Genomic DNA, 288,358 nt, shown 5'->3' on the forward strand with positions numbered 1-288,358 from the left:
AACATGGAATGTAATCGAGATAAGGCATAAACGAAGTGAAACTTATCAAGTACAAGGGTGGGGACTGGGGAGGTGGGAAGGGGCGGCAGGTATACTGGGGGGGTTGGTGATGGAGGATGGGCACTGGTGAAGGGAAGGGTGTTTGAGAATTGTATAATCGACATAATCCTGAGAACTATGTAACCCTCCACATGGTGATTCAATAAAATTAAAAAAAAAAATAATTCTCAAGTTTATCTTAAAGCACCAAAAGAATAGTTAAGGGTGAGAGCAATATAGTACTGGGGATAAGACACTTTTTAAAAAAAAGTTTATTTTATTATATTGGATCACTGTGAGAAAAAAAATACAAAGCTTTCAGGTTTAAGTCTCAGTCATACAATGATTGAACCCTCATCCTTCACCAGTGCACATGTTCCACCACCAAGAACCACAATATACGCCCCTCCCACCCAGCCCCCACCTAAGTAGCTAATGATTTCCATTTTATTCTCTATACTTTGAATACATTCAATATTTCAATAGAGAACTCATTATTATTGTTTGAAATTTTCCTCCTACAATCACGCCTGCTTAAAAGGCATCATTTAATACTTTCTTTTCACTGCTGAGAATGAAGAGTCTATGAGCTTGTTTTGGATTTCTGATGTTTTAGTTCAGTTCATAGTCTAGATGCATGTCTGTAAGAAGCCGCTCTGGGTGCCAAAATGGGTTAGAAGACCTCATGGGTCATAGTCTTTATGAGCAGAGGGTCTGTTTCTCGAGCAGCAGCTCCGGATCTTATCTGGGCTGAGGGCTGCTTGTACTGCCCCCTTCCCGTGATCGCCTATGAGCCACAACATGGCAAAGTTCCTACCTCTGGGTAGAAGTCTTAGGGGGTGGCTCTCGCCACGTGGATGGTGCTGCCGCCATCATTTTCTGCACAGAAAAACAGGGTGGAAAGGGAAAATCCCTCCTCCGGCGGCACATAGTCGTAGTTCAGTTCACAGTCTAGATGCATGTCTAGAAGAAGCCGCTCTGGGTGCCAAAATGGGTTAGAAGACCTCTTGGATCATAGTCTTTATGAGCAGAGGGTCTGTTTCTCGAGCAGCAGCTCCAGATCTTATCTGGGCTGAGGGCGTGCCCAGATCTTATCTTATCTGGATCTTATCTCAAGACACTTTTCTTACGTGAAACTGATCTGTGTTTGATCCTTGGTACCACATATAATCCCAAGTACCATCAGAAATGATACCTGAGGATAGAACCAAGAGTAAATCCTCAATACCACCAAGTGTGGCCTGAAAAAACCATATCCCCCTCCTCCCCAGCAAAACAAGAAAGAAAGGAAAATAAAAAAATCTAAATGTGGTCATTGAGGGAGGGAAGAGGATATTCATTTTTTTCTTATACATTTTAAAAAATTTTATAAAGTAGTTTGCAATAGTTATTGCATTTAATATTTGAACACCAATCTCATCACCATTACACCTTTCCACCACCATATTTTGGATGTTTCCATTCCAAACTCCAACTCCTGCCCCAAAGCAGAACTGAAGTAATATATTTTGTATTGTTTGTTATGTAAATCCGCTGAAAATGTTACAAAAAAGTTTCCTTAGAGGAAAGTGTGTGAAGATTGTTGTATTTCACAGAGGCGCCATTAAGCCCTTTTATAAGAGATCACGAACATGTTGAAGGTTGGGCCTTGTGTGCTTAAAAAAATAGTTCCCTCTAAAATTGGTTACCTCCTACTTTGAACCCCATCAAATGTGGTGCGGTACTCTTTGAGTATGGGTGGGGTGTGTGGTATGAAGTATTCTCTCTCTCATGGATGAGGCTCAGTCTGAGCATGTGGAGAGCAGCCGTGAGCAAGGCGGTGATTGAGTTCTGGAGGTTTTCAGCTGCCAGGGCTGGATCCCTTAGGGCAGGGAGGGTTCTCACCGGCCCTCTTCCAGGGTGCCTTGAGGATATTCTTACAAAATATATAAACATAAAGTCAGGGGCCAGAGCGTGATAGTACAACGGGTAAGGATTATTAAATGTAATAAAATATTGCGACTACTTTATAAAATTTTTAAAAAATGAAAAAAGTATAATATCCTATACCCTCCCTCAATAACCACATTTAGATTTTCCTTACCTTGTATGTGGCTGACTCGGGTTCAATTCCTGACATCCTATATGGTCCCCCATGCACCATCGGGATTAATTCCCTGAGCGCAAAGCCAGGAGTAACCCTTGAGCATTGCTGGGTATGGTCTAAAAATAAAATCAAAGAAACAAAACTGAAAAAAAATACCCAAAAGTTACAAAATATAAAGTAACATAGTTACAAGGATTTCCACAGTATAAAGGAAGAGAATAGAATCTTAAAAATATTTAAATATATAAAAATGTTTAAAATGTAATGTAAACGATATATGATGGCAAAGGAGAGAATTATTGTAAAAGCAGTGCTGGATAAATTGCTTAGATATTTATGAGGAAATCTAGAGCCAGGGTATAATTTTTAAGTAACAAAATTATCCTAATAGATTTTTTTAAGGTTAAATGCAAAAAAAGTAAAAACCATAAAAATACTTTACAATGGTCAAAAGATAGTGATAAAGTCTAGTACAAAGGCATCACTCAAACACAAAGGGTTCCAATTCTGGCTTGTGTGATCCCCTAGCTCCATTGCAACAAGCGCTGAGCAATGCCAGGAGTGGAGCCTGAGCATGATCAGATGTGGTTGCTCAATAATTATGTGGCTCCCCAGTTTACTGTGAAACTGCTTGAGCTCCTATAAGAGCCCCTGAGTATGCATGTAAAACTAGCATATAAAAGTCCAGACGTTGATGAAGTTACAGTTATTTACATAAAAGCTTTAAAAAGATGGTTTCGGATCTCTTGATTTCCTGTTGTCTAGACAAGTTTCTCATTTTTTCTTTGTTGTTGTTTACAATATTTTATCGACAGCTCATTTTCGTAGCTCGAAAAAGAGGATTTAAAACAACAGCAGAACAATTATGCAAAACCTTAGCTCTAAAGAGTTATAGCCAATATGTAGATTTTGTTACATGGGCACATATCATTTTAGAAAAAGTAAGATGGTTTTACATAAAGTTAATCACAGTTTTACAAGAAATTACATCAAATGAGGATGGATAATGAATAAAGAAAAATTAAGCCTTGGATCAGCTGTATCATTCATTGGATCTTGGGTCCGTCCATCCTAATGCAGGATGGTTCTGTCTTTACAAGTCCTCCTGGTCCAGTCTGGTCTCCTGCTGGTTCTACCCCTTGAAGACCAGCAGGTCATGTGCTCTGCTGGATTATCCTCTGCTGTCTGTGCTGCTCTCTCTGCTCTGCCTCCTTCTTCTCCTGGGCCCCCTTTTGTGTGTTTTCTCTTTGTGCCCCTGAGCTGTTTCCATTATCTATATGACTGGGTGAGATTTTAAATAATCGATTGTCTCTGTGAAGTACCTGATGCCCTCCCCTCCTCTCCACTTCCACAGTGACATGTATGTGCAGCACAATATTTTTATAAATGTATTTTTATTAAATATTTTGTTATAATTTTCATAATATGGATCTGATAATGTTAAAACTTATGGTATTGATGTAGAGTCACTACATCTGACCACCACCAAAATGCTCCATGACCTGTCACTACAGTCTTTATGTACTTTTTTTTTTTTTTTGCTTTTTGGGTCACACCCGGCGATGCACAGGGGTTACTCCTGGTTCTACACTCAGGAATTACTCCTGGCGTTGCTCAGGGGACCATATGGGATGCTGGGATTCGAACCGGGTCGGCCGTGTGCAAGGCAAATGCCCTACCCGCTGTGCTATCGCTCCAGCCCCCTCTTTATGTACTTTTGACCCAATCTTCATTCTCCCACTCCCATCCACTCCCAACCCCAGCTCTGTTTGGAAATCAGTTTTATAATCCTAAATCAAGGGTTAGTCATTTGATACTGTCTGTTCCCTTATTTTGTCTCTCCCTATTACACAGATGAGATTATCTAGTACTTACCTTTTACCCGTCTGACTTATTTCATTTAACAGCACACCCTACAGTTCCATCCAAGTTGCAGCAAACTGCATATTTCATCTTTTCTGACAGCCACACAATTTTCCACAGGAAAGCAGAATATTAATTTATTACAAAGTTGATTATAATGCTTTGTTACAAACATTAGTATACCAACATCAACCCCACCACTTTTGCACCTTGCCACCATTATCTCCAGTTTTCTCAACCACCCTTAAGCCTGAATCCATAGCAGGCTCTTAATAATTTATTATATATTTTATATTGCTCTAGAACCCAACAACAGCCATGCTCAAGGCCACTCTCCACACACTTGGACGAGCCTCACGCCTGAAGGAAACAGCAGAGAAACCCAGGTGTGCGGGACTCGAAGCTGAGATCTTCAAGCCTGCTCAGATCAGGACTGGGCCTCTTCTACCCAGATACCCCATTTTCCAGTAGCTAGGCAGTCACACTCAGAAAGTGCCCCCAGTGGTGTAATCCCATCAACAGCCAACATTCAGAGACTATAAAACCGAGCTCCCGGAAGAGAGCAACACAGAGTCTCTTGCCCCCACACCTGGCTGGCTTCACCGGGGCCCTTCAGAGGGGGGGGGTTGAGTTTCCCTCCCCGCCCTGAGCAGAGCCCTAGCAGCCGAAGGGCTCCGGAACACAGCCACAGCCATGCTCAAGGCCCTTCTCCACACACTTGGATGAGCCTCACACATGAAGGAACCAGCAGAGGAACCCAGGTATGGGGGACCCAGGGCTGAGATCTCCAAGCCTGCTTGGGTTGGGGCTGGGCCTTTTCCACCCAGATCTCCCATTTTCTAGTAGCTAGGCGGTCACACCCAGAAACTGCCCCTCTGTAATCCCATCAATGGCCAACATCCAGAGACTATAAAACCAAGCTGCTGGAAGCGCAGCAGCATTCTGGCCTCATGACATCTTATAGCCTAGTTCTCCCTCTTGGAGAACCTGGCAAGCTACTGGGAGTTTACTGCCTTGCACAGGAAGGCCTGGCAAGCTCCCTGTGGTGTATTCATATGCCAAAAACAGTAACAATGATGGGTCTCATTCCCCTGACCCTGAAGAGCCTCTAATGTGGCACTGTTGGGAAAGACCAGTAAAGAGAGGCTGCTAAAATCTCAGGGCTAGGACGAATGGAGACATTACTGGGCCTGCTTGAGCAAATCGACGATCAACGGGATGACAGTGATACAGTGGTACAGTGATTATAATTTGCTAAAAGAATGATCAAAAAATGTTTTCTTAGAAGAAAGTTAGTGAGGATTGTTGTATCTCACCATGAAGACATTAAGCCCTTTTATATGATATTACTAAAATGTTGTTATGAGTAAAGTCTCCAGTGTTTACATTATGTTAATCGAAATTGATTACCTTCTACATTACATTCCCTCTAATCTGGTGTGCTACTCCTGGTTTATCAATATTGTAGACTTTGGGATTTTGTGTCGCTGTGAAGCAGCCTCTTGTTCCAGAAAGTCCAACTTTTTTTTATATAAAGAAAAACAAATATTTTATTATTTCATTTATATATGGCATGTAGAGAAGACAAAATGAATGCCTGAACACAAAAATGAAATTTTAGTCTGTAAGACTAAATTAGTGGTCATCAGAAGGAAAGGTGGATGAGTAGGTAAACAGCCTCAATTACCTGGCGATAGAATTTTTTTTTTTTTGCTTTTTACTTTCTTTTTTTTTGTTTTGTTTATTTATTTATTTATTTATTTATTTATTTATTTATTTATTTATTTATTTAATTGAATCACCATGTGGAAAGTTACAAAGCTTTCAGGTTTAAGTCTCACATATACAATGCTCGAACACCCATCCCTTCACCAGTGCACATATTCCACCACCAAGAAGTCCAACATTTTTAACTGGTGATACTACTGTAGTTAATATTAAACTAGTTTTGGGTAGTTTTGGTACTTGTGCATGACTGCCAGGGCTTCTGTAAACACAGGGAGATGAGGGGGAGATAGTCAATCCCTGACTCAGTGGAAGCCTGGAGATTTCAGTCACAAAACCCATATACCTGAGTATTTCAAAAGATTTATTTCTGGCTAAGTTTTATTCTGAGCCATGGAGTCGGGCTGGGAGCATGCTGGCAAAAACCAGAATAATTCTAAGAGAGAAATTTTTAAGTTTAAAAGCAGTGGAGTAAATGATAAATAAAAAGATTAGATTAAAATACATACAAATTAAAATATCAAACAATTCACTAGAAGAATGTTGGGGTGGCTGTCTGGGCCACATCTGGAGTGCTCATGCTTATTGCTGTCTCTGTGCTCAGAGATTACTCCTGGCTGTGTTCAGGGGATTATACGTGGTGCCAGGGACCAAACCCAGATCAGCTGTGTGCAAGGCAAAAAACTTAATTTCTGTACTATCTGACTTGAGAATCTTTGCAACTTTATTTTTATTTATTTTACAAACCTTTCATGTTTGAGTTTCAGTCATACAATGATTGAACACCCATTCCTTCACCAATGCACATTTTCTACCACCAATGTCCCTAGTATCCCCCTCCCCAACCCCGCTTGCCCCCTTCCTCTATGACAGACAATTTCCCCCATCCTCTCTCTCTCCTTTTGGGCATTATGGTTTCCAATACAGACACTGAAAGGCTGTCTTGTTTTGTCCTTTATCTACTTTCAGCACCCATCTCCCATCCCGAACTATTCCTCTAACCACATGACAGCTTCTGAGAGCATTTGGTAATGAGGTAGCTGCAGATATGGACTATATTTTCTAATAAAAAAATTGTATAATATTCTCTCCCTTTCTTAGCCAGAACACGAGTAATATAGATTCAGGAAACAAGGGGTGGGCGTGAGAATAACTTCTCACAATTATATCTAACAACACTCACAAGTGATTCTCACCTGTCATCTTTGAGCACTACCAGTTTGAAGTTCTCAAGGCAGCATAGTTCCCATCCCACTACCAGTATTCCTAGGGCTTTACTAGCCCTCATCCCATGTAAGCTCATTTCTAGAGACAAAATTTTCAGTTCTGATGATATGACCATTTTTGTTGCATTACTATGTTTCTTTTTTATCATACATATAAATGAATACAGCTAAATTCCTGAAATTACACAACAATATAGTCAATAATCACGATCACGAAATCCCGCTAATCATCAATTTCTCGAGTGGGCTCAGTAACCTCTCATTTCGTCCTTTCCCTGAGATCTTAGAAGTCTATCTGGACTTGGCCCTCCCAACGATGTCACACTGGGGGCTCTTTCAGGGTCAGGGGAATGAGATCCAGCTTGTTACTGGATTTAGCATATGAATACACCATGGAAAGCTTGCAAGGCTGTCCTATATGGGCAGGAAACTCTCAGAAGATTGCCAGTTTCTCCCAAAGGGAGAAGTAGACTACAGGATATTATATACATAGTCAATAATAAATTGCTAAAATTAATTCTCTTCCAACATTTTGTAGATTTATTTTTTGGTCTATAAACAAAAAATTAATATTCTAATTCCGTGATAATACTTTTAAATTTACATCAAATAGATAAAGCCCACATATTAAGAGAGAAGATAATAAAATTCCAAGGGGAAAGTTGAAAAACACTAATAAAAGTATATTTTATTTTAAGAAAGAAAACATTGGCTTTATGTTAAAAGATAGATATTGCTTAAATATCTGCATTAATAAGTAAAAGATTGTAATAATCTCTATGAATGTAAAAATACCAAACACCTGATTAGACAAGGACATTTAATATGAGTGAAACATTAATTCAATATTGAAAACATATAAAATACCTCAGCAAGCTAGGAGTAAACAAATCTTTCTTTAATCTAATATAACGCAACCATAAACACCACGTGAATGCTATTCTCAATGCCAAGTACTGGGAAGTTTGTCCTGTCTTAACGAAGCTCCTTGAAAAACTGGTTTCAAGGCTATGAATTCCTGAAATTGTTGCCTATCTCTGAAGCTCTGTTATGATTCTTCATATCTGAATGATAATCTAACTGGATAGAATTTTCTCAGTGAGGTATTCATTTCATTGAATTTTTGTATAATATCCCACCATTCTCTGCCTCTTCTAAGAGTTACATTTCAATAGGTTTTCTGTGAATCAACTAAGCTTCTTTTTTTTTTTTTTTTTTTTTGCTTTTTGGGTCACACCCAGCGATGCTCAGGGGTTACTCCTGGCTTTGCACTCAGGAATTACTCCTGGCGGTGCTGGGGGACCATATGGGATGCTGGGGATCGAACCCGGGTCGGCCGCGTGCAAGGCAAACGCCCTACCCGCTGTGCTATCGCTCCGGCCACCCCTCAACTAAGCTTATGATTGTGTTATTTAAAAAATATATATTTTTTGCCTTTGCAGCAATTTACTTAGGATGAAACCAGGTACAGATATATTTGAGTTGTTTGAACTATTTAAGACTCTGACATATATCACATTAGTGGAGGGGAGTCATTGGTACTTTGGTGTTGGAGAAGGTGCTGTAGCTGTGTATATCAAATACACAAATGTAAAGAAAATATTCATAATAACAGTACCAAAACTATATTAAAATGATGAATTCATATTCACATTTATAATAATACTTGTCTATATTCCAGTGGATGTGGGAATTACATTACTGAAAATATGAAATTTCAAGTTTTCCTTTAAAGAGTACTAACCTTTGTTTTGGCGGTAGTTTCAGCTTAGCTCTGACTTACTGAGATTTAATGTTTTATGAGGTTGGATTTATTTAAGGGTTTAGAGCCTTACTCTAAAGCCTCACTTCTAAATCTGGATAACTGAAAGGTTGGAGGGTTTTGAAAGAGCTGGCTACAGTAAAGGGTTTCCGAATCCTGTGACCAAATTTAATTGAAAATCAGAAGTACGTTGAATCCACAGTGTTTCTGGTAGCACTTGCCTGTATTGCACCTATGAGTCAAGAAAGTATTTTGGAGTGGAAAAAGTTTCAGAAGTCCAGTTCTGGAGCAGCTTTACTGCTAGGTGTGGCCTACATCTAATTCTTGGGTTGATCAATACATTTTTCAGTCTGACTGATTTGAACAAAATGTCTCCAAGCACTGTCTCCAGGAGCTATTTCTCCCCATATAGATCCTTGTATCTCACTTTGATTCTTTTCATTGAAAGACAACAGTACCCCCAGGTAGACTTCTGGTGCTCCCTTGCACTGTCCAACTCTCCAGGACTCTGTCCCTCAAATGCCGGCTCTCTGAATCATCCTTGACTCAGTTTCATTTCTTCCATCCCCAGAGACTTCTGTGTGTGTTCCACTACTCTTTGCTGTTTAAAAATGCTCTCAGGCAGAAAACCAGGCAAGACATGCAAACCAGGCAAGAGAGGCCACCACATAACGTTCCATTATTCAAGAGCCAAAGTCCTAAAGTGTTATAGTTGCTTATGACAAAAGCATAAGTCTAATTCTAGTAACTTATTTATGACCCAAACTCTTTATTGAAACTTTGAATTCACCAATTAAAATTTGAATTTCTAAAAATTCTGTCTGCTGAATGTTCCATCCCTATAAGAGCTTTCTAGAAAAAAAGTTTTGCAATTTCGTAGTTCATTTCCTACATAGCTCACATGCATCTGTATTCAGTTCTAACAGCTGTGTCCTCTGGAGTCTGTACGTATTGTCTCTGTTGTTGTCACAGTAGCGGTGCCTACCTGGAATTGGTAATCTTAAGAGGGTCTCTTAAAATGTATGCCTCTATGTCTTTAAGATATTGTCCTCTAGGAGAGTTTTGGGAATGTTTTTGCGATCCCCACCTCTGTGTGTGTGTGTGTGTGTGTGTGTGTGTGTGTGTGTGTGAGAGAGAGAGAGAGAGAGAGAGAGAGAGAGAGAGAGAGAGAGAGAGAGAGAGAGAGAGATCGCAGGACTGCTCAAAGAGGCTTTCAAATTCAGGCTCACCACCTTGCACTCTGAAAGTTCTGTAGACTCGAGTACTGTTAGTAGTAAGTTTCGGACTCTAGCCTCCGCACAATTCTACCTGCTTCCAGAAGCTTCAGGCTCCCTGCCACTCTACTTTCTAGCTCTGGCCTGGGAGTTGCATCTGTTTCTGGTTTTTTTTACAGCAAGTGAAATTCAGCCCCTAAACTACCAGTTCTGTGTCTTTATTTTCTTGGGGTTCAGCTATTAGGTTAAAAAATATTTTTTTACTTTTAAGTTTTAATTAGGAGGCAACAAATACCTGGAGAATAAAACTACTTCAACATATGTTGCATTTGGGGTTCTAGTTACTGTGGACACGTGAGTCTCTAAAACTCCAATTATCAGGGAATAAAGGCATATGGTTTTATAGTCAGAAAACAAAAAGGTAACAGGTACTTGCACCTGGAGTAACATAAACATATTTATAGAGTAATCACTTAAGTTATTAGTATTATATATTTATCATTTTCATGCTGCTTAATTATCTCTCAAACTCAAAACTAGAGGATACTTTCCATAGACTGAATCTGTAAATTTTGGGAAAACATATTTAAGTTGACAAATGAAGGTTGACAGTAGGTTGAACACCAAGCAAATCCTATTTCTTTATTTGTTCATTTTGCAATAAGTCTTGACATCACCTTCTCCTCTTTCTGAAATTTGCTTACTTAGCAGAGCACAATGAAGTTTTGATGTTCAATCTGATTTCAAAAGAATCTTTGAGACAGCTAATCTTCTGTACACTCACTGTAATTAAATATTACAGCACAAATGGTACATAAGATACTCACTTTCTTGAGAACCTCTTAGCACCAAAGTATGAGTACATAAAAAAGTATAGATTTTCAGAGTTTTTTTTTTTTTTGGTAGATTTTCCAGCTTGAACTTTTAACTCTTATAGCACCTTAAGCTTCCAAAGAGTAAGGTATTATATATCATAGACTGTAAATAACTTCATTAATTTTTAATTTATCCTAAATTCCCATTTATCTCCACTTTAAAATCTGCTAGTATACTAACCTGTTTATCTTCAAGTTCCTTGCTTCATCCTAAAAAATTTACATTAGCAAAATTCCATAATGAATTTGACTAATAATTAAGTTGCTTATATAAACATCAACAAATGTTTTGTAGGAGAGTATGGCTGATATATTTAAAGATTTAGTAACAAATTTCCACGAGGTTCAATTGTTTTTCCATCTTTACCTTGAATTATAAATTATAAAATCCCTACCATAATTATTGAGTTCATAAATTTACAATCATCATTACAATTATTTTTTCTTAAAATCATCACTATTTGCTTCAAGAAGTATCCTAACCTGGATATTTTAAGTGAATACACACACACACACACACACACACACGGGAAAAAATAAAAGGACTTTCATATTTATTCTCAATTCTTTCCAAACTGAGATGCTCATTTTCAAAAAAAGTGCTTTTCTTGGTCCTGAGAGGTAGTACAAAAGTTAAGGCCTATGTCTTGCACATCACTGACACAGTTCTATCCCTAACCCCAGTTCTACCACTGGCACCACCTGTGCAGATAAGTGAGATCTTTCATGTTTTCCCTGGTGACTTAACATGATGTCTTCCAGTTCCACCCAAGTTATAGCAAACTGCATGTCCTTCCCTGCAGCTGCATAGTATTTCATTGTGTGTTTACAACACACTTTTCACCATACACTTACCTGTCTTTGAACTGCTAGGGTGATTCCATAGCTTAGCTATTGTGCTAAGTGTTACAAAGCATAAAGGTGTGCATATTTACTTTTGAATGATTGTTTTATTTTCTGGAGGTGAATGTTCCAAAGTGAGGTTGCTGTGTCATGTGGCAGTTCAATTCTTACTTTTCTGAGAAATATCCATGCTTTTTTACATAAAGGTAGAACCAGACATTTCCATCAGCTGTGAATAAGCATTCTTTTCTTTCACCACATTCCTATCAACACAGATTATTCCCAGTTTTTTTTAAAAAAGTGTCATTCTCACTTGTATGAGAGTGTCTCATTTTCTTTGTTTGGATTTCCCTTTTAAGTGATGATGAGCACTATTTCAATGTAACTATTGGCCATCCATTATCTTCACAGAAGTGTCTATTTATTTCCTCTCCCTGTTTTTAATAGGGTTTTGGATTTTGGGGGGTTGATCTTTGTATTTTATATATTTTGAGTATTCATATAAATGTTGACATTAAAATTTTTAATATATGTATTAGGATATACAGTCCCAGAAGAAAAATTCTAGCTCAAAACATTTAGGTATTTTTAATTTTTCATTCCATATTCGTAAATAACTCTGACCACAGAATAGTAAAGGGGTGTTTTTGTGAGTTAGATGATATGGTCTGGTGGTTAATAGACTTCTCCACAGCTAGAAATCATTATCTCCTTGCTGATATTGACATCATGGAATTCAAAGAGCTCTACAGCTTCTGAAATATTCATGCCCTCTTTCATCCTGCCATGAGTCTCCTGTTTGCCATCCTGACTCAGTCCTGACAGTTCAGATGAAAACCTAGAAACTGTGTTGGATCCAGCAATTGCCATGGGTCGGGTGAAATTCTCATAATCAAACTTCTCCCCATGCATGGACTTGCTTCCAGCGCTGTTAATGGTGAGTCAAATCCTCATCCTGTATACAAATCCTGAGATAATTCTGCGACAGCAGAAACCTTTATAACCAAATTCTTTCTCCTCAGTGCTCAGAGCATCACATTTTTTTGCTGTCTTTGGAACTTTGTGTCAAACAGCTTGAAGGAGATGTGGCTCAAATGCTTGCCACTGGCATCGATGTGATCCTTAAACTTAGAACATTCATTTTATACTTTTATTAGGGAGGGTTAGGTCACACCTGGCTGCACTCAAGGATCACTCCTCATGGGGCCTTCGAATCATTGCTGTGCCAAGAATTGACCCTGGGCTGGGCGCATGCAAAGCAAGAGCCTCAATCCCTGCACTATCTCTATGGTTACAAAAGTGGGATAATTAGTGTACTCTGAAGAATGGCCAATTTCTAGGAATTGTCTTGGTAAGATGTTGTTTACAAAATACTAACAGTAAAAGAGTTCTGCTCGTTTTGTCTTACTATTATTTAAAGTCATTAAAACAGTTCTATAATGTAAAATAATATGTGCCATTAAGCCACATGTACAATTTCCTTAAACATTTTCAGTGCCAAAAATCCCAGTTCTACATGGAAAGTATCATGCTAAGTGAAATGAGTCAGAAAGAGAGAGACAGAAATAGAAAGATTGCACTCATCTGTGGAATATAGAATAACAGAGTAGGAGACTAACACCCAAGAATAGCAGAAATAAGTACCAGGAGGTTGACTCCGTGGCTTGGAAGCTGGCCTCACATTCTGGGGAGAGGGCAATTCAGGTAGAGAAGGGAACACCAAGTAAAATGTGGTTGGAGGCCACGCGGAGGAAGGGTGATGCGTGCTGAATGTAGACTAGAGACTGAACGCAATGGCCACTCAACACCTTTATTGCAAACCACAACACCTAATTAGAGAGAGAGAACAAAAGGGAATACCCTGCCACAGTGGCAGGGTGGGGTGGGGGGGAGATGGGATGGGGGGTTGGGAGTGATGCTGGGTTTATTTGTGGTGGAGAATGGGCACTGGTGAAGGGATGGGTTTTCGAACTTTGTATGAGGGAAACATGAGCACAAAAATGTATAAATCTGTAACTGTATCCTCACTGTGACTCACTAATTAAAAAATAAATTAAAAAAAATCCCAGTTCTAAAATGTATCAACTTCTATTACACATTTTGAGAGGATTTAAACTAATTCTGTAATCTATTTATTTACAAAAATAGCAATGAATTTAATTGACATGTATTGCCATAACAGAAGGTATAAAATCAACCAGGTAAACACTAAAAATGTCCAGGCCAGAGCAGTAGTACAGTGGGTAGAGCATTTGCCTTGCATGTGTCATTCCGGGTTCTCCATAGCCCATGTGGTCCTCCAAGTACCATCAGGAGTAATTCCTGAGTGCAGAGCCAGGACTAACTGCTGAGCATTGTCAGGTGTGCCCCCCGAAAATTTCCTAAGTCTGGAGGTGACTTTTTCAAAGATATCAGTCTGCATAAATGTATAAAAACAATGTACAAAGTTTCCTGATTCAAGTACATTTATTTTAAGATAACAAGAATGTAAGACAGGCTGCATTACAAGTATAATTTCTAAGAAGAACAATAAATGAACTGGAGCTAAACAAATTAATATGAAATAGTTGGAAAGTACCAAAGACCTTTCATTCATGCAGACTCTGTGAAGAGGATATCACAACTTTGTCTAGTTCATCTTTTCAAAGACTTGTTTGTAGAAGAAAATACTGAGAAAAGCACACATGTATCTAGTATATTGCTATTTTCAAAGGACTTAAATTTTCATTTGATGTAAACAACAATCCAGTGAAACACATTTATCTCTCATTTTATAGATGATAATGTTAAAGAGTGATAACATATATTTATTTATTTATTAGTTTTTTACTTAGTTGATCAGGATACTTTATTCCCATTTTTGTATTATGTATACTGCATTCTTTTTTATAAGCAAAAGATCATCCATTATTTTCTTGAATAAGCAAAAAATAAATGAGATTATATATGGAGCCTTCCTTTAGAGACTGTCAGAATTAAAGTTTTAATTGGCAATATTAATTTTTAACCTACATCCAAATTATATCAGATGACATAATATACTATTATAGCATAAAGAATTTTTCATATGTCTGAGATAATATACAGCCAAGATATTATAAAGTATATAATATATAGTATATATTGTTCTATATACTATATATTATATACTTCACTGTATATAATATACATTCAAGATTTATATATTATAAAGGTAATAGTAAACTGCAATTTTCAATTATTTTGGATAGCAAATGATAAATACTGACAACAATTAGCGTTAAAATATATTTGAGGCAGCTTATATGAACATTAAGCATTTTCATTTAGTCAATTAAATCAATCTTAAAAGCAAGCAAAGTGAAATTATCATCCTATATTGAATTCTCAAACAAACAACTCACTATTTATATATCAGTATAATAAATAATATTAGGTAAAGAATGTAAAAAGTTGGCTAACACAGTAAATGATAACATTTTCTTCATTTTCTTAGAAAGAATGTAACTTTTATAAATAGACTGATGTTGAACTATTTCACATTTAATAACTTACAAAAACAAAATTTGTACTTCCTATTTTCATATGCAAAGCAAAAAAATAGTTGGAGTGTTTGCAATACATGAAATACATCCTAGAAAAAGAAGATAAGGGAATATATTCCTTATATAATATAGAAATATATTAATTTAAATTTTTTATTATATTTTGTATAGTATTGTTTTATAAATTTTACTTTTAAAATTGAACAGGTTTCAATAAGTACTATCGAGTTATTTTCTCCAAGGGAATATCTAATTTTGCTGTTTTTCAATAGAAAAATGTTCCTTCCTCTTTTAAGACATTTTGAAATAATTATATTCAAATTATTCAGTATTACTGGCATGTCATTTTTGTATGATGTGGTCCTTTTAAAAGAAATAAATCATTAACTTTTATCTGAATACCTCTATATATCAGTTTTCTATCTAAAACACTTTACATTAGTCTTATGTAGTACTCCATTTAATGCTAAAAACATGTACTAACAATATGCAATAAGTTATAGGGCTGTAACTAGTGTTACTACATGTACCATCTGTGACCAGGAGAAGCATCTTGTTTACGACCACTATAACACTAACTACTGCTACAGCCACCAGTTGCTACATCGATATTTTACATTTTTGAGAAAAAATCTGTTTTAATTTTTTTATTTTATAAATAAAACAGTATCAGACATTCTGTTGACTTTGGTAAATGAACAGAAAGTGAAAAAAAAGTTATATGATTCAAACAGTGCATATTAAGTACTTTTTCAAGTTAAAAGTACAATGTAAACCATATATTAGGATAGTTATGTCTCTATTTGTTTTTTAAAAAATTATTTCAATGTAGTTAAAAATCTAGCAAATAATGGAGATTTACTAACAATTCTAAGGATCCTAAGTTAGATCTCAAGGAAAATTCATTTTCTGCAAATAAATTCACAGTTCAAAACCAAATAAAGTATCTTGTTCATTTTTACATGATCTACATTCTAGGAGTCATACATTATTTTTGAAAGGAAGCAAATTGCTAATAAATTAAAAAACAAAACATTTTTGTATAGTTCATAGGAAGTATCTATATACTTCTGAAGGGAATGAAGAAGTGCAGAGTCCAATAAATGATGGTAAAAGCTCAGCTTGGTAACATAAAACATTTGTAGTCTGTAAGAAGATATATATATATGTACATATATATATTCTCTGTTCAAGAAAGTTACAGTTTTCATAGTATTTCACCTTTTCCTTCATTTCTACATGTTCTGATGTCAGAACTGCTTCTGCTCTCTTAAAATTTTGCTTCTTGTATTTGTCATGTAGATAATCATTTAAACTTTGCAGTAGGAGTATCTAATTCAAAATATAAAAGCAACATGTATTTATTAATCAAATATTATGTAAATATAAAAAAGCACACAAAAACCAGAAATGAAAAATATCAAAGCCTAATCATAACACACTTTAATTTGAAAATTCAATATTTTGTTTTGTAGCTTGTCTAATCCTTGAGCTCATAAAAGTCTAGAATGAATGTAACCATTTTTATCTATGGTTCTACATAATACTGCATAGAATTAATAATGTCTGTTACAAGTTGGTTGGGATGCTTTATGATTAGCTTAAATTCTCTTATTTTTGTGGGGGGAGGGGAGTTGGGCCACATCCCATAATGCTCAGGTCTTACTCCTGGTTTTGTGCTCAGGGCACATCCTGATGGTGTTTCTTGGGGGACAATTTGTGGTGTGAGAATGAACCTGGAGTTGGCCACATGCAAGGCAACTGCCTCGCCTGCTACTATCTCTTCAACCTTCTACTTTAATTTCTTACAGGACTGTATAAAGCTCCTTAAAAACAGACTAAGAAGGGGCTGGAGCAATAGCACATCGGGCCGACTCGGGTTCGATTCCCAGTATCCCATATCGTCCCCTGAGCACCGCCAGGGATAATTCCTGAGAGCAGAGCCAGGAGTAACCCATGAGCATCTCCAGATGTGACCCAAAAAGCAAAAAAAAAAAAAAAAAAAAAACCCACCAAAAAACAAACAAACAAACAGATTAGGAAGGTTTCACTTTGTTACTTCAATCAAGTTGCTAGCTTAAATAATAGACCTACTTGCTCCTAATAATTTTAGAGCATTTCCCAAAATGGGTTTAACATACGCTTTAAAGCAACTTTGAAGCAATATACATTTCTTCCACCTTTCCTCCCTTTCTCCTTTCTCTCCATTCTCTTTTTTTTTAGAGACCTGTGAATACTGGCATATTAATATATTATATTCAGCAACAGGATGACAGTGATACAGTGATTGACCTATTACGATATAATACTGGCATAGTAAAATATAATATTAGCATATTAAGACATGTTATATATATACATATATCTCCTTAAATTAAGGAGAAAGTAACTATATAACCTTGTTTATCATGGTATTTTTGAAATTTATTTCGCCAAGCAACTTTAAGAGTATGTACTGGTAGCCTATGGAACCTCAACGGAAATGCTGCTAGTAGACCAATATGTTTTAGGATTGATAAAACCAAGACTCATCAAGCTTTTACATATCAGCTAGCTTTTAAACTAATAATAAAGCTACTCTTTATTCTTTTAAGATAAGCAGCAAGTTTAAGATAATTCTTGAATTGATACAAATTGAATGAATCTCTTTTATCTTTATCAGCAATTGCATTCTATGGCAAAACCTTAACCCTTTGCCATTAGACAGAATTTGAATGAAGGAAAAATAGTAGCTTCCTACTTATTAGGAAGTTATCTTGGGAAAACTCAGCCTACATAATTTTTGTTATTAAATTATATATTGATCTGTAAGGATTAAGAGAGACACATGTGGAAAACACCTCCTAGTATAGTGGCAGGCACCTAAAATAGTTCTAAAACAACTAGCTGCTGTTATTACAACATATGCTGCCATCATGATCCTAGTAACAAGTATTGTTAGGATAATGATAGATCAAAAAATCCCATTCTGGACTTACGATATTATATTTTCTGAGAAAGAACTGCAGGTTTGAGGATAAACAATATACTCCAAAAGAATTTACTAGATGGATATTTATTAAGGTTCATTTTTAGATCACAATTTAGTGGTGGAATACAAATGTTTCAGTATAAGGTTTAATTTTGGGGGGGCAGAGGGTTGGGGTCACACCCTGTGGGGCTCATCAGCTGTACCCATTATTGCCCTACTGACTGTACTATCACTCTGGTCTCTAATTATTTTTAATGTCTATTTTTGGAGGACACTTGGGGCTCACCCAGCAGTGCTCAGGACTTACTCTCAGCGTTTTTGCTCAGGGATCACTCCTGGTGGTTGCTCAGGGGACCATATGCCATGCTGGGGATTAACCCTGGGTTGGTCGCATGTAAGGCAAGAACCTTAAACTCTGTACTATGCTCCAGCCCAAAATGTTGAATTTTTATGTTGAATTATTGATGTAAAATGAAATAATTAAATGGCTAAATCTTAAATTGGATTAAGCCATTAAATATAGATTAAATATAAATTCTATTTCTTTCAACTATTTACTATCACAACAGAAATATAAATCATAATAATTCCTAAAGAAATTCAGAAATTTAGACAGAGAATTTAACATACTTATCTGCTATGGAGTTCCTTCTTCAGGCAGGATTTGAAAGTGGGATACTTCTGAACTGTTTTATAACCCTGTAAAACATAGATTGAAAGTGTATGAAATGTGAATAGAATGTTGTGGGCACATAGATATGCAACAGATACATAATTAAAGCAAAAACAAAAACACTTGGTAATGATACCATGTTAGAGGCTTACCTTATGCTTTAACTTTATCTTTTTACTCTAACACTTTTGAGAAAAAAAAATATTGCCAATTATACCGCTAAAGGTTTTTGTGCTATCTCAAAGGTTAGTTAACAACTAACCACTAGGTGGCAGTTAAATACACAGTATCTTCACTCAAATAACCTAGATTTTAAAATCTTAAAAAAAAAACCACGAAAAACACAACCCTTTGGTGAGAGCCAGAGGGATGGACAAAATGGGCTGAGCCCTTGCTTGTATCCTGGAGGCCTGGTTCAGCCCCTGGACCAACAGGGTATTCTCCGGAACATTCAACAAGCCCAGCACAGACTCGGGACTAAGCCCTGAGCGCTGTTGGATGGTGCGCCCTCATCCCCTCCTCTCCCTGCTTCCAATGTTTGGTGACACCAATGCCATAATTCTGATATGTTAGAGAATGTGGAGTAAAACAGACTCCTGAATTCAGCCAAATGAGTGTCATTTTGCTTACATGAACTAAAGAAACATAAACAAATCAAATCTTACACACATTTTCTAAACTGAATCTTGAATCATGTAAAACTTTCTTTTTAATTTAGGCGCTGTGTCTTTGGGTGCTCTAGTCTGATGGGTGGAGTGTACAGTATTCCAGCTCCACACCGACTGCAGGAGTGCAGGTGTGCCTCCACCGATGAGCCTCGCTCCTCTCCCATTTGCTCCACCCACTCTGTCTGTTAGCACTCAGTCCGGCAAGCAATCACAGGGGATGCTTCCATTGGCCGTTTTAATCCCCTAGCTATGCATCTTTATATTCTACAGATGAGGGAGATCTTTCTATATCTGCCCCTTTCCTTCTGAGTGACTTCACTCAGCATGATACCTTTTAGGTTCATGTGTGTATCAGCATTCTGCTTAATTTTATTTTTTCTTATTCCTGGACTGTACTCCAATGTGTGTACAAGCCAGTTTCTTTATCCTCTCAATTGTTCATGGGCACTTGGGTTGTTTCCAGATCTTGGCTGTTGTGAATAATGCTGCAATACACAGGAATGCAAATGCTGTTTTGAAATACTGTATTTTGGGGTTTTTGGGGCAAATGCCACGAAAAGGAATTGTTTAGTCATACAGAAGCTAAATTCTTAATCATTTTTGAGGTTTGGGCACACCTAGAGGTTTTTAGGCTTACTCCTGACTCTGTGCTCAGGGATTATGTCTGGCAGTACTCAGGGGATCATATGTAATGTCGGGGATCAAACTGGGATTGGGTGCATGCATTATTAGTGTTTAATCCCTGTGCTATTTGTCCAGCCCCTGGTTCTGAATTCTGAATTTTGTAGTAAGTCTCCATACTGTTGTCCAGAGAGTGTGATAAATTACTTTCCCAGCAACAGTGAAGAAGGGTTTCTTTTCCCCATGGTTCTGAGAGTATTAGTTTTTTCCACTCTTTTTGGTGTGTGCTAATCTTAATGGTACTCTGTGTTATTTTGACTTGTATTTTTCTGCAATAAGTGATGAAGGGTAATTTTTAAATAAACCTATTGGTCATTTTTGTGTCTCCTTTGTGTAAGTGTCTGTTAAGTTCCTCTCCCCATTAAATAATTTTAGATTAAGTTTTGTGAGTACTTTATAAACTGTGGATATTATCCTTTTTCAGAAGTGTGGTTAGCAAATATTTTCTCCCAATCAGTAGGGTGTGTTTTTATTTTAGCCATTATTTTTTTCAGTGTGCAGAAGTTTGATTTAATTCTTTTCCATGTGCTTATTTTTGCTTGCTCTTTACCAATGACATTGAGTCACTGAAGATACCTCTAGATACCTCTGCTTCTGTTTTCCTTGATGTATTTTATGGATTTGGGTCTAATATCATGTCTTTAATCCATTTTGAATTAACTTTTGTGTACCAAGTGAATAGGGATTCAGATTTATTTTTTTGGCATGTAGCTAACCAGTTTTCCCAATTCCAATTGTCAAAGAGGCTTTCCTTCTCCATTTCATACCTTCAGCTCCTTTGTTGAAGATTAACTGTCCATATATATAAAGATCTGTCACTGAGCTTTCACTTCTATTCCACTGATCTGAGTCTACCTTTATGTATGGTACCACACAGTCTTTATTATTCAGCTTGATGCAAGTATTTTTTATAAAGAAGACTAAAATTACTCTTATTCTTATTTTTTACCTTCTATTTGTCATACATTCACAAATATGTGAGATGAATAAATATTTATAGATTAATGTTACATTTTTAAAAAACATTTCTGGGGAAAGAATCACATGAATTATAGTAATTACCTTGCTGTATAACATGTTAATGGGAAAAACAGTTCAACAGGCAAAAAAAAAGTCTTTTTGGTTTATTCAATTTTCCACAGAAAAAGTAGTTTATATACAGTGGCTAAAAAGCTTCAAATCACCTTGTTAAAATATGTGTTCTAGAAAGTGGGAACTAGTGTGTAGACTGAGTAAATATATTTAGAAACATTTTCAACAAATTGTGATGAACAAATTAAACTAACTGAATACCCAAGTAAATGATTAAAATTCACTGATTTTAACTTATTTAATTTGGGGGGGCCCTCCAAGAACTGTGCAGGAGATTCTGGGAGACCATTCCAGGGGATATTCAGCCTGGTTATTTAAACCACTGTTCAATGCTCAGGCCTGGCCATGTAGCGATTTTGTGGCCAGTGTACTGAGTTCCATGGGCATGACACACCCCTGGTGGTGCCTGGGGGCCACTGGGGCCATATCTGATGGAGGTCTGGTGCAGAGCATGTTGTTTTAGGGACTGGAACTACATATCATGTATATTTTGATATACATTATATTTCGATATGTATATACTGAAATATATATTATACACATTTTTTTTTCCCAAATGGGGCTCAGGCTACATAGGCCTCTCAGATATTCCAGGCCCCAAGGCTTGGTCCTGAGAACAAGATGCTGCTCATGTAATCTTTTCAGATTACCCAGACCACCCCAGTGGTGCTGGATGTTGGGGGGCTCTGGGCTATACCTGCTGATGCTCCTGGAACCACATTGTGCCAGGGATTAAACTGGGGTTGGTCACATCTGAGGCAACACCCTAAACCCTTGTACTATTTTCTTAGTCCCTGAAACTGTATTTTAAAGAAAGCATTATCTTATCACCGCAACTATTTCTTGAAAGCAAGAAGGGCCTTTGCTTTCCACATACAATATTTTACATTTATAGCCTTTTAAAAACTTAATAGTTTCTGAAGCTTAGATATAGTTTTTTCTTTCAGACTTTGAAAAGGATATCAATACACTTGAAATTTATAGATTTACCCGGAATCCTCTATGGAGTCTGTCTTTCATAATTCCAATAAATTCTTTATAACTTAATTGATCATCTTTGTCAACGTCAAAAATCTTGAAGACTGTGTTCACTAAATGTGGTGAAAGTTTGAGGCCAGTAGCTACATAGACGGCACGCTTAAATTCATCTAGATAAATGTTACAGAAAAGGAGTAGGTTGTTAATGTTATTTTTTTATAGTGTGTTAATTACTAGAAAGGTTATAAAAATTTAATCCTATACATAGGTCATGGTCTTATATAATACATGACTTTCAATTACTCATTTTATCTTTTAGTTAACAAAATCCCTCTGTGGTTTTAACTAAAAGGATCATGAAATAGATCTTATGCTAATAATACAGTCACAAAAAATATCACACAGAATGTACCATAAAGTGCTATGAGGATGTGAAAATGAGCGATTACTTCTGCCTATAGTGTAGAGAGGGAAAGGAGAGAGACGGGCAATGGTTAGGAAAGGTTGCAACTTGGGTGTAGAGCTGAGCTCTAAAGGATAGATGACTTCAGCTGGAGAGGAGAGAAATGGCATATGTGGTAATATGAAGAGAAGAACAAAGGAAATGGGGAGGCAGGTGGGAAAGCATAACATATGCTCAGAAAACAACTGGAAATTTCATGGGGTATACAGGAGGAAACTGCATGTCTTCAACAAGAATTAGGAGATGGGAGAGCTTTCCTTACAGGTGTGAGACAGTTTATTTTTGTTTTAGAAGGATTATTTTGAATTATTTAGGAAACGACAGCGATGAAAACAGATAATGGCAGGAATACTACTGAATTTAATACTGATTCTTTTTGAACAGTAATAATATGAACTAAGGAGCCAATAGCAGCAACAGAAAAGATATATTCTGGTTCATGCAAGATTACACAATTCTTTTTTTCCCTCCATTTCCAGTCCTATGGAGCAGAAGAGAATCTTTTATTCTAAACAAGGTATCATCTTAAATAAGATACTTTTTTTTTTCTCTTTTTCAAGTTACTTAGTAGATTAACCTGGGCAGTAAAGGAGGGCTATTGAAAATTTTGGTTTTAAAACACTGAGTTGGTTTTAACTGGGTTGACTTACTTAAGAATCTAAACAGGACAGGGCGGGGGGGGGGGAAGAAGTGCCAGGGCTGCAGTGATAGTACAGAAGGTAAGGTATTTGCCTTGCATAGGCCTGACCCAGTTTGATCCCCAGCGTCCCAATTGGTTCCGGAGACTGCTAGGAGTGATTTCTGAATGTTGACCACTGACAGTTGAGGGCACCCAGCCTCCCTCGGCCTCTTGGCCAACCTCCCGCCATAAAAAAAGAAGTCAAGTTATTTTTATAATGAATAATGAAGCTGTATAAAGCATTCATATGTTTTGGAGAAAGAACTATCATTGAAAGTAAGAGCTAACTTTGAATTCTCCGTAGACTTTGGTATATACAGGAATGAGCTTGTCCACTGAGATTTAAGTTTGTGAATTAACTCTTACTAGATTACAACAGGCACAGGTAAAATCTTAAAGACATAAACAGAAAGTCCTCACAGGACAGCATATTAAAAAGGGATTTGGCATCTTAAAAAGGGAAAGTGCTCAGAGCCACAGAACTCTAGATAAAGGACTTGTTTATTTACTGACAGGGGACAGATGAGCAGGTCCTGAGGACAACTGCATACTGAGTATCATAAAAGTTTTTTTTTTTTCTTGTATTTCCTTTTAACTGGGCAAAATTAATTCAGTTTCATTGATTGTTATTAAAATTCTGTTTAGGCCACAGCTTAGAGGTGGCTCTGCTGACAACATTTAGGATTCTGAGTCAGAGAGGACAGTGAGTGAAGTTAGTGTTGCATCATCCCATCACAATGTCTGGGGCACGGCAGCTGGCTCACTAACGGCAGACATACCCTCTTGTGTAACACAGCAGCCAGATAGTTCTTCCTCTTTGAACCTTTATACACACCATATTTCCCCAAAAGTATGAAATAAAGGGTAATAACAAATTTATCACCCAAAATTAGCATTCGTTCTCTAATTTTGCTTAAAGAAAACAGATTTTCTAATGTTAGTATTTATCAAACTTTCAGACAAGCTGAGATAATATGATAGGTCTAATTATTTTGTTAAACTCCCAAGAAATAATGGAGGATTAGTTTCTACTTTAAATTTTGGAAAGATTACTTACCTTGCCCTATAGAACGACTTGCAAAGTTATACATATTCAAGGCTATTGCAAAGTCTTCTAGGTTGTTCAAAAACTGGAAGAATGACCTGAATTCATCAAATGTGATACCCTATATTAGAAAAATATTTATAAATATATTTAGAAATGACAAATTTATTTTAAAAAAGTATAAGCATTTACTTATTTTGAAATAAAGAATCTGTAATACATCCTATAAATAAATATTCCCAGGGCACGTTAATTTTGAAATAATCTCCAAATACAATGAAAACTTAAATCAGATTTATTTCTACTCTATTGTTACAGCAGCAATCACTATATCACTGTCATCCCATTGCTCATCAATTTGCTTGAGCAGGCACCAGTAATGTCTCCATTGTGAGACTTGTTGCTGTTTTTGGCATATCGAATACGCCACGGGTAGCTTGCCAGGTTCTGCTGTGTGGACTGGATACTCTCGGTAGCTTGCCAGGCTCCCCGAGAAGGATGAAGAATTGAACCCAGGTCAGTCTCATGCAAGGCAAGCATCCTACCTGCTGTGCTATCACTCTACAACAGCAATAATAAATGAAAACATTTTGAAAACAGTCATAGTTGCATAAAGTTTCTTCAGAAGGCTATAATAAAAATGAATTTAAAAGTTCTAATTTGAAATCTCTGTATTTAAGGCCTAGGTTTCTTAATCCCTGATAGAAAATGTAACAATTAGGGAAAAAAAGAGAAAGACTTAAAAAAAAACCCTAAAAATGTTTTCACTGTACATGTACTCCTTTGATGTTATTCAGCATTAGATGATTAATGTCCTTATAATGACAATGTAAAAATCAAGATATTGAGGAAGTTGACAGTGGTGCATTTTTACTGGATCCAGACACAAGGCTGCCAGAACAGTAGGAGGAAGTTCAATTACTCTATACTTAGAGATCGGGGAGTCTCAGCACAGGATCTCCTATGGACACAGGTCACAGAAAGGACTGGAACATGATTTACATAAATTGCAATAACTGCTAAGGTATTCCATTAAATGGAGAATTATTTGACATAAGCACAATAAATCTCAGATAATACGAATTTAGACATAAAGATTTATTTAATGTGTTTTCCAGCAAAATTAATGTAAGTCGGGAAGTACACCACATAAAGGGGCAGCTAAGTTTAGTTCTGACCTTCAGATGGTGGAATATAAGGAAGGAAAGTAGGCAGAACTGAAAAGCTGGGAAAGATCCAGAGTCTATTTTCATCTAAGCCAATATCTGATTAACATTATGAAGACAGCATCAATTTATCAAAACTATAGAAATTATTTTATGCAGCATTTACACTTCAATTACAACCAATTCAACTTGAAACTAAAAACTGTGCTTTCCCCCCACTGTCCAAAACATACACACACACATACACACAATTTTTCCTCTTTCTTTTTTTCTATGTGCATTTATAGACACTATAATCCTGGATTCTACTGTGTGACATGTTCCCACCTGCCATGATTTCCGGAAATGATAGTTTGAATCAATTATGGAGACTGAGCCTAAAGGGTTTTATCTTGATCTGGAGAACTTGTTGCCAAGGAAACTGGTCACTGCTCTGGCTCTGTACCAGTTTATGCTGTGACCAGCTGCCACAGCAACAGTCTCTGTCTTAGGTGACAGGTTTGTACTGGTAAAAATGAAAAATAGGAGGATGGCCTATTTTTAGGCCAACTGTGAATAAAAATGTCAGTATAGGGAGCTTAAAATTAATAACCAAGAAAAAGAACAAAAGAATATAATATTCAACATATGAATTTTTAGATTTTTTAAAAGGGATTATTATGTTTGGGGATATAGGTCAAATTCAAAATCATAATTATTTTCTTCTAGATAAAAGCCTTTGTGTTTGGAAATAAGGAACTATAAATTAAAAAACTAGGCATTCATTTTGATGGTGATAAAATAAATCATTCTTAACAGCAGTGAGGAGAGAAATCGTGGGGGGGGTGACAAAGAGAAGGAAGTGGCTATTTTTTCCCTCCGCATTTTGAGAATTGAATGAAATGTGGCATATCCAGAATTAGAACAGGAAGTAACTTGTATTTTAATAAACATAAAAAGAGGACAATAACTTAAAAAAATAAAGCATAAAATTTAAGGTACTGAGAGCCCCTGAATCACTTCAAATATCTATGACCGGTAAGGGTTCCAAGCCCACTTATTTGAGAATGAACAATTCCTTTATTAAATGATGCAGGAATATTTGCATGAAAAACAGAAGCTAGAGTTTTCTGGCATCCTCTTATAAAAATTAACTCCAGTAAGACTGACCCAAGAAAAACGGGACAAACTGAATGGATGATCACAAGTATGGGAACTCATAAAAAAATCTCCTCGAATACAAGAACTCTCAAACACAAGGGCCAGATATCATAACCATGAGTTTGACTGAATCTTCAAGGATGACCAAATACCCATTCTTCTAAATTCTTCTAGAATAGTGGAAAGGAATCTTTTTAAAATTATTTTATGAGACCAACTTTAATCTAAAACCAAAACCAGACAAGGATATTCACACACATAAAAAAATGACCAATCAATATACCTGGTAAGGGTTAAAAATTCATCAAAACACTAAACCAAATTAAAAGAATCATATGTTATGAGATATATATATATACATATATATATCACACAAGATAAAATATATAAATCACACACAAGACAAAGTGTGATTTTATCCAAATATGCAAGGGTGGTTTGACATATGCAAATTAATTAATGTAGTACTGTAGCACTGTCATTCCGTTATTCATGAATTTGCCTGAGCGGGCACCAGTAATGTCTCCATTATGAGACTTCTTGTTACTGTTTTTGGCATATTGAATATGCCACAATAGCTTACCAGGCTCTGCCGTGTGGGCAGGATACTCTCAGTAGCTTGCCAAGAGGGATGGAGGAATCAAACCCGGGTTGGCCACGTGCAAAGCAAACGCCCTACCCGCTGTGCTATCACTCCATCAATGTAATAATGTAATCAATGTAATAAATTAAATAAGTTAAAGTGTTATGAGAATATCACTAGCTGCTGAGATAGCATTTGATATAATTTAGTACACATTTATGATAAAATCCTCAATAAAAATGGGGTAGATGGAACATATTTCAATGTAATAAAGGTCAGATACTATAGACCCATAGTTGCTATTACTCAGTAGTGAAAAACAAAGCTTTAAAAAGATCAACAACCTCCTCTAATTAACTTAGTGTCAAAGTTCTTAGAAAAAATAGATGATAAGAATAAATAAGAGGAATCCAAATTGGAAAGGAAGTGAAACTACTACTCTTTGTAATATATAAGTGAAACCCTAAAGGTTTCACTAAGTACAGAAAAGTATCTGGCTATTAAACAAATTTGTGAAATTCTATTGTATCTGTACATACAAATGACAGAAAAATGATAAAAAGATAAAATAATTAAAAACAAATACCACTTATAATTGTGACCAAAAGAATGCAACAGAGGATAAATTTAGCTAAGGATATAAAGAGCTATATAACAAAAACTACATGACATTGTTAAAATTAGATATTAGGAGATGGAAAATTTAGGGAACAATGATATACTCAAAGTATCATTTTTACCAAAAGATAAATAAGCAACTCAACTAAAACTATATTGGTTTTTAAAAGAAAATTGAACAAAACTAAGGTTTATAGAGAATCATAAAACAACTCAAAGAATCCTGAAGGGGAATGAAAAAGGAAAAAAGGTGGCATCATGTTATTTGACTTCAAACAACATAAACAAACTGACAGTAATAAAATTAAATGGTATTAGAAAAAAATAAATGCACAGTTAATGAAATAGAATTAAAAGCTGAGAAATAACAAACCCATGTACTGGCATTTAATTTATGGCAAAGAAACTATGGGGTATATTGGAGAAAGGAAATTTCTTCAACAAGAATCAAAAACCTGGATGCAAGATAACAAAACCTTAAAGTACACAGAAAATAACTTAAGTGAAACATTCCATGACACCAGTATTAGAGACGTCTTTGAGGACTTGACTGCAATGACAAGTGAATGAAAGCAAAGATAAACAATGAGAACTACATTAAATTGAAAAATCTTTAAACAGTAAAAGAAAATAACTAGAATGAAAAGGAAAAAAGTCTGTACAGTATGCATCTAATAAGGGTTAATATCCAAAGCACATAAAAAATTTACACAATATAACAGTAAAATAAATAAAATTATTTAAAAAATGCAAAGGATATTTGAATAGATACTTCTTCAGAGAGAACATACAGATTGCCAACAGGTATATGAAAAGGCGCTCATTGTCATTCGTTAATAGAGAAGCATTTATCAAAACCATAATGATATTCTATACTTCACAGATGAGTGCAATCTTTCTATGTCTGTCTCTCTCTTTCTGACTCATTTCACTTAGCATGATACTTTCCATGCCGATCCACTTATATGCAAAGTTCATGACCTCATTTTTTCTAACAGCTTCATAGTATTCCATTGTATAGATGTACCAAAGTTTCTTCAACCAGTCATCTGTTCTAGGGAAAGGGCAGCTCAGATAGAGAAGGGAACACCAAGCAAAATGTGATTGGAGGACACGCGGGGGAAGGGTGAAGTGTGCTGAATGTAGACTAGAGACTGAACACAATGGCCACTCAACACCTTTATTGCAAACCACAACACCAAATTAGAGAGAGAGAGAACAAAAGAAAATACCCTGCCACAGTGGGGGGATGGGGGAAATGGGATTGGGGGTTTGGGAGGGATGTTGGGTTTATTTGTGGTGGAGAATGGACACTGGTGAAGGGATGGGTTTTCAAACTTTGTATGAGGGAAACATGAGCACGAAAATGTATAAATCTGTAACTGTACCCTCACTGTGACTCACTAATAAATAAATTTAAAAAAAAACCATAATGAGGGGTCAGAGCTATAGTATAGCTGGTAGGGCCTCTGCCTTGCAACCCAGCTGACCTGGGTTTGATCCCTGGCATCCCATATGGTCCCCCAAGCACTGCCAGGAGTAATTCCTGAGTGCAGAGCCAGGAGTAATCCCTGAGCATCGCTGGGTGTGACCCAAAAAGAAAAAAAAAACATGACAAAATACTACCTCATACTAGTGAAAATAGCTTGCATCAAAATAAACAAGTGTTAATAAAAATGTGAAGGAAGTGGAAATCTCATGTACTATTGGTGAAAGTATAAATTGGCACAATCATTTTCAAAACAAGAATGGGACTTCCTCAAGAAGCTATGTTTATCCATCTCTATGTTTATACTTTAGAGCTTTCATAAGATTTGGCAATTTCACTTCTAGATATCTATCTTCATGAAGAAGATAAATATTCTCACTAAAAGTCACATACCCTCCAGAGTTTATTACAAAGACACAGAAACAACCAAAGTGCATGTCAGATGATTGGGTAAAGAAGATGTAGTATAAATGCACAAATAAGTGCTATTCAGTAAACACAATGAGATCTTTAGTCACGTGCATCAAAACAGAAAGAAATCAAGGGGATCATTCAAAGCAAAATTAACCAAAAGGAAAAATGTAAGTATCAGATGTTTTATCTATTATGCAATATAAGATTACAATTATTTAATACGTTATATATTATCTATTATAGTAGATTTTATATTAGATAAGAAAGGTAGACATCATTGAGAAATAACAGTGAGTCATGAAAATATCTGAGAACAACATCCTGGCCAATGAAAAGAACATATATGCTAAAACGAAAAGAACATATATTCTAAAAAGAACATATATGCTGAAAAGAACATATATATTAAAACAAAAGACTGCCTTTTATTTAAGAAACAGTGAAGAAGCCAGCATGGCTGGAGGTCATAGATGAGAGAGACAGAACTGTAGGAAGTAAGTTCAGAGTTAGTGACGAGGGAGTGTGTCTAGTCCTCCAAGGTCAATGTAAGGTTCTTTGGCTTTTTCTTTGAGAAAAATGGAGCTACTCTGATAAGATATGGATCATGATAATAAAGCATTTCCTTAAATGAGAAATGAAGATTAGACTACAGGCAGGCATGGTAGGAGGCAACTGAAATTATCCAAGTAAGGGTAGTAGCCATGGATATGGTAAGGAAGGGTCAGATTTTGATGACATTTCAAACAGAATCTGAGAAAAGCAAATCCTACAATTGGATTAAGAGCTAAGAACAATGGAGCTTTTAACTAAAACAGGGGAAAGCTATAGGTAAAACAAGTGTTTTAAGATCAGTTTAGTTTCACAGTTATTAAGCCTGAGATGTATATTGGATACCGTTTGGAGATGCTGTATAGGCAAGTCTAAAATTACAGAGAGAGATTTAATCTGGAGACACAACTGGTATCCCTATACATTAATGACTATTCAAAGAAGTCTGGACTGCTAGATTTACTCCTCTGTCTACAGAATTTCTTCACCTAAATATATAATCAGAGGCTGGCAGGCTACCCATGGCGTACTTGATATGCCAAATCAGTAACAACGATACGCCATCGGGTTACACTAGCAAGCGACAGCATGAATGGAGATGTTACTGGTGCCCGCTTGAGCAAATCGATGAAAACAGGGATGACAGTAATGCAGTGATACAGAAATATATCACACGTGTCTAAAAATAAAACTAGATTCTCTCAGGGCTGTGGTGATTGTAGGTGAGGAGCTTATCTTGCATGTGGGTGACCCCCGAGCCTATCACCAGCCTGGGCACCTCCTTGGTTTGGTCCCCAAACCAAAAAACAATCAATCCCTTCCTCTACCAGGATGCATCCCACAAAACAAACCAACACAAGATTCTCTCCTAACTCCAACTTAGAATCATGCTTAGCTCAGTAAATGGCACCACTGGTTCACCTTAGGTTTAGGCTGAAACCCCAGGTGTTTTATGTTCTTTTTATTCCTTTACATTAAAATTTGGGCTGGAGTGATAGCACAGCAGGTAGGGCATTTGCCTTGCACATGGCCGACCCGGGTTCGATTCCTCCGCCCCTCTTGAAGAGCCCAACAAGCTACCGAGAGTATCCCGCCCACATGGCAGAGCCTGGCAAGCTACCCATGGAGTATCTGATATGCCAAAGACAAGTAACAACAAGGAGATGTTACTGGTGCCCGCTTGAGCAAATCGATGAGCAATGAATGGGATGACAGTGACAGTGAGAGTGACATTAAAATTTAGCCCAGCAACAAGTTCTTGCAGCTATACATTTAAAATGATACATTATTTGACCAGTTCCCCTTACTTTAACCCTGGTTCATGTCATATTCATCTCTTACACTAAGAATTCCCTAGCTTATCTTTCAATATGAAGGCAGTTAAAAGTCTATTCTGTGTATAGCAACCAAAATAATCTTTTGAAATATAAATCGGATCATATCTGAAATACACACTGTCATAGAAGACAACAAGCATTTGCTAAATAAGCACTTAATAAATGAACAAATAAAAACATATTATCTAAAACAACATTGGAAAACTTTTCTCATAAAGGGTCAGAGAGTAAATGTTTTTATTTCTATGATCTGCATTGTTTGTGTTGTAAAGACTTCATTTTACCATTATGATGCAAAAAAAGATGCTAAGAATGGGATGACCTTCAAATTTTATTTACAAAAAATATGATACAAGATAGTTGGCTGATTCCTGCTTTAAGAATTAAATACGCCATAGTGATAGCTTCCCAACACTATGACTTGAAGTCAACCACAGGAATAAAAGTTAAGCTCCTTATGCTTTTTGGTCTACAGGATTTTCTAAGAGCTAATCCATAGCTCACTCTTTTTCATCTCCCACTGCTTTCCTTCCTGTTCATAACTTTTGCTTTTAATACTTTTCCAAATAAACAAAGCCTTTTATTTACTTATTTCTAGCTTCCCAGGCTCATGTCTTCTGTTTCCTTAGCCTTAAATGCTCTCTCTTCAGTCAGATTTTTACTGGTCATTTTTGCTGTAAGGTCATTCCTCAAAGCTTTTCCTCAAAAGCTACTTCTTTAAGAAAAGATTTCTTTCATAGTTCAATGTTCTCTTACAGTCTCCAAGATTCTTCATTATTTTTAACATTTATATTATCTAAAAATATCTCATTTATTTATATCTTGTTGGCATATTTTATGTATGTTTCTAGTAAGGTCTACTTCTAAGAGAGAATTTGGCTTATCTTCTCACTTTATGCACAGTATCAGAATCAGGGTTAGTAAATATTAGATATGCTTAATAATATCTGTTGCATCTGTGGAAAAAAATAAACAATTTTAGAAATGCAGGTACTATTCAAATAGAAGCAGTTGTCATTATTGGGGAGGAGGAGATGAGCAGTAAGTTATGAGGAAATAAAAGCAGTAAAAGATGAGAAGGGGGGATATGGTGCCACCAGCAGGTAAACCTGTACCTGTGGGGCGAGTGCATCAGCAGCTTGATGATGCCTTTAAACTTCCAGATAACCCAAAATTGCTGCTGTGCCTTTGGCCATACCCGAACAACTTGGAACCAAGTTTACCAAGAATTAAACAGCCAAAAGTTAGGTATGTGGGAGAAACACCCACAAACCACATCTGGTTCGGCCATAATAGCTCATTTATTGGCCTTATTTCAGAGACCCATAAATCTTGAAAGAGATCAAAAGATGCAGTTAGGGCCTGTAGTGCAGAGGTAGATGGGAACCCATGACTGAGAGCCCCAGGCTCGCTTGGATCAGGACTCAGCCTCTTCCCCCCAGGTCCCCAGTTTTCCAGTAGCTTGGCAGTCACACCCACAAACTGCCCCCGGCACCATGTAATCTCATCAACAGCCAAGACCCAGAGATTATGAACTAAAGCTCCCAGAAGAGAGTGCAGCAGAATGCCCTGACCCCGCGCCAGGCTGTCTTCACTGGGGCACCTTGGAGGGGGGTGGGTTGAGTTTCCCTCCCTGTCCCATGCAGAACCCCGGCAGCTGAAAACCTCCAGAACCCAACCACCGCCCTTCCCAAGGCCACTTTCCACATGCTTGGACGAGCCTCACCCAAAAGGGCACAAGCCTCACCCCAAACAGGATAAACCTCACCAGAGAGCACGCCGGCAGGAAAACCCAGATATGCAGGAACTCGTGACTGAGATTTCCAAGCCCGCTTGGAATTGGGATTGGACCTCCTTCCCCCAGGTTCCCAGTTTTCCAGAAGCTTGGCAGTCATACCCACAACTGCCCCTGGCACCATGTAATCTCATCAATGGCCAAGACTCAGAGACTATAAACTAAAGCTCCCAGAAGAGAATGACACAGAATTTCCTGGACATTATATTCTATCCATAACAAGCAATACAAAACAAATCGTCTACCACTGCTTTTTCGGCAGGTTTGAGTGGTGGTGAGTCTGGTGTCGAAATATTGAATGTAACCAAAGTAGGGAGAAAGTATGAGGGAAATTGTCCGCCACATAAGCAGAGGAAAAGTTGGAATGGGGTGAGGGGGGAATACTGGAGATTTTGGTGGTGGAAAGTGTGCACTGGTGAAGGGACAAGTGTTTGATGATTACATGACTGAAGCTCAAACATGAAAGCTTTGTAGCTGTATCTCACAGTGAATCAAAAAAAAATGGGGGGAAATAATAATAAAATAATAAAATAAAGTTAACATTCAGAATGGAATAAAAAAAGTAATGTGGAGTTCATGCCTCAATTTAATCAGCTTAATCAATGGCTGAATAAACAGCCGTACTCCTATATTATTAAATAATAAAAAATAATTTAAAAAAAGATGACAAGGACAGAGTAGGGCATGACAGCAGTGACACTGGTTAAGAGTCTTTGAGTTTGAGGCTGGGAAGGGTCTAAATTTCTGAGGATATCAGCTTTTTTTTTTTCTAGGAAAAAAGATGTCAAGGAGAAGGTTTTACTATGGATTGATAAGGGAATGCAAAAAAGGGAAAACAAGGAGAATCATTGGTGATTCACATGCCAAATATCCTTTTTCTTTTTTTTCCAAAAAAAGACCTGTAAGCATTTGTAGTGCTTAAAATACTTGTAGCATTAGTTTCAGAAGCTGAATTTAACTTAAAAGAAAAAAATACTTTGAAATAATTTTAGATGTAAAAACCAATACAACAAGTTTCTATATTTTCTTAACCCTGGAATCAAACTTTGTGTTACAGATATGCTTCCATTTAACAAAAATAACTACCCCTCCCCCCGAAAATCAATATTTATTTTAATGGAAGTGTCTCTAAAGTTTAGAGTAAAGTATATAAAAGTCTCTCATTTAAAGACTATGCCTCTCTATGCAACTTAATGGCCAAATGCATCAAATCCTTTTTGAAAAAACCATTTAGGGGTCCTGTTAGCACAGTCACACCGTATCCATTTTAAACAAAGTTAAACTATTTGCAAGTTTTCCTTGGCTAGATTAACTTGATACTCTACAAACACAAATAGATGGCAATATTTCCAAAACATCCCATGCTTGAAGGGGCACTTCTAACACCAGTTCTATTTGGTTGCAGTGATGCATTCAAATACCACTAGATAATGCAAATGCTCAGAATTGCTGACAACACATTTGCTACTAAACAAACAGACATTGAGTTGTGTCAGATTCTCAACTATTCGTGCCTTCTAAACTCTTTGAAAAATCTCACTTCAACCCACCGATAAGATCACTCACTCGGGGCTGTCTTCAAATGACCTTTTATTTAAGGCTATTACAGAAATGAATCAAGTGACTAAAATGATTACAATGTAAACTGTTGTATATAAGATGAGATTTATGTAGTAAGCAAAGTATACAGCAAAATTCTCTTGAAAACTGGTATCCATAATTTGAATAAAACAAATGCTAATAACCTTAAAGATTTTCAGTATAGCTAAAAAACACATGAGTTTTAAATTAACTAATTCAAAAATTTTTTAGTTCTCAGGACAAAATGCACTTAGGACAAAAGAGAATAGAAGAATAAAATATATCCAAGGTATCTATTAAACCAGAGAGGAGTCAAAGAACTCACAAAAGGATAATGTAACCTATATAATTACTAACAAATAACACATGTAACAAGTAATATAGAGGATTAGATACCTTTTCTTCAGATATACTGTAACGTACATTTTCCAAAAATACTGATGTGTTTTCCACGTTTGTATATCGTAAAAGAATATGAGCAAAATCTTCTTCGCTGATAGTATTCATCCCATTAGAATAGGAAAGAAATTCAATTTCTAGAACTTCTGTTTGGAGGTTATCCATGAATCTATGATAAAAATACATAAAGAATGAATAGGTAAATGGAGAGTGATATTAAAAGGTGGCACTTAGCCTCAGGGCTTCCTCATCTGTAAAAAGTGAGCAACAGTAAGACTTTGCAGACTCAAGGTGAAACTTAAAGGAGTTAATGCTTTGTAAGCACTGTATGCATGCTTATTATTAAGGTGGCTTATAGAGACTAAGAACTTTGGGAGCATACTTTCTCCTGAATATACAGGAAATAACAATAAATCCAGATATGCAGTCATTTTTAATCATTCAGTGACTTCCTGCTGTTGTTAGCAATATAATCACTGGTATCTAGGCACTAATGGAAGTGGAAACATAGGTTGTCTTTAGTTCATAGCAAAGTGGTAAGAGGCTTGTTGTCTTAGGTCAGAAAAATCTTTCTGACTCAAAAAAATTTTTTCAATACAAGCATAAAAAATTTAAGCTTACCTATAAAAATCTTCAAAGTTGAGCTCAGCTTTTCCTTTCTTTCCAAAAAAGTGTATTAGAAGTGTAGTATCTGTTACTAAGCTTGTAATATCATCAGCACGCTTTAAAAAAATTTACAATGTAAAGGTTAGTTGCAACAAGAGAAACAGAGTAGGGATTCTCAATATCCTCCAAAGAATTTCTTCAAAAATAATATCAAGATCACAAATATACTAACACTAGAAATAAATACATAAGACTATAATAAAAATATTATAACTAAAATGAGTTCAATCTGAAAATAAGAATTGAAAGCAACCTATCTTTATTCTACCAAAGTTTAAAAGATATTTAAAAATAGCCCGGCAAGCTACCAAGAGTATCTCGCCCAAATGGCAGAACCTGGCAAGCTATCCATGGTGTATTCGATATGCCAAGAACAGTAACAAGTCTCACTGTGGAGACGTTACTGGTGCCTGCTCGACCAAATCGATGAGCAACAGGATGACAGTGATACAGTGATTTTACGTAGTATTCAACCTCAAATCATTTATGTAAGATATATGTTAAATTACATAAAACATGTTAAATTACATAAAACAAGCACATCTATTTAGTAATCTTAAAAATGTTTTATTATATGTAATGTTTAAGTAATTTAGTTTGAATTTTCCTAAACAACCTGAAGAAACTTTTTAGAATGTTCAAAGGACGTAATTGTTTCAGTTGTATTAAATATATGATATTTACAAGGAGCCTCAGCTCTAGGAAATATCTTCTTTTGCCATGTGATACTTCTTGATTGTATCCCATATTGATAATATTTTTAAAAAGACATTTGAAAGGGAAATATAGTAATATTTCCTTTAAGTTGAAGCCATCTATATATTATCCAAAGTCATATTATTTTTTATGCAAGTAAAAAGTTACAGGGAATTTTCCTCTACTTGATAAACCATGTTCAAAAGGTATATTCTGAAAGGTCAACATGTAGTACTTATCAAGTTTAATGGCTTATGAAAAAAAGTGCCCTTTTGTTTTTTAACATTGCTTCATAGGCTTTCCTTTTCCTCTCATCTTTTTTATCTTTTCTTCCTTCTTTACCTGGTCATTAATTCAGACCTATCCTATAAACTAAGGTATTACTGTCACAGTCACTGTATCACTGTCATCCCATTGCTCATAGATTTGCTCGAGTGGGCACCAGTAACCTCTCCATTGTGAGACTTGTTATTACTGTTTTTGACATATTGGATATGCCATGGGTAGCTTGCCAGGCTCTGCCATGCAGGCAAGATACTCTACTCCTGGTAGCTTACTGGGCTCTCCCAGAGGGGTGGAGGAATTGAACTCGGGTTGGCCGAGTGCAAGGCAAACACCCTACCAGCTGTGCTATCGCTCCAGCCCATAAACTATGGTGCAAAATACAATAAAATTAAAATGTTTCTAATTTTTTCACTTTTTATTGTGAGGAATATAGGAAAAATGCTAGGTTTTAATGATAATTTTCTTTATTAAAAGTAGTTGAATTTTCTCATGTAAAATTACATATTGACATGTTTTACATTTGGCCACAATCATGATAGAAATCTAGAAAATATAAGAAATAGCACAAGCAGAAAACTCAAGAAATATTATTTACAAAGGATCTGTCTTATATGCTGACAAAAAGTTTCATGTCATCTGTTGTCCACACACTTAAATTTAAATAATTACTTGAATCCTTATAATACTACTTAAATCTTCCATGAAAAAAGTTATTTTATCTTTCTTACTTGTGTGATCTTGATATACTTTTCCCACGGGCAAACACTATTCATCTCTTCTAGTAACTAGTAGCTATGAGTTACAGGGACTATATTTTTCTGATGATCTTCGTTTGGCAATATGACCTCTGAATCCCAGTTTTTCTAAAGTGATCTTCTGCTATTTTGATTAGTCATCTTTTTTTTTTAGAAACTCAAACGTATAGGGAATTTATAAACTCACTAAAATTGTTGAAATTATTTAGTACTATTCTAAGGAAGTGTTCTTCAATCACTTTATGCTGGCAAACTGGCAACTGTCCTGTGTACCAGCTCAGGGACAGGTAGTTATAATGAAGTTGGTATACCAGTGGTTTTCAACCTCTACATCTGCAGATTAGACTCGGTCCATGTACCAATGTTTGAAACATAAATGGTAATTTATGCTTATGTAATTTAATTTAGACTTTGTTAAATAATGCCTAACATAGAACCTTTTATAATTGGTTCCAAAGAACTTTATTACTTTTCAGTTTAGTTTGTTGGAAAATCCCGAGTATTCTTTTGGGTCTCTATAATCAATAAATTCCCTATAACTAAATTCTTGGAACATCTGTAGAGATTTTATATTGCTGCTAGAAAAGAACCCCAGAGTCAGGAAGCTAGGGATCACATAGTATTATTTAAATATATATTCTTAAACAAGCTTATTATGTTGCTTTGGGGGAAAAGCATAACTTTTTTTTGGGAACATATCTCATTTTAATTACAACATTCTTTGCAATTGTGTATAATGCCTGAAGAGTTGACTATTCAGGATGTGGTTAAATGAATAGGAAAAGGGAATATTATGTCTAAATGAAGCCATAACAGTGGAGGCTCTAGCTAATCAGAACATGGAATGAAGAACTAATATTTATCTAGAATAAAGGTGTCCTAAAATATTTGATCTACCACCCCATATTCTGAAAAATAAAATCACTCTGTGCCCTCAAGAAATCTACACCTTTTAAGCAAATAAACAGAAAGGACTCCTTCCCTTATCCCTTGAATCAGGGACTACTGTATTCCTAGATTATTCCAGCACACTCCAGTATCACCCACTTTGGGAAACATGGATCAACACACTAGAGGAGTGGAATATAATAGTAGGACAACATGAAAAAGAAAGCCCAGGTCCAAATGGGCTGACTAGTGAGTTTTGCCAAACCTTCAAAGAGGAATTATTACCTATTCTCAAGCTCTTCCCAAAAAACTGAAGAGAAATTCTTTCAAAGAGTTTCTATGAGGCCAGTATTGCCATGATACCCAAAGTTGACAGAGATTATCACTAAAAAGAAAAATTATAGAATATCCCTTGAACCAGTTTGTTATAATGGTAATACAGGAAAACAAATATTAAGTTCAAAAGAATGCATTAAGAGGAATGACATATGGGAATTGTTCTTGGCTATAACTCTTAACCCGAAGCACAGAATGGTTCAATATATGAAAACTAATGTAAAAACTATAAAAAGGAAGATAAAACCATGTTAATCTATCAATAGATGCAATGAAATATTTTAACAAGATCAACATTCACTCTCAGAAAAATAAGCGTAGAAGAGACCAAAACAGAAAAAAAAAATCCCATTAGTAACTTTCCCAAAAGATCAAGTACTTAGAAATAAATATAACAAAAGAAGTGAAAGATCTTACATTGAAAATACTAAGTCATTATTAAAAGAAATAGAACACAAGATAAAATGGGAAAATATTACATGTCCATATATTGGAAGAATTAACACTTTTAAAATGGTTTTCTTACCCAAAGTACTCTATAGATTCAGTGTAATATTTAGCAAGATTACAACAGCATTATTCAAGGACATTGAACAAATACTATCAAAATATATATGAAACCAGTCCAAACCTCTTATCCCTGAATATGCAATCCAATCAATTCAATTTTTAGGGGAGAAAAAATAAGATGCACCATGGTCCCTAACTATAAACTATCTCATAAAGATATGGCAATAGAAACATAGTGATATCGAATTAAAGTAGTTACTCAACTCTAGATATATTAATGACCTATATAAAAGGTGCCAAGGGCATAAATGAAGGAATTAATATCTTTCCAGTAAATGGTAGTAGGAAAACACTGTTAGCCACAAGCAAAAGAAAAAAATTAAACCTGTACTTCAACGTTGAACATGCATTAAAGTTAACTCAAATGAACTGAAGCCCTTCATGTTAGACCTGAAGCCAAAAATAAATCAACGGTATAAGGTAAAACACTGCATTATAAAAATTTCTTCAAGTACCTGATTCCAACAACTAAAAGAAACAAAAGTAAAAATAAACAGGACTGCATAAAATGAAGTTTCTATATTAAAAAAGAAAATACTACTAATATAAAAAGACACCTTACCAAAATATTTATATACTATCTATCTATGTATCTATCTATGTATCTATGTATCTATCTATCTGAAACAAAGAGTTTGTTAGTACTTAAGATGTCAAGTACCCCCAAAATTCAATGACATAAGCATGAACAACACCATCAATAAAAGAGATGATTTAATACTTCTCCAAAGAAAACATGCAGTTGGTTGCCAGGCACATGAAAATATGGTGATCATCACTGACTATCAGGGAATGCAAATCCAAATGCCACTGAGCTATCACTGTACACTAGTGAGAATGGTCTATATCAAAAAGCTTGGAGCCTCCCCTGCGGACTGCCGGCCAAGTGGCCGGCACGCCGACCCCAAGCGCCACCGCCATTCTGTCTTCCTGCAAAGGTCTGTGATGCTCCCTCGACCCGCCCTTCAGGACCCAGCCAGCTCCGCGGCCCTGAGCACCCCGCCGCTGCCGGGTTGTGGGAAAGGGGCGTGGCCTAATCATCAGGGGCGTGGCCTAATAAAAGTGGGCATGGCCTCATTACCAGCTGCCAAAACTCACACAGCGGCAGATAGTTCCCTCAACATCCTATCCAAGACAAACATCCTAGCTATTCGCAAGCAGTAGGACAATAAAACACAAGACTTCACATAAGAATTGAAGGAAACATCTCAGTAGGAGACCAGGTTCTACAACCGGCAAGTAAAAAGCCAACCACTATTAACTGAGCCTATCCACAATCCTTTTTCACAACAAAAGGAAACAGGGACACTCATCTTCAAGGGCCCTCTTTCATACCACAACAACAACATGAAGAAACAGCGAAAAACCCCACTGCAAGCAGAGGACGATCAAAGGAGTCCAGAAACCTCAATGGGCGTTTCCTACAAACTTGACCTCTCTGAGAAAGAATTTAGAGTTGAAATCCTCAACATGTTCAATGAACTCAATGCAAAGATGGACAACTTCAAGGAAGACCTGGCAGAAACAATACAACAGACAGCCGACAAAATACGGGAAGAAATGAGAGCAGAAATAAAAAAACCTTCAAAAAGAAATGAAGGATTCGGTACATGAAATCAAAAACTCTCTGGCTGCCCTCAACAATAGGATGACTGCAGCCAAAGACAGAATCAGTATGCTTGAAGATGAGCTTCAAGAGGCCTACAGGCAACAGCAAACCATGGCAAGAGACCTCAAAATAGCTCTAGCCAGAATCAGAGTCCTAGGGGATGATTTCAAGAGGAACAACATTAGAGTCATTGGACTACCAGAACCACAGGGAACCAACCCCAATGAAAAAGACACAGTCAAACAAATCATTGCGGAAAACTTCCCACAGCTGGACAATGCGGGCATCCAGATTCAAGGGGCCCGAAGAGTGCCAGCTAAAAGAGATCCTAACAGAAAAAACCCAAGACATATCATAGTTACAATGATGGACATCGTTCAGAGAGACACAATACTGCAAGCAGCAAGGTCCAAGAAGGAAATTGCACACAAAGGAGCACCCCTTAGACTCACAGCAGACCTATCAGAGGAAACCCTCCAAGCTCGAAGGCAATGGTGGGATATAGTGAAAAAAATCAATGAAATCAACGCTTCACCAAGAATACTTTATCCGGCTAAACTCTCATTCAAACTAGAAGGAATCATACACTACTTTGGGGATAAACAACAGCTCAGGAACTTCATAGACTCAAAACCAAACCTAAAAGAAGCACTAAAGGGGCTATTGTAAGAAAAGAACAACCCCTACAAGCACAACAAACCCTTGCACAAAGATGGCACAAAATCCCATAACAATAATCTCCCTTAATGTCAATGGTCTGAATTCAGCAATTAAGAGACACAGACTGGCAAAATGGATTCAGAGACTGAACCCAACATTCTGCTGCCTGCAAGAAACACATCTGAATAGCCAGAACAAACACAGACTCAAAGTAAAAGGATGGAAAACAATCCTGCAAGCAAACAACTCCCTCAAGAAAGCTGGGGTGGCGTTACTAGTATCGGACAACATAGACTTCAGGTTGAAAAAGATTAGAAGGGATAGTGAAGGCCACTTTTTATTAATCACGGGATGTGTACATCAGGAAGAAATCACACTCCTAAATGTCTACGCACCCAATGAGGGACCAGCTAAATACCTACAACAGCTGCTAAGAGACCTTAAGAAGGACATCTCGAGCAACACAATAGTAGTTGGAGACTTCAACACTGCACTGTCTCCTCTGGACAGATCAAGCAGATTAAAACTAACCAAGGAAATACTGGCTTTGAAGGAAGAAATAGAAGAGAGAGGGCTAATAGATCTATACAGGGCTTTATATCCCCCAAAAAAGGAATACACATTCTTTTCCAGTGCACATGGAACATTTTCCAGAATAGACCATGCGCTAGGCCACACAGCATACCTCAACAGAATCAAAAAGATAGACATTGTACCAGCTATCTTTTCAGACCATGATGCACTGATGCAGAAAACCAAATCAAACACCTGGAAATTAAATAGCTCGATATTGAACAATGAGTGGGTCAGGAAGGAAATCAAGGAAGAAATCAAGAGGTACCTGGAAACAAATGAGAATGAAGACACGAGCTACCAGAACCTGTGGGACGCAGCTAAAGCCGTTTTAAGGGGAAAATTTATAGCTCTGCAAGCATATCTCAGGAAGGAAGAAAGGGCCCACATAAATAACTTGACTTCACAGCTCAAAACCTTAGATAAGGACCAACAAAAGGTGCCCAAATCAAGCAGAAGGAAAGAGATAATAAAACTTAAAGTAGAAATTAACGACATGGAAACCCAAAAGACAATCCGAAAGATCAATGAAACCAAGAGCTGGTTCTTCGAGAAAATAAACAAGATTGATAAACCACTAGCAAGACTCACAAAGAAAGAGAGAGAGAGAACCCTTATAAGCCGAATCAGAAATGAAAAGGGGGACATCACAACAGAAACCAATGAAATTCAAAAGATCATCAGAGACTACTTTGAAAATCTCTATGCCATGAAACAAGAGAACCTAGAAGAAATGGATAAATTCCTTGACTCCTATAATCTCCCAAGGCTGAACCAAGAAGACCTGGAGTACCTGAATAGTCCAATTAACATCAAGGAAATTGAAATGGTAATCAAAAGTCTTCCCAAAAACAAAAGCCCAGGTCCAGACGGATTCACTAGCGAGTTCTTCCAAACATTTAAAGAGGACATTTTGCCAGTCCTTCTCAAGCTTTTCCAGGAAATTGAAGAAACAGAAACCCTCCCAAACAGTTTCTATGAGGCTCATATCTCCCTAATACCAAAAGCAAACAAAGACACCACAAAAAAAGAAAACTACAGGCCAATATCCCTGATGAACACAGATGCGAAGATCCTCAACAAAATATTAGCAAATAGAATTCAACAACTCATCAAAAAGATCATACACTATGACCAAGTGGGGTTCATCCCGGGGATGCAAGGATGGTTTAACATCCGGAAATCAATCAACATAATCCATCATATCAACAAAAGAAAAGATAAAAATCATATAATCATATCAATAGATGCAGAGAAAGCATATGACAAAATCCAGCATCCGTTTATGATGAAAACACTCGCCAAAATGGGTATAGAAGGGACCTTCCTCAATATAGTCAAAGCCATTTATCACAAGCCAATGGCAAGCATTGTTCTCAATGAGGAAAAACTAAGAGCCTTCCCTCTGAGAACAGGGACGAGACAAGGATGCCCACTCTCTCCACTTCTGTTCAATATAGTACTGGAAGTACTTGCAACAGCGATTAGGCAAGAAAAAGATATTAAGGGCATTCAGATAGGAAAGGAAGAAATCAAGCTCTCACTATTCGCAGATGATATGATACTATACCTAGAGAACCCTAAAACCTCTACAAAGAAACTCCTAGAAACAATAGACTCGTATAGTAAAGTTGCAGGCTATAGAATCAATACTCAAAAGTCCATGGCTTTCCTATATGCAAATAATGAGAGAGAAGAAAGTGACCTGAGAAAAGCAATCCCATTCACAATTGCGCCTCAAAAAATCAAGTACCTCAGAATCAGCTTAACAAAGGAGATAAAGGACTTGTATAATGTAAACTATAAAACACTATTTCAGGAAATAAAAGAGGACACGAGGAAATGGAAAGACATCCCCTGCTCATGGATTGGGAGAATTAATATTGTCAAAATGGCAATTCTCCCCAAAGCATTGTACAAATTCAATACGATCCCTATAGGAATACCCTTGACATTCTTCAAAGAAATGGAGCAAGCGCTCCTGAAATTCATATGGAACAATAAGCCCTCACGAATAGCTAAAGCAATTCTTGGGAAAAAGAAAATGGGAGGAATCAACCTCCTCAACTTCCAACTCTACTACAAAGCGGTTGTCATTAAAACAGCATGGTATTGGAACAAAGGCAGAGCTGCAGACCAATGGAATAGGGTTGAATACTCTGACATACACCCCCCAATATATGATCATCTAATCTTTGATAAGGGAGCAAGAAATGTGAAGTGGAGCAAAGAAAGCATGTTTAACAAATTGTGCTGGCAAAACTGGACGGCTACATGCAAAAAAATGGGCTTAGACTTCCATCTATCACCATGTACAAAAATCAGATCAAAATGGATTAAAGACCTCAACATCAGACCAGAATCCCTAAGGTACATTGAAGATAAGGTCGGCAAAACCCTCCACGACATTGAAGCCAAAGGTATCTTCAAAGCTGACACGCCACTGGCCAAGCAAGTGAAAACAAAGATAAATAAATGGGACTATCTCAAACTAAGAAGCTTCTGCAACTCAAAGGAAACAGTGACCAAAATAGAAAGACAATCTACAGAATGGGAAAGGATATTTATGGAGTACCCATCCGATAAAGGGTTGATAACAAGGATATGCAATGCACTAATTGAACTCCACAAGAAGAAAACTGCCAATCCGATCAAAAAATGGGCTGATGAAATGAACAGAAACTTTTCCAAAGAAGAAATCCGAATGGCTGAGAGGCACATGAGAAAATGTTCAACATCACTAATTATCAGGGAGATGCAGATCAAAACAACAATGGGATATCATCTCACACCACAGAGACTGGCCCACATCCCAAAGAACAAAAGCAACCGGTGTTGGCGTGGATGTGGAGAAAAAGGGACTCTCCTTCACTGCTGGTGGGAATGCCGACTGGTTCAGCCCTTTTGGAAAACAATATGGACTATTCTCAAAACGTTAGAAATTGAGCTCCCATTTGACCCAGCAATACCACTCCTGGGCATATATCCTGGAGAGGCAAAAAGGTATAGTAGAGATGACATCTGCATTTCCATGTTCATTGCCGCTCTGTTTACTATAGCCACAATATGGAAAAAACCAGAGTGCCCGAAAACAGATGATTTGCTAAAGAAACTCTGGTATATTTACACAATGGAATACTACGTAGCTGTCAGAAAACATGAAGTCATGAAATTTGCATATAAGTGGATCAACATGGAAAGTATCATGCTGAGTGAAATGAGTCAGAAAGAAAGAGACAGACATAGAAAGATCGCACTCATATGTCGAAAATAAAGTATCTGAGAAATACAAGCTTACAATGTTGCGATTCCTGGCAGACATTTCTCTGGACTTAGTTACAAAATACTAAAATACAGAAATCCAAAACTAAGCTGCTGCTGGTGCGGCCTCCTGACCTCATATCTCTTCATTCTCAGCAATGGAAAACAAATTACCAAACGCTTTCTTTTCAGCAGATCGACTTTAGGGGGGAGAAACTCCAAATCAATAATAGTGAATCAAAGTAAAGTGAAAGTAAAGTGAAATTTATCAGTTACACATGCGGGGTGGGGGGCTGGGGAGGTGGGGGGAAGGGGGAGGTATATCGTGATTCTTGGTGGTGGAATATGTGCACTGGTGAAGGGATGGGTGTTTGAGCATTGTATAACTGAGACTTTAACCTGAAAGCTTTGTAACTTTCCACATGGTGAATCAATAAAAGAAAAAAAAAAGCTTGGAAACAACCAGTGCTTATGGTGGGTACAGAAATAAAAGGAACCCTCATTAAGTGTTGGTGGGAACTATTTCAGCCACGATAGAAAATAGGATGGAGATTTTAAAAAAAAATAGAAGTTCCATATGATTGAGCAATTCCATCCCTAAGCATCCATCTTAAGAATACAAAAACATGAATTTTAAAAGACACGTGCAGGGGCCGGAGCTACAGTACAAGGGGTAGGGCATTTGCCTTGCACTCGGCCAATCTGGGTTTGATGCCCAGTGGATTCCACATGACCCCCTAAGCTTTATACTGCCAGGAGTAATTCCTCAGTACAAAGCCAGGAGTAACCCCTGAGTATCTCCAGGTGTGACCCAAAAAGCCAACAAAAGAAAAAAAAGAAAGAAAAGACATGTGCATGATGCACTTGTTCAGGTGTCTTTCAATTAGTATTTTTCAAAAAAAATCTACTTAGAATTTCCTAGGTTTGGAAACCACCCAAGTACCAAATAGCAGATGAATGGATAAAGAAAGTTTGGTAAAGTTTAAAACAAAGATGAAATCTTGCTTTTTTTTGGTACAACATGGACATAGATGGAACTAGAGCGTATATCATGTTAAGCAAAATATGTCAGGAAAAAGACAAATACTAGATGATCATACTCATAATATGCTACATAAATAAAGTAAGAAAACAATGTCCAGTAAAACCAACTCTAGATTTTTTTTTTTGGTGGGGGTAAAGTAAGAAAACCTTTACATTATGACTAGCATATTATACATGCTCACTGTATGTTGGCTATTATACATTTTTCCAATTAAATATAATTTTTAAAGTTAGGAAAAAACTAGGTAAGATGGATGCAATAATAATGTTGCAAGTTTTATGCAAATAATTTTATATTGTACACTCAATTCTATTTTGCTATCAAAACAACCCATATATATTAAGATCTGGAAGGAAAATAATAGGTTAGAGGAACATCAAAAGTTACTGAACTCCAAATAACATATTTATGGGATGTCTTCTTTTAGTACTATGATGTCCTTAACCTTAAAACATAATACAATGAAATGAGATGGCTTTGTTTTACACAGGCTTAAATAATGACCTCATTCAGCCAGTTTTTCTCATGCCCATTGAACACAGCAGATCTTCATTTACAGTCTTTCATCATCAAAATCTTATTAGACTTAGGTTGCACTTATCCAGATAATCCAGAATGCACAGAAGCATAAGTAACAGTTTGACATTAAAGGAAAAAAAAAGAGAATAGAAAATGGAAATGGCGAAAAAACCCCTTTTCCCCCAGTGCCCCATTCAGTGAAACAGAGTATTGTTGAGGATCATTGAAAATTATACCAGTGTCCTTGGTATCCTAACAGTGTTATATAACTTAAATCACAGGAGCATTGAGACAAAAATAGACTTTATCCCTTTGATTCTAGTTCTCATTGTTAAAATAAAATGAATTCAGGTGTTTTTATAACAATGAGAAAAAAGACCACAAAAGAATAAAGGCCTAATTACATGAAAGGCCATTATCTAATTACTTGATTAAATAATTAAATGAAATAAAAATATTAGTAAATTTGTACCACAAATGTGAAAATATTAAAATAAGTAATTTTAAGATTGTTTCCAACATATTTTTATTGGTTACAGTATTATAATCTTCCCAAAGACTAGAGAAAATATTCAAATTTGATTTGTAATGAAGATTTGAATAATCTAACAGGGTTCATTAAAAATAATAAAATGTATTTCTCTATAAAAATAAAAAGGTTATATATTTCTGATACTTATACTGATGGATTTTCACTCAAAATTCGTATAATAGACTTCTATTGTACCATGAATTCATCATCTATTATTTGGATAGAAAGTGGTATCAGTTATATGGGGCTGGAGCAATAACACAGCGGGTAGGGCATTTGCCTTGCACGCGGCCGACCCGGGTTCGATTCCCAGCATCCCATATGGTCCCCCGAGCACCGCCAGGAGTAACTCCTGAGTGCAAAACCAGGAGGTAACCCCTGTGCATTGCCGGGTGTGACCCCCCCCCAAAAAAAAAGAAAGTGGTATCAGCTATAGCATAATTAAATTTTAATTAAATTAGTTTTTCTTAAGTAACTGTAGTAACTTAAGGTAATTTTAAGAGACCCATGACTAAAAGTGAAATAAGAATGCAAGGCTAATACTGATTTATAATATACAAAAATAATTATTTTGCCTAAACAACATTTTAAATATGTAAGAAACAAAGAAACATAAAAATATATTTCTAAGCTTCATTCTTTTTTTTTCCTAAGCTTCATCCTTGAATTAACTTGAATCCTGAAATTCTGATGCTATGTGCAAATCAATGTTACTGAAAATATATTGAAAAAATACTGGAACAGCCAATAATAAGATACAATGAGTTGTAACTTAAATACAGTTAATTCTCAATTATCCTTGGTAATCCCCAAATAACTTTACTTTGGAACACAATATAACTTTTCTCTTTTTTATTCTCGCCATCAGATTTACTTTTGCAATGTTTAAGTCAACTCATTAATTAACTTATTATGATACTAGTATAGGTTAATAATACCCAATGGGGTTCTAATAGTTGGCTTTTGGGGAGAACTTAAAGGCTGATTTGAGGGCCAAAGAAGTAGTCCAACAGGTAGATTTCTTGACTCCACGGGGCTGACACAGCTTTGATCCCTGATATTCCATATGATCTCCTGAGCCCCAGTCCTGATCCCTGAGAACAGATCCAGGAGAAAGCCCTGAGCACCACCAGGTGTGGCCCAACACAAAAACCAAAACAAAGTACCAATGAAATGTTAAAGAATGTTGAGGTGAAAAAAGATGTACAGAAATAAATGGTGACTGTGTTTCTGATAGTAAGCTTCCTAAGATTATAAATCTCACCTCAAGTTAGCCGGTTTTGTCTAATGATCAGAATTTCTAGTGGAGTTTTAAATTAGGATAGAGATAGTCTTGAGGCGGAAGAGGAAAGTCTATAGTATGCAGAAAGGCACAGTGGCATGACTGTGAATCTCAATATGGATCAGAGTTGGTTTGTGGGAGGCAAAGTGCTAGTTTTCTCAGCTGCTTTTACTTTAGACACTGACAACTATGTGTTCTGCACAAATGACTGCAGGATGAAGTACTTCTGAAATATCCTTGGATAGAACACCCGTTGTCCCTTTATACTGAAACGATGGTATTACATAAATACTTCTTATTTAGAAGGCAAATTTCAAAAGTTAGTTTCTAGTCATTTTACATCATATTTATATATTATAGATAGAATAGGAACAGGGAAAACTGCTTTATTTATATGTTTTGGGATTTTAAAATCAAGATCAAATGATGAAATTGACATTGCCATTATCTTCCCTAGTCCAGAGGTGTCAGTGAGCACTGTATATGTGGACAATAGAAATGACAGAAGTACAGTTTATTTCTCTAGATATTTTACATAAAATGTTTTAAAATCTGCAAAAGGAATGAGAAGTCAACTTTTTTTCTTTTTTTGGGTCACACCTGGCAATGCACAGGGGTGGTTACTCCTGGCTCTGCACTCAGGAATCACCCCTGGCGGTGCTCAGAGGACCATTTGGAATGCTGGGAATCGAACCCGGGTCGGCCGAGTGCAAGGCAAACGCCCTACCCACTGTGCTATCGCTCTGGCCCCAAGATGTCAACTTTTAAGAGTAGTAAATAGTGAAAAATGTATCTGAACATTTACTGAGAAAAGCCAAGTTGGAAACATAAAACAATAATCTATAAGATATAATGTGTATTTTGGTGGAGGGTGATGGGAGCAAATACAGACATAGCCTGTATTTTGGGGGGGTTGGGGGGAGGTGATGGGAGCAGAGTAGTCCTCAAGGGCTATATCTGGCTATGCTCCGGAGACCCTGCAGTGCTGGTGGAACTCAGCTAGTAAGCATCCAAACTTCTGTATCATTCCCTGACCCTTACAGCCGTATCTTAAAATGACAAAATGCTATTAACAATGGTTTAGTGACATGAGTGGGGTAGTGGGAACAGTGCACTTGAACAGAAATGAAGGAGTACTCAGTCTATTTTTACTTCTCATGCACTAGTAATCTTAAACAATCACAAGATAAAATATTTCTTCCTTTCATGATTTGACGAGTCCTACCACAGTTCCCTCATTGCCCCACTTGGAATGAGGTGAGCCCCTTGGTAAGCTACTTACAATTAACATTGGAAAATTGCTCAAATTTATAACAACTCTAAAAGCATCAGTTGTACTTCTTCATTAAGCAATTTAAAATTTTTAGCATTTCAAAAAACAATGCTAATTGAATGATAAAAGATTCAGTGAAACTAGAAAATAGTATCTTCAAATTTCCCGAAAGTTTCTTTGGTTAAAAAAAAAGTCCATTTAATTAACTTGGAAAGTCATATTTTCTACAACCCAGTTGATTTAACAAAGACCTTGCAGAAAGCTTGCAGCCCCTGCTAACAGAGCTGACATTTCCAAACATACCATTTATACACAGGAATTACTGCTCTTGTGGAGAAACAGAAAACACAAAATTATTTGTGGTTTAATCATTTTGACTCTAAAATGGAATAAGGAATAGATGGACAAAATAGTAAATAAGTACAAGGCTCTGGTCGAGGTTTAATTAATTATACCTCTGCGAGATCTGAAAAGAGTGCTTGACTCGTATTACGTCTCAATGTATCCCAATAGCTCCTGGAGACAAGTTCTTCAGCATCTGTCTTAAGTACCTGTAGAAGTTTTAAGAAGCACAACTGAAATCTAAATAGACACAAAGAATGATAATTTATACATCTTAAATAACTACTAGCCAACTTAAAAAGAAAGAAAAACACATTATCTTACCGTTACTGTTTTCTGTTGCACATAGCATTAAATTACACTGCTGGTAAACCCAGGATATTTCCAAAGGTATAATGGTATATAACCACGATTTCTAAGTACATTGTGGTTTTGTCAAAAATGATTGCAATCTTTAGACTCTCCCCCCCACAAATATATGTCACTTCCAAGAACAAAGCAAGATAAAAGTTTTATTCACACTTTATTTTTAAGTAAATATATTTGGAAAGGTTTTGATAATTTTTTAGTAATCTATAAAATCATGTATAACTTACAAATGATTTACTGTTGGATGGCATAGTGCAGCAAAGAATCTAACTGACCATATTTCAAAATAAAGTTTAAGTTCATTCAAAACTTATTAAAAAGAATATGCCACTTAGATCACTCACAGCTACTCCTGTTATGTTGTAAAGTGGTAGAATACCTTTGGTCTATGAAAAGATTGATACCAGTTTCTATCTCACTGACGAGGGCAATATCAAGGATAAGAAGTGGAGATCATCACAGAAACAGAACTACAAGTTTTACTTAGTTATGCAGAAATAAAAATAATTACACTGTAGTTTCTGTCAAAATTATCAAGAAAGATTTCACATGTCCTTAGGATTGGTGTTCTTTGGGTTATTGTGAGAAGATAATGCTGCATGATGTAGATAGACATGAGTGGTAATTAATAAGAGAATGTTCATTTTTTTCTTGGCCTTAATTTTTAAAAGTCTTGTGCTACTATTAAAATTATTGTGCACCTATTAAAATTACTGTGGATTATTAAAAAAATCTAAGTTTAAATTAAAAATTTATCAAGTAGAAACTAATGTTTAATGCATATATTTAATAAGATGAAAATGTTAATAATAAGATAGAATCACAGACATATTTTATAAATGTACACGCAGCAATATGGAAATTTATTCTTCTTTTTAGTAATTAATATTAAGCAAAAACAGTTATAAGCTAAATAGTAATAATCAGCTGAATATAGAATAGTTTATTTTTCTTAATATAGGTATGGAAGACTCACAAATGGTAATTATATTAAATAGTTTGCAGATACTATCTAAATACTTTGCAAAGATATTTTTAAATAGTATCACTGTCACTGTATCACTGTCATCCCATTGTTCACTGACTTGCTCTATCAGGCACCAGTAACATCTCCATTGTGAGACTTGTTATTGTTTTTGGCATATCAAATATACCACGGGTAGCTTGCCAGGCTCTGCCATGTGGGCGAGATACTCTGGGTAGCTTGCCAGTCTCTCCAAGAGGTTTGGAGGAATCAAACCTGGGTTGGCTGTATGCAAGCAAACGCCTTACCTGCGGTGCTCCATATTTTTAAATAGTAATTTATTATTTTTTTTATGAAAGACTTCTCAATTTAAGTTTTTTTGTATTTTCTTTTTTTCTTAATTGAATCACCATGAAACACACAGTTATAAAGCACTGATGATTAGGTTTCAGTCATACAACATTCTCACATCCATCCCTCCATCAGTGTACATTTCCAACGACCGATGTCCCTCGTATCCCTCCCCCAACCTCCTCCACCAACCCTTTTCTAATTCTACCTCCCACCACTCTGCCTCTATTTAAATTGTAATTTAAAGGCTAGTGCATAATAAAGAAAGGGGCTATTTAACCCATGAGCGGAAAAAATAAGATTTATTACACTATTATGAAGATAACAAGAATCATTAGTTTCATGAAATGACAGTCACCATCATTTCTCTGCCTGCCTGCCTGTCTATTTCTCTCTCTCTCTCACACACATACACACATATGGATGACATAAAGAATAGTTATAATTTAGGAAGAAATAGTTTATTTAATAAACTACACTGGCATGGAATGCTATAAAATATTTTCTGAGCATAGAAAAGAAATAAATACTGCCTCCACTGGAATCAACTTATTATCTCTAAATGGTAGAATGAAAAATCTGAATCGTATTTTTTTTTTCTTTTTGGGTCACACCCAGCGATGCAGAGGGGTTACTCCTGGTTCTGCACTCAGGAATTACCCCTGGCAGGGCTCATATGGGATGAGCATATGGGATGCTGGGATTCAAACCTGGGTTGGCTGAGTGCAAGGCAAATGCCCTACCTGCTGTGCTACCGCTCCAGCCCCCATGAATCGTATTTTTAATTGTTTATATTTTAAAATGTTTTTAGAATGTATATTAGCTGTTAGAATAACAAACAGGTTTTGTTATTCCTAAATATTAAGTATAGCTTATTATTAAATATTAAATACGGTTAAATATTAAATATAGCAAACAGCCTCTAATTAAAAAATCCAAATTAGAACATGATATTAATGATCCTTTTCAATTGAAAGTTTTCCTACTCACCATCATTTACTTTGAAACATTAAATTATGCCAGATTATATGACTTAGTTACTGTAAATAGCACATTTGTTTTTATTTTATGCTTTATAGTTATTTGAATTATACAACTTTATGTGAATATCAGAACTATATTCACATCCTGTTTTAAGTACATGTGTGATATGTAATCAACAGGAAAAACATAGGTAATGTAGTAGTGATTTTCCTAGCACAGTAACTCATTGGTAAATGTGTTGTACAGGGAATCAATATTTAATTTTATATTAATGACTTGGGAGATGAAATTAAGGATAAAATTTCAGAACATGTAAAACTAGTGGATAATTTCAGTATCAGAAAAACAATAATTTAAAATAAATCTAAGTAGTAACACATCTTATAGCAAGAAATGCAGATACAGAAAAGCAGGAAAAGCAGATACAAAACCAGAATAAATGAATATAGGCTAAGGAAAGATCATTAGAAGAAAATGTCCAAATATAACTAAATAGTTAATGGTTATAAAACAGATAAACGCTTTGCCCAATGCTTTACCATGTAAATAGCATAGCAACTTACAAAGACTTCCTAAAGTCTTCTAAACATCTTTAACTACTGTATGAGTTTCAGGCTTCCTCAGTTGATCACGCCTATAGATTCTGTCTGTATTCTGTAAAGCTATTTCCTGCTACAGAATGTACTGCTTTATAACTTAACATTTCACAGGCCTTAATTGGCATTAACTGTGCATTCTCCACCCCTGTTGTAGTGTACATTCAAATTTTGAACAAAGTTTTCATAGCATGAAATTTTGATTATTATGTAAAGGAGGTAGCTCATATACTTTTAGAGTTGTACATTTTAATTGAAACACTTTCAGCCGAAACTACTGAACAAATCAAACTGGTAAAAAACTGTATATTTTGAGCAATTCTTCTAAGGGATTTGGGAACCTTGGGGAAATTAAATCAAGGACATAGCATTATATTCAATGGAGCAATCATCTATTCCTAGTTGTTTAGTTACTGTGCTTACCAGAAAAAAGAAAAGGAAAATAAATTGTTAACACAAGAATACCCAGGGATGTGACTAAATGGTAAACCTTGGGTTCAAATTCCAGTACTGTAAAACAGCAACAACAAAAACAAGAATATGTTTAGAAGACCATTTGCAGGAACTTTGAATTTTTTCAGGGCAAAGAAAATCTAAGAATCACAATCTTCCTTGAGAAAGAAAACATTTTAAACACGATATTTAAAATACATCAAGAAAGGGGTCCAATAATCCTCAATGAAAACCAAGGCTGAGATATAACCAATAGAACTGGGAACCGAAGGGCCACTGGAGATGGAAAGGACTGTGGCGAAACGGAGGAATCTGCAAACACTACTGGAAGGACTGGTATAGTTTTCTGCACTATAAAATAATGACAGTAACACTATTGCAAAATATACAACCACAATTAAAAATTTAATTAAAATATGTATTAAGAGCTATCTTATATCTGACTTTTGTAATGACCATTGGCAAACATAAGAGATTTTAGAATAAAAATTCAAGCAATACTGAAAGCTAAGCAATGTCTCTTCATTAATATACTTTATTTATTTGTGAATGTTCTATATCTCTGAAATGGATAGCTCTAGTTCTTAAAATACCCATGCCATGTAGGAGTATACCTTAGAATCTGTTCCATACTTGTATTTAATCTTCAAATACTGTTGGAAATTACAGAACTTCAATTATTCTATCAGTGATTTTGGTTACAGCTGTTTGTCACTCACCTTTCCTTTAACCTAAAGTTAAAGATATACAATTGCTCTGCATGTTTTGGCTCTCAGAAATCTAAGAAGGAAGTATAACATTTAGCTTAGTAATATCGTGTACATTTGATTAATTTCCAAACATTCCTAATAGCAGGTACAGATTCATAGAAATAAATAACATTTTCAAGTATAACAGGTGAGGGCTATTTACATAAAGAACATTTGAAGTGTTGTACATACACTATTAGTAGGAGAATGGTATCCATAAAGTTGAAGACGCTGACATAGAGCACAAAGGGCCAAATGAAGTGTCACATTTCAGAATGAACCCAAGTATAGCAAAAGAAAAAAAGAAAAAGACGACAAAATAATCAATTAGGAAGGGCAAATCATTATGCTATATTCTATACAGAGCACACAGAGTACAAGTAGGATAAATATTAAAGATGAGTAGCAAAGTTTAAAAAATCTTATGTAATTAACGGTAATGGGTTTGTGCTCCTTTTAACCATTTTCATGAAGTTTTGTCTGAACAACTGCTTTCATAAAACAAGTTCTGTAGAATGTAGTTTTATTTACACATGCTTCAGCCATTCTACATGGGAGGGGGGGAAAGTCTTGATGGAGCAGCATGGCAGTGGAAATGGTATGAAGACCCTACAGAAGAATCCTGTCCTCTAAATAGTGCTACAAACTTTGGCAAGTTAATTAACCTCTCCAAGAGTTTTATCATTTGTAAAGCAGCTATGATACTTACCTGATGGAATAGAATAAATGTTGCTAAATAGGATTAACATTTATAAAGTCACTTCATTCTTTCATTCCTAAGAATAGTTTTTGGGGTATCAAGTTTTAAAATTTAGTTTTGCCTTTTTCTTGGAGGATATTTGAATATTCAATTCAAAATAGCTGTGTGGCTCCATGTTTGAAAGAGAAATTAAAAATCAACTGACTTTGGCGTGGCCACATTCAGAAGTCCTTGGCTACTCCCATATCTTTGGCTGGGGGTCATTTCTAGGTATTCAGGGGACCATGAAGGTGCAAAGCATGCACTTCAGCCATCTGAACTATTTCTCTTGACTCCTGGCTAACAATTTTGAGTGTTATGAGTTTAATGTTGTTAAATAGGTACAAATTTTGGCTTAAATATTTAACTCCCACAACAATCACATGTGGTTATGCCTCTTATTCAACTCCACTGCGCAAATGAAGAAACTAGGGAACAAGGCTGACAAATGTGTTCAAGATCACCAAGGTAATAACTTGTAGTGCTAAAATCCAAACTGGAAACCTAGCTACTGAGCTTGATCTACACAATTTTGCTACTACATACTCTCTCTCTCTCTATATATATATATACACTCTATTCATAGAGTGTATATATATATATACATATATATGTATATGTATATATATATACACTCTATGAAATTCAGAGGTCATACTTAGATGACTTCGGAATTGTTTTAAGGAGGAACTATTAAGCTAAATGGTTTAAAGAATATTTCAGAATTTTTTTCAGGGGAGGGCACACCCAATAGTGCTCAGGGCATACTTCTGGCTCTGCATTCAGCGGTCACCCTTGGAAGTGCCCTGGGGACAATATGCGGTGCCAGGGATTGAACCTGGGTTGGTTGTGTCCAAGTACTGCTGTACTATTGCCCTAGCCCTCAAGGAGATTTCAGGCATGCTTTTTCATATCTAGGTAAGATAAATTACTCTGCGGTACATGTGGAGATCAAAGACTTTAGTAAGCATTCCCTTTACATAAATTATATTCATATCATTTGTTAATTTAAAATCTAGTCTTTAAAGCAGGCTTCCTTCCCATATTTTTGTTAGAGAAGCATAACTGTATTATTCATTGTATTATGATAAATTGTGTTATTTTATATTCATATGTTGATAAAATTGGGATTTCATACTTCAACTAGAGCTTCTCTAATTAAGGATTCTCTAGTTAATCCAAATTGAGATTTTATTTGTATTACTATTATAATCTTATTTGTATTGAATCTATATTAAATTTACTTTACCTTAGCTGCAATGAAATTCAGAACCAAATTTTGTGTTGATGTTGTCACTTTTCCTATTGTGGGTTGTCTACTATTATTTTCCCCTATTCTCTCTCTTTTTGTAACTCAATTTATAATTATAGTAAATATTAATGACTAGAACAGTATTATATTTTTGCTGGAGGATCCATAAGTCCTTTCTGGAAGGAGTATAAAGAAATAAAACAGTTAAATTTCTATCCATTGAAATGCTTTTTTTTTTCACTTAGGTATAATGAAAGATTCATTAATGTAACTCCTGAATGATTTTTATTATCAACTTGTCTATTGAGTTAATTATAATTTAATCTATAAAAATTAAAGCAACTTTTATTCTTTCAACGTATCTATAGAAAATAAAATTTATAAAGGCAGTTTTACTAATACTGTGAAACAATTGTATTGGGCTAATTAATATAGGATTCATTGTTTATAATTCAAAAATTGTGAGACCTCAATTAGTGAACTTCTAATATTCTTTTTAATACTTAATTAACATAATCATCTCTTTGATTTCTTAGGGAAATTTTCATAAGCTTTTATTAGAGCATCAATAATGATTAAACAAATACTGATAAATATATTATGGTCAAATGAAGCTATGAAGCAATATAAATTTCAAAATTCTGATTATCTGCTTTTTATCAATATTCACTTAACAAATTAAATTGAATATAGGTGCCTATCTGTTACTAATAACAGTTTTTTCAAAGCCTAATCCAAATTATTATTATTATTTTGGGTGGCTGTCACAATGACAGTACTCAGGGATCAATCCTGGAGGGACTTTAAGGACAATATGGGTTGCCAGAGATTAAGCCTAGGTTAACCACATGCAAGGCAAGAGCCCTACCACTGTACTACCTTGCCAGTCCCACACATTTTTATAACTATGAGAATAATAAATTAAGAATGTTTTATTTCTCTGAAGTTTGCCATTTAAATTATGCACAGAATAATTAAGTTGCTGTACATTAAATTGCTGGACTATTGCCATTCAAATGCCAACAACACTCACTAAATCTGATAAATATAATATTTATATTTCAGATAAAAATATTTATAATGGGTAAGCATAGAAGTTCTGGAGCTGGCTACATATATGTTCAAAGATTGACTTTGCCATTTGATAACTAAAAAAATATGTTTTTTTTAGACAAACTTTGCAACTACCAGTTTCCTCATCAATCTTAAAAAGAGAACTTCTGGGTATTTTAAACTAGAAAGTGCATGCACAGTATTTAGTATAATACCTGAAAGTAAGGTGTCAGTATTTGTTATTGTTATTATGTGAATACTGGATCGTGTCAGATTGATATTTGGGGAAAAGAAAACACTGGTAAGAAAATAGGGAGAAATGTTGCTTAACTCTACCAACAGAGTAAGACAAAAGCATTTCTCATCCCCCAAAAAAGAACTTAGAATATATATTTCTAAAAATGAATAATAATTTCCTTAGTTTTGCTTCAACATTTATATTATAGTATACTCATTCACATGTGTAATTAAATCTTTGCAATTCACCTTTAAATTTTACATGCATAATGATCTGTATTAATCTACTATATGATTAAACCCTTCAAATTTCACAGATCACAACGATATGGATGAAGGTGATCTAATGAATGCAAGTATGGATACAGATGTTTAATATCAATATTTGGCTTAAATATTGATATCAATAAGTATAACTACCAAAGCAATTTTTCTACATAAGAATTTAGAAAGGTTTTGAGAAAGAGAAGGTTCTATAGTTATAGACTTCAGCTGTTTCTCAAGATCAATAAAATAATTCTTACCTAAAAAACTCATCATATGAGACTATAATTTATTCTTACCAGCATTGCACGCTTTTCTTCATCTCCTTTAGTTTCTCTCTTTTCATTTTTTTTCCTGAATATTTCTTGAAGCTGAAAAGGAAACCAATCAAGAACCAGATATCCAAAATTAACTTCTAGATACTTTACCTACCACTCTGTGCTATAATGTTGTGCATATTAAATATTATGAATAAATAGTACATTTCTGGTCACAAAGTAACTTTTAAGAAAATGTTATCTATTATTGTAAATGGTATTATTTCCTTTAAAATTTCTATTTTATAAATGGATTCCTAATATTTCCTCTGTCAGTTATGACAGCATGAGCAGTTATCTCTACATTTCATTTTATATAACAACAACTGGAACTCAAATAAAGCATATTACTTCTGAGAATATGTATAGTAATAAAATACAGCACAATATGATTTTATTAATACAAACTTATTTCTATAATTTTAATGGAAAGGGTTTTCAGCAAAGATTACTAGTAAGTTGTTTTTATATAGTCAAAAGTCTTCTGGATTTTAGATCTCTATGATAACAGTCCAGCTCTGCCTCCTGGTTTTGTTGTTTATGAAAAAACAATAACCAAAACCATTGCAACTGAAGTAGAAATAGAGTAGAAGACAGCTTTGAGTAAGGATGGCTTTTGTAAGAGTACAGAGTACAAAAAAATGGAAGTTCTTCATAAATGTTTTTACTTTCCATTTCACAGACAGACCACATTCCAAAAGATATCTGTATAGTGAACTTTCAACAGACTGAGATCCTACAGTTAATCTGTCAGTCAATAAAATAGAATTTAGCAACGTGGACATAGGATTTTTCTTGATAATTTGATTGCCAGGCTTATTCTTAAAAGCTTTAGAATATAATTGCATAATATCATGACAACTATATAGAACAGAATCCGTCCATTTTAAGATATTAGGAATATATCTCTATGAAACTTAAAACTTTCACTTCCTCAACATTCTGGAAAACAGTGAAATGAATGGGCTCATTCATGATTCTAGACCCATTGATGTGGCTCAGGAACTGAATCAAGGCAATGGCTATGTGGCTGTTGGTTTAAGCCTCCTGATAGATTCAGAAGGTTCAAGTAATTAGTTTACTTGATTCTCTTTCAAGGGCTGAAACTTTACTCTTATGAGAATACTGAACTCTTTTCTTTGCTATGAGAAGAATACTTTCATAGTCTTGAGTGATTTAAACTTTTGAAGAAAACACTAAACTCTCTAAGAGTTTTTTTTTTTCCTCAGAAGTTTTTAGTAACTGGTTACTAAGGAAAAACGGAAGATGACATTTTAGAAAAGTATAGTAAATGATGAATTTACATAAATGCAAAGAGACCTTGTTACTCAGGGAATAAATGTTAAAATTTGGGAGCAAAACAGAAATAGGCATTTGTTAAACAAGTAAATGCAGGCCACATGAGTGAAAAAGAAAAAAAAATCTGAAAGGGTCCGGGTGGTGATAGTAAGATGAACGAGCAGCCAGACTTGATACCAGAACAGCATGAGAAAGGATTCAAGGGAAAATACCTATGAATAATCTTACTTCTCCCATTTCAGTCCATGGTGAGTGACGGGATGGATTAGGAAAATGGGAATAAGTTTAAAATATAAGGCAGTTTTGGGTAGAATAGAAAAGCAAAAATATCAAATCCTACAATGAGAAGGGAGGGAAGGTGTTTGTGGTAGAGTTTTTATTGGATGGCTGGCATGAGGGGGAGTGAGTACTTACTAGGAATAACAATCTCAGGGTCACCTGTTATCTATCCAATAAAAAATTTTTGACACATTTTAAACTTTACACACTGTGTAAAGTATTGTAATCATCTTTATATACCAAAGAGTTTATTATTATAACATAAAAATTAAAGTACATGGATAAATATTTATTCACTGTATCACTGTTATCACGTTGCTCATTGATTTGCTCAAGTGGGCACCAGTAACGTCTCCATTTGTCCCTGTTGCATTCAGGGTCAGGGGAATGAGGCCCATTATTATTACTGTTTATTACATTAATTAAAAAAAACAAAACTTTCACTTCTCAAACAACAGTATTTCAAATAACACAAATACATAAAATATAATCAATATTTAATTACTAATAAAATGCAGCACGTAATATACATACCACCAAAAACTCCTTTTTATCTACCATCTCATTGCCATCAGTGTCAAACATGTTGAAAGCTATTCTAAAACCTGCGTGTGGCTCTGCCAGAAAAAAATGTAAAAGGTATTTATGAAATATAAAAATTTACTTTAAAATGTTAAATCTTGTTCAAACAGTTATTTATATTTGGTACAGAAACATGTACCAAATATAAATTTATTAACCAATAAGTTAAAAGAAATGTTACTGTAATAAAATTTACACAGAAGTATACATATTTCATGTACTAGTATACTTAGTTGCAAATGATAATACACTTCACAAAGGACTGTGCTATATAGAAAACTCAAGCGTTTGACTACCTTCCTTTTAAAAATAAATAGAATTCTTTATTATCCAAAGTCTGTCATGCTGTTTAAAAAGAAACTATTAGTTTGTAACATTTAAAATATTTTTAATAATGCCTCACTACTTAGAGTGGAAAAAGTAATAAAATGCTCAACTCCTTCCAATATGCTCAAGTTCTTAGGACCGAAAGTAAAATCGATGTATTACACAACAGACCAGTCCATTTCTATTATTCTGAGGAAATTATAATAGAAATGATCTATGAAAATAAACACTAAGGATGAGAGATTACAGATTTGCATTTAAACTTCTAGAGGTTTCAAAAGCATTATGTATGAAATAAAAAGGTTTCAATAATCCCTAATTCTTCCAAAAATACAAAAAGAATAGCCTTTTGAGTGGAAAAACAAATATTCACATACTATGACCTTTAATTTTTGAACCTTATAATGAAGTCCAGTTCCTTTTCTCTTTTAACTTTTAAAGCTTACAGAAGAAATCTTGGACAGAAGGAAATTGCAATGTGTCCTTCAAAGAGGAGTCTGGTGTACATGCCTTTTTTTAAAAACATCTGACCTTTTTGAGATGAACTGGCAAAAAGTTTTAAAAGGGACCTCCCACAGATATACCTGCTACAACCTGCTGTGAAATTATAAACCTATCAAAGAAGGAGAACACTTATTCACTTAATCACTAGTAAAAATATTACAAATGGGAGCCAGTCTTTTTATTTTTTGAACGCAAGTTCATTTCTGGCATGTAATTTCAGAAATCTAAACAATTTTATTATTACTAACTAGAAAAGAAAATAAATCATTTCATCCCTGCTAACAAAGTATTAAGCTTTACAAAATATTTGTATATAAATAGAAAAATTCCTTACAAATATTGCTTGGGAGGAGAATGAAGTTAAAATAATTAAAGATAAAGTGAAGAAAATTATAAACAGGCAACACAGGTGATTTGCTCCTTCTCCTGTAAGCTTTGTTTTCACATATTTTAAGTTCTAATCTAAACATACATAGACTCCAAATTCCGAGGTTTCTACAATGGATCCTACAATCCACAGATGCACTGTATGAAAAGATTCTAAGCTCTTCTAAGATTCTAGCCTACGAAAGTATCTGATGAGCGTTTTCCATACTCATCCCTTTTCAAACAGCTTTTCTAGCTAGTTCTACTCTATTTACAACTCTCACTCTGCAGGTTTAAGTACCTATTATCTCTAATTTGCACCCAATGGGTTTTAGCTAACAATAAAACTTTTTAGCAAGTCTGAGACATTCCTTGGCAACTAAGTCCTCTCATTTTCATGGCAGCATTCATTATGGTTTTCCAGTCTGGGACAACCTCGGGTGCCCCATTTCTAAATGCACAATACCTGCTGTTCTTTAGTTCCAACATTTTAGATCCATTTAGAGTACCAGAGGAAAAAGAAAAATGGTAAGTTTTGAAACATACAGTATAAGCACACTTATACATCTGCAAGTAGAAGTATAATATAACATCATTGATTACTAAACTCAGAATTGTACAATGGCTGTGAAATTTCTATCATAGAAGTCAAGAAATCTATTTCTTCTTTGTGATGAAAAATTTACTCTTCATTTACCTAAGTTTTAATGTCATATCTATTGAATTATAATTTCTGAACATTTCATAACTATTTTACAAGTTATACTAATACCTGTAATTTTTTTTGTTTGTTCTTTTGGGCCACACCCAGTGAAGCTCAGGGGTTACTCCTGGCTTTGCACTTAGTAATAACACCTGACGGTGCTCGGGGGACCATATGGGATGCTGGGAATTGAACCCGGGTCGGCCGCGTGCAAGGCAAATGCCCTACCCTCTGTACTATCGCTCCAGCCCCAATATCTGTAATTTTTACTAGAGTGCCATGCATTTTCCATTGGTGTTTGGACATAAACTTCGCAAAACAACATGCACCAATTGTAAACTGATCCTCAATAATGAGACACTGTAACAATCAAAATGTACCCAGAATTGATTTAATATACTTACTTGTTAAAATACATAAAAGAAAAAGATATTCTGTGTAAGAAATAACACCTGAAAAATAAAGTCACAATATAGAGAAAACATTAATTTCTTTTTTATATTCACTAAATCATTTTTACATGTCAATAGCCATTGTTCATAAAGAATTTATAATTTAAATACTATTTTAATTAAACCAAACTACTATAAAATCATAACAAAATAAACATAAAATGAATCTTAATTTTTTCACATGCTTTTTTCTAAGATTCCTATTAATGCATTAAGATGTATTGAGAATATTAAGTGAAATTATGATAATGACTGTTACATCTTTAACTTTTTGTAGCTCTTGGAAATATACTATTGAGGCCCTTGGAGGCCATGCCAGGTATAATATCCAGGGCCTCACACTAGCAAAGCATGTTCTCTACTACACAGTCACAATGGTATAGTCCCAAAAACTGTACTTCCAGGGGCTGCAGTGATGGTACAAAGGGTAGGTCATTGGCCCGGCACTTGGCTGATCCAGGTTTGATCCTTGGCATCCCATATGTCTTCCAAGCACTGCCAGGAATGATTCCTGAGTGCCAAGCCAGGAGTAATCCTTAAGTATTGCCGGGTGTCACCGCCAAACAAAACAAAACAAAAATAACTCTCCAGAACTGTATACTTTCAAACTTGTTGCTTATTTTCAATACATTAATTAGAATAAACAAAAAGGTTGCAAAAACTTAGTACTGTGAAGTGCTTAATTGCTTCTCGTAACACTTGAATAGGATGTCTAGACCTTCAGGCTTAGAAATTAGATTTTTATATTGTATTTAAAAAGTAAGTTTCCATAGTTAATCACTTTAGCTTTCAAGTTTTTTGTTTCTGACACGCTTAATGCTATTAAATGTATTTTAAGAAACTTTAATTAGATGACTTTTCCTGGATATTATGTCCTGATTTCTCTGAAATCATAAAGGATAAACTTAAAAAAGAAGTTTAGAATAAATAAAAATATACATTGCTACTCAAATTATTATATTTGGATTGTCATGCCCAAAATCATGATAAATGGCTTAACTGCTTTTACAAGTGGATCCTGAAAAAATTAAAATCAGGAGTAAAACAGAAACGCATATCCAGACATCAGATAGACATGATGTTTGGTAAAAGGATATATATTTTTTAAAAATCCTCACAATAATCAGATAGTGACCTTTAAAACTCCATTTTACAACCGCTCATTTGAGGCAACCCTCTTTGTTACTGAACAAAGGAGAGCCACTGTCAGTTTGTCAGGAGACATGAAGGGAGCTGGCCAGGAGGTCCTGAAAGCATTCCCTTCTTCTGTTTATACTAGAATATTGTAACCTATACACAGATAGTTCTGGTTGATTGCATGAAAGTTATGGGAGAAAGATTCTGGAATGGTCAATGCATATAAAAGTAGAATACCAGATTCCATAGGGATCCCACACAAATAAAAAAAGAAAGGAAAAAAAGTGGGATCAGGAAATGGGCTCCCTGTCTCCACAGCCTAATCTTACTGACTGTTCTAATTTACTTGGTCAGCTACACAAGAGATATTGGATGCCAATACAAGGAATATGAATAGCTGCTATTAATATTTTATGTAATAATTCAGCATTTCTCCCAATGAAGAATTATTTGACAGAATACAGATCATGATTATCATGGTCAGTGCTTTCTATAGGACTAAAAGGTTTTTGAATTAGTATAACATAAGAAGGTAAGGAGAATAAAATGTTTCATAACTATAAAATTGTATGTCATACTGAAAATTGGAAGACAAATAATATGAAAAGTAAAATTAAAGTTTTCACTCTTAATCACATAATTTAGAAATAGCTACTATTAACATTTTTATATTTACTTTCTAATTTTTTTGTCACTACACATGCACACGTATTAGTGAGATGATTTTTTATTTTTTTAATGGGGGAGCCACACCTGGCAGTGGTCAGGACTTACTCCTGGCTCTGGACTCAGGGATCACTCTTGGTGGGGCTCAGGGATCCATACAAGGTGCCAGAGATCAAATTTGGGTTGGCTGTGTGCAAGGCAAGTGCCCTACCCACTATACTGTGGCTGAGGCCCAGTAAAATTCTTTTTCAATCAAGAAAACATGTATTATAAAGAATAAAATATTAATATTAAAACACTTAAGTATTAAAGTTAACTTACCTTTTTCTTTAAGATTTCGAAACAGCTTTGATGATCCTTTCCAAACTGGAGGTGTTTCTGAGAGCATGTGGTTTAATTCCTATGACATAAAATGTCATAACACTGATCATAACATTCAATATCATAATATACAATACTAATCAGTAATACTTAAATAATAAATAAAACATATTTAAAGGCCTACACACAAAAAAAATTTCCAGTGAAAAGAAATGGGCATGGCTGTATTTATCCTACTCCATAGCTAAGGTTCAAACATGTTTAGGCATAGAATAAACAAAAAATAATAAAGAAGTTACATTAAGTCAAATAGAACTACCAGGCATCAGATAAATTTAATACCTGAAGTACACATATATGATAATAAATTAAGATGAAACAGAGTTTATCCAGTGGGAAAAGATGAATGCATGCAACTTGCTGCAAAATGGACAGAACTAAACAGTGTAATGCTGAGTGAAGTCAATCAGGAGAGGGACACATAGAACAGATCTGAAGACGTGATCTATAGAACTGAGCTCGGTCTAGAGAACTTTCCTTGAGGGGTGGGGAGGGAAGATGAGGGGGTCTCTAGTTCATAGGGAGGGAAGTGGACACTCTAGTGGTGGGTGTGATGTAAAGATGTATGCATGAAACTATCCTTTTTAAAAAAATTATTGAATCACCATGAGATAGTTACAAGCTTTCATGTTTGGGTTACAATCACAAAATGACCAAACACCCATCCCTCCACCAGTACACATTCCCCCCCACCAGTATCCCCTGTAGACCCTCCACTTTCCCACCCTCCCCCTGTCTCCATGGCAGACAATATTCCTCATATTCTCTTTCTACTTTTGGGCATTATGGCTTGCAACACAGACACTTACAGGTCATCATGTTTGGTCCGTTATCTACTTTTGGCACACATCTCCCATCCTGACTGATTCCTCCAGTCAGCATTTTCTTAGTGATCCCTTTTCTGTTCCATCTGCCTTCTCCCCTCCGCTCATGAAGCAGTCTTCCAGCTATGGGGCAATCCTCCTGGCCCTTGTATCTACTGTCTATGGGTGTCAGCCTCATGTGATGTTATTCTATATTCCACAAATGAGTGCAGTTCTCTTCTGTTTGTCCCTCTCTTTCTGACTCATTTCACTTAGCATGATACTCTCCATGTCTATCCATTGATAAGCAAATTTCATGACTTCATCTCTTCTCATGCACAAGACAAAGTTGTCCGCTTTCGCCACTCCTATTCAATATAGTGCTGGAAGTCCTGGCCATAGCAGTTAGACAAGAAAAAGATATCAAGGGCATACTGATATGAAAGGAAGAGGTCAAGCTATCACTATTTGCAGAAGATATGATACTATACTTAGAAAACCCTAAGGATTACAGAAAAACTCCTAGAAACAATAGGTCAATATGCTAAAGTGGCAGGCTACAAAATCAACACCCAAAAGTTCATAGCTTTCTTATATACAAATTATGAAAGAGAAGAAAGAGACATTAAAAAAAACAATCCCTTTCACAATAGTATCTAAGAAAATCAAGTACTTTGGAATCAGCTTAACCAAAGAGGTGAAGGACCTATACAAGGGAAATTATAAAACACTACTTCAAGAAATAAAAGAGGACACTAGGAAATGGAGACACATCCCCTGCTCATGGATAGTGAGAATTAACAGTATCAAAATGGCAATACTTTAAAAAAAATAATAAAAAAAAATCACTTTTAAGAAAAAAAAATGGCAATACTGCCCAAAGCACTATACAAGTTTAATGCAGTTCCTATCAAGATACCCATGACAGTTTTCAAAGAAATAGACAAAAAACTTCTGACTGCCCAGACGAGACCCTGAGCGGCCTCACATGAACGTCTCCTCTGATTCTGAACAACCATGATCCCGGAAGTCTACTAATTTTGGAACCCAGCAGTTTCTTACAGAAATGCCTCTATACTGTGAACTAAGCTATAGCCCCATGCCGCTCCAGGAGGGAAAAAGTTTTTCTCTTTCGGCCTTCCCTTTCGGCTGCGGCAGCATGGCGACTGCCATCTTTTAGAGCCCACTAAACAGAGGTACAGTTTGCAGTGACTGGACTTCTGGCAGAAATTTCTCTGGACTTAATTACTAAAATACCAGAAATCCAAAACTGCGTGGCTGCTATTGTGGCTGCGCGACTTCATATGCTCTTCATTCTCAGCAATGGAAAACAAATGATCAAATGATGCCTTTTTGGCAGGTCTGATTGTTGGGGGCAAATTCCGAATAATAATAGTGTGTTTTCTGTTGAAATATTGAATGTAATCAAAGTAAAGAGTGAAGTGAAAATCATCAGTCACACAGGCGGGGGTGGGTGGAAGGAAGGGAGGTATACTGGGGTTCTTGGTGGTAGAACATGTGCACTGGTGAAAGGATGGGTGATTGATCATCGTATGACTGAGACTTAAACCTGTAAGCTTTGTAACTTTTCTCATGGTGATTCAATAAAATTAAAAAAAAAAAAAAAAACCTCCTGAAATTCATATGGAACAATAAACCCTCACGAATAGCTAAAGGAATCCTTGGGGAAAAGAAGATGGGTGGCATCACCTTCCCTAACTTCAAACTCTACTACAGAGCAGTAGTTATTGAAACCATCCTTTACGGTATTGTGAACCAGGGTACATCAATAATACTGAGGAAAACAAAAACAACACGAGTGAGTTTAAGTTCTGGAGCCAGAAAGAATGGGATAGTTTGATGAGTAATTAAACAGTCTATTTCCTTGTTAGATGTCAGAGGATGACCTGGCTTCACATGACCTTTTCTTTTTGAATTTAATTTTTCATTTTGGTCTTAGGAGGCTTTGTGATCCTGAAATTAGTGGATAAAGAATTATATTAGAAAGATACAAGAAATATTTTAATAATAAAGAATTGTGATATTGTATTGAGAGGAGACAGGGGTATGACTTCCTGGGATTATTATTATTAAAGTTTTCAGATGATATAATTTTAACTTATTTATCAAAAAAACACAGACATCAGTTCTTGATAATTTTTTTTAAAAAATATAAATGAATAAAAATATAAATGATCACAGTTTGGACGGGGAGGGCACCTTTGGAAAATGTAAAGATTTGATTCATTGCTCAAATGCTTATAACGATTTTTAATTCATTATGCATTCTGTTAAAAATAAGTTCAAAATAAATTTGGAAGTGGAGAAAAATTATTGAAGGGGTTGCTGAGATAACTAGAATTTGAAACAAAGTATTAGTTTATAAGGATACTAAATATCAATTCTATTTCCAGATCTAATTCTTTGTACTTAAACTAAAAGAGTAACAAGTCTCACAATAGAGATTTTATTTCCAGATCTAATTCTTTGTACTTAAACTAAACACAGTAACAACAAGTCTCACAATAGAAATGTTATTGGTGCCTGCTTGTTACTAGTGCCTGCTCCAGCAAATTGATGAATAACGGGAGGACAGTGCTAAACTTTGGTTTTCCAAGAATACATATATCACATTAGAGCTCAGGGTTTTTATGTTTTATTTTTCTGTTTTTTCTTTTTTAATGTTTGTTTTGTTTCAGTTATATCATCGGAGAACTTTAAGATATGCAGAATCCAGTTCACATCTCAGATCTACTAAGTCATAGTCTATATTTTGACAAGACCCACAGGTAATTTTTATGCCTGCTCAGGTATGAGAGGTACATGAGATAAACCCTTCATGAAGCACTTGTATCTCTGTAACATTTATAAACCATCTTATTCATTAATCAGCTGAGTTTGCAGGCAAATAGTGAATCTCTGGGACAATAAAGACAAGGAATGTATTTTAAAAGGATTTTTTGACTCCCTGACTCCCATTCATAAAATCTGGCTTTCACTTTCTTTGTAGATTTCTATACTGTAGATAACATTCTAGCAGGAAGCAATAGCCAAGAGGTACCGACTTGGGTAGGAACTTATTATCACTTAAACAACAGTAACTCAAAAAATACCTTGGTTAGCACTGCAGATTAAAAATTTTGAAATATTTCATATTACTTATACTCTCTATTACATAAATACCAACAATATTTTTTTACTTTAACTGTTCCTATTCAGTTCCATCTTTTCTAGCTTAAACTCATTAGGGATTATAGCTCTAAAAGTTATAGGTATCTTTTTTTTTAAAGAAATATTTTATTGAATCACCGTGAAAAAAAGAAAGAAAAAAAATTACAAAGCTTTCAGGTTTAAGTCACAGTCAAATTCTGATTTAACCCCCATCCCTTCACCAGTGCACATATTCCACCACCAAGAACCCCAATACACCCCCCTCCCACCCCACCCCCCATCAAAAAGTTATAGGTATCTTTAACTGAGTGTCCTGCATGCATTTGGAAAGGGGCATTATACTATCTTATTTAATTAAAAATATAATTATGTCTGTTTTATTAAGACTTAGAAAAGTTAAGTAACTTACTGTGCCACACAGTTGGTAAATTATTGGTCAGAATGACACTGACTCTAAGCTGTCAGTTAAAAAAATAATTCATTGGTGGCAGGAGAGATAGTACGGTGGGTAAGGTGTTTGCCTTGCATACAGCCAACCCAGGTTCAATACCGAGAATCACATATGGTCCCTTGAACTCACCAGGAATGATTCCTGGAGAGTACAGAGTCAGGAGTAACCTTTGAGCAAAAATTTCCTTATTCTTGCCCATATAGTCTGACAGATGTAATCTTCTGATAACTTTTAGGGCTTTACTTTTTTTTTTAACAATAGTTTTGCTATTTCTACTTAGGCTGGGAATCTCTCTTCCTTCTCACAGTGCTCATCATGGTCCCATATTGTGGTGGTGTACAATAAAAGAATTTGACCTTTGTAAGTGGTTTTTAGAAGACTACATCCTTGAAACACATGAACTGAAGCCAAGGAGAAAGGAGATTTTATGTAAAGCATATTTTTTTGCTTTTGGTGTCAGGTTAAAAGTCTCCAAGGAATATATCACTTGTGTTTTCTGCTAGGAGCTCCATGATTTCAAATTCTGCATTCAAGTTTTTAATCCATTATTTTTTGGTAGGTGGGTACACACAGTAGTGTTCAGGGCCTGGCTCTATGCTTTGGATCACTCCTGTCCGGGGATGGGGAGAGAAGGGGGTGTGAAGGTGGGGGTGGCAGAGGACCATATAGGTTGCTGGGGATCAAAACTGGGCCAGCTGCATCAAAGCTAGCACCTTACCCACTGCACTATCTCTCCAGACTGTTATTCAATCTTGAATAAATTTTTGTGCATGGTATTAGATAGTGGTCTAGTATCATTCTTTGGCATGTAGGGATCTAGTTACTCCAATACTGGTTATTAAAAAGATTGTCTTTCCCCATTATATATTCTTGGATAGTTGTTTATAAGTCAACAGGGTTTGTTTCTGGAATCTCTAGTTATTCCACTGGTCTATGTGTCTGTTTTTATGCCAATTACTTTGTTGTTTTGTTTATTTACAGTCTTAGAGTAGGAGCTCTTTTTCTTTTATGGAGATAGTCATTTATCACCAAGAACTTTCCTCTTAGTAACGGTTCTTGGTTCTTGTATATTTCATACATTTTGGCATGTTATGTTTATCAGTTTTTGTCTCAAGGTGTTTTCAATTTCTTCTATCAATTTTCTTGGGTTTACCTATTTGGTTATTCAGTAGTATGTTATTTATTTAGTTATTTTTAAAGTCTTTTTTATTTATTTTGACTTTTTGGGTCACACTTGGTGATGCTCAGATTACTCCTGGCTCTGCAACCAAAGATCACTCCCAGCAGTGCTCAGGGCCCATGTAGGATGCTGGGGATCAAACCTGGGTTGGCCGTGTGCAAGGCAAATGCCCTCCCCACTGTACTTTCGCTCTGGCCCAGTAGCATATTATTTAATTCCCACATTTTTTGTGACTTTTCCAGTCATCTTCCCCTGACTACTAGTTTCAAACTACAGTAGAAAGAAAAAATGCATGATATGATTTTGATGGAATGTTTGGTGTATATCAAATTCATTTGAACTGTTTCATTTAGTCAATGTTTTATTCTTTTTTGTATAGATAATTATTCATTAATGTAGGTGGGGCAATATAGTACCTTACTAATGTTGTATCCCTACTTTTCCCTCTGAACCTCTTAATAGTTGTTTATATACTAAGAGTATCTATGTTCAGTATTATAAATATAGACTTTTTTTTTTTTTGAGGGAGGGATTGGGCTAGGTTGACATCCAGCTGTGCTCAGAGTTTACTTCTGGCTCACTCCTAAAAGGGCTTGGGGGTCCGTACGTGGACCTAATATCAAATCCTGGTGGGCTACATGCAAGGCAAGCTCTTTACCCATGTACCATTTTTCCAGCCCAAATAGTTTTATTTATTTATTTATTTATTGAATCACCATGTGGAAAGTTACAAAGCTTTCAGGCTTAAGTCTCAGTTACACAATGCTCAAACACCCATCCTTGCACCAGTACACATACCAGCCCAAATACTTTTAAATGTTAGAGTCCACTGTTGGACTGACCCTTTTAACATTATATAACAGCATTCTTTGTATTTTGGTAAGGTCTTTTTGTTTTAAAGTCAATTTTGTCTATTTATTCAAGCTTTACTTTGGTTTATACTTGCATGAAATATCTTAGTCCAGCTCTTCATTTTCATTTTATGTACCCTTATGTCTACTGTGTATTCCTGCAAGTAACCCTATATGAATTTTATTTCATCATTCATCTATTCTCAATGACATTTAATTAGAGGATCTGCTTGTTACACTTAAATAATTGTTACAGGCATGCATTTATTGCATTTTATGAGACTTTTTTGGGGGTTTCCTTATCACTCATCACTCCCACCACCAAAATATCATTACACTACCAAAATTTCCCCACTACCCTTATCTTCTACCTTCCCATCCTCTTTTTTCTCTGGCAACTATCACAATATTCTCATTCTAAGATTTGTTTTTGTGGTTTTTTGCTAGCTTGCTTGATTTGATTGTTTATATTCCACACAGAAGTAAAACTATCTGATCATTATTTTTCACTTTCTTACATAGCTAGCACTGTGTAATCACTTCGAGTTCTATCCATGTTTAAAAACAGTTGTGCTGTATTCTGATCTTTGGATCCAGTCATTCTGTGATGGATATTTGGTTGAATCCATGTTTTGACTACTGTGGATATTATATTATGAACCTACGGGTGGCAATTTTCTTTCAAAGTAATGTTTTTGTATTCTTTGTATAAATGCCTAGGAGTGACATTGCTGAAACATATGGAATTTTAATTTTTAATTTTTCAAAGGTTTACATACCATTTCCATTAGAGCTGCACCAGTTTACATCCCACCAACAATATAGAAAATTTCTTTTCCTCCACATCCTCACCAACACTTCTTTCTGGTCTTTATTAAACAAGACATTCTCATAAGTGTGTGATCATACCCACTGCAGTTTGGATTTGCATTTTCCTATTAGTCGTTATATGCCCATGAGTCATCTAGATGTCATCTACAAAGCAGCATCTATTCAAGTATTTTGCAAGTTTTTTGTTGTTTCTAATTTATATTTCGCTCTTTAAGAGCAGATAAAAGATGGTTCATCTGCTTGAGTAGAGGGAAAAAATAAGGAGAAAAAGAAAGAAAAGTGAATTCCAATTAACAAAAAATATTTGACTACACTAATGTGTTTTCAGGTTGTGGTGCTCTTAAGTGATGTGACACAACCTATGGTAAAAAATGCTTTAAAATCACAGGTATTGTCTATATATTTTCTTAAATACTTGGATATAGTTATTGAATATAAATGTGGAGAGGAAAAAGTTAATTATAAGTCTAAGGTGAACTCCAATGTTGGGTTTCCTGACCTGGCAAGTTGCTGTTATGTCTGGGCTTTGCTGATTTATGACTGAATACTTGGGTTTTCTGAGAAATGATAAGGCAAGTGTATTAGGATTCTTCATATAAGGACAACAACAGGATACTGATTTAGATCTATCACTGTCACTGTCATCCTGTTGCTCATCGATTTGCTTGAGCGGGCACCAGTAATGTCTCCATTATGAAACTTGTTACTGTTTTTGGCATATTGAATACGACACGGGTAGCATGCCAGGCTCTGCCATGCGGGCAAGATACTCTCGGTAGCTTGCCAGGCTCTCTGAGAGGGGCGGAGGAATGAACCCGGGTCAGTTGCACGCAAGGCGAATGCTACCCGGTGCACTATTGCTCCAGCCCAAATACACATCTATTATATATGCAAATGATTATAGGATTTATTTCTATAATTCTATTATTTATGTCATTAGAATACCTGACACAATATGCAGCTCATCAGTAGAGCACACTATATATGAGTCCCTGAGTTCTAGCCACAGCATAAAAATGTCAAGGAATTCTGAATTTTGGAAACTTTTCTGTCAGCAGTAATCCCTTTTCATATTTAGATCATCTTTATCTATGAAACACTGTTTGGAGAATTCTAATTCCATTAAGCTTTAATTTGAGTAAAGGTATATGCCAACAGTTCCTTAAATGAAACAATTAGGCCAAAATTACTTTTAAAAAGACACCAAAATATTGTCAAGTTCCTTTTTGGGTTTCTGGCTGTTTACTGGAAGGCAGCATCGCTCGTGAAAGGAAGCCTGACTTTATCTGCAGGATGTGGTGATGGTGTGGGATGGGAAATACGGAAAAGTTCCAAGGGAATAGACATTGCTCACAGCCAATTCAGGGTGTGGTGGGCAGGGAATGCCCTGGATTGAAAATAATCTGGAAAAAGAATCTATGCATGTTTCCTAAAGGAGGTGGAAGAAAAGGGGGCCCTTTATGAACAGGTCCTCTGTATCCAGTGGCAAGAGTAGATCACAGATTAGAGAAAGAAATGGTCAAACAGAGTCAGCACCAGAAGCTTCCTCATACTCTTTTGAGTAGAAAGAGTTGAATCAGAAACCCCTGTAATATGAAGGTTCCCCTACCATCATTTCTACTGGATTGCATTTCTGATGTGGGCCCACTATTTCCAAGGATGGCACATTAAAACTTCTGAATTCTGCTGGTCCGGATAGTCTACCAGAATTGAAATGAAGCTTGTCCAGCTTTGTAGAAAAGCTGAAGCAGGATGTGGTTGGCCGGGAGGAGGAATCATCCTCCTATGATCTGTCTGTGGAGTTGAAAGGGGCCCTGACACCAGGTGACCTCTGAGAGGCTCAGGTTACCAATCCTAGTTGATTCTCCTCTTTCATTGCTTATCTGATTATCCAGAGGACGCCCTGGGGCTCTGAGCCTCTTTTTCCTTTCCCTGCTTGCCATAGGATAAAAAGCTTTCATTTCAGGTGCAGGGAGATCCAAAGCTAAGGAACAGTGAAGGGGGTACTCTCTACCAGAACATCAGGTGCATAAGGATCTTTTTTGTTAATGTTAATATTTTAATGCTATCTTTTGTCTGCTGTGGGAATTTTCTTCCCTTGGACATGTTTTTCAGCAGTCTGAACTGAAAAATAATTTTCACAGGTTTTTGTCTTTTAGAAAATAATTTCCTCCTGATAAAAATTATTAGTTCTCTCCCAATTCTCCTTCCAGATCTTTGACCCACTTTCGAAAGGTCCCAACTCTGTGCTCAGCGTAGATCCTTTTGTTAACATTTCCTCTTTAGAAAGCTGTTTCTCATTCCCTAGCCTTTTATTTTGTTCTACTATAACCTTCCTGCACTGTCTACACTTTCTTGATAGAGTTCAAGCATTCCTTGGAGTTTGCACTGTAGGTTTTGTTATCCATCTTTAAGCTGTATGTTTCATGACTGAAAAGATGCTTGTTCCTTTTGAAGATTCCTCAATAGATTCTGTAAATTCTTTAATATTCCCCTTTCTATTTTTGATAACTGATCATACATTTGGTTCCTTTCTCTAGGATTTTTAAAATAGTATTTAACACAGAGGCATGAATCAGCTTCCCTGAAGTTCCTTTAGGTTTGTTATTGCTTCCTGATTCACTCTCCATTTCCACTTCCAGTGGATCCTCATTTCTTAGGTCATCTTCAAGCACCACAGCTCAATCCTGCATCTGCAGCCAGTGTTCATTTGGAGTTGATCTGATTTTCTGTAGCAGGGAGAACTTGTTCTACAGCTTCTGTTAAGTTTTCATGATCTGATTTTCTGTTTCTTAAGCTCATTCATTTATTTTTTTCTGTTCTTAACCTTCTTGTAAAAGCAGTTTCTGGCTTTCCTGAAGCTGCTAATCATCCTTCATCACATCTTTGAGAGCATCTGATGTTGTTCTTCCTTCACCTGGAAAATTTTCAGGGAAATTCTGGTTTCAGTTACCAGATACTGGAGAGCTTTCATTTTTATCTTCTAGGGATCTTAGGTTTTTAGGTTATTTTCACCCCGTCCACCTCATTTGGAAGATAAACATTTCACTTCCTTTAACTCTTTATCTCCCAAGGAAAGTTCATCCACAAATTTAGACTGGGACCTCTTTAGATTTTCCAAAGGCTGTCTTTAAGAATCCAAAGTTAGAACCTTCTACATCTTAATGCTCTTTTTCAGGATTGCTCAGTCTCTTGTACTTTACATTTTTCTATCATGACGAAAAAGCTCCAAGAAACATTTCTTTCTTTCTGTTCCCTCAGAGGTTGAAGAACAACTGTCTTCAACCTCAGGAGAGGAGAATTACAAGGAAGTCAATGGAGCTACACATATATGCCACTAGATCCCATGAAAAAAATGGAGATTAAGATCTGGTTTCCTATCTAACACCGTGTCAACACTGTAGAGTATCTCCAGAGTGGTCCCTGCCTACATATGGGGCACAATCCTGTTCCCCTCCATGGTGCAAGGTCACCTGGCTATCTCAGCCACATCCAGGACCTGACCAGGAAACTAACAAGGGTGAGACGTGTACCAGTTCTGTCAAAACCCAAATGGCATTCATGGAACAAACTTGGGTGCAGTCCTGCCAGGGGTTTGTTGTGTGTGGTGAAAGGGGGTCAGAGACAGCTGGCTTCAATATCCAGCACTGACCCACCTACCTGACTTGTGTCCTCTAAGCTTGATCTCCTGAGACTCAAAGTGTCCAAGCGCAGCAGCGGGATAGGAGCCGGAGGCACCTCCTCCTGGCTGCCCACCACGTGAGTGTTTAGAAGCACTTTTTGAAAACAACCCTGAGTTTTCCTTGTTGGTGTCTCTACTCACTGTCACGACTGTGCAATTTTTTTTTCTTTCGGGTCACACCCGAAGATGCACAGGAGTTACTCCTGGCTCTGCACTCAGGAATTACTCCTGGCAGTGCTCAGGGGACCATATGGGATGCTGGGAATCGAACTCGGGTCGGCCTCGTGCAAGGCAAACGCCCTACCTGCTGTGTTATTGCTCCAGGCCCAGTGCAAATTTTGATAAATCATATCTCATCCAATGACCCTGACCAAATGCTTTATCACTTTGATCTTCATATTTCAGGCCATACAGGTACCAACTGTAAAATCTCTCCTTTAAGGATCATTTAGACACTCCCCTCTTTGAAAACTATCATTTTATCTTCCTCCTTTTCATTTTATTTTTGTTCATCTGGGAGACACACCTGGCAGGGCTTACTCCTGGCTCTGTACTCAGAAATCACTCCTGGTAACATGTATGGTGCCTGCGATTGTACTTGGGTCAGCGTATGCAAGGCAAGTTTCCTCCCTGCTGTACCGTGATTTGGCCCTCTTACTCTCTTTACTAAAATGTCTATCAGCCATTCTTAAACCCTAGCAAGCTCTTATTCTGTTGATAATGGTGTCATATATTGTTCCTTGGTTCTCCCCTCACACGTGGCAAGACAGGACAGAAAATCCTTGGATAGCACCGCAAATCCTTAGCACCTGTTTCTGACATTATATTTTGGTTAAGCCACAATCTTGGTTCATTTGATTTCCCCAAACTGTTTGCTCTTATGTAGCCAAATTTGGCCAGAACACAGGCTAACTGGTCTCCCTTGCAAACTATTGTCACTACCTTTGGATACTTTAGTAAAGGTGATACAGAATCATACCTTATTTAATTCATTAATTCTTCCATTTTCTCCTCTTTTCAAATGACAATACCTAAAGCCACTGAGTCAAGCAGATATATTTTATGGAACTAGCTTATGTGATTATGGGGGAGCTCCTAAGTTTGCAAAGGGTAGGTGATAATCTATAATCCAACAAGAGCTGATGCTGCAGCCTTGGGTCAGAGGCAGTCTGGAGGCAGGATCCCTTCAAAAGCATCTTATCCTTTTCCCTTAAGGTTTTCTCACTGATTGGATGAAGACCTTTTCCTTGCAGAGGGAAAACTGTTTTGCTTATGATCTAGTGATTAAAATGATGACTTTAAAAAGAATAAAATGTTAACTATATCTTAAAAATCACCTTCAGAAGGCCATGCGGGGGAAGGGAGTTGCGGGCTGAATGAGGGCTAGAGACTGAGCACAGCGGCCACTCAACACCTTTATTGTGGGCCGTAGAAGCTAAATAGAGAGAGAGAACAGAAGGGAATGCCCTGCCACAGTGGCAGGGTGGGGTGGGGGGGGGGGAGATGGGATTGGGGAGGGTGGGAGGGACGCTGGGTTTACTGGTGGTGGAGAATGGGCACTGGTGAAGGGATGGGTTCCCGAACTTTGTATGAGGGAAGTATAAGCACAAAAGTGTATAAATCTGTAACTGTACCCTCACGGTGATTCTCTAATTAAAAATAAATAAATTAAAAAAAAATTGAAAAAAATGAAAAAAAATCACCTTCAGAGTAAAATCTAGACAGGTTTGTCACTGTAACTGGGGACGTTAGTCTAGCTAAGCTGACATATAAAATTGGTCACCAAACCCAACTGGCTAATGTGATCCATATTAAATAAGTTAGAGAGACAAGCGCTGGTGGGGTGTGAAGAATAAGCAAGCCTAGTATACTGCTGGTAGCAATATAAGCCAGGTATGACCTTAATGAGCAACAGTATGGAAATTTCTCAAAATACCTCAGAATCCAGTAATTCCACTCTGACATCTATCCCATGAACCCCAAGCCACTGATTTGAAATGGTATATGCACACCTATGCTTACTGCTCACAATTTACAAAGGTAGCCAAGGTCTAAAAACAATAGAAGTCTAAAGAAATTGTGATCTATATACATGATAATTTATTTGTTGTAAGAAAAGATAAACTCTTGCCTTTTCTACAATTTGATGGAACTAGAGGGTATCATGTTAAGTGAATTAAGTCAGAAGGAGCGATACATACCAGATAATCTCACTCCACAACAAACAAAGTGAGTGGATAATGGTGGCCAATGAAACAAACTCTAAGACTGTCAATGTAATTGAGTTTACCAGGTCTAGGACTGGATGAGTGGAGATGTGAGTAAGGGTCAGGGGAAGGAAGGATTAAAAAAGAAAATTAATGACACTCGCCATGACCATGCCGCTGGGCTCCACTCCAGGCTGTTTCACTAGGGGCGACCCAGAGGGGGCGACTGAGAGCCCTCTCCTCCCCAAGGGACCCAGCCCCGGCAGTTGAAAACCTCCAGAACTCAACTACCGCCATGCTCCGTGGGACATTTCATACCACACACCCTACCCATACTCCAAGAGTATGGAGTTTATTTGATGGAGTTCAAAGTAGGAGGCAGCCAATCTTAGAGGGAAATATTTTTTTTACATCTATATGTATATATATATATACATGTATATATGCATATATATGTGTGTATATATATATGCACACAAGACTCAACTTCTAAAAACATGTTAGTGATCTCTTATAGAAGGGCTTAATGGCCCCTGGGTGGAGTAAAACAATCTTCACCCTCTTTCCTCTAAGGATACTTTTTTGTAGCATTGTCAAAGGTTTTTTTATAACAAACAAATATGATTTCGGTTTTGCTTTGGGGCAGGGATTGGGGTTTGGGATGGAAACACCTGAAATATGGTGGTAGGAAGGTGTAATGGTGGTGGGATTAGTGTTTGAATATTAAATGTGTTGAAATACTGTGAACTACTTTATAAAATAAAAAAATTATAAAAAATTTTAAAAATTAAAAAAATAAAAAAGTTAGATACAAGATTTCAATTCTGGTAAGTCCACAAAATATAACAATTATATGTCAATCAAGAATACCACAGTCATGAATACCAAGAGCCATAATTATTAAATATTTCACAAATTTACTATATTCCTTATAGTTTCTCAATATATTAAAAACACAATGCCTCTTTCAAGACAAACTCTTGCTGGATCATTATTTTAGAGACATTTAGAAAGCTAACTACAAATAATTTGTTGATTTATTGCTTAGTGGTTGATTTTCATTGGAAATAGCATAAAATAAGAAGAGAGCACCGTCTAGTGATAATACATTCTACCAATCTTCATATTTTAGAGTTTGAAGTATAAATCTAACATATTTAAATGAACTTATATAAGTCTCTTTCTAACTTAATAAAAACAGATAAATATAAATTCTGAATCCCATATTACTGATTAAAACTGGGGAAGGAGAATAATCAAGTTACATGTCAGCTTAATTATTTTGTCGGTATGAGAAAATAAAAGCAGGAAATGTTATTTACACACTTTCAGTCTAATTTTAAATGAATTTTTGTGTTTTGGCAAATATTAGTAGTTTTCTACATATCATTCTGCAATTTATTCTTTTTTTTCTTTTTTTTTTCTTTTTTTTTTTTTTTTGCTTTTTGGTTCACACCCGGCGATGCACAGGGCTTATTCCTGGTTCATGCACTCAGGAATTACTCCTGGCAGTGCTCAGGGGATCATATGGGATGCTGGGAATTGAACCTGGGTTGGCTGCATGCAAGGCAAATGCCCTACCTGCTGTGCTATCGCTCCAGCCCTGCAATTTATTCTTTATATAATATCAAATACTTTTGCTGTAAAATATTCCTTAATTTAATAGCTTTTTAAAATTTATCTGAAATATATATATTTTACTCAAAATTATTATTATTTTGGATCTAAGGCTGTAGAGACAGTACAAGGGGTAAGACACTTGTCTTGCATGCAGCTGATCCCAGCTCAATTCTTGACACCACATATAATTTCCTGACCCAGTAGGGTATGGGACCCACAAATTGCTATGGCTCTGAACGGTATTGTTTTTATAGATTATAAATAAAACACATGAAGAAACAGAAATATGCATGTAGAAATTTAAAAACACTAAAATACACTACCATATGTTCTATGAGTTGTTAGAGAGATGGCATCATCACTCATTTTTATGTATCCTCTGGAAAATTCTCACTGCACACTCCAAAGAAAAGAGAGTAATAAAAACAAGTTTCTTCACATTATTATAAAAAGTGCTAATTTCAAGGGCAGAAGGAAGAAGATGAGAAAAGGAAGTAATAGGGGAGCAGGGGACAAGGGCCTTAGGTAAAATGGTGATGTTGGAAAGTAGTGTAGCTACTTTATATTCCAAGCACAGACTTAACAATACTGAAAACATGAGATCTCAATTACAACCAAAGAACTTTGAAATGTGCCTGAAAAGGTAACTAGGGTGGCAGAAGGGAGCATGAGGACACTGGTGGAGGGAAGTTGACACTGGTGGGACTACTGTTAAACTATTGTATGCCTAAATCCCAACTATCAATAACTTTGTAAATGACAGTTCTTTAATTTGAAAAAAAAATATGTGTTAATTTCATGTATTCCCCCAAAGATCTTTCCACTTTAAGAACTGGTACTGCATTCTCTGTAACTTACTGTTTACTCAGCCTTATGTTCTGGGGGTGGGGTGGGGTGGGATGGGGATGGTGTTGGAGCATCCCAAGTGATGCTCATGAGGTCTAAGAGTCCCCACCTGCGATTCTTGACTGGTGTTCAATGTGTTCAATGTGTTCAATGTAAGGGCCCGAGGATGCAATGCTGCTCGGGTCATGCAGTGCTGGGCATACCTGGGAACCCACTGGTGCTTGAGAAGACTCCAGAGCTGCACCTTGAGTTCTGAGGAACCATGTGGTGACAGAAATTACCCCTGGGTCAGGTGCACTCATCCTAACAACTGTATTATCTGTAGATCCTTCTACCTTATGTACGTTTATTCATTTTGATAAACATAATTGTTTATGTTGAATTCTACTATTTATTCATCTTAGTTTTCTATGACTATTTGTCCTTGAAACATCTATTTTACATTTTTAAAATTCACTTCTCTACCGAGTAACATTTCTTTTCTACCTTCATCTCTATAGTTTTTTATGATTACAAGAATATTAACCTTTACTGTTAGTAAGTTGCAGGGCATATCTCTCATCTGCTATATATATTTCCATACCTTAACACTCTGGTCCGATAATTTCCTTTCAGCTTCACTGTCAAAAAAAGGAAAACAATCCTCAAAACCCTCTTATCCTTTATTTTGCTTTTAGTATTTCAGAATTTTTGCTTGTTAAAAGTAAGTACTAATCTATGAAAACTGCTTATTGCATTTTGCAATCCATATGACAAAAATCTATTCCTATATGCTCTGTAAAAATGCCTGTTATTTTCAGCTGGAGAGATAGCACAGCAGGTACTTTTGCTGCATATGTATGCATGATTGAGGTTCTAATTCCCGTATTACATATACTACATTGACCCCAATTGGGAGTGATCCCTGAGTGCAGAGTGAAGAATAAATCCTATGCACTACTAGGTGTAGCCCTAAAATAATGCCTATTATTTCAACACCTGTGATTGAAAGATTAGTCCTATCTTTAGTGATAGGTCTGACTGTGTTTCAAACTCTAAGTTCTATTATTTTCATCTATTTAAAAGATTTTTTGCAATGTCATTCTACTATTTTAATCATTATAGAATTTTTTCATTAATTTTTATATACAGAAGTCCAACTGTATGCATTTGAATGTCCTACCTACTTCTTTTGTATAATCACCTCAAGATTTGGAGCTGTTACTTTTCCAAATAAATCATTCATTAGCATGTTCCTCTGGGGTGTTTTGGTCACTACTTTTTAGAGGGGCACATTTGAGCCATAGTTGGTAGTGCTCAGAGTTTTTTCCTAGCAGGCTTGGGGCCTATACTGAGTGCCAGGGGTTGAATTCATGTGCAAGGCAAACACCTTACTTGCTGTACTATCTCTCTGGTCTTCCTTTTTGGGGTTACTATTGACGAAGGGGCCACATACAGCACTGCTTGAGGGCAACAGGGTCACAATGGAGTGCTGGGGATAAGGGTGGGTCATTCAGTGTCGGGGATTAAATCACTTGTAATGCATATGTTATCATTCAATCCATGCCCCCACACTCTCTACTTAGGTTTTATAAAAAATTATAACAATAACTTATAATATTTGTAGGTACATTAAGTATTATATATTGCTATTTTTAAATTTATATATATATATATATACACAAGTATGGCTTGGAACAGGCTTGGAGTTTCCCTGCCTGCCCTGAGAAGAGTCCTGGCAGCCAAAGACCTCTGGAACCCAGCCACAGCCATACTTAAGGCCACTCTCCACATGTTAAGATGAGCCTCACGCATGAAGGAACCAGCAGAGCAACCTAGGTGTGCGGGACCCGGAGCTGATTACTTGGATCGGGACTGGGCCTCCTCCACTCAGATCCCCCATTTTCCAGTAGCTTGGCAGCCACACCCCAAACTGCCCCCTGTGTCGTGTAATCCCATCAATGGCCAAGATCCAGAGACTATAAAACAAAGCTCCCAGAAGCAGCCTAGTTGTCCCTCTGGGAGAACCTGGCAACAAACCGAGAGCATCCTGCCCACACAGCAGAGCCTGGCAAGCTCTCTGTGGCATATTTAATATGACAAATACAGTAACAATGATTCTCTTACTCCCCTTACCCTGAAAGAGCCTACAATACAGCACCGCAGGAAGAATGAGTAAAGAGAGGCTGCTAAAATCTCCGGGCTAGGACGAATGGAGATGTTACTGGTGCCTGTTTGAGAAAATCGATGATCAATGGGATGACAGTGATACAGTGATATACACAAGTATAGTTCTGGGGCTTGAACTCAGATCTCATGCAAGGAAGGTTTGTGCTTCACTGCTGAACCAAATTCCCTACCCTCTAATGCTCTTTGTTTTTATTTTGAAAGCATTTTGTTTGATAGCAGTTTTGGCTCATCTGTCTTACTATAATAGCAAATATGCTAAATTTTCATTGAATTTTAATAAATAAAATCTACATTTTCACAATTGTCTTATAATCATATAACTGCTGTTCTGATCCTTAGAACCCCTTCATTTTCTTGTCACACTGAATTTTATAGGCTGAGTTGTGTCATTTCCAAATTCCTACTTTGGATACTTAGCTTTTAATACCTCAAAATGTGACTATCTGCAGAGGTAATTATACAGGTAATTATAGTTACTTGGGTCATTACGGGAGGTTCTGATTCAATAATCTTATAAGAGGGATTATTAAACAAATGAGCATAGAAAAAAAACATGGAAGATAGAATGAGAAGACAGACAACTGCCTAGCTAAAGATAACTAAGGTAAAGAACAAGGCTTGGAACTAACGAAGCTCCAGAAACTTGTTCTTGGATTTCCATCTTCTAGAATGGTGAGAAAATTAACTTCTATTGTTTAAGTCATTACAGATATGGTACTTGTTTTGGGTGTCCTAGAAAATTAATAAAATCTACTAACAGATCTGTATTAAAATAGTAAAGAGTGAATGTGATGCAGATGTCTGTTACACAAAAGGATGTTTAAAGCTTCATAAGTAAACATGTCATTTCCCAAGGGTTTTCAGAAGAGTCTCTTTAAGTAGTTAAGAAAATCCCTATCTTTTTAATACTATTTCAATTTTTGTTACTAAAGATTACCATACATATGAAAATATATTAGTATATGCATTGAAGATGCTTATGCACATACAGGGGTGGTTAGGCTATACTGTAATTCAAAAATAAAAACTCTGGGATCTGTCCGGGAGAGGCCCGCGTTCTCCCTTGAGCCCGTTACTCTCTCTTTCCCCTCTGCCATACCTTCAAAGCCCTCCAAATAAAATCTGTTCTACTTCAAAAGATAAAAAAAAAATTTAAAATGCTGCTTCAAATTTTAAAAAAATTCAAAGAAATCTAGAGAACAACAGAAATTATTATTTGAATATTATGAGAAATTTAATGACAAATAAAGTGATCTGTCCAAATTTTTAAAAAACTGCAGAAAGGATATATGTTCAATCTAAGATTACAAATTGGTAAGAACTAGAAGCTTCTGGTTTCTTTGTGCTGCTCACTGCCTGTATTTTCCTCTTTCTTACTCATTGTTACATACTATACTAAATTGATATTTTCCATTCCTTAGTTTTCCCACCTATAAATGTACCCTGTAACAACACGGCTTTAATTCCCCACTTTGGAAGGTAATATATATACAATTGAGGAGGATCGGAGGGTGAGACCAAGTGCAATGCACAGGGGCTATCCTGACTCCTGAGCTCAGAAGTGACCCTGGCAATGTTTAGGGGACCATATGCGGTGAGGACTTGAATCAGTGCCATCACCAACTCAGTCACATGCAACTCAAAGCCCTCACCTCCTGTACCTTGAAATGTTTTTGGAAACCATTGTTTCTGAGATTCAGTTACAGCACTACTATAACTTCAGCATTGCTAAATTCGTTCCATTGTTATATATTACTCAGTGTTTGCTTATACCAAAACTAATTTATTAACCCTACTATTGATATCTTGTCATGGTTTTTAGCCCTTATGGGCAATCTGAAGATTTTTGTGAACCTTTATTACACATAAATGAGTTTATTATGGAAGTCTATGTGAATATACTCACTCATGAATATTCAATCATGGAATATTCAAGTTTAACTTTATAAGATGTATGTGTACTACATAACTTAAAACTTAGAGTGGAAATCCTAGGTATAGGGTATGTGTATCTTTAATTTTAGTAGATAATGCCAAGCTGCTTCATCAAATAAATATGCCAATTTACATTTGCATATGAGAGTTATCATTGATTTCATCTACACCAATTCTGGGCACTGTTCACCTTTTTACTTTCTGAAAGTTAGAAAGGTAAAAAAAATGGCATGTGGGTGTAACTGAACTTGCAGAATTAGTTACATATGTATATGTCACATATTAGACATATACATATACACTGTATTCATGCATATGTATACTAGAGCTTTCACTTACCTGTTTGGAAAGTGACTTCCACGTTTTAGCAACTACAGTAAACAAACAAAATAATTAGAAAATATGTAATATATATTCAAATTCAATAACTATCTATAAACCATAACTCATAAAACCAAGCTTTTATGCTTAAAAGTAAAAATTTTATTTAATCTTAATATTTGGTTCTAAGATATGATTTTTATGGTTTGCATTTATTGTATGCACTATAAAATACTTTTGATAAATATCAAGAGAATAGGAAACACGTGTTTCATAATCATCTAAATCTGGGTTTTTGAAGTTAACTTCACCAAATATCCTTTAAATTAAAATATATAACAATATTTATTGAATATTCCTACTAATATAAAGTAATATTAACAGAACATTTGTGTTGTATGATATCTGCTATACTAATATCTGAATCTAACTCAGAGGTCAGGTCTTCCTAGAATCTGGGGCAAAGATAAAAGATATGGAAAGTGCAGATAATGTGATAAGGAAATTTGTTTCTGAGTTTCTATTCTTTCTACAACTATTCAAAAATATTTTTGGAAACTGTATTAAAGTGAAATAAAACACCTGAGATCACAGTATCCTGATTTCTCTTCAGTTCTCTTCAGATCTCAAACATAATAAATCTAGTAATATTGGAATAAATGTACAGTCAGTATTTCATTTTCTTTGCTCATGCCAACTTACAATTAAGTGATTAAAATGTACAGGTTTATACAATAAAATTCAGAATATAATCATAATTAGTTGTATCTTTATATATATTTAAAATATCCTCTTTCATGACCAAAATAATATAAACAATGCTCATTATTCTCACATTTGAAATACAGTAATAGAAAAAGAAGAAAAATAAATGGTATAAAAGAGTACATACATAGTCTTATGCAATGTTCAGAAGCAATTTATCAAAAGAGGAAGTTAGACATACTCTTGAGTTTTGTGAAGTTCATGAGATTTCCAAAGTAAATTATTCACAAAAGACATATTCATCCTGCCGGATATGTCACCATGTTCAATATTATTAGCTTTAAAAAAAAATGTAAAGACTAAAGAGTCATTCAGACTGTTTTTCAAAGGATTTTCTGGTATCAGATGAAATTACTGCATATATAAGCAGGTGAAGGAAACTTCAATTCTATTGGAAATAACTTATTCCTTAAGACATAGGAGGATGTTCATATTGTTAATATTTCTATGTATGTTTGAAATATTCAATAATACTAAAACTAAATACTTGAAGCTACATAAAAATCTATTGTTTAATAAGGTGATAATTCATTTATTACATATATAATAATCATAATAATCAATTTATGAAGGGAAAATAAATTTTCTAGATTTTAAACACATTACAATCAACCATGAGCTATATATCTCAATGAACATTTATCTGATCTATAATTATTAAACATTTATTATGTAACATATTTTTAACTGTTGTAAGTCATAAAATTACAACAGCTTTTTTTTTTTTTTTTTTTTTTTTTTTTTTTTTTGCTTTTTGGGTCACACCCAGCAATGCTCAGGGGTTACTCCTGGCTTTGCACTCAAGAATTACTCCTGGCGGTGCTTGGGGGACCATATGGGATGCCGGGGATCGAACCCGGGTCGGCCGCGTGCAAGGCAAACGCCCTACCCGCTGTGCTATCGCTCCGGCCCCTCAACAGCTTTTTTTAATCATGTTTATAAATTCAAGTGATAAGGATGATGAGGATTATGATGATAATACTAATTTTTTTGAAGTTCTTCTATTTCAGGTACTATACTAAAAACACAACTTTTTTTTAATCTATAAAAATTCTCATGAGACTGTTACTTTTAATTTTTATGAAATAACAAAAGATAAATGAATGTCAAAGTTTTAGTCTAATTTCAATATGCTATTTTGTATCTGATTAAATATTCGGTGTATAATGCGTTTTTCTTTTAAGGTGAATATTTTTAAAACTGTTTTACAATTATCTTTATTATCTTTAATTATTTGTATTTTTTTTACAACAAACAACATTTTTCCTCACATGTGGTTTTAAAATTTATTTATTTATTTTTCACATGTAGTGTTGTTACCAAAAGAATACATACCAAAAGAACACTGGCTAATGTTATTTCCCCAAAGCACGGATCCAATATTAAGCTCTAGAAGTATGTTATAATGAAAAGCTCAATAATATAATTAATTAAAAAATTTCAAACTGCATATTTCTAAATCATTAAACAATCCAAAATTAAGTAAATATAAATCTGACAAATTTATATATTAAATTTCCATTGATATTATGAAAAATGTATTAAGAGTTTAATCAAATATATTCTAACCTGATTAAAATTCCACAGTATTTGGAATAAGCTATACAAAAATTTATTTTATATATATACATATATATGTATACTTATAACATATGAAAGACTTTTCTTTGTTTTTTTCTAAATTTTATTTTATTAAAACACTGTGATTTACAAAGTATTCATAGTTGGGTTTTAAACATAAAATGTTCCATGAATAACTTCCCTCCACCGGTGTTCCCAGATGGAGAAAAGTCTATTCTTTGTACAAAGTCCTTTAACTCATCCTAATAGAAGAAAAATAAAATAGAAACAACCAATTTCAAAGCAGCATGACATATTTTAGTACATGGTAAGTACTCAAATATTTCTTGAAAGAAGGGAGGAAGGAAACAAGGCTTAAATGATCACACACAAAAATATCCCTACCACAGCTTTCAAATTTCTCAAAAAAAAAACTTATTTAATTTCTAGTCCCCATCTGTCACTATACTGCAATACTCCCAAATGAATATACAATTTTGCTTTGGAGCCTAGTATTTGTTCCTGTGTAGTTTTCTCTCCTTTAGATGTTATACTCACAGTCCATTGTCAAGAATCTTGCTTAATGAACTGTTTCTAATTCTATTCCACTATCTTTCATTTCTTTCTATTTTATAGCCAAACATTGTTGGGTTTTCTTGCGGGGAGGTATACCCAGCAATGCTTAGGACTTACTCCTGGCTCTATGCTCAGGGATAATTTCTGGCGAGGTTTGTGGGACCTTATGGGGTTCTGGGGATCAAACCCTGGTCACCTGCATGCAAAACAAACACCCTACCCACTGAACTATCTCTCTGGCCTCAACAGCCAAATATCTTTCATATTCATTTTGTATTTATTTCTTCATGTTCCATTAAATCTTACAATGTGGTTTTGTCCTAATAAATATGCAGAAACATTAAAAAAATGCATACCATTGTTAAATCTACTGCACATTTTTCTATCCACATCTAACTTGATTTCTCAGAAGCCCTGGGGTGAAAATAATACCCAATACACTTTTCTTGGCCCTTTTACTCTGTAATTTTCTGATTTTCTTCTGATGTCTCCAGATATGCCTATGTATCTTTTAGAGACTTATTATTCCAAGCCTTGCATTTTTATGCTTTAAGGTAGTAGAGTTCCTAAAAAAATAGCCCTCGGTCACCTATATTCTCATACAGTACTGCCTCCATAGATAATTTTCTCCATACAGGGGTTGGAGTGACAGCACAGCGGGTAGGGCATTTGCCTTGCTTGGCAGATCCGGGTTCGATTCCCAGCATCCCATATGGTCCCCCAAGCATGCCAGGAGTAATTCCTGAATGCATGAGCCAGGAGTAGCCCCTGTGCATCGCCGGGTATGACCCAAAAAGCAAAAACACCCAAAAATTTCTCCGTACACACTTCATTGATTACCAATCATACACAAATGAATCCCAAATATATACTCTAGTCTTCCCTCTTCCCAGATATACAAATGAATTCATTGAAAGTATAAAAATAAACATTCAACAGCTAATTTCATAACTTACTCCAGATTTTTGAACTTTTATAAATTTTGCACTTTATATATTTACTATTTGTTATCACTGTCAAGAATGCTTAACAGTCCACTCTGAACAAATTTTAAATACATAATACGGTTTTATCAAATATAATCACAATAGTATATATTAAATCTTGAGGATTCCAGTTTTTTGTGTTTTATCATTGTTGTTATTATTTTGGTGCCACACCTGACAGTGCTCAAGATCTATTCCTGGCTCTGTGCTCAGGAGTAGCCCCTGGCAGTGAGCAGGGGGAACATGTGGTGCCAGGAACTGAACTTGAGATAATACCCAAGATAACACTTAAGATTGAGATAACACTCAATGCCTTACACTTTATAGTATTATTTTAAGGCTCACTTTTGCCATATCCCAGTCTCTGAAGAAAAAATACTTGTAATTGTTCTAAACTTACTTAATATTTATTTACATTTAAAGCAGATTAGCAAACAGATGGCTATTAAGCACACCGATTTTTCAATGAAATAAAATGAACAGTCAAAATCAAGACCATGGGGCTGGAGCTATAGTATAGAGGGTAGGGCATTTGCCTTGCATGTGGCCGACCCGGGTTCGATTCCCAGCATCCCATATGGTCCCCTGGGCACGCCAAGAGTAATTCCTGAGTGCAAAGCCAGGAGTACCTCTGTGCATAGCTGGGTGTGACTCCCCCCCACCCCCCTGAAAAAAAAAAGCCAAAACCAAGACCATTTCTGCCACCATTAGAAGCTTTTGAAGCCCAAACAGGAATCTCCTATCTGATCTGTTATGCCCGTACTGGTTCTCCCCAATCTCTCCCCACCCTGAAAGAGGTTTCCAAAATGCAATCTAATTATGGTTTGTACCTATTAAAAATGGAGTTGCTTTTGCTAAACACCCCATCACCCCTTAAGCTGAAACTTAACCTAATTACAGTTTTAACTTTTTTCCCAGATGGAATCTTCAGATAATCACATGATCAGTACCAGTTAGATAACCTACTTGACTAACCTCTGCTAACCCATATTTGGGAAAGTAAACTTCCAATAACTAGCCTGGTTTCTCTCTTTTTTCCTTGTTTATTTCCTTCTGTCTTATAATAGTATTTCATTTTGTACAGCTCCTGGGAAGTTCTATCTGCCGGATTGAGATGTCAAATTCATAAACTGTTGAATAAACTCAAAGAAATATTTAAAATTTTCTCAGTTGAATTGTTATTTTTTTAACACACTCTGTCATTCTATAGCTAAAACCACTACGGTGATTTTTCTACTATTTTAAATAAAAATGTTTAATATGTTTACAGACTGAATAATTTAGCCTCACTCCACATATCCAGTCTCACCTCATCCCAGATTCCTGTTTGTGTTTTCTATTCTAGCCACCAGACCTTCTCTTCACTCCTCAAATGTGCCACATTCTTTCACGTCATGGCACATCAGGATCAGCATACACTATTTCTCCTATGGAAATTGTTCACTCTAAGCTTCTCATTTGTCTAGTTAATTTTTAGTCATGAATTTTATTTCATGATGGTACTTATTTTCCCCAAGGAAGATTTCCTGAGCTTCCTGGCTGCTCAAACACAGCATTAAGTATTTTTTTATTCAGGGAAACTATCACAGTTACAATCTGTTGTTTATATGTATATTTTATTGACCAGTGTGATTTCTCTTGCCAGACTAGCCTATAGGCTTCATGAGGATAGGAGGGTACTTCCTTGCTGTCCTCCTCAACACGGTACTTCTAGTGTCCAGTGTATTATGTGAACTTGACAGATGCCCTAGAGTGCTTGTTACTTAATATCCTGTGATAATAAAAATGCAATATATGCACAAAGCACTCCTGTTGCATTCTAAAGTACTACTTGTTGTCCTGAGAAAATGCATTTGATTTTTAATTAGTTTAAATAACTTGAATTAGTTTCTTTTTTCCCGGGAACACAATTATTACTTGAAAGAAAAATTAAAAGATGACATACAAACTATGGCTTATTTTGAGTTATTTGGTAAACATGTTCTTAGATATAGGTAAAGTTAGTATATTGCTTAAGGGATACAACTTCTATATTTATTGTCAAGAATAAAATGTGAACTCTCAAGCAAAAATTTAAAATTTGGGGAGCCAGAGAGACAGAACAGGAGCTAAGGTTCTTGCCTTGCACACAGCTATTCCAGTTCAATCCCCAGCACTGCATATGGTTGCCAGAGCAATACTAGGAGTGATCCCAGAGCACAGAGCCAGGCATAATCCCATAACACAGGTGGGTGTGGTGCCCCCTCATTCCCCAAATCTGAAAAACTATTTAGAGCCATGACTTCAATAGTGTTTCAATAAGTACATTTTCTAATATTATTGCATTATTAATGAATGTAATTTTTAAAAAAATACAGTACAATAAAATGTGACTGTATTTTGAAGATCTGTACCAAGTTTTTGGAACCTGTTTTTTTTTAGTTAAATTTTTACAGTTTTATAAGAGAGAGAAGATCAATGTGTAGAGTAATTTAGACCTATGGATTTTTAAGTAATAAAAGGCCAAATGTTTCTAATTCCATGTAATAACAAAAATTAAAAATACTACCATTAGCCAGCCAAGTGTTGCACAGTAGCAAAGAATATCTATAATTATTTGAAAGGGTACAGAAATGTTCTTCCCTCTTCGTACTTTTCTGAGGCAGATTTTTTTTTTGCAATTTTCTTCATAAGAAACAACTAATATTACAACAAACTGAATGCAAAAGCAGATATGAGAATTCAGTTGCCTTCTATTAAAACAGACATTAAAGGTATTTGTAAGGATGTGACTGGTGCCAGAAAGTTTAGCTTTGAACAGCTTGAACACACGCAAAGGTGAGAAATAGTTTATATTTACACTACATAAGCCACAACAAATACTCTATCACTGTATCACTATCATCCCATTGCTCATTGATTTGCTCGAGCAGGCACCAGTAATGTTTCCATTGTGAGACTTGTTGTTACTGTTTTTGGCATACTGAATATGCCATGGGTAGCTTTCCAGGCTCTGCCGAGTGGGCAAGATACTCTTGGTAGCTTGCTGGGCTCTCCGAGAGGGGTGGAGGAACCGAACACGGGTCAGCCTCATGCAAGGCAAACGACCTACCACTGGGCTATCTCTCCAGCCCATGACAAATACAGGCAGAATTATTCTCCAGGTCTAATGTCAAAGTCAGCTCTCTTCCATTGGGGCACAATCATGCTTACGATTCATGTACTGAAACAGAAGGAACAACGAAAGGTTCTTGCAAGAGTGGACGAGGGATGATGACACTCTGGTGGTGGGTCTGTCACAGTGACCTTGTTTTCCAAAAACATTACTATTGACACAATTGTAAATCATGGGACTTAAATAAAAAGGAGAGAGAGGGGAGACACCAGTAGGAACGGATAGAAAATAGCAGTTTGGAACTAGCTGGAATGGAAATTAGTCAGCTATAAATCTATGCTATAAATCTATGCTATACATTTTATGGCATAATTGTCTTTTCAAATGTCTCATTACTTGATTAGTTTCTCTGAGGAATTAGTCTTCCCCACACTTTTGAATACCAAAATAAGAAAAACATCTTATGAATTAAGATAAACTTTAAAAAAAACTTACATTTGGGCTCATCTGTGGTTACAGCCAAAATAAAATCATAAGGAGTCATAAATAACTGTCCTTCACATTCTATGGAAGCAAACAAACGAAACCGTCTTTCCCGAGATGTTGCGTAGAGGTCTAAATCTTCAATGTCTGTTCTGCCAGTAGCAACCTAAAGATGAGAGCAAATACATTTGAAATGAAAAATACACTTACTTTTAAAGACAAAAAGATTTTAATTATGTTGAAAGTAAATTAACAGGAAATGAAAATGTGTTGTCTTCTCCAGAAAACTTATTTTATAATAAAACGTACCTAAATTAATAAAATAATGTTTGAAATTATTGCAGGATTGCAAGAGACGATCATTAGTGTGTGAAGATTTTGAGCTGGTACTTGAAAGACTTGTGACTTAGATTTATTTCAACTTTCAGCCATAGGGAATACTACATTTCTGAGCCAGTAGTTCTTTACGAGAAATCCCAACACTTCCTAATACCTCCAATGTACTTTTAGAGATATGTATTTCGATAATCAGAAGTTTATTCACTGTAGACTATTAATTTTATATAGAAGAAATTGAAACTTCATATCTCTAGAAGAACTATTTGGTGGTAATTAGAGCTGATGTTACCTATAAAGTCTAGATCAGATATTTTTAAATACATTTGGCCTATTACTCCCTTTGAAAAAAAGAAAAAGAAAACAAAACAACAAAAAATTTAGTGCCTTCCTGGAAATCTAGCTTTTTAAAATCAAACACCAAAAGTGTCCTCCCGATTGCCTGGAATTTTCCCCCCCAAATTTCCATGTAAATTGTCTGCTCTCCATCCCAATCCCCCAACAAGTGCCATGAAAAAAGGTCTGATTTAGGGCTAAGAAGCCTTCAGGATGAAAAACAGAATTTTATTGCTAGAAAGAGATATAAGCATTCTAGGTTTATTTGGTGTATTTTAGATAGTACTCTTCCTGGAGCAGATCATGTGTATTTGAGGGAAAGGATGGATGAATTTACAATAATTTCCAAATGTCAGACTAAAGGACTAGAATATATAATTTGGCAGAAAATAAGTGGCCTTTGGGGAGATTCTTCAACGGAACAGTAACACAAAGAAAATGACACTTAGAAAGATAAAGTCACCTGGTATCAGAGACAGGCTAGCTCACAAGCATACTAATAACAATTATTCAGGTAATGCATAGATGTTAGGGAAATTACTTTTGCTCTCCTATGTGGGAGAAACGAGACACTCAGCAATTCAATATCAATAATGGGCAATGGTGACGTCAAATCTTTTTCACACATATCCCAAGGGTTTCTTTTTTCACATTCAGGGAAACCAATGTAGTTGATGATCACAGAATATATTTCAGCCTTTATCTTGCTACAACATTTTTTTTGGCCTAAATAGTCCCAACGACTCATGATTCATCTCCAATAAATTTTCTGAAGCTCCTCTGTGGAGCACTCACTTCTTTGCAACATCTGAAGCCACATTTTAGTCTAATACTAAGAACCACTCTTTTGGCCTATGTCTAAATTTATTCTTTACCTACAGGCTTAATCTGACATTTACCTCCACCTGTTTTCTCATCAAACTTCCTTAAGTAGTCTATATTTGTCCCAGAATGTCAAACCTGCTTGACCACCAAAGCTTGGAATTTGATACAACTTCTATGAGCTAATGCTGACAATTCCTCCTTCTCTTTAGCTTCTATAACTATCAATTAAACAAAGCCTGTTGTTCTTCCTTTAATTTCTCACATCCACCCACTGACATTATTTTTGTTCAAGGACTCACTACTTCCCTAATATTTTACAACAACAGCCTAACTGGGACTGGAGCAATAGCACAGCAGGTAGGGTGTTTGCCTTGCACGCGGCCAACCCGGGTTCGATTCCTCCATCCCTCTCGGAGAGCCTGGCAAGCTACCGAGAGTATCCTGCCTGCACAGCAGAGCCTGGCAAGCTCCCCGTGGCATATTTGATATGCCAAAAGCAGTAACAACAAGTCTCACTATGGAGACGCTACTGTTGCCTGCTCAAACAAATTGATAAACAACAGGATGACAGTGCTATAGTGCAATCTATTCTATACTGAGAATAATATACAAAATTGTAAATCAACTTGTATTATATAATCTTCTACCCATAATATCAGAAGAAATATGACCAAGTAGAATGAAATATTTTTGTTAAAACTTCAATATATGAATTCTATTCTCTATTGCCTTAGCCATAGTACCCATTGCCTTTTATAATGGCTTAGGTGATATTTATGTCTATTCGGCATCATCTTAAATGGTTCAGGAAGGAGTCTGAAAATGATCTATGTTTCAGACAATATACATCTTTGTGTCTATACCCATATATATCCAGAAAGTGATGAACATGGATAAAAGAGATAAGAGCCAAGAAAGCATACTGCAGCTTACTACTTCATTGTAGCTTGTATAAAAATCACAAGGTGCAATATTAACTGAAATCTCTCAAATGATATATGATTGGTAAAATGTGAAAATCAAATTGATCCTGATATCACAGCATATGGATCTAATTCTGGTTTTCATAAACCAGAGGCTGAGAAAAAGGATTTGAGAATGTAATGGGATAAAAAGATGGGAAATTAAGCACTTCAGATAATTTTATATTTTCTATTCTTTTGTATTGACATCTGCTTCTACTGAAATATCATACTGTTTAATTTTTACTGTTCTATCTATATTTTTACACACTAGGCAAAAATAAAATCCCCCAAAACTCTACCTTACTGTCAACCATTTAAAGATATTTGCTTTGATCAACAATTTTACTAATTTTAAATTTTACTCAATTTTGCTCAATTTTCTGAATACCAAACTTTGAAATTGAGCATCAAATTCTATTTAAATAAACCCTACAATTCTCTCATTGAATTTTTGTACAATTTAGGAAAACTTCTTTAAATTTAGGAACACAGATGTAGTCTAATCAGGTACTCAGTTATGTGATTCAGTGTAAATGTTTGCAGTTTCTTTTACATAGGTTTTAAACAGTTTTGGTAGATTAACTTCTACATATTTTACAGTTTCTGTGAAATTATGACTTGGGAATGAAATATTTAACCCTAACATATTTTTCAATTGGTTGCTTCTGGTGAATTGAAAAACTATGAACTTCAGTATATTTGATTTGTATCCAACTAGCTTATTAAAATCCTTATTCATTTTAGTAACTTCTTTTCTTATATTTTTTTAAAATGGAAAATCATAAGTTTTTTCAAAATAGAGCCATTTGTGAGAGACACTGTAGTGTGTCATTTAAAACACACATTAGACTTCATTTTCATTGATTGCCTTGCTTGTACAGATCTAATAATGATATTGAATAGTATCAAAAATATTAAGCATTAGTTTCATGTTCAGATGAGACAACTTCTAATGAATTTCCATGATATGTAATGTCTATTTAAATATTCTAAAACTGAAAGAAAAATATGAATAATCTTTTTACTATGTTCTATCTACATACTGCAAACTACTTAAAAATGAATAGCCTGCATGCTTCTTTCTCTGTAGATTATATGCAGGTTATTAACAAATGATCAATGGAATAGATAAAAAACTTAATATATGTATTTTTTACTGTAGCAAACTGCAAACCAATTTAACTTTACCCCTCTAGGGGGTTGATGGCAGTGATCGATAAAATTCAGTTAAGTGCCTGTCCTAATGTACTAGAATCTCTAAGAAAGCTGTAGTTTTAAGCCAGTAGATACCAAAAATATGAGAAGGAATCAGACCATTAAAAGTTTTTATTTTTGAATTTCCCCAAAATTTTTAACTTTCCCCCGAAAATCTAAACCCTTTGAAGTACTAACATCACTATTATAACATTGAGAAACAAAACCAATATATAAAGGTGGAAAGTGATATTCAAACCAGTTTACTAATCCTCTTGGCAGTCTTGCATGCCCTCAAATGACAATGATCTTGTATCATGTAATGTTCTGAGCCTTTTAATAAACAAATACAGCTATTTCCCTCGAGCACACTGGCATGAATCTATGGGTATAATCCTTATATTACAAGAAGGTTAAGTAAACCTGCATTCAATGGCCAGCTACTTCATTTAATACCTATTTTGATGATCAAATCCAATTTATCTTTTAAGGAAACTGCTAAAGTCTAAAATTAACCTGAATATTATATGTACTGCTATCAGTGATACGTTTTGCATGACAAGTTGCAAATACTGCAATGAATCATCAAGAAGTATACATATATACATATGGCAAATAAAAAATCTTATCTGAAAGCTAAAGACCACCCATTTAGTAGTTTAAAATATTATTTACTACATTAAACTCTTTATTAACAATTCTATATCATGTACTTAATGTGCAAATATTTTAAAGTGGTGATGTCTAATTAGACCATTTGTAATCCAAGGGAACAAAGTGGCAGGAATTATAAAAATCATGATCATCATAGAAAATTTCTTAAATGTTTTTGTTTTGTTTTGGGGCCACAGGTGGTGATATGCTCAGGAGTTACTCCTGGCTTTGTACTCAGGAATTACTCCTGGAAGTGCTCGGGGAACTATATGGGGTGCCAAGGATTGAACTCAGGTCAGCTACATGCAAGGCCTTACGCACTGTACTATTTCTCCAGCCCCCCCCCCCACAATTCTTAATTTCTGTGGTTTGACAGTGAAACTAAAAACACGACATGATTGCTTTTTAAATTTGTAAGAAATATTTAAGCTTATAATGGCTACAAACAGAAATAGCCTCAGATGCTAGAGTAGAGGAAACACACAAGAGACTGAAGACAACAGTTTCTTAGAACAGTATCTTCACTGTAACCACAGTACTAGTCTTAACATAAAGTTTCCCAGTTCCATCTTATCTGGAGATACCTCTTGAAAATGGCTTATTTTAAGTAAAATACTATCTCTGCATATACTTCTGCCTTTATTTGGATTTTGTTGCCATTACCTACAGATGCAGTGAGGGGGCTTCTAAATGTAGGAATATGAAAATATCAGCTTTACTTTTTCCATTTGAGAGTGGTGGGGTTGTTGGGGCACATCGAGCATTTCTCAGGGTCTTCTCTTTGCTGTGTGCTTGGGGATAGTGGTGCATGAGAGGCAAGCATCTTACCCACCGTGCTATCTCTCTGGCTCAGAAACAACAGCTCTGTTATTAGACAGTCAACAGCACATGAGGGCACAGAGGATTTCATCATGATTTTGACAACCTGCTCTAATTTTTGTTAAATAAAATGTTACTGAGAACGTATAAAATCCCTTAGTAAGTTATGAGTAAACATACCTTCCTTAATCTAGTAGAAGGGAAATGTAAGCATCATAAGTGAGTTGCCATAACCAAAGCCACCTGCTGGGAAGCTTGTCCTGTCTTTAAAAAAAGTTTTTATGTTTTGAATTAAACCTCCTTTAATGTTTCTTGCAAAACTGGTTTCAATGCCATGAATCTGTTGCCTGTCCATGAAGCTCATTATCATTCCTTCCTTCAAATCTGAATGATATTATATACTGAATATAATTGCTCTTATCTGAACTTTGAATTCATATTTTCCTTGGTTTGTAAAAGAACCAGTCTTTATTGTGAGAAATTCTGATACTAAAATAGGATCCTTGATGTCCCTCTTTCTATAAGCATTGGATGTTCAAAGTACCATAATACTATGTGTTCCCTTCACAGACAACTCTGGAACCAATTGTCTCTAACTGGAGATAATCAGTCAGTCAGGCCAGAAGTTGTGTTATCCATCCTGCTTTGGGACCAGGAACTCTTTTATTTCCTTCCTAACATCAAATCTCATAATCATGTTTGCATTTCACCACCCAGGTTCCTAACTGTATGCTCATTTCCATATCCCAGTGCTTGAAGTCAAGCCACTTTTTGCTTGCTCTATTTGATGTTTGTTTTTTCAACTCTGTCTCCTAGTATCAACTGACTTGATGATTGATTACTGTTAGAACTTTATGAAACTAGGCAAACCTTAATGAAAGTTTAGTCCAAACTTGAAAAAAAAAATGAGTCTAATTTCACTGTGTGCCTGGCTTGAACTTTGGAAGTTGTAATGGTCTCTGAGTAATCACCAGATATAATAACATTTTAGATCAACTTTGGTTTCTTGATTAGTGCTCCAATTTATCTGGAGGTGAGACCTGACACTTTTGTAGCTATTGCTAAAGAAATTAATGTTTCATATAAGTCTACATGCTTCTATTATGACAGGTTTACCTACTAGAAAACTGCTATCATGCCCTTTCTGTGTAAAATAATCTTCCAAATAAATCCTAATTAATCATACTTCAAAACAATAAGAAAATGACATTGTAATTCTTAAAAAATCACCTATTAAAATAATATAATTATGATTTATTGGCATCACATGGGCATAAAGTTGATATAAATGTTTTAAAGATATTTTTAAATGGAAAATACAAATATCAAAAGTTATCACAAAGATACTTTGGATGTAGAAAATGTTGTTGACGTGACATTTTTCACATCAAAAATACCTTACAATATTGCTATTGAAAACTACCCAAGCACTGCCCTGAATTGGAACAAAAATTATCTTACTTGTAATTGTGTTAAGTAAGGTCACACAGCAAAAAACTGCAATCAGAAACTTAAGAATAAAATGAAATTAAAACAGCATTTCACTTTTCTCCTTCTAGGAAATTATATTTTATGCCTTCTAGGAAATTATTTTTATGGGAATTGATTAACATTTCTTTCTTTTTAAGTAGCTAAAAATGTGGAGGGCTCTTTTCTAGCTAGGCTTTGCTAAGAAATTGTGAGTTACTTTCTAGTTCTTTAATCTCAGTTTGCCTACTTACAAAAATGGCAAGTTTACATGGAAGTAAAAATTCAATAACATCTATAAAATAACACATCACTTGTTCCTAAAAAGAAGTAAAGTTTTTCAGGTAACTGTGGATTCTCTCAGTCATACTAAAAGTAAGATGAGTGAATTGAGAAGTGGCAGAAATGATCAAAGTTCGATTTTTAAATATTAGCTTATTTTTCTAGAAGACATAAAAAATATTGTGTCAAAGCAATTATCTTCCCCGGAATTTCCAAATTCAGACCTTTGCATCTAGTACTTAGATGTTACTTCTTAAGGCAGTAAAACTAGGGCCTTCGGGCAACATAGTACATCATTATCCTTCCTATGAATAACAGAGAGCAAAGGTTCACTGCCAAGGCACAGTCTCAAGTTACTTCAGGTCAGCAATTCGAAAATTTACTCTGTGGTAAAGTCTGGTTTTCCCAGGGAGGCAAGATTAAATGCCAGATAAAGGAGCCACTACTTGACAATTAGAGAAACTGATGCCTACAAGCTGATAATACCCTAAAGAGGTAACTTGAAACAATTATATCAATTATCTAAACACTATATGATGCATTACCTTTTGGCAGCTGTGAAAGACAGAAGAATGAAGATTGGAAGAAAAAAATAAAAGCCACGTGTATTAATCAAAATTATTGCAATTACTTATCCTTACTGAATGGTTTTAAAACTTTTTATTAAAATACAGCGATTTACAAAATTGTTCATAATACCGTTGTTTCAGGCAAGAATCCCACCACCAGTATGGCCTTCCCTCCACTACTTATTGGGTGTTTATAAAAAGAATTTTTTATGTTTTGAAATAAACTCATACTAATTTTTGAAAACTTTAATACTGATTTTTTTATAATTAATTTTTTAAAATTTTATTTGATTGCACGTAGGAATTTAAGCACCAGGCTTTACCTAATGTTGGCAATTATACCAACATTTTTAAAAAAACAAGAGGATAAAATTTTAATTTAGTTTTATATTTTATATTTTCTAGGCAAAAATCTCATAGGATGTGCATGATATTTTTAGGATGTGCATGATATTTTTATTCAGTAAGTAAAAAGTAGTTCATAGAAGTAGTTCATACTTGGCTTTCCCTTATGGCTTCAGGCTTATTTAGAAGCTTCTAAGAAGATAAAAGAGGTAACATTTTCTTTGCTTGCTGGGTGGTCGAAAGGTTAAGTATCACATTCCCAGAGTGGGAAAATCCCAAAGAACTCTAGGTAAAATGTTTTGATCCTTAGTAAATATGTCTGTGGAAATATATGTAGAGTTGAAGATCAGTCAACAACATTTCCTTGGTGAAAAATCAAATTTTTAACAAGTTATACAGTAAAGGGATTAAAAAAACAAACCCAACTGATCACTTGTGATTTAAAGTAGAGCTTCTAAACCTCAGGCTACTCCACAGGTGGAACTCAGGTAAATAAGCAGCCATGGCCCTAGACTGGGGCCAACCAGCAGGGTCAGGGGGCACAGGAAGGAAACAAATTTGCAAAGAAGGCACGGTTGAAAAAGTTAAGAAACAATGATTTAAAGACTCTATGTATATTGTTATAGTAGTTTACACCAGAGTTCTTGACAAGTTTAAAAAATACTTTCACATATACCATGTCATCAGGTGATAATAAAATGGTAAATTAATTTACGGAGACAGTGTGCAGTGGTTTGTCTGGAACAGTTCATCTCCTCTTCCCTACTTTCAAGGGTTTTGTTACAGTAATATCTTCCTTGCCCAGAATACCTGACTTTTCAACTTTCCCACTGAATACTCATCAACATACCCATTGACTTTTCTCTCATCTTAGAAAGTTTCATTACCCACTTAATGGAACTCTCCTTTCCAGCCAGTTCTTTACAGTGACTACTGGAGTTCTCTGGATTTCCCATCCCTGACTTCTTCCCCGTCAGCAGGGTCTCTCCTCCACTGCTCCACCACTTCTCAAGACCCATGTCACCTTATTGTGAAATCCAACAGCCACTCAATTCTCAGTTTTCTTCTAACAGCATCTGACACAGTAGATATCTCTCTATTCCTTGATATAATTTGTCTTAGTTTCCAAGACCATACTTCACTTATTTTTTTCTCCTACTCCTCTGGCAGTTCTTACCTGGTTCTTTGGCTAGCACTTTTTATTTTACATTGTGCTTGAGGGCCAGATCTTAAACCTCCTTTTAACAATCCATAATTATACCCTTGATGATATTATCTAACCTTTACATAATATAATATTGTGACAAATCCAAAATTTGTATCTCATAACTTCCACACTAATGAAAATTTCCACGATTACAGGAATTTTGGGTTGTGACACATTTAAGTTTCCTGAGTATTAGGAGAGTTTCTGGCTTGCAGCAGGCTATCAGCCAATTGCTGAATAAATGGATGATTGAACTAATGTGATTGTGAAATTTTCTGTAATTTTAAAATAACTTTTTAAAAAATTAAGGCATGATATTTATGTCACTAATAATCTGAAAACAATGTAGCTGACTTCAGAAAATATGGTGAGGAAAGGCAAAATGATAAAGCATATTTAATTATTTGTCTTTTTGAAATCAGAAATTTTCTAGCAACTCACGTGTCAGATGTACTAAGAACTTGTATTAAATTTATGTGTGATCACTTAAATACTGGAAGTAGAAAATATATCTTTCAGACCACTAGAGGGAGAGAAATGATAAGGAGAAAGTGGACTTGTTGAAACAGTAAGGAGAAAAACACATTCACAAGGCACCAAACATGAAAGCAAACATGTTCATAATTGACACAGTTATTATGACTGAGGGTGAAAGCAACAGTACAGTCGCTAGGCCACTTGTCTTGCACGTAGCCAACATGGGTTGGATTCCAAGCACCACATCTGGTCCCCCAGCCTGCCAGGAGTGATCCCAAAACACTGAGCACTGCTGGGTGTGGACCCCAAACCCAAACCAAAACAAACCTAAACAAACAAAAGAAACAGTTAAGTATTGTAGGATAACATAGCTCCAGGTAGTTTAGATTTATTGGGTTACTCCCGTCACAGTGCTCCCATTCCTCTTTATTTGTAGCTTCTTTCTTAGTGTTCTGTTGACTTGTAAATAATGTTTTTCTTTTTTCCTTGAGTCCTTTGCATAGTTTATTCAGAGCAAGTCCTTTTTGTATGGACATAGGAATACTTAACAAATGTTATGCTTTTGTAACCTGGGAGTCATTTGACTCTACATGATATTTTCCTCCAGGGCATCTGTTCTCTTGACCTAAGCCTCAGCTGCCCTTACTTCCTAGCATCCCCAAAGAAGGGTCCCAACGACGTGGGACAAGAAGGACCCAGGGCAAGCAGTGAGTTGTGTGCTACCCTGGCATCGAGATGGGCCTGGCCAAAGTGCCTAATGCTTAACTATAAGTTAAGAGCTTGATCATGGACAAATGCTGTCATGATCCAAACAGTGATACTAGATTCGGGCCCTGCTAGGGTGAGGAATGATTAATCTGGCCTGAGTGCTATGGTCTGAGCCTGTGGCAAGATGTTGCCAGGAGAGCTGCCTTACAAACCTCAATGTATCTCTTGCTATGTCCATGCAAAAATAACTAGTATTAAGATGTTAATAAGTTCCTGGACTAAGGAAAAGAAAAAAACCTTAAGAGAAAAACATTATTTACAAGTCAACAGAATACTAAGAAAGAAGCTACAAATAAACAAAGAGGAATGGGAGCACTGTGACGGGAGTAACCCAATAAATCTAAACTACCTGAAGCTATGTTATCCTACAAAGTATGACTGAGTCAAACTTTCTCATTGCAAAACAGCAACTTTCGTATTGTATTTGTTTGGTTTTGGCAAGGATGCTCCTAAGCAGTGCTCAGGGGGATTTGGGGACACTGGCAGCTACAATAAGCCAACTAGGCTTGCAGTTCCGAGAAAGGGCCTGAGAATGTGTGCAGCGAGGTCTGTGGTTTTGGTGCAGCTGCTGGGGATGTTTTCCAAGGACATGTGGTGCCAGGGATTGAAGCTGGGTCTGCGGAACGCTTGTACTAGCCCCTTTTCTATACCCCAATCTTTGTATCATGTTTTGCTTTGAAAATTTTTTTAATAAGTCATATAAATGTTCCTTTTGGGAATCACAGTTAAAGACTATTACTCAAATATTTAAAATACATAGAATGTTGTGGGGTTAAGTGGGATAGAGAAAAGTCCACCAAGAAAGTATTAGACATATGAACAAAAGAATTTAAAATTACAATAAGGAAAAGTCTTAAAAGGTTGCTATTTGATGAATTCAAAATCATGCTAAAATACGAATAGATCTCTACTAGAAAGGAATATTTAAGTATATAAACCAGTGATAAATATGAGTAAAAAAATCAACTAAAGTGGTTATTAACTTTATTTTTGAAGAACAGAGAATCTGAAATATACAAAACATTAGCTTTTAAAAATATAAATAAAATTAAAATGTGGAACTTGGGGTTGGACTGATAGCACAGTGGGTAGGGCTTTTGCCTTAGATGTAATCAATCTGGGTTCAATCTCAGGTGTATTGTCTTCTGAGCACTTCCAAAAGTGATTCCTGAGTGCAGAAACAGGAATATCCACTTAGCATCACAGGGTGTGGTCCCACCTCCCCAAAAAGTAACCCCAAAATGTGGAACTTATATGAATTTAACAAAATATTCACAGTTTTAAATAACAGTGAACATAAATTAACATGGGTAAATACATATATCGGTATATAATTTCCTAGATATTCAATTAAAAATACAAATTATAAAAGTACATATATGTTCCATATGTGTAAAGTTTTAAAAATTTCAAAATAAGTGCATATTGAATAGGCATATAATCATTTGTAATAAAATTTTAAAATGCATGGAAATGATAAATCAATTTAGAATAATGTTTATCTCCTTGTAAAAGGGAGAATTATGTTGAAAGAAGATATACATTATTTATTTTTTACATTGGAAGTACTTGCATAATTATGTGTTATATTATTATATTATTATCATCTTTTGATAGTTGAATATTCTATATTATTCACTGCCTCATAGGAAAAATTTGACTCTGGAACCAAAGAAAGGATAATATCTGAAGAAAATGCTAAGAAACAATAGTCAAGTCAAAAATGTCACATAAAACTGTAAAAGAAAAGGTTAATTTAGCAATATTTTAAGTCTGACTAAAAGAAATAACAGCAAAAGATTCACAAAAATTCTACTTTTGAAAATGTAAGGTGCACTATTAAACAGCTGGACAATTCTTGAATCAAAGAGGTAAAAATCAAGATTACAAGCTTATTGAAGACAAATGAGGGGTTGAAAAGAAAGTACACTAGGAAGTTAGGTGACTTGCACCCAGCTGATCCAAGTTCGATTCCCAGCACCCCATAAGGCCCCCACGTTCTACCAGGAGTGATCCTTGCATGCAAAAGCAGGAAAAAGCCCTGAATACCACCAGGTATGACCCCAGAACTTTAAATAAATGATCTTAGGGAGCTAGAAATAAACTAAACAAATTGGTCAAAGTAATTCACAGCACACAATAATTCATAACTTTAAATGTACTTAATTTAAAAAAAAGTAAAATATAAAATAAATGAACTGGAGAGAGAGTACTGAGTGGGCAGGGAGTTTGTCTTGCACTCCCACATCACATATGGTCTACCAGGGATCACTGAATGCAGAGCTAGGAATAAGACCTGAGCAGCACTGGGCATGGCCCCCAAACAAAAATAAATTAATAAATAAAATAATTAAAATAAATTAAGCATGCATTTGAATCTGGAACCAAAAAAAGGATAACATCAGAAGAAAATAGAAGTAAACAATAGTCGAGTCAAAAAAGCCAAGCAAAACTATGGACATGAAGGTTAATTTAGTACAATGCCAGGTTCAGCTAAGAAAAATAGTTTAAAATAAAGCAAACAACATAAACATAAATTATGATATGAAAAGTTTGGAAGGATCTCCAAATATGAGACAAGAATGAGAGACCCATATGTTCACATAATAATATACCAATATGATACAGATTAAAAGTCAAAGTAGTTAAGTACAGTATGGTCACATTTGTGTTAAAAATGAAGTAATACATGTGGTTATGTTTATAAATATATTTTGGGGAGGGAAAAGGAAAAACCCAGGGGTGCTCAGGGCTTATTCCTGCCTCTTTGATCAAGAATCACTCATGAGTGCTTGAGGGACCATATACGGTACCAAGGATGAAACCCGTGTTGCTTGTTGGGAAGGCAAGCATCTTAACCCTTGTATTATCTCTCCAGTCCTGTAAACATACTTCTAAAAGACTGTAGAGGGAAAAGATATTTATGACCTACAAGATATGGACAGAATTAAATAATCTTACAAATTTTTTCTTTCTTTTTTAAAATAAATCTTTTTTGGGTCACATTCTGTGATGCTCAGGAGCTATTCCTGGTTTTGCACTCAGGAATTACTTCCAGAGGTGCTCAGTAAATAATATGGGATACAGAGGATTGAACCCCAGTCGGCTGCACACAAGGCATACGCCCTACCCGCTGTAATGTTGCCCCAACCCTACTCTTACGAATAATAGAAGTCAAGCACTGCAGCACTGTTGTCCCGCTGTTGCTCGAGCGGGCACCAGTAGCGTCTCCATTGTGAGACTTGTTGTTACTGTTTTTGGCATATTGAATACGCCACAGAGAGCTTGCCAGGCTCTGTCGTGCAGGTGGGATACTCTCGGTAACTTGGCAGCCTCTCTGAGATAGAAGTCAAGAAATAAGAATAAAAATATTGGCAAAATATGTAAATAAATAACATTACACAATAAACAAAAAATCTCACTAGTAACCAAGAAGTGAAAAATTATAATAATCAGAACTTTTAGGAGGCCTGAGTGAGAGTACAGTGGGCAGGGCATTTGCCTCGCACGTTTGGGTTTGATCCTGGACATCCATCTTGTCCCTCAGTACCACCAGAAGTAATTCCTGAGTGCAGTCTCAAGAGCATCCGTGGGTGTAACCCACAAAAAAACAAAAACAAGAACCCCATAAATTTTTTAAAACTCAAACTGATAAACAATGAAATGTAATAATATGAAGTGAAGGGCCAACATTCAATAGTTGCTGGCAGATAGCACATAACATAACCATTTTTAAGAACAATTTGATAATTTCTATTAAAATATGACAGCTATTTCTAGAAAATAGTTACACATACATAGAACCCGGAGTATTTATGCAAGCATTTTTTCTAATTAGGAGATAAGAAAAATGATGAAATTTTCTACCAAAATACAATCACTAATTGTGGCACATCAACGAATAAGTATGTGACCACTAAAAAGAATTTGGTAGATCTTGGGGTGACACTCTGTAGTCAAGTTCAAAAGGTTTAATACTAAGTAAAATGAAGCATATTATAAAAATTTTAAAAAGAACTCAAAATGTTTAAAAATGGCTCTAAGTCAGGTAGGTGGTCAGGGCAGTGCAGCGTAAGCATACAAGAAAACCAGACAAGGAAGCAGATTCTTTTTCAGGTTTCAGCAAGATGGTGAGATTTATTTTTGCAGACAGCTGAGAATTACCCTAATAAACAAAAAATCTATATAAAGCTATATGTGATATACATATATACATGTAATACACATATATTTGATTCAAATTTAAAACTAGGAATTGTCAGTTCTTAGCACTAGAGCTGAAATAGTCAAGGACATGATGTTTGAAAGAGTCATAAACTTTACTAATTACATAAATCACACGTCACAGTCACACACTGTCATCATCACACTGTCATCCCGTTGATCATCGATTTATTCGAGCGGGCCCAGTAACGTCTCCATTTGTCTTATAATTATCTTTCCTAGGCATTCAAGTAAATTCTCCAGCATTTTTTACACTTGGGTGTATCCATGGGATCCAGTTTAGAAAATAAAAAGGGATGGAAGGATTGTTGCCATCTCTGTATCTGGCCCACAAACCTTCCCACATGTATTCATTCACATTCTCATTGCATCAACTCCACCGCAATAGTATAGTGGGGAGGGCATCTGCCTTGCACATAGCTGACCCAGGGTTCAAACCCTGCCATTCATATGGTCCTCTGAGCCCGCCAAGAGTGATCCCAGAGCCAGTCAGTAATAAGCCCTGAACACTGATGGATGTGCCCCTTCCCCCCTTTTAAAAAAATTTAAGGTTAATCCACTAAACTGGGTATGTCTGTTTGGTAGTAAAAACTAGCCTACCTTAAGTAATAATATTGTATTTAAAAATAGATTTTAAATATTAATTTGATGTCTTAGAGATGTCTCGATAATAAGCAAAAAGTGAGGGCATTATAATTATGTAATTTAACCTGGTATTTATTTTGGAGAAAAGTACATTGCAGGGAGAGAGATTCCAGGAATTTGATATTCAAAGTTACAGAGAAGCTTTCAGTTTGTGTACAAAAATGGAATGTTTTCTTTTATAATATCCTCCCCTTGAAAAGCAGAACTTTGACTTAAACATACTCCCAAGAATTAAATGAACTTGAGAAAATGAATGAATTTATTTTATTTTTGTTTTGGGGTCACACCTGACTAGTTCTTATTCCTGCTGTTGTGCTCAGGGATCACTCCTGATGGTACTTTGGGGATTCTGTGGTGCTGGGGCTTGAACCTGGGTCAACTGCATGTCAGCCAACTACCCTACTGGCCATACAATTTCGCCAGTCCCTCAGATGTATTTTAAACTCTGTACTCAAAGCTGTTAGAGTGGGCAGTACATATTAGAAATGGACAAAAGGATCATGGGCAGACAGATTCCTTCATTCTGCCCATGATCTTTTTCATGGAGAAGAAAGGGATCAAGATGCGGATTTCCCCAAAACATAAACTAAACTGTGTGAAGATGAAAATCGCCTTGGGACTAGGATGTGCTGTTCCAGGAGTAGAACAGTAAGTACAACACAGTAGCTTCACCAATTGTCTAAGTAAGGTTCCTTGGGCCCCTCCATTCCCCAACACCTTGTTTTTCTAAGGAAATTAAGCTCCCTAGGAATCCACTCTTCTCTCTCAAAATTAAGAATGCACAAGCTACAGTTATCTGGACTGGGCAATATTATTTCTGATTGCCACTTCCTCTGCAGATCCTATAAAAACATTCTGTAGGATAACATTGCTTTGTCCTTTCCCCCTTGCCACAAGGAGCTTAGGTTTATCCCAGTCACACCCATCAAGGTGCTCCCGAGTCACTCCCATTCCTTTGTTTATCTGTAATTCTCTATACTCTCTTCCCCAGCTAATCAGCTTTCCCCCCTAATCAGAATCTGTTAATTTGTATGGTCAGATCTTTCTAGGACACTGAACTTATATTGTAGTTAATATTGCCTTTCTCCTCTCCTTATGTCTTTTTTGAATAGTTTAAAGCAATGTCCTTTTTGTATAGACACAAGAAGACAATATTATACTTTTGTAACTTGGCATTTAATTGGCTTCGAATATTATTCATTCCCGGGCATCTGCTTTCGACTTAAACCGCAGTTGCCCTCAGTTCCTAGCACCCCAAAATCAGGGTCCCGATGAGGGACGGGACGGACCTAGGGCAAGTGCTGAGTTATGTGCTACCCTGGCATAGAGATGGGCCTGGCCAAAGTGCCTAATTCTTAACTATAAGTTAAGAGCTTGATCATGGACAAATGCTGTCATGATCCAAAAGTAACAGTGAGACTAGGACCATGCTAGGGATAGGAAAGACTAATCTGGCCTGAGCACTGTAGTCTGAGATTGAGATGACCCCAGGAGAGCAATTCTATAAGCTTAATGCATCTCTTACTATGTCCACACAAAATGACTAATATTATAAATGCTTATATGTTTGCTGGACCAGGAGAGGAGAAACACACTCATGGGATTAGCCCTTGGGTGGGTCATCCTGCTGAAAGAGAATCTGTCCTAGAACCAGCATCCCCTGAGGGGAAGAACTTTAATCCTATTGATTGTGACCACACCTATGTGTAAGCCCCAACCCCTCATACTGGGGGGATTTAACTAGGCTGTAAGAGTGGGCTGGAGGGATGATGCAGAGCCAGGAGTGAAGCAGAGAGAGACTGGAGTGAATGAAATAAACAGCAACTGATCAATCAACTGGCTTGGCCCTCGTTTCCTCCTCCACCTGCCCCGTGGCCAGGGCTGCTCTGACCCCCTGAACCTGGGCATGGCCGACGGGGAGAACCGCCGTGGCTCTCCCCTGGCTGTGACCCCTGCCAGATATTTTTTACAACATTTCTTAAAGAAAACATGTTACCACACTACGGGAGAGAAGTATTCCTAGCTTCTAGGAGTACTAAAAAATTATCTCTAGTATTTGAATAACTTCAGCTTATAAATCTGACATTCAGATCACTTCTCTTGACTCCTTCACATCCTTCAAAATGTTATCAGTCTATTCAAGATCAATACATGGACAGTTTATATCTTTAGTGATGTTCCAAACAGCTTGATGAGGGGTGCAGGCAGAAGACTAAAGACACGCAGTGCTACTCCCCTATAACCTGCCAGCATGCGACAAGAATCCTGATATACAGTTTTGTAAAAAAAAAAAGCTTTGATGACTAAAAAACTTAAGGTGAATTCTAATATCATTTGGTTACATATAAATTTTTAATATTTCTGATAGTTCATAACACTCTGTATTGGTCCTCTCAACTCACAAATGGAAACTGCTGGATCAACACATGTATTTTGGATTTTCGTTCTTATCACTGTATCTCCAGACTGACTGGCTCTTGGGTGGCTGTGGAACCATAACCTTCCCAGTTACAGTTTGGTGTCCTGGCTAGGAGTATACAGCTGCAGCTGCAGTGAACTGATCTTCATTTTGGAAACTTCCACGAAAGCCTCTAGGCTTATAGGGCAACTCTTGTCCTGGGAATTGTCCCTTTCTCCTGGCCTAAAGTCAGACACCTGCCTTTCATACCACACCCGACAGGCCTAAAACAATGTGGGAAAGTCAATCAACTATGCTTATGTGGCCACTATTCTAGAGTTACAGACCCCCAAACTACCTTCTCTTGTCTGGTCTCCCCTTCCCAGTGGGACATAGGAACAATCTGTGAAGGTTTTTATAGAGTGGAAATAGTTGTAGACTTTTATCCAGAATCTGTCTGTGAACTGATTCTGTGTGTGGCTACTTTGGCACCTATTCTTCCCTACAGAAACAGGCATGTTGAAAAGGAGCACTCAGATACAAAAAATACCTCATCACCCTGTGAGAAGTTTGGAAGGTTGAAGCCATTAGTCTGAAGTAGAAACATTGTGTTCAGATGACCTGGTTTGACCAGTTTTGGAACAACACAGGCTGAATACCCTACTAGCGACACAAGCAATGGGATGGACACAATACTAGTAACCTGAGGGACCTAAGTCACTTAGCTAGGAAAGCTGCATGAGTCTACCCACCCTAAGACCCTGCACACCTTTAGCAAAAAACTCCATGCTTGTGCTTTTCCTTCAGTTCTTTTAGAGACCTTAATTTTTAATCTTTCCTTGTGCTATGTTCTATTTGTTATGTTATAGGTTCTGATTATTTGGTTGGTCTGAATCTTAGGGTTTGGAGGTTTGTTTATTCCCATAGTTGTCTTATAAAATTATGTGTATAGCATTTAAGCCTTGTTTCTTCAGTTATAATAAGAGGTCCTGGAAGACAAAAAGCTGTGAAGTTCAGGAGAGAGGGGCCACTAGGAACTCTTCTGTGTAAAAGTAATCATACTAAGTATAAAGTCGCAGATTAAAAAAAATACTGGAATAGGCTGATGAGTGTCTAAGAATTACAGTCAGATAACGTATCTCCATCCATTTACCCCTTCTATACCTGCCACTGTCTGGTATCTGTGTTTTATAACCTGCATGAGGAAAAAAATGTGAAATTGGGCTTTTTGTTGTTGTTCTTCCTGTCAACACCTCAAGAACTAGGCTTGCCTAATTTATCACAGGTAGGCTTATAAAACAGAACACAACCCAAATTCCTTTAGAGGGTCTTATAAATGGACATATAAGTTAGTAAAGGTAGGGAACTGCTGCAAAATTTAATCTAAAAAAGTTCACGTGTTTTTACAAATATTTGCAGCTGACCTATTTTATTCCAAACTAGTACAGCTCTATGAATTTGTTTTTGACACTAAAGGATTTCTTTTTGCGTCTCAATGTATTTTTGTCTCTCCTTGACTTGTGTTTTATCTCCAGATGAAATTGGTAGAATATCTTATCAAGGACCAGAGAGAGAGTTATTACAGTGGGTAAGGCACTTTCTTTGACTTAGTACAGCAATTGGTTCCCTGATCACCACCAGGAGTGATCCCTGAACAGAGCCGGGAGGAGGCCTTGAACACCAACTGGTACCAAAAAACTAAAAAATATATTTAAAAAAATAATCCAAATGGTCTAAAGTAATTTTGATAAATCGAAAGTGCTAAAAATCTATGGTTTGGTTTGAAACATTTATGTCTCTAGGGCTAGAACAGTAGTGCAGCGGGTAGGGCAATTGCTTTGTATGTAGCCAACTTGGGTTTGATCCCCAACCACCATTTATGGTTCCCAAACACAGCCAGGAGTAATCCCTGAAGACATAGCTAGGAGTCAGCCCTGAGGATCATTGGGTATTGCCCAAAAATAAAACAAAGCAAAACAAAATTCCTGTTTCCAAAGTTTTAAAACTTGGTACATTTTTTCATGTATATTTTATTAATCAGAACTAGCACTTTTTTAAATTGAATCATCATGAGATAGTTACAAAGTTGTTTATGATAGCTAGAGTGATAGCACAGCGGGTAGGGCATTTGCCTTGCATGCGGCCAACCTGGGTTAGATTCCTCCGCCCCTCTGAGAGAGCCCGACAAGCTACCGAGAGTATCTAGCATGCATGGCAGAGCCTGGCAAGCTCCCGTGGTGTATTCGCTATGCCAAAAACAGTAACAGCAAGTCTCACACTGGAGATGTTACTGGTGCCCGCTCGAGCAAATTGATGAGCAATGGGAAGACAATGACAATTCATTAAACAATGTTCCAATATCTGGCCCTTCACCAGTGTACATTTCCCATCACCAATGTCCCCAGTTTCCTTCCCCCAACCCCAGCCTACTTCTACGGCAGGCACTTTTCTCTCTCTCTATCTCTCTCTCTCTCTCTCTCTCTCTCTCTCTCTCTCTCTCTCTCTCTCTCTCTCTCTCCCTCTTTCTCTTTCCCTTTGGCATTATGGTTTGCAATATAGGTACTAAAGGTTATCATGTATATATCTTTACCTACTTTCGGCACTCAGTTCTTGTCCATTGATCATTTCTAACTATCAATATCACATTGGTCCCTTCTCTATCCTAACTGCCCTCTCCCCCTCCACGTGTGGCAAACTTCCAACTTGGTCTTCGTTTCTACTATCCCTGGGTAACAGTCACATACTATGTGTTTTTTTTAAATATGCACAAATGAGTGCATGTTAGCACATTCTATCCTAAGAGGAAAAGTAACTGACTTAGTCTTAAAAATTTTTGGTTGGTAAGATTCAATTGCTTATACTAATGACACATAGGAATGTTAGTATAAAGATTACAGGTCAGGCAAACTTTCTTGAGATGCAAAAGATTAAAACAAATATTAGAAATCTTTAAGCAATAACCGGTCTCTGGGATTTTAGCAACTTGAAATTTTAGCACTATGTAATAAGATAAAGTAAGGAAAGTCATAAGAAATGAAAAATGTTATTGTTAAGGAGAAAGAAGAAATTTTGTGTTAAAGCAGAACTGGTTGTGAAATAGAATGAAGAAAGATTATAGGCAGAATGTGAAAGTGCAAGGGAAATGAGAAAGTTTGTGAGGGAGAAATCTTTATTTACCAGGAATGGGTGCATTCAAGGCAACTTAGTAAACAAAAAAAGGCAGAAAATATGAATTTCATATTCCCAACTTGGAAAACATCTCTAATGAGCAAGCACTTATGAGGCTAGACAATTCAATAAGCACTGAATTCTATACTACATTTTAATTAGTTTATATAATCTTTCAATATATCAGAGAATAAGGATGATTACTTAAAGATAAAGGTAAAAAAAGTACATAAAATTCAGTTTAGTACACAAATGACTAGTTTTTTTTTTATCTTTAATGCCAGACAAATGAAGAGCTTTTTCTTCCCCCCTTTTTTTAAGGTATTAGGGGCCATGCACAGCTGTGCTCAGGGTTTATTCCTGGCTCTCTCAGGAATAACTCCTTACGGTGCTGGGGGAAGGGGGACACAATATATGGTGCCAGGGAAGGAACCCTTGTTGGCTGTATGCATGTCAAGTGCCTTAGCTGCTGTACTATCCCTCTGGTGCCTAGTCTATTTTAAAGACATTTTTCTTCATCTCAAGTGATTCAATTTAAAAAAAGTTAAGATTTTAAAATTAACCAATAAAAGTGTAACAATTTTTTAAAAGCTATAAATTCCTCAAAAAGCTACAAATTGAGCTTCCCCACGGCCCAGCAATACTACTTCTGGAAAAATTCCCTGGGGGTCCAAAAACCAGCAGAAATGCCATCTGCAACACTATTCACAATAGCCAGAAAGTGGAAACAACCTGAGTGTCAAAGAACAGAACTATGGTACATCTATGCAATGGAATACTATGATGGTACATCTATGCAATGGAATACTATGAAGCTGTTAGGAAAATTAAGTCATGAAATTTGCTTATACATGGGTGGTTATGGAGAGTATCATGCTGAGTTAAATGAGTCAGAGGGAGAGGGGAAGACAAAGAATGATTGCATTCATCTGTGGAATATAAAAATACCCACTGAGACTATTACCCATGGACAATAGAAATCAGGGCCAAGAGGACTGGCCCGTAATAGAAGCTTGTCACAAGTTGGGAAAAGAGGGTGAGGGCAGTTATGATAGAGAAGCGTCCACTATGACAATGACAGTTGGAAATGATCATTCTGTATCATTTCCAGAATTCGGTGCTGAAAGTAGGTAAAGGGATATACATGTTAACCTTACAGTATCTGTACCACAAACCATAATGACCAAAAGGAGAGACAGAGAAAGGGAAGGGACAGAGAAGAAAAGTGTACGTCATACAGGCAGACTGGGAATGGGGAGTTGGAAGGAGGAAAATTGGGGACATTGATGGTGGGAAGAGATGGGTGTTGGAACATTATATGACTGAAACCAAATCAGGGACAACTTTATAATTGTTTATCTCAGTGATTTAATTTTAGAAAATTTAAAATATAGGAATATGATCCAGCAAAACAACTTCTTGCACCTATCTCCAAAACATAAATGCAATTCAAAGTGATATATGCACATCTATGTTCATAGTTGCACTTAGTACAATATGCTCAACTATAGATGAATAAATCAAGAAATGGTGGTATTTATATACAAAGAAATACTATGCACCTCTAGAAAAACAAAATCATACAATTTGCAGCAATGAATGGAATGAGAGAATATCACACTGAGTGAAGTCAGTCAAAATGAAACGGAAGAGATACAAAATGACTTCTCCCTATGTCCCTTTTTTTCTAGTAATTTATACTCATCTTTCAAACTTCAGTTCAGATAGTACCTCTTTTAGGATACATTCCAGGTCTCCAAACTTCTTGAGTGATTCTGTGGCACATTCTATTCTTCCTACTATATCCCATAATGTATTTAACCACAGTCTAACACAATCCAGCTACACTAGATCGTAAACTGCAAGAGGACATGAATTTCCTTTTCATCTATTAAATTCCTAGTGCCCACTATACTTATAATTTCCAGTAATAAAGGATTTGAATGAAAATAAAAATCAGGTAGATAAATGTTCATATTTATCTCTTCTAGATAGGAAGCAAGATAGAAATCTTGATTATACCTATGAAATTGAAAAAATTGTTTTTTGTTTTATTTTATTTGGAGACTATATCCATTGTGCTCAGGGCTTACTCTTGCTCCTGTGCTTAAGAATCTCACTCAAAAAGAGGACCTGTTGCCAGTTCTCCTCAAGCTTTTCCAGGAAATTGAAAAAACAGGAACTCTCCCAGTTTCTATGAGGCACATATCTCCCTAATACCAAAAGCAAACAAAGACACCACTAACAAAGAAAATTATAGACCAATATCCCTGATGAACACCGATGCAAAAATCCTCAACAAAATATTAGCAAATAGAATCCAACAACTCATCAAAAAGATCATACACCATAACCAAGTGGGATTCATCCTGGGGATGCAGGGATGGTTTAACATACGCAAATCAACATAATCCATCATATCAACAAAAGAAAAGATAAAAAACATATGATCATATCAATAGATGCAGAGAAAGCATTTGACAAGATCCAACATTCGTTCATGATGAAAACTCTCACCAAAATGGGTTTTGAAGGAACTTTCCTCAAGATAGTCAAAGCCATCTACCATAAGCCTATGGCAAGCATTATCCTCAATGGGGAAAAACTAAGGCCTTTCCTCTAAGATCAGGGACAAGACAAGGATGCCCACTCTCTCCACTTCTGTTCAACATAGTACTGGAAGTACTTGCAATAGCAGTTAGGCAAGAAAAAGATATCAAGGGCATCCAGATAGGAAAGGAAAAAATCAAACTCTCACTATTTGCAGACGATATGATACTATATCTAGAGAAGGCTGAAGCTTCTACCAAGAAACTCTTAGAACAATAGACTTCTACAGTAAAGTCACAGGCTATTAAATCAATACCCCAAAGTCCATGACCTTCCTATATGAAAGCAATGAGACAGAGGAAAGGGACATGAAAAAAGCAATCCCATTTACAATCGTGCCCCAGAAAATCAAGTACCTCAGAATTAGTTTAACTAAGGATGTAAAGGACCTCTACAAAGAGTACTATAAAATGCTATTCCATGAAATAAAAGAGGACATGAAAAGAGGAAATGGAAACATATCCCCTGCTCATGGAGAGGGAGAATCAACATTGTCAAAATGGCAATACTCCCCAAAGCATTATACAGATTAAACGCAATCCCTATAAGGATACCCATGACATTCTTCAAAGAAATGGATCAAGCAATCCTGAAATTCATGTGGAACAACAAACCCCATGGATAGCTAGAGCAATTCTTGGGAAAAAGACGATGGGAGGCATCACCCTCCCCAACCTTAAACTTTAATACAAAGCGGTAACAATTAAAACAGCATGGTACTGGAACAAAGGCAAAGCCGCAGACCTATGGAACAGGGTGAAATATCCCTACGCACAACCCCAAATGTATGATCATACAATCTTTGATAAGGGAACAAGAAATGTGAAGTGAAACAAGGAAAGCCTCTTTAACAAATGGTGTTGGCATAACTGGACAACCACATGCAAAAGAATGGGCTTAGACCTTGACCTGACACTATGCATAAGTCAGATCAAAATGGATTAAAGACCTCAATATCAGACCACAAGCCATAAAGTACATTGAAAACAAAGTCGGCAAAACCCTCTAAATACTGAAGATAAAGGTATCTTCAAAGATGACACACAACTGATAAACCAAATGGAAACAGATAAACAAATGGGACTATATTAAACTAAGAAGCTTCTGCACCGCAAAAGACAAATGACCAGAATACAAAGAAAATCTACAGAATGGGAAAGGATATTCACCCAATACGCATCCGATAAGGGGTTGATATCAATGGTATATAAGGCACTGGTTCACCTCTACAAGAAGAAAATATCCAACCCCATCAGAAAATGGGCCGAAGAAATGAACAGAAACTTTCCCAAGGAAGAGATATGAATGGCCAAAAGGCACATGAAAAAGTGCTCTACATCACTAATCATCAGAGAGATGCAGATCAAAACAACTATGAGATACCACCTCACACCACAGAGACTAGCACATATCCAAAAGAACAAAAGCAACCGCTGTTGGAGAGGATGTGGGGAAAAAGGGACCCTGCTACACTGCTGGTGGCAATGCCAAAAGGACTGGTTCAGCCCTTTTGGAAAACAGTATGAACACTTCTCAAAAAATTAGAAATTGAGCTTCCATTTGACCCAGCAATACCACTGCTGGGAATATATCCCAAAGTAGCAAAAAAGTATAGTCGAAATGACATCTGCACTTATATGTTCACTGCAGCACTGTTTACAATAGCCAGAATCTGGAAAAAACCTGAGTGTCCGAGATCAGATCACTGGTTAAAGAAACTTTGGTACATTTACACAATAGAATACTATGCAGCTGTTAAAAGAGATGAAGTCATGAACTTTGTATATAAGTGGATCAATATGGAAAGTATCATGCTAAGTGAAATGAGTCAGAAAGAGAGAGACAGACATAGAAAGATTGCGCTCATCTGTGCAATATAAAACACAAAGTAGGAGACTAATACCCAAGAATAGTAGAAATAAGTACCAGGAGGTTGGCTCCATAGCCTCACATGCTGGGGGAAAGGCAGCTCAGACAGAGAAGGGAACACCAAGTAAAATGTGGTTGGAGAACCCGATCAGGAAGGGAGATGCGTGCTCAAAGCAGACTATGGATTGAACACGATGGCCACTCAATACCCATTTAGCAAACCACAGCACCCAAAAGGAGAGAGGGAACAAAAGGGAGTACCCTGCTACAGAGGAAGGGTGGGGTGGCGGGGTGGGATTGGGGGGTGGGAGGGATACTGGGTTCATTGGTGGTAGAGAATGGGCACCAGTGGAGGGATGGGTTCTTGAACATTGTATGAGGCAAACACAAGCATGAAAATGTGTAAATCTGCAACTGTACCCTCATGGTGATTCACTAATTCACACACAATCACAATATCACAATATCCCATTAATCACCTATTTCTCAGGCGGGCTCAGTAACATCTCATTTCGTCCTTTCCCCAAGATCTTAGAAGTCTATTTCGACTTGGCCCTCCTAAGGATGTTGCACTGGGGGCTCTTCAGGGTCAGGGGAATGAGATCCAGCTTGTTACTGGATTTTGCATATGAATACACCATGGGGAGCTTGCAAGGCTGTCCCATGGGGGCAGGAAACTCTCATAAGATTGCCAGTTTCTCCTAGAGGGAGAAGTAGGCTAAAGATATTGTGCGGCTGCTTTCGCTTCTGAGAACTTGCTTTTAAGTCTTTCTCTGGATGTTGGCCGTTGATGGGATTACACACACCTGGGTTCCTCTGCCGGTACCTTCATGCATGAGGCCTGTCTGAACATGTAGAGAGGAGCCTCCAGCATGGCTGCAGCTAGGTTCCGGTGGTCTTCAGCTGCCAGGAGCTCTGCTTGGGGTGGGGAGGGAAGCTGGAGCCCATCCCCTCCGAGGGGCCCCGGGGAAGACAGCCAGGCGTGCGGGCAAGAGACTCTCTTGTGATTCACTAATTAAAGTGAATTCACTAATAAGTGATTCACTAATTAAAAAAAATGATTAATAAAAAATTTAAAATAAAAATAAGGGGCTGGAGCAATAGCACAGTGGGTAGGGCGTTTGCCTTGCATGTGCTGACCTGGGTTCGATTCCCAGCATCCCATATGGTCCCCTGAGCACTGCCAGAAGTGATTCCTGAGTGCAGAGCCAGGAGTAACACCTGTGCATCACCACGTGTGACCCAAAAAGCAAAAATAAATAAATAAATAAATAAATATAAATAAATCACAGAGAGGGACAAACTTAATGGATCATCTCATGATTGAAATAATTTCATTGTAATTAAATATTTCATTGTAAAAATTGCATGGGAACCAAGCAGTCAACAATTAGATATATAGCTTTCCACGTAAAACTCTCTCAAACATAAAAAATATCAAAGCACTTAATATTGAAAGTAACTCCAAAAAGGATGAATCTGCTTTTTCCATATGTCTAAAGAGAAAAACAAATGTATATGAACTCTACTGTTGTCATAAAATTACAATCAGCAATTAAATTTGCATATATTGTTTATGTCGCTAATACTATGGCTCAGTGTCCAATCAAGTAGGTAAGTGGTTAGGTATTTCTTAGTCAATAAAGCCAAATGCCAAGTTTTTCTGAAAAAGATGGTTTTATAAATACAAGACTTCAAGAGGTGTAATTAAAAAAATATTATAGCCTATTTATGGATTTAAAATTTATTAGGTCATTAAATAAGGTCTTATTAAAAGTTTAAAAGCTACGTTTATGTGCTATAAAATGGGGGATAAATAAAACTCAAAGAAGTTTCAAAATTTAGGGGTTAATAATTCTTTTAATGATACCAAATGTCCTCTTTGGTTTCTAGATATAAAATGGAATCAATATCTCAGTAATTATTAAAGATAAATTATACGTTGCATAAATATGTGGGCAGCTACATTTTACTTAGTACTCAATTCCAGTCCAAAATTATATAGGCAGAACTATTTGACAATGTGAGTCCATGGAAGCCATGTTATTTTTTATTTTATTTAATGGAAGCCATGTTATTTTTTATTTTAAACAAATAAGTATACTTTTTTTTTTTTGCTTTTTTGGGTCACACTCGTCAATGCACAGGGTTTACTCCTGGCTCATGCACTATGGGATGCTGGGAATTGAACCCAGGCTGGCCACAAACGCCCTACCCACTATGCTATCACTCCAGCCCCCTCTTTAAAGTGGGCTATAGGACAAGATTCTAGATTCTATAGGAGAAGAGGGGAAAAAAAGACTTATTCAACTTGACTGTTGTACATTATTCAACAATTTCCAAGCTTGAAAGAGTTTCAGATTAGACTATTTTATTAATTTAAATTCAAAGTCAGGCTGGAGCCATAGCATAGAGATAGGGTGTTCACCTTGCACACAGCCAATAGCATATCGGTAGGGCATTTGCCTTGCACACAGCCAACCCGTGTTTGATTCCTCCGCCCCTCTTGGAGAGCCTGTTAAGCTACCCAGAGTATCGTGCCCACAGGGCAGAGCCTAGCAAGCTATCCGTGGTGTATTGGATATGCCAAAAACACTAACAATAAGTTTCACAATGAGAGACGTTACTGGTGCCCACTTGAGTAAATCAATGAGCAAAGGGATGACAGTGATTCTTCAGAAATTCAAAGTCATAACAGTTTTATACCCTGATTCCAACTGCAAGTTTGAATTTTTAGAACTCCAGAAAATGTAGCAATCCAGACAAGAGATGCACAGTCCCACTACTCCAAGTTTGGTAGAACTCACCGTAAGAAAACTCCCCCCATTCATCCAACGTTATTCTGTGATTTACTGAGGAAAAGAGCCTATTCTCAACACTGTGTGTGAATCTGTTACACTGGACAATAGGCCACTAAATAAATGCAGATTGAATTTGGTGGATATATTTGTTATAGGGTAACTCAGGAAACTAAAAGAAGAGCTAAACTACCTCCCTATACAATAGTTTTTCACGTAGAATTAACCTATCTTCAGCTTCCCATTTGAAAGACTCCACTTGCTATATAAATTATTAGGAATTTTACTACATTTACACAGTTCATAAATTCTTCACTATTTCTAGAAAATATATGCATAACTACATGTCTCAAAATAGGCTAGTTTATAAAGAGGTTGGAAAAGGTTTATAGTGAAAGAAACTTATAGTAAAAGAAATAAAAATATTATAGCCTACTTATAGATTAAGAACACATGATTACTGACAATTAGTATTGAAATATTTTTTAAATACAAACATTGTTCTCTCATTCAGTTAAGAGTATACAACTTAATTTAGTTGCCTGAAGCTGCTTAACATGAATAAATCATAAAGTAGATCATACGATCTGTATAAAAGTAAAATGTTTTGTTAAAAGTGTATTGAGCAATCCGGATTATAAAATTCTGGACCTGAAACAAAAAGACAACTCTGGGAACAAAATTTTTTCACACTAATAAAAATGCTTTAAGGCTGAAACTGTAAACTTTTAGACAGTCTTGTCAACATTTCATATTAATATTAATAAGGTTTAATGTCATGTTCACAGAAACTTTTTTTGGCAAGCCAAACTTACACAATTAAAGTAAATATAGAGTCATGTGCTTTGCTCTCCCAAAGCGTGGAATTTTGACCTTGACTGAAGTTTTCCCAATTCGAATGCTATAAATAACTACTTTAGCTAAACCAACTATTAAACTATTAGTTCCCACAGAATACAGTTGTGCCTTTTCCATGTGTATACCCCATGCAAATATTTGCCATGGGCATATTTGTTCAACTACTAGGGCTAAGGACAGTGATCAAGGTGATCAAGACCAAGGTAATTCATCTCCTTAAAGGGCTACGATAAACAAACAAGATAGACAATAAATAATTGCAAAAGTCATCACAGGGAAGACACAGACAGGATAAGAAGGGATGTTTTAAGAAACCTGTAGTTAGGGAAGGTCTGGAGCAAGTTCAGAAGCAGTGTCTTTATTTCTTTTTTAATAATTTATTGATTTTTTAATTAGTGAGTCACAGTGAGGGTACAGTTACAGATTCACACATTTTCGTGCTTGTTTTACCCCCATGCAATGTTCGAGAGCCCATCCCTCCACCAGTGTCCATTCTCCACCACCTAAGAACCCAGTATCCCTCCCACCCCCCTAATTCATCCCCCCCACCCCACTCCGCCTCTGTGGCAGAGCATTCCAATTTGTTCTCTCTCTCTCTCCTTTTGGGTGTCATGGTTTGCAATAGGGGTATTGAGTGGCCATCATGTACAGTCTCTAGTCTACTTTCAGCGTGCATCTCCCTCCCAGCTCGGGGTTTCCAATCACATTACTTGGTGTTCCCTTCTCTATCTGGGATGATTTTCCCCCAGCGTGTGAGGCTAGAGAAGCAGTGTCTTTAAAACTAAAATTCTGAAGGCTACGTCACAGAATGATAGATGTTTTCTCCCATAAGTTAAATTATTGTCAGAACATGGACAGTATAATTTATAGGCTAGTGTTATGATCAGTATAATATGTTGTTAAATAATTCTTAAAATCTGGGTTCCTGTTGTAGTTACAAACATCTAAATATTTTTTCTATCTCAGAAAAAGCAAATAAGCACAATAAATGAAGCAGCAAGAGATGTTAAATATTTCTATTGCTATTCTTTCCTACAGCACCACTGCATCATAACTGTATATGTTCCAGGTGTGCATCCTGTGTATCTACATTAATTTAATTTCACTTAAAATCCAATTCTATCCTTCAACATAAACAGATAGGAAGAAAATCAGAAGTAATGGATAAGATATACTAACAGTTAAGAAAATGCAATGTGTTGGGGTGTATCCCAGAGGACCAGAATATTTACTACATATATGAGAACTTGGGTTCAATTCCCAGAAATTCCCATGAAAGGAGAAAAATGTAAGATACGGACATAATCAAATGCATAGGTCTTTTCGTCTCCCCACCAATAAATAACCAATAAAAAAACCACCCAACTAGCAGAATAAACCACAGTATTTCAATGTAAAAAAGCAAAGACAGAATCAAAATTCATTAAGCCAACAACAAGAACAGTATTTATGAAGAATGATAACCAGACACCACAAGTTCTTCCTTTTTTCTTTTTTAGTTTTGGTCCGCACCTCAGGGACCATGTGATGCTGCTGATTCCTGAGCCCCTGCGGAAGCATGTGCTCAGCTCACGGACCTGTCAGGATCATGGCCGAGAGTTTCCCTTCAATTCCTCACACACACACACACACATTAAAATCACAATAAAAATTTTAAGGTATAAATTTCAAGATATAATAAAGAGAAAAAAAGTAACCAAACCAACACATTCTAGAGAATTCCTCAAAGTTTTATAAAATTGAAAAGACTGAGGAATGATAATTGACACAAGGAAAAGACACTACCTGGTTAGAGTGGAGGAAAAGATGGAATAGAAATCAGTTAATTTGCTAATTAGTTGATTACTATACAGCCCTAAGAAGCCTAAAGCATGAGGAACACAGAAGCTGCTGAAACAGAGTAAGTGGTGGAGCTGAAATTATAGGCTTAAATAAAGCAAGAAAGTCCATCACTAGCTACTCCCCCAACTCACATTTACACATGTGTGCCTGCATCATTTTGACTGCTCCTTCAACACTCCCATACTTTGGTGGAGCTCAATGACACCGAGATAAAGAACAATGAAATAGTACAATTTGGATGCCTTTCTATGGAACTCCTCTATGGAATTCCTCTAAGACCACATTTAAAAAAGCTTTTTGAGTGGCTCATTAAGATAGATAAGAAATAGGACCAGAGAGATATAGTACAACAAGTAGGGTGTTTGCCTTGCATGTAGCAGACGGGGGGGGGGGGGGGTCAATCCCTAGCAATCCGTATAGCAATCCGTATGGTCCCCAAGCCTATCAGGAGTGAGCCATGAGTGTAGAACAAAGAGTCAGCCCTGAGCATTGGTTCATGTGGCCCAAAAAGCAAATAAAAAAAGAGAAAGAAAATAATAATATAACAGATTATAGAAGAATCTGAAAAGGAAAGGGATAGGGGTGAGATGAAACACTGAGACATTAGTGGAGGGACACTTAGATTCTTCTGGTGTGAGTGTAGTATTGGAACACTGTATGCCTGAAAACTCTTTTTTTCTTTTTTTGTTTTGTTTTTGGGTCACATCCGGCAATGCTCAGGGGTTATTCCTGGCTTTGCACTCAAGAATCACTCCTGGCAGTGCTCAAGGGACCATATGGGATGCTGGGAGTCGAACCTGGGTCGGCCATATACAAGGCAAACGTCCTACCCGCTGTGCTATCGCCCCAGCCCCCATGCCTGAAAACTCTTATTATTGGCAGCATTGTAAATTACAGGGCCTAAATGAAAACTGAATAAAAAAAAAAACCAAATGAACCACAGACATGTGAAGAAATCCTCCAAAGCAATCAAGAAAGAGATATAGAATTTCTGGACATGAATTCCCATCCTGAAAGGGTCCTCAAAATATCTGGAACAAAAGATAATAAAATTCCTGTACCAAAGTATGTGATTATTTCCAAACACTGTGAATAAAGACGGTTAACATTTTCAGTAGGGAAAATGCCTAGAGCAAAAGCTTTGACAACCAAAATGAATGACTGGAACCAGGAAAAGGTAAGATACAGCTTTAATGGATAATACCATTATCTGACACCTAAAACAAGAAAAAGAAATGGTCATAAGCAATAATAAACTAAGCCAATAAGTAAATGACTAAAATTAAGAAGTTCTTTAAAATAAATTTACTGAATGTTTCCTACATGGATATCAATCTGCTGAAACGATCATCTCATTTAACTCTCGTAATTAGCCATGAAGGGCAACTTGAAGTTAACTTCCCAGAGCTAACTGGCACCTCCACCAAAGTAACTAAGGCACTTACATGAAGACAAAGAATAAACAGTATATAATTTCATTAAAGTTCATTTATTAATTTCATTAATGCCAGAGAGAAATTACAGAGGGTAAGGCATTCGCTTTGCATGTGCTAGACCACGTTGGATCCCCAACACCACACAAGGTCTCTGAGCACTGCCAGGCGTGATCCTTGGTGCAGGATCAACCTTATCCCCTTGACGGGGGATGTGGGTGAGGTGGTTAAAAACAGAAAGGAAGTGTGGTTTTTAAACTGTTCTCTAAACCCTGCCCATTCTGCTGGTCTTGCACAGACCAATTCTCTAGGTGATTTCCTGGCCATATATATGCCTATTAAACATGTTGATAAACAGAAACCCGTGTCCCTTCACTGACCCTTGACTTACACTTATATTTAAGACCTTGCCTTATCGGCTACATAACCACACCTGAACAATTCCATTTGACATTTCTCTGTAGTAGTTGGCTACGTTCACAGTTCCCTCCGGGAGCTGTCCAATAGCTCCTTCGGTTTCATTGTTGCTGTGGGGTCGGGAGGCACACCGGCTCTGCTCAGGGGCATCTCCCCACAGTGCTGGAGATCAGACTTGGCTCCTGCACCGGAGAAGCGCACAAGCCGTTGGTGCTACTAGTTCCCATTCCCGTTTGAGTTTTTCTTTTCCCTTTTTGCGTTTTGGGCAACATCCGGTGGTAGTCAGGGCTTACTCTTGGCTCTGCAGGGATCACTTCTGGTGGGTCTCAGGGATCACAGGGGCTTGAACCGGGTCAGGCACGTACAAGGCAAATGCCCTAGCTAGTGAAGGCTAGTAAAGTCTACTAGCAAGGGCATTTCCCGGCTGTATTAAACTCTACAACTTGTAGTAGGTTTCCTTAAGAGATATTTGCTTTTACAGGGTGGAACTACGGTGGGGGAAGATGTATAATATCTATCTTGTTTTAAAATAATTTCTTTTCCAATTTGATGACATTTGCCCTGGCTAGAAATTACATAATATCCACATTTCCCCTCTTAAGACTTCCATACAGTGGAGTGTGCTTAATTCTAAGACCTCGAACCGCAGCTTCAAAAACTCAGCCCTGGCTCTTTGGAATCATTTGCTCTCCCACAACCCAAGCCGGGGATCCCCTTGTCTCAGACATGCAGCTCTCCACTTTTAGCGAGTCATTTCCTGGACTTGGCTGGAATTTTTTGTTGTTGTTGTGTTTTTGCTTTGGGGTTCTGGTTGATAGGCGGTAGCTGTGGCAACCCTCAACGCCCGGATGCATCACTGACAGCATCTTCGGTGTCATCTCCACACCCCGGGGCAGAAGGGACCCAGCACTCTCAGGCCTAGAAGGTTCAGATCTGACTTAAAAGGGCACCCACCGCCGCAAAGGCAGCTGGCACGGCGGGGTGCCCCGTGGCCCCGGGACGCCGAGCACCGCCGTCGGGCGGCCCTCCCGGCGCTCAGGTGCGCACCTGGCGGCCCTCCCCTCGGGCGTCACCTGCGGGAGGCCCCGGCGCGCGCACGCGCTCCCGGACATACCGTTTCCTTGGCAGCCGCCACCGGGATGGGAAGCAGCCCCCGGCCGCGGGGCGGGTCCTCGGGCTCGGCCGCCGCGCTCTCGCCGGGGTGCCCCGGGGCCGGCGCCCGCGCGGAGTCCGCCCGGGGGTCCCCATACAGGTGGTAACACAGGAGGCCCACCAGACCCCCGCCGGCGGCCGCCGCGATGCTCAGCTCCCCCCAGCGCCGCCGCTGCCTCCAGACCGCCTCAGCCCCGGCCCCCTCCTCGTCCTCCCGGCAGGAGAAGGGCCGGCCCGGGGCCGCCGGGGCTATCCCCGCCGGCCGCCCCCACGGCCCGGGGCAGGGGAGCCGAGGCGGCGGCCACAGGAGCCTCCGCAGCGCAGCCATAGCCCGAGCTGCCGGCGCCCGCGCTCCCGGGGGGGCTCGTGGGGGCGGAGGGGGGGCGCCGAAACCTCGCGAGAAGTGGCGGCAGAGGCGCGCTGCGCGCGCGAGCGCCTCTCCGCACCCCGGCCGAGCGCCCTGCGGGTGGAGGGGCGCGCGGGGCGCGGGGAGAGGCGGCCGAGGGGCTGCTTCCCGCTGCTTTTCGGCCCCACACCCCGCGGCCAATCCCGCGGGCGCCGGAAACCGCTACTGCCCCGGGCGTGCCCCCCGTGCGCGAGCGCCTGTGAATCGGCGGGCTCAGAGAGTGCCGGGGTGCTGGGCACCCGCCCCCCCCCCTCCCCTTCACTTGTCCTCTCGTGTCTGCTTGATTGGGAGGGTCTCAGATCACGGCGTCGCCCCTTTGCGAAAGTCACAGCTTCCCAGTGGTAATATCCTGATTTAGCTCGGGGTCCTGTGACGGCGTATGTCCTACCGTTTGGTGGGAGAAGGGTGTTGCTGTGGATCCGAAGCACAGACTCGGTAACACTGACATCCTGAGACCTAAAGTTCTACAGAGTTCTACAGCCGCAGAACTCTGAAATATTCCTGTCAAGGTGGCAGATGGAGGTGGGGGCTGGGAACTCGGGTGGAGGGAAGTTTAACACTGGTAGTGGGATTGGTGTTGAAATATTGTATGCCTAAGACTCATCTATCAATAATTTTGTGAATACTAGCTCTTAAAAATTTAAAAATCATTTAAATGATCATGAAAAAGACAAATTAAGTCAAAGGGTGTTTTGACAGCACAGTGACAGCTTCTGGACTTTGGAAGTTATTTTTTAACTCACTATTAACGGTGCCTTTTTGGTTTTAAAGTTTATGGGAACTCTGTTAGCTCCGTGGTAGAGTGCCTGTAGGCATGATACCAAGAGTTTCACCCCAGTTCTGCAAGCTGCAAGCACCACAACCGAATATGTGGGCCCTGAAACCAGATGTGTGCTAGGAAATGGGGGAGGAAATTTATCATTCCTGCTGTCATCTAATTCAGCAAGTCAGTATTGTCTACCATACTAAGGGCAAAGTGTTGCTATAAATAAAAATCCATTGAAAAGTGTGTAATGTCTCCTTTGTTGTTATTGCTATTCTCTTTTGCTATATTGTCAGTATTCTATGGGAAATTACGGATGACAGGTTCCATGATTCAGACACCAGTTTTCACAATTGAATTGTTCAATACTGGAATGTTGTCAGGACCCCCTTCCCCCACTTCCACACCCACCAAAAAAATAATTCTGGGTCTGGGAGTGAGAACAAATAAACCCAAAAGTGTCCACTGTGTGGTGGTCACAAGAGGATTCAGTCCATTTTTAGGAAGATTTAATTGTCAGAGGCAAACAAAATGAGTTTTTTGGTGTTCTCACTTTGCACTAACTCCTTGCCTGTAAAAAAATCTAATAATCTAACATATCCTCAGTTACATTTTGCTTTGGTTAACGGGGGCCACACTGGGTGGGGGTGATTGTGTTCAGGAGTCCTCAGGTCTTCTTGAAGCCATTAGATAAGGGAATAAATCCTAGTCTTGCCCCACTGCAACGCATGAGCTCAGCTTAAGGAGCTTTCTCTCTGCCCCCCATTTTTCTTTTTTAAAAGTTTTTCTTTCCAGGGGCCTGAGCCATAGTACAGCAGGTAAGGCATTTGCATTGCTTGCGGCACACCTGGGTTCAATCCCCAGCATCCCATATGGCCCCAGCAACAATAATTCCTGAGTGCAGAAGCAGGAATAAACCCGAAGTACCACAGGGTGTGGCCAAATCAACCCAACCCCCCACCACCAAGTTTTTATTTCTTAATTTTTCTATTAAAATTGAAGCATAAAAATTATGACATATAAAAATTACCTATTTTAAGATGCTACCTATTAATTTCTTTAATACCAGCCTGTTGGTTTTGTGTAACTAGTTCCATAAGGTGACAATGTCTGATCATTTTTAGCTTTATCAGCAAAATTCTTGTGTCTTCTGCCTTCCCTTAATTCTGGAAAATTTTTGTACTCTCAAGAAAGCATTTATTCTCTGGATATCCAGTTTTTCTGATACTTACTTTGAACTAAATTCAAGTTCTGGATATTCTTGAAAACTTCCAATATGGACTAAAGGCAGAATTCATGAATACTGAAATGAATTTGTATTAATTGCATAGTAAAAGCAATATTTCTCAAGAGAATAAGGGAAATATATTAAAAATAAGGAACATGACAAAATGATCCATCTGTAGTGTCTTAAAATATTTACATAAAATTGCTAGTTTAGTAAGTTTAATCAATTCCTTCAAGTTATTTCTCTTGCTAAAGAACAAATTCTGCTGTGAGAGGAGCTAGATTTAGATTTGTCTAGAAAGGGAAAATTTTTAGGAAATCATGATTTTAAGAATACAGGGATTTTTTAAAAATCATGGGATGTTAGAACAATATAAATTTAGCCCATTTTTCTTTATTTTTTGTGTCAATAACTGGTGTTAGGTTAATAATTTTCAAATGATGCTCTACATAGTAAAGCCACACTTTCAAAATAAAGTAACATTCTATTACCTTCATTATACTTTTAAGTGCTCAAAAATTTTTACAACAGAAGAAATTAAGCCTACAGTTTATTAGGAAGGTATATCTATCACTAGATAAGAGTAATAAGCTAGACAGCAGAATTTCCCTTAGTCAAATCTAAGTTCTACATATCACAAAGCCCTGAATGTATATTTAGCCAGTATAAGTCACAGAGTTGGTCTTCAATAAAAATTTATTAAAAGAAGGGAATTGATTATTTTTGTTGAATGAAGAGACCAAGGTGGGAAATCAAATCAGGAGACAAGGAAATAAAGCAGCTCATCAGAGGCTTAAGAGACTGATAAACCAAAGGTATATCTGGAAAATCTAATTAGACCATTATCTGGAGCCGCAGAGAGAAAGCAAGCAATAGGCATGGCAGGATCACACACAGTATGGTTATGAAGATTAGTGATTCAGGAATTTATTTTATGATTTGAAATCATCTTATATATTGCAATTTGGCATGATCCTTCTCAATATAGAGCCTTAAAACAATTTCCATCAGTTCATTGGGTCCATTAGCATGGTCCATGGACCATATTAGAGTGTCAAGGATTGAATCTGGGTCAGCTAAAAAGGCATTCATCTGACAGAAAACATGTAAGAAGAAGTTTGTTTACTGTTCTTTGATTAGCTGAGGAAAAACCAAAAGGAACTTGGTATTTTAAAGCAGTGTCCTATTGTTTTAATAACCTCTATTACTTTCTTTCGAGAAATGTCCGTGGTATCTGGTGGAAAAACCCAGTGCAATTAGTCTGTACTCTTGTCTCTGGCTCTATCCCTGACTGTCAGGTGTGAGGAAATTCTTTTAGGCAGATAACCACACAAAAAGCCAGATAGAAAGCTGAATACCAAGAGGGATTATTAGAGAAGTCAAGCAAAATTATTAGAGAATACAAGCAGAACCATAATAAAATGGCAAACAGTTCATTTCCAGCCAACTCCAGTTGATTTATTGGTTACTCAGAATACTGTTCTGAGCAAAAATTTGATCAGAGTTTATAGGAAAAAGTACCTTGATGAATAAACATTTGTCTGCTAAGAAAGGGTTATTGGAAGGGCTGAGTCTCATTATAGGACCTTCATGGTTTCTTTGTAACTCTCCAAATAAGAGAAGATAGTAGCAATGGCAGTATGGACAGAAAAATAGATACTTGTTTAAGAATTTCTGTTATATGCATGTCAACATTTTGCCTGGACTTTGCTAATGATAACCAGACTGAAGAAAATTTAGAGATAGGCAGTCTGGAAAAATTTTAATCTTTAAAACTTGGTTGGGTTTTTGGAGGGAGGGCTGATAGAAGTGTAAAGTCCTTTGTGAAAACCATAAGCAGAAAACTTATATAATAAGAACCTCAAATACAAAATAAATATCCAAGTATCTCTAATTGGAAACAAGAAAGAACAGTTCCTAGACATTATACATAAAACCTCCCTTTTAGAACTCTAAAGCATTACTGAATAATGTAGGCATTTAAAAACCACAAAGATGGACACATCTTTTTTTTTTCTGCTGAAGTAATGGGAAGTCTATAACGTTTGAAATAATTTTATCTGAGTCATACAATCAGGTCAATATTCTGCCCTGCATCTAGAAAGATTCTATATTGGAATCAGATGAGAGAACTTGAAATTTTTTATTTAGACACATTAACTTGTAATAAATAGAACAGAAATTGCATTAGTTCAAATAAAAGTCATGTTATACAGATAAAACCATTTGATATCCAAGAAAAAAGTGTTGAGGTCTTAAGCATAGTCTCAAGATTAGCACTAGGGGGCTACATAGTAGGAATTCAAGGACATTTATTCTAACTTTACTTAGTTACTAATTCATCTGTCTGTTAATCTTACCTCAAATTCAAAAGAGAAACATTGGTTTACTTTGAGCTGTGGCAGTTTACTGTTAGTTTTTCATGCTGTTCATGCTTAGGCCAATCAGCTATGCCTAGGACGATCTCCTATGCCTAGGAGAAGGTTTCTGAGAAATAGAAAGAGCAGCTTCTCTCAGAAGGCTCTATAGATAGGTTCCTGTTGTACACTGGTAAATATTTAACAAGTAGTTCTGGAATAGTAGAGGGTAATCCTTATTTTAAATATTTATTTATGATAAATAGGTTTATGATACAAAAATATTTTGCAGTGGTTGATGTCAAGCTACTAAACATGGCTTTACTGACTCAGAGTAATGAGAGATGGACAATAGCACAATGTGATATAGAATTTAGACTATAAAAGGAAAGAGTAAAACTCATTATTTGCTGGTGACATCATAATTCACAAAATCTGTAAAGGTTCTGCTGAAAATTATTAGGAATAATACAGGAAACCCCAAAAGCCACATGTTACAAATCAACATACAATGAACTAGTAGAAAGAGAAATTAATAGAATCATTTCACTTGCAATTACAACAAAGAAAAAAATGCTTCAGATTAACTTTATCCAAGGAGGTGAAGGGTACTGGGAAAGAATATGCTTTTATTCGGGGGAGGGATTCAAGCTGAGTCATTGATCTTTTACAGTTTTGACAGTGAACTAGTAGAAAAAGAAATTTATAAAACAATTCCATTTGCAATTACATCAAAAAAGAAAAAGTATTTCAGAGAAACTTTAACCAAGGAGATGAAAGACACTAGAAAATAAAATACTTCAGTAGGGGGTAGAGGGGTTCTGGGTTATACCAGGCAGTGTTCAGTGCTTAGTTCTGACTCTGCTCAGGAATAACTCCTGTCAGTACTGGGGGACCACATGAGGTACCAAGATCAAACTGTGATCGACCGTATGCAAGGCAAGGGCTTTAATACCAGACAACTATATGAAAAAAAATGATGCTAGATCAATTAACCCACACATTAAAATGAATTTGTTATGGATAACAGAAGAAAACACAGACCTAAAATAGTTTGTATTGACCTTAGTAATGTCTTTGTGAAAGTGTCTCTAATGGGAAGGGAAACAAAAGCAAAAGAGTAGACAAACACGACTGCATCTAACTAAAAGTATTCTACATAGCAAAAAAAAAAAAATCATTGTTAAAATAAAAGGAAAAATTACTAAATAGGATAAAAATTTGCAAATCATACGTTTGATAAGGGGTTAATACTAAAAATGCATAGAGAAATACAACAACAAAAACAACCCAATTAAAAAATGGGTAGAGGATATGAATAGACACATCTCCAAAGAAGACATACAGATGGCCGACAGGCATATGAAAAGATGTTCATCACCACTTATTATTAAGGACATGCAAATCAAAACCACAATGAGATATCACTTCACACCTGTGAGGTTGACAATGATCAAAAACACAAGAAACCACATGTGTTGGTGAAGATGTGAAGAACAGAGAACCCTCATACGTTTGGTGGAATGTAAACTGGGGCAATTACAGCAGAAATACAGTGGAAGTTCCTTAAAATATTAAGATTAGAAGTACCATATGGTTTGTTTATTCCACTTGCAGGCATTTATCTTAAAAATATAGTATCTGCTTTGGAAATGTATGTGCCCTTCTATGTTCATTGAAGCATTGTTTTCAATAACCACGATCTAGGAAAAAAAACACCTGTGTCCATCAATGGATAAAGAGATTAAAAGATGTTACATATGGTTACATCTTTCCATTTATAACAACACTGAGAGAATTATATGCTCAGAAAAATTGTCAGGTGAAGACAGATGTTCTATAATTGTATTCATTGAGATAATAAAGAAAACAAGTACAAATTCCTGCACTGTGAAACCAAGTGATGACTAGTAGAAGTGAAAGGTGAAGGAAGATAGGTAAATCTGGAATAAGAACTCAATCATATGATTGAGGCTAAAACTAAACTTTTGGTTGTAATCATAATATAGCATATAAAAATGTCAAATTATTACAGTAGGTAGGGTATTTGCCTTGCACCCAGGGCTAACCCAGGTTCAATCTCTGGCATCCCATACCATTCCCTGAGCTGGGAGTAACCCCTGAGCACTGCCTGATGTGGTTTAACAGGGGCTAGGAGAACTGGTCACTGGTTGGAATCTACCACAAGTGTGTTGGGGGGGGCGGCGGGGAGAGTAGAGGGTAGGTAAGATAGAGAAGGGACCAGTATGACCATAATAGTTGGATATAATCATGGTGGACAACAATGAGTGCTAAAAGTAGGTAAAAAGATATACACAGTAACCTTTCAGTATCTGTATTGTAAACCACAATGCTCCAAAGAGAGGGAGAGAGAGAAAGAGAGAAAGAGAGACAGACAGACAGAGAGACAGACACAGATGCAGACACAGACAGACAGAGAGAGAGAGAGAGCCATAGAGGCAGGGGAGTGGAGGTGATAAAAGTGGAACTGGGGACACTGGTGCTGGGAAACGTACACTGGTGGAGGGATGGGTGTTGGAACACTGGATGACTGAAACCTAATCATGAACAGCTTTGTAAGGGTCTCTCTCACAGTGATTAAATTAAAAAGTTTACAAGGAAGACACAAAAAATATTATACTGCTGTGCACTTGAAACTTACCTAATATTGTAAAACAATATTAAAACATGTAAGACCAGGATCTGGAGAGAGAGTAGAGCAGTTAGGGTATTTGCCTTGCAGGCAGCCAAACTGGGTTCAATCCCTGGCAACCCCTGAGGACTGCCAGATGTAATTTCTGAGTGCAGACCAGGAGTAACCCCTGATCACTTCAAGGTGTGTGCCAAAAAACAAAACAGTTTATAAACACTAATAGAAATTTTCATTTTGAAATATAAATGTATACCCAATAACTGCATTGAATAGCAATGTAAGTCTTGCAATTTTTTTAATAAATTAATTTTTACCATCAAATACTGTAATATATCTTTACTCACAAATTGTAAAATGAATCTACTCATCCTTTAGTTAAAGAGGAGGGTTGTCAATTTTTCTGTCTTTGCTGGTATTGTTAGCAGGTTTCAGTCAACCTCTTTACAGACAGAACTATGGATTTATTTTTATTGCTTATAATTACATATGTGGCTCCAAGAACCTGGGACTAAAAATATATATCTTAAGTCACAAGGGGTCCTACTGACTACATATCAGGCAGAGAGCACCCTTGTATTGAGTCTGCAGAATCCCATTTACAAACTAGATATTTAATAGCTGAAACCCTATAAACTTTCATTTGATCATACCAGGTAAATAGGATTTGCTTTATACTGATGCACATTTTTAGGTTTGATAAAAATATTAAACTTGGGAAAGAATAAGGCTTAAGGTGGTAGAGTACACAGCTTGCATGCTCAAAGCCCTGTATTTTATCCAGAGCACACCCACGGGCAAGAAGAGGCCCTGCCAGTGGCCCACCACTGCCAGAACTGGCTGCCATAGTGGCCTTATGCACCACCAGTTGTGGACCCTCAATGTACCAATAAACAGTAAAAATATTACTTAATATTTATCATACAATGACATATGTATCACTGTATCACTGTCATCCTGTTGCTCATCGATTTGCTCGAGCGGCCAGCAGTAACATCTCCATTGTGAGACTTGTTGTTACTGTTTTTGACATATTGAATGCACCACAGGCAGCTTGTCAGGTTCTGCCATGTGGATGAGATACTCTTGGTAGCTTGTCGGGCCCTCCGGGAAGGACTAAGGAATCAAACTAGGGTCGGCTGCGTGCAAAGTAAATGCCCTCCCTGCTGTGCTATCACTCCAGCCCAATATTTATCATACAATGACAAATGTATGTAATAAATATAAGCAACACTTAAGTTTATTTTACTTGAATTTTATATTTTATCCACAAAAAAGCAGTAATTATTCTTTTTTAAATGTTATTATTATTATATTTTTTTGTTAGTGAATTAACGTGAGACAAAGTTACAGACTTACAGGTTTTCATGCTTCCATTTCAGTCATACAATGATCGAGTACCCATTTCGTCCACCAATGCCCATTTTCCACCACCAATGGTCACAGCATCCCTCCTACTACCCCCACCCTGTCCCCTTCACCCTACCCTGCCTCTGTGGCAGGGCATTCCCATTTGCTCGCTCTCTCTTTTTGGATGTTGTGGTTTGCTACAGAGGTATTAAGTACGCATCATGTTCAGTTTATAGTCTATTTTCAGTCCATATCTCCCATCCCTAGTGGGCCCGCCTAGCACCCTTTGCTTGGTGAGCCCTTCTCATAAGCCAAATTAATGATAAAGCAATGTGGGTCATTATGCAAATATTTTTATTAAAATAAATCCATTTTCCTCAACTTCCAGAGGTTGAAGTAAAAACAAAAACATGAAGATGTGGGTGTTTGTAAATGTATTGGCAACTGAAGCATGTCACAACTCTAGTACTTTGAAAATGATTGAAATTTTTCAGGATGGTCTCAATTCTATTCAAGATCCTATAAATCTCAGACCACCACATCAAGGGAAAAGAAGTGAAGTGAAATGAAGTGAACCTTTAACTTGATGATAAGATTTTACAGAAAACCACTAGATGAACTTTCTAACATCATCATGCAGGTGTATGGGTCTCCTTAACAAATTATTCCAGAATAAGAAGGTCTGTTCAACCATCCCGCCCATGTTTTACAAGGAAATCATCTTTGATTAGGATTTTATTGTGTGCAATAGTTGTTTCAGGGCATGTGCTTTGATCAAAATCTATGTAATGGAGGCCTGTGTTCTGTAATATCTAGAATTAGTCATTAAACTTTTGGCTATGGCTAAATATAATAATTATGCTGACTAACTTATTAAGCACCTATATGCCAGAGAAAAGTATGTCCCTTACGTGTATTTTAAATAAAGAGGAACATCAAACAACGATGAAACAAACCAATATATGAAAATCAAGATCATTATCCAAACCAGGTGCTTTCTCAAACTGAAAATGAATCAAATGGAGAAGAGGGAAGAGTTAAAGTTGAACTAAAAGCATAATCGATCATTTTAAGTCTTCTGAAATGTGGAAACAAAAGAAAAATACATTTCAAAACAAGTTGTGAGTAATCCTTTTTTTCCCCTTCCAGTCAGTTATAGATTAAAGCCGGATTTTCTTCTGATTTTTCTCAGACAGTTATAAAGGACTATTTTAGACGTATAGGAGAACAAAGAAAAGAGGCCAATAGTTAGAAATGTCAAATTAGAAGATGAGAAGCCTAATAAAGGTAACTTGACACTGAAAATCAGTTGAACTTTAAAAATAAGAATAAGGAGATATCATATTTGAAAAACATCTTACATATCCCATAGATGGATTATTAAAGTTAAGGTTAAGTTATATGGCCAGAGACAAAGTACAGGGGTTAAAGTGCTTGTTTTGCACTCTGCATACTCTGGTTAGATCCCCACTACTACAAATGATCTGAGTACTGTCAGGAGAAGTTCCTGAGCACATAACCAAGACCAGGTATATCCCCCAAACAAAGTTTATATATCTCTGTCTCTATGTTTATGTATATATTCATATATTCTATATAAATTGTAGAGCATTTTATTATAATGAGAACTTAAAGATATATCTATGGAAATATATATATAATAACAGAATTTAAAGGCTCATGGATAAATAGAAATATCTTAACTTATATATTTGTTTTTACAAAATATTAGTATTTGAGTTTTATAATTAGAGACTTCTTTAAGAGTGTGATTTTGGGGATAGGGATTGGGTCATATCTGGCCATGCTCAAGACTTAATTCCTGGCTTTGTACTCAGGAATCATTCATAGTGGTGTTCAGAGGATAGGTGCTGAGGATCAAACCAGGGTCAACTGTGTGCAAGACAAGTATCTTAACTTCTATACTATCTTGCCGACACCTAAATTTCTTATTTTAAAGGGAAGAGATTTTAGGTGATTTGAAAAGATATCTCTAAAAACTATAGAGAAAAGTTGCTAAATTTTTATCTTCCAATTAAATTTTACCTTGAAGTTTGGATAAGTAATTACAAACTATTATGCTGAGTGGAACTAAAGAGATAATCAAGTCTAGACCAATCTGTGAGATAGGAGGAAATTGAATGGATAACTCCTTATCAGGGGATATTTTCTTATTGGCTTTTGACTCCTTCCCCTCTTTATTTTCTCTAATCCCTAGCAGGTCTCTTTCTAAAGATAATGTATAAAATGCTGAGCCTGGGTAGTACAGGGGTTAAGGCACTTGCCTTGAATGTGGCCAACTTGGTTTGATCCACAGCATCATGTATGATCTCCTGAGCCTATGGTCACCAGGCATGGTCCCTGAGCACAGAGTTAGGACTAATCTCTGGGCACTAGTAGGGCTCACTCTGCTCCCAAAACAAATAGAAAAAAATAATAAAATGCTTCCCCTGTCTGAAGGCTTGTTTAGTCTTTTTGTGTCCTTTAAAGGCATAGCTTAGTACTATAATGTTCTCCTTTATTTCAGCCAAATAGATTGTATCATAAATATAGAGATTGTGAACCTGTTACATAGCAATACATATTTTTTGAATGAAAAAAAATTATACCCTTTAAAAAACTTATCGAGTCCACACAAATTTAGCAAGAATAGAGGTTCTTTCTTCAGAACAATCTTGATAGGGATTAAATACTATCTACCATTTAAATCAGCTTTAAGTGGGTTAAAATAATTACCCTGAACTATACATTTCAATTATGATATCTCACTAAAATGTTTATAATTTATTTTATTGTTGACCAAGGAAAGAATTGGAGTCTGTGGTTGCTTGAGGTCAATAATTAAATACTACTGTTTGTAAATTTCTTTTATTAGTATATTTTTAAGTCTACAAATATAGAGGACATTTGTTCTTGCAGTTGAATCTTTTTATTGTAGATTCTGGTACATGCAATTTTATAGCTGACGCAATTCTCAACGGAAAACTCCAAATACAATTCCCTGCCATTTCATTTACTTGACTCAGCTCCTTGTCCTTGAACTCATGCCACTATTTCACCGCCAGCTAGAAACTTGTACTCTTGTTCACAGGAATAGCCGGAGTCAAATATTTTCAGCGTCAACACTTTCCCGGAGTCCTGACAGCTGCACAATATCCGCTGAGTTGCATTTTATTCCCCTGCAGGATTATTGACATTTTCTCAAGTGTTATGGCCAATGACCTATTGATTGTAATTCTACTGCTTTTTTTTTTTTTTGGTTTGAAGTGAGACTTCCATGAGGAATTTCCCACAATATGACTAAGACTGAAAAGCTGGTGAACTGAAACTTGACAGCTCTCAGTCCTGTCTATCAAGGTCCCTCTTGGCCTTCACAAGAGGACAAAAGCGTGTGTGCCGACACTGTCCTCTAGTGGCTGACCCATGAGAGATTTGCGGTCATTGTGTTACTGTGGCCAATACTGTCCTTTCTTTTGCATGGTCTTATGCCCAGGCTTATCATTACTTACGATTAAAAATGATTTTACCTTGTATAGGGATGACTTTTATAATAGTCAAATTAGAACCATTTCAAGTGGATATCTAAAATGAAAATAAGTTGAAAAAATAAAAGGAAACACTATTTTTTCGAAAAAGTCATTTAATTAATAGCAGCTATTTATCAAGTATAAAGAATATGCAAAGCACTGCTATAGGTGTCTGATAACCATTAGGAGGATTACACCAGGGAATGTAGATCTCCAGACTACTTGTAAATGTGATATATTTCAATAACTGTACTGTTATGAACTGTAAAGGTACTGTAATATAACTGATGCTTGTCCTGTCTTCTCTAACCTGCCATTAGGGTGACTTAGAGGTGGCATGCAACATGTGACTTAAGCAGTTGGTGCTAGCACAACATAGCTGTTACCTTCTCATACTGGCTCCATTTGCTAAGTTTTTCACTCCAAAGTCACAATTCTGGGGAAATATTTATACTTTCCTAAGAATGTGTGCTCAAACATAAGAAGTGTCCGTTTAGTATTCTTTTTGTTTCTCTCCTCCCAATTATTCTCCCAAAAGATATGGTTTCATCTCTATTTCTTTAGCAGTAACTTATCTAAACTCCTCCAGAAATATTCCAGTAATGAAACTTCCTATAATGCTAGAACAAAAGGGCATCCATAAGAGAAAAATGAATCTATACAGACCTTACTCTTTTTACAAAAAAAATGAAATCAAAATCTATCATATGCTTAATTGTGAAATGAAAAATGATAAAATTCAGAAGATAACATAGGAGAACTTAATCCTAGGTATATATAGGTATATATGGTTATAACTTTTTATATACTGCTACAATATAAAAATATATAATTGGTAAGCCTAAATTCATTAAAATAAGAATTTCTATCTATGAAGAATAGAATCAAATAAAAGAGAAGATAAAAGAAATGTGGAGAAATAGAAAATGGAGAAAATATTTACACCTAATAAAGGACTGTTCTTCAAATATATAAAAAGAAATCTTAAAACTCAAGAAGAAAAACAACTACATAAAGACATAATCCTCCCCCAGTTTGAAAGACATTTCACCCCAAAAGATATCACAAGGCAAATAAGCATATATGAAAATATGTTCTAGTTGTGTATATCTTTTGGGAATTGCAAATTTAAACAATGGTATAAAACTCACCCCTATGAGAATAGTCAAACTTTAAAACACTGATATCACCTTATGTTGCTGAGGATGTGAACAGTGGAAATTTTCACTCATTGCTGTTGGGAAAGCAAAATCATGCAAATGATTTGGAAGACAAGTTGGCAAATTTTCACAAAATTAAATATATTTTTGCTATATGATTCAGCAGTCAAAGTCCTTGGTATCTGCCCAAGGAGCTGACATTTTATGTCCCCACGAAACTTGCAGAGGGGTAGTTAAACCAACTATATAAGTAACTAAGATGCTCTTCACTAGGTGAATGGATCAATAAACTGTGTCATCCAGACAATTTTAAATTTTTCACTCTAAAAAAGAGTGAGTGATCAAGTCATAGGAAAGTCATTAAGGAATATTAGATATGTATCAGTAAGTGAAAAAAGTTAACCATAAAAAGTTACAGTATGGTTCAAACCACAGGGCATTTTGAAAGAGGTAAACACCAAGATGCTTAGTGATGACTGAAGTTGAGAGGGAAGAGAAAAAGGATAGGTGGAGCACAGGGGACTTTTAGCGTAGTGAAAGTACATGCTACCATAATGGTGGATTACATGTCATAATGTATTTTTCTAAACACATGTTATAGACAAAAAAATGTCAAGTCCATAATGGCCAACTCTGAACTTTGGGTGATGATGGTGTTGCAGTGCAGGTCATCATTTACAACTAATGTACCATTCTGGTAGAGGATGCTGAAGAGAGAGGTTATGCATGTATCAGGGTAAGAGTTATCTACTTTATTCTTGTTTACTTAAAAACTACTCTAAAAGTAGTCTTGAAGAAGAAAAATGATGCTCTCTTTCTGGAACTAGACATTTTTCAGAAACCTGAATCATTTTAATGGAAGGTTAGATTGAAAAACTAAGATCTAGCCATTAGATTAATTTTGTTGCTTTTCCTTCCTGTATCTTTGCTTCTAGGCCCTTTTAAAGGACATGTCTAGGACACACATACACACTCACACACACAATCCCACACCTACCAACAAACACACTGATAACTATAGGTCAAATTAAATACTACAGGATTGATCCCAGTTGTCCCTGCTTTTGTATTTGTTAACTCCATTTTGTATCAGAGAAAGCCCTAGCTTTTATTATTGTTAAAAATACTTACTCATTTGCTCAATATTATACCACACAAACCTAAACCTTACAATTGGAAAAAAATCTCTGTAACAATTCAATATTTGTTAATATATTTTCTCTTAGACTTTGAATATACAGTTAAAAATAGATTTGAAAGTCTGTTTTAACAATATTTTACAAGTCCCTTATATGAGGTTATAGTATCTGCCTGAATTCGGTTAAGTTCATGTGTCTTTTTTTTTTTCATTTTGGGTCAAACCTGGCGATGCACAGGGGTTACTCCTGGCTCTGCACTCAGGAATTACTCCTGGTGGTGCTCAGGGGACCGTATGGGATGCTGGGAATCGAACCTGGGTCATCCTCGTGCAAGACAAACGCCCTACCCGCTGTGCTATCGCTCCAGCCCAAGTTCATGAGTCTTGAACTTAAGAATAAATTCCAGTCCAAGTCCCTTATTCTTATTTACTTTACTTAAAATGATCTAGGATTAGGGTTGTAGCTCAGTGCCTGGTATATGTGTGTTCCTGTGTTCAATCTTCAGCAACACATACACATGTACAAAACCTACATATATACAAAACTCCTAACATATTAACATTACTCCAGAAATAATACCATTTAGAAAGTTATTCTCAAAGAAGTATCATACCCACATTTCTTCTACTCCAATTACATCTATTCCAAATAATCAAACAGTAACAATTTTATTAGTTTCTGATTTATCCATTCTGTGTTTGTTTTTGAAAAATATATACATTAAAGTTTCTTGATTTTTCTTCTTACAGAAAAGGTGGCCCTTTACATATGACCTGTGCTGTTATTATTATTATTTTTTTTTTGCTTTTTGGGTCACACCCAGCGATGCACAGGGGTCACTCCTGGCTCTGCACTCAGGAACCACCCCTGGTTGGTTCCATCCCATATGCTCAGGGGACCATATGGGATGCTGGGAAGGGAACCCTGGTTGACCGCGTGCAAGGCAAACGCCCTACCCGCTGTGCTATCGCTCCAGCCCCCAAACTGTGCTAATTTTTTTCTCTTTTTATTCAATAATATTTTCTCAAAATACTCCTTATTAATTCATGGAAATGTTTCTAATTCTTTTACCTGCTGTATAATGCTCCACTTTATGAATATATTAAAATACACTTAATCTGTTTGATAAGTATAGAAATTCAAATTGTTGACAACAATTTTATAATTACAAATAGTAAATAATGCAGAGAAAAATTACATTGTTTTATCAGGAGTGTAAACCATAACATTTAAACAGCCTCTCCTTTTTTCAAGTTAAATACATGTAGAAATATCAAAAGGTATCAAGTAATTTTTCTCTTGTGAAAACAGTTTCATTACAATGCATTTGCTTGCTGAAAAGCGATGTAGGGATTATATGGCCTGGAAAACTGTAACTACATTTTGTGGAAGTAGAAATTGTACCACATATTTGTATAACAGCAAGGCAAGTGTGGTCTCTAGGAAGTATAGGCAAAGTTGATTAGATTGCAGTGTATACTTAAAGCTGAATAATGCACTCTTGTAAAACACTCTTCAAAATTATTTAACTTCCCATGATATCATCACAGCATTGGCAAAAAAAAATCTTTAGTGTTATCTTTTCCTGTCACATGACTAGTGCAAACAAAAGAAATCCTTATCTTTTTGTTTCTATTCTTGCCTTTTATAAAATAGCATTAAGCACCATTTCAAACTGGCACATTAAAGGTTTGGTGTAAGGTAAAAAAGGATTTCTTTTCTATTTCAAACATAAATTATAAAGCAAAAAAAAATCCCTAACAACTGAATTTTATAGCATTTTATATCATAGAAAACTACAGTTTTAAAAATGCTTTTTCTATGTAGTTTCACACTTAAGTTTTAGAGCGACCCTAGGCAAAGAGGACCAGGTAAGAGTGTTGCTGATCTTATTTTACAAAAATAGGAAAGAGTGGCATTACAGGTTTAAACAATTTCTCCTGAAGTGTAGGACTCTAGACTTAATTCTGAACAAGAATCCAAGACAATTTTTTTTAATAAAATGAGATCTGACTACCTCATTGGGTTGTTGTGGTAATCAAATAAGGTAACACACCTAAAAACAGCAAAGTTGCACAAATAAAAAGTTTATATAGCTTTATAAAAATATTCAATAAGTTGGATTTGGTAATTATGTAAGATTTCTCTATATTTTAACATGTATATATACATATGATATTTAAATAGTCCAGAGCTATAAATCACACAGGGATTCAAGTGTTCATATTGAGGAATATTTGGTAGACTGAACTAGTACCTCTAGGAACAGGTGATGAAGGTATATATCCATTGTGGAATAATTAACAGCATGATATGTTGTACAGAACTTAGACCTTGAAACAAACCTCATTAAAAGGTGCTTGATCTTAGTTTTAAACCTTTAAGTATCGCTTCTTTAAAAGTAATCAATGTATGTACTGGCTACTTTACTTATCCCGCTATGAGATTTACACAACTTTGATCTAACTTTCTTTGATTTAACACTGCAATTAAGAAGATTTGGTTCAAAGTAAAAGCTCATTGGTTGATGTTTTACACTGATGTGATAATGTTTACACAGATGTGCTTTGAAATCTTGATTATGGTGGATTTGGGGGTCCTGCCACAAGACAGAATGTTGTTATTAGAAAGGTAAAATAATATGACATTTACCTGGTACAACGTTTAAACCAGACCTTGCAATATACAGTTCTAAAGTGATTTATCTGTTTATTGTTTTCAGTTAGTGTTTTTGTTTTATTTTACATCTATCATCAGTAAATCATTTGTGTTAAGTACTCTTAAAACTTAGTTGAGCAAGGGTCAGTGCATAGGGCCTTAGTGATGAAAAGATGTAACTTTACCAACTTTAAAGCACCTGGCAATTAATTAGCAAATAACTTTTCAGAGCAAATTAAAAGAAATAAACACTGTCATCTCAGTTGCTCATCGATTTTGCTCGAGTGGGCACCAGTAATGTCTCCATTGTGAGACTTGTTACTGTCTTTGGCATATTGAATACGACATGGGGGAGTTTGCCAGGATCTGCTGTGCCAGTGAGATATTCTGCCGTGCTGGGCTCTCTGAGAGGGGTGAAGGAATTGAACCCAGGTTGGCTGCCTGCAAAGCAAACTCCTACCTGCTGCACTATTCCTGCAGCAGAGGCAGGGTGGAATGGTGGGGGTTGGGGTGGGTGTGGTGGGAGGGTTACTGGGAACATTGGTGGAGAAGAATGGGCACTGGTGGAGGGATGTAAATGATCACTGTATTACTGAAATGCAAACATGAAAGTTCATAAGTTTGTAACTGTACGTCACAGTGATTCACTAATAAAAATATTTTTTTAAAAGAAAGAAACCCAACTGTGTTTTAGCATTTGCCTAAAAACATCATGAAATATTATGGACGAGTTAGCCTTTAGTGAATCCCTAAAAGTTTTTCTTTAGGAAAAGCATGAATCTGTCAAATGATTCTCAACTCTTCTGCCACAGGAGACCGTTAACAGAGGGATCTTGAATTTGACTAGCAATCCCAAATGGATTTAAGGTTAACTGGACATACAGCTACCTCTTTCATGTGAAAGACTTTTTCTTTCACAAATAGGTACATACACTCTTAATGTTTTTTAACATTTTATTTCTCAAAACACATCAAGAATCAACACTATATTCTATTTATCTGTCTTCATAATTGAAACATGGGCAAAATAATCTAGCCTTAAAATATAGCTAAGAAGAGACCAGAATAATTTCCTAGACGGGGTCATCAATTATCATCATTTAGTAAGTCATCATTTATGACAGTTACTGATATTTATTTCCTATTCATGGCATCTCAGCCTACTTGGATTCACCCTTAATCCCTAGATTCGGGATTATATTGTTATTAAATTATGGTGATTAAAAGTCCATGACCATAGCATACAAATGAAGATTTTCATATAGATATAAGGAAATCTTGGTAATATTATATGCTATCTGAGTAAAGATAAACATTAAACAGAACCTGGAAAGGGTGTGTGTGCGTGTGTGTACGTGTGTGTGTTTTTAACCTAACCTTGATTATGTAAAGAAAATCCCCCATCTAAATGATAAAAGAAAAGAGCAACGCGTGTACAGTTTATTAGTGTTTTAAAATTAGTGAGTTAAACTGTCAAAGCTTTGATTTTCCTTTCATGTGTGTCTGGGCAGGTCTAAGCCTCAGGTAACGCCCTTTTTCCTTCTCTCTCTCTTACCTTTCTTTGCACCTGTCCACTGCAGGCTCCCAGGAGCTCTCAGGAGTCCAATTCTCCTCTTCGCTCCTTTTCTTCCTCCTACCCATCCCCTCTCTCCTCCCCCCGCCCGCCCCGCATTCCCTCCTCCCCCTCCCCCTTCTTCTATATACCTGCCAAGCTTGGCTCCTCTTAGCAGCGATCTATCACTGCGAAGCAGCTCACATCAAAGGCGGTGGCACGGCAGCAGCCGAACAGCATCACGGTTGGTTGTTTCCAAGACAGCCCCAAAGAGGGGCCTTGACTCCGTCTTCCCGAAGTTGCTGGCTAGCTTTGGCCAAGTGTGGGAATGATTTTTGCGGCTGCGTGGATAGAGAAGCATCAAGGGCCTCGTTTGGTTACTCGCGAAGAGCAAAAACGTGTTGAGAGGAGGCCGGTATAAGATTTCAAACAGAACCTCCCCAGCGCGCATGAAAGAACTTGATTAGCATATGTCAAGAGGACCCGCATATATAGTCGGTGTGTATGTACACGGGACTGTGATTTGATCAGTTCGCGGAGTGGGAGCCCTAGCCCCCAGCCCCAGCCCCAGCCTCAGTACTGGCAAGTGGCAGCTCTAGATGTTTCTGCAAAGCCCGCTGCAGACTCCCACCAGCCCAAGGAGAGAACCTCGCTCCGAAACAGAGGGAGCTTCCCAGCGCTCTCAGTGCAAAGTCCACTCAGCGACCTCCCAGGAGTAACCGGGCCTTAACTTTTTGCACTTGTTTTGCTCCCCCCCTCTCCCAGCCCTCCTTCCACCTCCCCAACCCCCCGCTACACTTTTTATTGGGGGAGGAAGGTGTCTTTTGTTTTCCGCACCCACCGCCTCTCCTGCTGGCCCCTCCATGGCTCCCTTGGCCGAGGTCGGGGGCTTCCTGGGCGGCCTGGAGGGCCTGGGCCAGCAGGTGGGCTCGCACTTCCTGCTGCCTCCCGCGGGGGAGCGGCCGCCGCTGCTGGGGGAGCGCCGGGGCGCGGCGGAGCGGGGCGCCCGCGGCGGGCCCGGGGCTGCGGAGCTCGCGCACCTGCACGGCATCCTGCGCCGCAGGCAGCTCTACTGCCGCACGGGCTTCCACCTGCAGATCCTCCCCGACGGCAGCGTGCAGGGCACCCGGCAGGACCACAGCCTCTTCGGTACGTACCGCTCCTCCGGCGCCTGCGCGGGGCGCTTTTCTCTCGGTCTCGGGCGGGAATCCCCCCAGGGACCTTTAGGGGACGAGGTGCTGGCTAGAGTGGACGGGCCGTGCAGCTGCAGGAACTGGACTTTGCCTGTCTGCCTGAGGTTTTCGGCGTCCTCTGGCTCGCTGCTGCGTGGGGTGGGGGCTTGGGGGGAACGGGAAGGGAAAGGCTGGGAGCCCCGCACACACCTTCCTGCCCTGCCCTTGGTGCAGCCCACGACAACCCAGACTTGCTTTCACCTAGTTCTCTTGCGTTCCGCGGGCAGCTACTTGTTTAAACGCTTCTGCTACTGCCTCGCGCCCCCACCCCCGCACTGTTCACTTAACAAAAAATAGCAAGTCGCATTCTGCTATTTCAACCTGTCCCATGGTGATGCAGCAGTTGATGAACTGCTGGCGGCGGGAGTGTGGGGGGGTAGTTTTTATACAGGGAGTGAGCATTTATGCAGCGAACTGTTCACCTGAGAGATAACAGATTAACTTTCCTTTGGACACTGTAGCTACTGTCTGGCTCACGAAGCTGTTCCTTAAAGTTCTTTTGGAGTGAGGGGGGATTATGGGGGATGACAAAAAAGGGGGGGTCTACCTGGCTACTGGTAGCATGCCCAGTTCTTCAGCCAAGATCCTCTTTAGAAATTGTGAAACAAGAAAGCAAAGATCATGGTATTGCCAGTAGGTAAGAGGAAATGGGGACGCGAAAGAAGATATGGGTGGGAACACATAGGCATATGTTTCAGAATACCTTCAGCAGAGCCTGGGGTTAAATGAAAGGCAAATTGTTAAAACATTACACTGGGAAATCATAAGGTTTTCTAAGGTTGATTAATCTCTAGATATGCAGCAACTACCCTCATCACTCTGAGTCTTCCTTTTCTTGCAGGGTTAAATTAGGTGATTGCTTTAAGGTGCGCTCTGATTCTAACCCAGATTCTAACCCCAGAATCTTTCCCAATTGCAAAGGTTTTCATTCCATGAGAGTTAAGGGACCTGGCACCCTTAGAGGATTTTGATGATCAAATCTCGGAGCCTCATTGGAGAGATTAATAGTACTTCTTTTTTTTTAAAAAAATCATTTATTAGGAGAAGTCTGAAAGACTTAGTTTTTTACCTTCCTTACTTAGCACTAAGGAATTCTTTGAGACTTCTCTAAATGACCCTCTCTTATCTTGTCCTCATCTGCTTGTTTTTATACTCTCATTCCTTTTTGGACTTGTAGTACCCATTAAAACTTTTGAGAAGTGTAAATCTCAGTTGGAGGGGCAGTTGTAACTCTGGATATAGAAATGACCATGTGGTGGTCATTTGGTAGCACTTAAAGGCTTAGAAAATTAACTTTTTAAAACCCATATGTTTACAGCTTCCACTGATCTCATCCAAATTCCCAGTGACAATGAGTCAGGAGTGTCATGACCTAGTGGCCTACGTTGGGGTCACTTTTGGAAATGGTTTCTAAATTGAGGTGGCTGAGATTCCCATGATTCTCCAGAACTTTGCTGACTGACGCCAGGTGGCTCAGTTCTTTTGCCTTTGAGTTTCTGTGCTCTCATTACAAAAAAAAGTCTTACAGCTACCTGGAAGATTTAGAAATGGATACAAATGTGGTGATGATTATAAGTGGAGCAGATTGAAGCTAAGCTTAGGTAATATAATCTTCTTGAGATACATAGTGACTAGCCTTTGAAAGTCTTTTAGTACCCTTGCAATTCAGCTGAAGTCTCTCCAAGGACATTTCCTTCTTTCACTTTGTCTCCTTATAAGAATGGCCCTATGCTAAGAGATTAGTGAATAATTGGAGGCCTGATAGCATTCATTAAGATGGCACTTAAATCCATTCCTTAAGAATTGATGCTGCCTATCAGAATTGCCATCTCACTAGCACTTATTTTACACTAGATATTTGTATAATTATCTAGTAATTGCAAAAGTATGACCTAGTCTAATTTTGTGCTGATTTAAATCACTCTACATTGGGAAACTGATATCAGAACAAAATATTTACTGTTTTACAAAGGGAAGATAACCCAGATTAGTCAGGTGGCTTAAAGGAGTAAACAGTGTCTCTGATGTGTTATAGTGCATCCTAGTGGCCACTGATAGTGTAGGGATCTCAATGAACTGGGGGCAATGTCAGCAAGGATAAAATTTATGCTCAGCCTGTGAACACTATATATTCTTCTCTATTGAACTTTTCTGATGCTGTAATGATTAATTACCAAATTATTTTTCTTTTAAACTCATTTCTGTATTATCAAAGCAAGAATTTTGAAAAGGGTTAAGATGGGCTACTTGAGATATTCAAGTAAATGACATTCTTGAGGGTCTAAATTACCTTAGCATGATTAAATTTTTTAAAAAATCAAAATTTGTGTTAAAAATTTCAAAACCACATCAATAGAATATCACTAAAAAAGGTCTCAAAGAGGTTAAAATAATTTCCTATCTGGGTAGTTCTAAATTTATAAGAATTTTTCTACACAGTGTACAGTAGGAAGACTTTACCTAATACGTAAACATGGAATCATTACTTAAAAAAAACTTTAGCCTGAGATCAAACATATTCCTTTAAAGACTTTTCCTTTATTCTCCCCTATTCTCCATAGATTTGTCTGATGTGGTTGCATTGTGGGTTGACTCACCTGTTTATTATGATTTTGAAAGAAGCTGGCTTTGAAAATGATACCAGAAAGACAAAGTACCTGCAAGTCTTTTTATGGGACACTGGGCATTAGAAAATCTATCTAAAATCTGTGATTACCTCTTAAGGAAAGTTTTTTATGTCTACCCTTTGTTAAGGAATTAGCTTAGTTGCCACCTCATATTATAAATAAGAAAGACTTGTCAAATCTCATTTAAGAATCAAATGATTACAAATTACTATGTGGTATACTATTTCCTTGAGGAGAAAAAGGATCAGAATTAAAAAGTGTGGCTAAAATCTTTAAGAGGAACAAAAAAAAAAAACACCTAACTCTGTTCCCATCAACCCCCATGAGCCATTGCAAAGTTACTTATGCAAGGTTATGTATGAGGTTTTGAGTGTTGCTTGATATAATTGAAATTGTTTAATATAATTACTCTGAGACCATATACCATTTCTTATTTTTCTATAACTACAATTTTGACAAGATAACAGCATTATCTTAAAGAGTAAAATATAGGTGCTTTACTCTTGTTTGTTAGAAATTAAAAAATTTTGTCTTTTGTAAGATCTCTTACATGGAAATGATACATAATTTATTGTATCTAAAAACTGTCTCTATTATACATTCCAATCATTTAATCAGTTCCTGTTCTTTGAAGGAGAATAGCATCTTAATGAAAATAAGATACTTAAAAGAATTAAATTACATCAACAATAGTACACTTTTCAATTAGAATTGCGTTCAGCACAGCTCAAGTAGTTACATATATGTAAGTATATCCTGGATGAAATTATTACCTTTCACCAATCATGTTGGGCTCTATGGTTTGGTTTCCTTTTATATTTAGGAACCATGATTTGCAATACCCTTTGTTTGATTTTTGGGTATGCCTGCTGATGCTCAGAACCTACTTCTGGCTTTGCCCTCAGGGATCATTCCTGGCAGGGTACGGGGAACCATACAGGGTTCTGGGGATCTAACCTGGGTGGCAGCTGGCAAGGCAAGAGCCCTGCTCTCTTTACTATCACTCTACATCCAATTTGCAATACTGTTAATAGTTATATTTCAGGTCTACTATGTTGCCACACTAGACTTACCACCAGAGTATCTGCCTCCCTCTACCACTATCTCCAGTATTGAGATTAGTATTTGCTTTTCCCCAATTTCAATATTTGTCATTATAATGACTATATTTTAGATTCTTCCTGTAATTTAAAAAAGTCTTCTAGTTTAGACTTACAATTAAGGACACAGACTCCTTTCAAGTCACATATAGATTATTGAATAGTACATGACACTAGAAGATCCTTGATAACTTTAGTCATCTACATGATCCAATTGTTTGAAGAGCTCATTGGGATTCTTAATAATTCATGTTGAGCTTTAAGAATGTATTTTGGACAAAGGCTCTGGACAGAATTAAACCCACCACATAAACAAATTGTTACATATTGTTTTCTCTTGGCCTTGGGAACATCATGTATCTAAACAGGAACTTGTACAATAAATCAAGAATAAGATTCCGGGCTGGAAAGGCGGTGCAGGAGGAAAGGCACTTGGCCTGTTTGTGTCTGACCCCGCTTCTAATCTCCAGTACCACATATGATCCCCTGAGTTGAGATAATTCCTGAGCACACAACCAACAGCAGCCCTAAAGCACTACAAGATACCTGCTCCGCCCTCCCACCCCCACACACATACATACATGAAATGAGCCAAAATGGTACACATTGACATCATTTGTGAATGAAACTTAAACATTTGTGAAGGGGTGAAGATAAAAGTCTATTGAGGAAAGCAATTCCAACCAAATCATGCCTATATTAAAAAAATATTTTATCATTTTAGGCACCATGATTTACAGATCTGAACATTATTTCAGGCATGCGATGTTCCTACTCCAGTAGGAACCAGTTTATCCATTGATAAATGTAAATGATTTAAAGAACTTATTCACAGCAAAAGTATACTTGTATGCTAATTTCTTAATATTTAATCATCTTATTCATTTATTATATAAATATACATATATATTATACATATATTATACATAAAATCTTTTAAATTTTTAACTATAAAATTTATTTTTGAGAATCACATGACAGGAAATAGAGCACTGCATTATCTATAAAGTTTTGAAACTACTTTACCATCCTTAAGCAGTTTCTTCATAGTAGGAGACTAACACCCAAGAACAGTAGAAACACGGGTCAGGAGAACTGGTCCATGGTTGGAAACTTGCCACAAGTGTTGATGGGGAGGGTAGTTAGGATAGAAAAGGGGCCACTATGACAATGATAGTTGGAAATAATCACTCTGGACAAGAGTCCACTTGTCTAATAATTTTTAAATATATGTACTGATCCATATAATTCTCTGGACAAGAACTGAGTGCTGAAAGTAGATAAAGGGATATAGATGATAATCTTTCAGTGCCTGTATTACAAAAGGAAATGCCCAAAAGGAAAGAGAGAGAGGGAGACAGAGAGAGAGAAGAAAAGTGCCTGTCCTAGAGGCAGGCTGGAGGTGGGAGTAAGGAGTAGAGAAACTGGGGACATTGGTAGTGGGAAATATAAACTGGTGAAGGTATTGGTGTTAAAACATTGTATAACTGAAACCAAATCATGAACTACTTTGTAACGAAATCTCTTGGAGATTCATTAAAAAAAATTAAATAAAAAAAAGCAGTAGTTTCCTGAAGTATAAGCCTTTTGTTTAGGCTCAGAAGATGTGTTCAAATGTTTGTTCTATTAATTTGAAACGTCATATACGTAGGCAAGTCAATAAACCTGCTTGAGTCATAGTTACTTTATATGCAAATTGGGGATAATAACATATTCCATACATATCTTAGGGGATTATTTTTCAGGACCAGATGTATAATGTAAGTAGACAGCCATTATAAACTGTAGGATACTGATATACTCACATGGTGAGAGCTTGAGGGAAAGATAGAGTAATTCACAGAAGCATAAGCAAAACAAAACAATAGACATAGTTATAATTAACTAATGATATCACAGGGAATTAAGAACACAAACATTATATAGCTAATTTATGATAATAGCTTAACTTGTTGAATGCCAAAATGTATTCACTCTTACAACTATTTATTGTGAAAATTTCAATTTGCAAATGAGGAAGTTAAAGTTCAGAGAAGACAATGATTTGCTTAATCGGATTAGCTGGATTTATTCAACTGGAATTCAAGCTCATCAACTTTAAAGTTTTACACACTTATAATTGTATCATTTTCCTTTTCAGTTTTTTCTAATCTGTAAAATAGGAGGCTAACAATAATAATAAATTTTTTCAAGTTTTATTAAAAACCTTCATGCTGCACCATTATATTGAACAATATTGGTAACATACTATTTGGATGATTCTTATTAGTCACATGTATATTAATAGATGTAATTTTTTTTTAATTCAGGTATCTTGGAATTCATCAGTGTGGCAGTGGGACTCGTCAGTATTAGAGGTGTGGACAGTGGTCTTTACCTTGGAATGAACGACAAAGGAGAATTGTATGGATCAGTACGTATATTTAAAAATTATTATAATTATATTGTAATATAATTTTTAAATTAATATTTAAAAATATTGTAATTTTTAAATTAAAAAAATTTAAAATATTGTAATTATGACTATCCATTTTGTCTACCTATAATGTATGTGAAAAATGCTATGTAAATTTTGAAAAAGTCTATATACTGCAAAATTTCCTTATATTTGAATAATAATATAGTAACATTTAATTAGTTCACTAGATCTTCCTACCATATTCTGACTCTTTCTGCTTTCCTTCATATTTTGTTCCTTTCTACTAGAAACAGGAAACAATCTTTTTTTCCCTTTACTACATTAGATTGCCAAGTTTGAGTCCATTAACCCTTATAATTCACTTATTGTAAACTTTCTTTACCATAATCATCTTGGTATTCATCTTGGTAATCAACCATGGCTGAGTACATATGGCTTATTTGTTTAGCCTACAGAAACACCTGATCCCTGATTACTACCAGGTGTGGCCCCCAAAACAGAATTACAAAAATTAAAAAAAATTGGTAAGGTGAATGGTGTGCTTCTTGTATAAAATCATATCTCGAAGTCAGTGTTTCTGTAAGCTTTTCTAAAGAGAATTCATTTTTATTATTTAGTAGATGACACTACCTAGCATGTTCTTTTCTTAAATTAACAGATTAAAGTTTAAATTAATCTGCGTGTCTCAGGACACTGAGAAAAGTTGGTTTTAGTATTTCAATGAATATAATATCTTTTATATGGACAAGGCTTGTCTTTCTTAGACTTTCTTAGCTCAGAAAAAAGAAAAGTAGTGTGTAATAGTTACAAGATGATTAAAAGAGAAAAACATATAATCTTTATTCTATATGTGCTAGATTAAAAAATTATAGTCATTTCCTTAGTTAATACACACTCAGGTTTGTAAAACAAGAAATGAGAAATGACTGCCTTTACTATATTTTCCTAACAGTAATATTCAGACTAAAGTTAATCATGGGGAATATATGATAAAAATAATGGGGGGAAAATATATGATTTGGGATGATCCTGAAGGAATTGGGATGTAGAAAGATTTTGAAACATGTCAAGCTGAAAGCAGGGGCTTGATATGCAAAATGTTCTTGCAGATTAGAACAAAAGAAACTTTAGGCCTGATTGGTGCTGCTGGTGGTTGGAGGGAGAAATATGGAGAATGAGAAAGTTCAGGATATTTACTGTCTCTGAAAATAAAATTGAGAATTAACATTGAGATAAAAACATTTTAAACTAAACTGATGAATTGAATACCTAGGAGAAGAATTCTAGAAATATAAGACCTAAGTCAAAATAAAGAAAAAGCAATAAACATTTTTTTTGAAAAGAATATAATCATAAGCAAATAAATAAAAATAAGTTGTTGAGGCTTTTCTAAGGCAATTCTTTTGAATGTGCTTTTTAATGGTACTTACCTTCTCTCTTTTTAGGAGAAGCTTACTGCTGAATGCATCTTTAGGGAGCAATTTGAAGAGAACTGGTATAATACTTATTCATCAAACATATATAAACATGGAGATACTGGCCGAAGGTATTTTGTGGCACTTAACAAAGATGGAACTCCAAGAGACGGTGCCAGATCTAAAAGACATCAAAAATTTACACATTTCCTGCCTAGACCAGTGGACCCAGAAAGAGTTCCTGAACTATACAAGGATATACTAATGTACAGTTGAAATGTGATAGTGTCCTTCCTGAAGAATCTACCATAATCATTCTTTCAGCTCACACTTTCATCATAAAACAAGTAACCCAGGAAGACATTCAGAATGTTACAGTTTCTGTTTTCTACCAGAAGAATGCATTTGGAAAGAACATTGAGAAAACACCAAAAAATATTGACTTAAAGTATCCCAAGTTCTCTCTAGGTGGTTTAAGTTCCAAAGCAACACCAGCTCAATTCTTTCCACCAGAATGAAGCTGAAAAATTATTAAATTACGGATATGGGAACTCCACCTAGTTTGCTGCTGGTGCCTCACTTTCTGGATTATGTTTACTTGACAAATTACACTAAAAAGAGATACTTCACGTTGAAGAAATGGATTGACATAGTTAAGCAAAGACTATTGCTATAAGAATTCTAAGAACCTTATAGTATTTTGCAGGTTATGGCATCTCACGTAAAAAACCTGGGTAAAACATGGACTATAAAACATGCAACATCAAGATATAACATTTTTAAAAGGATGGACCTATTTATACATTTTCAATTTGCAAATATTTATTATATATATTTATTTATTAAAGAGTTTATTTTTTACTGGTATATGAAGATAATACAGAGAGTAAAGAAACAACAGAATTGCTTTATTGTGCCATTGTTTGGTTATGGTTTCTTGAGTTGGAAAGAAGACATCATCCTTACACCACATTAAACATACACTGCAATCTTGAATTTCTGTTTAAAAATAAATTATACATAGATTATAAGTTCTTCAGGTACATTCTAAACACAATATTGGTTCCTTTAGCCTAGAAAAAAAGTCCTACTAATTTGTATCCAATTCAGCACACCTTCAAAAAAAAATTAAATATTTTTGTATTAAGTTTTGGCTTCATTGCTTTTTAGGTTAAAGTTATTTTACTTACCAACAGAGTTTCAAAATGACAAAATTCTAAATTCCCTAGAGAAAACTTCAGTATTTAGAGAGTTTTAGTATGGAGTGATAGCACAGTGGGTAAGGCGTTTTCCTTGCACGTGGCTGACCTGGGTTCGATTCCTCTGCCCCACATGGCAGAGCCTGGCAAGCTACCCGTGGTGTATTTGATATGCCAAAAACAGTAACAATAAGTCTCACAATGGAGACATTATTGGTGCCCGCTCGAGCAAATTGATGAGCAGCGGGATAACAGTGATCCCAAACTAAAAGGCAACTCATGCTGACTTCTTTTCTTTTTTAATTTTTAAAATTTTTATTGAATCACTGTGAGATAGTTACAAGCTTTCATGTTTGGGTTACAATCACACAATGATCAAACACCCATCTCTCCATCAGTGCACATTCCCCACCACCAATATCCCCGGTATATCCCCCCCTTCCCACTCTCCCCCTGCCTCCATGGTAGATAATATTCCCTATTCTCTCTCTCTACTTTGGGGCATTATGGCTTGCAACACAGTCACTGAGAGGTCATCATGTTTGTTCCATTATCTACTTTCGGCACGCATGTCCCTTCCCGACTGATTCCTCCAGCTATCATTTTCTTAGTGAGCCCTTCTCTATTCCATCCACCTTCTCCCCTCCGCTCATGAAGCAGTCTTCCAACTATGGGACAATCCTCCTGGCCCTGTATCTATTGTCCTTGACTTATTTTCTAGATTTACTGTGGAAAATAACATTGCTTAGACACACTATGGTCTAGGAAGAATTTGTTGCTTTGGAAGTACAGTGGATAATGGTATGGCCCCATCTACCAATCTAAATCTGGAAGGTTTTCCGTTTTAACTCTTATTAAATCTTAATACTCAATATTGATGAAAGACTTTATCATCATCATCATCATCATCATCATCATCATCATCATCATCATCCCATTGACCATTGATTTTCTCGAGCAGTCTCAGTAAGGTCTCCATTCGTTCTAGCCCTGAGATTTTAGAAGCCTCTCTTTACTCTTCCTTCCCGACGGTACCACATTGGAGGCTCTATCAGGGCCAGGGGAATGAGATCCATCATTGTTACTGGTTTTGGCATATGAATACGCCACAGAGAGTTTGCCAGGCTCTCCCATGCGGGCAGGAATCTCTCGGTAGCTTGCCAGACTCTCCAAGAGGGAGAACTAGGCTATAAGATGTCTAGGCTTCGAGAACTTGCTTTTATAGTCTCTGGATGCTGGCTGTTGATGGGATTACACAGCACTGGGGGCAATTATATGCGTGATAATAGATGTCATTAAAAATTGTAGAGGTAGCCCCTACATCATGGAATTTTATGTCCAGTGAGGTGAATAGGTGTTAAATAAGCAAATTATGAAAAACTTATAAAAACATTGTGAATTGTTATTTGCTCTATGAGAAAAACCAATGTTCAAACAGGAAAAAGAATAAATTTATATAAAATAGTGTTAATCAGGGAAGACTTCGCTGAAAATCTGACATTTCTAATGAGCACTGAATTAGGAGAAGCAGCTAGGCAAATGAGACAATTAATGGTTTTGGGAAGAGGAAATAGTGAATATAGACCCTAATGTGGAAAAAAAGGCTTTATGACTAGAGTTTTATGAGCAATTGAGAAAGAAGAACAGATGAGTTTAGAAAGCCATGCAAATACATATACTATAGGTTCTGAAGTTCCTAGAAACTTGCTATTGGGGATGAGGTATGGTAATTCTCAACCTAGGGAATTTGATAAAATTCTGATTATAAAATGCATCCCCAGAGACTGTTGTGTAAATATGGAGTCAGAAAATTTACATTTTGAATAGGTTTCCAGGTAATGTTAATCAGTTGGTGCTCAGATTACACTTTGAGAACCAGTAATCTATGGCATAGCTTCTCAAGCTTTTTGTACAGTTGCTTGGAGTTTCTTGGTAAAAGATGATCTCTAAGCTTTAGTTTTACAGTGGAGTTGGAGAGATTTTACATTTCCAACAACATTCCATACTTTCAGTGTCTAGACACCAGTTTTGTATACTGTGAGCCAAGATCCCACAAAGTTGTGTAACGATGAGATTGTGAAAAATTGGAAAATGGTAAAAGATTTGTGAGTGTCCAATGACCAAAAGTTAATTCAAAATCAAATTTTTAATAAGTCTGAGGTATTTCTGGCAGTCTTTATCCATGTTTTACTTCTCAGGTGGTCTAGACCAGTGTTTAAATCTGCAAACATGGGGGCAACAATATGATACTAGTGAGCTCGTAGAAAGGGGCCACAGGAAGGAAGCAAAATTGGAAAGGCCCATGGTTGGAAAAAGACAGAAAAACATTTGTCTCAACCCAACCACATTTTAAACAACAAGACTGCTGTTTTATTGTCATCGAGATGTATTCCTGTTAATTCAGCTTCTATTGAACAACTTATAGTTTCTAAGTGAAATAAAGGTAGGGAGTTCACGATAGGACTTAATAAAGTTATTGGGAATGTGGCATGTTTCTGGAAGGAGTTGTATGTGTTGAGAGTGTATAGGGTGCGAGATGGAAGCAAAATGTTTCAGTCCATCACTGTGATCACTGTGATCCCGTTGTTTGTTGATTTACTCTCGAGGGCACCAGTAACATCTCTTCCTCCCAGCCCTGAGATTTTAGCAGCCTCTCCTTACTCGTCCTTGCCAATGATTGGAGGCTCTTTCAGGGTCAGAAGAATGAGACCTATCATTACTTTTTTTGGCACATCAAATACACCATGGGTAGCTTGCCAGGCTCTGCCCATGCAGCAGGATACTCTTGGTAGTTTGCCAGGCTCTCTGAGAGATACGTGTGAACTCCATCAAATATGGTGTGTTAACTATGGAAAATGGGTAGGAACTGTCTTATAATGTGTCTGGAAAGTGGCCTGGAGTGTGGCGGCAGTTGGGTAGTGGAGGTCGGCTGCTGGGGCTGGGTCCCTTGGGGCAGGGAGGGTTCTCACTTACTCCTCTGGGGCACCCCGAGTCAAAACAGCCTGGCATGGAGTCCCTTCAGTCCATAGACTTCTGATTATATGGAGGTGCTGAAGTAGTAAATATGGTTTATCACTTAGACTTTGGTAATCTTGAGGATGGAATTATTTCTATTTTTACTTTTATTTGAGGATTTATTTTTAAAAAAACTAAGTTTAATGTTTGACACCTATATGAACACCTACATGAACAAAAGCATTGTTTTTCACTTCTTTAGCAAAATGATGCAGGTGTTGAAGTTTGAAAAATGGAGAAGTCTTACTGGGGCACACTACTTTGGTGTTCCCCCCCGCCTTTCTGTCCTTTTTGTTTTTGGGCCACACCAGGTGGTGCTCAGGATTTACTCCTGGCTCTGTGCTCATGAATGACTCCTTGTGGTACTCAGGGGACCATATGCAGTGCCATGGATTGAACTGAGGTTTAGCTGCATGCAAAACAAGTGCCCATAACCTCTTGTTCTATCTTTCTGCTCCACCCTGCTCCTTCACTTTTCTTTCTTGGTGGTTTAAGCCACCCCTGACTTTGTGCTCTCAAGGCTTACTCCTTGTTCAGTGCTCAGGTCTCACCCCTGCTGCCCCTGAGGATGGTGTTGAAGATAACTCAGGCCAGCCACGTGCAAGGCAAGCACCTCTTCTACCTTACTATCTCTCCACCTGGCTGCTTCAGCTTTGTGAAAGACTTCCATAGTATATGTTACCCGGAACTGAAAGCTGCCCAGAAGAGGTTCACTTTTCCTACAGAAGACAAAAAGCGAAGCATTCTGTGTCTGATTTGCTGCAACTGTTAGTGAATGCACAAGGTTTTCCTCATGAATGGTAATAGCTTCTTAGCTTTATGTCAGTTTGGTTTACAAAATCTTTCCCAGAAAGCATGTTCTATTTTCTTTTTTTTTTCTTTAGGCAAAATGCTGAAGTAAGATATTTATTATTGAAACCTTTTTAGAATGTGTGAGGAAAAAGAGAGATAGAGACACAGAGAGAGAAAGAGAGATTAAATTATGTTTGAGCAGAACAATTCTACGGATGACCCCAGGGCATTTAATTTTTTAAAACACATTATTCTTTTACATGGTTTTGAATGAGTAAGTAATATTGTGGTGGAACTGAAGGACTATGTAACATCACAATGGTACAGAAGACATTGCTCTAAACTGGTGAGATTTAGATACCTAGTGCCAATCTGTCTTTTACTGTGTTGTACACATACAGATGTGCAGTATAATTTCTTTTTAAAAAGTTCTGTTTTGTCCCTAAATATGTTAGAGTAAGTTACATTGTTCCTGTGATTATTTTCATGCCCCAAATAACTAGTTCTTTGTGCACAGAACAAGTTTTGCACAGTACAACTCATTGGAGTAGCCATATGGTGACTGGTTTATTATTTGATTTAACTTCTGGGTATTTTTATTTTATTTTTAATTTTATTTATTTATTTATTTTAATTAATCACCGTGAGATGCAGTTACAGACTTACAAACTTTCGTGATTATGTTTGAGTCATACAATGACTGGTTAATTTTTTTTTGGGGGGGGGTATTTAGCTTTATTATTCCTTAACACCATCAATGTACCTGGATCCCCTTGACCTGTACCCACTGTTCAAATTTCTTTTAAATTTTTTTCTTGGATTTAGACACTGTGATTTACATAGTTGTTTATAATGTGAGTGATTTACACAGTTGTTTATAATAGTTGTTTACAATGGTATTTACATAGATATTTACATACTCATACATTGTTTCTACTTCCAATGCCACCATTCATGTCCCTATCCCTCCACTGCTCACTTCAGATTCCTTCCCACCTCCCAACTTGAATCCTTGACAATTATATCTTTTTTTATAATAAATTTATTTATTTTTAATTAATGAATCACCATGAGGGTACAGTTACGGATTTATACACATTTGTGCTTATGCTTCCCTCATACAAAGTTCGGGAACCCATCCCTTCACCAGTGCCCATACTCCACCACCAGTAAACCCAGCATCCCTCCCATCCTCCCCAATCCCATCTCCCCCCACCCCACCCTGTCACTGTGGCAGGGCATTCCCTTCTGTTCTCTCCCTCTAATTAGCTGTTGTGATTTGCAATAAAGGTGTTGAGTGGCCACTGTGCTCAGTCTCTAGCCCTCATTCAGCCCGCAACTCCCTTCTCTCGAATGGCCTTCGACTACATTATAGTTGGTGATCCCTTCTCTGAGTTGCCCTTTCCCCAGAATGTGAGGCCAGCCTCCAAGCCATGGAGTCAACCTCCTGGTACTTGTTTCTACAATTCTTGGGTGTTAGTCTCCCACTCTGTTATTCTATATACCATAGATGAGTGCAATCTTTCTATGTCTGTCTTTCTCTTTCTGACTCATTTCACTCAGCATGAAACTTTTCATGCCGATCCACTTAAATAAAAAATTCATGACCTCCTTTTTTCTAACAGCTGCATAGTATTCCATTGTATCGATGTACCAAAGTTTCCTCAACCTGACTGGTTAATTTTTAAAATGAACTTTGGTGAGAAAATTAAGCCCTGTAGAATACATGAGAAGTTCCAGGTCAGAGAAATATACTGGGCAAGGTGCTTCCTTGCATATGGCTTACCCATGTTTGATATCTGACATCCCATATGGTTCCCTGAGCAATGCAAGGAATGATTTTTGAATGCAGAGCCAGGAGTAAGCCCTGAAGACCTCTAGGTATGTCCCCACCTCTCTCCCTCCAAACAACAATTAAAAAAATGTGACAAGTTCTTAATTATCCTAGGGAATATATATGATGCCATTTTACATATACAGAATACAAGTTAATGTATTATATTTAATGCTATAATGCTTATTTCTTTTAGGAATGTTGCTCAAAACCATTTATGAGATTGGTTATAGTATGTCAGAGTATCTCAATTTATTACATATTCCTCAAAAGGAATAGCATATTATATTAACATGCTGCCCAGAGACATGATAATGTTCTATTCCATTAAGCCAATATTATATGTGTCACAATCACAATCACGATCACGAATCATGAAATCCCGTTGATCGTCGATTTCAAGCGGGCTCAGTTAGCTCTCCATTCGTCCTATCCCTGAAATTTTAGAAGACTCTCTCCACTCGGCCTTCCCAACGATGCCGCAGGGTCAGGGGAATGAGATCCAGCTTGTTACTAGCTTTAGCATATGAATACACCATGGGAAGCTTGCGAGGCTCTCCCATGTGAACAGGAAACTCTCTCAGTAGCTTGCTAGTTTCTCCCAGAGGGTCCCAGTAGGTTGTAAGAAGTAGGTCCTAACATGTGGAGAGAGGCTGTGAGCATGGCTGTGGCTAGGTTCTGGTGGTCTTTGGCCGCCAGGAGCTCTGCTCGGGGCACAAAGGGAAGTTGGAGCCCATCCCCTCCGAGGGGCCCTGGGGAAGACAGCCAGGTGTGTGGGCAAGAGATTCTCTGTGTCACAATATTTTAAATATTTGAATTTTTAAATACTAAATTTGTGGAAATATGGTATGACCCCAAAGTCAATCCGATCTAAAAAGACTCTAAATGGACCATTATATTTCATATTCTTCACATTCCTACTCCCAAGATCTCTATCAGCTATAGTGGAATGTACCAGTTACATGTCCAAAAGCATATTTTGGATTTGTAACAAATACTGGGAACTTGCTTTTAAGTCTCTGGATGTTGGTGCTTGATGGGATTATATGGCGCCAGGGGCAGTCCCTCGTTGTGACCCCCTAGCTACTGGAAAATGGGAAATCTGGGCGGAAGAGGCCCAGTCCCGATCAGAGCATGGTTGGCGATCTCAGCCCCAAGTCCCACACACCTGGGTTCCTTTGCCGATACCTTCATGCGTGAGGCTCATCCGAACATGTGGAGAGGGGCCTTAAGCATGGCTGTAGCTAGGTTCTGGAGGTCTTCGGCCACTGGGAGCTCTGCTAGGGGAGGGAAGTTGGAGCCCATCCCCTCCTAGAGGCCCCAGGGAAGATAGTCAGGCATGCGGGCCGCACAATATCTTATAGCCTACTTCTTCCTCTTGGACAAAGTGGCAAGCTACTGAGAGTTTTCTGCACACATGGGAGAGCCTCGCAAACTCCCCATGGTGTATTCATAAGCCAAAATCAGTAACAAGCTGGGTCTCATTCCCCCTGACTCTGAAGGAGCCTCCAAAGCAGCATTGTTGGGAAGAACGAGTAGAGAGAGGCTTCTAAAATCTATAGGGCTAGGATGAATGGAGAAGTTACTGAGATTGCTCGAGAAATTCGACAATCAATGGGATGATGATGATGATGATGATGATGATGATGATGATGATGAACAAATAATTCCCAGTAAATAGAACATTAAATTTTTTTTTACTGTATTTTGCTGTTCTTTTTAATTATGTTGATCATTGTCACTGTCACTGTCATCCCGTTGCTCATCGATTTGTTCAAGTGGGCATCAGTAATGTCTCTCATTGAGAGACTTACTGTTACTGTTTTTGGCATATGTTTTATATTTTTATTTTTATTTTTACTTTTTTGCTTTTTGGGTCATACCTGGCAATGCACAGGGGTTATTCCTGGCTCATGCACTCAAGAATTACTCCTGGCGGTGCTTAGGGAACCATATGAGATGTTGGGACTCAAACTTGGGTTGGCCCCATGCAAGGCAAACGCCCTGCCTGTTGTGCTATTGCTCCAGCTCCATTGATGTACTATTTACATCTGAATATGCAAATAAGTGAGAGCACAGCAGGTAGGGCATTTGCCTTGCACAGGACCAACTTGGGTTCAATTCCTCCACTCCTCTCTGAGAGCCCAGCAAGCTACTGAGAGTATCTCGCCCAGAAGGCAGAGTCTAGCAAGTTACCTGTGGCATATTCGATATGCCAAAAACAGTAACAAGTCTCACAATGGAGATGTTACTGGCTCATTTGAGCAAATCAATGAGCAATGGGATGACAGTGATACAGTGACAGTGATTATTTTATTATTTTAACCATTCTGTTTTAATTTATTTCCTAATGAACCATGTACTTTGTGCCACTTCCATAAATAAGATACTACTGCTTTCTCTTGAGTGCTTTAATACAGAAGCAATTAGGACTTGTTGTTAGTTTTGCAACAAATCCTTTATTATAGTGGATATTACTGAATATGACTCAGTTTTGAGCATACTTATTGATCAGACTTTACCTCATGTTGTTTGAGTTTCTGAAAGTGGCTCTGTGAAGGTAGCAGTTGTTTAGAAGATAACTTTTTATATTGAGGAAGAATATACCTCTGGTTATATTGTTTGCACCCAAACTGGAATTTGTGGGCAAATCACATATTTTAGAATATTTGTAATGGCTTTGGAGATATCAAAGTGAAGAGTTCAGAGGTCAAGATCAATGTTCTTACTTTGAACAAGCAATGTATCTTGGAAATCAGTAAGGATGACTATAAGTGGTATCACCCACATTTGGAATCACTGCCCTGAACTGATGGTATAACTTCCATATAATATGGAGATGTCACTTATCCATTTTTTCTCTTTTTGAAAGTAATTAACTTTCAAATATGACAAAAACTTGTTATTTCTTTGAATTTCTCTGTTTTAACTGGTTCAAAAAATAGTTGGCAGTTACTTTTCAACATGAGTACACTGTTTGGTAGACTTGACAATTTTGTCATCTCCTTTAGGACATGTCAAAAATGTCAAGGGACACTGGAAGGTTGGCAGGAGAATCGGAAGAGCATAGATTGGTTATATGGACCAAGAGGCTAGAAAGTGGTTTGTGTGAACTTTAAGAAGCCTGATGCTCAGGAAGTCACGTAGTCTAATGGTCAGATGGCAGCACAAGTATTGCTGTCATTATGTGGCTATTTGATATGCCAATAACAGCAACAACAAGTCTCACAATGGAGACATTACTGGTGACCGCTCGAGAAAATTGATGAGCAAGGGGATGACAGTGATACAGTGATGTGGCCATTAATTTCTTTACATCCTTTTCTTTAGAGACATAGGTTTTAAGGATAAAATTGTTATCTCATTTAGTGTATTACTTATTTGTTTCAAATAAGAGTATCCTCAGAAAAGTTATTGTTTGGTGAAGTGTCCTTGAATGATGTTTGTGCTTTAATATTGTTCTATCATTGTTAGTTATCAAGTTAATAAGGGAAGATAGTATAAGATTAAAAAAATATTTTAAACTGCTATTTGATGTGCCAGCTAAGAGTGAAAACATTTTAGATTTGAATTAGGTCAAGGACACTAGCCTAAATTTGTTTTTATTATAGCATAGTGTTAGAGAATTTAACCTTATTGTAGGATTAAAAAAGGCATAATTCAGTCAAGTGAAGGCAAGTAATATAGGTAATCAGAATAATCAGGGATGCAAAATAATTCATTTTATATTTTAGTGACCACATATTGATTTAATTTCCATCTTTATTTTAGACAAGTCAAACCAGGGAGTTAAAGGTAAATAGTATGCAGAATTACTCCTAGGTATTTTTTGATATCCCAATTACATAATTTGAAATAGTTTTACCGCATCTTGCTATAGTTTTATATTTGCAATTGTAGTGACACAGGGTTGTTCAACAGATTACCTTTTTGAATACCCACTTATTGGAGTCTTACTTCTTAACCTTTGAAAGCTCTTTCCATCTCCAGATTTAATACCATGCAATTAAACACTCAGTGAAAGGAGCTAACACTCCAAGAAAACTTTGATTCTTTGTGCCTAGCAATTATTGCAACCAGCAGCCTCAGCAACTTTCCCTTCCATCTTTAGTCATCAAAATAATTTCTCTCCTTGTTTCAGGTTACCCAGAATCAATATTACCTTCTATTCTGTATCTAAAATCCAAGATTCTTGAATATTACTCTTTGTTTTAAGTAGGTCATAGTGCTTAGAATCTCTAACATATCTAATGTTTTAATGGATCTGCGTGTTAAGGATTTTGGGGCAATTTGTTCTTCCCTTTGAGAGACTGGGTGTGACCTCCATACTTTAGGTCCAGGCTTCTTAAATTAAGAGAGATCAGAAAAAATCAAAGGAAATACTTTGGAAGTTGTCCTTTGTTTTTCCTGTGCAGGGAGTTTATCCTTAAGATTTACAAAGTCCCTGTCTCAGTGTTCCTTCTCTTGGCTTCAGTCCCAGTGATTTTTGAAGTGGCTTGTTGCTTTCTATGTGGAAGTTTTGCCAAGGTTGTTGCCATGGCTGCAGTGCCTGCAAATTTAGCTGATTCTTGTATCCTATTGATCTCCTCTGAATCGTAGCAATTTGCCAGAGCTTTTCTTATGAATTGAAGAATGTTATTCCCAATCTAACGGCCCTTTGTTTCAGCTCACTAGAAAACTGTAAAGATAGTGAGAACCTAAATCCAAATTAAAATATTTCTATTAAGCCAAATTTTATAGCAAATTCCCATGAAATTTGTGCTTCCATTAAAAGCTTTGGGGAGGTAGAAAAATAAATGTTTGGGAGAGACTTAAGAGACTTAAGTTTCTATTTTCTTTGCAGCTCAGCATGAAGATAATAATCTGAGTTCACCTCTCCTACTGGTGAGGGTAGTAGCTATTGGAAGTTCTTCTCTAACTTGCTTAATCAGTTACTTATCAGTTTTTTACAGCTAAGGTAGCTCCACTACTCCTTGTTTATTTTAGTTTCCAAGCTATTCCTTCCATAGAAACAAAATCTCAATTTGAACTGGGTGTCCACTTTTGCTTCTGACATATTATATTCTCTTTCTCTCCTTTTTTACAATATAGTGTATACAAAATTAAGTTATTTGTTTTGGGGCCACACCCAGCTGTGCTCAGGGACAACTCCTGGCTCTGTGTTCTGGGTCAGCCCCGGTGGTGCTTAGGGAAGCATGTGATGCCAGAAATAGTATCTGGGTCTCCAGCATGCAAAGTATGCACAGCAAGCACTCCAATGCACAGACAGCCCTTTGGCTAACTGCCTGCCCCCTTCCCCAAATTTATATTTTAAAAAATATCTAAAAATGTTATATTCTGTGGCATCACGTACATTTAGACTGATCTGAAACCATCATGACCATTTATCTCTAGAACTTTTGAACCTCTACAACTGAAATTCTATACGTGTTAAATTCTAACTCCAGTTTTCATCTCTCCCTTATCAACTCTATGCTATTATCTGTTTCTATTAATTTTACTATGCTAGGAGCCTTACTAAGTGAGATTTTGCAATTTTGTTTTTTTGTAACTGGGTTATGTAACTCACAATGTTTTTGAGCTTCATCCATGTAGTAGCATGGGTGAGGTTTTTCATATATCACATGCTGTTTATAATTAATCTGTTAATGAATATATAGACTCTATGTTTTATTGTGCAAAACCATGAACAGGAATAGAAAAATATGTATTCAATCTCCTACTCTTATATTTTGTTCACAGTCCTTAAAAAGTTTTAAGATGTTCTAAAAATAAACCTTATCAAGGTATAATTACATAGAACAGCACAAAGAATGAAAGGGTTAGTTAAATTTTTTGTTTGTTTTTGGTAAACTCAGATACCTATGTAACCCTCATCATTCTCATATTATAGAATATTTCCATCAGGCTATAGCATTTTTTTTTAATTGAGTCACCATGAGCGTAACATACGATTACAAAGCTTTCAGACTGAGTTTTAGTCATAAAATGATCAAACACCCATCCCTTGACTAGTGTACATTTTCTACTACCAATGTCCCTAGTAGTCCTCCTGCCACCCCACTTGACCCCACACCCTGCCTCTGTGGCAGACAATCTCCTTCTTACTCTCTCTCTACTTTTGAGCATTATGGTTTTCAATTCAGATACTGAGAGGTCATCATGTTTGGTCCTTTATCTACTCTCAGCACACATCACCCATCCTGAGTAATTCCAGCCATAGCAATTTTTCTTATCCATTTTTGGTTACTCTTTTCACTCACAGTTCAAGTTCGTCACTGATTTTTTTATTACTTCAGAGAGACTTTCATTATTCAGCATTTAGTGTCAATGGATTACGTCTCTATAAACTTTCATTTTTCATCCAAATTGTTTTATTTTTTAGGGAAGATATCTTCCCCTTCACTATTGTTAAGTAATATTTCATGGTAAAGCTATAAAAGTTTTAAAATTCAATTGATGATAAACATTTGATGGTTTCTGGGTATTATTCATAAAACTAATTAGCATATCTTAGAATTTTGAGCATATTTCATAAATAGACCATTTGCATATCTTCTTCAGCAAATTGTTAGTTATGATAAGAATGAGATAAGAACCACACCCCTGGGTTATCTCATTATTATATTTATTGCATAGTGAATTATCTTTACATATTCTTGGTTCTTCCTGAGTATATATTTTACAAATACTTTATTATAGTTAATATTAAAACTTACCAGTGGTACCATTAAAATGGCTACAATTTTACAATATGTAGATTATTCTTTTAAAATATTAACAGAATTTGTCATTTAATAATAAATAATTTCAATATAAAAATATATATGATACATTTTGTATTCCTTTACACAAAATCTTTTTTACATATCAACTAAAGATATGTGAGAATTTTTGTACGCCACTTCACTTATCATAGGCCCAAGAATAATTTTAAAATGTGACTCTAGGTCACTGGAATGAACTGGCTGAAACTTTTTTTAAACCTATGCTTGGGTCAGTTGCTAAATATGGGTTACCACAGGAAGTGGTGCTTTCTACATCTGTGACAATTTCTGAAGGGGCTGACAGTAGGGGCAATAGATCTTTCTCTGCACAGGCTTGCAAATAATGCATCTCCATATCCACAGTAGTCTGCCTGTTGCTGCTTTGGTCCACACTTCCATAATGTGTTTGTGTTTAAGTGCATACATGCAGGAGACAGTAGGGGTAGTAGAAAGTCCTCCAAATAAGCAAATTCTTTGTTCAATCTAGCAAGTGGCAATGAGTTACTCAATTGGATTTTTTTCTCTTGAAAGAGAGGCATGAAGAGACCAGATCTCCACCTGTGAATTCAACACAGCGCACATTAACAAGCATAAGGAAAAATATAGATATGGTAAAACTTATATGCTGTTACTTTTCATTGTGAGGAAAAGAAAATCTATAGTACTTATTTAGTGAAACACAAAAATAATCGGAGTTTTTAGAGCCTGGTGATATCTTAGCTATCATTTGATCCAATCTCTCCATTTTAAAAATGAGGAAAATCTTTTATCTTATTGACTCTTTTCAATAAAGCTATGAAACATTCTGTTGTTTATAAGTTAGTAAATGTATCCATGTGCTTTTATAAGTTTCTTTTATGATTTTGGCCAGCAATGATGAAATTAGTATGTTTTGATCTTTGTGCAAGTTGTTCAGAAAGAACTTAAAAGAAGTATTTAGGAAAATCCAAGTGCTGAAACATTTAAGATATGCTTTGTGGTCTCAATTTTGTGTGATTGTCAGCCAGGAAGTTTTCTGATTAAGATGGCTTGCCAATTCCCTGCCAAATACTTTATTTATTACACTAATGGGGATTTCCTATTTGAGATGTTAAAGACAAAATGTTATTGATATAATTTCCCTTAAAGTAATTGACATAGATCAATAGATGCATTCTAATAAAACCAAGGACAAGAGAGAAGTGCATAAAGACATACAAGATTTTTTTTACTGGTATATACTTATTGAAAAAAATATACTTTGTTAATTTAGAGATTCTTGCCTATTATTTATAGCAAAAACTTGAAGCTGAGGATTTTACAAGAATGAAATAACTTATATCAAGTACTGATTTTTTGATTAGAATGAATTCATATAGAATGCATGAACTTTAGAATTTCATAATGACCTAATATGAAGAAAATTTAGCATATTGATATGTATGTTATATTTTCTTTTAGTAGGTTTGGAAGTAGAGTTCCAAACTTCTAGTAAAAACATATGTATGTGGGAAAATTAACACAAACTGCAATTTTCAACAGACAGCAAGAGCATGAAATAAATTTTAATAGCTATGCAAATATTTGTTTCTAAAATAAAATTTTTAAAGTAGAGATTTTGTAAATTCTATAATAGAACAGAAAAATATGCTATACAGAGTACCACAGGGACATTTATTTTTGAGATGATTATTAAAATCTTTCTGAAAGACAAGAGTATGTACAGTTTGTAAGTGGGAGTCAGGATGCATATTGACAACAAGCTTCACAATCCAGGGAATGACATAAAAAGACATAGCCAATGGGAAAGAGTATAACAGACTCAAGAGACTTTTGAAAGAAGGCCAAGATGGCCAGAGGACAATGAATGAGGATGTAAAAAGCATGAGATTAGGATGAAGAGGTTGCCATGCAGGAACCTCGTTTTGTAGGGCCTGTGGACCACATTGTAGAGAGAGTTTTATTTTAATGCAATGGGAAGTCATGAAACCATTTTATCTTTTATGTAGGAGAATGACACCTTTTCATGTATTTATCTAAAAAGCTACATTCACTACATGTATTGGCCTTGCATTAGATTGGAGTAAAGGTTGAAACAAGATAAGACTGTTAATAGATAATTGCATCAGTTCAGATGAAAGCTGAAATAACTTGACATGTGGATGTTAAGGCAAAAATGGAGTATAAAGGGGCTGGAGTGATAGCACAGCGGGTAGGGCATTTGCCTTGCATGCGGCCGACCCGGTTTCGATTCCCAGCCTCCCATATGGTCTCCTGAGCACCGCCAAGGGTGATTCCTGAGTGTAAAGCCAGGAGTAACCCCTGTGCATCGCCAGGTGTGACCCAAAAAGCAAAAATTAAAAAATGGAGTATAAAAGTTTAGATTAAGGGTATTTGGCATGTTGAATTGATATGACTTAGGAATATATTGAATGTGAGGTTAAGAGAGATATGCAGAGATATGCCAAGAATTTGGCCTGAGCAAGTAGACAGTGATATTATCACTTATTAGTGGCTAATGATAGTATCATATACAATCTGAGAACCAATTTTGTAGATAATCAGAACTTCCGTTCTGGGAGTGCTAATCTTTTAATGCTAGTGATATCATCAAGTGACTGTGTTAAGCAAGCAGTTGAGCATATAGGTCTGGAAGTGTGGATTAGAGGTAAAATTTTGAAATTATTGGCATATTGATGATAGAGAGGGATATAAATTCTGAGTTATATTGCATCAAGTAGAAGAGGAAGGGCTGTATAAGGAGAGGGAGGAAGTTGTGAGAAGAAAATTGGGAAAGTTTTATTTATTTATTTTAATCACATAACTCAAGAAAAGAATTCGCTTGATGAAGCAATCAACTTGGTGTTATGTCGCTGAGAAATAAGAAGGAAAACTGTAAAACCTAAAAGGTATGATTAAAGTTTAGAATTTGGGAGCAAGTCATCACTTTAAGAGACCCAAAGGACAAGAGGCACGGATATCATATATATATATAATATATATTATATATATATAGATATATATATGTATATATCTATGGAACACATAGATATATCTATGTGTTCCACATATATATATCTATGGAAGATATATATATCTATGGAAGATGAGAGATGAGGAAGTATAGAAAATACATATAGTGGTTACCCTCATTGTTAATAGGTACTTGTTCAATAGTTACTCTACAGTTATTGTCTCTCCCTCTCTCCTTAGTACCCCATAGTATTTGAGTATTCAATTTCATTTATGACCTAATAATGTTTAGTCTCATTCACTTACCATATAACTGGATTTCCCATAAGTATTTTAGAATTTTTGCCAATATCTTCATCCCACTTTAAACTTAGGTTAACACTAATAATTTTTAAAAAAGCTTTGATTTGGTGATATTCCATACTCCAATACTGTTCAAGAGTAATTTCCTGATTTAATTTAAAAACATGTTACTATCTAAACTTAAAAATGTAATGTAACACAACAACAAAACAATTATAATTATTGCAATTTATTCTCACTTGCTGTATTGTAGACATTGTAAAATGTAATCTATTCAAAACACTTTAGACAAAACTTGAATACCTTCCATGCATAATTATGTTTATTTTTAAGAAAATTTATCATAGAATAACATCACATGAGGCTGACACCCAAGGACAGTAGATAAAAGGACCAGGAGGATTGCCGCATGGCTGGAAGCCTGCTTCACAAGAGGAGGGGAGAAGGCAGATGGAATAGAGAAGGGATCACTAAGAAAATGATGGCTGGAGGAATCAGTCGGGATGGGACATGCGTGCTGAAAGTAGATAATGGACCAAACATGATGACCTCTCAGTGTCTGTGTTGCAAGCCATAATGCCCCAAAGTAGATAGAGAGTATAGGGAATAGTGCCTCCCATGGAGGCAGGGGAGGGTGGGAAAGGGGGGGTATACCGGGGATATTGGTGGTGGGGAATGTGCACTTGTGGAGGGATGGGTGTTTGCTCATTGTGTGATTGTAACCCAAACATGAAAGCTTGTAACTCTCTCACAGTGATTCAATAAAAATTAAAGAAAAATTTAAAATTATCAAAACTTAAAAAAGTTAAGTAAAATGTCTACAGTCACAGGTAATGGGAGACGCAACCAGAATTCAACCCATCAGAAATATTTATTTCCTACAGCATAGTACACAATTCTACAGCCTATATCGAAGGATGTTTTACCCCTATGGCTCGTCTACACTTGCCTGTTTTTCTCCTTTGCTCAGACCTGCCTTTTTGATTCCACTGGCTTTCAGCCAGCTATTACACATGAAGATTAAATATGTTGATTTTGCCATGCCGACCCTACTGGAAAGATAAGCGTTCCCTGAAGATATTGGGGGATGGGATTGGGTATTTAAGCACTGACCATAACAAGGTTTTATTAAATACTTTTCCCTATTCAAGTTTATGCTAATTTAGATAATAAATTCAATGCATATTTCTGACATAGTATTAAGATATATTATGTAGAATGATACAGCACTAACTGATTTTAGTCTAGCATTTAAATGTTCTTTTGAAAATATGCAAATGCAATGTTTTTGAAGTAGTGGAGCACTTAATTAGGGCAAAGTGTATTCTGCTTTGGAATCAGATAAGCACATTTTAACTTAAGGTTCTTATACTCTGTGGCCTGAGTGTGGGTCTTACCTTTTTTGAACCCATTTCCTCATCAGCAAAATATACATAAGCAGCTTTGTTTTCAAGTTTGAAATTCAAAGGGAAGAAAGTAAAACCAAGTTTTGTGATGATAGTAAAGCATTTTACACCTAGGCCATTAATTCTGCCTATTGAATTTTAGGTATTGCAATCACCTATAGTTATCACAGATGGTGGAACAAATGCTTAAAGCATTTGTTTATATAAATCTTATTTGTATAAATCTATGAGCATCAAGCAAGCAGATGATAATTGCTTGCAAGATCCTATAAAAGTACATGAAGTGGAAGTGATAAGAAAAAAGACTGGAGTTTCATGTTGGTAGAGAGTATGACAGGTAGCACTGAAGCACTGTCCTCCCATTGTTCATTGATTTGCTCTAAGGAAGTGCTATTCACAGCATAACAGTGATGTATTATTCACATAATGAAAATTTCTAATTATAAGAAGTATATATGATATACTTAAGATTTATGTTATGGATAAATTAGGAGAGGAAATACAGGCATACTTAGGGAAATTATCTCTATTTATTTTTCTATTTCTGAAATCTGGAAGATTTGCCAATCTTTAGGTAGGATTTTCAACAGAGAGGAAGAGATGATATCTCTATTAATTGCTGTTACCTAGTTGTGCCACCTGAAACTGGTGAGTGGCTGTACAAAATAATTACTTATTATTTCTCAACAGTGTATGACATGCTTTATTTTGTTTTATTATTTTTCTTTTGCTTTTTGGGTCACATCTGGTACTGCTCAGGGGTTACTCCTGGCTCTGCACTCAGGAATCATGCCTCGTAGTGCTCAGAGGACTATATGGGATGCTGAGGATTGAACTGGGTCGGCTGCATGCAAGGCAAATACCCTACCCTCTGTCATTCCGTTCCCAACAAAGTATGGTTTGATGGGTTGCCTCTACTGCTGTTTTATTTGAAGCACATTCCTGTGGTTACAGTCAGATAATGACTATTCATCCTAAATGGCATAAAATGGACTCACTGATGACTATCAATGGTGACAGTGGGATAAAGCATCTCTCCTCTCCACATGGCCGCTTGTTCTTGAGGCTAAACTGACTTCACCATTTCATGGTGGTTTCAGGTCAGAGTACAACGATAACAAGCCTTAAGGTAAAAATGTCTCTGTGATGTTGCTGATGACCATTGGCTAAATGAAATCACAGTGGTCAATTTAATTATGATGTACAAGGAGTGGCAAATAATTTGTTTATTTTCAATCTATTACAAATGGCCTGAGGGATTTGGAAGGCAAAGTTAATGGTATTTTATGTGTGTGGTTGGCAGATTAGTGGGGAAAAAGAAAGACCAAATATAATTCAAGTGAGAACTATAGTATTGCAGCGAGAACAATAGGAATATTTGTTGGGTGATGACAAGATAAATTTGTTTAATAGTTTTAGAAGACACTGAAATTGATTCCCCCTAGGATATGCAAATGAACTTCACAGTAAGAGCATGTAAATTGGAACATACAAGAACTCTTTTTGATTTGTTTTTGGGTCACAACCTTGGTCTTCAGGAGTTACTCCTGACTCTGCAATCAGGAATTATGTAATCCCGGTTGGCTCTGGGGGACCATATGGGATGGCTGGGATCAAGCCCTTCCCTTCCCTTCCCTTCCCTTCCCTTCCCTTCCCTTCCCTTCCCTTCCCTTCCCTTCCCTTCCCTTCCCTTCCCTTCCCTTCCCTTCCCTTCCCTTCCCTTCTCTTTCTCCCCCTTCCATCCCTTTCCCTCTCTTCCCCTCCATTTCCCTCCCCTTCCCTTTCCTCCCCTCTTCTCCCTTCTCCTCCCCTCCCTTCTCCTCCCCTTCCATTCACTCTCCTTCCATTCAGTCCCCTTCCATTCACTCCCTCCCCTCCCCTCCCCTTCCCCTTTCCCTTCCTTTCCCTTCCTTTCCCTTCCCTTCCCTCCCCTCCCCTTCCCCTTTCCCTTCCTTTCCCTTCCCTTCCTTTCCCTTCCCTTCCCTTCCCTTCCCTTCCCTTCCCTTCCCTTCCCTTCCCTTCATTAATTGTAGGACAATTTGATTGCTTCCAATTTTTAGTAACTGTGAATAAAGCCTCTATAAACAAGAATATGCAGGGTTATTATTATTATTAATTATTATTCTTGTTGTTTGAGTTTTTTGGTTTTTGTTTTGGGGACACACCTGTCGGTGCTCAAGGGCTGACTCCTGACTCTGCACTCAGGGATCAGTCCTGGCTGCCTCAAAAGACAATAGAGGTTGCCAGGAATCAAATCCACATCTGCTGTGTGCAAGGCAAGCGCTCTATCCCCTGTATTATTGGTTGGACCCTGCCTGTGCAAGTTTTTGTGTGGACAGTAGTTTTTGGCTCCTGATAATATCAATGTACATGAATGCAGGTTGGTATGGTAAATCCATAGTCAGCTTTGAAGAAATTACGCGCTTCCCCCCCCCCCATCAGCAATCAGTAAGAGCTATTGCTTCACTACTTCCCTAGTACTTCAGTGCTTAATGTTGTTAGTGTTTTTAAATCTTGTTCATTGTGATCAAAGTGTAGTAGATCTCATTGCTTTGATCTGTGATTCCCGAATTACATGAGATGGAAAGCATATTTTTATACAATGATTTTCCCCTTACACATCTTCTTGGAGGCCTCCCTTATTGTTTTGGTGCATCTATAATTGAAATGTTCTTTCTTGTTGAGTTTTAAGAATTCTTTATGCTTTGGATAGTAATATGTTATCAAATCTTTATTTTGCAAAATTTTCTCAAAGTCTGTGATTTGCTTGCCTACTCTTTTGACATTGTTCTTTACATAACATATGTCTTTCAGATGAAACTATAACTCAATAGTAAAATTATGTTTTGCATTTCTGCACTCTTGTTTAGACTCCCAGAACAACCACAATAATCAACTATAACTCGCATGAAACAAACTTTTGTCACCCTACTATGGTGAACTCTGTTCTGTCCACTAGTTCTTATGTTCTCTTGCATTTGGTATTCCTTTACTATGTTTCTTTATATCCCACATATGAAAGTGATCATTTTGTGTCTCTCCTCCTTCTGACTAACTTACTCAGCAATATACTTTGCAGATTCGTCCTTATAGCAGTAAATTTCATGATTTTGCCTTTTGAAAAATCATTTAAAAAAGACAGTATAAATTTACTCAGATGATGAAATGCTATATCTGTTAGTAGAGAAGTTGAAGAAATGATAGTAAATTTGAGGGACTGTGTCTTGAATCTTTATTTTTTTTTATTTATTTTATTTTTTTTTAATTTTATTGAATCACCATGTGGAGGGTTACATAGTTCTCAGGATTATGTCGGTTATACAATTCTCAAACACCCTTCCCTTCACCAGTGCCCATCTCCCATCACCAACCCCCCCAGTATACCTGCCGCCCCCTCCCACCTCCCCAGTCCCCACCCTTGTACATGATAAGTTTCACTTCGTTTACGCCTTATCTCGATTACATTCCATGTTTCAACACATAACTCACTACCGTTGTTGGGGTTTCCCCCAAAAAAGAAAAGCAGTCCTATTGCCAAGGAGGCATTTGATAGTTCTCCACTGCTAAGAATATAGAGATATTAAGTCCCGCTGTTTGTTACATAACTTTTCTTTTTCCCCCTTGCCCCGCGCCACCGAGTTCACGCCTGTTTAGTAATCGCCACGCTGCCTGACAAGGGAAAAAAAAACTGAAGAGGATGGTTATTTCCCGTCATCGGCAGGCGTGGGGCTCTGGCTTAGTTGATAGACTAGTAGAGTGTCTGCAAGCAGTTTCTGGAACCGAAGGGCTTGCGCTGGTATCGGCTCCGGCTCAAGATTCCACCAGCGTCCCACTGTTCCATGTACATAATTTTTCCCCTTATATCCCATTCCCACGCCACCAGGTCTGTTTGCTTAATGGACATCACACTGTAGTTGACGACACGCCGCATTTCTTCCCAAGAAAGAAGAAAATTTCTTCTCAGCAGGCGTGGGGATATAGCTTAGTTCAGTCTAGAGAGATGGCTACCACTTTGATTTCCTTCAATATTTCAGCAACAGACTTACTATTCTTGTTAGGATCTCCCACAAAAGTCCGACCCATTAAAAAGGGACATATTACATATTGCTGATGCTAAGATGACATTAGGTCGCGCGGTTTTGGGTTTCTGTATAAAGTCCAGGGAAAGTACAACCAGAAATAACATCACTACAAACTTTTACCCTTTTATGGTGCTCATAAGATGGAGAAGCCTAGAGAGAGGCTCGGCGTCTCCATTTTGCGCTCAGGAAAACCGTGAATCCTGCGCTGTGCTCAGGAGGGAGGAGTGGAGAGAGAGAGAGGTTAAGAGAATTGGGGGATGCCCGGTTCCCACTGTTTCAGCGCACCATGGGGTCTCTGGTCCCATGCCGGAATTAGTTCAGTGGGCTGTTTGGAGTCCAAGGGCGCTTCCTTGGGCTCTTCCATCATGCTCGCTCCACAGCAGGGTCCAAAGGGTGTCTTGAATCTTTAAATGAGGGTAAATTATTTTACCTCTTCATCAAAGATAGCGGTTAAAATCAATAATATAGCAGAAAAAATTTAAAATGACATCAAAATAGTTTCTTTTAAAACAGGAGTCTTTGGGGAATTTTTGTATAGTTTTGTGCTATCTGTAAATAGAATTGATTCTCTTCTCTTTTTCAAATTGAATACATTTTATTTATTTTTGTTACCTAGGACTTAGAACATCACATAGTGATGCTGTATAGTGATGGATAGTGATGGAGAGAAGCAATATATAGTATTTTTTCTTATTTTAGAGGATAAGCTTTGATAATTTTTGCCACTGAATATGATGTTGAGTATGGGTGATGGGTGAGGGTGAGTTTGAACCCAAGTTACATATCCAGAGATCAGATTAGGAGAGATGCTGGGATCAGACAGGACAGGAAGGCAAAAAGGCTGGTCTGGCTCAATAAAAATGAGGTTAACTTCTAGGTCTTGGTGAGAATTGCATTAAGAAGAAATAGATTCGCAACTTAAAAACCATCGTCATTTCTTTCAGGAAGGATTTATACATAACTCCAGAGCTTTAGAAATTTAGAAAGAGCAAGGAGACTGTGAGCAAAGTTCTGATCTTCAATCTCACCAAATACTGTTTTTAAATAGGTAGTGAAAATTGAGTGCAGATATTGTAATTAGAAGTATCCACTTCAAACAAATAAAAGTCATATATATATACATATATATATATATTTGTACGTATACACACATTAAGGGGACTGGAGACATAGTACAGCTGGTAAGCCATGGCAAGCCATGCATCTGGCTGACCCTGATTTGATCCCTGGCATTTCATATGGTCCCCTGAACTCCACCAGAGTAATCCCTGAGCACAGAGCCAAGGTGATAAAAAAAGATAATATAAGACACAAAAAATAAGAGAACAAAACAAACAATAAAATGAGGAGCATTTATCAAATTGTATGAAGGTTGTGGATGTAGCTCAGTGATAAAGAACATACGTTGTTTGCATGCGGCAATAAGTTTTATCTTCAGCACAAAAACAAATAGACAAATAAACAAGCATGACAAAACAAAATACATCGTCCATGCTTACCCTCCTGCTCTAGTCTCTGGTTAAAAGAATTAAGATTTCAATAACTGTATCACTGTATCACTGTCATCCCATTGTTCATCGATTTACTCGAGCAGGCGCCAGTAACGTCTCCATTCATCCCAGCCCTGAGATTTAAGCAGGTTCTCCTTACTCGTCTTTCCCAATTATTGGAGGCTTTTTCAGGGTCAGGGGAACGAGACCTGTTATTGTTACTGTTTTTGGCATATCAAATATGCCACGGGGAGCTTGCCAGGCTCTGCCGTGCGGGCAGGATACTCTTGATAGCTAGGCAGGCTCTCTGATAAACATAATATAATATATATATATTTCTCTCTATGATTTTATGGAAAATGGGTAGGGAATGTCTTATGATGATCTTATGATGGTAGGAATATGTTCACTCATGCGTGAGGTTCGGCCTGAGTGTGTGGAAAGTGGACTGGAGTGTGGCTGAAGTTCAGCAGTAGAGGTCGGCTGCTGGGGCTGGGTCCGTTGGGTCAGGGAAGGCTCTCACCCACCCCCCTCTGGGGCACCCCAAGTGGAAACAGCCTCTGGAGTGGAATCTGGTGGCATAGTTATGAAAGGGAGCATAAATTGAAGATTTCAATAACAACATTAAATATAAACAATCAAAAATACCAATTAAGATAGTGATAATCATGCAAATTTATGGATTAGAAATTATTAACTAAATGTATTGTCACTTGTCATCTCATTGCTCAACAATTTGCTCAAGCAGGCGCCAGTAACATCTTCATTCATCCCTGTCGAGTGCTAGTGTAGGCCAATGGCGTCTGCTTGCTCTAGGAACATAAAGAGCCTCAAACCATTCCTTCAGAATCTTGATGAAGAAGTCTGACCATCTCGTAGGTGGGCGGCCATACATGTCCCGTGTAATCCAGTTGGTAACAGCTCTAGTCTCCAGAAGTCTGTAAATCACATTATGTGTCCAGCCCATTTGATTTTTGACGCCTTGGCAAACAAGACAGCATCCCTAATTCTCCATCATTGGTGGAGGTCGAAACTCGGATTCCTTCTCTCACTTGAGTGAAACATGATATTCCAAGCATAGCTCTTTCGATTCCTCTTTAGAAGACCCAAATAGCGTTCTTATCTGTTTTCATATAAGGCCCAGGTCTCTGAGGCATATTTTAGTGCAGGAAGAATGGTGGAGTCAAAAAGAGGTGCCCGGAACCAGAGGTTCTTTGTCCTCTTAACAACTTCTTCAATGCTCTTGAAGGCGTTCCACACCGCCCTCTTCCTCCTGTGCAGCTCAGGTGCCAGGTTGTTCATCATGTTGAGTTCTCAACCTTGGTACACATAACTGCTGCATTCAGAGATGTTTGTTCTATTGAAAGCAAATGGAATATTAGGAACTAGTCTGTTTCTCATGAACATTCTCTTTGTGAGATTCAGCTGTAGTCTGACCTTTGCACACTCACAGTCGAAGTTGGCTAGCATTCGTGCCGCTTGGCTAATGTTGGTGTTATTAGAATGATGTCATCAGCGAAGTGGAGGTGGTATAGTTGGCAACCATCTATCTTCACTCCCATTTCTTCCTATTCCAGTCATAGCATGACGTTCTTGAGGACGGCACTGAAGAGTTTCGGTGAAATGGTGTTGCCTTGCCGAATCCCTCTCTTCATGTCGATGATCACTTCCTTGTAGAATGGTGAGATCCTGGAGGTGAATCTGTAGTACAAATCACAAAGGATCCTTATTGTGTTGAGTTTGAACACCTTGTTTGGCTAGGGCTTGGAAGACTGCTTCAGTCTCAACAGAATCAAAGACTTCTTTAAATCGATGAACGTTAGACAGAGTGGCATCTTGAACTCTCGCAAAACCTGAATGAGCTTGGTCACTGTGTGGATATGGTCAATTGTGTTGAATCCTTTTGGGAACCTGGCTTGCTTGCATGGTTGTCCTTTTTCTAGTGTTCTGTCAATCCTATTCAGGATGACTAGAGTGAATAACTTGTAGACGATGGACAACAGGCTGATTCGGCGATAGTTGCCAATGTCGTGGATGATTTTCTTCTTGTACAACAGGACGGTCCTGCTGGTTTTCCATTGGGGTGGAACTTTGCATTCAGACAGATAGTGTGTGAAGAGCCAAGCCAGTGTGTTGATGAGTTCTGGCGGTAGATTCTTCAGGTGTTTGGGTCTGACCTTGTCTGGACTGGGTGCTGTACATTTCTTTACTGATGAAATGGCATGTCAGATTTTGGGAGGGAGAACGTTGGGAATGACATATCATCCTGTGGAATTTGGTATGTGGGAAGGTGGACATGGCTATTAAAGAGATCATAGAAGTCATGGATAACTTTTCCTTTGCCCTTCTGGAAGATGTGATAGATCCATCAGGATGTTGGAGGGCAGTCATTTTGGTCTTATAGTTGGCGAAGGACAGGTGGGCATTGCAGATACTTTTCCTGGCTTCTGCCACATCGACCAGCACTGCTGCTTTTTCCTCTTTGAGGTCTTCCTTTATCGATTCTCTGCACAGCTTGGATGTTAGCTTGTGATTGCCTGAGGCTCATGCCAAACCACGTTGGTGAATGAGCTCAAGAGTTTCCGAAGACAGGCGTCTTTTTGTGGCTTTCTCTCTCTCAGTGTTCCTCGCACAATCATGGAGGTGCTGAACCAGTCGATTGTATTCCTTGTTGATGTTGTCAACTATGGCATCTTCCCATATTGCCGAAATAGTGCCAAAGTTCTCCCAGCTGGTGTGCATTCTGGGAGTTCTCTTCTTAAACTTTGCAGCCCTTTCTCCCCACTCCATGAAGTAGAATTTCGCACAAAGGAGATGGTAGTCTGATCCCATTTGGAATTTTGGGACAATAGTGACATCAGTCAGGCAAAACCATTGACTGAATATGATGTGGTCAATTTCATTGTGGAATTGTCCACCGGGAGACTCCCATGTCCAATGTTTAGATTCAGCCTTGGGGAACTGTGAGTTACCATGGATGGTATTGGTCAACACGATGAACTCAGACAGTTTCTCACCCTGTTTGTTCCATTCTAAGCTGTGGGTCCTGATGTGGAGTTCTTTGGCGACCTTCTTGGTCCTATCTTGGTGTTAAAATCACTGACAATGATCTTGTAGAAGGTGTGGTCTTTATAGAACTTCTCCAGCTCCATGTAGAACTTCTCAATTTCTTCTTTGCTGTAGTTGGATGTTGTTGCATAGATGATGAAGATAGAAACTGCCAGCGATGAGTCACATCTATTCAAATGTAAGCATCCGATTTGGATTGTTAGGCATTTGAATGAATCAATGCTTATGGCCAAGTTCCTGTTGATGAGGACACCAACACCACCGATGCCTCTACTGTCGCATGTTCTGAGGAACAGTTCTTCTCCAGTGTCACAGTGTTGTAAACGGCGTGATGTGATCTATGCCTTCTCATCTTGGTCAATCCAATGACGTAGTACTTGATCTTCTGCACTTGCACCATCAGGTTCTTGGTGGAAGCTTCCAATGCCAGTGTACGTGCATTAAAAGTGCAGACAGTCATTTTAGTCCCTTTGGCAGCCTAGTTCAACCCTGAAATTTTAGCAGCCTCTCCTTGCTTGTCCTTCCCAATGCTGCTGTATTGGGAGCTCTTCCAGGGTCAGGGGAATGAGGCCCATGTTTGTTACTGGTTTTGGCATATTGAATATGCCACAGGTAGCTTACCAGGCTCTGCCGTGTGGGTGGTATGTAGGGAGGTGGCCCCCTTCCTACTCCTCACTTATCTACAAATGTATTATGTCCTCAAAAATGTCCACTTTATGTATGGGTGTTAGAACATTTTATGATTGAAACCAATCATGAACAACTTTGTATCTCATGGTGATACAATGAAAATAATTTTTAAAAATCTTGTTATTTTTTAACATAATAATGTGATCCTGGAGAAAGAAGTGTGGGTGAGTTTAAATGTATATACAGTAGTTTAGGAACATTTGGAGTATATATGTCAGGAAACAAGGAATATGCTAAGAATAATTGTGAATGGAGAATATAATTAAAAGTCAAAGTAAGTGATATAACCAGTCATCTGTTTTAGGGCACTCGGGTTGTTTCCAGATTTTGGCTATTGTGAACAGTGCTGAAATGAATATATAAGTACAGATGTCATTTCTATTGTGCTTTTTTGCATCTTCAGGGTATATTCCCAGAAGTGGCATTGTGGGATCATAATGGAAGTTCAAGTTCTAGTTTTTGAAGGATTGTCCATATTGTTTTCCAGAAAGGCTGAACCAGTCAGCATCCCCACCAACAGTGAAAGAGAGTCCCTTTTTTCCCCACAACCACGCCAGCACTGGTTGCTTTGTTCTTTTGAATGTGTGCCAGTCTCTGTGGTGTGAGATGATATCTCATTGTTGTTTTGACTTGCATCTCCCTGATGGCTAGCGGTGTGGAGCATTTTTTCATGTGCCTTTTGGACATTTGCATTTCTTTTTTTGAGGAAACTTCTCTTTATTTCTTCTCCCCATTTTTTGATGGGGTTGGAGGTTTTTTTCTTATACAGTTCTACTAGTGTCTTGTATATCCTGGACATTAATCCCTTATCAGATGGGTATTGGGTAAATATTCTTTCCCATTCTGTGGGCTCTTTCTTTATTTTGGTCACTGTTTCTTTTAAAGTGCAGAAGCTTCTTAGTTTGATGTAGCCCCATTTGTTTATGTTTGCTTCCACTTGCATGGCCAGTGCTGTTGCATCCTTAAAGATGCTTTTAGCTTCAATGTCTTGGAGAGTTCTGCCTACATTTTCTTCTATGAACCTTATAGATTCATGTCTGATATTGAGGTCTTTAATCCACTTTGATCTGACTTTTGTGCCTGGAATTAGACAGAAGTCAGAATTCATTATTTTGCAGGTAGCTATCCAGTTTTCCCAGCACCACTTGTTGAAGAGGCTTTCCTTGTTCCACTTCACATTTCTTGCTCCTTTGTCAAAGATTAAGTGGCCATATATTTGGAGGTCTGTGACAGGATATTCAACTCTGTTCCATTGGTCTGCAGGTCTGTTTTTAGTCCAATATCATGCTGTTTTAATTACTACTGCTTTGTAGTAGAGTTTGAAGTTGGGGAAGGTGATGCCGCCCATCTTCTTTTTCCCAAGGATTGCTTTAGCTATTCGTGAGGGTTTATTGTTCCATATGAATGAAGTCATGAAATTTGCTTATAAATGGATAGACACGGAGAGTATCATGCTAAGTGAAATGAGTCAGAAATAGAGGGACAGACATAGAAGGACTGCACTCATTTGTGGAGTATAAAATAACATCACATGAGGCTGAAACCCAAGGACAGTAGATACAAGGGCCAGGAGGATTGGCCCACAGCTGGAAGACTGCTTCATGAGTGGAGGAGAGAAGGCAGATGGAATAGAGAAGGGCACACTAAGAAAATGATGGCTGGAGGAACCAGTCGAGATGAGAGATTTGTACCGAAAGTAGATAATGGATCAAACATGATGACCTCTCAGTGTCTGTGTTGCAAGCCATAATGCCCAAAAGTAGAGAGAGAGAGAGTATGGGGAATATTGACTGCCACAGAGGCAGGGGGAGAGTGGGAAAGGGGGGTATACAGGGGATATTGGTGGTGGGGAATGTGCACTGGTGGAGGGATGGGTGTTTGATCATTGTGAGATTGTAACCCAAACATGAAAGCTTGTAACTATCTCACAGTAATTCAATAATAAAAACAATAAGTGATGTGAGAGATAAAATAATGAGAAAATATAAATTTTCATGATTTTCTAGTTTACTTTGTAACATTTTCTGGTCATATATGTTGGTAGAGAAGGCCAGTGATCCAGAGTTATAGGGAAAACTAAATATGAGTTAGAAATTTACCGTGTGTGAAGCTGATTAGATAGTATGGTGTAGGGCACTTTGCTTGCACTTAGCTGAGCTGGGTTCAAGCCACCACCAGGTATAGGTCCCTTGAACATGACTAGAAGTAATCATTTAGTGCAGAGCCAGAAGTAAGCCCTGAGCACAGTGGGGTGTGGCCCAGTAACAAAAACAATCAAACAAAATTACCATGTGGAGCAATGAATTTAAAGTACAGAAGTATAAATAATATGGCTCAAAGGCCCATTCAATTAAGATATTGCTGAAGATCACTTGGCAGGAGACCTTTCCTAATATAATAATCTGGCTTTATTTGATTTTCTTCTTAACTTTTTAAATTTTATCTCTTGCTGGTCACCGTTTCTGGCCCTCTTCTCTAGTAACTGTTGAACAGCATATTTAAAAAAAATTTTTTTTTAAAGGATCAGGCATTGTAACTTGCCACCTCCCCTCATCTTAGTTTGTCTGTTTTATTCTCTAAAACTTCTAGATTCAATGTTAAAATAAGTTTCTTGAATTCTTAATTTGACTTCAGCTCTTTCTTATGTGTTATTCTGAACTCTTCTGAAACAGTAATAACCCTAATTCCAAAATTTTTATGGTTGTATTATGCTGACATTTTTAAATGCACTAAGCTGCATTAAAAATATTTAAAATGAGATAGATAATAGCATATACCTCTTGTATTGAATTGTGTTTCCTCCAAAAGGTATTTTGTATCTAGTATCTGTGGTATTTGTGAATTTTACCTTATTAAGAAATAGAGTCTTTGAAGAAATTTTAGATGATGATGAGGTAGACCATGAAGATGGATCTTAATTCATCAACATGACAAAAGTTTATATGCAAAAAAGCCAAACAAAACATAAAAACACAGGAACTTAAGCAGAAAATTACTGGTTACCAGAGTTAGACACTGGAGTGACTGAAGCTATTATATCATGGATTGATGGTCAAGAGTGGAATCTAAGAGTAGGCAGACACGGATTTCCTTATAGGGTTCAGAGGGAGCACTGTCCTACTATATCTTGACCTTGAAAATCTAGTCTCTGTACCTGCAGTATAATAACATTTCCGTTGTTCTAAGCCACTGACTTGCGGTACTTTGCTACAGCAGCTCCAGGAAATCAGTACAGTACATTATGGATTATTTTGAGAATTTAGTTTGATATTTTGTAAGTTGAGCAATAATTAACATATAACATTATATTAGTTTCATGTTCACAACATAATAATTTGTTATTTTCTTACATTTAAATGTGATTGCCTTTATTAGTCTAGTTAACATCTATCACCTTAAACCACAACAAATTGACTTTCTTGTGATGAAAACTTTTAAAATGTACACTCAAGACATTTTGAATATGTAATCCAGTATTATTGACTATAGATGGTATGTTTTATAACTATGAATTAGTTATTTTATTACCAGATCTTTGTAATTTTGCCTCCCTGTAGTCATATCAGAGTGGTGGGGGCAGGGGGCGGGCAGAGGGCAGGGAGTAAAGAAGAGACATATTATCCCTCTTCCAAAAACCAGTCTACATAATCAACTTTGCCATCAGGTATGTGACTATGTGAAGTTTGATGGCCAATCCGAGTGTCATAATAATTTCTAAGAAGTGTATTTAAAAAACATATATCATTCCTTTGTCCAGACTGTTAATATTGGTGAGATTCAGACTGTTGGCTAGTGATCATGACTCATGAAACCAAGTGCTTTGTTTTTGTGCATGTGGGCCATAAACTGGAAAGAGTTTGATCCCTTACAACTTTGTGAAACCTTGTCACAGTCTTCAACTATCTATGAACTTCTTTTTATATTTAAGAGAGAAATGTATATTTTCCTGTGAACTCTGTATTGTTTGAGGGTGTATTTTTATTTTATGATAAATTTAATTTTAATGGATAGCTGTTCTAAAGTGGGAAATTATTGATGGAATACTTCAGGGTTTTTTTTTGTATTTTTTACTATTACAGATGTAGGTGTCATAAGCAATATATGAAACTAAGCAATAAGAAAATACATATTGGGGCAATAGATATGTTGGAGAGTTGATTTATGTTTTGAGGTATAGAAGCTAAATTTTATGATAAGATAGAATTGGAGGTTTCAAAGTTACTTGGTCACAGTGTAAGTTGTGATGGTTCTTTCAGATATAATTCAAGAAGTGCTATAACTCTTTTTTTCCTTTTTCGGCTTCTGGGATACACCAAGCTGTCCTCAGGGATTACTCTTGAGTCTGTGCTCAGGGATCACTGCAGGTGGGCTTGGGGATCATATGAGGAGCTATGGTCCAGGAGAGGGAAGCTGCATGCACAGCAAGCACCTTATCTGCTGTACTATGGTTATGGTCCCTGATGTGCCTTAATGCTTGAGAGTAATTTAAAGGGCATGAGCTATTTATAGAGGTAGCACTTGAGAGACAAAATTAAATAATGGCATTATCTCCTTAATCTTCTTTTAAAACATTTATATAAAATTTCCCCTTAAATAGTCACTATAATTATTTAAATTTTAAGTTTAACAAGAAAACAAAAGTACTTCTGCAATAAAATTGACCTTAGGATAACGTGTAGATTTATTTTTAGTTTCATTTTAGACATATATCCAATGGCTATTGCCATAATATATATAATTTTATTCTCAAAGACATATCAGTTATATTCTCCATGTATTTTGGTACTTGAATCCAAGATTAATTTGGTCCATATAAACATGCCATTGTTCCTCAACTCATGAGTTTCTGGAAAGTAATTATATGTATAAGATTTTAACTTCATATTTTGTTAGAAAATCAGGAAATAAAGGAATTAATTCTGAGAAACCTGGAAATTCAAAATAAGAACAATTAATGTCACTAGCCACAAGCCATTTTGCTATTTTTATACACCCATTTAAAGGACATTCACCTGAGTACTGACTTTAAGGAATGTTTTGGTGCAGTGATTACAGGCTGAATTATTGCCCAATCAATTAGGAAACCATCAAAGCCTGTGACTATTGACTAGTGTCTTCCATCACAACATAACAGAGCTATAAGTCAGACTAACAACTTTTGGGGTAGACCAACTTCACTTTGTTCAGACATGTCTTTATCACAGCAGACATTTTTTTCAGGGAGGCTGAGAGAGCACAGAGAGAAAACAAAACTGAAAAATGAGAAATTGAAAGGAGGGTAGGGGAAAGTAATAAAAAGGGGAGAAGTGTTAACCTTCTAAGGACACTCTATTGTTCTAACCCCAGAAAGTCATAAAGTCAGAGACTCAGCCTACCATAAACCCAAAGGGTCAAGGAAACCCAAGTCTTCAGTGGGACACAAGATCCTGTGGGGCAACCTAAAATACCAAGTAACACAGAAATAATTGAAAATGTCTACTAGCCATCCTTCAACATTAGTAGGTTACTTAACATCTCCAATTGCAACAATGCAATTCAAAATGATGTTTCTCTCACAGGACTAACATGAAGAAGGTGAAAAAGAAGTATCATTAGATACAAATAGTTTCATTCCTATCTAAGGCAGGTTCTCAGCCTCATATGCATTCCAGATAATTTATGATAATTTAAGATGGAAATTCACAGTCAAGCTCATATAAAATTATAAATGAAATTATCCAACAAGCAATTAATATCCATGAGGCTATTTACTTGTAGAAGTTTTTAAAACTTTTAAGAAGATTTAAATAAAAACATTTGTGTATAAACTATTAGTGTTATCCAGGGGAAATACTAAGGAAAAACTGATGCCTTGAAACAAAAGAACTAAGGTAATAAAAAATTATGAATAAAGAAGCAAACTTTTTTCTTTTTATATCAATAGGCTATATAAATCACTGGAAAAAAGAATATATACACAAAACTTAACAGGGTGAATAGGGTTCAGCTACAACTCAGTTGTGAAAAAACTTTATTAAAAATAAATGTCTTTAATTGATAGGGAAACACTGCTGATCATAAGAGATGCTACATTTGTAAAGTTTATAAAAATTATGTCATGCGCCTATGAGCATGATATTTATAATGGTTACTAATGATAGAAGTACAAATCTAAGAAAATTGCTAATTCAAGGGCTGGAAAGATCCTACAGGAGTTAAGACACTTGACTTGCATGTGGCCATGAGTGGCTGAGCACTGCCAGGTGTGATTCCCCCTCCACACCAAAATATCCTACTTCAATATTTCTTGTAAATTAACAAACAATTTAGTATATATAAAAAATTAGCTGTCATGACAGTGTTGCCTAGTTGTAAACATTAGTACATAGTATTTCATGCTAAAAGCAGTGATATTGTTTCTGATACCCCAAATCAGGATTCTTAGGTAAGCCTGGAAGAGGATACACACTAATGCCTTGTAGAAACAGTGTAGCTGACATTTATTTTCTGTGATTAAGGTCTCTTAATTGATATGAACCCCACATATTTATTTGGATGGCCTCAGTTCATCTTGCAGGCTCAAAAAGTGATAGTAGAGACACACACAGAAATCTCGGACCCCAGCAGCTTTCAGCAGAGATGGCGCGGGACTTTGCAATAGGCCTTCTCCACTGGGCCACTCCAGACGGGGGTGGGGGGTGGGGGGTTTGTGCCGTCCCGCTGCCAGCCCTCTAAGAGCTCCAGCGGTTGGTTGCCATTTTCTAGAAGTCAGCAAGAAGCACTAGCTCCCACATGGCCACGATCCAGAGACACACACAGGAATGTCGGACATGAGCAACCTGCAGTAGCAATTTCCTCAAACCCTAATTATTAAAATCTTAGAATTCCTAAAGCATGTGGCCACTGTCGGGGTCATGTAACATTATATTATACCCATAACAAGCAATGCAAAACACACTGTCTAGCAATTGTATTTTTGGCAGATATAAGGGGAGGTAGGACTGGTCTCGAAATATCGAAGGTAACTAAAGTAGAGAAAGAATACCTTGAAAATTGTCTGCCACACAAGCAGGGGGAGATATAGGAAGTAAGGGGAGGATACTGGGGGTTTTGGTGGTGCAAAATGTGCACTGGTGAAGAGATGGGTGTTGGATGACCATATGATCGAAGTTCAAACATGAGATTTTTGTTACTGTATCTTATGGTGAATTAATAAATAAAAATTAAAAAATAAAGTGATACTATTGGAAAGACCATTGAAGATGAGATGGAAATTTGTGGAAATTTGGTATTCTGTGCAGGCAGGAACAGAGGCTGCTCCATCAGCAAATGATCCTTTATTCTAGCTTTCTCTATATACAATTGTTCCTTTTGTATCATACAGGACTTTCTGTATTCTTTTTTTTTTTCTTTTCCTTTTGGGTCAAACCCGGCAATGCACAGAGATTACTCCTGGGTCATGCACTCAGGGGTTACTCCTGGAGGTGCTCAGGGGACCATATGGGATGCTGGGAATCGAACCCGAGTTGGCTACATGCAAGGCAAATGCCCTGCCTGCTGTGCTATTGCTCCAGTCCCATCTGTATTCTTAACATATAGCAATTTGTTAGTTTTTATTCAATCTCCTTATTTCAATTTATTTATTCTCCAGACTGTTTTTGGAGAGACATTTCTGAGAACAAATTTATGACTTTATCTAGGTGCTTCATATTTGTTGACCAAACACTGACTCTCAATTGCTCAAAGTAGAGGAATGCTTTCCTCTGTTCTTCAATAAGCTCTTTTAGGATTTAGTTCCTGAATGAATTTTCTAGGGAACCATATCTAGAACCTATCAGTACATTTTAGGGGATCCATCTCTTTAGTTCCTTCGCAACTTTTGCTTAGATATAAAGTATTTCTTACTGTACTACCTATGTTTTTCCTGTTTCTATCATTTTAGTAGACTGTATGTCCTCCTGATTGTGCAGATTTTTCCTTTCTGAACCTGTAGTTCTTTGATATATAAAATGGGAATGTACAAGAATGCTGCACTTATGAATAATTTAGATGCCCCAGTGGGCACAATGCTGCCACATAAGATAGATAGCAGGCTGAGAGATAAACACTTTACATTAATTATCTTATTTATCCTGTACAACACCCCTGCAAGGTAACTATTATACGATTCTCTTCCACAAATCAGAGAGCTGAGGCTCAGAAGAAAAAGCTACTTAATAAGGATTACATAATTAATAAGTAGAGTTCAAAGAGGCAATTTTACTTTGGCCACTCACTTTACTCATTGAACTGTCCTGTATATAGTAATAACTATAGTAACTATTATCTTCATTTCTCTTTTAGCTCTAGCAACTAACACGCTGCCTGATTATAACTGGAACCAGATAAATGCTGATTAAATGCACTTTTGAATAAGGTTTAAAATTTTTTCCATAGCCTTATACATATATAAGATTAAGAAATATAAATTTAAAAAATTCCTGGAAAATAGTTTCTTTAAAGCTTTTCTAATGTTCTTGTGTTCTCTTAGAGACTCTTTAAGTTTCATTTGTTCTTCTTTACTTAATAAAACTCAAATTCCAAGTTCTAGAATAAGTGCAATTTTGTCTGTGATGCATTCTTTTGTTCCTTGGTCAAATAACATTATTGATGCCTCATATCTTCGCACAGACTTTACTATTCTAAAATGAGACTGGGCTGCAGTGATAGTACAGTGGGTAGGGCACTTGCCTTGTATGCCACCTAGCCAGTTTCTAACCCATATGCTTCCTTGAGCCCAGCCAGAAGAGTAGAGTCAGGATTAAGTCCTGAGCACCGGGTATGGCATAAAAACAAAAAACTAAACAAAAATAGTTAGATTTATAAGCACTTGTATATATATCATGAGACAGTTCCTTAAGAGCATAGGCCTTATTTGATTCCATCTGTGTTTTCCCTTTGCTTAATGCAGTGACTACTTAATGGGCAAAGGAAAAAGCTGAGACTAGATAGGGTTTGTGAGATGCTAGAATACATCTGTACAAGGGGTTCTGTGAGTTTCAAAAAAATAAATATTGATGGGTTACTTTTGTGCCAAAGCTTCCTTCCTTCCTTCCTTCCTTCCTTCCTTCCTTCCTTCCTTCCTTCCTTCCTTCCTTCCTTCCTTCCTTCCTTCCTTCCTTCCTTCCTTCCTTCCTTCCTTCCTTCCTTCCTTCCTTCCTTCCTTCCTTCCTTCCTTCCTTCCTTCCTTCCTTCCTCTTTCATAACTTCCCTTGTTCTCTTTTCTCTTCCCCTCTCCTCTGTCCTCCATCTCCTCTCATCCCCATCCCTTTTTATCAGCTGCTTCCCTTCCTTTCATGCTATGCTAATGGTTTACTTCCAGTTCTATGCTTAGGGATCACTCCTGGCGGTGTTCAGGAGACCAAATGCAGTACCAGGGATAGTACCTGATTTAGTTGCATGCAAAGTCAATGCCTTAACCCCTGTATTGTCTTTCTGGAAACTTGTCAATGTAAAGTTTCTTTGTAGTCCTTTCAGAAACTGCGATATGACTTAATTTTATATTTCTATGTTGTTATATATAAATATTTCTGTTAAGGATACATAATATTGACATTATGTAGATGCAATAATTTTATATATGTAAGAAATGATACAGGTATGAAGTTATTGAAATAAAATTAATTTGTTCATATGAATGCTATAAAATTTTAATGTTGTATCAAATTATATCGAATAAAATAATTGGGTATGTATTGGAAACAAATTCTCCCTCTATATATAAAACAATCTTTGCCATTTGGTTTATGTATATAAATACATGAAGTTATCAAACTATGCCTCAGACACTTATTTCCATACTAATTGATTGTAACTGTAATCTATTTATAATTTCCTATTCCATCTATCTGATATTGTGACTTTCATTCCTTATCTTTCCAGACTGTTCTGTCAGTATTCTATTCCCAATTATCTTTTAATCCCACTAGTATCTCTCATCCATTTATTTTATCATCATTTAAAAAAAATTTTGGGTTTTACTCATGGGTCCCAGAAGTCATTTCTAGAAAGAGTTAGTTAGCCTTTAGAGTAGAGGAATTAAATGCTAGGGCCCAGTGATGTGGTGCTGTTTGAGCCCATTGATGCTGTGGACCACAAGAACCCATTTCTTGGGGCCTCCAATGCCATATGGGCAGTGCTCAGGAAGGCCATATGGTTCTCTGAATAAAACTCAGGGCTTCAAGCATGCAAGGCATGCACCTCTAATCCCCGCACTATCTCCTAGGCCCTCTCTCACCTTCATATTCTTTACATGCTTAAATCTTCTGATTCAACTTAAACTTGGCTAATCATTATGCTGCCTTCATCAACCTCTTCTTGTTTCATTAAACTTACATTCACTTTCAGAGTCATAATTCTGGTTTAATAAAACTTTATCTTATTTTTCATGAAACTGAATGAGGCCAAGGAAAGACACTTCATTTCAATGATTGACTTAATATTTTCTTAATATTTTAGAATCTTGATCATGAATATGAACTGCTTTTTGAACTTTATATATATTTTTTCACCTATTAACATCATCTACTTAGTTTGATTTCTTGTCTTTGAACTCTTCACTTGGTGTTTTTATTTTATACACTCAAAGACATTGCTCGCATGAGTTACTTTTTCCTCATGTATTATGTTTTTCCTTTCTAATGGATAATTCCATGAAACACACATAAGATGTTTATCTTAGAAATCTAAACAAAATTTCTCTTGGTCTAACCATTCTCACCATTAATATATATTCTTTTCTGCATCGGGGATAAGAAACCATACACCCTTGAGTTTCCTCTAACTTTACTTATCCTTCTCCCAAGTCTCCTTGGAGGTAGTAGCTCTTCCCAATAGTTAAATTGTATAGTACTTCAGGGTTCAGACATTGATCTTATTCTTGGATTATACCAGTGTTCTTCAACCTTTTTTTAATCTATGAATTGGCACCTGTCTTAAAAACAGTCCTGTAGACTGATGTTTATAGCCAAAGTGGTAAACAAAGTGTCTTCAACCTTTCTACACCTGCATAATGTTCGTTTACAATACCCATCTTGATAATTGGATCCACTGTTAAGGATCAAAACATCATATATATGCTGTGAACACCCAATTATATGTTTTCAACTTGTATCTTCACTCTGAATTTCAATATAACAATATAATATTATGTTATGTCATATTTGATATCTAACACTGAACTCAACATATTCAAAACTATTGTCATCCCCTGTAAGTTATTTTGTCCAAGGCCTTTGCCATCTTATTTAATGACAGCTTTATCTTTCCAGTTGTCCAGGCAAAAAAATATTAAATTTATTTTTGACTTCCCTTATTTTTAAACAACATCCATCCAATATGTAAAGAGTTCTATTGATTGTCTCAATTAATAACTAGTATCTGATCACTTCTCACATACCCTGCTTCTAGAGTTCTGGTCTGAGCCAGTATCATTTTTCACATGGATTTTACAAGTGGTTTCCTAACTTGTCTCCCCCTTTTACTCTGTCCTCCAACTCCTGACTGTTCTATGCTCAAAATAGCAGCCAGCATGACACTTTAAAACTCTAACTCATATCAAGACCCTTCTTGTTCAAAATATTACCACACATACATATTTTTCTCAGAGTGAAAGTCAAGTTTATTAACAATATCTTAGAAATCCCTATATCATCTTCTCCCTCTCCTTACATACTACCACTTGATCTAATTTAATATTTATTTATACATTTCTGCTCTTTTCAGAATTATCCTACCTTCTTACTTTAGTTCTTTCATCTAGAACTGTTTGCATCCATTTATATACTTGACAAATTCTTTCATATCCTTTCAGTCTTTGTTTGATGCTATTTTTTCACTGAAAGCTACTCTGATCTTCCTGTTTAATAATACATTCTCTATTCTTAACTCAGCACTCTTATTTTTGGCTTTTTGGGTCACACCCAGTGATGTTCAGGATTATATTGACTCTACTTTCAGAAATTACTCCTGGCTGTATTCGGGGGACATATGGAATGCCGATGATGGAACCCAGGTCATCTGCCTGCAAGGCAAATGTCCTAACCCCTGTACTATTGCTCCAGCCCCACCTCAGCACTCTTGGTTCCCTCCTCTTGACTCGATTATATTATCTATTTTCTATTGAGACTCATCATTTTCTATGATATCCTAATTATATTCCCATTAAATGCCTTTCTTCTTCGGAAAACTCCAAGCAGGCAGAAAGCTTTTTTCACATGTGTAATTGAAACTTTTGTAACAATCTTGGAGATTTAAGAGGTGATGCTCAAAGCAATTATTTTAGCAATTAAACATAAACCTAATTCTGCATGATGTTAAACTTTTTTTCACAGGACAGGATCTGGCTATATTGGTGGCTCTCAGGGATCACTTCTGGTGGTGCTTGGGGACGATTTTTTGGTGCCTAGGATTGAATCAGGGTCTGCCACTTGTTAGGAAAGTACTTTACTGCTGAAATATCTCTCTGACCAGATGATGTGAAATTTGTCTTCAAAAATTTTTATTTGTTTAGATAGATATGTTAAAGAGGCTATACATAAAACTCATTTAAATTGTTCTTTTTAGCATGTAGTACGTTTAATTCTTTTCTACAACTTCTAAGAGCATATTTCTCACCAAAATATTATATTTTGGTTTCGGATGTTGTGCTGCCATCTAATGAGATAAGTATAAATTACATAAATTTATCTTACCCAGCTTTAATTTTTTCTTAAATAACGCTTTCCAACCCTGAACGTACTGTAAGAACTTGAGGGGAATGTTAACCTGTACATTTTGATCCAGATCATTGGATGCCTGCAAGCAGAAGCATACAAATAGCTTTATTGATGTTGAAAAGCACCAGATGTACAAAACTGATGTGGGAAAAAAGATTATGTCACTTACAAATGTGTGATCTCCACTTCAAATAAAACTTGCACAGGAAAACAAAACAGTTCATTTTTGGGGTCACACTTTTATTTACAAAATATTCTTCTCATTTCTCCTTTCAAGACCTGATACAAGGAGGAATTCTTTTAGCTTTCATAGAATGAAGCTTATCAGGAAAATTTGGAATACACCAGGGAGAGTGAACATAAAAGACTGTTTATTTGTTTTTGTACCTGAAACTCAGCAGTACCTTGCCTTGAGCTGGAAATTTAGAAGTATTGAACCACAATTGATTTCACTCAGAAGACAATTCTTCATGATGTATCTGACAGGATTCAAAACATGGTGAAACTCAACTAACTTTGCATACATGGAGATAACTTGGGTTGGAGAGTTAGTACAGCAGCAACAGCATTTGTCTTGCATTTGCCTGACCTCGGTTTGATCTCCAGCACCACACATGGTCCCTCAGGCCTCCCTCCAGGAGTGATCCCTGAGTGCAGAGTCAGGAGTAAGCCCTGAGAACTGCCAAGTCTGGCCTCAAAACACAAGCAAACAAAAAATAAACTGAAATACAAAGGTAGCACCAAAATTTATACTCTAATCTTGATGATGTAGCAACTTTCTGGGACAACTTAAGGAAAGACTCATTAAAACTTAAATTATATAAAATTTTATTATTGCAAATCTAGTATCTATCATTTTACATAACTGGCCACATGAAAGGGTCCTGAGCACAAGAAAAATATATACAGTTCATCCACTGCCTGTCTTGAATTTTTGTATTTTTCCTGTTCCAAGGTGTTGCTTTTTATTTTGTTCTTTATGATTGCAAAGGAAAAAGTTTATTCTATTTCTTTGCTTCTTTTGGTGCTCTTTAAATTGTGAGTGTGTGGAACATACATGATATTGAATTTCCCCCTTTAAAGAATTCAGATCTTTAAAAGTCACCTTCATATTGTGGACAACAAACCTGATTCATTTTTATTTGATAATCTGCAACATTAAAGTTTGGGCTCTTGTTTACTATTAAAGTTTACTTGAACAGAAATATTTCTTTTAGTGATTGATTTTGAATGACATCATGTGTAAAGTGTAAAACTGACATCCTAGATAAAATTTCATACAAAACTTATACTAGAATGACTACTAAAATGTATATTAATGAATCTAATTTCTTCCAAATTATGTTATCAAGCATAGACAAGTGAATTTAATAAGAAATTTTATAAATTCCACATCATTTTGAGAATTTGATTATTAACTCTAATAGCTTATTGACCCTTTAAGAAAACGGGGTTATTATTTTACTTCAAGAACCACAGAACTAAATATTTTCTCTTGTGTTCTTCATTCCTCTATAATTTTGTCTATTTGAGTATCTGAAATTTCATTTGATTCTCACCCTCAGGACTCCTCTGTCCTATAATATGAACTGTTGTATTATATGGGTGGGGGAATCAATGGTCTAAGTGATTCTGAGTTCTTTTTCTGAGTCTGCTTTTTTTTTTATCGTGGGGGGTTTATTTTGGGGGCCCATAACAAGATGTGCTCAGGACTTACTCTTGGATCTGCATGCTGGGATCACTTTTGGTGATGCTTAAGGGACCATACGTGGTGCAGAAATCAAACATGGCTAGGCCGTGTGCAAGACAAGTGCCCTTCCTGCTGTATTAGCTTTCTAGCCCCAATCTTAAGTCTAAACTGTGTTTGTAGTTTATCTCTCCAGTCCCAACTCTAAGTCTAAACTGTGTTTGTAGTTGTGTCTTTCACTATTTGTTAGTTCTGAGTTTGTATTTGAAATGAAGTATTATTTTTAAATTTTTTTTAAAAAAATATTGAATCACCATGAGATACAATTATTTTTCATACAGTTTTGATTTTCTGAACTTTTCTTAACATTATGTGAAATTAATATTATTCAGATAATCTGTTTTTCATTTCTTTGTCATCATCAGTGTTTTTTTTTATTTTTGCTTGAGAATATAGAATAGCTTTTTAACAAGTAGAAGCCAGTTACAGAGGTCATTACCTATGCCTCCCCTGTCAACTACTCTATATTTTCTCCCCAAAACTGTTTATTTGTTTACAGAAACGGACAAGAAAAGGACACAAGGGGACCTCATTATGATCTCAACAAAAATTAAAAGAGGGTTGAGTACTCCAAAATCAGAGCATTCAAAAGGAGAGGTATAAATATGAGAAATATCACATCATTTTAGACTTTAGAGTTTGCCTAATGTTCTTCTATGAAATATAATTAAATGACTAAATCTCATGGAGGCCATTTAAAGTGAGGAATAAAATACATGTTCAACAAGAACACGGGTACTTAGTTATTAGCAGTAACTTCTATTAACTTAGGACATACTTGCCAGTCAATCTGATGGCATTAGTGAGTTATCAAGGAATAGTAAATGTTTCTGCCAAACAAAAGACTTCCTCCTTGGTGCAGTTTTAAAAATGCTATGTCTTGTGGAAAAATTATGATTTCTCTTTAAAAGTTTAATTTAAGACAAGAATGTACTATCTTTCTTGGACCTAGTGCTTGACACTATAAAATGCAACTTTCAAAAAAATTCAACTTTCCTTCCAAACATAATTATAAACTTTTCTTTTTCTGCCCATTTTTTGTGCATCTCTTTCTTTGCAGAACATAGTATCATGCGTATCTTTTTGAGTGAGCATGTACATACAGACTCTTTCACTGAGATGGAATAAGCTTTTTTTTTTCTGACAGTTTAGTTAAGCACTTAAGTGTCAATCATAATGTCTTGTATGCGCTAGCTTTTCTGTGAACAATTGTTTGATATTCAATTGACAGTTTACAAGCATATCAATTCCAGAATAACTAGAAATGTCTGTGTTTCAGTGATGAGCACAGCTTATGTTCAAGTCTGAACTTACCCACTTCATATACCTGTGTCAGAAAAACGTAGATGTAAAGTGACAAGGGCTTGAACACATTAAAGGTAGACCAACAGGAACCTGGCTTTCTGTAACAACATAGAACAGTAGAATAATTTGTTAATCTGGTACTGGGAACAGAAATAGAGGGTGTCATGAAACATGGAAAACCGGTTACAACTAAAGTTACATCTATTCTATTGAGTGAATATAACATCTAAAATAAATCCCTTAGCTTTCTTAGGCTTCACCTCATTCATCTGAAAGATGAGGTGCTGAACTACTTAATAGTTGTCTTCTTACATAGAAATTTATCTTGTTTCATATACGTTTAAATAGTCTTGGGCACAGAAAGTTGACTTAGAATACTTCACCTAGCATTGCAAGTGCATTTCTGGGTAAATAAATGCATTCCAGATTCGATCCTTAAGTTTTCAGTCATATCTTCTAGTGTTTTATTTAAACTTTTTAATTTCATGTGTTTTTGTGTTTTACTCTTCCATGTGCCATGACTAGTTTTTGTCTCTGTTTTTTATTTTTTTAAGTGTTATTTCCCCCCATCCCATCATTCCTAAAGATGCAGTCAATATTAATCAGTCAGGGTTCGATTCCTTGCGCGTGTTCCAGCTGACTGTACTCTTTCCACAGAGAAAGCCAGTTCTTTTTAGTCTGGTAAATTAGTTTCCTGAGAGATAAAAATAACAAATTTCTGCTATATCCAATGTGAGACTAAAATGTAATTTGGCTAATTATTTAATCTTTTCATCTAAGGTTCATTAATGCAGCTCCATGGCATATTTCTGAACTTAGAGCTTGTCTTAGGTGTAACTAAAGGGTTTATGTGCCAACCTTTGTTCTGTTTATCACAACACACCCGCTGCGTTGAAAGCTGCTACTCTGGCTTTTCCAGACAGAGAGGAAGTTTTTCTGACATTGCCAGCAGAAGCCCAGAGACCACAGACATTGGGGGCAAACATTGTCTCTATTTCGGTGCTTTTTATACTGCCTTATAGTTTCATAGTTAGAAATTTGACTATTGGCATGGATGACAAAAATGCAGCCCGCTGAGAAGTATGCTCATGACTGGTCTTGAATGACCTGGAAGTCTCAAGGAATTCTTGGCTAAGAAGGGGAATATGTAAGGTTCAGTAGATTTTATCCTACTTAAAGAGATAAGCTGGCTTAATTTCAGGTAGACTTTTGTATATGACTAACACAAATCTAATGTGCTTATCTTCCCAGTTTTGATTCTTAATACTGGTCCTATCTTATAGTGTTTTATTTAAACTTGTTAAATTCATGCATGTTTATAATAAGTATCAAAATCTTTCTTATGGACAATATTTTTATATTAATTTCCTTGCTAAATAACTAAGCATATGCAGTATTTCAGGCACTGCAAATAGAAATGATGAATAATAGTGTGATCCTATTTAAAAATAATTAACATAATTAACAGCTTTGTTTTTTATTATATATATATACATTTACACACACACATATATATCTTAGTATGTTATAATTCAAGAGATTTGTTTTGGGGGGGACACACCTGGCAGTGTTCAGGGATTAGTTCTGGCTTCCTGGCTTAGAGCTCAGGGATCACTCCCGGTGATGCATGGGGATTGAACGTCATCTGGGGTGCTGGGGATTGAACCAGGGTTGTCTGTATGCAAGGCAAGAACCCTACCACTGTATTATTGCTTTAGCCTCTGTATAATACAATTTTTTTTTTTTTTGCTTTTTGGGTCACACCCGGTGATGCACAGGGGTTACTCCTGGCTCTGCACTCAGGAATTACCCCTGGCGGTGCTCAGGGGACCATATGGGATGCTGGGATTCGAACCCCGGTCGGCCGCATGCAAGGCAAACGCCCTACCCACTGTGCTATCGCTCCAGCCCCATGTATAATACAATATTTTGAAGAATGATATAAACATCTATATGGAGTCTCCTAGAGCAGAATGGATGCATACCAAACTCCTGATTCATTAAAGAAAAGAATTATTATGGAAAATTTTTCAGAGAAGTTAACCTGAAATCAAAAGGAAAGAAAATATTTTTAAATAGGAAAAGTATGGAAGTTATGTCTTAGAATGCAGAACCAATAGTCACAAAGGAATAGATATATAAGTAGACATGGCATATTTGATAAGTAAAATGTAATTACTGGTATATATTCAGTTTTTATTTTATCATTAGTAATGTTGATTTTTTGGTATGGAACTGAAATAATCATATTTGAACTTTAGCTGGATCCCTGGTAACAGTCACTATGGAAGATGATTGAAAGTGATACTCATGCATATTTATGTGCATAGATATGTGTGTGCACATGTGTGTGTGTTTAATACATGTCTGTGCTTGCATTTGTATGTGTAGGCTCAGAGAAAAATAGTGAGGCCTATGACAATGGAAGGGTGGCATAGAACTTTCCTCTTTCTGACATAAACTCCAGTGCAAAAGTGGAGGAAGAGGAGGAGGAGGAGAGGAACCTGGAGAGGTGGGAGTAGAAGGGAAAAGAGAGAGAGAGAGAGAGAGAGAGAGAGAGAGAGAGAGAGAGAGAGAGAGAGAGAGAGAGAGAGGAGAGATGAGAGAGAAGATAAATAGGAAAAAAGCTATGTCCAGAAAAGCTGTGTAAGATTGACTAAATGAGTAAAAGGAATAAATCTGTAAGTGCACAGTTGTCCATGAGTACTAATTTTGAATTAAATAAAAGACTTATGTGTTTATATAAATTCATATAGCATGTGTATTTCCTTGGTTAGGACTCTGTTTGCAAGCTTGAAGCAGCTAGTTTGCTAATCTGTGGCCACATATGCCACTGAGTAGAACATTTGTTAAATCACACCCAAAATTTCAGTGTGGATCTCAGGACCATCTGTTATGTGCTTGGCTAGAAAATCTGAAAATCTTTCAAGCAGCTGAAGAGTAAAATGCTAAAACCATAATTATATTTCTAACATTAGGAAGAACTACTAGGTTCTTCCAATTAATGATCATCACTCATTTATTTTTAAACTATACTCATTATACATGATCAGTGAATACTGATCAGCTACACAATGCAAAAAAAGTAGATGAATAATACTTCAGATATCCTTTTCTTCCTCCCCTTCCTGCTACTTCTTCATTATCTTGTTTTTATTTTTATGTTATATTTGCTAGTTATATATTGTGGGCATCAGAAAGCATAAGGCAGAGATTCTGATCTAATAGAATTCAATTTCTTTCAGAGGAAGCAGACAGGACATGAACTAATTATAATACAATTTAATAAGAACTATGATAATAACATGAGCCTGGATTTCAGAGAATAGAGGAAAAAACAATTATTTCTTCTCTTCAGCAGGACTGTGGGAGTCTTCACATAGAAGGGGCCTTTGGACCTGGCTGTTGAAAGATGGACTAGATTTTGCCTTGTCATGAAACAGGAAATTTCAGATTTCAGGCAGACCACATTTCCTTGTAATTCAGAAAACTCTGTGTCCAGTGACTAAAAAACATGAGGACATATGTTAATTCTAAAGCAGGAGTCTAAGTAAATTATAAAGCTGAAGTTTGGACCTAAGACTGGATATAATGTTCATATAGGGAAGAGAAATAGAATATTTTGTAGTTTTTGTTTTTTTAGAATGTGCTCAATATAGAACAGATCCTAATTCCCCCAAAATAGGTATTATTATTAATTTATAAGAAATATGTTCTAGATTGCTCAATAGTAAGAGCCAAAAATTTGGACTCAAATCTCTCTGACTGAAAAATTCAGCCTAATTTTCACTGCACTATTGTCTCTATGTCACTGTCTTGAGTATACTATCTCTCTCTATATATTTATCTATCTACTCATGTGTATCGTTACATGTATTAACATGTACATATAAACACATAGCATTGTAAACAAATAAAATATGAGTGACTAAATTAACACTTAATTTACTTACATATGTATCTTATTTGCGTTTCCCCCCCCCCCGAACCTTTCTAGCTTCTGAGCAATATCACTGGCCCCTCATTTATATTCTTTACCATGGTCCTTAATTATGTCACAGACACAACTTATCCACTAACATAAATGATTTTAAAAAATAAATAATGCTTTCCACGATAAAATGCTTTATTTAGGAATTACTAGAAATTGATTCAAATGAATATTACTTGGCCTAATCCTGAATTGACCATGTTCTTTGGGTTTTATTTGTGTATAAAATACCAGTAGAGCTGCCAGTACCTGTGGCAAAGCTCAGCCAGGAGCCTTTGTAGTGAGGTTTTCAACACATAGTTCACTTACTGTTCCCTAACACTTACAAGTGTTAAAATCTTTCATGTCAACAGGTTGGGGATCTGGCTGTTGAGTCAATGGGAGCATTTTGTTATCTCCATAGGGGTTTTACAAAGGAGATCAAAGGGATACGTTATGTTTTAATACATAACTTTATAGGACAGATGGAATCCACTTTGAAAGACCCATGACACTTAAAGCCAGATTATCAAAAGTTTCAGACACTAAAACCTATTAACTTGCTCCAACCTTCTCCTCACACTGTCAACACTTTTTAGCTTCATTTATAGGTAGTGGTCAATCCAATTTATATTTTAACTACTGCCAAAGTTCAAACCTAGGTTAGAAGGTTGGCCACTGAAATATGGGTTGTTGTAATGATGCTTTGGTTTGGTATGTGGATTTTGTTCTCTTGAATAGTGATATTACAAAAAATGACTAAATCATTTCATTTGAATAAAAAGTTACCCACTTACTACTTTTGGGAAGCATTCCAGAGCTTGGAATCATACCTGGTGAGTTGATAGTCTCACAAATATCTTGTCTCTGATGAGAAAGGAGCATGAAAGACAGTGCTTATTCTTTTATCTTCCTGAAACTCCAAAGGGATTCTGTCCTTGCCCACATCTAACACTGGAAATATACGCAAGCTCTGAGTTTCCCCTACCTCAAGTCTTGAAACCAACTGCAGTATTACAAATGGAAGTGTTGTACTTGAGTATCCCTATGCTATAAATCCTTGTAAAGAACTGATTTATGCACATTTAAATAATTTACTGTGAAGGTTCACTAAAATACTATCTTATAAAAACTATGAACATGGTAATTTAAATATTTTATACATTAAGACGCTTAAATGTTATCTTATTTGGTTACATAGGCATTTGATTCAGTGTTTGAAATGATTTAATATGTAATTAATTCATTATTGTATTAACATATATACCATCCCAATACTTGGTTATGACATATATATTGCTAGGTTACATGGTGCTGAAAAGTAAAAATTTTCCATTTTCTCTACTGTGTTACCTCATACAGTTATTAGAAATTATAGTTTTCTCTTATTTTAAAATAATTATTTGAGTTCATTAAATATTTTTCCCAAGCAGATATTATATTTATTCATTTTAAAGTGCTTATTTAAAGTAGACTTCTTAACACAATGTTTCAGACAATTATGTTATTTTAAAAATAAAATAAATAGATATGAGACTAAATTAGTGTGTGTAGGCTGAATCATTTGTGAGATAACTTTGTTTTTCAAATTCTTTTTCAGAAGTTTGCAGCACTGTATTTGTTTTTCTTGTTATAAAATTAAGATTCTTCATCATACATTTTCTGAAATGCTTTCAATTTATTTTGCTTTAAAAATTACTCATCTTCTCTTGGTGTTTTAAAAATCCTGCTTCTCCCTTCCTATTTTGTTAGGGAAATTATAATTTTTTCCTATTAATATATATTTTACTTTCAAACATTTCCCCAGAGAAAGTGTATAATTAAACATTTAAACTTGTAATAGGGAACATTTTTGTTTGCCTGATCTTCTTAGCGTTAGCGTCGCTCTTTGAAGAATGTGCTTTTCCTCTGTCCTGTGGGGACCCATCAAGAGCAGAAAGGTTAAAGGCATCCACCCATCCAACAGGTGTTGTAGGTAGGAGAAACTCTTTGTTGGCGGCGCTCAAAGTGCAGGTGTTGAACAGCAGCAGCAGCATCCTGTTTGATAGTTCGGCTTTTGTGTGTGTCAGGTGGGGACATTTACACTAAATCTGAAGGAAAAAGCCTCTCATAACTTTGTTGTCTAGTCGAAGAGCATAAAACAGATTTTTGACTGGTTTCAAAGCTGAAAAGATTGGTGTGGCTTTACCTGTCAAGCTTATAGGTAAGAGTCTTGTTTTAACTTGACCATACAAACAGATAGAGTTTATTCCTGATTGAAAAAATTAGATGTATGGGTGGTATAGAGATGAGGAATATGTATGGATCTATTACTGTTAGCATGGTGCTCAACTACACTAATTAAAAGCATGTTTGTTAAGGAAGTGGACTGGGGGTAAGAGGGCATTTGGGGACACTGATGAAGGGAAGTTAACACTGGTGCTGGCATTGGTGTTGGGACACTGTATGCCTGAAACTTTGTTATGGGCACCTTTGTAAATCATATTGCCTAAATTAAAAATATAAATAAATAAGATACATTAAAGCATTCTAAATGGAAGACTAGAAACATCCAGAATTTAAGAGTAGTTGGGCTAAGTGAATGCTTTACACTAATTGGAAAATATGCTATTATTAAGACACTTCCATTTGTTTAGATCTTGTATTTTAGCTTTAATTGACTGTTTTTTTTATCATACTATCTGTCTCTTTAAATTAAGACATATGAAGCACCAAGTCAGAGGCACTGAAAAAAAATCTCCCTTTAAAACACAGAAATTATCTCTGCTATCTCTGGTCTGCCCTGGCTCTAATCCAGTTGTCACTTCTGCTCCATGATTCATTCTGATAATGCTAACCAGCTGCCTATTTAAAACTATTGCTGCTGGAGTTCATGGCAGGCTTCTGGTCTCTCTGAAACACTCAAAGTAATATAATAATGATTCTTTTTACCCAAATACATTATTATAATTCAGCAATCTATATATAAATATAGATCTATTGTGCTTTGAATTACTTTCATGTCTGAGCATTAATCAAATGGAAAAATAATTTGTTTGCATTTGTGGTTGCTAGGGTCTGTAGTATAATCATGTGAGAATACTTTCCTCAAGTGTTTTAATATTATGTGTTCTTGTGTGTGTGTGTGTGTGTGTGTGTTGTGTTTGCATGTGCGTGTGTGTGTTTCCATAAATTAAAACTAGGATCTGTATATGCAAAGCGTGAACTCTACCACTGAATATATCACCAGCTAGACATATTCCTTTTATTTTTCTTATCAGTTAACATTTTTAGTCAGCATTTTTCAGTGTTAGTCATATCGCCCCTTGCGGACCACCAGAATAGTCCAAGGGAGCAACAGGTAAAACATTACAAATGGGGACCACTTCATAAGACTAGGGGCCAATGGTAGAATGGGGGGGGGTCACAGGAAGGAAAGTAGGAGGGCATGGGGCCACAGTGAGAAAGAGGCTGAGAAACACCAGGCTAATTCATCTGGAAGAGGAGGCCATAGGTCTCAACAAATGCCAGAACCTTGGCAAAATGTAAAACATTTCTCCCCCTGATCAATTCTTTTATCATTTAAGTCAGAGATTGATAGTAATGTTAAGATAATTTATTAAAGAATATGAAACAATCACATGTTTTTTATGTTAAGACATGCTAATAATAAAAATATTAAAAATAATTTTGTCTGATTGAATAAAATATATGATAAAATAGTGTAAGAGCTTTTTATGTCAGGTTTACTTTGTGTGAAGTCATCTTCTACTCTTTATATCAAGAATCATTCAGAGTACAAGAAAACAGAGAATAGAATTAGTTTAATTAATTTGCAGTGTCCCAGCTATTCAGTGACAAGTGAAATTCAAACTCATTTGATTCTCAAAGAGCTTCTTTTTCTTTGAAACATGGAACTTGCTTCTCAGTAAGGAAAAAAAATTAAAGCTGATTTATAACATTATATTGATTTTAGATGTGCAACATTGTAATTATCATTTGTATATACAACATTAGGATTCTCACTAAAATTCCACTTTTTATTGCCCATTGTATATTTAACTTCACTACCCAATTTACCTACCACTTCTTCGTTCTCCCTTCTGGTAATATTTTCAGTGTAAGAGTTATTTTGGGGGGCTGGAGAGATAGCACAGCGGGTAGGGCGTTTGCCTTGCACGCGGCCGACCCGGGTTCAAATCCCAGCATCCCATATGGTCCCCTGAGCACAGCCAGGGGTAATTCCTGAGTGCAGAGCCAGGAGTAACCCCTGTGCATTGCCAGGTGTGACCCAAAAAGCAAAAAAAAAAAAATAAAAAAAAAAATAAAGCAATGTCCTTCTTCCTTTAAAAAAAAAAAAAAAAAAAAAAGAGTTATTTTGGGTTTTTATTATTTGATCTTATTTTGTTGCCCATTTGCATTATTACCTTAACCTCATATATGAGTGAAAACAAATTATTGTTTCTTTGTTCCAATTTATGCTTAAAAAACAAATTATTTTTCTTTGTTTCAATTTATGCTTAAGTCACTTAACATAAGTCTCAAAAGTTCCACCCATATTGTGATAGATGACAAACTCTGGTATTGTTTCTGTTAGCAAACTGCTATTTCATCATATATGTATCACATAATTTTATCAATTGATTCCAGAATTGGCTTCTAAACATAATGCTGTAATGATCGTAAGGGTACATTTATGACTTTATATTAGTGTGTTTATAGTTCACATGACCCGAAGTGGCATATCTAGATCACATGTTATTTCTATTCTTTAAAAAATTTTTTTTGATAAATCTCTATTATTGTTTTCTACAGTGGTTTTACTAGTTTACAATCAAGTTTAATGCATGAGAATTCCCTTTTCTCCATACTCTCACCAACAGTTGTTTTTGTCTTTTGAAAATACACATTACGGTTTCGATTTGCATTGCTGTCAACTATGAACTTTTTTTTTCTTTTTTCAGTGCTTGAACTAGGGTTGAACCCAAGGCTTCTCAAATGAGAAACATGCGTTTTACCGTTGAGTCACACCCATGACCATGAAATTCTTTTCTTTGTAATTTTCCATGGTCTCTCAAAAGTGTGTGTGTGGGGGCGCGAGGAGCAGTAAACTAAGTATTATTGGGCCATTATGGAAGGTTTATTGTATTTCGAATCTTAGCACCACAAAATTATATTAATACTGGAAACCTATAAGAGACAGGAAGGTGCCTTAGATGTAGCCTATACCAGCTGAGCATACGTTTGACTCAAGTCAGTTTTAGTGAAAAATGTTTGTAATGATTTATTCAGAGTTCAGCTAGAAGAGATATTATACTTTACATTCTCTGTGGTTAATGCTACTATGTGGACTTTGCGTATGAATTCTGTGTTTAGTTTGTTTTCATCATTATTTAAAGTTATTTTTCATTCTGTATTTGTTACATTACTTTACATTACATTACATTGCATTACTATACATTACAATACTTTACATTACTGTATTTTGTTACAATACTTTACACTACTATAAAGTACTTTTCAATATATCAAAAGATTATGGGGATGCCCCAAAATAGAAAGAGTAAGAAGGAAAGTATCTGCCATAGAGGCAGGGGATGGGGTAGAGTAGAGGTGGTGGGAGGGGTACTGGGGACATTGGTGGTAGAAAATGTACACTGGTGGAGGGATGGTGAATTTTTGTATGGCTGAAACTCAATCATGAAAGCTTTGTAACTGTATTTCATGGTGATTCAATAAAAAATAAATAAAATAAAGAACATTATGGGAAAAATAGACTTAGTTCATAGGTGAGCAGACATTTAAACTGTGAGCACTATCTTATAGTTGCTCAATATAAATAAATACTCAATTTATGTTTGAATGTTACTTTTTATTGAATTCTATATTTCCTCCTAATTAGAGATTCATATTCTGAATTAATTTTATACATTTATTTTAAAACAAATTATTCAAATTAATTTTAAATATATATTTTGTTTCAGACATATCTTTTATAATTAAAATGTATGATTTTTGTTACTTGTTTTTAAAAATAGACTAAAAGTACTTCAAAATATGGTTATTAGCTCTCTAGTTATAGACAACTACTCACATAAATGTTGCAAAAATATTCCATTTACTTCAAACAACACAAAATGTACAAATCCAGGTCACTCTTTTAAGCACATTTTTGGTGTTTCTGTTTTATCTAAACTTGTAAGCTATCTTTTACTGATATGGTTTATTATAGCTATTTTAGCCAAGTTTAATCTTTGTTACAGCATTTGTATTCTGTTATTAATGAATTTAATTATAATATTAAAATAATAATGATGAGCATGATTTCCTGAAGTCGATGATACTTCCCTTTGCAGGACAATGTACAGATGAAGGGGTAGAAGTCACTGCCTAGACATTTAGGGCCACTTTCTGTCTGTCTGCTTAAAATAAAGTAAGTTTACAGGAGGGTGCTGAGTAATTTTTTTTTCTCAGAAAAGGGGACAATGGTAGGCCAAATAAGTTTGGGAAAATTGCCAAGTAGATATTAAGAGCAGTGTGCAAAGTTTAAGGCAAATATCAATATTTTCTCATTTGGATTAATAATATTTTAATGATTATAAAATTATTGTAAAATAATACTTTTTAATGTTTGTAAAATTTATTTTTAAGTCAAACTTTAAGGAGAATCCATGCTCATATTTACTTGGAATTTAATTTGAATTGTGAGTTTTTAATTTTTTTTTGGCTTTTTTTTTGGAGGGGTCACACCCGGTGATGCACAGGGGTTACTCCCAGCTCTGTACTCAGGAATTACCCCTGGCGGTGCTCAGAGGACCATATGGGATGCTAGGAATCAAACCTGGCTTGGCCGCGTGCAAGGCAAATGCCCGATGCTATTGCTCCAGCCCCCAATTTTTCTTTTCTATATAGATAATTTTTGGGAAACATTTGTTATTGATTATTTCAGGATATTTGAAATAAAACCGATATATTAATGAAATATATGCACATACATTTTAAAACTTTATTAAAGACTATGACTTATGAAGTTGTTCATAATATGGTTATTTCAGGCATTCTATGTTCTCACACCAATCCTACCACCTGTGTGACCTTCCCTCTACCATTATCCCTAGTTTTTCACCTACCCCTCAAGCCTGCCTCCTTGGCAGACACAAAATAATTTATTTAATTTTGAATGTTCCAAAAAAATGGTAAGTTGAATTATCAAAAAGTAGTTTAGGGCCAGAGTGATAGTACAGCATGTAGGGCATTTGTCTTGTACATGACTGACCAGGTTCGATCCCTGGCATCCTATATGGGACGCCCTAGCACCACCAGGAGTAATTCCTGAGGGTAGAGCCAGGAATAGCTCCTGAGTATTACCGGGTGTGATCTAAAAAAACAAAAAATAAAAAAGTTTAGTAAAACAAAGCTTGTGAAAATTGTCATATCTCACAGTGGGATTATTTAAATCTTTGAGGATTTGCAGAGCTGTCTGATGCTAGTTGAGTCTACTGTGTTATTGCTCAAATACATATTTTATATTACATTTTTATATAAGGCTATGCATATGAAACAAAATGCCTCATAGTAACCATTGTAAAGAGAAGGCTAGGTGTATCCAAACATATCATATTAAAAATTAAATATTTATTAATGTGACTTGGACTGGAGCGATAGCTCAGCAGGTAGGGTATTTGCCTTACACGTGGCCAACCCAGGTTCGATTCCTTCTCAAAGAGCCCAGCAGCGACTGAGAGTATCCCGCCTGCATGGCAGAGCCTGGCAAGCTACCCTTGGTGTATTCGATATGCCAAAAATAGTAACAATGAGTCTCACAATGGAGAAATTGCTGGTGCCCGCTTGAGCAAATCAAGGAACAATGGGACGACAGTGCTATGGTGCTAATGTGACTTAAGATATAAATAAATTTAATACGTTGATTGAAATGAACTAATAAAGTTCATAATAAAACATCAGATTTCTCTTCATCATATGCAATATTTTCAGTTTTATTTAAATATTTAAAATTTAGGTTTGCATTTTGAAACTTTTTCTTTTTAAAATTAAAGTTGTATATAATATTGTGTATGTTTAATAGGCACAATGTGTTGATTTGGCATATTTATATATTGCAAAATGATTACCACTGCAGCATTAGCTAATACTCCATCAGTTCATATAATTACTATCTCCTTTTTTGTGGTAAGAATATTTAAGATCTACTCTATAAGCAACTTTCAAGTACTTAATACAGTATTATTAACTATAATCACTGTGGTGTGCATTAAATCCCCAGAACTTATTTATCTTATCTCTTGAAGTTTGTACTCTTTGACCAACTTCTCACATTTCCAGATTAACTGAACATATTTAAACATGTAGGCTTTCCCTTCCTTCCATCCTTCCTTTTAGAAATAGTCTTTAATTTTTCTGGGAATGAACTATTTTCATTAGTCATCATCTTCCCACTTTTGAGCCTAAATTTGTACATAAGGGAGTATTTTTGTTGTTGTGCCCCTAAAGCTCTAACATAGGAAAACTAGCAGCAGCAAAAAGATGAAATCTGGAGTAATAGACCACTGGCCTAGAGTGCCATGCCTTGCACCTATGGTCATGAGTTCAAATCGCCAGAATTCCTCATACATTCAATATAATATTATCAGTCCTAATGTTTAAACCTGGCAGCTCTGCTGTTTCTAATCCCTAACACCACAATCTATTTTTTGCTGCATTACAGCAAAAAAAAATTAAAGAACTTCAGCTAAAGATGAACAAAGCCTCAAAGAGCCCCACAGCTGAAATGCAAGCACCAACCCCCTAGCAAGTGGCTGCAAGCAACATAGCCAGGCATGTGTTCAACCCCCAGTCTTTGTACAACGTCAACAACAACAAAGAGAAGAACTAGCAGGGAGGGAATACGAAAAAAAAAAAAGGATAAATTTTCTCAATAGAGAAAGAGAACACCTCGGATTTAAGAGTGTATAACCTTGAACATGTAGTGTCATCTGAGTATGTCTCTTAAGATCTTAAGGAGATGTTGGAAATTCACATAATGTATTTATCTATTTATAGGGCCTTCAAGCAATGCTCAGTGAACCAGTTGGACCTGTGGTTCAATATGAAGGTCCAAGGATGCAAAGTTTCAAGGGCCCTTTTGGGGATATCCAGCCTATTCCCCACCCAGTGGTCAGTGTGTGGCAATGTTCAGTGCTCAAGGATTAAAATGATATAGCCTGAATGCAAGAGATGTGTCTTTTTCTTCTTCTTTTGTCTTTTGTCATTTTGGGCACACCCAGTAGTGATCAGGACTTATTCTTGGCACACTTCTCAGGGATCAATCTTGGTGATACTTGGGGCATCATATGTGATGCTGGGGATTGGACTGGGGTTGTCCATGTGCAATGTAAGCATCTTAATCTCTGTACTATCTGTCTAGCCCTCATGTCATTTTTATTTTTATTTTAATTTTTTTATTACTTTTTTAAGGTTTTGGGTTTCTGTGATTTTATTTTATTTATTTTTCAAATTAAATTAAAATTTTTAATTAGTGAATCACCATGAGGTACTGTTACATACATACAGACGTTCGTGTTTGCATTTCAGTCATACAATGATCAGTTACCCGTCCCTCCACCAGTGCCCATTCTCCACCACCAATGATCTCAGTATCCTTCCCACCTCCCCAGCCTCTCCCCCTACCCACCCTGTCTCTGTGGCAGGGCATTCCCTTTTGTTCTCTCTCCTTTTGGATATTGTGGTTTGCAATAGAAGTATTGAGTGGCCATCGTGTTTGGTCTATAGTCTATTTTTACCAGCTTCCAACCCTAGTGGGTCTTCCCAACACCGTTTACTTGGTGTTCCCTTCTCTGTCAGAGCTGCCTTTTCCTCCAGCATGTGAGGCTAGCTTCCATGACATAGGGCAAACTTCCTGGTCCTTATCTCTACTATTCTTGGGTGTTAGTCTATTCTGTTACTATATCGTATGATTTTTAAATTCTTATTTTATTTTTTATTTTCTTCTCTTTCCTTTGCTGTGGTGACTTGGCATGGAAAATGTTTTTGTGTTGTTTGCACATTTTCATTATAGTGCTTGCTCTTGATTGTGGTACTTGCGCTTTTAGCTGGGCTGTGGCTGATATTGTACACTGAATATACAATCCCTTGGTATTTCATTTCCCAAGGTCCCCAAATTCACATTTTTATGTGTTCATCCATCAGGTCAGGTATCTTGTAACTCCTTGTTCAGTCACAAACTTTATAAGTGGTTTATTCTTTCTCAGTTAATAAATGAGAAAATTGAGACATAGGCACGCTTGTTTTATGCTCCTTTAAAAACTGATTGAGCTAGCAACATTCTTTCCAAACGAGTTTTTACAAAGTGAATTTCAGTTTAGTTAACTAGATTTATTATGGTTTTTGTGAAATATAGCTTCTTTAAAAATCATCCAGTTTATTTACTAATGATTGTGGTTGTAGATAAAATTCACTTTATACTTTAATATCTTATTATGAGAAATATCACTAGAGAAAGTTCTATCAGATACTGTGATATCTGATAGATATCACAATGAAAAAAAGCATTACTTCTCTCACACATAATTTGTAGGCTTATGCCTAAATGTGATATTTGTTTCTTCTGGGCTTGGTCTCTTTTTTTAAATGTCATTGAATTACCATGAGATAGTTACAAGCTTTCATGTTTGGGTTACAATCACACAGTGATCAAACACCTATCCCTCCACCAGTGTACATTCTCCACCACCAATATCCCTGGTATACCCTCCTTTTTCCCACCCTCCCCCTGCCTCAATGGCAGACAATATTCCCCATACTCTCTCTCTACTTTGGGGCATTATGGTTTGCAGCACAGACACTGAGAGGTCATCATGTTTGATCCATTATCTACTTTCGGCACGCATCTCCCATCTCAACTGATTCCTCCAGCCATCATTTTCTTAGTGATCCCTTCTCCATTTCATTTGCCTTCTCCCCTCTGCTCAAGAAGCAGGCTTCCAGCTAAGGGGCAATCCTCCTGGCCCTTGTATCTACTGTCCGTGGGTGTCAGCTTCATGTGATGTTATTCTATACTCCACAAATGAGTGCAGTTCTTCTATGTCTGTCCCTCTCTTTCTGACTCATTTCACTTAGCATGATACTCTCCATGTCTAACCATTTATGAGCAAATTTCATGACTTCATCTCTCCTAACAGCTGCATAGTATTCCATTGTGTAGATGTACCAAAGTTTCTTTAACCAGTCATCTGTTCTAGGGCACTCCGGTTGTTTCCAGATTCTGGCTATTGTGAACAGTGCAGATGTCATTTCTACTGTGCTTTTTTTGCATCCTCGGGATATATTCCCAGAAGTGGTATTGCGGGGTCATATGGAAGCTCAATTTCTAGTTTTTGAAGGACTGTCCATATAGTTTTCCAGAAAGGCTGAACCATTCTTGGTCTCTTTTGTCACCAGGAAAATATGAACCAAATAGTAACAGACATTTAATCGCTGATTTTTAATTTAATTTAAATTTTTGCTTTTTGGGTCATACCCAGAGATGATCAGGGGTTACTCCTAGCTCTGCACACAGGAACTACTCCTGGCAGTGTGGTGCTGGGGCATCATATGGGATGCTGAGAATTGAACCCGGGTTGGTTGCGTGCAAAGCAAATGCCCTACCAGCTGTGCTATTGCCCCAGCCCTAATCACTAATTTTTAATTTTATTTATTTATTTATTTGTTTGTTTGTTTGTTTGTTTTTTTGGGTCACATCCGGCAATGCTCAGGGGTTACTCCTGGCTCTGCACTCAGGAATCACTCCTGGCGGTGCTCGGGGGACCATATGGGATGCTGGGAATCGAATCCCGGTCGGTCGCGTGCAAGGCAAATGCCCTACCCGCTGTACTATTGCTCCAGCCCCTAATCACTAATTTTTGAAAGACCTTAAGTTCTATTTCTTTTTCCTTTTCTTTTTGTCTTGTTTTGCTTGGGTGCCACATTGGGTAATACTCTGATCAGCCAGATACAAGGCAAACACCCTGCCCACTGTATATAATTTCTCTTGGTCCCTGTTTAAAAAATTGTTCATTATTATTATTTTGCTAGAAATTAAAACTAGGACTTTATACATGGAAGGCTCTATCACTGAGCCACAATCTTTTTTTGTTTGTTTGTTTTCTTTTTGGATCACACCCAGAGGTGCCTAGGGCTTATTCCTGATTCTGAACTCAGGGATCAGTCCTAGGGAGTCCGGGGGCCATATGGGGTGCTGGGAATCAAACCTGGGTTGCTATGTGCAAAGCGAGCACTCTGCCCATTGTCATAAAACTCCTGTCCACAAGCCACAGACTTTTAATTTTTATCTTTATTTGCTAACATTTCCCTTGTCATTTTAAACCTTTGAGTTTTTCTTTCAGTATTCCTGCAGGTCAGTTTTCATTTAGGTCCAGTGTTAATGTGAGTTCTATATATTTGTCTCAATGGGCCCATATAAAAAATTAACTTATAATGAGAGTAATGCAGATAAATGCTGTCTTTCTTACAAGGTATTTAACTCCAACTATTCCTGATTTGGCTAATAAATTTCGAGTAGGAAACATTTAAATTCCTTGTTAAATAGAAAAGCCATCGAATTTACTATTGTCTTAATTATGGCCAAGTTACATTCCTTCCTTGTCTCTGGGACTGATGATGGACTAATAGCATTAAATGTGCAACTCACTCCATATTTTAATCTAAGCTGCATCTTTTTGTATACTTATGACAGATAATTATAAAAATAACTATTATTTATTATTAACTTGTAAAAAATCTCCTTGTATTTATTAATTTGATAATTTAAATGATGCTAATGAAATTTTAGAATAATTTCTATCTAAAAATAGATTATTAATGGGTCAGTTACAACTCAGTTATAGATGGAATGCTGTACATGTATAGGCCCCAATTTTGATCTGATCCTCTGCATCGAAAGAAGAAAATTGGATCATTCAATGATAAACTGATGACAATTCAATGGACAGATATAGCTTTGCACTGTAAATTCCTAAAAGATGGAAACTTTATTTACTATTTAATTTTTCACCATATTTAATGTCATCAAAATAATTTCAGTTCCATATAAATAACTTGCTAAACTAAAAAAAACTAAGTATAGAAAAAAAATCTCAGTTGATTATTTTTGTATTGTGAAAATTTTCTTCAATATGCATATTTTATTTACACAGTCAAGGAAAGTGATGGGAAATTAATAGTTTAAATATTAAATGAGTCAGTGAACATATAGCCATGTTTTTGTGAATCAAACTATAGATCAGATGATTCTTGAGTGTTTCTTTTGTTGTTTGATTTTTATGGGGTGTTTGGAATGTATTTATAAAACTCCATATAAATACAGAAAAAGAATTAACATGTAACCATTAAGATTATGCAAAGATTCAGGTTTTCATAATTTATCTTTATTAAGACAAACTTACAGAACCCAAATTCTATTCACACTATTACATATACAGTGTGGAGTGAAAAGATTGCTGTGACTTTGGATGATTGTCATTTTGAATTTAATTTAGCTGACACAGAAAATATACAAATCTCTCGTATGTGGAACAAAATCTGGATCTAACCCTAGTAAGCATGTTTTATATTTAAGAATTCAATATGTTGTGATTATATCGCATTGTATTAATAAAAATTCAACTTCATAACCACATTTTATCTAAACAAATACCTGTCGCTAGCCTAGGCTTTACCAATAGTTTTGTAGAATATATTCTGATATTAGTTTACCTTCAAATAGACACAGATGAATGTGTAGAAAAAAAAACCATTAAAAAAAGCAGGAGCACAAAGGGATTTAAGATGATATCTCTAATGAGATACAGAGCTTCAATACTGTGAGAAAATTAAGGCTTGGGCCAAGAATCAAAGAGGAGCTCAATAGCCTTCAGACGGCGTTTTTATAGTCTGGGATCAAGGTGGTTTCATCTCCTGAAGTGTCGAGGACTAGTAATGGTCTGTTAATCTATGAGGTGCTTTTATATTGTTTTCTTTGCAATTTCTGAGACTGTTAATCTTAAGATTAAGAGGTTGCATGCTGGAAATCAGATGTGCTCTAGATGCAAGGTGTCTCACCTTATTTCAGAGCCATGTGATGTTGAGGAGGGTGTGGAATGCTTTTAGGGTTCTCTTAAAAGTTAAAGATGCTAAACAGTTATTTCAATCACATTCTAGGGACAGAAAAGAAGAGAACTAAACAGAGAATCTATAGGCAATCTATTCAGTTGTCTAATTGAGAGTAATAGTTGCATATAACTTTTAATACTTATTGCATATAATTTTTGCCCATTTTTTGGATAATTGTTTCTCCCACACAAAAGTGAATCAATAACCAGTGCCATTGTGGTATATATTTTATATAATTTAATTTGATTGTAGAGGAACTTAATTTCATCTTAATAATATTTATATTTTATAGCTAAGATTTGATCATGTTGGTAAAAAAAGAGGGATAAAATCTTGTTTCCATTTTGTATTCAGTTGTACCACATTTTACCAATGTGTAACTTTTGAGTCAGAAACACTAAATCACGAGGACAAAAAAATTCCTTACATCTCCCATAAAGTAAAGAATATTTAGTTTTATATAAACAACCTTGTGCAGTAATTGTGCATACATAAAATATAAAAATAGAATTAAAGCATGATTTTATAGTATTGAGATTGTTTTTGCATCTTTATAATTATTATTTCCAAGCACGAGGTTGTGAAAGTTAAATATACATCAGGCGAAACTGTACCTTGAACATATATATGACAAAATGGAAGAAAAAGGTCTTTGTTTTTTTTTTTGTTTTTTTGGGGGGAGTCACACGTGGCAATGCACAGGGGTTACTCCTGGCTCTGCACTCAGGAACCACCCCTGGCGGTGCTCAGGGGACCATATGGGATGCAGGGAATCAAACCCGGGTCGGCCGCGTGCAAGGCAAACTCCCTACCCGCTGTGCTATCGCTCCAGCCCCAAAAGGTCTTTGTATTTTTAAGTATGAGTGTGGCAGGAATACTCAGAAGATTAATATTGCCTACTCACATTTCATATTAATTAATTGATTAAGTCATCACCATTGGTCTCGATAGAAAAAAAAAGGAAAAAAGTAAGTGCTCTGAAAAATTATACTAATGACTGAAAAATTATTACAGTAATTGATCCCATGAAGTAACCTAACAGAATGTCCTTTATCCTATTATACCTTTTCTATTAAAATTGTAGAAGTATCAAGTAAAATCTATCAACAAATAAACTACTGCAATTTAAAAGTCTAGTGAAAAACAGCGTCAGTCCATGTGTCCAGGTAGGGAATTTGCCTTGCATCTGGCTGATCCAGGTTCGATTCCTCCATCCCTCTCGGAGAGCCCGGTAAGCTACCAAGAGTATCTTGCCCCCTCGGCAGATCCTGGCAAGCTAACCATGGTGCATTTGGTATGCCAAAAACAATAACAACAAGTCTCACAATGGAGACGTTACTGGTGCCTACTCAAGCAAATTGATAAGCAATGGGATGACAGTGACAGTGACAGTACTGAAAATAGCCATAATGTATGAATCAAATGTATATTATCATAATGTATCATAAGAAACATAACATATATTAATTAAACAAAAGAATGTTTCCTTCATTTTTACCTTCAGAGTATCTATGGTAAAAGGTTGAAAGGTATTGATTAAAAAGAATATTTTAATGAATCCCTGTGAGATACAATTACAGACTTGCAAACTTTCATGATTACGCTTCAGTCATACAATGTTTGAGTACCCATCACTCCGCCACTGCCCATTCTCCATCACTAATGTTCCCAGTATCCCTCCCACCACCCACACCTCTTCCCACTCTCTGCCTCTGTGGGAAGGCAGATTCCCTCTTATTCTCTCTCTCTCCCTTTGGCCGTTATGGTTTGCAATAAAGTTTGGGGCTGGAGTGATAGCACAGCCGGTAGGGCGTTTGCCTTGCACACGGCCAACCTGGGTTCGATTCCCAGCATCATATATGGTCCCCCTGAGCACCGCCAGGGGTGATTCCTCAGTACAAAGCCAGGAATAACCCCTGTGCATCGCCGGGTGTGACCCAAACAGAAAAAAAAAGGTACTAATCGGCCATCATGTTTGGTTTATAGTCTACTTTCAGCACCCATCTACCCAGTGAGCCCTCCAACCATCATTTACTTAGTGGTCTCTTCTCTATCTCATCTGGAAAAGCATTGTTTTGTTTTTTAAACAAAGAAATTTATTTGAAAGCGTCTCGTATTTTAGATATATGTAGGTGAATATTTTACTCTATATCAATAGCCATTGTTTTACTAAAAATAATGTTTTTCTAAAAATAGCCATTCATTTATGGCTATTTTTAGAAATATAGATAGTTTAGCTAATAGTTAAGGAAATAGCATTTATACTTGACAAGTTATATCTTTTAAGTTAGTCTGATGAAGGCAGCTCTAGGGCTTAGTTAGATTGTGTTCACCGCACTTAATGCATACTGTACCTGCTTTCCTTAGAGGTGACTGTGAAGATTATGTAATAATCTCTGAAAGTTCTCTATCTACCTTAAAGCACTTTAAATTCATGGTTTGGAGGCAGTATTGCATAATGCAAAATGAAGGCTTTATTACTACACAGTTAAAAACCCAGCTCTTCAGTAAACTGTATTCTTTCCTAATTTATTGAACCTCTTTCAGCCCTAGATTTGTTAATAAGTTAAATAAATATGATACTATTGCCTGTAAAATGTGCAATTAAATAAAATGATACATGTAAAGTATAAAGCACATGCCCATTGTTTAGGACATGTGATAATTTTTTTAAATTATAATTTTAATTTAAGGTATCCACAGATTATGGATATTTTATAGCAAATGTACACAAAAATATTTTCTTCTTGAGGGAAGCCACATCCAGCAATACTCAGGGCTTACTTCTGGCTCTGTGCTTCTGACTCTGTGCTCAATACTGCTAAATTATTATCTGGAATCTTTTTTAGGTTTGAAAGATACAGAGTAGTAAAAAGTACCATATTTTCATTATAAAACTGTCTATGTATTATGTCATCTGAAGGTTAACTTTCTTTGGAAAAAGGGTTAAGTGAATTACACTGTAAGTTTAAATAGTAAGTTAATTTTATTCTTCTTGCTATTTTCTTTACTTTTTTTTTTTTTTTTGCTTTTTGGGTCACACCCAGCAATGCTTAAGGGTTACTTCAGTCTCTGCATTCAGGAATTACTCCTGGTGGTCTGCTTACTATTTTCTAAATAGCAACTGGAAAATAAAATAGAGAGCAAGAGTAACACTTTGAGTTCTTCATTTTTATTTCACATTCATTTAAATGTTATGGTTGGATGTAGGAATGAGTCATTATAATTAATAATTGGTATGACAATATCAATTAAGATGTTGATCAAGATTTTGAAATTTTCTCTAACTTAAAATACAGTATAATTGGGGCTGGAGCGATAGCACAGTGGGTAGGGCATTTGCCTTGCACGCGGCCGACCTGGGTTCGATTCCCAGCATCCCATATGGTTCCCTGAGCACCACCAGGAGTAATTCCTGAGTGCAGAGCCAGGAGTAACCCTTGAGCATCACCGGGTGTGACCTAAAAAGCAAAAAATAAATAAATAAATACAGTATCATTTACCAAGTGATATATTGAAGTGCAACTCATTAATTTTTCAAGTAATCTCCAGATAATTTTAATTCACTTTATTGAAACCACTGAATTATTTTAGAAACTATTGGTTTAATTGGTATAATCCAGAGGTTACCAAATTCATTTTTATTTATTTTTTCTCTTTTGAGAAAAAAATGTACTTAGTTCCCCCTTGAAAATCTATACTTCAATGGAACAAACTGGAAGCACATCCCAATTGAATTGGAGACTGTTACCATTCCCTGGATTATTCCAGCACCATGGGAGTTGGGCACAGTATTGGCCACTCTGGGCGACTGGTAATCTCTTCATTTTATATGGTAGTTGATAGCTATAGGACACCCTTCTCTGAATCATGAACTTCTCATGAAGTCGAACATGCTATGGGGGAAAATGGTCAAGAATTAGACACAGCTTATTTCCTTCCTTGTCTTCAAAGTTGACTTGAACTGGTTTCTTGGAGCCTTGCAGCAATATAATTCTTCCATTGGGAAGATGGCCCACAAGATAATTATTATTATCATTATCCACATCAGAATCTTTCAGCACCTTTCAGCTAAATATATTGGCAGTAACTATAGTTTCCTTACTTAGAGAATTTTCCCTATATCAATGATGCTATTTTAAAAAAATTTTATTTTTTGCTTTTTGGGTCACACCCGGCCATGCATAAGGGTTACTCCTGGCTCATGCAGTCAGTAATTACTCCTGGCAGTGCTCGAGGGATCATATGGGATGCTGGGAATCAAACCCAGGTCATCCGTGTGCAAGGTAAATGCCCTATCCGCTGTGCTATCACTCCAGCCCTCAGTGACGTAATTTTTAAATTATATTTGGTTTTATTTTTTTAAATTGAAGTCATTGCAAATTTGAGGTGTGCATCATTGAAAAATGAGTTTAACATTGAAAACTCAATCCTTCAACATACACATACACCCAATCCTTCAACAAACCCAAATTCTATTTTTATTTGCTCATCTGTTTTGCCCTTGATTGTGGTAATTACTAATTAGTCTTGCATCACAAAAGTTTATTTTTTTCTTTTATTTAATTTACCTCACTCTTTCTCCATTGGCCACACATGAATTGAATAATAAGGTATTTTCCTTTGTCCATATTATTTTATTAAGCAGATTTTACTCTAGGTACATGTTTCTACATATGGGAGGATCTAATCTTTATTTTATATTGCTGAAAAGTATTCCGTTGGGTATATATACCATATTTTCTTTATCTATTTGCAGTTTGATGGGTTATTTCCACTTCTTATTAAAAGTAATGCTGGAGCAAACGTGGGAGTTATGTAACTCTTAAAATTTGTATTTTTGTGTGTTTCAGGTAAATATTTGGAAGTGCAATAAACTGAATCATATGTTCTTTATGTTTTTATTTTTTGAGGAATTTCAAAATTGATTTCCAGAATGTTACACCAATTTGCATTGCCACCAACAGTTTATAAGGCTTCCTATTTTCAACATTATCTCCAAAACTTGCTGGTTCTTGTGGTTTGGGTAATAGCTATTTTAACATTTGTGGAGTGATATCACATTGTAGTTTCCACTTGTGTTTCCTTAATAATAAAAAATGATAAAAATATTTTTATGTGCCTATTGACAATTTGTATATGTTCTTTGAAGAGATGATTATCACTGCTCTTCCAAAGAATAAAAAATTATAGAAAAATTATCTTAATAAAACATATGCACCAGTACTGAATTCAATAACAGAATACAGCAATATATTTTTAACAAGCAGTGTAAAGTGAAAATGTTGGATTTATTCCAAGATATGAAACCTCATATGGCTTAACATTAAATAAATCCACCAACTCTGAAACTTTGGCTTTTGACTAATGTTACATTACATGGGCTGGCTTACGTTCACATAATGAATAATCAGAAATTGATTAGTGGCACCAAACACAATGACAACAAAGAGAAGTGAAACATATAAGGTGTACCCCCAGCCGTCTTTCTGGAGATACATTCTGAACAGAGAATTACAAAGAGAAATCTCAAACAGAGCTAAGTGATCTAGTTCAGTTGAAGAAATAGAGATCAGAGTAGTCAGAAGTCATAATAAAAAGTTCTAATGATATCACCTCACAACAGTGGAAATAGCATGTTATGAAAAAGACTAGAAGCAAACTGCAATGGTAGGGAAGTTAAAAGCAAACTGTAATGGTAGGGTGATAAAGGAACTTTCTCGCACTTCTGATAGGAATCTTAGTCTGATTCAACTTTTATAGAAACTAATCTGGAAATTCCTCAAAAAATTAGGAATAGAGAAATGAGCCAGTCTTTCACTTCTTGCTGTCTACCCAAGACACAAAAACATTCATTAGAAAAAGTACATGTACATCTATGTTCAGTGTAGAACTTAGTTTAATATAGCCAGAATATTGAACCCAGGTATCCAACAAAAGAAGAGTAGTTAATGGTTATGATGTATATAATCACACTCACATGAATACTATGCAGCCATATGCGTGATAAAATCATGTGATTCACTGAACATGGGTAAAGCTACAGGATCTTATGTTATGGGAAATAAGTCAGTAGGACAAGCACAAATTTCAGATATTCTCACAAATCTGTGGTATATAGAATAACATGTCAAGGGAATGGATGATATTAAGAGTGAGCAAACCATTGACATTAGATGATAGAGATGAAAATACCAGGGAAGGAGAGATATGTAGAGGGAAAGCAAGAAGAGATCTGGAAGTTAAGTAGGAGTAAGGGTCACGGTTTGAGCTTATATGTGATGTAGAGGTAAGGGACCTGTATATATCTAAACCAATAGATCCAACACTACTGTAAACATGGAACCCAAACTATAATAAATAAGCTTAAAAATGTATCTGTCAAAGAATCAGGTAGGAGGGGATAAGAACTGGCATCATTGGTGGATAAATGGGAATGAATTTGGAACATTGTATGCGTGAAACCACACTGCGAACAACTTTGTAAATCATGGTGTCTAAATAAAGTGAAAATGCAATTTTTAAAAAGCTCTAGAAAAAATATCAGCAGTTTTCAATTAGGCTTTGTTGAAAAATATGACAGGTACTCATGAGGGTAGTATTGAGAAATATACCTAGGTGCACATTATCATATATGCTTTCTGACAATATTAGATCCTCCAGATAAATATTGCCTAATGTTCTCATTTTTATATAAGGTGTACTTATGATCAGAAAGTTTTTTCTTTTACCAAAGTGAAGACTTCTATTCTTAAATGTGTAAGGTAAAAGAATCATTCTAGCACAGCAAACGATTTATTCGCCGTGGTGTTGATGCATGTTCACTTCAAAAAGAAATGGTGCCTCTTTAAAAGACCTGCATTTCTGAAACTCTGCCCAGTCCTCAAAACACAAGAAAATTCTCTCTTAATCTTAGATTTGGGTTCTCTTTTTTGAGCTTTAAATTTCAATATAATTTCTTGTCTGGAGTATTGCTCTTTACCACTTAAAGGGACACTTAGCATTATGATTATTTGAATATAGAGGTTAATCCTTAACTGTAGGTTTGTGGTTAGGGGCCTTCTTAGAAAAGGTACATTTTGGCAGCAACATTAACCACAAATATGTAGGGGTTTTTCTTTTTACTTCAATGGCCACATAAGATCCAAACAGAGGAGATATGAATTACTTGCTTGTTCTTTAGAAGGACACCTCTCAGGGGGCATATTCTTTAAGACACCCTGAAATATATATGACTATGAATGGACTGTGATAAATAATTTTTAATTTTATGTAAAAATTGACATTATAAATACCTTTCATTTCATTTTGAGCCTGTAAGTAAAACAGCATTCTGGTCAGTTTTATTAATATTCCATGTATTTTACAATCAGCTATGCACTGTAGCGGCTTAGTATTGGTGATGTGTAGGATAACATAGCCTCAGGTAGTTTAGGTTTACTGGGTTACTCCCTTCACGGTGCTCTCATTCCTCTTTGTTTATTTGTAGCTTCTTTCTTAGTGTTCTGTTGACTTGTAAATACTGTTTTTCTCTTCTCCTTGAGTCCTTTGCATAGTTTATTCAGAGCAATGTCCTTTTTGTATGGACACAGGAAGACTTAGCAAATGCCATGCTTTTATAACCTGGGAGTCATTTGACTCTACGTGTTATTTTCCTCCTGGGCATCTGTTCTCTCAACCTAAGCCTCAGCTGCCCTTATTTCCTAGCACCCCCAAAAGCAGGGTCCCAACGAGGGACAAGACGGACCCAGGGCAAGCGGTGAGTTGTGTGCTACCCTGGCATCGAGATGGGCCTGGCCAAAGGGCCTAATGCTTAACTATAGGTTAAGAGCTTGATCATGGACAAATGTTGTCATGATCCAAACAGTGATAACTAGATTCGGACCCTGCTAGGGTTAGGAGTGATTAATCTGGCCTGAGTGCTGTGGTCTGAGTCTGTGGCAAGATGTTGCCAGGAGAGCTGCCTTGCAAGCCTCAATGTATCTCTTGCTATGTCCATACAAAAATAACTAGTATTAAGATGTTAATAAGTATTTGGACTAAGGAAAGGAAAAAAACCTTAAGAGTCAGGAAGGGCTTTGGAATGCCCTGCCCTCAGGAAGGGCTTTCTTATGTTGATTTTGCTACCTGGCTGGGTGTAGCCTAGAGGGCAAGGTGGGAGAGACAAGTAGAAGGAGAGACTAGAGAAGGAGAGAGGCTGGAGTAGATGCAGAGAAAGCCCGGAGCTGAGAGTGCGGGAGATGAGAAAGATGGAAGATTGAATAAACGGTAACTAATCAGCAACCAGCTTGGTCCTCATTCTTCCTTCATCTGTCCTTGACCACCGGCTGTCCTGATCCAGTCCATACACAGCGGTTCCAGAGCACGGAATGCGAGCGGTGAGACAGAGCTGCCCAGAGAGCCCGAGAGTGCACGCGCCCATTGTCGAGCTTTAGTTTTTTACAGTGATGGATTTGGCTCTAGTGGTAATAACAATTTTTGTCACTGGTTTGATGTTTGTAATTTGTTGATTTGATTCATTCTCTTTCCTTCTCTTTAAAATTAGCATTTTCTGTTCTGTTAGATGCATGTATTTTTGTAGGTTGTGGAAAAACAGAATGATTGCAAAAAAAAATTTAATAGAGACCTTGAATTATGGATTTCTAAGGGATGCTATAAAATGAATCCAGCATCTTAAATTCATAGATGAAGAAAGATCCCAAGACACTACGGCTTATCTGCCTCAGGCCACAGTTAGCTAATTGTAGAAACATTTCTTGAAAACCTAATCAGGTCACTGAGCTCCCAATAAATCTCTGTTTCTGTTGTATCCACATTTTGCACATGTTTAGATTGGGCCAGGACATTACTCATGCATGCTTATTATAGCACTGGTTATAGAAAAGTACTTTAAGGTTTAGCTTGCCGCTTCAAGATAGCTGCTTCCGGGAGCAGTTTTTTTTTTTTGACACAATTTTCATCTTCAAGTGATATTTGCTGCCAAATTATCTAGGGATCCTCTTTAAATATTGTGGTTATTTACCACAATAAAGCCAACAGATTGGCACCTTTGACCTCTGTCTAATAGGGCTAGTCACAAAGAATGAGGCAGTGGGACACTGTGGTATGTCCAGGTTACAAGTCAGCTTCAGTGACCCCAAACAAGGCGCTACACAGGCCATTTATTGAACACAGTTTCTGCTCCCTCCCTCTGGTGGCTCCCTTGCTCCAAGACAAGTGGACCATTGTTTCCATTAACCAGGTACATTAAGAACGGTTAGCAAGTACATTATGAGCAAGTGTTAGAATATTTACATAAGATGATACACAATGAGCAAGTATCTTTTAAGCATAGTATTAAAGTCACGTAATTTCCTACTCTATTCTTGCCTGGCTCACTCTGGGTACTATCCAGACTTGAGGCTATTATTCAGAAATCTATTTCCTGAATTTCCTGAAATGTCACTGTTTTCTTTAAAATATCTTTAGAGAACTTAGTCTTGTACTAAGTTCCTCCCCACTTTGGGAGCTTCTTTTCTTCTCTCTTCTACTTTTCAATAAACTTTTCTGTTTTCAAAAAAAAATCTTTAGTGAAATATCCTTGAAATAAACAGACTGAAAACACTTAAAACATAAATTTTGATAAATTGTGTATAAATTTGCACACATACACACACCTGTGAAACCACCACAATCAAAACAATAAATATATCATCACAAACTAAAGTTTTTCATGCCCATTTGAAACCTCTCCCTTCTTTTTCCTTACACTACCACTATTCTTACCTTTTGTCTATAGATTAATTTTCATTTTCTAGAACTTTCCATAATTGATTCATAAAATATGAATTAGATTTTGTCTGTTTTTTTACTTAGCATTGTTACTTTGAGATTCATGTATACTATGTCTTACTAAAAAAGGTGGAATAATCATTCCTTAACTAAATTGAAAAGAAAGTTCTTTTTCAGTTGATTTAAGAAAAGTGTATTTATTATATACCCAATTAATTCTGCTCTATTTATTATGAAAACCCTTCCAAGTGGTTTTTGTTTGAAACTCTGTGGATATATATAGTTCTCTGAAATTTGTTGAAAAAGTTGTCCTAATGTATTTGTTTATCTTTCTCTTCAAACTGCACTCGCTTTAATTGTTGTAGTTTATAAGTCTTGGATTTAGGAGGGTTAACATTCTAATTTTTTTCTATCTTTGTAGTTATTCTAGGTCTTGTACTCTTCCATGGCATGTTAAAGTTGATTTGATAATTTTTGTTTTAAAATGCTGCAATAATCCCCAAATACATTTTGAGATTATGTAGTATCTTGATTTGAATAAGTTTAAAGAGGATTTTTCTCCTAAAGCTGTCTTTTGACCATAAATGTGTGGTAGAACTCCACTTTTATTTAAAAATATGTCTGATAAAAGTTTTAAAATATTTTCAGAGCAGCTGTCCACAAAGGGCTCCTCTGCTCCTAAATGGCCATGATCCCAGAGGCACGCAAACATTTGGAACTCAGTAACTATTTGGCAGGAATGCTCCTAAACTGTGAACTAAGCTATAGCCCACTGCTGCCCCGGGAGGGGAAGGGTTTTTGTCCCTTGGCCTTTCCCATCTCCAGCAGCATGGCAACCGCCATCTTTCAGAGCTTATCGGACAGAGGTATGAGTTTGCAGTGACGGGGCTTGCTGGGAATCTTGGGATGGTGGGGTTGAACCGGCGCTGCTCCCCACCCAGATGAGACCCTAAGTGGCTGCCCACAAACAGGCTCCTCTGCTCCAGAATGGCCATAATCCCAAAGGCACACAAACCAATCTCGGAACCCAGCAGCTGCTGGCAGATATCCCTCTGGACTTAATTACTAAAATACCAGAAATCCAAAACCGCATGGCCACTGTTGCAGCTGCACAACATCATATGCTCTACATTATCAGCAATAGAAAACAACTGATCAAATGATGCCTTTTGGCAGGTCTGATTGTTGGGGGAAAATTTCAAATAATAATAGTGGGTTTTCTCTCGAAACATTGAATGTAATCAAAGTAAAGAGAGAGTAAAGTGAAAATTATCTTCCAGACAGTCAGGGTGAAGGGTAGGAGGGGGGTATACTTGGTTACTGGTGGTGGAGGGATGGGCGTTTGATCAGAATTAAACCTGAAAGCTTTGTAAACTGTTCTCACAGTTATTCAATACAAAAAAATTTAATGTACAAATCTAGTATATGTGTATCACATTTTCATGATAATTGTTAAAATAATGTGTTAATTCTAGTAGAATATTTTAAGGTTCTACTGGATTTTCTACATAAATTGTCAACTCTATTTAAATTTTACTTCTTCCTTCTCAGATTGTCTGTATTTAACATTCTTTGTTGTTGTTGCTTTTTTGTGCTGATTGGAATATCCAGCAATATATTGATTAGAAGTGGTAAAAATGACTGACTACCTGGGTCTTTTTTATTTTTGTGGGGAAAGAATTCTGATTCTTTCATTAAATTTGGTTGATGAACTACATTTTTTGAGCAACTATTTAGGTAATCATGGATTTCTTTTTAAGGTGACAGTATGATGAATAGAATTGGATGATTTTCAGATGTTTGTATTCTGTAGAAGGATCACCTTTATTATTATGTATTATGTTTTATTTTTTAATATGTGGCTGTACTACATTTGCTAATTTCTTCCCTTTTCCTTATATATATTTTTGGTAATTTGGTACCACCTGGCTGTTTTAGGACTTATTTCAAAACTAGTTCTAGGGGTGCCAAGTGATTCAGGGGATAAAAACCAGGACTGTTGCATGTACAGCCTGCACTTCCATCCTTTGAGCTACCTCTCCAGTACACATTTGCTAACATTTCTTAAAAATTTTTGTTTCTAGTAACTATGTTCACCAAAAGTATAATTATTAAACCTTTGTAAACCTCAATAATAATAAAATAAAATAAATTAATTAAAGAATTTTTGCTTCCAAATTTATGAGAAATATTTTATCTACAGATTTTTTATATAATGCTTTGTCTGATTTTGATGTCAGAAGAATGCTGTCATTTTCTCTACTATTTTTCTTTAAATGTGTGTTAGGATTTACTATTGATTTTTTAGTTCATTGACCATCTTCAACATTTCATCTCTGAATTCTTTATCGGAGAGATCTTATTTGTAGGTAACCTCTGTTGGGGCTTCTGGATTCTTTTCTTTATTCTTTCCTCGTGGTAGGGATTTGCACTGTTTCTTCATGTTGCTGTGGTAATATGGAGGTGGGACCTTCTGGTTCACTTTCACTATTCCCTCTTGCAGCAAGAAAGGATTCTGGATGAGAACAGTTGATGGTGGTTATCTTTTCCGCCTTCTAGAATACCTCCTTCCTCTCAGGTGCTCCTCTGTGAATTATATGAGGCCTCTAGTTGTGTTCTTTTATATTGGGATTATACAGTTTCTTATGTTCACCGGTATTTTTGTGAAATTGGAATAGGTAGTGGACTATTGGCCTATTGTGTTTGAGAGGTGAGGTGAAAGGGGAAAATAACTTCGGCCCACCACCCACCCAGGAGGCCACCTCCACCTGCTGCAGAGACCACACCACTTTCCGCACTATAGGTGGGGTGCCCGCCCTCGGGGTCACCTGTAAGAGGGAAAAATTTCATTGTTGAAGATATTTAGGTTTGCTTTAATATATATAAATTATATATGTAAATAATATATATTCTGTTATATATATCTGGATATATTCTAGATACCTTCTTCTTATGGATTGAACTTTGATAATTTTCCCATTTTATATAAATAATTTAATTAATTTTAATAGTTCTTTTATTCTACTATACATTCTAAAGACTCTTGAATATTTCACCCAAATCTTCAATAATTATGGATTATTAATTTGTTACTGAGAATAGGCACTATACACAGACCTGAATAAATGTTACATACTCTTTTGTCTAGTTCTTTTTGCATAATATTTCTCTGATCTTAAATGCATGCATTCCTTAAATGCAAGCTCTTATAACCAGTCTGTTGACCATGCAGGACAGTTCTGTAAAATTCTCTGTCTGGAAAGAGGGTACAAGTAGGACACTGACCTTGGGGGCTGACCAGGGTTCAATTCCTGGCCCACTTGTGGCATCCCAAGTTCCACCAGGAACACATCCCTGAACACATCTCTGTTCCATCCCTGAGCACAGAGCCAGGAGTAAAGCCTGGACACAGCTGATGTGACCCCAAAATAGAACAAAACAGAAATAAAGTTCTCTTTCTGCGCTGTTCTTTTCAGTACTTTGTTATATCAACTATTTATATGTTAGATCTCTAGGTAAAACCCAAGTAGTCTAATGACCTCAGCCTTGCAACCCTTGTTGTACGTAGCTGGAAAATCTGTGAAGCAAAGTTGAGGTCAGTATATAATTTGACTAATTTTTTTTCATCCCTTACAGATCACTGTCCCATTATCTTGAAAACTATTAAATGCTATATTTTGTTCTGATGTTGTATTTTGGTGGCAGAATTTTGCACGGCAGGGCCTGACAAGCTATCTGTGATGTGTTCGGTATGCCAAAAACAGTAACAATAATGGGCCTCATTTCCCTGACCCTAAACACACAGGGATGAATAAGATGTTACTAGTGTCTACTTGAGCAAATTGATGAGCAACAGGACAACAGTGATACAGTGATACAGTTGTATTTTGGTTTTAGTTTGTTTTCAAGTTGGAAAGTAGTTTAGTCTCTATCAATACATTTAGACAAGGGGATATTTTCATTTTTTCCCCTAGCTATTGTAAGAAAGTTTTAGATTGATCCTTACTCTTTAACAAAAACTAGTGATACAGAGAATGCTATGGGAACTTAAGCAAGACATGGACTATAGTCTAGAATGATTTTTACCACAGAAGTGTCATATATCTGATACTTGATATTTAATATCATTATAATGGCTATGTTAAAAGCAGAAGAGCTTTCTAAACTCAGAAAGCTCATTCATTCATTCTTAAGAACTCATTGAAAAGGCAGTCTGGAGGGATCTCTATGTGTGAGACTGAAATGTATTTGGATAAGATAATAGATCATACCCACATGGAAATTAGGTTGATTAAAGGAAACAGCCAGTATAATCAAGATACATATATCCAATGGTTATAATCATTTTGAAGCAATCTATTTACAGTTGATAGCTGGATTGTTACCTGGAGGACTTTTTCACTGAATAAGGGTGATAATGAAGATTATATGGTACCAATCTGCTCGGATTGGGACTGGGTCTCCTTTACCCAGACCCCCATTTTCCAGTAGCTCAGCAGCCACACCCACAAACTGCCCCCAGCGCTGTGTAATCCCATCAATGGCCAAGATCCAGAGACTATAAAACAACGCTCCCAGAAGTGAGCGATGCAGAGTCTTTTGCCTCAGTGCTTGACTGTCTTCACCGGGGCCCCTCAGAGCAGGGTGGGTTGGGTTTCTCTCCCTTCCCTGAGCAGAATCCCGGCAGCCAAAGATCTTCGGAACCCAGCCACAGCCATGCTCCAGGTCCCTCTTCACTTGTTTGGACGAGTCTCACGCATGAAGAAACCAGCAGAGGAACGAAGGTGTGCGTTTGATCTTCAAGCCTGCTCGGAATAGGACTGGGCCTCCTTGACCCAGATCCCTCTTTTTTTCAGTAGCTTGGCAGCCACACCCACAAACTGCCCCCAGTGCTGTGTAATCCCACCAACGGTCAAGATCCAGAGACTATAAAACAATGCTCCTGGAAGCACCGTGGCCGCCCGACCTCTTATAGCCTAGTTTTCCCTCTCAGAGAATCTGGAAAGGTACCAAGAGCATCCTGCCTACATGGCAGAGACAGGCAAGCTCTTTGTGGCATATTCGATATGACAAATACAGTAACAATGATGGGTTTCATTCCCCTTACCCTGAAAGAGCCTCCAATGTGGCACCACTGGGAAGAACAAGTAAAGAGAGGCTGCTAAAATCTTAGGGATAGGATCAATGGAGACATTACCGGTGTTGTTCGAGCAAATAGACCATCAATGGGATGACAGTGACAGTGACAGTGATGGTATTATTTTATACTCTTCTCTGAGAATATAATACATCAAGCTAACGCCAATGAAGACTTCTTTCTATGTCCTCCTCTATGAATTTTATGAACTCAGGTCTAAAATCAGGGCTTTTATTCATTTCATTCACTTTTGTGTGAGGCATGCAGTAGTGGTTCAATTTCTTTCTTTTTGCATGTATCTAACCTGTTTCTCAGCACTGCTTGTTGAGGAGGATTTCCTTTCTTTACTTTATATTCTTAGCCTCGTTGTTGTGAACTAACTGATATATATCTGAGAGTTACTCTTGGACTTTCAATTCTATTACATTGGTCTGAGAGTTTATTTTATTTTATTTCAACATCATGTCATTTTGATATCTATAGCCTTATATTATAGATTATAGTCATTGAATACAATACTTTCCATCTTCTCTCTTATGATTGCTTTGATTGTTCAGGAGGTTTGAGGATTTAATACAAATTTTAATGTATTTGTTCAATGTTCTTTTTTTAACTTTTAAAAATTTTTTTATTGAATCACCTTGAAATAGTTACAAGCTTTAATGTTTGGGTTACAATCACAAAATGATCAAACACCCATCCCTCCCCCAGTGCACATTCCCCAACACCAATACTTTTACAAAACAATTAAGTGCACTTCATTGAGCACATATTTTTCTAGTATTATATGCTTGAGATGGCTAACAGATAGTTTAAAAATTAGAATAACTCAATACATAAACAGCTAAAATCTTATTACATAGCATAAATAAATTATATATGAAAACATTAGTATATATTTATGCACATATATGTAAATATATGCATGTTTATAACTAAAATTGACACCTATTAATTTTAATGAATTTAAACATTTTAAAATTAAAAAACAATAAGTTATAAAAATCATATAGTTTATATATTTTGTTTTATAATTTTCAAAGTAAATTTTTATACCTCCACTACCCAGGCACTGCCATGCTCCAGGCCACTTTCTGGACACTCAGGTCGAGCCTCAAGCATGAGTGAAGCCCCACAGAACCAGGTAAAACAGAACTTTGTTACCTTGGACTCCAGGCTCAACAAGATCTGGAAACAGAGATCCTCTGCCTGCATCCCCCAATCTCCTGGGCCCTAGGGATCACACCCAGATGACCCACCCTATTGACACCAGATAAATACCTCATTGGCCAAACTCCACTTCCTCCACTACCCAGCCACTGCCAGGCTCCAGGTCATTCTCTGGACAGCATGGCTGGGAAGCGGACAAGTGACACATCATAATACACTTAATATTCATTTTCCATAATTACTGCACCATATTTTATGGGGTTCAAATATGGTGTGAACCATGGGAAAACCTGTAAGGGAAATTAGAGGCCACCCTAAAGACTCTATCTCTCACGAAGACTATCCCACCCGCAGGGCAGACCCTAGCAAGCTACTCATGGTGTATTCGATATGCCATAAACAGTAACAACAATGTTCTTGATGAATGCCATTGGAATCTTCATTGAAGTTGAATCTTTATAAACATGGGAGTGAAGGTAGACAATCAGCAACTACACCATCTCTGCTTAGCTGATATTGTTTTAATAACACCAAATATCAGCCAGGCAGCACGAATGCTGGCCAACTTTGACCATGAGTGTGGAAAGATAGAACTGCAGTTGAATCTCACGAAGACAATGTTCATGAGAAATGGACTAGTTCCTGACGTTCCATTTGCTCTCAACAGAACGAACATCTCCAAATGCAGCAGTTATGTATACCTAGGTCTAGAACTCAACATGATGAATGACGTTGCACTTGAGCTTTGCAGGAGGAAGAGAGTGGCGTAGAGTGCCTACAAGAGTGTTGAGGAAGTGGTTAAGAAGATGAAGGACCTCCGGCTCCAGGCTGGTTTTCGACTACACCATTCTTCCTGCACTAACATACGCCTCAGACCTATGATTGAGAATTAGGGACGCTGTTTTGTTTTCCAAGGCATCAAAAAAGTAGATGGACCAGACACGTAATGCAATTTAGAGATGACTCTTGGACTAGAACTGTTAATGACTTGATTCCACGGGACATCAGAAGAATGTCTGGCCACCCACCTACGAGATTGTCAGACTTCTTTGTCAAGACCCTGAATGAATGGTTTGAGGCTGTTCGTGTTCCTGAAGGGACCAGATGCCATTGGGCTACAGTAGCATGTTACAGGGATGAATGGAGATGTTACTGGTGACTGCTGGAGTAAATCGAAGAACTACGGGATGACAAGTGATAAGTGACATTTATTTATGCTTATGTATTCAAAACTAAGTGTTTTGCTCTCTTTAAGAACCAATTCTGTACAATAGAGTAATAATGTCCCAATTGACAATATAATAACAGTAAACTGCTGGCTAAATATTTAAAAAATAGACTCACTATAAATGTAAAACTTAAAAAATGTGATAGAATATGCATACTAAATACATTGCATTTTGATTGTTGTTTAAATTGTCATATTTTATACAACTGCTCATATATTTTTTTCATCTTGTGAAACTGAGACACTGCTCCTATTAAACAGTAACCCACCATTACTTCTTCCTCCAATCTTTGTGAATCTCTAGTCTTAGCTCTGTTTCTATAAGTTCGCCTATTTTTGATACCCCATATAATGATAGGATTTGTTATTTTGTGTTGGTTGCTGTTGCTTTTTTTGTTTTTGTGTCACTGCTCTGTGGTGCTCCAGCTTACTCCTGGCTCAAGGATCTCTCCTGGCAGTGTTCAGAGACCCGTATGTGGTGCTGGGAATTCATCTGGAGTTGACTGCAAGCAAGGCAAGTGCTTAACCCCTTGTACTATATTTCCAGCCTATAATGGCTGTTTTCATTTGGGAAGTTGTTCTTTTTTTTAAATTTATTTATTTTTTTATTATTGAGTCACAGTGAGGGTACAGTTGCATATTTATACATTTTCGTGCTCATGTTTCCCTTATACAAAGTTCAAAAACCCATCCCTTTACTAGTGCCCATTCTCCACCACAAATAAACCCAGCATCCCTCCCACCCCCCAATCCCATCTCCCCCCACCCCACCCTGCCACTGTGGCAGGGTATTCCCATTTGTTCTCTCTCTCTCTAATTAGGTGTTGTGGTTTGCAATAAAGGTGTTGAGTGGCCATTGTGTTCAGTCTCTAGTCTACATTCAGAACGCATCACCCTTCCCCCGCGTGGCCTCCAACCACATTTTACTTGGTGTTCCCTTCTCTATCTGAGTTGCCCTCTCCCCAGAATGTGAGGCCAGCTTCCAAGCACGGAGTCAACCTCCTCGTACTTATTTCTACTATTCTTGGGTGTTAGTCTCCTACTCTGTTATTCTATATTCCACAGATGAGTGCAATCTTTCTATGTCTGTCTCTCTCTTTCTGACTCATTTCACTTAGCATGATACTTTCCATGTTGATTCACTTATATGCAAAGTTCATGACCTCATTTTTTTTCTAACAGCTTTATAGTATTCCATTGTATAGATTTACCAAAGTTTCTTCAACCAGTCATCTGTTCTAGGTCACCCGGGTTTTTTCCAGATTCTGGCTATTGTAAATAGCGCTGCGATGAACATATGAGTGCAGATGTCATTTCGACTATACTTTTTTGCTTCTCTGGGATATATTCCCAGCAGTGGTATTGCTGGGTCAAATGGGAACTCAATTTCTAATTTTTTGAGAATCAGCCATATTGTTTTCCAAAAGGGCTGAACCAGTCGGCATTCCCACCAGCAGTGTAGAAGGGCATTTGGGAAGTTGTTCTTAAACGTTATCCTTGTTATAATGTGTATCTAATATCCTTGAATTTTAAAAGGCAAAATAATATTTTACTTTTAAAGGCAAAAAATTGCCTTTCTAATTCCCAGACTTAGCAGGTTTGTGGGCTTTTGTTGTTGTTGTTGTTGTTGTTTTTTCATTTTGTTGTTTTCATTTGGGGATATTCTCCTTTGCAACTCCACACTTGGTATGTAAAACTGCTGTTGCAAATATGCTCTATGATCATGACTTTATTCATGCTATCTCTCTAACTTACACTTTAATTTCGGGTTTATTCCTACGTGCATGTAGACTGCCACCCCTACCCCCACACTGATTTTGCTCCAGCTGCTATTTTCTTAGTTGATATATAGACCTGGTGTTTTTTGATCTACAGGCTATGAAGTTGTGGTTTGAGACTTTTGGATCTTTTCCAACTCATAGTTTTTTTTTCCCTCTCTCTCATGGTATAATGTACACAAGTGTTTGAAATTTTGATCTAGCTTCATCAGTCTGATGTTAGTGGAATACCTTGACTTTCTTTTTTAATATTTGATGCTGTTTTGAAGTTTTGTTTTTTTCTGTTTTGTCAGAGGTGCTTTATTAGATGGTAGAAAAGACTGTTTCACAGACTGCTACCTCAATGTCATTTCAAACTGGAAGTATTTATTTCTGATTTTAAATCAGAAACTATTCTAGAATATATTGGGTTGGGGAGATAGTATAGAGGGCAACTGCATGTGGTTCCTCAAGCACTGCCAGAGTGATCCCTAAGCAGAGTAATGAGTAAGCCCTAAGCATCACTGGTTGTGGCTGAACACCCTTGCTCCCCACATAGATATATAATATTCAATATTAAATTTATATCAAACAGTATGCATAAATATTGTTTATAAAACACATATCTAAAAGATATTTATTAACATAGAAATCTCATAAAATGCTTTTCCTAGTGGTTTAAGATATGTGGTTTGATATATTATCAGCTATGTAACATGTTACTGATAAAGTAATATATTGACTAAAGATAGTAAATTTGAAACATTAATGTTCCAATTATTTGTGACTAATTCATGTTTCATTCTGAGAATTGAAGATAAGTTGTTGTGAAATATGAAAAATCATGGAATGTATTACGCCTGATGCATAGGAGTAACCAGCAAGTATCATTTTGTATCTTCATTTTTCTTCTTCCCTAGGCCTCACTTTTCTTTCATCATAATCTTATTTATTTTTGAATATTACGAAGAATAGGCATAGACCGTAATAGCATATAATAATGTCTTTGTAAATGGTGATACAAGTGATACAAGTGACAAGTGATACAAGTGACAAGTGATACAAGTGGCAAGTGGCAAAACCAAGCTCCAGGAAGTGCGTGGCTGCTCATCTGATACCGAGCTCTACCTCTTGGAGAATGTGACATACTACAGAGAGTTTATTGCCTGCACTGGGAAGAGCCTGGCAAGCTCCCTGTGGCATATTCATATGCCGAATACAGTAACAATGATGGGTCTCATTCCCCTGACCCTGTAGAGACTCTAATGTGGCACTGTTTGGAAGGACGAGTAAAGAGAGGCTGCTAAAATCTCAGGGCTAGGATGAATGGAGACATTACTGAGCAAATAGATGATCAACGAGATGACAGTAATACAGTGAGAGTGAAATAGTAACTACCAGTGGTTTCTATTTTATTTAAAAACTGAGTGTTTTAGGTGAACAATGTTTTATTGTTTAAGATACACATATCACTGTCTGTCATCTCATTGCTCATCAATTTGTTCGAGCGGGCACCAGTAACGTCTCTCATTGAGAGACTTATTGTTACTGTTTTTGGCATATCCAATACACACGGGTAGCTTGCCAGGCTCTGCAGCGCGGGTTCGATACTCTCGGTAGCTTGCCGGGCTCTCTGGGAGGGGCGGAGGAATCAAACTCCGGTCGGCAGCGTGAAAGGCGAATGCCCAACCACTGTGTTATGGCTCCAGCACTAAGATACACATATATTCTGAGGAATTTCTTTCATTAATAATTATCTTAAAAAGTGGGAGTAACGTGCATTCAAACAGTTTTATAATTCCTCATCACAGCAATTTAACAGAAAGCTAATGACAAAATCAATATCATTGCTTTAAAATGAGAATAATACAAATTGCACATCACACTCTATTAATGAGTGAAAGTAGAGGAATATTTTTGCTATTTTTCCTTTTCATATTTTTGTACCTAAACTTAAAAATATAATTAGTAAATTTTGTTTTGCTATTTGAAAATATCCTTTGAGTGCAGGTACTGAGCATCACATAGTTGGCTACTGCTCTTCTTTGCACCCTGGGTGGCTGGCACACTGAGCAGCTCAGGTGTCTTGAGGAACTCTCAGTGGACCATTAGACAGCTATATCATGCCATAGAACTATATTCCTGACAACAGTTGACCCATGTCATCATGCTCTTCCTTGCACATCTTCTAAAATAACAGTGTGACAGTTTTATGTGACTATGTGTAATATGGGAATGCATTTCAGGCAGAGTGAGTGGATCATGTTTAGCTAGAATATCTTGGCATGTGGTTAAACAATGGACAATATGTCAGTCATGAAATTTATTTCCAATATGAGAACTTTGTTCTAAGCTAGGAAACACTTTTGTATATGTCACTTTCATGTAAGTTTTCACCTGAAATAATAATTTGTAGGAATAGATATGGCTAAATGTGTTTTTAGACCTTTCTGTTTTCATGCTCCTAATGTGTGTTTCCTAATTAACTGCCATTCAAATCCATAGAATTTACTTCATGCATATCTTTGGGGATGTGTTATGGTCAAATGAAAGAGGTGGCAAACAAAGTAAAGGATAATGACAACTAAGGACAGTATAAAGATGAAACACAGTTTGTTGCTTTGAAGGATAGCTAAAATACAGCTTGATCAAAAAGGTTAGATGAAGGGGGGTAAAAGAGTTTAGGCTTGTCATGGATCAATTTTCTTAAGGAGAATAGAAAATTCACAAAAGCTAGTCTTTTAAGAAGGTTAATAAAGCAGTGAACCATGGGAGAACCTAACATAGGAGAATGACTAGAGAGGAGAGAATTTAATTGTTTTTATCCCATATCCCTATTTCTGGGTAGATTACATTCCTGATACAAATCATGACCTGAGAGCCATAGATTACAGAAGGAAGGTGACACCACCAAAGAGTAGGAGACAAATCAGAAAATGTATGTGAAGAAGTGTTAGAATTTGGTTAGCAAGTAATTGGTTAAGTTAATGAATAAGAGGAGAGTCTTTGATTTGAATGTACTAGAATTCCCATGCCTAAACCTTTCTCCTTAAACATTTTGATAAAATTTTGATAATATTAACATTTTTTCAAATATAAAACATATAGTTTAGAAAGTAACAAAATATTTTATGATTGAGCAAACAAAGTGGTAATTGAGATTGGTATATTAAAGGTTGACTGGAGAATAGCAGTAGATTCTTTCTCTAGCATCCCAAAGAGTCCTTGGGTGTATCATGGCAGTGCTGAGTGCATTAGACTTTGACACTATTTCTCTTTGATTATCAGTTGGATGTGAGGAGCAAAGCTAGAGCCATGCCTGAAGTTTCTGGCAGGTACTTTCTTAGCTTAGAGTCATTACAGTAGGCCTAAATCTCTTTAACATTGGAGAAATGGTTATAGTGGCACATTAATTATTTTCTCTGTACCAGACTCTTATAAGACTTTTCGTATTCTAAGATCTTTGCATGTTTCACTTCGCTATCACAAAACCTCTTTGAGGTAAATATTCTTATTATCTCCCTTTCTGTAAGGTGAGAAATCAGAGCTCTGGTGAGAAAATGTAACTTGATCTACGTACAAAGCTGAGTATTGGGGTGGAATTAAGATCTGACAATCTGATTTCATATCTCTTGATCAACAATTATATAAAGTCCCTGTTTGCCTGTCTAATGTCACCTGCATGGAGATCACATACATGTAGATGTCCTTAATTACAATGAGTTAAATAAGTCAAGATTACCCAGAGCTTTCTCAATTTGTGTCAAACATATAAAGAATTATGGAGGTGCCATAAAAAGCAGAATATGGGAGTCAATAGGATATTACTTTTTGATTTCACACTGTATAGATAAGATTGCTGATACTGCTACTGACCTTCATATTTGCTCCCAAAATGTGTTCTGGTTACATCTTGAATCAGCTATTTCCATGTATGGACATTGGCTTCTTCATACTCTGGATTTGGTTCTGTGTTGGTAAAAAGTTTGTATACAAAACATCCCCATGGAGCATAAGGCATCAGTAAACTATGGTGAATGAAACTTGTTCTCATAAACCTTGAGAATACCTTTCTAATTTTCTGACATCCCTATTTCTGGGTGGACTAAAGTTCTAATATTCTAAGTGGCATATGGACACCAGCATTCCCATTTTCTGGGGACTAATTAAAAGTGCAGAATTTCATATCCTACTCCAGAACTATTGAAACAACATACATTTTACTAATATTCTTAGATATTTTGTGTCCATATTCAATTGTGAGAACATTAACCTAAATGAATTTTACCTCTCAGAAGGATCTTTTTGTGTGGCATTTGACTTAAAATGTAATTTCTGATCTACTGTATAAACTTTGATTCCGATGTGTTTATTTTCAGACTTTTCATATTTATTTCAATTTTTCCACTTCTAGGGGTTTTTGTTCTGTCTCTTCCATATCTATCCCTACTGATTCCCTTGATCCTCATAGAACTAAACGAATTATAATTATAGTATTTTATTCTTTTCTTGTAACATATAGAAAACTGAAGATTTGTAACTAGAGAATTAATTAAGTTGTTTATAAATTCATAATAACGATTCAGACCTAATCAGATTTTTAAAATCATGGTATAAAACAATGTAGTACCCACCTCCCAACATTTTTGCCAAATCTGCAGTAAGTGGAATTATTTATGAAAAGGAACTTCACACTGCTTTTTATTTTTCTCATTAGGTTAAGCATAAAGATCATCATCCATTCATCTCTGTTCTGTGGTTAATGATGAATGAATGTCTTTAGTTGCCTTTCTCAGAAGTGTGAAAGAGGTCAATTGGCCGTTTTCCTCTGTTGTTACTTCTAGGATTCTTATGGTGTGTAGGTTATTTACTTAATTTAGGTATTAGTCATCCATGGGGATTTCCTATACAAATATTTTACAAGTTAATTTCAAAGAGCCTAGATATGTATCTATAGACATCCATCCACACCTCTTTCCCTACAGAATGCTTTGCCAGTGCTACTGTAAGCCTGCTTTGAAGATCCAATGTCAGGTCAAATTTAAATAAAACTTTTACTTGGTATAGTTACAAAAAGTTTTTCTTATTAAGCTCAGAAAACCTGCATGTGGCGGTGTATAGAGAGAAGTAAAATTGCATCTTAATTTTAAAACTAGGAATTAACAATTTAAAAATTAAATCAGAATTGTGAGAAATAAGGACTTATCTAATATATGCATTAATTATGGACTTTTGTGAATATTATTTTTTATATCTCAATTATTTTTTGTACATCATCATTAAAGAATGAACACAAAGATCTTGCTAAAAGACTTTCCTTTTTGTACTCACACTGCAAAAGCTAGCATTTAGCAAGTTTCTTCTCTCTTAAGGAGTGTTTGCAGCTACAGAACAGTACTGTGCAAAATTTAACTCCCAGGAAAGAAAATTCCAGAATGCTTTGAAACATTTTGAAAATAGGATTTTTAGAATTATTAGAAAATAGAATTATTCTGTTGATCTCCAAAGGCAAGTAATAAGAAAGACATGCACATTTTTCTAAGCAATTGAATTCAAGCTGTTTTTTTTTTTTTAAATGATTCTGTACATCTCTAAGGCTTGTCATTATAAGGTGATATCTAATATAAATTGTCCAACATTTCATTCTCCTTGTCTTCATCATCTCTGAAAGTAACTGTATGACAGTGAATGTTGGATTTTGAAAACATGATTGGCTGTTTACTGAGTTGTAGAATCACAGATTCTGATTGTGCTGGGTTGTTTGCCTCTGAGGCAAAATTAATTTAAAATCTAATTTTAGAGACAATATAATTATGTGGTTAATGATTAACGAGTTAAGGATGCAATCATTCTTAAAAGTAATTGGAAGGGTTTTATAGTTTACAATCTCAGAATAGAAAAGAAAAGTTTTTAATATTGAATAATTTTTAAATCTCATAAAATAAAAATAATCCTAGTGAGATGTCTATAAAGTATTTCACTTGGCATTAAAATTATATCATGCAACAAGGATGTGATATATCACTTTTGTTGGCATAATTCCTTTGTCTCTTGGCACAGATCTTGCTTGATTTATGTCCTGAGCATTCACTTAACATTTCTATTTTTATAACAATCCTATCGAAATTCATACCCCATTTTTTGAGACCCAAGACTGTGTATATATCTTTTATGATTATGCTCTCCTTTCATGAGTTCATACATGTCTGAGTCAGTTTTCTCAATAAGCAAAAGTGTTGATTTTTTTCTAAACTGGGAAGTCACCACAGGACTAACCTAGTTAGAAATCCTCATTTTATAGTTAAAAAAATAGAAGCTGCAAGAACAATAAATGCCATGGTTCACTGTGATCAAAATTTGTGTTTGATTGAAAATACAATCATAATATATGTAACTTATGGACTAGAGCAATAGAACAGCGGTAGGTCATTTGCCTTGCATGCAGCTGACCCGGATTCATTTCCTCTGTCCCTCTCAGAGAGCCTGGCAAGCTACCGAGAGTATCCCTCCAGCATGGCAGAGCCTGGCAAGCTACCTGTGGCATATTCAGTATGCCAAAAACAGTAACATGTCTCACAATGGAGACGTTACTGGTGCCTGCTCGAGCAAATTGATGAACAACGGGATGACAGTGTTACACTGCTACAGTGCTATATTACTTATAACTTAGATAAATATTATCTACCATAGTTTTCCAATTAAAACATTCTTTGCTTTTTCCTTGTAATATTCATTAGAATGTTGTTGAAGAAATAAGATCTCTGTATCTGAAAAAATATTTATAAAATTACTGATATATAATTAATGGTCCTATGTAATAATTCAGATTTGTCACAAAGTACTGTGTCACTTCCAAAATATTAAAGAATATTCCAGGTTGGTTGCTGGTCATCTGATACAGATTTATATTTGACTTGCTCTGCTGTATTCTGTGATTCCAGCTGGCCTTGGTGTCTTACTCTGGAAGGGCTTGGGTTTACTGCGTATTTGTGTTCTGTGGTTCAGGGTGATTGTGATCTTTCCAAGCACAAGTCATTTCCTGTGATGGTTATAAGATGCAAGAGAGTAAGTTCAATAGCTATTACACAGTTTTCAAGCTCAAGTTGTACCAGCTATTTTAAGGTTTGCTTAAACCTATGCCTTAGACCAAAGTCTAAGACCAGTTCTTTTTTACACCTCAGGTTATGCAAGGAGTGTAGGGAGAGAAGGCACTAAAATGAATAGAATAATCACCTGTTAAATAATAACAACATCCACCTTAACACAATTGGTTTTGAACCATGAAGGCATTATTGGAATAGTTAAAACTCAATCCTTGATACATTCTTGAGAAAGACAAAAGATGATTGGAGCATCACACTGTTACTAATTATCGACCTCTTTTCTTGGGTGAGTGGAAAGCATGACTATTTCTCAGAATGTCATGCCTGGCATGGTCTGGACAATGCCCTCTTTCCTTGTTCACATTGACTTTCTGGTCTTGAAGTAAAGGTCCTTTTGTTGTAAATAATCAAAATTTCACAGAACAAACCACAATGAAAAGAAACTTATAGTAGTTTACCGTATTAGATTACTAAGGCTGCCTTAAAGAAATTACTGCAAACTGAGTGGCATAAACAAATTAAATTTATTGTTTCCTAATTGTAGACTAGAACTCCAAAATAAAGACATTGTTATAGTTGATTCCTTCAAAGGGCTAAAGAAGAAACTGTCCTAGTATATCTTACAGATGGCCCAATTCATGCTTACATGGCTTTTTTCTGTATGCATGTGTGCCTTCAAATTTCCTTTTTAAATTAGGACACTGGTAGCATTGTGATACTGCCAATCATGATAATCTAATTTTAATTAAGTTATCTCAGTGAAGACACTGTCTTCACATAAGGTACCATTCTGAAACACTGAAGATTTAAGATGAATCTGAGAGATGATGAGGGACTAGCAGAACACAATATAGCTTACAATAGTAATCACAGGTTGGTTTGCCTGGAATAGTACAGATTTACACTTGTTTCTCTAAGCTAATTAATATTAGATCATCTTTAAATGTCATTATTGTCGATGGTAATGGTCTCAATAAATGATAGTGTAATCACCTCCTAATATAGGAGTATCTCACTAAATGTTGAGAACCCTGGGAGCTTTAATCAGAATCCAGAAGACACATCTGGTGATATAATATTATCCTCTGCTATATACTCATACGAGTTATTCATGAAAATGCTTTTTATTAACTAGACTTCATGAGTTTATAAAATCAATAATTTCTACTCAACTTCTCAGTGGTTCATTAAGTTATATATTTTTTGGTTAAAAGACCACGCCTGGAAGTGCTCAAGAACTGCTTCTGGCTCAGTTCTTAGGACTTACTCCCTAAAACTTGGGGACTATGAGGTGCCCTAAGTTAAAATCAGATCCAGATAATGCAAATCATTTGCTCTAGTCCTACAAACCATATCCTTGGTCCTACTTAATGTTTTATGATTTTAGTAGCAGTAGGTTCTCAAAGATGGTTCTCAAAGTAGGTTGTCAAACATCTCAAAGATGTTTAAAGGGTTAGATGCATATATGATTTACATAAGTATGGATGTAAACACATATATAAGTACATGATTGTATACATATATACACAGTAAGATAGATATGTAATTTTGCATAGTAGTTCCCTTTAAGAAATTAATCACCTGAATTTATCAATTTCCATAGCATTTCTCTAAGCAGTGATAGAAGTGAAATTCATAAGCACTATAATATTCATTCACAGATAATGAGAACATGAGCTTGTTGTGCAAGACAACATGGCAATTCTCATTACAGGGTAGAAGCAGGGGACATAGTGTTTTCTGTTTTAACCAAATGCTCTTAAACAGATTTCTAGGAACAATTAAATCAGCCTTTTTAGCAAAACAGGATCTTCTTAGTCCTCACTCTGACCAAAGGAAATTATGAGATTTTTCAACAAACAAAGAAATTTTTCAAAAAGCAGATAAGGAAATTAGGTTAATTAAAAAAAACAAATGAAGAGGAGATAAGAAGCTTTTAGGAGTGATAACCTGCTGCAGTCAGGTGAAGGGAGCAACTAAACAATGGAAGGTGGGAGAATGGGAGCCTGTGGTCTGAGGGCACAGAGGAAAAGCCTGTCTGAAAACAAATGGTGAAGATGGGAAAATATAGATAATTTCAAGAAGACAGCAAGAGAGACTTTCAAGTTGGGCTTTTGATCAGTTTCTGTTATTAGAGGTCAGAAATACTGAGTTTGCGTTTTTCAGTGAGTGATGTAATTAAAGGACGCAGCCTCCTGCCTTCTGAGTATATAAACTTCCCAAGTGAGTGCCTAGATAGGCATGGAGATAGACACATTTTGTACAATTCAGCTTCAATCTTTCTTTTCTACTAAATTTGCCAGTACTTTTCAAATATAAGGCATGAATATAAGTGTGTGGGTTAAGATATTCAAACTAAATTCAAATTTATTAATGGCCTCTGGACCTTAAAATATTGGTAAAAAAAAGCTCAGGACTTCACTGGATCCTGTCACTTCTCTCCATCTTGTTTCTTAGTGTCTAGTTACATGGACTTAGCTATGAGATAGGGGCAAATAAATAATAGTAATGATGACAAACAAAAATAGTAATGATGATGATTGATAGATGTATAAGGATAGTTCCTAATTTAATATGCTGAACACTCATCTTTGTTTTGAGTGCCATACTTCCGTTTTCAACATTGTACAGGACAGTTTGTGTATGCTGCTTTTTACTTCAGATGCAGTATTAAAAAAATCATAGCCATTCTTTTCTACAAACAATTCCCATTTTGATCCAAATTCTTTCAACATTACTAACTTCCTGAACCTAACATCATCATTCCTTCCATCTTATCTTTTAATCACCCACTCACAGTTGCTGATCAGATCTGTTGTTTTTCTGTGTGTCACTGTTTAAGATCATATCTCTCTTTTCATTCAACACCTTTGTTCACACATCCCTCATTGCTTACTTGCAGTAAGGTGACAACCTCCTTACTGTGTTCTCTGCCTACAGGTATTTTCTCTGTTCTAATCTAGTCTGGATCATAGTAATCCTTTAAATTTTTTTTACAATTGTGGATGTGACTCATAAGAAGAGAGCATGTCTTGCATCTGTGAAGTCCTGGGTTTCTTCCCAAAGAACACCAAAAGAAAAAAAAAACCCAAACCAGAAAAATACCTGTTTACAATAAATTTATTTGGAAAAATAAAATATTGTACATGGTTCCTCTGTCAGTCACCATCAGTATCTCTGTAGTATAAAATAGGGTACATTCTTAGCTGAAATTTCTACTGTTTCAGTGTTCTTTCTATCATGTTATAATGTACACATTTCTAACCAAAAATACCAGATTATCCATTAATAATAGTCCCTCAGACCTTGTTAAAATCATATATTTAATAATTATTTATCTTCTACTAAAGCATCTTACTAAAATGTTTTGTAAGATAATTTTCTCAATTTTATAGTATTAAATATAAAATAATTTCTAGAGATTAAAATTTCAATAACCTTTTACTTCATTGTGTGTCTGTTATCCCATTGTTTATCTGTTTGCTCAAGTGGGCACCAGTAATGTCTCCATTGTGAGACTTGTTGTTACTATTTTTGGCATATCGAATATGCCATGAGTAGCTTGCCAGACTCTGCTGTGTGGGCAGGATACTCTCAATAGCTTGCCAAGTTCTCTGAGAGGGACAGGGAATCGAATCCGGGTTGGCCTTGTGCAAGGTATTCCTCAGTCCCTCTCGAATAGCCTGGCAAGTTACCGAAAGTTTTAATTCACTAAATGTAAAAATTTACATTGTAGACTATTTTGGTAGAAAATGTAAACTTTGATAATGTGATAACTTAAGATCCTCTCTAATAATTTTTATTTGAAATGAAAGCTTTCAAGAATAGACTTATCTTGAGTCTAGAGAATCTTGAAAGATCTCTATTTTTTAACAAAAGCTAGAGCAAAAGAGAAATTTATGCTAAAGTAGCAGTATAGAAAGAACCTGGTGGGTATAAATAGTTATATATACACACACATATATATATGTGTATATGTATATATACATACGTATATATATGTTGGGTATTGAGATTTTTATAGAATAGAAAAATGAAAATTAAAAACTCTGCAATGTGAAATACAATGACTGAAACTTAAAAATGAGGATCCTGGGCATAATTAGGTACCTGGGTAGGGGAATAATTAAGATTATTAAGTGCTTTTAAGGATTAATCTGGTGTATAGTGCAGACTGGATTGGAAGAGAGATCAAAGTTGAGACATCAAATACTAAACTCTGCTGTTATCCTGTAAGTAAGGAAATTAAGGACTTCTTGAGGCTGATACCCATGGAAATAATAAGGGAAGTCAGATTAGAGAATTATTTTGTAAGAAAAATTGAAATAATTTATAGTGTATTTGACTGTTTAAGATGAAATTCTAGGTTGCTTTTGAGAAGTGCAGTATCGTTGCCCTGAAAGGTTGCCCTGGAGCTTATATATTTTACAGACTTATTTAGAAAGAAAGGTGATGCATTTAGATATACACCAAAGAAGAGAATTCAGAAATGAGTTATTAGAACTGTAACTATGTTAACAGTCATAATACTCAAGGCAATGATCAAAATCATGGGAGCAGATTATACTCATTCAAGGAGAGACTTTTAAGGTAAAGAAAACAGAGGGCTGAGGAGTAGCCAGAAAAATCCTTTGCTTCTCAATATATGTTTATCATGGCTCTAAATATTGACTTACTGTGCAATCCATTGGAATTTTAAATGCTTGACTTTTCCTATTTTTTAATTCCTGCTAAGTTTTCAAGATAATCTTGGTTTGTATTTAATCTCTAGAATCTGAATCTCCTTAATTTCCATGAGATTTTCTAAATTTTGATGACACTATTTAGTGGATCCTTCCTCATTTAATGTGTATTCATGGACTTAACAAATAATTTATCTACTATTCATTTGAAATACTGTAATGTAGTCTTGAGAAAGCAGTAAGAAGACAAAATAGAAGCTAGTAATAAAACAAACATTACCCTCAGATCAAAAGCAGACAGATATCACAGAAAAAGAAAATTACAGATTGACATCCTTATGAACATACATGCAAATATCCTAAACAAAACACCATCAAGTTGATTCCAATAACTCATCAAAAATGGCATACACTATGACCAAAACATACATAATTCAATCAACATAAAACAACCATATGAATATGAGAAAAATCATATGATCAAATCAGTAGATGTCAAAAAGCATTTGACAGGATCCAGTAAACATTCATGTTAAAAACTCTCAATAAAATGGGATTTGAAAGAACTTTTCTCAACATAGTTAAAGCCATTTACACAAACTCAAAAAACATTATACTCAGTGGGGAAAAATTAAAAGCCTCCCTTCTAAGATCAGGCACAAAAAGAGGTTGTCCACTCTCACAATTTATGTTCAATATATTAATGTAAATACTTGCCATAGCAATTAGGCAAGAAAAAAAGGCATTCATATTCAGGGCATTCAGACAGCAAAGGAAGAAGTGAAGCTTTTATTATTTGTGGATGACATGATAGTATATTAAGAAAACCATAGAGACTCTACAAAATAGATCCTAAACAATAGAATTGTGTAGGAAAGTGACAACAAAATTACATGAAAAAGCATATGACTTTCCTATATGAAAATAATGAAATAGAAGAGATATTTAAAACCAATCTTATCCACAGCTGTGCTCAGAAAATCAATTACCTAGGAATAAGCTTAATCAAAGAAGTGAAATACCTATACAAAGAACATTACAGAAAGCTACTTAAATAAAAAGAGTACAAGAGGGAATGGATAAATATCCCAGGCTCATGGATTGATTGGATTAGCACCATCAAAATGGCAATACTCCCCCAAACATTATATAGATTAAGTGCAGTCCTTGTAAGGATACCCTGACATTTAAAAATAAATAGAATCAAACACATCTGAAATTCATATGGAAGAATAACTATCGAGACCCTCTCCCCAACTCCTCCTAATAGCCAAAGCAATCCTTGGGGGAAAAGATGAGAAATATCACTTTTTCCAAATTGAAAATTTACTGCAAAGCATTAGTTATTAAAACAGTGTAGTATTAGAATAAAAAAAATCCTCTGATCAATGGAATAGAGTTGAAAATTGAAAGACAGATCCTTAGGCATATGGTAAGTTAATTCTTTGATAAAGGAGAAAAAAATTGAAGTTGAATAGATGAACCCTCTTCAGCAAGTGGTTTTGGAAAAACTGGTCATATACACTCTGAAAAAAAAAAAAAACAAATGAGCTCAAGCCTCTTTCTAACCCCATGCAGGAAAATCAAATTGAAATGAATTGAAGATCTTAATATCAGACCTGAATTCTTAAAGTACATAGTGGAAAATACAGGTAGAACTCTCTATGAAGTTGGAGGCATCTTTAAGGATGAAATGCCACTAACCAAGCAAGTGGAAGCGAAGATAAACAAATGGGATATTAAATTAAGAATCTTTGGCACATCAAAGAAAATGAAGACCAGGATACAAATATAGACCACAGACTGGGAGAAAAATTACTTTCCCACTACTAACTTGATATAGGGTTACTCTCCAAAATATATTAAGCTCTGGTAGAACTTTACAAGAAAAAAAAAATACAACCCCATCAAAAACTGGAGAGAAGAGATGAACAGAAACTTACTAAAAGAAGAAATGCAAATGGCCAAAAAGCATATGAAAAAATGCTCTATGTCACTAATTCTCATGGAAATGCACATCAAAACAACAATGAGATATCACTAACATCAAAGAAACTGACATTCACATAAAGAACAAAAACAATCAATGTTGGTGTGGATGTGGGAGAAATAAGGACTCTCATTCACTGCTTGTGGGAATGCTGACTGGTTCAGCCTTTTGGGAAAACAATATAGCTATTTCTCAAAAAATTAGGAATTCAGCTTTCATATGACCCAGCAATTCCATTCCTGGTAATATACTCTAAGGGCCCAAAAACATGAAGGAGAACAGATATCTGCACTTCTATGTTCATTGCATCACTATGAACATAGACTATTGTGAGTAAGTAGGAAAAATCTGGAAACAATCTAAATGCCCAAGAACAGACAACTGTATAAAGAAGCTGTGTTACATATACACAATGTAGTATGACTCAGTCATTAGAAATGATGAAGTCATGAAACTTATTGACACATGAATTGATTTGGAGAATATCATGTTGAATTAAATGAGTCAGAGGGAGATAAAGAGACACAGATTGATCACACTCATTTGTGGAATATAAAGAAACATAGTGGGAGAATAATGCCCAAAGGTAGTAGAAAAAACAGGCAGGAGAACTGGTCTTTTGTAGGAAGCTTCCCATAGTTTGGGGATTGGGGAGGTTACAACAGGGAAGGGACCACTATGACAATGGTAAGGAAAGTGGTCACTTTGGATGAGAACTGAGAGGAGGTAAAGTTACAAAGTGTCACATTGCTAAGTGATACTGCAAACTACAGTGCCTAAAAGGAAAAAGAAGGAAAAAGTCCTTGCTGTAGAGGCAGGTTGGGGAGTAGGAGGTAAACTGAGGACATTGCTATATGGAAGTGGACACTGGTGAAGAGATTGGTGGACTGATAATCATGAATAACTTTGTAATTCATGATGATTCATTAAATTAACAATCATCATCATCATCATCCCATTGATCTTCGATTTTCTCTAGCGGTCTCAGTAACGTCTCCATTCGTCCTAGCCCTGAGATTTTAGAAGCCTCTCTTTACTCATCCTTCCCAACAGTGCAGTAGTAGAGGCTCTTTCAGGGTCAGGGGAACGAGACCCATCACTGTTACTGGTTTTTGCATATGAATATGCCACAGAGAGCTTGCCAGGCTCTCCCATGTGGGCAGGAAACTCTCAGTAGCTTGCCAGGTTCTCCAAGAGGGAGAACTAGGCTATAAGATGTCGCACGGCCACAAAGCGGCAGAGAGCTTCCAAGAGCTTGGTTTTATAATCTCTGGATGTTGGCTGTTGATGGGATTACACGGCACCGGCGGCAGTTTCTGGGTGTGACCACCTAACTACTGGAAAATGGGGGATCCGGATGGAAGAGGCCCAGTCACAATTCGAGCAGGGAGTTCTTAGCCCCGAGCAGGAGATCTCAGCCCCAGAGTCCTGCACACCTGGGTTTCTCTGACGGTTCCTTCATGTATGAGGCTCATCCGAATGTGTGCAGAGGGGCCTTGAGCATGGCTTAACAAATTAACAATAACTATTGAAATATTTGGAGGAATGAATATGAAAAATGAGAACCACTGTTATGGGACGAAATGGAAGTCAATACTGAAGGAAGAGATAATTCAATAACTCCCAAGGATTTATATTATTTATTATTTTTTTCTTTTTGTGTCACACCTCGAATTGGACAGTGGTTATTCCTGGCTCATGCACTCAGGAATTAATCCTGGCGGTGCTTGGGGGACCATATGGGATGCCGGGTTGGCAGCATGCAAGGCAAGCGCCCTACTCACTGTGCTATCATTCCAGCCTTGAATTTATATGATTAAGGAAAATGTTGATGTCATAGAATTATAGTATATTCATAACAATTTATACAGATTGCAGTGTATCCCTGATATATCCATTAGTTAATGTCTAACCCCCAACTTGATGGTATTTGGAGACAGACATTTGGGGCTAATTTAGGTTTAGTTAAGGTCAGAGGGTAGGACCTTTATAACAGGATTACTGCTCTTATAATGAGAGATGCCAGTGAATTTTCTTTTTCCCTCTCTTCTGCATCACCTCTCCTGCACCCCCTCCTATTACTCTTCTTCCCTATCACAAACAACAGTAGAGCAAGAAAGAACATTACATCACTACATGCCAGGTAGGCTCTCCTTGGCCTAATTGGACAGCTCCTTGGCTTTGGACTGCTCAGCCTCCAAAACTATGAGAAATAAATCCCAGTTATTTCAGTTTGTGGCCTTTTCTTACTTTTAATCATACACTGAACTGACTAGAATGTAGACTGTTTATTAACTCAAACTTGAGCTTCGTAAACCACATCAAAAAACATATTTTGAAGCTGACATACTCAATGTTTAATAAAAACATACTGTTCACATCAGTGACTTTCTCATGCCATTGCAATTTATTAGCTTTTGCTATTTTGTACTGAAGAAAACAATTTCATTTGTGCAATATAAAACTTTATTTTCTGGGATTGCAATTCTGATGAGTTATTTAAATTTTTTTTTCATTTTTAAGGTCAGAACTTGCAAAGCTCATATTAGTTCAAAGATCTTCATTAGTTTCTCCTACAAATACTTTTCAATAACTTGTAATGCAGAATCTATGATTTAATGATAAACAAAAATATCAGTTACATTTGATTCATAAAAATAGGAAATATATTTTTAAAACTGCCTAACTCATAGTACAGTGATTCACTAGAAAAAGCATTCTGGTCAATAATTAATAAATTGAAGATCTAGTTTCCCTGGATCAGAAATGTAATATAAAATTTTATAATCCATTTATAAAACAGTAGTGGACTATTGTTCTGTTGTGATTTAATACCATTAAGTTTATTCTTAGATTCCTTATTCTTTCTCTAGTCTGTATTCTGCTATTCAAAGAATATTAAACTTCTTTTTCTTTTTCATGTGTCCTGGTGATAGTTATTATTTGAATGCTACGGCTTTTCAATTCTTCAGAGTACAAGTAAAAGCTCATAATATTATAATCCATTAACAATATAATTGTGAGCTATCTGGAGCTAATGTCTACTGGTTATAATATTTATGGCCATTTTGCATTTGGTTACACAGATGCAATTCCTACAATTCTGATTTTTAAGCATATTAATGCCTGATATGAAAATTCCATTCGGTTTATGATTATAATGATTACTTATAATTGCTTGTTTAAACTCGATTTTTAAAATGATACTATTGTTAAAGGATTTTTCACAAAGTTCAGGAACCTCATAGTTTAAAGAGGAAATTAGTTGTACTATCAATTCATCTATTGTGCATTCCTGCCATGAATGTTGTAAGGTTTAAATCAATAGACCAACAAGCATGAGGGAAATTTTTCCTAGAAGAATGTTACCTTTTGTTTATTTTAATCATAAATGTAATAGGTATTTGAAATGTTATATCTTTTTTAATTGCAGCATCATTGTTTACAACAATGTTGAATTTTTTTTCATTTACTACACCAGTCCCTCCACCTGTGTTTCAAAGTCCCTCTACCATTTCCCCATGGTTCCTACTTCTATTGCTCATGTCTCAAGATTTTCAAAAATATACAAAAGACATACAGTGATTCATGTCTTTTTTTTAGTTTTTTATTATTTTTATTTTTTTTGATTCATGTCTTTCTATTTGACTTATGTCTTGTAAAGATATACAGTTACATAAAATAAACACCCTTGCCCTTAATAATATGCAAAACAGAGCACAATGTAGATCATTGCAAAAATAACTCAGAAGAAAAACTAATATTGATAAAACTTTTTTTAACATTATGTGAAATAATTTGACTGTAATATGTAAGGAAAAATGGTATGGTAGCTAAGTCATGGTGACTGGTAATGAATGTTCCAAATTGGAAAGATAAATTAGTTCACAAAGGTTAATAGCTCAATTGAAAGGTGATGCTCAGCAATTAATCTTAGCCATAAATAACTAAATCTACAGACTTTCTCCAAAAATTCCCTCGAAGATTCTCCCTCCTTCTAACCACCCTTCCTCTTGGCTGCTTTACTGTCCTCTTTCTTTCTGTGGGAAGAGGGCGACTCTGTCCAGTGATGCACAGGAGGCCTGTGGTTTCATTATGGTGATCATCAGCCAGCAGGTTTTATGTAAAGGACTGAAGTTGTGCTACCCAGTCTTTCTGGTACAAGGGATCACTTAGGGCACCCTGATGGTACTTGGAAGTATACAAGACCCTGACTACTCTGGTGGTATTCAGAGACCTCCATAGCTGCTCCCAGATATACTTGAGGGAAGGATCATATAGTGCTAGGATCACTCTGGGTTTAGCTGAATTTGATGTATTCATTTTAGCCCCTGTATTATTTCTCAAGCAATCTCCTCCTGTCTCCTTGAAAAAACTTATCTCTTCTATAGGATTTCTTTGTCTCTGCTTGTTTTTTCTTTATCTATCCCTATTGAAATACATATTTCATCACTGTCACTGTCATCCCATTGCTCATCGATTTGTTTGAGCGGGCACCAGTAACGTCTCTCATTGAGAGACTTATTGTTACTGTTTTTGGCATCGATTCCTCCACCCCTCTCAGAGAGCCTGGCAAGCTACTGAGAGTATCAAGCCCAAGCAGCAGAGCCTGGCAAGCTACCCATGCGTATTGGATATGCCAAAAAAAACATATTTCATGCTCACAGTTTTTCATTTTATGTTCTTTTTAGTTCAAAAATGGATGTAAGCCTTAAATACCTCTTTCTGAAAAGAACCCTCTGGATTAAATTTATTTTTCAGTAGAATATATTATATACATAATTAGAAAAATATTAATACATAAGTAAGGAGGATGGTAAAAAAGAACAAATAAAGATTCAGGAAAATTAAGAAAGATTGATAAATGAGAGGGGTATAACATGGGAAGGGGTAGAAAGACTAGAGAAAATATTTAAGTGTTGGTGGAATGATATGAAAATGGGCTTACAGCTATGAAGGTCAAGATGGATAGGCAAAAGGGAAGCAACCTGAGATCAATTCTGCAACACTAAAACAAAGAATTCCTAAACACAGAATCCTGTGTGAAATCCTTGTTAGCACCTTGGTCCAAGCTTGCAGCCAGGTAAGGCTTGGGTGGACAGGAGACAAACTGCAAAAATGCTTTTTATTTACAGTGCAGGTATCCCCAATTCTCTGTGCAAGGCAGTGCACTATGACTATTATAGTTAAGCAAAACAAAGATGACTGATTACTAACTTCACTTAAGTAACGGTGATCAGTGGCAAAAACATGTGCAGGCGTGTAGTTCCATATCAGAGAACAGTGCATGTGAACAGAAGTACAGGGAGCCAATCAATTTTTTAGTACATATGTTTTAGGCATGCCTAGAGGCACATACGTAGAGCCATGTAGTCACCCAGACTATTTACTCTTTCGCTCTTAATTTGTGGATAGTCCCATTTTATAAAATTGACTAGAGAAACTAGTCACCATCTCCAGGAGATAATCAGTTGAGGAACAAGTTGTTGTGACTGATTTGATGGCTAAGGAGTGTGTCCCCAGGGATAGGAAGTGGTTGCACACTATCCATAGAGGCACAGAAATTTGGCCAGAGGAAATGATAAGATGCACTCAAAAACCCACTTCCTCAGACCTGAAACTATACTCCTACAAACCTGAGCTGGAGGCAAGACCCATTGTAAGCAAGATATCCATCACCCCATAGCAGCCCCCAGAGAACACTGAATCCTTTCAGAATAGATAACAATCTGAGGGCAAATTCCCCCGTTTCAAGCAAAAGGCAGAGCAGCAGTGGGCTGTGTGACACTTGTTCTCACTAGGTCAAACAAAACCTGTCCTCCCAAACCCCACCTGCTGATTTAAAGAGTGGAGTGAAAACTTAGAATCAAAGGAAACTTTCTGCAGAGATGATGGAAAACTAACCACAGACCTACCTACCTCTAATAAAAATTTTTTTTATTAGAGAATCACTGTGATGCACAGTTACAAACTTATGAACTTTTGTGTTTGCATTTCACTCATACAGTGATCGTTTACCCATCCCTCCACCAGTGCCCATTCACCTCCACCAATGATCCCAGTATCCCTCTCACCACCCCCACCCCATTCCCAACACTCCACCCTGCCTCTGCGGCAGGGCATTTCCTTTTGTTCTCTCTTCCTTTGGGTGTTGTAGTTTGCAATAGAGGTATTGAATGGCCTTCATGTTCGGTCTATAGTCCACTTTTGGTTCGCATCTTCCAACCCAATTGGGTCCTCCCAACATCCTCTACTTGGTGTTCCCTTCTCTATCTGAGCTGCCTTTTCCCTCAGCATGTGAGGTCAGTTCCAAGCTGTGGGATAGACCTCCTGGTCCTTATCTCTACAACTCTTGGGTGTTAATCTCCCACTCTGTTATTTTATATTCCATAGATGAGTGCAATCTTTCTATGTCTGTCTCTCTTTCTGACTCATTTCACTTAACATACTTTCCATGTTGATCCACTTATATGAAAATTTCATGACTTCATCTTTTCTAATAGCTGCGTAGTATATTGTGTAGATGTAGCAAAGTTTCTTTAACCAGTCATCTGTTTTTGGGCACTGTTTTTTTCCGGAGGTGGGCTATTGTAAACAGAGCTGCAATGAACATACAAATGCAGATGTCATTTCTACTATCACTTTTTGCCTCTCCAGTGTATATTCCCAGGAGTAGTATTGCTGGATCAAATGGGAGCTCAATTTCTAATTTTTTGAGAATTGTCCATATTGTTTTCCAAAAGGGCTGAACCAATTCAGACATTTTTTTAACACTTGAATTTTGATTAGAGACTTGAGCTGTTCAAACTTAGGCTGGAACCATGGAAAACTCCTCAGGTGGGCTTGAGCTTGATAATAGACTGCCAAGTGTTGGCAGATGTAAGAACACTGTTCAATACCAGTTCCGCCTGATGTTTTAGGTGCTTCTGGTGCTCCTGACCAGAAGCCGCAGTTGCTGTCCAAGTCTCATGAGCATCAACACCACAGTAACTGTCAGATACAGTCACTCTGATTTTTTTTTTGTAATATCAAAAAGATTGTTGTTCTGAAGTCTTCTTCAGGCTGTTTAGAAAAATTTGAAGTAGTTGAGGATCTTCCTAGACTTTGGGTATTATTTGTCGATGGGTCTGAATTTCCTATTTCTTTTTCATTGTGTGTGGTGTTGGATGGCAGCTAAAGACCCAAGATTCTCTGGGGCATGATCCTGTCTTCCCATCCAGAGGTCAGCCTGGTACCTGTTACTCAATTGATTTCTGGTAGCCATGGAACTTTCACCAGCTTTGAAAAACCTGAATGATCAGAGCCAGTGAAATTGTCCTTGTTCATAACTGTGGGAAGCTGTATGCTGAGTTATTGCAAGCTTGATTGGGGTCAAGATGAATTCGATGTTGCCTGAATACCTTTGTGGAAAAGTTCCAATTTGCAGCTAAGAGCTCTTTCTCTCTTTATTGGTGACTGATGCATTTATGTGCAGCAATATCTGTCCCAGGACGTTCCACCTCCAATGTCCTCCTGCTTTCCTTTTCAATTTCTGTTGCCTTGTGAACTCCCTGTATGTAGCCAATCAGACGTGTGCCTATGTTGAAACAAAGGGGCTGCTTTAGTCCACTCTGGGTAAACAGAACTACCTACAGGCCTTAGGTAGGTAAACATAAACCTGAATTTCAGTAAGTTTCCAGACATTTCTCAGTTTTTGGGGTCCTGAGGAGTAGAGCCAGAATGCTTATCATGCATGGCAGCACAGTGAGTTTGTGCCTGCCAATTTTTACATTCTTGGCAACCTGGGACCACTGGTAGGCACTGGGCTAGTGCCCATATTGGAGATAACACCTGGCCTGTTTCTCAGCTCAAGGTGAACTGTGTGACTCTACTGTGATCTTCTTTCCTTCAGAGAACCTGTGTTCCCTGGGTCCTATGGTGAGTGACTAGTTTAAGTCCTAGGAAATGTTTGTAATTTGTGTCTCTTCAAAGTTTCAGGTGAGCCCCACAGTTCTGCCCTCAGAAGTAGGCAGGGGTTGGGACTGCAGATTCTACTGTGTTTTAAATTTTTTCATATCTACACTCAGGCTGTCAGGGTGGGATTCGTTACTGTGTCACTATGTAAGTCTCTCATTTCCTACGGTCTCTGCGTTCCCATCAGTTTGCTGGGAGCTGGAAAGGCTCAGGCTTCAGACTCAGGTTTAGTGCTGCAGCTCCACTGGTCCTGCCTGATGCTTGTACCTGAGAAGTGATCCAAACTCAATTTCTATCTTCTATCTGTGTCTCTCTCTCCTCTTGTGATGTCTACTTCCTTTCCCAGTGTTGGACAGCAACTCTTCCTTTGTACATTCAGTTTCTGCTTCTGTTGAAGAAACCTCTGTAGCTGGTTACTGATCTCTTGGATTAGTGTTTTGGGTGAAGCTCTTCAAAAACTTACGTTCATAAGACTGTATTTTAGTTACAGAAACAGGGAACTCTTTAACTCTTTAATCACAAAACTCGCATACACAAATTTTCAGCAGATTACATCTTGGTGAGGTCCATCCCGAGACGGTGGAGTCAGGCCGCGGGTTTGGCGGTAATTTTGGATTGTGGAAGCAAGTGGCTGCTGGGGGCTCTGCCTGGGCAGGCACAGGCCAATCTGCCTCCTCTGATTTGCCCCAGACTGTTCAGCCATGTGCAGGTCTGAGATTAACTGTGGCTTTAGATCTCTTTTGAGATTTATCTATGTGTCTCTGAAAAAAGGCCAATAAATGAGCTTGTATAGCTGAGCTGGAGGTGGTTTGCGGGCATGTCTCCCACATACCTAACTTTTGGCTGTTTAACTTCTTGGTAAACTTGGTCCCAAATTATTGAGTTCTGGCCAAAGGCACAGTGACAATTTTAAGGTGTCAGGAAGCCTGAAGACACCATCAGGCTGTTGATGCACTCGCCCCGCAGGTACAGGTTGACCTGTTGGCACCATACCCCCAATATTAACAATTTTAAAAAAAATAATGGAAGAAATAATAAATAAGATCAGAGAAAGTCTGAAATAAAGTATGAAAAATCTCAAACAGAAAATATTGAAGAGTACACAGCTAAAATAAAAGTGTAATAGGCTTGGAGACAGAATGATGATATAACTCTTATCAGTGGCCTCAAAGATAATGTATTCTCCCGGAAGGAAGCATAACACGAGGCCCCCATAACCATGCCACTGGACTCTGCACTAGGCTGTTTCACACAGGTCACCCCAGAGGCAGCCAGGTGAGAGCCCTTCCCTCCCCAATGAACCCAGCCCAGGCAGCCAAAAATTCCCACAACCCAATCACCGCCACGCTCAATGCCGCTTCCCACATGCTCGGGCTGAGTCTCACATATGAGTAAACATATTCCTGGATCATAAGACACTCCCTACCCATTCTCCATAATTACCACACCACATTTGATGGGGTTCGGATAGTAGGCAACATATCACAGAGGGAAATATATATGCATATGTATATATTTTCAGATGTATATATGTATGTATACCAAATATGTATACCAAATATATATATTGTATACAGACATGTATACCAAAGCTCACATCACCTAAACTTTAACAACATGTTAGTGATATTCTATAGAATGTCTTAATGGCTCCTGCCAAAATAGAACAATCTTCACACTGTTTCCTATATGAACACATTTTTGTAAGCATATTCAGCAGTTATTCATAACAGACAATATGAAATATATAATTTTGGTTGTGTGTTGGGTCAGGGCTTGGGGCTTGGGATGGAAACATCCTAAATTTGGTGGTGGGAAGGTGTAATGGTGGTGGGATGGGTGTTTGAATATTAAATGTAACCAAATTTTGTGAACTAACTTGTAAAATTAAAAGATAAAAAATATAAGGTAGAGAACATCATGATTAAGGAGAGAAAAATATTTTTAAAAGAAGAAAACATAAGATATTTAAGGACTAGCATTAAGAGGGCCATGATGTGTGGCCTCCTCGAAGTTCCAAAAGAGTAAAGAGGAAAGTGTAATTGATTGACAGAAGAAACTAGTGTTGAGATTTTTTTTTGATTTGAGGAGAAAGAAACGTAGCCTGGTACAGGAAGTCTCAAGTTATTTTAAATAAAATAAATTAAACAGCAGAACATCAAGAAACATTTTAATGAAAATAACAAGAATCAAAGAGAAAGATAGATTCCTTAAGTTGACTAGATAAAACAGAGACTCAACAGTAAAGACACACTGCTAATAGCCTGAGATATGGTATAGTGGGTAGAGCACTTGCCTTGGATGTGGCTGGCCCAGATTCAATTTCTGGTACTATATTTGATCTCTTGAGCTTGTCTGGAGTGATTCCCAGATATAGAGACAGGAATTAGACCTGAGCACTGCCAAGTATGGCCCCCTAAAACAGAAATAAGTAAATACCCATAAGACTCACATTGGATTTCTTACATGAAACTCTCTAGACCATAAGGGAATAGTACAATATATTCAAAGTCTTGAGAAAAATAAATCCAACCAAGAATCTTCTACCCTGATAGGTTATTACTCAGATTTGATGGTGTTATAAAGACATTTTTAGGTAAACACAGCAAGTCATTCAATTCTGCATGAAATCCTAGATGGTCAATAAAAGGTCAGGGTAACCCCACTCGAAACCTAAAGATACAGGAAAAGCTTAAAATGGGTGAAAGAAATAACGTGAACTCCCAAAATTAATTCAAGAATTACTTGCATTCGATTTAAAAGAAAGAAATCTCTAAAAGTTCAGATGTAAATAACATGGTAGCTTTAAGGCAAAAGTACTTAGAAGAAACTAATAAGAAGAGGCAAAATGAATTGGGTTAGTATATGAGGCTGATTCAAAGTGCAAACAGAGAAAGTAAGGGAAAGCTGAAGAAACAAAGCCAAACTGAAAAAAATGTATCCAAAATCCTCATCTATGGAGCACGGTGATGGGCACTGAAGCAGGTAAGACCTGACTTTGCAAGACTGCCCAGAAGTGAAGCCTAGCAAGAAGGAGTATCTGGGCAAAGTTGGCAAGAACAGTGTGTCAGCATGTGTACAGCCTTGAGCTTCACTCAACCTTCTAGTTACATGCTCCCAAGACACAGAAACTGTCATGTAGGCTTAGCAGGTCATCCTAACCGCAACATCTAAGCTTGATTGGGATTGGACCAGGGCAAAGCAGAATAGGAGAGTTGGTAGGCCAATAATGCTATGTGATTGGACCTTCTTGTAATTGAGACCCTCTATAAAATATGTGTGTATTTGGCAATAAGGCGAACAGCCATCAGCTGTTCCCGAGAGTGTTTCTCTGCGAGCCAGTCATCCTTAGCTCCAAATCTGCCTGGACTAGGTGCGCAACATGTCCGGGCATGTTGGGGAAAGCTGTTCCCCAACACTCATAGAAGAATGGCAACAGATTCCCTTACCTCAGAAATTTCCCCAATGTCAATAAGTTGAACTCCCCAATTGCAAGAGAGGTGGGACGAATCAAGAAACAAAATCCAATCTAATTGCATTTTCGTGATAAACACAGTTTATAATAAAAGACTGGAAAATAATTATAGCCTAAAAAAGACAAGCGTGAGCAAACTTATGTAAAACAAAATGGAGTGTAAACTAAAAAGATAGTATAAAATGGAGATGAATTTTATGAACAGATTAAAGGGTATCAAGAGGACTTTACCCTACATCATATAAAAATCCAATTAAGGGACAGGACTGTTCTTAACACAAGTATTTATTGACTTGAGTTGACACACGGACAGCAATAAGATAGTAGTAGATTATTTTAACACTCTGCTTATCACTGGAAGACCAACCATCTAATTAGTCACAGAGAAAAAAGTGAAACTACTTAGGGGAGCTAGAAAATCAATAAATACAGCCCAAAATAAGGAATTGGAAGAGCTGGAATTAATAAATATGAATAGAGTCCCCACTCTCCAAAGTGGAATACATCTAGTGCATATTATTTAAAGATAGAGCTCATACTTAAAATTAAACAATAAAATATTGTACATATTTTTGAGTTAAAGAGGAAATCAAATAAACTAAACAATTCCTAGAAAAGAATGAGAATAAAGTTGCAAACTACCAAAACCTATAGAATATAGAAAAAATAATACTAAGATAAATTCATAGCTATACAGGCCTACATCAGGAAATAATAAAACCTCAGATATATAACCTAACCTAACATTTTGCAAAGCTTGAAAAGAACAACAAATGAAACACTATGTAGAAGGAAGGAAATAATAAAAAGTAGAGTAGAAATAAAAGATGAGTATCTCGCCCACATGGCAAAGCCTGGTAAGCTACCCGTGGTGTATTCAATATGCCAAAAACAGTAACAAGTCTCAAAATGGAGACGTCACTGGTGCCCACTCAAGCAAATCAATGAGCAACGGGATGATAGTGACAGTGATTCAGAAATAAGTGATACATTAACAAAATAAACAGTAAAATGATAAAAATTAATACATTTAATGAATCAAAGAACTTCTCTTTATAAATTAAACAAGATTAAAAACTACTTTTCTCTTGAAAGTAGAGAAAAGTCTAAAAAACTGGATTAGACAACAATAAGATTCCATTTACAGTTGCTTCCAAAAACATTAAGTATGTAGAAATCAACATACAAGGAAATGGGAAAATAGTCCATGTCTCCATGTCATGGACTAGAAGAATTAATATGCTTTAAATGACTATAGTGTGCTTAAAGTTTTATTCAATTCAATGCAGTCCTTACTGATTCCCATGGCATCTCCAAGGACATAGAAAAAAATACTATTAGTAAATTTAAAGTTCCTCAAAGAGCCAAAGCATTTCTGAGAGAAAAAAATTCTGAGAGAGAAAGATGCAATTCACGTCATTTCTTGATTAAACACAACTGTAAAGTTATAATAATAATAAAAAACTTACTAGAATTAAATCAGGCTTATAGACCATTAGAATAAAATTGAAACTAAACTTCAGATATATGAACAGAAGTTAGGTGTCTTAAATAGAGGAGGGAAGGCTTTTTCAACTAATGGTGAAGGAAGCTAGTTAAGGAAGCTGGTTAGCCTCAGACAAAAAGTGAAACTACTTAGAGGAACTAGTAAGTCATAAACAAAAATTCAAATTGGATCCCTGATATCATACAAAAATCTGATATAATGCATAAAATGTATTAAAGCCCTTGATGTTTGACCAGGATTCATAAAATATGTAAGGAAAATGTAAGCAGAACTCTCCATAATCTTGATTTTCAGAGGTGTTTTTAAAGGCATCTGAGTGATTTAACTTCATTGATAAAGAAAAAATAAAAGCAAAAATAAACTAGTTAAATAAAATCTTTTCTACAATGTGAAAGAAATGATGCTAAAATAAAGACACAGAACTGAATGCAAGAAGACATTCAAACACTGTACATCTGACAAAGGGGCTAATATGGAAAAAATATATAAGCACATCCAAAACTCATCAATAACAACAAAAATAATTCCATCAAAAATAGGGGATAAGAGCTAAATAGATGTTCCTAAAAGAGAAAGATAACCAATAGGCATATGAAAATTTGTTCATCATCACTGATTAAAAAGTAAATACAAATGAAAACAACTTAGAGTTTATACTAGTGAGGATGACTTTTATCAACAAAATGGAAAAAGCAGTGCCAATGGGGATATAGTGAATAGAAGAACTCTCTTCACCATTGGTGAGATTATAAATTTGTTTAACAACTATAAAAAATCATGCATAAATGTATAAAAATTAAAAATAGAGCTACCTTATGACCCAGAAATTCCACTTATTTTTGCTATATTACTATAGAAAAAACATTAATTTGAAAAGAAGCACACCTATATTCATTGTAATGACATATTACAGTGTAAAGCCTAAGTATTGAAAAAATCCTGATGCCAAATAGAAGATGAGCAAATAAGGAAATATGGTATCTATACATAGTGGATACTTCTGAGTTATAAGAAAAGCTGAAATTTTGCCTTTAAGTACAATTCAGAAGAAACTGGAGGGCAGGAAGAAAGACAAAGTCCAAATGATCTCACTCATGTGGCGAAACAAGACAAAGGCCAAATGATTTCACTTTTGTGGTGAAACAAGAAATCAGAAAAAATAATGGAAAATATTGAAAGTGGACAATGAAAACAATTCTTCAGAAACAGAGGTTACCAAGTGGGTGACGCTCCAGAGTGTGGGGTTAAAAATGGGGCAGTCTCAAAGTGACATAAGACTAGTTGTGAAGGGTCTTTGGCACTTCGGTGGTGGGTCAGAAACTGTGCACCCAAGGCACAGACATTAACATCATTATAAAGCATGTGATTTTAATATCAATTAAAAATTCAAAATAGGTTAATAAGTAATGGAGTGTATAAAAATAAAAAGAAAAGGCGCGGGCGAGAGAAGGGACGCCTCACTGCACAGAGCCAGGCACAGGGCCTAGGGCAGCAGCTGTCTCTCCCGCCACCCGAGTTCGGTAGCCTCCGGCCGCTTCCCCCACCCCGGGGAGGTTGATGGCGATGATATGGCAGGCGAAGGAAGGAACGGAGCCATGATGGTTGGTCTCACTTGCAGTTTATTCCAATCTTCCCTCTATACACTCTCCGTCCTCTATACACTTTCCGCCCTCACCTTCTCTCCGAAACCCCTTTTATTGATCATGGCCCTTCCAAAGGGCGCAATACATTGATGTCACCAAAAGCACCAAAAGATCTTACAGGAAGCACATTGAGGCAACATAATTCTCTTGTATCTGCAGGCCCTTAATCTAGGCCCCCCGGAAAGAAGATACAAAAACAAAACTGAAGCCTACTTTGGGCTGAAAGCACTTGGATTTACATCCCAAAGACTAGGCTGGGCCAGAGCCTGGAATCTACAATGTCAAATCAAGCCTGGCTAGCACCTTAGATCTGCGGGTCAAAGATCAGCTAGGTTTCTGTGACAAAAGGTTTCTGTGACAAAACTCCAGAAGGCAGCTGGAAAAGGGGAAATATTCCAACAATGGAGGGTAAGGTTTAAGTTTGCCATATTTAAATTTAATTGTGTGCATAGCATTCTCAAATTCTTTCTAATTACTATTTTTTACATTATCTGAAACTTTAAAATGCAGTGTTAGGTTAAAAAGAAGCACCTTTAAATAAAGGGTTTTAATTATTTACACCTATACTTACTTAAACCACTAATACTGAGAAGTGTTAGAACAGAAAGTAAATATTTCTTCATTCTTATGTCAGTGCACTAAGAACAATTCCGTCTATTTGATAGTTTCTATAGCATGATTGCTATGAATACTTTGAATTTAATATACCTAGTATGAATTTAATATGTTGGAAAGTGATTTTAAGTTCAAGTTTGGAAGACATTTGAACTGGGCCTAGAATTACCAGTTGATTTTTTGTCAGTACTTTATATTACTCCATTGTTTTCCCATGTGAATTACTTTCCACTAGAAATCTAATGTATTTTTTCCACTAGAAAAGTACATAATAGCAATATTTTGTCCTGATTTGAAGATTTGCTCTCTCTCTCTCTCTCTCTCTCTCTCTCTCTCTCTCTCTCTCTCTCTCTCTCTCTCTCTCTCTCTCTCTCTCTCTCTCTCTCTGGGTGGCCAGAACTAACTGTGGTGGCCAGAACTAACTGTGTTCAGGGATCACTCCTGGTGATGTTCAAGAGACCATATAGGGTGCATGGAATTGAACCAGAGTTCCCTACATGCAAGTGTAGGTTTCCAGTCCAAGATTTTTCTCTCTTTATCACTGATTTGAGCAATTTTATTTATATTGGTATTAATGTGGTTTTTCTTTATGCTTCCTATCTTTGGTTTCATTGAACTTGGATTTGTAGATTTATTGATTTGGAAAATTTTGGTTATAATTATTTCAGATTTTTGTTTGGCACCTTCAAACCCTTTGGGGACTCCAAAAATGTGTATTTAGATACTTGAAACTTTACCAAAGGTGACTCTCATCCACTCTTGAGGGGAAAGTTGCTTGGTTCAACCTTTATGGAAAACAGTTTGGAGGTTTCTCAGAGAAGTAAAAAGAGAGCTACAATTATGACCCAGACATTCCATGTCTTGGTTTTTATCCCCAGGAAAGAAAACATTTATTTATAAGGACATAAGCACACCACTATTCATTGCAGCACTCAACACAATCACTGAAGTATGGAATCAACGTAGGTGCTCAACAACAAATGATTGGATAACGAAAGTGTAGTATATATAGACAATAGAATATTATGCATCCTCAAGGAAGGATGAACTCATGCAAATTGTTACTACTTGGATCGAACTAGAAATTTTCTATAATATTAAGTGAAATGAGCCAGAGGAAGAACAAATATTGAATGATTTCACTTACTGTGGTATAAAGAAGAACAACAGGAGAAGTGAATGCATGGTTCCAAATGGGAGGTATCCAGATTACCCGTCACCCTTCCTTGATCATAGAAATGAAGGGGACAGAAGGGACAGAAGCTGAGAGGGGGGAAGATTAAGAAAAGATGAACGGGAGGTAACAGGGGTAGGATAGGAATCATAAGCACCTTGGTGGTATAGATATGTGGATAGATATATACATGTATGTGCACTTTTTTTTTAAAGACAAGCTAATCTTACACTGGAACATAACCTAGCAAGGCAGGATTAGTGTTTGTGTCCCCTGTCTCCCCCCACGCACACACATCACCCCCAGTTATTGTTTTAGCACCTTGATTTATAAGGCTACTAATAATAAGGCGTCATCATTGGCTCTAGAGTTCTGGAAACAGAAATTTCTAGAAACAAAATGCCAAGGAAGGAGAGTAGTGGAGGAGGGAAGCAATTAGAGGCTGTAAATAACATGGGGCAAGGGCTGGGGACGGGCGCCTCTGTGGTAGAGAGGGAAGGGGCTTGTGAGTGTCTCAACACTAGACCCCACACCAATGAGCCCAGGGACCTGAACTCCGATGTCGTGTCTGTCAGGAAGAACCTACACTGGGGCATGGTACTAGGAAAGGGAGCGTTGTATGCCTGAAACTCCATCATAAATTAGTGTCTAAATGAAAAATTCTCTGTCTCTCTCTTCTCCCTCCCTCCCTCCCTCCCTCCTTTCTTCCCTCTCTCTCCTCTCCTCTCTCTCACTGTCTCTCTCTGTTTCTCTCTGTGTGTGTCTCTCTCTGTCTCTGTCTCTGTCTGTCTGTCTGTCTCTCTCTCCTCTCTCCTTTTGGGTGACACTCCTGGCAGTTCTCAGATATATATGGTGCTGGAGCACCTTGCCACCTGTACCATCTCTTTGACCTCAAAGGAACTGTGATTTGTTATTATACATATGTATATTATAGGGCTGGAGTGAAAGCACAATGGGTAGAGTGTTTGCCTTGCACATGGCCGACCTGGGTTCGATTCCTCTATCCCTCATGGAGAACCCGGCAAGCTACCAAGAATATCCCGCCCGCACAGCAGAGCCTGGCATATTAGATATGCTAAAAACAGCAATAAGAAGTCTCACAATGGAGACGTTACTGGTGCCTGCTGGAGCAAATCGATGAGCAGCGAGATGACAGTGATACTGTGATGTGATATCTCTCTCTATAGGTATATAAATTACAAAACAAACAATACTGCAAGCTTGAGATTCAAACTACAATACCAAACTTAAAAGATATACCTGTAAAAGAAGGAGACTAGTGAGTGGGAAGGAATTTGGGACATTGGTAGAAGGAAATCAACCTTCTACCAATGTTGGAATTTAAGGTGGAACACTGTACTCCTGAAATTCAACTATGAATAACTATGTAAATCATGGCGCCTAAAATTGAATAAAATATCAATTAAAAAAACAAAAAAAATCTTTCAAGACTTCATAGTATATAGTATCACTGTTTATGTACTTTATATTTTTCACTTAAATTTTATTCTGTAACATTTGGTCTTTTTATACAGAGCATTTTTATAATATACATTATAATTTTTATCTCTAGAAGTTATATTTGGATGTTGCTTTTATATCTTTTATACAAGGAGTTATCCCTTCTTTCTTTTTTGTTTCAGTTTTTGGGCCACACCCAGCAGTATCAGAGTTTACTTTGGCTCTGAACTCAGGGATCACTCCCTGTGATCCTCATAGGACTTTATGTGGTACTGGGTATCAAATTCCAGTTGGCTGCATGCATGGCAAGTGCCCTGACTTCTGTACTATCTCTCTGGCCCTTGTTGGCCTTTTAAACATATGGAACATAGTTATATAACAATTTTAATGCCTCTAATAATGATAGCCTTTATGTGAATTTAGGGTCAGTTTGATATTTTTCCTTTTAGGTCATTTTTTTTGTGACATATTTGTCTGATGAATCTTCTTATATTCCTATAAATATCCTTGAGTTTTGTTAGAAGAATATTTGGATCTTCCAAATATGCTTTTGAGATTTCTTTAGTAGATCTGAATTAATACACAGAAAAACAACAATGAATAGTTAGGTCTAATCATAAGGCACAGAGGCAAGATCCTTCTGTGAACTTTACCCAAGGACACAGGATTGTTGTGGTCTTCCAGTATGACTGATGAAAACACAAAGTATTATTGCATCCTGTGCTGTTCTTTCACTTTAAATGTGTCTCTTTGTGCTATATCATTTATTTATTTTACACCAGATGCCCGCAATTTTACTCTTGCCCGCACGCCTGGCTGTCTTCCCCGGGGCCTCTCCGAGGGATGGGCTCCAGTTTCCCTCCCTGCCTCGTGTAGAGCTCCCGGTGGCCAAAGAACACCAGAACCTAGCCACAGCCATGCTCAAGGCCCCTCTCCACACGTTCAGACAGACCTCACGCATGAAAGTACCAGCAGAGGGAACCCAGGTGTGTGTAATCCCATCAACGGCCAACATTCAGAGACTTAAAAGCAAGCTCCCAGAAATGATATCTTATAACCTACTTTTTCCTCTGGGAGAAACTAGAAAGCTACTGAGAGCTTCCTGCCCACAAGGGACAGCCTCACAAGCTTCCCATGGTGTATCTATATGCCAAAGCCAGTAACCAGCTGAATCTCATTCCCCTGACCCTGAAGCCCTTAGAAGCTTCTAAAATCTCAGGGATAGGATGAATGTAGAGGTTACTGAGACCGCTCGAGCCACTGGATGATCAACGGGATTTCGTGATTTGTCCTTCATGACACCAGATGCTGGTGAAGGGGAACTAAGAGGTCTTGCAAAGCATGCACTCTTTATCTTTTATTTATTTATTTATTTATTGTTTTTTGGGCCACACACTGCAGTGCCCAGGGTTATTGGCTGGGGATTGAATTCTGTTCTGTCAGTCCCTACCCGCTGTACCATCGCTCAGGTTCCAACACTGTCCCTTTGATTTACCTCCCAGTTTCTATGTTCTTTCAAACCTTCCTTTCACCCATTTTGCTAATCAGAGTTAAGCTGCACACTCCTCAGGAAACCTCACTAGATTTCTGAGATAATCTCATCATGAAGCTGTACTTTCTATAGGATTCTGTGCTGAGACCTCTCATTGATTTGTTCTCTTTGGATTTTTTTTTTTTTAGGTCACACCTGGCGATGCACAGGGGTCACTCATGGTTCTGCACTCAGGAATTACTCCTGATGGTGCTCAGGGGACCATATGGGATGCTGGGAATCGAACCCAGGTTGGCCTCGTGCAAGGCCCTATCGGCTGTGCTATTGCTCCAGCTCCTCTCTTTGGATTCTTATGTCCAATTTCTTAACTTCTAATTGACTTTTCAGTTCTGTTCGGGTTCCCCTTCCCTGAACACAGCCTGGAATTCTTTTTCTAAAGGCATACACTGAGTCCATCAAACACTTGGAAACCTTTGCAAAACAGTTGCATTAAATATTGTTTGGGGGGCCGTCGACGTATCTCGGCCTGGCCGGCCGCGCCCCGCAGCCCAGCCCAACCACTACAGACCTCGGGTGGCCAGTGGACGCAGAGCGTGGCTGCCCGAAGCCTCCCTGTAGACGCACTCCTACGCTCGGAGTTTGGCGGGTAGGCCCCATCCGCTCCAGCTGCTGCGGTGTAAGCCCGCTGGAGCGCTGGGCTTGACCCGCAGCAGCCCCAAGACTGGCTCCAGGTGGCAGCCGCCGCACTCCAAGGATGCGAGGAGAACCGGGCAATCTGTTTCTTCATGATCATGATCACACAAGGAAGCGGGATTGTAGGAAAAATGGCCTAATAGGGTATGGAGTCCATCACATCCCAGTCATGGAAACTCCACAACCCTCCTCAGAGCTGTTCCGGAAGAAGTTGCCCTGAGGAACTAGGACCAAGAGATATTCTAAGCCATTGGCTGAAATGATTGAAACAAGTTTAAATGTCTTGAAATTCTATCTTCTAAGTACAAAGTGAGTAAGAACCTTCAAAAACAAAAAAAAAAAAAAAAAAAAAAACTCTGACTATATATCAACCAAATGAAACCATCTAGATTTTCCTATTTGTATATGTCGTATTTCCATGTATATGATTGTAAGCTTTTTGTATGTGAAGTAGAGGACAAATTTAAAAATTAAAATAAGAAAGGAAAGAAATACAGTTATAATTTGATATAAATTTTTCAGACTTTAAAATTATATTCTTGACAAAATGAGCAATAGTTGTTTCAATAAACCAGACAAGAAGTGACAAATTGGTTTAAAGCTTTGCTGGACTTAAAGACCCTAGAACTAGTTATGACTTGAAACTGGACATCAACATAACAAATAAAAACATTAAAGACTTTACCAAAGAGTTATCAAATTCTCTTTGGGAATAGATAACAACACATTCTAAGTCTCTATATTTAAGTAGAGGAAACAACAACAAAAAATACCTAACATTATGCCCAATCCAGGTTCAACTCCCAGCACCCCCATATGTTTACCCAAGCATCACCAGGAGTAATTCAGGAGTACAGTGCTAGGAGTAACCCCTAAACACTGTGGATAGCCCCCAAATCAACCCTGCCAAAAACCCTAACATTTAACCGAGAGTAAACAAATATGCAATTATTAGCACTAAAAATAGTAATTGAAAATATGAATATTTGCAAAAACAATGAGAAAAAAATCTACAAAGGGAAAAAATAATTTTATAATTTGGGCCATACCAGTTGGTACTTTTGCTCCACTTCTGCTCTATACTCTGCTGTTGCTCTTGATGGAGTTTGGGGGGTCATGCAGTTCTGGGGATTGAATCAGGCCTTCAACATATCTATCACGTATAATAACATAACTTTGATATGCAACTAAATTAATGTGATCTTTGTCTTTTTCCATGATTTATTTCATTTATTTAAATTCATACATTTAAGTTTATCCATGTTATCCAAAATAAGATAATTTTACCTTTATAATAGCTCTAACTGGGCTGGATTGATAGCACAGTGGCAGGGTGTTTGCCTTGCATGTAGGCGACCTGGGTTAGATTCTTCCGTCCCTCTCGGAGAGCCTGGCTAGCTACCCACGGTGTATTTGATATATCAAAAACAGTAATAACAGGTCTCAAAATGGAGACATTACTGGTGCCCGCTTGAGCAAATTGATGAGCAAAGGGATGACAGTAACAGTGAATAGCCCTAACTAGTACTCCATTATGTTTATATACTATATTTTCTTTATGCCTTCATCTTTCATCTGTTGTTGGGTACTTAGGTTATTTTGAACTCTTGGCTATTTTACATATGCTACAGTGAACATCATTGTATCACTGTCATCCCATTGCTTATTGATTTTCTCAAGCGGGCACCTGTAACGTCTCCATTGTGAGACTTGTTACTGTTTTTGGCATGTCGAGTACACCACGGATTGCTTGCCAGGCTCTGCCATGAGACAGATTTAATACTGAAAATAATGAGACCTCTGAGTCTTTTTCCCCCAAACTGTTCAGTGCGTTCTCTCACCCATCACACATTATCAACAACTCCCCAGCACCACATGCTGGTGGCAGTGCCTACAGATTCAGTCCTTCCAGGTTTTACCTCCCAAGATACCACGTGGCTTAGAACCCTTTCAATAAAACCCTGCCACCACATTCTCAAATACCACAGTACCACTCCGGACAATAAAATTTCTCTTGACTAAATCCCTCTTTTATATTCACTAAGACTTAACTAGCGCACAAATCTTTTCCAAGAAGGAAACAGTGAACATATTCCTCAAATTATTGTGTCACTCCTGAGGGCTCTTGGGGGATCATATGGGATGCCAGGGATTAAAACTGGATTGGCTGCATGCAAAGCGAACACATTTCCTGATGTACCATTTCTCCGGCCCTCCTTTTTCTTTTTTTAACTTTGAAGTTTGGGCCACATCTAGCTGTCCTCAGGGCTTACTCCTTGCTCTGCACTCTGGGATCACTCCTTGCAGGGTCTAGGGGACCACAAATGGTGTTAAGTATCAAGAACTAAAGTTGGCTATGTGGTAGGTAAGCACCTTACCTTATCCACTACACTTGTTTTGTTTCTCATCTTTTTGAATATAAGTCATTCTCAGTGGTATAAAATGGTAACTTATGTGATTTCTATTTAAATTTTCCTAATGGAAAGTTATGAAAAATTTTCCATCTGTGCCTGTTGGTCATCTGCATGTTTTCCTAGGAGCAGTGTCTGTTTAGAGCCTCTGCTCCTTATTCAAATCAGGTTGTTTGATTTTGTGTTTGTGAGGTTCAGTTGTATAAATTGTTATGGATTTTGGTTATTAATCCCTTGCTGAGTATGTGAGTTGGAAATATCTTCTTTCTCTCTGGAAACCATTTGCATTTTTATGATGATTTCTCTAGATATGCAGAGTTTTTAGTTTGATGTGATATGGTCCTCACTTGTTTATTTTTGCATTTGTTTTCTTTGCCTCTGGAGATGAGTACTCAAAACAGTAATGAGAATGATGATGAAGAGATTATGGCCTATGTACTTGATGGTTTCAGGTCTTTTCTCTGACTTTCTGCTTAAATGATATGCTAATGTTATCGTTCTACATAGACTTTTTCTAACAGCATAGATGGCAAACTCCACAGAAAGTAAACCAAGAGACATGTTAACTTTGTCAACTATGTTCAAAAAAAGGATATCCTTAGTGTGCTTTGTAAGCTTCTGTACATACAGCCATACAAGGATTAATATATTCACCAGTAAAAGAGAGACCAGGATGGTAAAAGATATTATAGGAGTTACGACATTTGTCTTATATGTAGTCTGTCTTGGTTTGATCCTAAGCACTGCACAATTCCCTGAGCACCACCTGGAGTGATCACAGAGCCAGAAGTAAGCCCTGAACAGGTGTGGTGGTCCTAAAGATAAACTCATAGAAGTACAAAAACCTCAGAAAGCATGATTGTGCTCTATATTATGTAACTCCTGGGAGGAGGGTTCTCTTGATAAATTATGCTATCTATGGGTTTTGACCATGAAGTATTATAATCAGAGAAATATTTGAAATTCATCATTATTTACAATATCATGCACTACTATAATGTTATTAAAAATATAGATGATACCAAATATTTCAAGTTGAACCTATTCTCTAATATCATATATGTTTCCTCCCTTCATGCTCCCTCCCTTCATACTATATGACACATGTTAGGCATAAGAGTATTTATAATAAGCTAATACTACTGCTTTAAAAATTTTCAAATAACAACTGACATTTAAAGTGGTTTGCTTCAAAGGTTAATTGATTCAAATGGTTGATAAAATGATATATTGTAGAAATGCAAAATCTTTGATCAATTTCTTCTGGGAATTATTAAGTTTGAAATCAAGCAGAAATGAGGAAAATTAATTTTTGGCAAAGTTAAAAGATGAGGTCCTCAAACTCACTTCTTGTTCATCAAAAACTGTGCATTGGAGCTTTACGTGAATGCTGAGAAAGTCTCATTTGATTTGGAGAGTATTTACTTAAGTAAACCTTTCAGCTCCTCCTACAGGCGGAATCTCTCCTCTGCTCACTGATGTTTTGAGAGTTGCATTTCAGGATTTATTTAGGCAGAAACTTCCCTTTGGAATTCTTACAGAGACATTAGAATTCTTTGTTTAAATTTTGTAATCGGTTGTGGCAGAGGCCAAGTACCCCAGTTGCTCTTATTTATTGCTACTTTGATCCAGATAGAGTCTCATTTGCTTGCCTCTGCTTGACAATGAATACTCAATAAGAAGTGACATCTTTTTCCCAGCACTGACTTATGGTGATCTTGTTTGTTAAGAACAGTTGTCAAAATGATTGTGTCTTCTCATGGAGTTTCCTTTGAAAGCAGTCTGACTCTTTTTTCTGAGCTTGCATGCCATGTTTGTATTGCTGTTGTGTTTCAGTTCCATTACCCACATCCAATTAGAGTGGAGAGAGTTGACAGTTCTGAGTCAATTTTCAAGTCATATTCCTCATCCCACTGCAAAATGTGAAGCTTTCCATTGTACTAATAATGTAGGTATTGTTGGTCATCTTTTAAATGCTAACCAATATTTTATCAGTCTAACATTATGTTCCGTATTGTTGCAATAACTAGTGCTGTGCAGCTGTGACTTGACTAATAGCAATTGGCTTCAGCTCCATTGTTTTCTGTTTATTTCACATTTCTACCACTGCAAATATTGAACAGAGGGATTGTGAACCTGTATATAAATAAGGTTCTCTTTTACATCTTTGGGCAATGATCTGAAGTTCATTATGCACAGTTTTGCAGAGAGTTCCCAGCTATGATTGCCAGATAAAATGTAGGTTGCTTAGTAAATTTACAAATTCTTTTGAAAAGTATGTCCCGAATTTTGCATGAGATATGCTTATAGGAAAAAATGTTGTTATCTGCCATTCAAATTTGTCTGAGTGTTGTGCATATTTATTTGATAAATCTGGCAACCGGGGAAATTCAGACCTGGTTGTTCATATCAGTATCCAGGGAACACCATGGCCTGGACTCAGATTTCCTTCTTTCCTGAGTTTATTGTTTTTCTAAGTAATCCATCTCTCAGTCATATTTTTAAAAATCTGTATTACAGTAGAACTGTTGGTGCTCTGTAGGAATATAGATCTTATTCTGTAGTATAAAATGGAAGTTCTATATTTTTATTTTTTATTTTATTATTATTATTTTTTGGCTTTTTGGGTCACACCCAGCGATGGTCAGGACTGAATCCTGGCTCTGCACTCAGGACTCATTCCTGGCGGTGCTTGGGGGACCATATGGGATGCTGGGAATCAAACCCAGGTTGGCCGAGTGCAAGGCAAACGCCCTACCCGCTGTGCTATCACTCCAGCCCCCTATACTTTATTTTTAAAGGAAACTATTTTGCATAGTGCCTACACCAATCTATACACATACCTGCAGTATACAAGGATTTTTCTTCTCCATACCCAAGATAACACTTGTTATCTTGTCTTTTTTGATAACAGTCTTCTGATCAGGTCCAAGTTGATTTGCATTTTTCTGATGATTAGTGATACTGAGCACCTTTTCATGGGCCTGTGTGCTGTTGTAATTGGAAAAAATTGGAAAAAATGCCAATTCAAATATTTTATCCATTATATACATTTTTTACATATATGTTACAAAGAATGGAAAAATACTTGAATATGTATATATACACATATACATGTATATGGAAATAGAGAGCTATTAGTGGTATGAGTTGTTTGCATATTATGTTTATTAGTTTCTTATTAGTTAAATGATTGGCAAATAATTTGTTTTGTAAGTTGAACTTTATTTTGTGGACTTTTTTTTTATTTGACGATATATTTTTGGTTTAATATAGTCCCACATATTTAGTTTTGCTTTTGTTGTCTGTATTATTGGTTTCATCTTTAAAACATCATTGCCAACATCAGTAAAAAGGAACTTTCCTCTACATTTTCTTTTAGAAATTTTATTGCTTTAGGTGTTACATTTATGTTTTGAATTATTTTTTGTGAGTACTTAAGCTCTAGGTGTATGGCTGTTTTAAATTTATTTACATATTTATTTTTCACGTGAATATGCAGTTTTCACAATATATTATTTGTTGGAGACTATCATTTTCTTTTTTCTTTTTAAAATTTTATTTATTTATGTATTTTTTTGCTTTTGGGGTCACACCTGGCGATGCACAGGGTTTACTCCTGGCTCATGCACTCAGGGATAACTCCTGGCAGTGCTTGGGGGATCATATGGGATGCTGGGAATCAAACCCGGGTTAGCCGACTGCAAAGCAAATACCCTACCCACTATGCTATTGCTCCAACTCCCAAGACTATCATTTTCATTGACACCTCTTTATAAGATAGTTGACTGTGTGTATAGGTAAATTTGGATTCTATGTTCTCATTAATGTATATAATTGCTTTATGTTATTATAAAATGTTTGATTACTAGTTCTGTAATATAATTTAAAATCAAGAAATGTGATGTATCCCATTTTATTTTTATTTTTTATTTAGTATGTCTTTGACTATTTGGGGTATTTTATGATTCCATGTGAATTTTAGAAATGTTCTATCTGAAAAATTGTGATCAGGATTTTGATAAAGGTTTCATTTAATAGGTATATAATGTTGGAGGGTGGAATAGATATTTTAATGTAAATTGTTTCCGTGTGTGTGTATGTGTGTTTGTGTGTGTGTTTGGTTTTGTACCACATCAGTGGTATTCAAAAGTTATTCTTGCTTCTGCATTTCAAAATCAGTCCAAGCCAGCTTAGGGCACAACATGGGGTTCCAGGAATTTAACCCTGTTGGACTGTGTGCAAGGCAGTCAGTAACCTTAAGTGTGTGTGTCAGTAACCTTAACCTTAACCATAAGTGTGCAACCTTACCCTCTGTACTAATTCTCAGCCCATCCATTTGATAAAAATCAATTAATTTTATCAAAGTCCAATATTTTTCAATGTATGTGTCTTTTATCTCAAAATTATTTGGAAGTATTTTATTATTTTATGCTGTTTCTGCGTTTCATATATATTTTTTATTTAACATTTACTATAGTTTAGGGAATAATATTGTTAGGTTGCAATAGTGTTAAAGTTTATGATACTTATGTACAAAGCAATGAGATGGTTTTCTTAATTCTATTTAAGGTAGTCCATTAGAAGTATATAGAAACACTAGCTTTTGTATGTTAATTCTATATCTATATCTATGTCTATAATTTTGCTGAATTTATTCACTGGTTCTGCCAATTCTTTTGAGAAGTCTACCAATTTCTCTATGTGTGGAGAGCCTCCATGGGACCGTGCTTCGTGAACACCTGTTTCTTGTTGGTTGCACCGTGCTTTGTGTACAACACCTGATGGGGAATCAGGATGTCTTGTCACGCTCACAAGTTATGGCTAGTTTATCAGCTGCAGACACTTGAGGGCAAACAAGCAGGGAGAGGTAGATAAGGAGGGAAGTCACCTAGCTAGTCGGTTCCCCCTCATGCGTCCCCCTTTCCTCCTCCTCGTTCCCCCTCGTTCCCGTTTCTTCCCTAATGCATGAGAAAGTTCCTGAATAAATCGCAGCCAGAAGGATCTCCGAGTTGCGTGTTTCTTCGCTGGTCGAAGCGGAGCGCGACATCTATGTAATATTATGTGGTCTGTAGATTAATGTTAACTTCTTCCTTTATGATTGTATACTTCTTTTCCTTGCCAACTTTCTCTACCTGGGCCTTCCAGTTATCTGTTTATCAGTAATGAGAGTGTGCATAATTAACATAGCCCTTATTGTGAGAAAAAACTCTTCACTTATCACTAATCATTTTGATAGTTGCTCTGGGCTTGTCATACATGACTTTTTATTGTAATTAGTATATTTCTTCTATAGCTAATTTGTTAAGTTTATTAATCACAAAGGATGTTGAGCTTTGTCAAATGCTTTTCTGCATTTGAGATGATTATGTAATTTTATTCTTAATTTTGTTAATGTGATCTGTCATAGTTATTAATTTATATTATGAAAACTTTCTTTTATAAAAGATATACATTTTACTTTTCATGGTGTATAATCCTTTTTTTTTTCTTTTTGGGTCACACCCGGTGATGCTTAGGGGTTACTCTTGGCTTATGCACTCAGGAACTACTTCTGGCGATGCTTGGGGAACCATATGAGATGCTGGGAATCAAGCCTGGGTTGGTCGCATGCAAGGCAAACACCCTACCTGCTGCGCTATCGTTCCAGCCCCTGTATAATCCTTTTAATGTGCTTTTGAATTCAGTTGACTAATAATTTTCTGATAATTTTTGTATCTATGTATAATGGAGATTATTTGCCTGTAAGGTACTGTTCTTGTCATTAAAGTAATGTTGACCTTGTAAAGTAAATTTTAAAATATTCTTCCTCTTTAGTGTTTTGAAGATTTATATTATCCTTTAAATATTTAGTAGAATTTTTTAGAGAATGCTTCTTGTCCTGGTATTTTCTACGTTGGGAGATTTTTAATTATTCCATCTCAATCATCATTGCCCTGTTCTGATTTCCTATTTCTTCATTGTTAAATCTTTATTTTTAATTATATTTGTGTTACACATTTGCTCATTGTAGTCTCTTTGTATTTTTATGCCATTCGTTTTAACATTTTTTATTTATAAATTTTGAATGTAATTTTTTTCTTGGAAGCCTAACTAAGTATAAGTTTTATTTATTTTAAAACATGTTCTTAATTTTGCTGATCTTTTGTATTGTCCTTTTAGTTTCTATCTCACTTATATAGGTTCTAATATTTATTAGTTTTGCCCCTACTAACTTTAGGCTTAGGTTTTTTTCTTTTTAGTTCCTTAGTGTGGAAAGTTAGGTTATTTTAGCTCTATTTTTCCCCCTTCCCCAGGTCTTTCTTTAAAAACATGTAAACATAAATCCCTATTAGCTTTCCTTTTAGAACTAATTTTGCAGCATCTTATAAATCTGATTGTGCTGTGTTCTTATTTTTGTTGGTTTGGAAATACTTTTTGTTGGCTGCTTTTTGGGGCCATGCTTGGTAGTATTTAGAGCTCCCTCCTGCATTTATACTCAGGTATCAGATCACTCCTGACAGTGCTCATTTTATAATGTTATAAAATGGACTGGAGAAATAATATGGGAAGTAAGGCACTTGCCTTGTTTGTAGCTGACTCAGTTCAATCCCCAGCACCATATTGTCTCCTGAGCACTGCCTGGGGTCACTACGAACTACAAAGCCAAGAGTAACTCCTGTGCATCCCCATGTATGGCTCTAAAACCCACCAAAAAAGAAAAATCAATATCAAAAGTTTTAATATATGTTGATATTATACTAAGTTATTGACTTCCTTTTCACATCATTCTGTGTTATTGTGACTACCACCAGTTTTCACACATTAATAAGTATAATAGCACTGTAGCACTGTTGTCCCTTTGTTCAGCAATTTGCTCGAGGGGGCACCAGTAATGTCTCCATTGTGAGACTTGTTGTTCCTGTTTTTGGCCTATCGAATATGCCACGGGTAGCTTGCCAGGCTTTGTGGTGCGGGCGGGATACTCTCGGTAGCTTGCTGATAAGTATAGGTTTACAAAATTAGGAGTCATGTATATTTGCTTTTTTTTTAAGTTCTGGAATGGAACCCATATCTTATCCATGCAAGGTGTGTACTTCACTGTTAAGCCATATTCCTGACTATTCATAGGTGTGTTTGAATTTTTCCATGTGTATTTATAGTCTTCTACAGAGCTTAAATGTTAAACTCTTTAAAATAGGGACACAACTGAACCAAAGAGTGTACCGATGGGAATAGTTAGGATTAGGTTTTAGTGCTAGCACAAGAAATTATTGAAATTAATTCTCTCACTCTGTCTGTCATCCTGTTACTCATCGATTTGTTCGAGCGGGCACCAGTAACGTCTCTCATTGAGAGACTTATTGTTACTGTTTTTGGCATATCCAATATGCACTCACGGGTAGCTTGCCAGGCTCTGCCGTGCGGGCTCCATACTCTCGGTAGCTTGCCGGGCTCTCCGAGAAGGGCGGAGGAATCAAACACGGGTTGGCTGCGTGAAAGGCAAAAGCTCAACCGCTGTGCTATCGCTCCAGCCCAAATTAATTCTAATCCAATAAAAATTCATTTAAATTTTTGTATTTTCTTTCTAGCTGTATACTAATATAGTTCTTGTTTTAACTTTTTTGACTAAATGTCCCTAAATCTTATTTTGTTATATATCATGTTCTGCCACTGATAAACAAACAGGAGAAAACTTGAGTCTTTTAATACAATTGATGTTTGTACTCCAATTTGAAGCTAATTTCTATTTCAGTTCATCTACTTGGAATGTCTGTGGTTAGTTTAGTGATGAACTACATTTGCTTCTTTGATAATGATTCAATCGCAGTTTAGTTACATCAAAAAAAAATTCCCACCCCAAAACAAACCTTGCAGAACAAAGGGAAGTTAGGAGAAACATTATACGTTGGTAAAAGTCTTTGCATGTTATTGCTGAGATAAAGATAAAATAACTCTTTGGCATTGTTATAGTATGGGAGTCATTTTCCTTATGGTCTTTGAACTTTTACTTCTTAAATATCTTTAATGTTCGTAGGTAAGCGATAATGTGTGTAGGTAAGAGACACATGGCAGTATTCTATTTCTGACTTTTGTTGTTTTTTTCTAAGCCCGAGACAAAACCAAAGCCTTATCTGAGGCTCTCTGATTCCTGCACTTAATATGGAGATGACCAACTTTGTAATCAATATAAAATTAAATATTTTTATTTTTCCATCGTTTCCTGGAATGATTATTTCTTTAGCCTTCTCAATTTGCTACACTTCCTATCAGCTTATTTAATAAACTTCAAAATTTTGTGTGAATTCACTTTTTCATTTGTTTTTGAAGATAAACTTGTTTGAACATTTATTTTTAAAGTTGTGTTTTATTTAGGAAAATTGACTCCCACCTACGAGCAGAGCAACTCACACTGGCATTAGCAGCACATATGTTCCACTTGCTCTTTGCTCATAGCATTTTATAAGAGATTGGGTCAAACAATTGCAATAAAAAAATCATTAATTCCATCAGGAACTGAAAAACTTTTCAGCTGTTGTTAATGAAGTTTGTAGTGACACAAATCTTGTTTGGAAAGCTTATTGTGTGGTTCTGGGTAATTAATCTTTGATTGTAAACCTTCTTCTCTTTCCTTAATCAGATAAACTGTCTGGTCTGAAACACAGGTCTTTTCTTTCCACAGACAGATCTTCCTTTCCCCTCGCTCTAAGAGATTTTATGCAGCATAAGACACATTTCAGTCTTAGAGGAAAGCATCTTAGATTTGTACAATTTCATTCACCCTAAAATAGTAATGGGAAAGAAAGCTGCTAGGAAGTGTTCTGATTGTTTTTTTTTTAAAACTTATTTTGGGAAGATTTGAGGTGAGAAAGTAATTAGCATCACCCTGCTTTAGCCAAGTATAAGTAGGTGATTTTATTTTGAAAAAGTTATCTGTGTCACAAATTTTCCAATAAGGACTATGACTACAAACTATTAACAAAATTGCAAAACATCTTTACCACAACAGTAGGCATAGGTTAAACTTAATTGTAGAGAGGTATAACTATTACTGTACAACATGAATAAAATTGAATTAAAATTTTGTGCCATTATTGAACTAAAAACTTTATATTTTAAATGTATTTTAAAGTAAAAGAAAATTCAAAATTAAAAGCAGTTGTTCACTTGCAAATTAAATTACTTTTTTCCTTTGAAGCTTTTTCTTCCTTTCTTTTATTTTTCTTTAAAATTTAAACTACCAGGTTATTAGCTGCATAAATTAGTATATTTGTCACTGTCACTGTCACTGTCATCCCGTTGCTCATCGATTTGCTCGAGAGGGCACCAGTAATGTCTCCATTGTGAGACTTGTTACTGTTTTTGGCATATTGAATATGCCCTGGGTAGCTTGCCAGGCTCTCCGAGAGGGGCAGAGGAATATGATAATTATATACATTTTTACTGCATTATGTAAGTTTTCTGACTCAGAATTTTCCTAATTGTTTTTTTACAGATTGATCAATTATACTTTCTTTCAAATACTTTTATTTTAAGTGAAACGATACTTATAACATTTATAAAATTATTTATGAATAATAAATTTAATGTTTTAGAAATATTTATAAATTATATTTACCAAAATTATGTCTGTGATATTGCATCATATGTCACATTTATAAAAATGGAGATATTTAATTGATGTGGTAAACAGAAGCTGGACTACCTTTCAATGTTTCTGACCTCTTGGTATTTCAAGTTTAATGAATTTCCTTTCCTGAATAATTTGCCTCAGTACATAGATCATAGTAAGGGTGATGTCAGTTTTGTGAGTAACAAAAGATTGTGATCTCTTTCTTGCTATCAAGAAATAATCTTCTTTATTTCGGGCTGGAGTGATAGCACAGCAGGTAGGGCGTTTGCAATGCATGAGCCCGACCTGGGTTCGATTCCTTTGCCCCCTCGGAGAGCCCGGCAAGCTACCGAGAGTATCCTGCCCTCACAGCAGAGCCTGGAAAGCCCATGGCATATTTGATATGCCAAAAATAGTAACAAGTCTCACAATGAAGACATTACTGGTCCCCGATCAAGCAAATGTAGAACTATCTTTTTCTTTCTTGATTTTAAGAGTCTTTGTATTTTTATTCGATCACTTTATTAAGTAGTATTCAGATAGCTTCATTTGATAGTATTCAGACAGCTTTTTTTGTCTGGTTTGGGGTGCTGAGAGAACTCCCAAGCAGTGCTCAGGTGGCCAGGATCCACTCCTGTGACTTCTAGCCAACTAATCTGAACAATTCATAGACAGCGCCTATGTTGTTGTGAATTCTACAGGGTCTCTGACAATGAGGATTTCCTCTGGTGGTGAGGGTGCAGGAAAGCATATGAGATCTTGCAAATGCAAAGCATTAACCCATACTATTCAATCTGGCCTCACAAATAGTTTTTTTAATGCATTGTACTTTTAAAATCATTTTTTTAAATGACATTATTAGTATTTTGTTTGTTTGCTTTTGGGACCATACCCAGTGGTGCTCAGGGCTTACTCCTGACTTTATAGTTAGGAGTCACTCCTGGTGGGGACTGGGAGATCCTAGATGATGCCAGGGGTCAAACCCAGGCTGGCAGCATGCAAGGCAAGTGCCCTGTCACTGTGTTATTCCTCCAGCCAAAAAATGACATTAATTATTATCTTGATTCGATAAGAAAAAGGACCTTCCCTACAGAGAACTTTCTCTTTTCTTGCTCTCCTCCCTTTCACAAACACATGTTCATTATTGACAGACCATCTAATAAAATATTAACATTGAAATCTTTATTAAATTTGTATCATGTAAAATGTTTTCTATTTGTGGAAGCATTGTTATCTATTGTCTATCTATCTACCTATATTTCTATCTTATCTACTTATTAAAGGGACCACAGCCTGAGATGCTTGGCTGGCTGGTGACTACTTGGGGCCTATCATGGCCACACTCAGTGGTGCTGTGGGTCAGGTGTCATATTATGGCTGGAAACTGAACCCAGGACCTTGTATGTGCTGGACATGTGTGCTAACACTTGATTCATGTCCCCCCAGCACATTTTATCCATATTATTAAATTCTGATGTCCAAAATAATCCTGTAAAAGTAGTAATAATAAGTATTATCCCAATTTTATTAATGGTATAGATGTTGCTCAGAAAAGTTACTTAATTAATCCAAATATATAGTCAAGTAATTGGTAGAGTGAAATAATTTTTTCTGAATTCATACCCCCAACTTTTTTTATTTATAATTTTTTTCTTAACTTTCATGTTAAGCATTATTCTAGGCATTGATACTGTATATAAATATGGTAGGGAATTAATGTTTGTAATATGTTAACCATCTTTGTTTGCACTATTTTCCTTTCATCCCAATATCTACCCTGTAAGTAAAAATTTCCTTACAGAGAAGTATCAAAAAATTACTTATTCACATCACAAAATTTATAGAAAATAAATATAATCCAGCTTTAGGTAGAGTGTGTTTAAGGTCTATTTTCTATAATTTATTTGAAAATTGTTTCTGTGTACAGTAAGTGCTTTATTTTAGAGCAATTTTCTTTTCACAGTTCTCTTTTTCCATGATTATTGCATTGTTTTCATTAGGAATCCATTGAGTAAATGAGATTTTGTTTGTGATGAATCTTTCACTGATATATACCTTATCTTTGGCTAAGGCCTTTGTCAGGCATTACCTCACTCAGAGATCTTGAATGCCTTTGACTTTCTCAGATACTGTGGATATTTTCATTATGACACTCATCTCACTGATTTTTATTTATAGTTTGCACATCTGGTTAACCTACTTTAAAATGGGACTTTCTAGTGATCTAGGAGGAATGCTTAAGATTCAACTTGAATTCTCATAGTCCAGCACAGTGCCTAGGGCATAGTAGGTGCTCAACATATGCTAAATGAATGAGTGAGAAAAAATATGAATGGAGGGGATTCTTAGGGCTGGAGTGGGATTTGGCTGACTCATTATCATGTCTTTAGAGTTCAGAAAATGTAGGAACTTTGATTACACAGAGATTTTCTATCTTCTTGGAGGTCCTTTATAAGAAAGGAGTTTTCATAAGAAGAAAACTGTTTTAGTCACTTTTCCCATTTTTTTTTTTGGTTTTTGGGTCACACCTGGCGATGCACAGGGGTTACTCCTGACTCTGCACTCAGGAATTACTCCTGGCGGTGCTCAGGGGACCATATGGGATGCTGGGATTCGAACCCGGGTCGGCCGCGTGCAAGGCAAACTCCCTACCCGCTATGCTATCACTCCAGCCCCCACTTTTCCCATTTTGAAACAAAGCTATCAATGTGACACTTTCAAATCAAAATAAGAAAATTAAGATAAAATAATACAAACAAGATATTGTAAATTAAATGGCACTTCTGGGAGAATCCATAGGGTTCTTAAGAACAAGTTGTAAAGTCTATGTTAAAAGTGATGCATTTGGGGACAGAGTGATAGTACATCAGGTTGGTGCTTGCATTTCATTTCTCAGTATCCCATATGGTCCACTAAGCAACACCAGGAGAAATGTCTGAGCATTGCCAGGTGTGGCCCAAAATAAGAGACAAAAAAAGTGATGCGGTTTTTTTTTCCCCCAAAAGAGGGTAGGATTCCCTAGTAGTGCTCAGGGAACCTGGGGACACTCCCAGTGATTCCGTAAACAGGGCCAGTGGTTCGATGTTGGTCTAAGGATGTTGTGTTGTTTGGGTTCTGTGATAATGGAATTATCTGGGACACCCACCCAATGATGCTCCAAGGTCTTCAGGACTGCATGCTGTGATGTTTTTGGGGATCATGATGCTACAGATCAAACTGGTGTGAGTTTATAAGCAAATGATGTGCTTTAACCTTTGTTCTGTTTCTTCAGATCCTAAAGTTGAAATATGTCTTTAAAAAGATTTTTAAAGAAAAATCTGAATTAGTGATGTGGTCTATGTGTGAGCATGGATATAGAATAATTATAGCATAGATTTGTTTATATATTGAATACAAATGATAATCTATCATTTTCACTCTGTTTCTACAAGTAGAACTTGTAGGTAATGAGACATATGCATGTCATGTTTTACAGGAGAGAATTTTAAGTAAATATTTTAATGAAAAAAATAAGAATGTTGAAATGTTAATTACTAATTATAAAGGGACAAGTAAAACTAAACTTTTTTTGCCTAGTAGTTTGCCTGAGATCCCTTTAAGCTAATATAGAGTAGTAGTAATGTAGTAGCCTCATGTATCTGCTAGAGGATTCACTGATGAAAGTGGCCTATCTTCAAAGTGTCTGAAAGATGTAAACAAATTATATCAATAATGAAAACTGAATAATGACATGTTACACAAAGTTGTGATAGAGGAATAAACATTGGACTAAATATATGCAGTATAAAGGTGTTAAACTATGTTTGCATTGGTCCTATTTGAAATCGTATAATTTGAAAGGAGGAAAACATTTCTTGAGAAATCAGCTGGGTGGTTGCCAGTTTTGATCAAAGAGAAGTTTTCTGGCAGAATACCATAAATCCGAAAGATCCTTGGGATTTAAAAACAGTTTTCTCTGCTAAAAAGTATCACAAATACATGTACTATGTTGATACTCTTAACTAATGAGAAAGACTTTTTCTGGGAAAAAATCATTTCAAAATTATGAACTTTTGCATGTTACCACCAATGACCCCACTTCAGTGTCAAGGAATACATCTGATGAATAATACATGTCTCCTCTTTTCACAGGTGCAAAGTATCACTCTCTGGAGAGTTTTATTTTTGAAAATCTTTTATTACTATACTGAAAAAAAACTCTAACATTTCTATACTTATAAAATATGAAACATCTTTTTGACTAGTAATTTCCTTTTAGCATAAACTGCTGTTATCAGCGAGCCACACACACACGCGCACACACACGCACACACACACACACACACACACACACTTGTGCATCATCTGGCTAAATTCCAGGACAATTCATTACAACTGAGTTCTACTTTTAGTCTGTAATTACCCTGACTTTTCTTTTCATCTCTTAATTATACTGTATTATTTAGCTGTTTTTGTTTTCCCTTCTCTTTAAACATATCCCCTAGGGATAAATTTTTTTTGCGCCAATTTAAATAGTCTAATGTGGTAAATGAAGTCCTACTACTAGGAAGGGGTCTCCATTAGTGATAAATTCCTGACACATTATAAAAGTATGTGGTTCCCTAATAAGTTCTAGGCTATGATTTAGGTTAGCATTTTAAAAACATAACTCTCCAGAGGGTGATATTTTGCATGTGTTGATGTTGTTCATGACATTACGAAAACTCCAGAGTTAGTTGTCTCCATCAATAGTCTCTTTTGTTGATCAAGATTTGACGAAGTGAGACTTTTCAGGTAGCCCGCCTTTCTCAGAAAGATCACTGCTGGCAGACCGTGGGTGCCAATGCGAGGGGGTAAGGGCAGCTTGCAGCTATAGAATAGGAGGTGAGTGGGAGAGTGTGGTGACAAAGGCAGGATTTAGAATTAAAGGATGACTTTAAAGAAGAGAGTATTAAACAAACAAAAAAATCAATGGTTTAAAAAGAGAGTGTAGAAAGAGGAGATGGGAGACACTAAATAGTGAAATCAGACCAAGGGATAGACAGGGGTCAACCTGGGGTAAAGAGAATAAGAATAAAGGAAATCCGACAAAGGATAAAAAAATAAGAGCAGAATAAAAGAAGAAAGCCGAGACTAGGGATTTGCTTTCACGTCCACAGTTAACATTCTTATGCGATACTACCTATTATGTGATACTACCTACCAGGGTCTATAAACCGGCAAATCAACAGTGTTATAGTTAACCAACCCACCAACCTTCACGTTTCTGCTATTAACATGAAAAGTAGAAATTTACACGAGTTCACATCATATTTTGAAATAAGAAATTAGAGGACTTTTTTTCTGTCTTTATCTTTAGAGTCAGTTTACATCCACATAAGAAAAAAATGGCATAAAACAAGTTGGAATTTAGTTTTGTTACATACTTTACATTTTGCTCACCTTTTTTCATAGCCAGGCATACTGAGATGTTTATGAGTGGCTCAAAGATGCTGAGAGATATTCAGAACTTCCTTCATAGTAATAGAAGGTTTTACTCTGTAAGTTACATTTCACTGGCTTTAAATTAGGCAGCTCTTCTCAAAGTATACCTATGGAAGGATTTCCGAAAGTTCCTTAAGGTAAAATTAAATAAAAAGGAAAAGGTATTTGCAAGTATACATGAAAAAAAAACTTTATTTTAAAAACATTTAACTTAAAGTTTTAGTGTTTTTAGATTTATATTATTATTGTTTATTTTTCAAATGCTTGACATTTCTCATTTAATTAAATATTTCATACAATTCTGTAGCATTATTCTGTGGTTGTTTGCACTTTTCCATTTGTAAGTGCAGATCAATAGACCTTTAAATCATCTTAGCTTTAAATCATAGAAAAAATATGGAGAAGGAAATATTTTTGCCAAGAATTTTTTTATGTTTTGCTAATCTTCAATATTCTGTAAGGAATTCTTAGATTCCCATTGTAGTGTATAACTTGCCATAATACTTGGTTTATGTTCAGGAAATATTAATGTCATTTGTATTCTACAGTGGGCTTTTTACTAATCTCTGCTTTGTTCTGAACTGATCATTAAGATATGAACATCTAGTGATTTAAGACAAATTCTTACAAAAGTTCTTTGAAAGATACATTTATTTTTCAATTTAAGCAATAAGATGGCTTAATTTTTCCATTCTATAGGGCATTAGAGGTGCACCATGGCTTAGGGTATGTAATGTAATGACTCAACAATGTCATCTAGATTCAGCTTCTACACCTTCATGTTATCTTTGCCATAAGACTGGATTTTGCCATACTTATAATAAGGTAACAGTAGATTTGCTTCAACTCTGCTCAGAAAAAGAACTCTTGCTGTTTGTTTTGGGGGGGTTGGCGGTTATAAATGAAGGAAGCTTTATGACTAACCAATGAGACTTCTCATGCTTTGGAAAAGACTGAGTCACATGCTTTTTATTGAATCACAGAAAGTGAGGATTACAAGTTAGACCAGTGGTTCTCAAATTTGGCTGCATTTTTATTTTATTTTGATTATTTTTATCTTGGGGGCCACACCTGGCAGTGCTCAGGGGTTATTCCTAGCTCTGCACTCAGGAATTGCTTCGGGGGGGACTGTTGTACTATGGCCTCTCCTGCAATTTCAGAGTTGAGAAAAATATTAATATTCCTGGGGGATGCAACCTGGAACATTGAGACTTCTATTTTTTTCTTAGTGAATCACCATGAGGTACAGTTACAGATATTAAGATTTTTAATGGAAAAGGATGTTGATAGAGATCTCTGAACAAAGAAACTTAGGGCTGGAACAGACCATCCCAACACTTGCACTGAGCTGGAAGGATTTTTTTACTTTCCTTTTTAAAAAATTTTTAAACTTTTATTTTTATAAAGTTGTTTACAGTAATTGATTACATTCAATATGTCAACACCAATCCAACCACCATTACACCTTCCCACCACCATTATTTCAAATTTTCCCACAACCACCCAAACCTTCCCCACAGACAGATGCTAAATAATTGATTTTGTATTGCTTACCATGAATAGTACGAGATGTGAAATTTAAAGTATTTGGGGACCAGGGGCATTTCTGTGGCATGCTGCTCTCTTATTTGTCAGTCTCTGGATCATAGCTGTTACGGTGCTTAAATAGCGCCCAGAGTCAGTTAATGGGTGTGACTGTCAGGAAACCAGAAGTGAGGTGAAATGGGTAGGAGGTTGCCTATTCCTGACTCCACGAAGCTTGGAGTTTTCAGTCACAATCCCACATACCTGGGTTTCTCAGCAGATTCATTCTTTGCTTGGAGGTCTTGGACAATCCTGTGAAGGTTGGCCGTGAGTGTGGGGGAGATAAGGTTCTGGAGGTTTGCAGCTACCAGGATTCACTTGGGGCAGGTGGAAGGACACACTCGACCCTCTCCACGGTGCTTGGATGAAATCAGCCTGGTGTGGGGTGGGA

General features: G+C 36.5%; 2 protein-coding genes across 5 annotated transcripts; one reads left to right on the forward strand and one right to left on the reverse strand.

The window, feature by feature from the left end:
- Window positions 1–14,077: 14,077 nt before the first annotated feature.
- On the reverse strand, window positions 14,078–127,724 carry MICU3 (mitochondrial calcium uptake family member 3). Of its 4 annotated transcripts, none has more exons than XM_055132627.1 (15): window positions 126,946–127,724; window positions 93,338–93,491; window positions 85,880–85,911; window positions 65,735–65,813; window positions 63,563–63,610; window positions 61,211–61,293; window positions 59,081–59,152; window positions 55,429–55,467; window positions 50,884–50,979; window positions 36,100–36,200; window positions 35,503–35,647; window positions 24,420–24,528; window positions 22,233–22,390; window positions 18,759–18,827; window positions 14,078–16,489 (listed from the first exon to the last, which is right to left on the reverse strand). In XM_055132627.1, exons 1-14 carry the CDS (start codon window positions 127,309–127,311, stop codon window positions 18,759–18,761), a joined length of 1,551 nt encoding a protein of 516 aa, XP_054988602.1. In that variant the 5' UTR covers window positions 127,312–127,724; the 3' UTR covers window positions 14,078–16,489. The 4 variants fall into 4 exon arrangements, with proteins under 4 accessions (XP_054988602.1, XP_054988598.1, XP_054988609.1 ...); XM_055132623.1 differs by having other exon boundaries at window positions 35,476–35,647; window positions 126,946–127,721; XM_055132634.1 differs by lacking the exon at window positions 55,429–55,467 and having other exon boundaries at window positions 35,476–35,647; window positions 126,946–127,721.
- An 18,912-nt stretch (window positions 127,725–146,636) lies between these two features.
- Window positions 146,637–155,455, forward strand: FGF20 (fibroblast growth factor 20). The gene is made up of 3 exons (XM_004610324.2): window positions 146,637–146,922; window positions 153,042–153,145; window positions 154,597–155,455. Exons 1-3 carry the CDS (start codon window positions 146,637–146,639, stop codon window positions 154,840–154,842), a joined length of 636 nt encoding a protein of 211 aa, XP_004610381.1. The 3' UTR covers window positions 154,843–155,455.
- Window positions 155,456–288,358: the final 132,903 nt, after the last annotated feature.

The sequence above is a fragment of the Sorex araneus genome, chromosome 1 (assembly GCF_027595985.1).
Source record: "Sorex araneus isolate mSorAra2 chromosome 1, mSorAra2.pri, whole genome shotgun sequence".
Lineage (NCBI taxonomy): Eukaryota > Metazoa > Chordata > Mammalia > Eulipotyphla > Soricidae > Sorex > Sorex araneus.

Coding starts and splice junctions, on each gene's coding strand:
- MICU3 (XM_055132623.1), bottom strand. CDS start 127,311: ATGGCTGCGCTGCGGAGGCTCCTGTGGCCGCCGCCTCGGCTCCCCTGC. Junction 50,980..55,428: donor ACCATTCTCCTACTAATAGT/GTATGTACAACA, acceptor AAACTTCTACAG/GTACTTAAGACAGATGCTGA. Junction 22,391..24,419: donor AAGTCGTTCTATAGGGCAAG/GTAAGTAATCTT, acceptor ACATTTATCTAG/ATGAATTTAAGCGTGCCGTC.
- FGF20 (XM_004610324.2), top strand. CDS start 146,637: ATGGCTCCCTTGGCCGAGGTCGGGGGCTTCCTGGGCGGCCTGGAGGGC. Junction 146,923..153,041: donor GCAGGACCACAGCCTCTTCG/GTACGTACCGCT, acceptor TTTTTAATTCAG/GTATCTTGGAATTCATCAGT. Junction 153,146..154,596: donor AAGGAGAATTGTATGGATCA/GTACGTATATTT, acceptor CTCTCTTTTTAG/GAGAAGCTTACTGCTGAATG.